At 45.6% G+C, this 288,358-nt stretch overlaps 4 protein-coding genes across 7 annotated transcripts; 3 read left to right on the top strand and 1 right to left on the bottom strand.

Annotated features, from left to right (window-relative positions):
• The first annotated feature begins 27,894 nt into the window (after positions 1-27,894).
• Positions 27,895-41,672, top strand: LOC143782157 (uncharacterized). Of its 3 annotated transcripts, none has more exons than XM_077269295.1 (6): positions 27,895-27,999; positions 29,809-29,967; positions 30,361-32,232; positions 33,022-33,147; positions 40,911-41,021; positions 41,336-41,672. In XM_077269295.1, exons 2-6 carry the CDS (start codon positions 29,817-29,819, stop codon positions 41,368-41,370), a joined length of 2,295 nt encoding a protein of 764 aa, XP_077125410.1. In that variant the 5' UTR covers positions 27,895-27,999; positions 29,809-29,816; the 3' UTR covers positions 41,371-41,672. The 3 variants fall into 3 exon arrangements, with proteins under 3 accessions (XP_077125410.1, XP_077125411.1, XP_077125409.1); XM_077269296.1 differs by having other exon boundaries at positions 27,914-27,977; XM_077269294.1 differs by lacking the exon at positions 27,895-27,999 and adding an exon at positions 28,005-28,047.
• Positions 41,673-68,733: 27,061 nt separating this feature from the next.
• Positions 68,734-71,746, top strand: LOC143782155 (uncharacterized). Of its 2 annotated transcripts, none has more exons than XM_077269292.1 (2): positions 68,734-69,830; positions 69,997-71,746. In XM_077269292.1, the coding sequence occupies exon 2, from the start codon at positions 70,498-70,500 to the stop codon at positions 71,419-71,421; it is 924 nt and encodes a 307-aa protein (XP_077125407.1). In that variant the 5' UTR covers positions 68,734-69,830; positions 69,997-70,497; the 3' UTR covers positions 71,422-71,746. The 2 variants fall into 2 exon arrangements, with proteins under 2 accessions (XP_077125407.1, XP_077125406.1); XM_077269291.1 differs by having other exon boundaries at positions 68,734-70,153; positions 70,279-71,746.
• A 4,448-nt stretch (positions 71,747-76,194) lies between these two features.
• On the bottom strand, positions 76,195-282,804 carry RP9 (RP9 pre-mRNA splicing factor). The gene is made up of 10 exons (XM_077269293.1): positions 282,795-282,804; positions 254,487-254,574; positions 229,507-229,596; positions 194,267-194,323; positions 104,825-105,009; positions 102,759-102,789; positions 86,028-86,157; positions 85,241-85,332; positions 82,719-82,780; positions 76,195-77,253 (listed from the first exon to the last, which is right to left on the bottom strand). The coding sequence occupies exons 2-10, from the start codon at positions 254,559-254,561 to the stop codon at positions 77,088-77,090; spliced, it is 888 nt and encodes a 295-aa protein (XP_077125408.1). The 5' UTR covers positions 254,562-254,574; positions 282,795-282,804; the 3' UTR covers positions 76,195-77,087.
• Positions 121,821-131,570, top strand: LOC143782084 (uncharacterized). Its single transcript, XM_077269195.1, has 7 exons — positions 121,821-121,998; positions 122,088-122,162; positions 122,270-122,356; positions 122,459-122,675; positions 122,769-122,928; positions 123,040-123,191; positions 131,503-131,570. The coding sequence occupies exons 1-7, from the start codon at positions 121,954-121,956 to the stop codon at positions 131,568-131,570; spliced, it is 804 nt and encodes a 267-aa protein (XP_077125310.1). The 5' UTR covers positions 121,821-121,953.
• Positions 282,805-288,358: the final 5,554 nt, after the last annotated feature.

Raw genomic sequence — 288,358 nt, 5'->3', positions numbered from 1 at the left:
ATCCGATGATTGAGTCTCGTGACCCACGGTTAAATGACTTGGATGATTTCTTGGCCGCTATGGCATTAATGTTTGATGACCCTAATCGCCGTGCAACCACTGAATCTGCTTTGTTGTCTTTGCGCCAGGCTAAACGTTCTGTTGTTGAGTATGCCACTGAATTCAGGAGATTGGCGGTAGATACCAATTGTGACAGTTATGCACAATTGCTTATTTTTAAAAGGGGTCTGTCTAGTATTATAAAAGATGAAATAGCTCTCTCAGAGTCACCACAAGAACTAGAGACATTTATACAGCATTGTGTGCGCATAGACATTCGCCTTACTGAGTGTAGGCAGGAGAAATTTGCTGCATATAACTGTATTTCTAACTTTTCCCTTCCTTCCAAAGAGCCTGCAGGTAAAACATCTTGGGAAGTGGAGGAGGTGCCAATGCAAATTGATTCAGTTCAGAGACGCGAGATCAATGAGCGCCGGGAGCATCGCCTTCATGAAAGTCTATGTTTCTACTGCGGCCAGTCTGACCACTTCTTGATCAATTGTCCTAAGTGTCCTAGATGGCCTAACAAGGTGCTAGCAGCAATAGGGGAGTATGACAACTGTGATGATGAATCTGACATCTCTGAATGTAGCCTGCCTTTAAACGCTGTATTCCATTCACTTTCTATGACTTCACCCCCCAAGGAGCTGAAGGAAAAGAACTCTCACTGTTCTCTCCCTATTAAGATCCTGTGTTCAGGACAGTGGATTTCCAGTGCAGCTATGATTGACTCTGATGCAGGTGGCAATTTCATGGATATCGCATTTGCCATGGAACATGGTATTAAAATTCAGCAAAGAGCCTCTCCAATTACCATGGAAACAGTGGATGGGTCACCTTTAATCTCTGGGACTGTGGATCAGGAGACCGTACCCCTTGAAATTTTGTTGGAGCCTAATCATCAGGAGCAACTTTCTTTCTTGCTAATTTCTTCTCCTCATTTTCCTTTGATTTTAGGTATTCCTTGGTTGCGTTCTCAGAACCCAATTATCAACTGGGAGACAAAGGAGATTATCTTCCCAACAAGGAGAAACTCAGCGTTAACAGAAGCTGTCCCTGAGTCCATGGCTACGGAACCACATGTACATGTATCTTCTTTACCTCCAGCATATAAAGAGTTCTCTGACCTCTGTGACAAGAAGAATGCAGATCAACTTCCTCCACACAGGCATTATGACTGTTCCATTGAGTTGCTTCCTGGGGCAGATATTCCTTTTGGTCACGTATACCCTTTGGCGGCACCTGAGCTTCAAGCCTTAAAGGAGTATATTGATGAAAATCTGGCAAAAAGGCTTCATACGTCCTTCTTCCTCACCAGCAGGGGCACCCTTTTTTTGTAAAGAACCAGTGTTCAGTAATCCTCCTTCATCTGCTGCTCGTGTTACTTCCATCTGCATTTGCTGGACATGTAAGCTGTTTCTGCTCTGCAAAACCTGAGACTATTAACCAGGCCTCCCTGGTTGAGCTAAGATATGATTTGAACTGCCTAATAGCATATCTATCTGTGTCTGGACTAAGTCAAGGATCTATTCGTGTCAAGTTTCCTCAAGAATAACTGTGCTTCATAGACTTTCTGTTTGTTTGCATCTACCTCTGAAGTTTCCTATTGACTGCTAAGCTGTGTTTATTATTTGCACCAAGTGTTGTGGACTTGAGTTTCTCTCTGCACCTGCTTGAATCACTGTGTGATAATATAAACTTTACCACTTATAAAACTGTGTCCTGTTGTCTTGTTCCACGCAAAGAGTCTCCTGAATTATCCCCTATAATTATTACACCTACTGGCTTTATCTCCTTTTTGCTGCGATCTCATTTCTCACTTCTCCACAATAAACCTCGCTTCGTTTCCTTTCTTAGGATGCTGCCGCAACGGGTGCAGGCGCGGCTCTGTAACGTTCTGTTCTGTTCGCTAGGCCACTGTCAGGATCCCACCCCTGACAGAGACCCCCCTGAATCTTCCCCTGCAACACCCTCGGCCACAGGATGTTGCCTGGATCCAACCCAGTCAGCTTCTGACTAACTTCCTATCCGGCCCCCAGTTTTACCAGATTGTGAGGAGTGGCCTAATACATAGAACCCTTTGCTCCCCCTGGTGGCCAGAATGTGACGTGTAATGTGTGACTGTGATACCTGGTCAGGTGAACTCCTTAAGTGTCATCAGACGTACCATCACTCCTCTTAGTGGCGGAGCGTCAGTACTGCAACGACCAGGACTCTGGGGCTCTGCACATGCATCATTTCGTTGTCTGCGGCTTGGCATGGTAAACGCTACATGTTGTAATTTCAGAGGTGTCAATGTGCTGCCTCGAAACGTATGCGGTTGTTAGCGGAAGGAATGCGTCGAAAAAACGCATTACAGTCTATGTGAACGCATGCGTTCGCAACCACATGCGTTTGTTGGCGTTTGTGAACGCATGCGTTTTACCACAGGAAAACCTGTCTAGACTCTGATTAGCCACCCCCCACATACAAACTGATAAAAGGAGGGAGTGGGCATTTGCAGGTCACTACTCAGCAGACTGGGAAGAAGAGCAGACAGACCCAGGAAAGCACTTGGGAGGAATCTATACTCTGAACAATGTGAGTATCAAAGCCAATGTCTTTATTTTCTTTTTTCTGTCTCTATATGTCCTAATAATTTCTGTCTTTTTTTTCTTGCTGCATGCATCAGAATGTCTTCTGAGGAGGAGGAGGAGGAGCAACGTCTTGGGCCTGCACAAGGTGGAAATGACAGTGAAGTGAGTACTCACCTCTTCAGATTGGTAAGTATTCACTGTCACATCTACACATGTGACAAAATGTTTTTTTCTTTTTCAGAACAGTTCTTCCACTGCTGCAGAGGCCGAGCAAAGCAGCGTGCACATGGTCATGCAGCCAGGCTGCGTGTAAGTATACCTGGCTGACTGTACTCTGTTTACTGTATCCTGACGTTACCTATTCTTGACTGTTCATTTCTTTACTTTCCTCTTTCTTTCCCTTTTTCTTCTTGACTCCTTTTTTTCTTCTTGACTTTGAATATTCTTGCCAGTTTTCTGTCTCTGTTTTTCTTTCTTTTCCTTATGTTAATGTCTCCAACATTAATGTATTTATTTAGTTTTTAAGTTTCAGAACGGGATGAGGACCTCATTGACAATGATATCCTCATCTCCCTGGTCCATCAGTGAGTCCCGTTGTGGGACACCCGGGTTCCGCAGCACTCAACAACGTAACGATCCGGCGGCTATGGAATGAGGTGGCTAAAGCGATGTGGGATGGCTGGGACAATGCCCCGACTCAGGTCCGAAATGCATTTCGTAAGTATTGCAATGCGGTGTGATGCATCAGTGACCTTGGCCGGGATCACACAACTGTGTGTGATGAGAGAAACTCCTGAGAGTTTCTCTCATCACACACATTTGTGTGATCATGGTCAAAAGTGCATTGTCTAATCATTATTTATATTTTTCTACAGTGCTCAAAGTCAAAACACTTTGGCGTTCGATGAAGGATCGCTTCAACAAGGACCTTTGTCAAAAGAGCCGGGTTCCTAGTGGTTCTGGAGCAAGGATCCGAAAATATAAATATCACCGCATCCTTGCATTTTTGAGACCGGTCCTTGCCCAGTATTTTTTGTGGTGTATTGGGTTGTGTTGTATTGCCTAATCTGTACTTTTCTATTCCACAGGAGTTGGCGCTTTTACTATTGTAAATGTTTGGTACTAATGTTTTTTTTGTTGTTTGTTTGTTTTTTTCACAGCACATGGAGAAGCACTCTTGACCCTGGTTCTGGAGCGGTCCTTCATCAAACAGCCACGAACCTGTCCCAGCCATCCAGAAGTGCTGCAGCAAGTGGGCCTGCAACACAGACTGGAGACCAGGAAGCTGGTCCATCAGGTGTTCCCCTGTCCCAGTCCACTGCCTCTTTTTTGGGGGCTCTTCCTGGCAGTGGCAGAGGGCCCGAGTTTTTGCATTTGAGCTCGGTCTTTCATGATGGACTAAAGGCGATGGGAGACAGGCTAGATAGTGCATAAACCATATGAATACACTTATCCAGGATGTCACCAGAAGCCTTGACCAAGTGACAGCCAACCTCCAGAGGCCAGCACATCATGTTTTTTAATCAAATAGAGAAGGGCATGTCAGAACACCTTACTCCTGATCTCCAGCTTAGTGTCATGCAGGCTATGCAGCAGAGTTGGTATTTTCAGCAGCCAGTGGTGGCATTTCCACCTGTGCCAACACTGTCACGCTTGACCTCAATACCAAGCTCTGCTGCATACCACTGCATGGCCACCACCATTCCAAGCACTGCCGGACACTACTACAGTGCCACCACCATGCCGAGTGTTGTTGGACAGCCAACCGCCACCACCACGCCAACTGCTGCTCCTGCTTGGACATCCTCCCCTGCCACCACCATGCAGCAGCAGCAGCAACAGCAACACCCGGACCCTGGAATGGCTTTCCGCACCACCACCATTCAGCAGCAGGACCCTGGCATGGCTTTCCCCACCACCACCATGCCGCAGCCGGACCCTGGCATGGCCTTCCCCACCACACCATGCAGCAGCCGGACCCTGGCATGGCCTTCCGCACCACCACATGCAGCAGCAGCGGCACACGGACCCTGACAGGTCAGCCACCATGACCATTCCGCAAGAAATGAGCCCACCGAGGCTCCCCAGACCGCAGCGCCAATCCCAAAAAGGGAAAAAAAATAAAAAGCAGCGGACTATCTCTATTCCTCCCCCTCACCTCCCACTGTGTCTGTGATGTCAGGTTTGTCTCACCCTTCCAGTGTGTCTCTGCCTTCTCATGCGTCTAGCACCATCCCCGAACTCCCAGACCCCATTACTTTAATTGCCCCTTCTCCTGCAACCCCTGCGTCATCTACAGTTAGCTAGGCCTCACAGCTACACACACCCCAGTTCTGTCACTCTACCCCAAGCAGGCGCAGTAAATGTATTTGTTTTTTTGTTTATAAATAAATGTAAATGTTCTTTGCCCCCAATACTGTTTGGTTATTTGTGTATTTCGCCGCCGGCAACACACACCGTGCGCCGAATAAACACACTGCGCCATACACTTTGTTTTTTTGCCACCTCATAGCTCCAGTAGTTATTAAGTACAACAATGCAGCTATCCATTTTCTCTTCAGTCTACGTAATCTATTTCACATAAACTGAAGAGACGAAGGAGGTCATACAAGGCATATCTATACTCACCTGGACAGGTGTCAGAAATAGTGAATTCATGAGGCTGGGTTTTATGCTCATGAAGTCATTATTTCTCACACATGACTTGGTGAGTATAGATCTGCTTTGTATTATACCTCCATCGTCTCTTCAGTCTGCGTCCAATAGATACTGCAGAACAGAATCAGGATGTAATGACGTCAACTACCTTACCACTAGCAACCTAAGTGGTTTTTAGAGGAAATACATAGGAGACTCAGTACAGATATCAAAACATGTTGTTTATTATCAAAAAATATTAGTAACATTTAAAACATAACTGGTACAGACACAAACCCAACAGCACATTTTACACAATATTATCTTGCCATGCCATACGTCCAATGTCAGAAACAAAATAGGCAGCAAATTGGTTCAACAGTTGACCGCAGCAGGTGATGCTGGTAATCTGGCTATGGGTTTGCAACTGGTTCATCCAGTTCAATGTTGGGTCGCTCCTTAGCCATTATGTAATTGTGGAAAACCACACAGGCTTTGACCACCTCATCGACTGTCTCCATTTTTAGATTAATGGCTGTCGCAAGAATGCGCCATTTTGAGACAAGAATCCCAAAGGTACACTCCACTGTTCTTCGGGCCCTGGTCAGTCTGCAGTTATAAATCCTTTTAATGTGGTTCAAGTCCCGACTGGAATATGGCTTCAGTAGGTTTTCACACATCTGAAAGGCCTCATCCCCAACCATAACAAATGGCATTGGTGGGCCTTGAGTGTTAGGGAGAGGTCATGGCAGGGGAAAATTAAAATTTTTGCCATACACACGTTAGCCCATATCCGAGTTCTTGAAAGTCTGGGAGTCATTGCCACGACCAATGCTCCAATGTCCACGGCGATAAAAAGTGACTGTCCGCATCTGCTATTGCCATGAGCACTACAGAAAAATATTTTTTGTAATTGAAGTACTCAGATCCAGTTCTGGCAGGTTTGATAATGCGCATGTGCTTTCCATCCACCGCTCCCAAACAGTTGGGGAAATCACACACACTCCAGAATTTTTTGGCAATTTCCATTCACATGTCCGTGGTGGGTAGGGGGATAAATTCCACAAAGCCCGGCAGGTGTCCGCAACTATTCCAGACAAGGTGGAAATTCCAAGCCGGTACTGAAAGTGGAGCGATGATAAGCTCTCTCTGGTAGCCAGGAATCTGAAATAAAATACATTTACAAACACTTCTATTTATGGTGGTGTTTAGCTAAAGACATTAAGGAAAATGGAAATAATACATGACAGACCAACAATAATTATGACTGGCATTTGTTTAGAATTATTACGTACCTTAATGTAACCAGCAGACGTTCCTCTGCAGGAATTGCTCTACGGAGCTGGGTGTCCTGTCTCCAGATGGCTCCCTGGACACGACCAAGCAAATCCCGAAAAGGCTCTATAGAAATACTGGTATATTCCGGGAATTTGTCTGGGTTGGCAGTAAGCTCACCATATAGCGTGTGGTAGGCTCCACAGCTCTCCCGGAGTTCAATAATGGCATGTCCTTCTCTGTCGTTCTCTATTTCTTTGCTGCTCCCAAGCAAACGCACAGGCAAGAAACAGCTTGATACTTAAATCCAGGTTGAAATAAAAGCTCTCCATGCGAAGATCCATCATGACACAGGATACAGTAGCAAAATCTGTAGATTTCCGCAGTCCAAGGGTCTATATAAAGATATCCCATAATACACGCCCACTGTAGTCCCATTGGCGGTGTCCGTTTATCTAGATTTTTCTCCTGTTAAATTTTCCACCATGCGCACAGAAAGCGCAAAGGCATGCAAAACACATGAAAAAGTGTGCAAACGCAGCGTTTTTACCGCATGCGTTACCTTATGAGTCTAAAAAATGCTGCGTTTGCATGTGGTTTATCGTGCGTTTCAGGTTGCAGATTAAATGCTGTGGATTCTACCGCAAATGTGAAACTAGCTTTAATTGGTAATCTCACGGTTTCCAAGATGTATGCATCTTCTGCAAGACTTACTTATTCATAATTGTCTCTGCGTTTTTTCTTTAAGTAAATGTGGTTGTAATGATACATTCACATTACTGTATTTTCTGTCTATGTAAAAACTGATATAACTCAGACCAATCTGATTCAATTGGACTTTTCAGATAACCATGTTTTATGGTGAAAAAAATTATAGCATGCACTAGTTGTCTTTTTCCTTATTTCGGATGAGACTTGACTATAGCATCCAATTTACCATTTTTTATGGATACATTGAAATCTTAACATAGGAAATTGAATTTGGTCTTGTACATTTTAAGTACTGATTTATAAAAACCAATGGCATATGGATGACAATACAGATGAAAATTAGATGATTTTTTTTTATAAGGTCTGTTGCAAACTTATCCTAAAGTCTAATTCAGACGTCCGATTTACACAGACAGCATTAGGCCGGCGTCACACTGGCGAGTTTTACGGATGTAAGAGCGCAGAAACTACGTCCGTAAAACTCGCATTACATACGGCACAATTATTCTCAATGGGGCTGCTCCTATCAGCCGTATATTACGGTTCAGTATTATACGGCGTTCTACGGCCGTACAAAATCGCAGCATGCTGCGTTTGTCAGCGTATTGCGCAAAAAAATCGCCAATGAAAGTCTATGGGGGCGAGAAAAATACGGATTCCACAGCAGTCACCAGCAGTGTGACTTGCGAGAAATACGCAGCGGTGTTAGTGAAAAGTCGGTATTTCAATTGCCGGCTTTTCATTTCTCCTGCACAAACCCGACAGGATATGAGACATGGTTTACATATAGTAAACCATCTCATATCCCCATTTTTTTTGCATATTCCACACTACTAATGTTAGTAGTGTGTATGTGCAAAATTTCAGCGCTGTAGCTGCTAAAATAAAGGGTTAAATGGCGGAAAAAAATGGCGTGGGCTCCCGCACAATTTTCTCCGCCAGAATGGTAAAGCCAGTGACTGAGGGCAGATATTAATAGCCAGGAGAGGGTCCATGGTTATTGCCCCCCCCCCCGTGGCTACAAACATCTGCCCCCAGCCACCCCAGAAAAGGCACATCTGGAAGATGCACCTATTCTGGCACTTGGCCACTCTCTTCCCACTCCCTGTAGCGGTGGGATATGTGGTAATGAAGGGTTAATGCCACCTTGCTATTGTAAGGTGACATTAAGCCAGATTAATAATGGAGAGGCGTCAAATATGACACCTATCCATTATTAATCCAATTGTATGAAAGGGTTAAAAAACACACACACACATGATTTAAAAGTATTTTAATGCAATAAACACAGCGGTTGTTTTAATAATTTATTGCTCTCTCAATCCATCAGCAACACCCTCGCTTGGAAAAATAATACTGTCTCTTTTCTTAGTACAGGATCACTGAGCCATCTCTCTATGGCTCTCAGGAGGACTCGCTAACCAACCCCAATGGGTTCACTTTATTGAAATTCGGCTTTCAACTCTTTCCTGTCCTCAATCTCTTGGTAACATCATTAAACATTCTCTATAACTAACTAGCTAACTACACACTACTTTTATGTAAAACATTATCACTATTCAACATTCTTAAGGCAACATTATACTCAAGTGCAACAAGTGAACATTCCCTTTAAGAGGGAACCAAGTCTCTTCGAGGTAGTGCAGACTCTCTATCTGCAAGTCCGTTTAAGGCAAGAGCTTCCATGCTGTACTCAGGAACAGTCTCTTCAAAAAGCTCTCCTCTTTGTAAAACCAGTAAAAGGCACCTTTAAGAAGGTGTGAACTATTTACAATACAGTTTGTGAACCATTCACCGTCCATGATTCGGCAGTCTTTGTAAATAACGATGAACAAAAGCAAAAACAAAAAAAGCAAAACAATAGGGATCCCGGGTAAACGAAGGGATCCCTTTAAGAATAACCCTGGTCGGGTATTAGCAGCAAAACAGCAGACGACAAATAAACAGTTAACTATTTACAGTTTCAGGTTTCCGAGGTTTAGTTGGACGGCTTCCAGGGCTGCACCTGGCACTTAACCCTTCTTGGCCTGGGAAGGGTGAAGTCCAGGGTTGCACCCAGTGCTGGATAAACGCCGTTCATCCGTCTTTCATGTACGGATAAGTCATGCGCAGCGATGGAGGTCTGCGCAGCTTGAGTATGGGCATTTGCTGCAGCAGAGGTAGCGGCTGCTACAAGATCAGTCACTGGAACGGAGTCAGCAGCTGTGGCACTAGCAGTCGCTGGAGTGGTGTCGGTCATCAGGGCAGGGTCGTTCTTCATAGCTGCTTCAGATGCGGTCCCTCCAGTGCCGGTCTGCTCTGTCTCTGCTGGGGTCTGGAACGCTGGTTGCGGGGCCTTGTGCTGTGACGTTATCATCTCTGTTTGCAGCATCTCGCTTTCCGGCAGGGCCTTGCTTTCTGGCTTCGGAGCGCTGGAACTTCTTTCCTGCTCTGGACCAGATGAGGCTGCCGATAGGCGTCTGGGGAGGCTCCCGATGAAGATCTTCTTCCACCCGGCCTCAGTGCTCAGCGGCGTCCGCCGGAGTTGGTCGCTGAGCTCTTTCACGCCGGCCTGCAGGACATCAGCATCAGCGGTGGAGGCCTTGTTATGGTGCCCCTCTGGGTAGCTGGGGGAGTCCTCTGCTCCGACCCCACGCTCCGGCTCCAGGTGGCTCGCCATGGCGTCCTCCACATGTCTCACTTCTTCTTTGTCCTTTTCCCACTCTCTCCTTCGTGGGCGGTTTCTTTTTCTTTGTCTCCGCCCTCCATTGAGGATTAGGAGGCGGATCTCGGCTGCTGACGGACACGTCCTCAAGGTACAGAAATATTTAGACTGGGCGGCCATTGTCTTTCACGCTCTTCAGCTTGTCTATGCCCACTTCCACGCCCTTCTTCTTCTCCTGCACTCCTCTTAGCGCTGTGATGGCGGCAGTTTTGGCGGGAATCGGCAATGCACAGTCTTTGCAATAAATCACGGTTCAAGCAGAATTCAGACACAGTTCCAAGGCACACATGACCTGATTCTTCAGGCTTAAGTAGATCCTGTTCGTGACGCCAAATTGGAGCGCCCCCAGATGCAGGGCCGCGGGGTACTCGGTACCGGGCCTCTCTCTCTCAGTTCTGGGCTTGTCATGGTGGCTAGACCCGGCCCGTGACCCTGCTAAGGGGCGTCCAATGAAAGGTGTGATGGTGGTGCGTGGTGCAAGGCGCGATGAATAACGAGGACACAGGGTTGCAGTCTCTTTACCTCTTTACTGAAGGCTTCAGGATCCGCAATCCAGAGTGCTGCTAACAGGGCTGGCTGAGACCGGCCGGTCCGAAGGCACATCCAGAGTTTCCTTTGCAGGTGGAAATCAGTGCCTACCTTCTAGCGCCTGTGTGTTGTAGTACCTCCCTGCTGAGCACCATGGGATAGTCCTCACAACTGTTGTGTCTGTTTCTGATGTTCTTCTCTCACAACTCGTATCTGTTCTGATGTTCTTTCTCCATCCCCCAGATGATATGGATAGGACGCACCCGTATGACGGGTAGGCCTGGAGTTCTTCCGGGACCCTAGCGTCACCCCTCTCCCACAATTGCCCCCTATGTCTGCTTAGGTGATTTAGGTGAAACAGCCAACCTAAAATTAACTGTCCTGCCACTGTTTGAAGTACTGCTTGGAGCCTAATACTTCCTCGGCGTTCCGGTCGCCGGCTACGCGCCTCAGTAGGATGTTGCCTCGATCTTACGGCACGACTCCTGTCAGGACTCTGAACATTTTTTACCTTTTGGGCATTACTGCCCTTTTCCAAAATGGCATCTTTGGTCTCATGTGCACTTGTCTTCCTGCTATAAAACTTCACCCCAGCCTTCAATCTGTGCTAGATTATTCTGCTTTGCATCCAGCTCCTGATTACTCCCTGGCTTTGCACCTGCACCTGCTCCTGTGAACCTGTGTTGGAGATCCTGCCACTCTGCTCTGAGTTCCTGCTGCATACACCAGTGTTCAGTAATCCTCCTTCATCTGCTGCTCGTGTTACTTACATCTGCATTTGCTGGACATGTAAGCTGTTTCTGCTGTGCAAAACCTGAGACTATTAACCAGGCCCCCCTGGTTGAGCTAAGATATGATTTGAACTGCCTAATAGCATATCTATCTGTGTCTGGACTAAGTCAAGGATCTATTCGTGTCAAGTTTCATCAAGAATAACTGTGCTTCATAGACTTTCTGTTTGTTTGCATCTACCTCTGAAGTTTCCTATTGACTGCTAAGCTGCATTTATTATTTGCACCAAGTGTTGTGGACTTGAGTTTCTCTCTGCACCTGCTTGAATCACCGTGTGATAATATAAACTTTACCACTTATAAAACTGTGTCCTGTTGTCTTGTTTCACGCAAAGAGTCTCCTGAATTATCCCCTATAATTATTACAGGATAATCTAGCCATAAAAAAAAAAGGAGACTGCTGGAACAATGACTGCAGAGAGCAGATTAGAGCAGGTGTTTTCCATAATTAGATCACTGCAGAAAGATGTGGAAGGTCTGCAAAGAAGTTTGGAAGCTTTGAACACAATCAACAAGTGTTTGGACAAACTTTGCAGGACTTAAGCAATCGCATGGCAGCCCAGGAAAACAAACTTGCTGGCATAGAGTCCCAGTATGGACGGGCTTTTCAGGACATAAGCACGCAAATAGCTGCACAAGTGACTTTACCCTCTGGGCAACCGCCACCAGCTAGCCCACCTAAGTTGCCCCCATTCAGATTTAATGGTGATTGCAACAAATTTCGTGGCTTTGTGAATCAATGTATGCTATATTTTGATGTGCATGCTGACCGTTTTCCTACTGATAGATCCAAAGTATTGTGTGTAATAATGCTACTGACCTCACGAGCGCTCGCCTGGGCGAATCCGATGATTGAGTCTCGTGACCCACGGTTAAATGACTTGGATGATTTCTTGGCCGCTATGGCATTAATGTTTGATGACCCTAATCGCCGTGCAACCACTGAATCTGCTTTGTTGTCTTTGCGCCAGGCTAAACGTTCTGTTGTTGAGTATGCCACTGAATTCAGGAGATTGGCGGTAGATACCAATTGTGACAGTTATGCACAATTGCTTATTTTTAAAAGGGGTCTGTCTAGTATTATAAAAGATGAAATAGCTCTCTCAGAGTCACCACAAGAACTAGAGACATTTATACAGCATTGTGTGCGCATAGACATTCGCCTTACTGAGCGTAGGCAGGAGAAATTTGCTGCATATAACTGTATTTCTAACTTTTCCCTTCCTTCCAAAGAGCCTGCAGGTAAAACATCTTGGGAAGTGGAGGAGGTGCCAATGCAAATTGATTCAGTTCAGAGACGCGAGATCAATGAGCGCCGGGAGCATCGCCTTCATGAAAGTCTATGTTTCTACTGCGGCCAGTCTGACCACTTCTTGATCAATTGTCTTAAGTGTCCTAGATGGCCTAACAAGGTGCTAGCAGCAATAGGGGAGTATGACAACTGTGATGATGAATCTGACATCTCTGAATGTAGCCTGCCTTTAAACGCTGTATTCCATTCACTTTCTATGACTTCACCCCCCAAGGAGCTGAAGGAAAAGAACTCTCACTGTTCTCTCCCTATTAAGATCCTGTGTTCAGGACAGTGGATTTCCAGTGCAGCTATGATTGACTCTGATGCAGGTGGCAATTTCATGGATATCGCATTTGCCATGGAACATGGTATTAAAATTCAGCAAAGAGCCTCTCCAATTACCATGGAAACAGTGGATGGGTCACCTTTAATCTCTGGGACTGTGGATCAGGAGACCGTACCCCTTGAAATTTTGTTGGAGCCTAATCATCAGGAGCAACTTTCTTTCTTGCTAATTTCTTCTCCTCATTTTCCTTTGATTTTAGGTATTCCTTGGTTGCGTTCTCAGAACCCAATTATCAACTGGGAGACAAAGGAGATTATCTTCCCAACAAGGAGAAACTCAGCGTTAACAGAAGCTGTCCCTGAGTCCATGGCTACGGAACCACATGTACATGTATCTTCTTTACCTCCAGCATATAAAGAGTTCTCTGACCTCTGTGACAAGAAGAATGCAGATCAACTTCCTCCACACAGGCATTATGACTGTTCCATTGAGTTGCTTCCTGGGGCAGATATTCCTTTTGGTCACGTATACCCTTTGGCGGCACCTGAGCTTCAAGCCTTAAAGGAGTATATTGATGAAAATCTGGCAAAAAGGCTTCATACGTCCTTCTTCCTCACCAGCAGGGGCACCCTTTTTTTGTAAAGAACCAGTGTTCAGTAATCCTCCTTCATCTGCTGCTCGTGTTACTTCCATCTGCATTTGCTGGACATGTAAGCTGTTTCTGCTCTGCAAAACCTGAGACTATTAACCAGGCCTCCCTGGTTGAGCTGATATGATTTGAACTGCCTAATAGCATATCTATCTGTGTCTGGACTAAGTCAAGGATCTATTCGTGTCAAGTTTCCTCAAGAATAACTGTGCTTCATAGACTTTCTGTTTGTTTGCATCTACCTCTGAAGTTTCCTATTGACTGCTAAGCTGTGTTTATTATTTGCACCAAGTGTTGTGGACTTGAGTTTCTCTCTGCACCTGCTTGAATCACTGTGTGATAATATAAACTTTACCACTTATAAAACTGTGTCCTGTTGTCTTGTTCCACGCAAAGAGTCTCCTGAATTATCCCCTATAATTATTACACCTACTGGCTTTATCTCCTTTTTGCTGCGATCTCATTTCTCACTTCTCCACAATAAACCTCGCTTCGTTTCCTTTCTTAGGATGCTGCCGCAACGGGTGCAGGCGCGGCTCTGTAACGTTCTGTTCTGTTCGCTAGGCCACTGTCAGGATCCCACCCCTGACAGAGACCCCCCTGAATCTTCCCCTGCAACACCCTCGGCCACAGGATGTTGCCTGGATCCAACCCAGTCAGCTTCTGACTAACTTCCTATCCGGCCCCCAGTTTTACCAGATTGTGAGGAGTGGCCTAATACATAGAACCCTTTGCTCCCCCTGGTGGCCAGAATGTGACGTGTAATGTGTGACTGTGATACCTGGTCAGGTGAACTCCTTAAGTGTCATCAGACGTACCATCACTCCTCTTAGTGGCGGAGCGTCAGTACTGCAACGACCAGGACTCTGGGGCTCTGCACATGCATCATTTCGTTGTCTGCGGCTTGTCATGGTAAACGCTACATGTTGTAATTTCAGAGGTGTCAATGTGCTGCCTCGAAACGTATGCGGTTGTTAGCGGAAGGAATGCGTCGAAAAAACGCATTACAGTCTATGTGAACGCATGCGTTCGCAAGCACATGCGTTTGTTGGCGTTTGTGAACGCATGCGTTTTACCACAGGAAAACCTGTCTAGACTCTGATTAGCCACCCCCCACATACAAACTGATAAAAGGAGGGAGTGGGCATTTGCAGGTCACTACTCAGCAGACTGGGAAGAAGAGCAGACAGACCCAGGAAAGCACTTGGGAGGAATCTATACTCTGAACAATGTGAGTATCAAAGCCAATGTCTTTATTTTCTTTTTTCTGTCTCTATATGTCCTAATAATTTCTGTCTTTTTTTTCTTGCTGCATGCATCAGAATGTCTTCTGAGGAGGAGGAGGAGGAGCAACGTCTTGGGCCTGCACAAGGTGGAAATGACAGTGAAGTGAGTACTCACCTCTTCAGATTGGTAAGTATTCACTGTCACATCTACACATGTGACAAAATGTTTTTTTCTTTTTCAGAACAGTTCTTCCACTGCTGCAGAGGCCGAGCAAAGCAGCGTGCACATGGTCATGCAGCAAGGCTGCGTGTAAGTATACCTGGCTGACTGTACTCTGTTTACTGTATCCTGACGTTACCTATTCTTGACTGTTCATTTCTTTACTTTCCTCTTTCTTTCCCTTTTTCTTCTTGACTCCTTTTTTTCTTCTTGACTTTGAATATTCTTGCCAGTTTTCTGTCTCTGTTTTTCTTTCTTTTCCTTATGTTAATGTCTCCAACATTAATGTATTTATTTAGTTTTTAAGTTTCAGAACGGGATGAGGACCTCATTGACAATGATATCCTCATCTCCCTGGTCCATCAGTGAGTCCCGTTGTGGGACACCCGGGTTCCGCAGCACTCAACAACGTAACGATCCGGCGGCTATGGAATGAGGTGGCTAAAGCGATGTGGGATGGCTGGGACAATGCCCCGACTCAGGTCCGAAATGCATTTCGTAAGTATTGCAATGCGGTGTGATGCATCAGTGACCTTGGCCGGGATCACACAACTGTGTGTGATGAGAGAAACTCCTGAGAGTTTCTCTCATCACACACATTTGTGTGATCATGGTCAAAAGTGCATTGTCTAATCATTATTTATATTTTTCTACAGTGCTCAAAGTCAAAACACTTTGGCGTTCGATGAAGGATCGCTTCAACAAGGACCTTTGTCAAAAGAGCCGGGTTCCTAGTGGTTCTGGAGCAAGGATCCGAAAATATAAATATCACCGCATCCTTGCATTTTTGAGACCGGTCCTTGCCCAGTATTTTTTGTGGTGTATTGGGTTGTGTTGTATTGCCTAATCTGTACTTTTCTATTCCACAGGAGTTGGCGCTTTTACTATTGTAAATGTTTGGTACTAATGTTTTTTTTGTTGTTTGTTTGTTTTTTTCACAGCACATGGAGAAGCACTCTTGACCCTGGTTCTGGAGCGGTCCTTCATCAAACAGCCACGAACCTGTCCCAGCCATCCAGAAGTGCTGCAGCAAGTGGGCCTGCAACACAGACTGGAGACCAGGAAGCTGGTCCATCAGGTGTTCCCCTGTCCCAGTCCACTGCCTCTTTTTTGGGGGCTCTTCCTGGCAGTGGCAGAGGGCCCGAGTTTTTGCATTTGAGCTCGGTCTTTCATGATGGACTAAAGGCGATGGGAGACAGGCTAGATAGTGCATAAACCATATGAATACACTTATCCAGGATGTCACCAGAAGCCTTGACCAAGTGACAGCCAACCTCCAGAGGCCAGCACATCATGTTTTTTAATCAAATAGAGAAGGGCATGTCAGAACACCTTACTCCTGATCTCCAGCTTAGTGTCATGCAGGCTATGCAGCAGAGTTGGTATTTTCAGCAGCCAGTGGTGGCATTTCCACCTGTGCCAACACTGTCACGCTTGACCTCAATACCAAGCTCTGCTGCATACCACTGCATGGCCACCACCATTCCAAGCACTGCCGGACACTACTACAGTGCCACCACCATGCCGAGTGTTGTTGGACAGCCCACCGCCACCACCACGCCAACTGCTGCTCCTGCTTGGACATCCTCCCCTGCCACCACCATGCAGCAGCAGCAGCAACAGCAACACCCGGACCCTGGAATGGCTTTCCGCACCACCACCATGCAGCAGCAGGACCCTGGCATGGCTTTCCCCACCACCACCATGCCGCAGCCGGACCCTGGCATGGCCTTCCCCACCACACCATGCAGCAGCCGGACCCTGGCATGGCCTTCCGCACCACCACATGCAGCAGCAGCGGCACACGGACCCTGACAGGTCAGCCACCATGACCATTCCGCAAGAAATGAGCCCACCGAGGCTCCCCAGACCGCAGCGCCAATCCCAAAAAGGGAAAAAAAATAAAAAGCAGCGGACTATCTCTATTCCTCCCCCTCACCTCCCACTGTGTCTGTGATGTCAGGTTTGTCTCACCCTTCCAGTGTGTCTCTGCCTTCTCATGCGTCTAGCACCATCCCCGAACTCCCAGACCCCACTACTTTAATTGCCCCTTCTCCTGCAACCCCTGCGTCATCTACAGTTAGCTAGGCCTCACAGCTACACACACCCCAGTTCTGTCACTCTACCCCAAGCAGGCGCAGTAAATGTATTTGTTTTTTTGTTTATAAATAAATGTAAATGTTCTTTGCCCCCAATACTGTTTGGTTATTTGTGTATTTCGCCGCCGGCAACACACACCGTGCGCCGAATAAACACACTGCGCCATACACTTTGTTTTTTTGCCACCTCATAGCTCCAGTAGTTATTAAGTACAACAATGCAGCTATCCATTTTCTCTTCAGTCTACGTAATCTATTTCACATAAACTGAAGAGACGAAGGAGGTCATACAAGGCATATCTATACTCACCTGGACAGGTGTCAGAAATAGTGAATTCATGAGGCTGGGTTTTATGCTCATGAAGTCATTATTTCTCACACATGACTTGGTGAGTATAGATCTGCTTTGTATTATACCTCCATCGTCTCTTCAGTCTGCGTCCAATAGATACTGCAGAACAGAATCAGGATGTAATGACGTCAACTACCTTACCACTAGCAACCTAAGTGGTTTTTAGAGGAAATACATAGGAGACTCAGTACAGATATCAAAACATGTTGTTTATTATCAAAAAATATTAGTAACATTTAAAACATAACTGGTACAGACACAAACCCAACAGCACATTTTACACAATATTATCTTGCCATGCCATACGTCCAATGTCAGAAACAAAATAGGCAGCAAATTGGTTCAACAGTTGACCGCAGCAGGTGATGCTGGTAATCTGGCTATGGGTTTGCAACTGGTTCATCTAGTTCAATGTTGGGTCGCTCCTTAGCCATTATGTAATTGTGGAAAACCACACAGGCTTTGACCACCTCATCGACTGTCTCCATTTTTAGATTAATGGCTGTCGCAAGAATGCGCCATTTTGAGACAAGAATCCCAAATGTACACTCCACTGTTCTTCGGGCCCTGGTCAGTCTGCAGTTATAAATCCTTTTAATGTGGTTCAAGTCCCGACTGGAATATGGCTTCAGTAGGTTTTCACACATCTGAAAGGCCTCATCCCCAACCATAACAAATGGCATTGGTGGGCCTTGAGTGTTAGGGAGAGGTCATGGCAGGGGAAAATTAAAATTTTTGCCATACACACGTTAGCCCATATCCGAGTTCTTGAAAGTCTGGGAGTCATTGCCACGGCCAATGCTCCAATGTCCACGGCGATAAAAAGTGACTGTCCGCATCTGCTATTGCCATGAGCACTACAGAAAAATATTTTTTGTAATTGAAGTACTCAGATCCAGTTCTGGCAGGTTTGATAATGCGTATGTGCTTTCCATCCACCGCTCCCAAACAGTTGGGGAAATCACACACACTCCAGAATTTTTTGGCAATTTCCATTCACATGTCCGTGGTGGGTAGGGGGATAAATTCCACAAAGCCCGGCAGGTGTCCGCAACTATTCCAGACAAGGTGGAAATTCCAAGCCGGTACTGAAAGTGGAGCGATGATAAGCTCTCTCTGGTAGCCAGGAATCTGAAATAAAATACATTTACAAACAATTCTATTTATGGTGGTGTTTAGCTAAAGACATTAAGGAAAATGGAAATAATACATGACAGACCAACAATAATTATGACTGGCATTTGTTTAGAATTATTACGTACCTTAATGTAACCAGCAGACGTTCCTCTGCAGGAATTGCTCTACGGAGCTGGGTGTCCTGTCTCCAGATGGCTCCCTGGACACGACCAAGCAAATCCCGAAAAGGCTCTATAGAAATACTGGTATATTCCGGGAATTTGTCTGGGTTGGCAGTAAGCTCACCATATAGCGTGTGGTAGGCTCCACAGCTCTCCCGGAGTTCAATAATGGCATGTCCTTCTCTGTCGTTCTCTATTTCTTTGCTGCTCCCAAGCAAACGCACAGGCAAGAAACAGCTTGATACTTAAATCCAGGTTGAAATAAAAGCTCTCCATGCGAAGATCCATCATGACACAGGATACAGTAGCAAAATCTGTAGATTTCCGCAGTCCAAGGGTCTATATAAAGATATCCCATAATACACGCCCACTGTAGTCCCATTGGCGGTGTCCGTTTATCTAGATTTTTCTCCTGTTAAATTTTCCACCATGCGCACAGAAAGCGCAAAGGCATGCAAAACACATGAAAAAGTGTGCAAACGCAGCGTTTTTACCGCATGCGTTACCTTATGAGTCTAAAAAATGCTGCGTTTGCATGAGGTTTATCGTGCGTTTCAGGTTGCAGATTAAATGCTGTGGATTCTACCGCAAATGTGAAACTAGCTTTAATTGGTAATCTCACGGTTTCCAAGATGTATGCGTCTTCTGCAAGACTTACTTATTCATAATTGTCTCTGCGTTTTTTCTTTAAGTAAATGTGGTTGTAATGATACATTCACATTACTGTATTTTCTGTCTATGTAAAAAACTGATATAACTCAGACCAATCTGATTCAATTGGACTTTTCAGATAACCATGTTTTATGGTGAAAAAAATTATAGCATGCACTAGTTGTCTTTTTCCTTATTTCGGATGAGACTTGACTATAGCATCCAATTTACCATTTTTTATGGATACATTGAAATCTTAACATAGGAAATTGAATTTGGTCTTGTACATTTTAAGTACTGATTTATAAAAACCAATGGCATATGGATGACAATACAGATGAAAATTAGATGATTTTTTTTTATAAGGTCTGTTGCAAACTTATCCTAAAGTCTAATTCAGACGTCCGATTTACACAGACAGCATTAGGCCGGCGTCACACTGGCGAGTTTTACGGACGTAAGAGCGCAGAAACTACGTCCGTAAAACTCGCATTACATACGGCACAATTATTCTCAATGGGGCTGCTCCTATCAGCCGTATATTACGGTTCAGTATTATACGGCATTCTACGGCCGTACAAAATCGCAGCATGCTGCGTTTGTCAGCGTATTGCGCAAAAAAATCGCCAATGAAAGTCTATGGGGGCGAGAAAAATACGGATTCCACACGGACCAGCAGTGTGACTTGCGAGAAATACGCAGCGGTGTTAGTGAAAAGTCGGTATTTCAATTGCCGGCTTTTCATTTCTCCTGCACAAACCCGACAGGATATGAGACATGGTTTACATATAGTAAACCATCTCATATCCCCATTTTTTTTGCATATTCCACACTACTAATGTTAGTAGTGTGTATGTGCAAAATTTCAGCGCTGTAGCTGCTAAAATAAAGGGTTAAATGGCGGAAAAAAATGGCGTGGGCTCCCGCGCAATTTTCTCCGCCAGAATGGTAAAGCCAGTGACTGAGGGCAGATATTAATAGCCAGGAGAGGGTCCATGGTTATTGGCCCCCCCCCGTGGCTACAAACATCTGCCCCCAGCCACCCCAGAAAAGGCACATCTGGAAGATGCACCTATTCTGGCACTTGGCCACTCTCTTCCCACTCCCTGTAGCGGTGGGATATGTGGTAATGAAGGGTTAATGCCACCTTGCTATTGTAAGGTGACATTAAGCCAGATTAATAATGGAGAGGCGTCAAATATGACACCTATCCATTATTAATCCAATTGTATGAAAGGGTTAAAAAACACACACACACATGATTTAAAAGTATTTTAATGCAATAAACACAGCGGTTGTTTTAATAATTTATTGCTCTCTCAATCCATCAGCAACACCCTCGCTTGGAAAAATAATAAACGCACAAGATACATACCTTCTGATGTCCTATCACATCCAACGAGGTAATCCATCTGAAGGGGTTAACTAATATTACAGGCACGAGCTGCGATAAACCACTCGCTCGTGCCTGTAATCCCCGGGTGCTGAAAGGAAAGCAGAGATCTATACTTACATTGAGTCGCGGTGATGCGCCCCTGCTGGATGTTCTCATGAACTGCAGCCTGGGAACTTTTTCCCACGCTCCAGGTCATATGAGGACATCCACCAGGGGGCGCATCACCGCGACTGAAGGAAATGTAGGTCAATGACCTACATTTCATTCATTCGCCGGGGATTACAGGCACGGAGCACAGCTGCATTTGCAGGGCTCCTGCCTGTAAAATAATTAACCCCTTCAGATGGATTACCTCGTGGGACGTGACGGTTCAGCTGAGGGTATGTATCTTGTGCGTTTATTATTTTTCCAAGCGAGGGTGTTGCTGATGGATTGAGAGAGCAATAAATTATTAAAACAACCGCTGTGTTTATTGCATTAAAATACTTTTAAATCATGTGTGTGTGTGTTTTTTAACCCTTTCAGACAATTGGATTAATAATGGATAGGTGACATAATTGACGCCTCTCCATTATTAATCTGGCTTAATGTCACCTTACAATAGCAAGGTGGCATTAACCCTTCATTACCCCATATCCCACCGCTACACGGGAGTGGGAAGAGAGTGGCCAAGTGCCAGAATAGGCGCATCTTCCAGATGTGCCTTTTCTGGGGTGGCTGGGGGCAGATGTTTGTAGCCACGGGGGGGCCAATAACCATGGACCCTCTCCTGGCTATTAATATCTGCCCTCAGTCACTGGCTTTACCATTCTGGCGGAGAAAATTGCGCGGGAGCCCACGCCAATTTTTTCCGCCATTTAACCCTTTATTTTAGCAGCTACAGCGCTGAAATTTTGCACATACACACTACTAACATTAGTAATGTGGAATATGCAAAAAAAATTGGGATATGAGATGGTTTACTATATGTAAACCATGTCTCATATCCTGTCGGGTTTGTGCAGGAGAAATGAAAAGCCGGCAATTGAATTACCGGCTGTTCACAGATATCGCGCTGAATGAAATATAAATACAGAATATATATATTTGTGTCTCAATGACATATCTATATATATATATATATATATATATATATATACTGTATATATGTTTTCCCGAACATTTGAGCACATAAATCCATTAGATGTCGGTTTTGCAAGCCTGCGCGAAAATCTCGCAGTACGGATGCCATACGGATTACATACGGAGGATGCCATGCGCAAAATACGCTGACACACCCTGACTACGGATCACTATTTTGGGAACATTTCTCCGTATTACGGCTGTAGTACGGACGTATAATACGTGGCGTATTGTCTTACGCCAAGTGTGACGCCGGCCTTAGTGTGCTGACATTGATCAACACTGTAATGACCAGGAAAAGGTTTGCAATTTATTTATTTTTTCATAGGAAAATGACTGTTGAAATACTGATGGTAAAAACTGACACATGGACCAAACACTGATGAAGCCCAGATCCAAAACATTAATGAACATTGCTCATATGAGAAAAATCATGGATGTCTGAATGAGGCCCAAGTGACATTTATGTTATTCATTATTTTATTGCATTTTTTATTTTATTTGAGCATTTCTTTTTTTTAAGTAAACATTATTTATTTTGTTTTTTTTGTTTGACATTGTGGGAATGGATTTTTGTAATCTACTTATTATTGCATAATTCATCACTTGTGACTTTTAGAAATGTGAAAAAAAATGTTTGCACAGTTGTACTCAAAAACCCTAATAGAGTGAAAGATCAGTATCATTTTATTTTTGGGACTTTTAAAAGGATTACGTGCCATTCTTTGAAAAAGTGCAAAAAAAAGTTAAGGTACCTTCACACTGAACGATATCGCTAGCGATCTGTGACGTTGCAGCGTCTTGGCTAGCGATATCGTTGAGTTTGACACGCAGCAGCGATCAGGATCCTGCTGTGCCATCGTTGGTCGGAGCAGAAAGTCCAGAACTTTATTTCGTCGCTGGACTCCCGCAGACATCGCTGAATCGGTGTGTGTGACGCCGATTCAGCGATGTCTTCACTGGTAACCAGGGTAAACATCGGGTTACTAAGCGCGGCCCTGCGCTTAGTAACCTGATGTTTACCCTGGTTACCCGGGGACCGGCATCGTTGGTCGCTGGAGAGCGGTCTGTGTGACAGCTCTCCAGCGACCACACAACGACGAAACAGCGACGCTGCAGCGATCGGCATCGTTGTCTAGATCGCTGCAGCGTCGCTAAATGTGACGGTACCTTTAGACAAGAAAAAAAGAACATCTTTGAGGTTTTTAAAAAACTCACCCACCCACTTGTGTCATTTTGAAATTTTTGGTGCAATAAACAACATTAAAGGGACTCTGTCACCTGAATTTGGAGGGAACAATTTTCAGCCATGGAGGCGGGGTTTTCGGGTGTTTGATTCACCCTTTCCTTACCCGCTGGCTGCATGCTGGCTGCAATATTGGATTGAAGTTCATTCTCTGTCCTCCATAGTACACGCCTGCGTAAGGCAAGATTGCCTTGTGCAGGCATGTACTACGGAGGACAGAGAATGAACTTCAATCCAATATTGCAGCCAGCATGCAGCCAGCGGGTAAGGAAAGGGTGAATCAAACACCCGAAAACCCTGCCTCCATGGCTGAAAATTGTTCCCTCCAAATTCAGGTGACAGAGTCCCTTTAAATTCCACAAGACACAAATGATGAATAGGGGCCTCAGGCTGTGTTCCCACGATGAGTTGGGGAGTTTTCGATACTGTGCTTTTTTGGCTGCATCAAAAACATGGCATTACAGCCTTAGGCCGCCATCACACTAGCAGTATTTGGTCAGTATTTTACATCAGTATTTGTAAGCCAAAACCAGGAGTGGGTGATAAATATGATAAAGTGGTGCATATGTTTCTATTATACTTTCCCTCTGTTTGTTCCACTCCTGGTTTTCGCTTACAAATACTGACCAAATACTGCTAGTGTGACGGCAGCCTTAGGCTGGGGTCACACATGCGTGTTTTACGTACGTAAGAGCGCAAAAACTACGTACGTAAAACTCGCATTACATACGGCACAATGCTTCTCAATGGGGCTGCTCCTATTAGCCGTATATTACGGTTCAGTATTATACGGCTTTCTACGGCCGTACAAAATCGCAGCATGCTGCGTTTGTCAGCGTATTGCGCAAATAATACGCCAATGAAAGTCTATGGGGGCGAGAAAAATGCGGATTCCACACGGACCAGCAGTGTGACTTGCGAGAAATACGCAGCGCTGTTAGTGAAAAGTCGGTAATTCAATTGCCGGCTTTTCATTTCTCCTTCACAAACCCGACAGGATATGAGACATGGTTTACATACAGTAAACCATCTCATATCCCCTTTTTTTTTGCATATTCCACACTACTAATGTTAGTAGTGTGTATGTGCAAAATTTCAGCGCTGTAGCTGCTAAAATAAAGGGTTAAATGGCGGAAAAAATTGGCGTGGGCTCCCGCGCAATTTTCTCCGCCAGAGTGGTAAAGCCAGTGACTGAGGGCAGATATTAATAGCCAGGAGAGGGTCCATGGTTATTGGCCCCCCCGTGGCTAAAAACATCTGCCCCCAGCCACCCCAGAAAAGGCACATCTGGAAGATGCGCCTATTCTGGCACTTGGCCACTCTCTTCCCACTCCCGTGTAGTGGTGGGATATGGGGTAATGAAGGGTTAATGCCACCTTGCTATTGTAAGGTGACATTAAGCCAGGTTAATAATGGAGAGGCGTCAATTATGACACCTATCCATTAGTAATCCAATTGTATGAAAGGGTTAAAAAACACACACACACATGATTTAAAAGTAGTTTAATGAAATAAACACAGCGGTTGTTGTAATAATTTATTGTTCTCGCAATCCATCAGGAACACCCTCGCTTGGAAAAATAATAAACGCACAAGATACATACCTTCTGGTGAACCGTCTCGTCCCACGAAGTAATCCATCTGAAGGGGTTAACTAATATTACAGGCAGGAGCCCTGCTAATGCAGCTGTGTGCTCCGTGCCTGTAATTCCCCGGCGAATGAATGAAATGTAGGTCATTGACCTACATTTCCTTCAGTCGCGGTGATGCGCCCCCTGGTGGATGTCCTCATATGACCTGGAGCGTGGGAAAAAGTTCCCAGGCTGCAGTTCATGAGAACATCCACCAGAGGGCGCCTCACCGCGACTCAATGTAAGTACAGATCACTGCTTTCCTTTCAGCACCCGGGGATTACAGGCACGAGCGAGTGGTTTATCGCAGCTCTGCCTGTAATATTAGTTAACCCCTTCAGATGGATTACTTCGTGGGACGTGATCTGACATCAGAAGGTATGTATCTTGTGTGTTTATTATTTTGCCAAGCGAGGGCCTGGAAATGGATTGCGAGAACAATAAATTATTACAACAACCGCTGTGTTTATTTCATTAAAATCCTTTTTAATCATGTGTGTGTGTTTTTTAACACTTTCCAACAATTGGATTAATAATGGATAGGTGTCATAATTGACGCCTCTCCATTATTAATCTGGCTTAATGTCACCTTACAATAGCAAGGTGGCATTAACCCTTCATTACCCCATATCCCAGCGCTACAGGGAGTGGGAAGAGAGTGGCCAAGTGCCAGAATAGGCGCATCTTCCAGATGTGCCTTTTCTGGGGTGGCTGGGGGCAGATGTTTTTAGCCACGGGGGGGCCAATAACCATGGACCCTCTCCTGGCTATTAATATCTGCCCTCAGTCACTGGCTTTACCGCTCTGGCGGAGAAAATTGCGCGGGAGCCCACGCCAATTTTTTCCGCCATTTAACCCTTTATTTCAGCAGCTACAGCGCTGAAATTTTGCACATACACACTACTAACATTAGTAGTGTGGAATATGCAAAAAAAATGGGGATATGAGATGGTTTACTGTATGTAATCATGTCTCATATCCTGTCGGGTTTGTGCAGGAGAAATGAAAAGCCGGCAATTGAATTACCGGCTGTTCACAGATATCGCGCTGAATGAAATCTAAATACAGAATATATATATGTGTCTCAATGACATATATATATATATATATATATATATATATATATATATATATATATATATATATATATATATATATACTGTATATATGTTTCCCTAACATTTGAGCACATAAATCCATTAGATGTCGGTTTTGCAAGCCTGCGCGAAAATCTCGCAGTACGGATGCCTTACGGATTACATACGGAGGATGCCATGCGCAAAATACGCTGACACACCCTGCCTACGGATCACTATTTTGGGAACATTTCTCCGTATTACGGCCGTAGTACGGACGTATAATACGTGGCGTATTGTCTTACGCCATGTGTGACTCCAGCCTTAGGGTACTGTCACACAGTGCAATTTTGATCGCTACGACGGTACGATTCGTGACGTTCTAGCGATATCGTTACGATATCGCAGTGTCTGACACGCAGCAGCGATCAGGGACCCTGCTGAGAATCGTACGTCATAGCAGATCGTTTGGAACTTTCTTTCGTCGCTTGATCACCCGCTGACATCGCTGGATCGTTGTGACACCGATCCAGCGATGTGTTCGCTTGTAACCAGGGTAAACATCGGGTAACTAAGCGCAGGGCCGCGCTTAGTAACCCGATGTTTACCCTGGTTACCAGCGTAAACGTAAAAAAAACAAACAGTACATACTTACATTCCGGTGTCTGTCCTCCGGCGTCTCAGCATCTCTGCACTGTGAGCGCCTGCCGGCCGGAAAGCGAGCACAGCGGTGACGTCTGACGTCACCGCTCTGCTTTCCGGCTATGGCGCTTACACAGTGGAGAGAAGCAGAACGCCGGGGGACAGACACCGGAATGTAAGTATGTACTGTATGTTTTTTTTACGTTTACGCTGGTAACCAGGGTAAACATCGGGTTACTAAGCGCGGCACTGCGCTTAGTAACCCGATGTTTACCCTGGTTATCCGGGGACTTCGGCATCGCTCCAGCGCCGTGATTGCAACGTGTGACCGCAGTCTACGACGCTGGAGCGATAATCATACGACGCTGCGACGTCACGGATCGTGCCGTCGTAGCGATCAAAATTGCACTGTGTGACAGTACCCTTACAGTTACAGCAAAGTGGATGGGATTTATAGAAATCTCATGCCCACTATGTGGTTTTTTTTTTCTCTACACAGTATAAACTGACCCGAGGTGTGTGTTTCAAATCCACAACGCCACAACCTCTCTTTCAAGTACACTGAGTTCAAGTGCAGATTTCCCCCATAGAATTGCTTTACATGTGGAAAATCGACAGGTAAAAAAAACGCACATCTGTTATTAGTGTGGAAACACACATAACTATTTCAAAAAAGTTCTATTAAAGGCAAATACCAGGAAGCATCAAAAACAAAGCAGCTTTATTTAAAACATGAAACACCAAAGATAAACAAAAACTGCAGCGTTAAAAACACGTGTAAAACGCACTCAAATACGCAAATATCCTAATTTTCCTAATAGGTGTAGATGTGCTGAGACCATCTACAACATCAAAACCTCACCAAATACTCAGGATGGAACCATAGTATCAAAGTGTGGTCCCAAATTCAGATTTTGTGATGCAGATTTTGAAGCCAAAGGCTACTTTCACACTAGCGTCGGACGACGCATGTCGAATTGCGTCGTTGCTACGTACCGACGCTAGCAGTGAATGCGCCGCACAACGGGGGCAGCGGATGCTGTTTTTCAACGCATCCGCTGCCCTATTGTGAGGCGCGGGGAGGCGGAGGCGGAATTCCGGCAGCGCATGCACGGTCAGAAAAGACGGGAACGACGCACCAAAAAACGTTACAAGCAACGTTTTTTGGTGGCGACGGTCCGTCGTAACCGTCGCAAGACGGTTGCGACGTGTGGCAATGCGTCGCAGTGCGTCGCTAATGCAAGTCAATGGAGAAAAACGCATCCTGCAAGCACTTTTGCAGGATGCGTTTTTTCTACAAAACGACGCATAGCAACGTGCAGTGCACGACGCTAGTGTGAAAGTAGCCAAAGTCAGGAGAGGATCATAAACTGAAGACACCTGTAAGGAAAAGATGGAGACGGATCTCCTTTTTTAATCCACTCCCAGTTTTGGCTTTAAAAACTGCACCAAAAACCTGAATGTGGAGACTTGTCTGTAAACTCCATTATCCTCATCTGCCAACTAATTGGTGTTCAGGAAGACTGAGGTAATTTATAAATGTGTAGCAGGTGAGGGGATAATGGTGGAAAGTTAGTTGTGCTTTTGGATGTAACCAGGTAAGGTTGGTCATCCTAGTAGCTGGTATGGAGTTGTCCTCACTGAAGTTACTGAGAAACTGGTTTGCTGTAGATGCATGTATATGTGTAGTAGGCTGTTTAGCTTGACCTGCAGATGTTGTGCTGGTGCTCTTAATTCACACTAAACTGTTTCATGGATTTTTGGTATGAATTTAATGGTGCTGTGCAAATAGTCAAGTGCTTGCACCCTATACCCCCTCACCTGTACCCTTATGGGAATCCAGTGAGCTTTGTTAATGCTAATGGATTCAGGCCCCACTAGCCAGCGGGTACATGCTGAACTACTATGGTTGTGGCTATGAAGTGAACGTATGAAAGATTTGGCTGCAATGTAACTTTACTGCAAAGTCTAATGCAGCCTGACCGTCAGAACATGCAACATGGCTTCACATTGTTATGGTTAAAGTTGCTGAATATTCCTATCCTAAGACTGGAGTCACACTAAACGTATAGAAAAAATTGTTCTGATTCTCCCTGCCAAGAGTTGCATGTGTGTTCGCCGCATGGTAATGTGTGTAATGTAATGATGTGATATCCTCTCAGCCATTTATGTGTATGACACCCGTATGGCTTTACATTTCTTACAGATTTTCCCAATGTAACATCTGATTAAAATTAACAGGCTCAATGGTCTGAAATGAATAAAAACCTGTATGCAAATGAGGGAGCTTCGATGCCTCCTTAAGTGAACAAGGGCCCTGCACTTTTCTGCCCCTTTAATTTTGCATACTGAGCACTTTGTCAAAAGTAGACTGACAGTTCTCAAGCAAGCGCTGCCTGACTTTAATCAGCGATTCTACCTTTGCAGTGATACTTAGGCCTGCCATGCCCAGCGTCGGTGTGCGCTCTTCACTGACTCCTGTATGCAGCCTTCTTGGTACTGTAGGTGGGAGTCAGTGATGAGCATGCACACAGTCACTGCAGGAGCCCAACATGATCCGTGTGGACATGTAGAGCTGCTGATTGAGTCAGTCAGAATGAGTTTTCAGTTTGCAAATTGGTGGGGTGGAACTGTTCACTGAGCCTTTGGCCCTCCTGACGGTGCTCTGAAGCGCCTGCATTTGGATACATAATCGTAAAGGGGGAAAAAAACAAAAAAAAAACCTGACAATATGGTATGTTTTGTAGGGGCTCCCTAAGGCTACTTCTAAGGCTTTCACATTAGCCTAGTTTTGGAATGCGTCGTTTAGGAGAAAAAACGCATCCTGCAAAGTTGTCTGCAGGATGCGTTTTTTCCAAATAAACTTACATTAGTGACGTATGGCCACACGTCACATCCGTCGTGCAATGGATGTGTCGTGTTTTGGCGGACCGTCGGCACAAAAAAAGTTACATGTAACTTTTCTTGTGCGTCGAGTCCGCATGCGCGGCTGAAACTCCGCCCCCTCCTCCCCAGAACTCTCAATGGGCAGCGGATGCGTTGTAAAACTGCATCCGCTGCCCACGTTGTGCTACTTTAACACTGTCCGTCACTACATTGGGCCGAAGGTTTGCGACGGCCCGTACCGACGGACTAGTGTGAAAGTAGCCCAAGTCCACTACTAACTTAAGTGGTTTGTCTCCTGGAGGGGTCGGACCCTAAGTAACGCTAATTAGCTTAACGCTAATGTGAACGTAGCCTAAAACTGTTTTTCCTATGAAAACAGCAGGTTATTGTTTACTCCTACGTTGTGCAGTAACTTTAGATTTTTAATTTTTTTTTTCTTATCATGAAGTTTGGATACATATGTTCTTTTGTAGTTTGAAAAATGAACACTGCAGCACCTCCTTCGGAAAATGGGCAGTATTCTGCATCCCAACAGAGACCTTTCTTTTATGCACAGCCAACAGCACAACTACCTTTCCCAAATCCTTGGTATTTGAGTCAACTGTACAATCCATACTGCATTCCTGGACCGGGTAAGTTTTTTTTTTTTTTTTATATTGTGGATTTAGCAAAAAAAAAGCTTCAACCCGAGAATCAATACAGACCCATTCATGTCAATGTATGCACAGAACCTTTTTCTGTTGGCATTTTTTTTGGTGTTTATTTAGTTAGTCATTTTGGGATTATGTAATGGGAGTTGCATGAATTGTAATGCAAAAATGCAGGGACTAAAATACAATAAACGCAAATGCCAAAAGGCATGTTAAAACTTTGGCTTTTCTTTTTACGGCAGAATTTAAGGGGGAAAAAAGTGCAAGCATATGTGAAGGTAGCTTAATGGCTTTAACTCCATACATGTGATTTTAAGTGTGACAATATCAATCACCCCTCCTGCCATATTGATTTTATTTATTTATTTTTTTCAGGCTTCAGAGGAGGGAATCCTTATTTCCCATACTACTCTGTTGCACTTCATGAGTACCCTGGATTTTATGTTCCCCAGCATCAAATGAACATGAGAATGAGTAGAAGACCTCATTTTAATGCCCATCCTCCTTCCCCCATGTTTTATCATGCCACACGATTTAGGCATTACAGCAGTCCAGGAAGAAGAACCGAAACTAAAGAAACTCAAACAGACCCAAGACAGCCAGATTATGTAACCAAAAAGCACCTGGGTACAGACAGTAAGGACTGTGATGCAGGAAATTTGGTATCACATTCCTCTGGTATGGGTACAGAAAATGAAAACCATTTGGAGAATGTTGAAATGACAATGTTGCCAGCTCCTGTTATGTCTGAAAGGGACTTTCACAAAAATTCTTGCAATCCATCACAGTACCGCAACATGCCTCCAGGAAGTTATGCATATGAGAAAGAGGAGGTAAGAATAGAGTATGGAAGTGGTTCTCCTGCTGCCATACAGATGTGGAAGTCTTATAAAGAAACCATTCCAATATATGATGTGGCAGTTGTTAAAGACATACCTGAAAATGTAGTTCAGCGTGATCTATTTTGTGAGGGTGTACTATATGGCCCTCATGCAGAAGGAGAAGAGGTTGCCGTACAAAGTCTGTCCTTCTCAAACAAAGAGGAGAGTAAGCAGTCTGCATCTCCTAAACTCCTCGGTGTAGAGGATGTGCAAGAATCAGAAACCCAGACCTCCCTCTTACAGTCCAGGGAGTCAAGTAAACAAGCCATACCAAATATAAAAGTAAAGGCCTCTCAAGACTATGAACCTCAGTCTGTTTTAGTGGAACAAATTGAAGTGGTCCATCCTGTTTATAATGTCCAGCAAGCTGATGACCAAGAAAACTCTGAGGGAAGTGGGGCATCTGAAGAAACGGACAACGAAGAACTGTTAATTGGTCCAAAAATTGGTTGTGAAAACTTAATTTCAAACCAATCTGTATGTAATGGTGAGGTGAAGTCAACAAATGCCAGTTTGTGGGCAGAAGCCTCTGTACAGGATTTAATGCCTTCACCAACATGGCTGGCTTGTTTTGATAATTTAGAAACAAACTATGATTATGACTTGTATATGTCTCAGAGAAAACAAAAGCGACCGAGCATATTAAGTATAACATCTGAGGAGCTTTCTTCCAGGGATGAAGGTTCATCCATGGATAATGCCTCAGTTTCCTATTTTGTCCCAGATTACATGCTTAGGAAAGGCTTATATGCTTTCCGAAAGCATGCAGAGAGTACTGAAAGGGAAAAAATTCAAAGCAGTGGCTCTTTAAAAGAGGATGAAGTGCCTCTGAAGAATGCCAGTAGTCAATATGAGAAGAGCTATGGCTCTTCTGGATTAAAGGTTAGGGATGTTTCAAGCAGAAATCGCAAAATTGGTGTACCTGTAAGGGGTTTAAGCAAAAGGAAGCTCTATTCCATAAAGAAGAAACCGAGGAAGAGTCAATCCCTGTCTGAACCTGAGGATTCTGAAGAATATTGGGTATTAGAAGAAGAGAAATTAGATAATCTTGATGATCAGAGTGACAATGAAGAATACTACTTTCAAGAGAGCTTTCCAAATGATCAGCTGCAGCTTGGTAAAGGTAACTACTTTAAGCAGATTGCTCAAAAAAGAATTTTGTGGAAGCCTCCAAAAGGTGTATTTCCAGCCCAGCTTGTTGGATTTCCTGTCAGAGAAAAGCTAAGGGTGAAGAAAAAAGGCGCAAGTGAAGCTTTAGGGCAGATTCACCGACCAAAACAGAGTGATTTCGTCGCCTATGAAAAACCGGAGAAAGTTTACAAAGAGGTGACTGAACAGAAGAAGTCTCTGCAAAAGCCAATGGGTGGTAAGTGTAATAATGAAGAGCATTTGGTCTTCTCCTTTCACAGAGCTCATTTTCAAGGAGAATGACTATTGGAAAAATCAATATTCTTGTACAAAATTTTCATTTATTTTTTTTTTGCCTTGTGCAAACTGAAAAGGTTCTAAAGTGCTACGAGATTAATCAAAGGTGCAAATGCATGAATGTTAATGGGACTTACTCTTAAATACAGAAACTTAGAAAACTTTTTTTTTTTTTTTCTTGTTTGGTTTGTTGCGATCAACCTACCTTGCGTGTAGTACTGTTAATTGGTCGTATGCTTCATAAGTCATAAAAATGTGGTATTTAAAGATGCGGTTCCTCCACTTTGGACCTTCTCTGCACAGCGTTTAACCGCATTGATGTGGCTGTAATATATGTATAAATGTATTGTCTGTCTATATTGTGGCTGCAGTGCCCTGTGGGTCAATGGAACAGAACTTAGCTTACCATAGGGCTCTATGCAAGTTTGGTTCACTAAAACCAATACATTGATGTCTGAGGGTTGTGATTGTATTAGGGTGTTATCCTACCTCTCCAGGGGAAAAAAGCTTAATTTCCTGAAATGGTTTTGAAGTTTGTTCCTTCAAGAGTGTGCACCAAAAATGCACCAAAATACTCCATGTGCATGCATAATCCATGCCTGAATTGGTCACATAAATTAAGCATTAGGTTTTATTTACATATACTACTGTTACTATATCTTTATTGACACGCTTCTATGTTTAAGAAATTATATAATTTCTATGGTTCAGTATCTTCTGCTTCCATCAGGAAAACATCACCAAAAGAAAACCTCTGGGGCAACTGTTGAAGAGTACTGGGTTGGAAGAGGTGCTAAGCCCAAATTCTCCCAACCTACATATTATCTACAAGATCCAGCCAAAGTCAAAGAGCAAGGTAATGAAGTCATGTGATTGACTCTTAACCTTTACCCTGAAGCCAGTTTTCATCTTCTTGACAACTGTCACTTTGAGGTAATCTCTGGAACGCTTCAATGGATTCCCCAGATTCTGAGACTGTTTTCTCCTCACATATTGTACTAAATGATGGTGGTAAAATTTGTTATCTACGACTTGTTTATTAGTGAAAATATGGGAAATGTGGACAATTATACAACTTTCAAACTTTTCATTGTTATTCCCTTTGTCACACAATGGCTAATAGCATTTCCCACATGTCTACTTTACCCCACTGCAATTTTTGACACTTTTTTTTTTTTTTTTTTAATTTTTTTTTTAAAGGACCACATCACATATTTGTTGCTTTAAGGGGCCTACATGTCAGAAAATATTTGACACCATTCCAAAAACTACACCTATCAAGGTGTTCAAAACCACAATCAAAAACTTTATTAACCCTTCTGGTGCTTCACCGGAATTAATGGAATGTGTAAGGAAAAAAATAAATCTTAAACTTTCATAAATTTTACTTTAGACCCCCAATTTTTTCCCCCAACACTTGTGTAATATCTCCTGAGTATGATACCCCACATGTGGGGGGAAAACCACTTTTTGGGCACACAGCAGAGCTTAGAAGGGAAGGAGCGCCATTTGACTTTTTGAATGAGAAAATTTGCTGTAGTAATTAGTGGATGGCCCAAATTTATTTATTTTTTTATTTAATTTTCACAAGGGCATTGGGAAAAAATAAACCCCAGTTTCTCCTGAGTGCACCAATACCCCATGTGTGAAGAGGTGCCATATTGGAGTTAAGATTTTGCTGGACTGATTTGAGGGTGCCATATTGCATTGGTAGAACCCCTGAAGTGCCAGAACAGCAGAACTCCCCCCATAAGCAGGGCCGGACTGGCGATTCTGGCAAATACCAGAAGAGCCTGTCTGGTTGTGGGTTGCCTTGTCTGCTACAATGTTAACAGAATTGGTGTTCTCAAGACTCTCATACTGTTAACAGTTGTGATGAAGCATAAAGTTGCTGACTGTCACTTACCCCAGCAGGCCACGGATATCATTAGAAATATTGGTCTTGTAGTAAATCTTCCTTTCCTCCATTCAAGGTAATATTAGTAATATATTCCATCTGGTTCTTGGGAACGGGAACACCATGGGCCTGTGTGATTTCAAATGTCAGGGCTGAATTTCATCCCCAGTCCGTACCTGCCCATAAGTAACCCAAGTTTACAAGCTATACCTCTCAAAGGAATTCAATCAGGGGTCTACTGATAATATTGACACCACAGGTGTGGTGTGTAACAATTTTTACACCATTGGGCAGTTAACCCCTTTACCTCCAATAGTGGTTTGCACGTTAATGACCGGGCCAATTTTTACAATTCTGACCATTGTCCCTTTATGAGGTTATAACTCTGGAACGCTTCAACGGATCCTGGTGATTCTGACATTTTCTCGTGACATATTGTACTTAATGTTAGTGGTAAAATTTCCTTGACATTACTTAAGTTTATTTGGGGAAAAAAAAACAAATTTGGCGAAAATTTTGCTATTTTCCAACTTTGAATTTTCATGCCCTTAAATCACAAAAAATACTTAAGTAACATTTCCCACATGTCTACTTTACATCAGCACGATTTTGGAACCAACATGTTTTTTTGTTAGGGAGTTATAAGGGTTAAAAGTTGACCAGCAACTTCTCATTTTTACAACTTTTTTTTTTTTTTTAAGGAACAACATCACATTTGAAGTCACTTTGAGGGGTCTATATGATAGAAAATACCCAAGTTTGACACCATTCTAAAAACTGCACCCCTCAAGGTGCTCAACCACATTCAAGAAGTTTATTAACCCTTCACAGGAATTCTTGGAATGTTTAAAAAAATTAACATTTAACCTTTTCATTAAAAATTTAGTTCTGATCCAAGTTGTCTTATTTTACCAAGGGTAACAGGAGAAATTGGACACCAAAAGTTGTTGTACAATTTGTCCTGAGTACGCAGATACTCCATATGTGGGGGTAAACCACTGTTTATGGCATGGCAGAGCTCGGAAGGGAAGGAGCGCCATTTGACACTTCAATTCCAAATTAGCTGGAATTGAGAGAGGACGCCATGTCACGTTTGGAGAGCCCCTGATGTGCCTAAACAGTGGAAACCCCCCCCACAAGTGACCCCATTTTGGAAAGTAAACCCCCTGATGAATTTATCTAGGTGTGGTGAGCACTTTGAACCCCCCAAGTGCTTCACAGAGGTTTATAATGTAGAGCCGTGAAAATTAAAAACTACCTCCTGAAACTGAATAAGGTCCCTGTATTGCCTGCAGATCGGAACAGCACAGAAGCATTGTACAGTGCCATCTGCAAAAGGTGCACTGACAAATTCTTTGTACCATACTTTAGCTTTCTGTCTGACACTGTATAGTTTCAGGACTTGCTCTGACCGATCTACCACTCCTCCCCTTCCTTACGCAAATAGTCTGGCTTTAGACAAAGTGGGGTGCCAAATGCTCATATATTGCACCATCACACAAACATTTTGGTTGTGTTTACATGCGCAGAGTTAAACTACCGTGGTCAACAATATTGAAGTCATTCGATGCTTGTTTCCCAGCCTCTATACTCCATCTGAGAGAATATTGGGGACAGATAGGCCTTGATATAGTATAATGCAGGTCTCAAATAGTACACGGTGGGCCATTTATATGGATACACCTAAATAAAATGGGAATGGCTGGTGATATCAACTTCCTGTTTGTAGCACATTAGTGTATGGGAGGGGGAAAACTTTTCAAGATGGGTGGTGACCATGGTGGCCATTTTGGATCCAACTTTTTTTTTCTATGGGAAGATGGTCATGTGACGCATCAAACTTACTGAGAATTTCACATAAAAAAACAACGGTTGGTTTTAATGTAACTTTATTCTTTCATGAGTTATTTACAAGTTTGTACACATTTTATATAAGTGGTCAAAGTGCTGCCCATTGTGTTGGATTGTCAATGCAACCCTTTTCTCCCACTCTTGACACTGATAGTAACACCACAGAAGAAATGCTAGCACAGGCTTCCAGTATGTTTCAGATGCTGCACATCTCGTATCTTCACAGCATATACAATTGACAATTGTGTAAACTGAGGGTCCTGTTCCAATTTTTGTTCTGCCCATTCTGCAAATTCAGCGTGCCGATCTGGGTCATCCACTTTGAGATGCTGCAGCAGCTGGATTTTGTAAGGGTGTCATTTGTGAGTAGCTAATATCTGCCAAAGGGATGTTCGACTTCCATATGGTATTGATTGCTGTAGCGGTTGACTGCATCATAGTGTGCCTTGCTGGGGGGGGTCCCTCAATAGATGAATAGTGATGAGTGAGCATACTCGTTGCTCGGGTGATCTCCCAGTATTTGTAAGTGCTCGGATTTAGTTTTTGTTGCCTCAGCTGCATGATTTACAGCTGATAGACAGCTTGAATACATGTGGGGATTCGCTGGCAACCCCCACATATACTCAGGCTGTCTAGCAGCCACAACTCATGCAGCTGCGTCAACAGAAACTAAACCTCTGAGCAGTTACAAATGCTTGGAGACCACCAGAGCAACGAGTATACTTGCTCATCACTAATGAGGAAGAGGAATGAGGGATCTTCCTCACTGCCTGAACCTGTCATGAGGCATTATCTGGCTGTTTATAAATAGGTTCGTTTTTGTGTTTGTTTGTTTGTTTTTTTTGTGTTTTTTTTAAATTTAATAAAGGCATTGTAAATGCATACACCACCCGCAGTGCTTCTATGCATTCTTCATGGAAAAAATGTACTGCAATATATTAAGAGCATAAACTTAATTTTTTTTTTTTTTCTGCACCACCAGTGATAATTGTAGCACTAAAATAAGCAATCCGGTCATAGCTTGTACTGCATATTAAGGGTATGTGCACACGTTGCGGATTTTGCTGCGGATCCGCAGCAGTTTCCCATGAGTTTACAGTTCAATGTAAACCTATGGGAAACCAAAAACGCTGTGCACATGCTGCGGAAAAAAACGCGCGGGAACGCAGCGGTTTACAATCCACAGCATGTCACTTCTTTGTGCGGAATCGTGGCGATTCTGCACACATAGGAAAGCATTGATCCGCTTACTTCCCGCATGGGGCTATGCCCATCATGCAGGAAGTAAGCGGATCATGTGCGGATGGTACCCGGGGTGGAGGAGAGGAGACTCTCCTCCAGGCCCTGGGAACCATATTTGTGTGTAAAAAAAAAAAAAAAATATATATATATATATATATATATATATATATATATATATATATATATATATATATATATATATATATATATTAGCTGTACTACCCGGCTTCGCCCGGGTTAATGACTGCTGTTAGCAAAATAGAATGTGTTAACAAAAATTTATTCTGCACACAAAAACCACAAAACAAATAGATAGAAATGTAATTATTAAAAGGCAAAAACTAAGCAAATAGAAGCATTTCACAACATATATTAGCTTTGTTATACTGAGAATGTCTTTGTTGCCTATATTAACCAATCAGAGCTCAGGTTAATTAACTGTAGCAAAATAGAAGCTGAGCTGTGATTGGTTGCTATTGGCAGCCTGATAAATCCCCAGCCAACAGGAAGCCCTCCCCCCTGGCAGTATATATTAGCTCACACATACACATAATAGACAGGTCATGTGACTGACAGCTGCCGTATTTCCTATATGGTACATTTGTTGCTCTTGTAGTTTGCTTATTAATCAGATTTTTATTTTTGAAGGACAATACCAGACTTGTGTGTGTTTTAGGGCGAGTTTTATGTGTCAAGTTGTGTGTGTTGAGTTGCGTGTGGCGACATGCATGTAGCGACTTTTGTGAGATGAGTTTTGTGTGGCGACATGCGTGTAGCAACATTTTGTGTGTTGAGTTGCATGTGACAGGTTAGTGTAGCAAGTTGTGTGCAGCAAGATTTGTGCATGGCGAGTTTTGCGCGTGGCGAGTTTTATGTGTGGTGCATTTTGAGTATGTGCAAGTTTTGTGTGAGGCAACTTTTGCATGTGGTGCAACTTTTGTACATGTGGCAATTTTTCTGTGTGTGCAAGTTTTGCATGAGGTGAGTTTTCCATGAGGTGAGTTTTGCACGTGTGGCGAGTTTTGCGTGAGCCTAGTTTTGCATATGGCGAGTTTTGCATGTAGCGAGTTTTGAGTGGTGACTTTTGTGTTTCGACTTTTATGTGGCGAGGTTGGTGTGTGTGTGTGGTGAAATGTGTGCTGAGGGTGGTATATGTGTTCAAGCACGTGGTAGTGTGTGGCGCATTTTGTGTTTGTGTTCATATCCCCGTGTGTGGTGAGTATCCCATGTCGGGGCCCCACCTTAGCAACTGTACGGTATATACTCTTTGTCGCCATCGCTCTCATTCTTTAAGTCCTCATTGTTCACATCTGGCAGCTGTCAATTTTCCTCCAACACTTTTCCCTTCACTTTTTCCCCATTATGTAGATAGGAGCAAAATTGTTTGGTGAATTGGAACGCGCGGGGTTAAAATTTCACCTCACAACATAGCCTATGACGCTCTCGGGGTCCAGACGTGTGACTGTGCAAAATTTTGTGGCTGTAGCTGCGACGGTACAGATGCCAATCCCGGACATACACACATACATACATACACACATTCAGCTTTATATATTAGATATACCTGTATGTAATCTCCTGTATATAGTATATACCTGTGTGTCATCTCACCTATATATAGTATATATCTGTGTGTCATCTCCTGTATATAGTATATACCTGTATGTCATCTCCTCCTATACATAGCATATACCTGTGTCATCTCCTCCTGTATATACTATATACCTGTAGGTAATCTGCTCCTGTATATAGTATATACCTGTGTGTCATCTCCTCCTGTATATAGTATATACCTGTATGTCATCTCCTCCTGTATGTAGTATGTACCTGTATGTCATCTCCTCCTCTATATAGTATATACCTGTGTGTCATCTCTCCTGTATATAGTATATATCTGTGTGTCATCTCCTCCTGTATATAGTATATACCTGTGTGTCATCTCCCCTGTAAATAGTATATACCTGTGTGTCATCTCCTGTATATAGTATATAGCTGTATGCCATCTCCTCCTGTATTAGCCCTCGTTCACACGTTATTTGGTCAGTATTTTTACCTCAGTATTTGTAAGCTAAAATGGCAGCCTGATAAATCCCCAGCCAACAGTAAGCCCACCCCCTGGCAGTATATATTAGCTCACACATACACATAATAGACTGGTCATGTGACTGACAGCTGCCGGATTCCTATATGGTACATTTGTTGCTCTTGTAGTTTGTCTGCTTATTAATCAGATTTTTATTTTTGAAGGATACCAGACTTGTGTGTGTTTTAGGGCGAGTTTCGTGTGTCAAGTTGTGTGTGTTGAGTTGCGTGTGGCGACATGCATGTAGGGACTTTTGTGAGATGAGTTTTGTGTGGCGACATGCGTGTAGCAACTTTTTGTGTGTCGAGTTGCATGTGACAGGTTAGTGTAGCAAGTTGTGTGCAGCAAGTTTTGCGCATGGCGAGTTTTGCGCGTGGCGAGTTTTATGTGTGGTGCCTTTTGAGTATGTGCAAGTTTTGTGTGAGGCAACTTTTGCATGTGTTGCAACTTTTGTGCATGTGGCAATTTTTCTGCGTGTGGCAATTTTTCTGCGTGTGCAAGTTTTGCGTGTGGCGAGTTTTGCACGTGTGGCGAGTTTTGCATGTGGAGAGTTTTGCGCGTGGCGAGTTTTGAGCGGCGACTTTTGTGTTTCTACTTTTATGTGGCGAGGTTGGTGTATGTGTGGTGAAATGTGCACTGAGGGTGGTATATGTGTTCGAGCACGTGGTAGTGTGTGGCGCATTTTGTGTGTGTGTTCATATCCCCGTGGTGGTGTGATTATCCCATGTTGGGGCCCCACCTTAGCAACTGTACAGTATATACTCTTTGGTGCCATCGCTGTCATTCTTTAAGTCCCCCTTGTTCACATCTGGCAGCTGTTAATTTGCCTCCAACACTTTTCCTTTCATTTTTTCCCCATTATGTAGATAGGGGCAAAATTGTTTGGTGACTTGGAAAGCGCGGGGTTAAAATTTCACCTCACAATATAGCTTTGACGCTCTCAGGGTCCAGACGTGTGACTGTGCAAAATTTTGTGGCTGTAGCTGCTACGGTTCAGATGCCAATCCCGGACATACATACATACATACATACACACACACACACACATTCAGCTTTATATATTAGATATATATATATACATATACACTCCCCTCTCAGCGCTGCACGCGGCCGTCCGGTCGCAGGGTTGCTATGTGAGCAGGGCCAGCGATGACGTCACATGACCGTGACGTCAAAGGTCCTTCTCGCATAGCATCTTTGGAACCGGACCGCCGCTTGCAGTACCGAGGAGATCGGGACGTCGGAGTTTGAGCATAATTTTTTTTTTTTTTTCTATCATTACTATTGATGCTGTATATGCAGCATCAATAGTAAACCTGCAGCAGAAACCACAAGACAAACCGCGATAAATCTGCAGGGATAACCGCAGCGGTTTTGCCCTGCAGATTTATCAAATCTGCTGCGGGACAACCCGCAGAGGACCCTTCCTACGTGTGCGCACAGCCTAAATGGTTTGTAGTAAATTATTGCTTGGTGAAGATTATGAAAACCATTTCTAAGAACAATGTGGAGAATGCATGCTAATATTTAATTTCTATTGTTATAGACAAGCCTCCAAAAAAGAAAGGAACGCTCAAGTCTTTTAAAAGAAAACAAAATAGAACTGATACAGAAGAAGTAGAAGCGTGGGAGATACCCAAATCCTATTTCTACAGAGGTATACAACTTTACATTACATAAAGCCATTGAATCCCACTTTGCAACTTCGTACCAAGAAAAAGCTTAAGACCACGTTCACATGTAGCATAAATGATGCTTCTTCTGGTCATATATCTTGGGGGAGGAGGGTTGTGCCAAAAACTTTAAGACTCACCCCCATTGTGCCTTTAACTGAGCGGACTCTGCATTTCCAGCTTTCACAACTCTCATTTAGAATATGTAAAGGCTTCTGGAGATGTAATTCCCTTCTAATTCAGTGATTTGCATGGAATAAAGGGTGAACATCACTAAACCTCTCTTTTATTCTTGTAGGTCGCAGCTTAAGAAAAAGTGGCACCAAGAAGTAACACAACTGCTTATTATGTGTATTTAATATATTTATTTCTTAATCTGTGTGAGTGAGTTTTGCATGAAACCTTTTTCTCCAATAATGGAGTCCTACCTACGAGTCCACTAATTGTTTTGTAACCTTGTGGTTTATTGCGCACAGAAAGGGAAAATGAGGCTAAGAATCTGATAGGCACAGCAAAAAAAAAGTTCTGAATATTTAAAAATGTATTGAAGAAAAGTGGCACGAAATTGAAAGCACTTATGTATAAATAGCACTAATCACAAACCCATCAAAGGATAATAAATTTGCATAAACATGCATCAGTTGTGGTTTCCTTTTTTAAAAAAGAAAAAAAAAAAAAGGAGAAATTAAAAAATGTTTCATTCTGAAATCTTTTGAAATTACTTCATGTGCAGAAGAGGGAGACATCGCACAGGTACGCTACTCTCTGGTCTTTAGAAAATGGATCTGGTCTTTAGATGGAATAACTTGATAGATGGAATAACTTGATACTTGACCTGCACAATACAGGCTGCTAGAAGGGCCACCTCTATATGCGCTCTGTTGGGATGGCTCATACTAATGACTTATCACTTAGGGAACTGTCACACAGTGCAATTTTGATCGCTACGACGGTACGATTCGAGACGTTCTAGCGATATCGTTACGATATCGCAGTGTCTGACACGCAGCAGCGATCAGGGATCCTGCTGAGAATCGTACGTCGTAGCAGATCGTTTGGAACTTTCTTTCATCGCTGGATCGTTGTGTGTGACACCGATCCAGCGATGTGTTCGCTTGTAACCAGGGTAAACATCGGGTAACTAAGCGCAGGGCCGCGCTTAGTAACCCGATGTTTACCCTGGTTACCAGCGTAAACGTAAAAAAACCAAACAGTACATACTTACATTCCGGTGTCAGTCCTGCGGCATCTCAGCTTCTCTGCACTGTGAGCGCCTGCCGGCCGGAAAGCGAGCACAGCGGTGACGTCTGACGTCACCGCTCTGCTTTCCGGCTATGGCGCTTACACAGTGGAGAGAAGCAGAACGCCGGGGGACAGACACCGGAATGTAAGTATGTACTGTTTGGTTTTTTTACGTTTACGCTGGTAACCAGGGTAAACATCGGGTTACTAAGCGCGGCCCTGCGCTTAGTAACCCGATGTTTACCCTGGTTACCCGGTGACTTCGGCATCGCTCCAGCGCCGTGATTGCAACGTGTGACCGCAGTCTATGACGCTGGAGCGATAATCATACGACACTGCGACGTCACGGATCGTGCCGTCATAGCGATCAAAATTGCACTGTGTGACAGTACCCTTAGTCTGGCAAAGTAAGAACTCGCATCTGTTTTTGCTAATCAAATACATTGACTCAATAGGGGATTTGCTAATGAATTGCATTGGTGCTAGATAATTGCAACTATATTAAGATGGACCCCACCCTTCCCTAGCTGGGACACAAACTGCTACTTCATACAATCATACAGTAACCATGTTTTCTCATCCAGAAGATGGCTGCCTGACCTTGTGACCTAAACTAACACTGATGGGCAGATAAAACACTGGTTTGCAAGAAAGCTCAATCTGGGCAGGATGAGGAAATTGAGCTACTGAAGATTGGGTTGAATGCTATGGACTTAATATGTTGATCCAAAAGAAGGAAAAACCCCATTAGGCAGATGCGAATTGTCCTGTATTGGGAAGGGGGAATGTATTCCTGACTCCACCAGGGCCGGTTTTAGACAAAGTGGGGCCCTAGGCAATAATTTAAAGTGGGGCCCCAAATGCTAACATTGTAAAATCACACATTTAAGTTACATTACATGAGCAGGATGCTGTCATGTCGGACGCTGTTCACACTAGGGCGTCTGACAGACAGCGGTAATTCCTCATTCGTCCACTGTATGCTCAGTGGCGCCGGCTAGATTGATCCAGATTGTCGGGGGTTAATCTGGCTGGTACTCGGGTTGGAGGCTTAGTCACGCCCATTGCCTTTAAATAGTTTTGCTGGGCTTTGGGCGTCGCCGATTATAGATTGGGTCTTGTGCCTGGTGATATCAGTCTGGAGTGGTGGTCTAGGAGAGGAAATATCGTATCTGGTGGTGTATTATCCTTCGTTATTTCTCCTTCCTATATTTGTATTTGTTTTGCCCTGTGCACATATAGTGTTTTCCTGTGTCTGCGGCGTGGTGCGTTTTTCAGTTTTCCCTGTCTGTGCTTTCTGTGGGGCTTGGTGTGTGTGGTCTCTTCACTGGGTGGCGGGTGGTGGTTTCAGCTTAGGGCTGAGACAGGGTCAGGCCTGGCGGCCCAGACATGCACACCTTTAGTGTAACTTCTGGGAGAGGGACAGACAGGGTTTCCCTAGCCTGAGGGATATCACAGGGGCCCGGGTAACCAGCCTTAGTCTACCCAGTACTCCCGTGACAGATGCGGATACAGTTGGTGGAGGGGCCTGGAGCCAGTGCTCACACTGTGGCCCCCATATTTAGGGGCCTATATCGGCTAACAGGTCAGCCACTATTAGCTGTATGCAGGGGCGTTGCTAGGGTCAGAAAAGATTGGGGGCCCAGGCCCCAAGACAGTTGCCCCCAACCCCCTCTTAATTTTTTTTTTTTTTTTTTATATATATATATATATATATATATATATATATATATATATATATATATATATATTTATTTATTTTTTTTAACACCACAGATAAATGGTGATAACTCTGAGTACAGATAATTTAGTATATATCACATGCAGTCCTATGTAACACCACAGATAGACTTTGCGTTTCAGAGTAAGACTATGTTCACATGCAGCATTTTTTTCAGTAGTTAAAACCTTTTCTATTAGCAGTAAAAACATTGCACCTGTTTTTCAGCTTGTTTTGTGGTGGTCACACTTTTTTCAGCTTTTTTTTTTTTGGAGTGAGGATGTTTGCTTTGTCTACAGTATGTTTAAGACCACATTCATACGATCAGTATTTGGTCAGTATTTCACATCTGTATTTTTCACCCTCCTGATTTTGGCTTACAAATACTGAAGTGGTGACGTGTTTCTCAGGGTATCTGCACACGCTGTGGATCTGCAGCAGTTTTCCATGCGTTGTACAGCACCATGTAAACGTATGGAAAACAAAATCCGCCATACATATGCTGTGGAAAATACCACGCAGGGCGTCTTGCCTGCAGATTTTTAGGAAAAATCCACAGCAGATTCCGCAACGTGTGCACATAGCCTCATTGTTCCATTGCTGTTTCTGCATTACAAATACTGATGTGAAATACTGAACATGTGAACGAGACCTAATAGTTTAATTCACCGAAACCTCTTAAAAAATTGCAGTGAAAAATGCCGTTGCAATATCTGCAGCTTTTTTTATTCTTTCATTGCTTTCTACGGGTGAGAACACACTGAAAGAAGTGACACGCTACAGATTTAAAAAGCGCTACAGTTCTGAAATCCAGTCAGAAAAAAAAACAAGCGCCTGCAGGAGATTTCGGAAATCTCCTGCTTTTCTGGCACTTTGAAAAGCAGCTTTTCGCCATTTTCATATGCAGTATTTTTGCAGCTTTTTCTTCTGCAAATAAGAAGTTTACAGCATATTACAGCACAAGCAAAAACTGAGATTTTCAGAAATCTCCTGCACACCCTTTTATTTTCCCCTGACTAAGTTTCACAACTGCAGCCTTTTTTAAATCTGCAGCATGTCTCTTTCAGCAATTTTTTTTCACCCGTAGAAAGCAATGAAAGTTTTTTAAAAATGCTGCAAATGTTGCAACGTTCGCTGCGTTTTTTGTGAATAACACTAACTTTATTAAACATGTACTGTAGACAAAATGCATACTGTAAAAAAAACAAACAGCAAAATCTCTAAGGGTGTGTGCCCACAGTCAGTAAACGCTGCAGGTCGGCTGCTGTGTACTTGTGCAGTGTCCAACCCACAGCAGCCAGATGCTACAGTATAGTGGATGGGATTTCAAGAAATTCCATCTCTACTATGCATGCACTGACACACGCACCTCACCTGCGGAGATGGACATGGGGCGCGTCTCTCAAACCCCAGCATGCCAATTTATCTGGCGCAGATGCGAGTCTCCACATGAGAAATCTCACCCCTGCAATGTATAGGACGTGGTGATTCCGCACGGTTCAATGAACACATGCAGAATCGCCTGTGTTCAAAACATGGCAGCACTTTGGACGCTGCACATGTCCGCTGCATCCAAAGGGCTGCCATTTCCGGATCCTCTGCACATACCCTAAAAAATGGGTGCTTTGAAAGCGGAGTTTTTACTGCCAAGAGAGCAGGTTTTGGCTGCAAAAAAAATGCACCAAAAACGCTGATTCCTATGCACACCTATACTATGTATGTGTATAGTTTACCCTTAGTGTTTCACGTGGGAATATATTTATTTCTATATAATAAATACCCTGATTTAGCAGACAATATTCCTGTCTTGTGTCATCCAGACAGTGACAGGAGGTTGCCCTGTCGGATTACAAGCAATGATTTAGTGACTGGTCAGAGCCAATGCTAATCCCTGCCCTATGTGACTGTGAAACCTGAACCTACAGCAATCAGAACAGAGCTCCAGACCACATGAGTGAATCACTGCACTGAGGGGGTCTCAAGGGGGGTTTGGGAGACACGTTCTGGGACTACAGAGCAATGCACAGCATTATTCACTGCTAAAAACCCTCTGGGCACTTCATACAGGGGTTGCAGATGCAAGGGGCCCCCTTGTAGGTGGGGGCCCCAGGCATCTGCCTGTGCCAAAAGCAGGCCCTGGACTCCACATGGGGTAAGTAGACTAGATCCCTGGATCAATGTTCATCACGGCAATCTAGTGGTCATAACTTAATGTCTGTAAAGCACTGTGGAATTGCGCTATATAAATGAGATAAATAACCTGTAATACTGCGATTATTCTTGTATGGATAACAATAACTATGTTGTGGCAGACTTTTTCTCACTGCTCTTACAGTAAAGACTCTGCCTCTGTGTCTGATTAAACCTGCTTCTCCCCTAACCATAGAGGATGCACCCTTGTCTGAATTGCAGGCCTAGAAGTCAAAAAATCATTAAAAAAATCCTTGCACAGTCCTATCTTATTTGTACATAAGAACAAGATCATCATTGACTTTGGAAAATTTGTAAATAAAATCAAATTCCTTAAATACCCTGGCTGCCTTCCTCTGCGCACCCCCCTCCCCCCTCTAGTTCAGCTATATACTGTATTTTTTAGGGCTGTAAGATGCACTTTCTTCCTCCGAAAATGTGAAGAAAAATGGTGGGTGCATCTTCTAGTCCGGGTTTACCTGCTGTGGTTGGAGAGGTGGGGCAGCAGGTCAATGGAGGCAGGCTGCTGCGGCGAACTACTGTGCCTGCTGCTAAAGAGAAATGAGTGTTCACTGAACTCCATGACCAGACCATGGGAGTGAAAAGTGGTGAATAGTCATTACTCTTTAATAACACACACTGTTAGCAGCAGCCACAAGCTTCCTGCAGCTGCCGGGCTTTCATATGTGCCTGCTACTTAAGGAATGAATATTCACTGCTTTCCATTCCCATTGGCATGGAAAGAAGTGCATATTCATTGATCTTTAATAGCGGGCACAGGAGCAGCCACCGCCAGGCAATCATGCGTGCTCGCTATCATAGAATGAATATTCACTGCTCCACACACCTATAGTCCTGGCGTGGGGAGCACTGGGTATTCCAGCAGCTGTACTCTGCTTGTAAGCAGCAGCAGCACATGATGTCCCTGCTATGCTCTGCTTAAATGCATAAATCAGCTGCTGCCAACAAACAGGTCGTGGCGAGGGAGCACTGGTAGGTAAGTAAAATTTATTGAGGTTGTTTTTTTTTTTTAAACCATTTTTCTAATTGGAGGCCTACCAAGATGAGGGGGCCATGTAGACCTGGATTGGGAGAGGTATACCAGAGAATATTGGTACTACCCCCAAACCCCCCCCCCCCTAAATTTACTCCTCTAAAACCTAGGTCCAGCTTATAGTCTGAAAAATACGGTGGTACTAATACACCAGTGGCCAAAATTATACACAGTATTAAGTGTGGAGGTACTAGTGATTGATTTGCCTCTTATACAAATCTACTTGTCATGGGCATCTAAGACTTTTTAATGCATCCTATTTTATTTTTGGTAGCAGCTGCCTGCCACTGGTCCCTATAATTGAGTCTGCCATCCAACCAAAAGCCGAAGTCTCGTTCAGTGTCAGTTTTAGAGTCTCTTGCAATAAAGTGCAAAATTATACATTTAATTTCCTCTGCCCAAGTGCATAACCTTAGACTATCTACACTAAGTTTTGATTGCCGTTTCTCAGCCAACCCTCTAGCCAATGTAAATCCCTCGAATTATAATCCTGTCAATTACCTTGCAGTGTTTTGGGTATGTGCACATATAATAATCATGCAAATGTACCCAATGTTATTTAATATGTATGCTTGTACAGCGTTAACATATTCTGTAGGACTTTTCAGACCTCATTCATTACGGTCACTACTGGAGCTCACAGTCTGGTTTCACTGGTTCAAGGAAACCAACACAAACTCCTTGCAGATGTTGTCTCTGGTGGGCTATGGAACAAGGACCCTAGCACTGCAGCCTTGCAGTGCTAACCACTGACACACACTGCTGCCCTTAATCAAATGAAAAAAACAAAACAAACACATCCACCTCCAAAAAGAAAAAAGCTGAAACAAAACATAGCTATTTATTGAAAAAAAAAAAATACAACCTTCCCCTCCAGCATCAAAATTGAAGACACCATTGTGTTGGGAAAGCAGTCCCTTTGATCAGTCAGCTGGATGTTCCCAATCTTGAACAAGTGATAACTTCACACTGTACGCTACATCTATTTTATACATTCACAATGATTAGGCAACATTACCAGCGGTGATTTTATTAACGCTACAGCAAAATGCCCAGTACTTGACACAGTACTGAGAAACAGGCATATAAGATAGTCAGATGTATTTGCACCTTTAAATCTAGATGACAAGAAGTAGGTGAAGCTCTGAAGAAATATTGGGATATATTAGCTAATATCACTAGTAACTACCTACATTGTATTGAGCGAATATACTTGTTACTCGAGATTTCTCAAGCATGCTCGGGGGTCCTTCGAGTATTTTTTAGTGCTCGGAGATTTAGTTTTTGTTGCCGCAGCTGAATGGTTGCTAGGGAACCCCCACTTGAAATCTGCTGCAATGACCCGGGTACTGCGTTCACCAGACATCAGCACAATTTCTATCCGCTCCTCACGTGTTAACCTCTGCGACATGTCAATGGCTGTAAACAAAGAGAAACTTGTAAATAACTCATGAAAGAATAAAGGTTTGTTAAAACCAAGCACACCATTGTTTTTCTTATGAAATTATCATTAAGTTTGATGTGTCACATGACCCTTTTCCCACTGAAAAAAATAAAGTTGGATCCAAAATGGCCACCATGGTCACCACCCATCTTGAAAAGTTTTCCCCCTCCCATATACTAATGTGCCACAAACAGGAAGTTGTTATCACCAACCATTCCCATTTTATTTAGGTGTATCCATATAAATGGCCCACCCCTTATTGTAGCACCCAATGCATTGTGCCCAGTTTGTGCTTCTGGTGATACACACCCCGTTTACAAGTTTATGACCACTTGTAAAATGCGTTAAAAGTGCTGCCCATTGTGTTGGATTGTCAATGCAACCCTCTTCTCCCACTCTTGACACACTGATAGCATTTCTTCTGCGATGTTGCTAGCACAGGCTTCCAGTATCCGTTGTTTCAGATGCTGCACATCTCGTATCTTCACAGCATAGACAATTGCCTTCAGATGACCCCAAAGATAAAAGTCTAAGTGGGTCAGATCGGGAGACCTTGGTGTCCATTGAACTGGCCCACGACGACCAATCCACTTTCCAGGAAACTTTATGTAGGAATGCTCGGACTTGACACCCATAATGTGGTGGTGCACCATCTTGCTGGATAGACTCAGGCAACGTGCCATCTTCAGTGCATAAAGAGGGCAACACATTATCATGTAGCAATTTCAGATATAGTGGCATTGAGATTTCCATTGATGAAGAATGGCCCCACTATCTTTGTACCCCATGTACCACACCATACCATCAATTTTTGTGTCCCAACAGTCTTGGAGGGATCTATCCAATGTGGGTTAGTGTCAGACCAATAGCGGTGGTTTTGTTTGTTAACTTTACCATTCACAAAAAAAGTTTTGCCTCATCACTGAACATAATATTCTGTGTAAACTGAGGGTCCTGTTCCAATTTTTGTTTTGCCCATTCTGCAAATTCAGTGCGCCGATCTGGGTCATCCTCGTTGAGTTACTGCAGCAGCTGGATTTTGTAAGGGTGCCATTTGTGAGTAGCTAATATCCGCCGAATGGATGTTCGAATGATGCCACTCTTCAGTGACATGCAGCAAGTGCTACGCTGTGGGCTCTTGCTGAATGAAGCTAGGACAGCCACTGATGTTTCTTCATTAGTGACAGTATTCTTGCGTCCACATTTTGGCAAATCCAACACTGAAGCTGTTTCACGAAATTTGGCAAGCAGTTTGCTAACTGTGTAGCATGGGAGATGTGTGGTCTCGTATGGTGTCTTGCATTGAAATCTGCTGCATCAACACAATTTCTATCCGCTCCTCACATGTTAACCTCTGTGACATGTCAATAGCTGTAAACAAAGAGAGAATTGTAAATAACTCATGAAAGAATAAAGTTACGTTAAAACCAAGCACACCATTGTTGCTCTGACGCCCATGATGGTACCACGGAGAGAGGGGATCCATCCACCAAGGACAGGAAATCTACAGATAAAAAGGCGGTACCACTCTCCCGCACCAGTTGGTTTCCTGTCCTTAATGGGAGACCTACAGTTTACCGTCAAGAAGACGTCGTTGGATTCCGGGGCCAATCAGTCCGACTCAGGAAGCGGGGGTCCCCCTGCCTCGGCTGGTGTGGTGACCCGAAGCGCCACCACTGGGGCTAGTGGGCCTTTAGGGTGTGCGGCAGAGGTTGCAGGGAGTTCGCGGTCACCTCCTCGGGTAAGATGCGGCAGCAATCCAGGGGGTCCCTCTGTGGCTGCAGGGAGAGTGGCGCTCTACCTCCCGAACTTCAGGCTACAAGCTGCGAAAAATCCGGGGGCCCCGGTGGGCAGCGTTTTGCACGCGCTATGCGTGGCGCCATCTTGAGGTCGACTGCGCGTGCACGAGATTTGGCCGGGATCACGCGATAGCGGGCCATTGCGCATGCGTCGGCAAGCAGCGCTACTGCGCAGGCGCACAATCACAAGGTGTCTTGTTTAGCTGCTCCGGTGGCAGCAGCAGCACAGCCACAGCACAAGCTGCAGCCTTCGGCCACAGCCTACCTACAGCCGCAGCCTATCTACAGCCGCAGCCTATAGCCACAGCCTACAGCGAGGCACCATGAGTGACCTGGCATCACCCTTACCAGAATCACCACCACCACCAGAATCGCCACAGCAGCAGCAAAAGCAGCGACAGCAAAAAGGACACCAGGATACTACCGGTAAAGAATGCTAAAGGTCCCAGCATAGCAAGGAGTTCAGTACGGCGTCCAGCAAAAAGACAGATGCAGAGCATCGCCAACCGGTATTTATGGGTCCGTGAGGTGGTAAGTGATCTTCGTGAAAGTCAGTGACAGTAAGTGTATGTTTGTCTCTTTCTACTTTAGGGGAAGAAAAGCTTAGGGAAATCTAAGCATAGGATTTGTGCCCTTTGTAGAGAAGACCTTCCAACTACCTGGGAGAAAAAACTTTGTAACGTGTATACAGCAGACAGTATCCGAAGGGCTTCCCGGGTTTGCAGCCAACCTCAAAACCCTGATGAAAAATCAGGTAGAAGACACCTTTAGATCCCTTAAAAGCGGGAAAAAATGGAGGAAGACTAGGCACAGGTCCCTGTCTCCGGTATCTAATACAGACAGTGATGATGCAGACTCAGATATGTCTAACTCCTCTTCTTCTTCTTCATCATCCTCTTCTTCCTCTGGGGGTCGCAGTTGTTTCTCCTTGGAGGACACAGATGGTCTCATTAAAGCAGTTAGAAGCACTATGGGGTTAGTAGACTCTCACCCCAAAAGATCCGTACAAGACATCATGTTCGGGGGTCTTGAGCAAAAAAAGAAGAGGGCTTTTCCCCTTAATGAGACAATATCCGCATTAATCAAAAAAGAGTGGAAAAAACCCATAAGGAAGGCGTTGTTAACACCAAAGAGAAAGTACCCTTTTGAGGATGAATCCTGCTCCTTCTGGGAAAAGCCCCCAAACTAGATGTTGCCATAGCTAAGGCATCAAAGAAATTTGCCCTCCCATTTGAGGACATGGGGGTCTTGAAGGACCCTATGGACAAAAAGGCGGACGCCTTTCTCAAAAGTTCCTGGGAAGCAGCTGGGGGAGGTCTAAAGCTGGCAGTCGCCACCGCATGCACATCCCGTTCGTTAATGGTTTGGTTAGACCAACTGGAAGGCGAGCTAAAAGGGAAAACATCCCGTGACTCCATACTAAACACCTTGCCGGTAATGAGGGGGGCGGCCGCATTTTTGGCAGATGCTTCTGCCGATTCTATTAGATTGGCTGCTAGATCAGCAGTTTTCTCTAATGAGTCTAGGCGCGCCCTCTGGCTTAAGTGCTGGCCAGGGGACTTACAGACAAAATCAAAATGATGTACCATTCCCTGTGAGGGGGAGTTCCTGTTTGGTCCCACCTTGGATGACATCCTAGAGAAGGCGGGGGATAAAAAGAAGTATTTTCCCTCCCTGGGTTTCCCCTCTTATAGAAGGCCCTTTTGGAGCAAGAGGTTTTTCCGTAAAAAGTGGGGGAAGAACCAGGAAAAATGGGAGGATAAGAAAAACAAAAATAAAGGATTCTTGTTTAATAAAAACCCCAGCGACAACAAGAAACCTTCCAAATGAAGGTTTGTCCCAGGTGGGGGGGAGATTGTCACTCTTTCTCTCGGCCTGGGAGAAAATTACCTGCAGCCCATGGATCCTGGGCATAATAAAATCAGGGCTGAAACTGACATTTCTAAAAAACCCTCGCCCCTCCTTTATGATAACGTCTCCAAGGTCTTCAGTGGAAGAACAATTGGCATTGGAAAACGAGGTCATTGGACTAGTGGACAAGGGAGTTCTTCTGGAAGTTCCCCCACAAGAAAGAGGGCAATGTTACTATTCCCCTCTGTTCCTGAGGAAAAAAACGGACGGGTCATACAGGACTATCATAAACTTGAAAAACCTAAACAAATACCTAGAGGTACAAGCGTTCAAGATGGAAACAATAAAGACATCTATAAAAATGCTGTTTCCGCAGTGTTTCATGGTAGTCCTGGACCTGAAGGATGCCAACTATCACGTCCCTATCCACAGAGATCACCAGAGGTTTCTCAGGATAGCAGTTCACATCAGGGGGGTATTATACCACTTTCAATTTTCAGCCCTACCCTTCGGACTAGCCATAGCCCCAAGAATATTCACAAAGCTAATTGCAGAGGTAATGGCTCATCTCAGAGAACAGGACACCCTGATTGTACCATATCTGGATGACTTTTTGGTGATATGCTCCTCTCCCCAACACTGCAGCAATCAGCTACAAACAGTAATGCATTCTTTAGAGGAGCTGGGCTGGCTAATAAACTTTAAAAAGTCCAGACTGTTGCCTTCCCAGGTCCAGGAATATCTAGGTCTCACTCTAGACTCCATAAGAGAGGAATGCCGGCTTCCCGGGGAAAAAATACAAAAAATAACAGGGCTAGTATCCAATATACAAGCTCTCCCCTCCATAACTCTCCGCCAGGCTATGTCCCTCTTGGGATCCATGACTTCATGCATCCCTGTGGTCCAATGAGCTCAGCTCCATTCGAGAGACCTCCAATGGCAAATTTTGTCAGAGGAGGTCTCTCTGGGGGGGCATTTAGAAGGTCGGTTAAGATTATCTCCACGCACAACTCGGTCACTAATCTGGTGGACATCACAAAAAAATCTTTCCCAAGGAGTCCCGTGGGTAACCCCAATTTCAAAAATCTTGACCACAGATGCAAGCCCCAGTGGGTGGGGGGCTCATATGGGCGACCTAGTAGCCCAAGGCACCTGGTCAGCGTCTCTAGCAAAAAAATCTTCCAATATTAAAGAACTTCTAGCGGTCAAGTTCGCCCTGCTGGAATTCTTGGGGGCCCTTCACTCTCACCATGTCAGAGTTATGTCAGACAACAGGGTAGTAGTGGCATACCTGAATCAACAAGGGGTTACTCGCTCCCAAAATCTGATGGAAGTAACCGTCAATCTTTCAAATAGCTGAGAGCAACCTTCTATCCCTGACAAGTCTGCATATAAAGGGGGTGGACAATTACAAAGCGGACTTTGTGAATTGTTCCAGTCTAAAGCAAGGGGAATGGGAGCTAAATCAGGCAGTATTCACCCAGATTACAGAAAAATGGGAGGTACCCAACATAGACCTCTTTGCAAACAACCTAAACAAAAAAGTAAACTCTTTTTGCTCCATAACTCCACTGGGGAATCCAGTGGCGTTGGATGTGTTCCTGATTCCATGGCTACATCAGCTGGCTTACGCGTTTCCACTATTTGCTCTGATTCCGGCAGTGCTGAGGAAGATTCGGGAGGACGGGGCTCATGTGATCTTAATAGCCCCGATCTGGCCGAAGAGGCCTTGATTCTCTTGGATGAGGAGAATGTCGATATCCGACCCGTGGACTCCCAGACCTCCCAAACTTACTCTCCCAGGGCCCAGTCCACCATCCACAAGTTACGAGCTTACACTTGACAGCTTAGCATTTGAGAGGAAGCTACTAGAAAGCAGACGTTTGTCTCCAGGGCTGGTATCTACTCTTTTACAAAGTAGGAAACTGGTTACAACAAAGCAGTATGGGATGGGAAGATATGGAAAAAATTCCTTTCATCATCAGGCACTAAAATAGGGAAGAGGTCCCTCTTAAATCCATATTAGAATTTTTACAAAACGGGTTGGAGATCGGTTTAGCCACGAGTACCCTAAAAGTCCATATGGCAGCATTGGGAGCCCTATTTAACTATGGTTTGCAGGAAATCGGTGGGTTTTCAGGTTCATCAGGGCAGCAGGTAGATCGAGACCACTTCCAGTAAAGGTTACCCCTCAATGGGATTTAAATTTGGTCCTTAAAGCCCTGACCCTGACTAAACCTCCCTTCGAACCCTTAGGAGATATCCCATTGAAATTCCTATCCCTCAAAACATCCCTGCTCGTCGCCCTCACATCTGCTCGTAGAGTTAGCGACATACAGGCGCTATCAGCTAACCCTCCTTACACACAGTTTTTAGAGGATAGAGTCATTCTCAAAATAGACCCAGCATACCTCCGGAAGGTGGAATCCCGGTTCCACAGAACTCAAGAGATATCTCTTCCCTCCTTTTGTCCCAACCCTAAAAATAAGGAGGAAGAATCATTACATACACTAGATGTCAGGAGATGCCTCATGCACTAAATATTGTAAAACAATGGGGAGACAAAGAGCGCAATAGGGTCTTATCCACGTTACACAGAGGAGAATATACACCAAATTTGCTCACCTGGTTAGGATGAGATTAGAGCATGTAGATAACGGCTGCTGCAGATCCACAGGTCTTCACCGACCAGAGAAAATAATGTCTTCAAAGGAGGATTTGTAGTTAAAATTCTGCGCTGCCGCTAAGATGAATTTCAGGAGAGTATAGTTGATTCACAGTGGTTTTATTCAACGCGTTTCAGGGGTCTCATGCCCCCTTCATCAGGAAATACCACCATATTTCCTGATGAAGGGGGCATGAGACCCCTGAAACGCGTTGAATAAAACCACTGTGAATCAACTATACTCTCCTGAAATTCTTCTTAGCGGCAGCGCAGAATTTTAACTACAAATCTCCCTTTGAAGACATCATGCACTAAATAGAAGCAACCAGAGAGAGTAGGGAGGATGCCTCTCTTTTTGTGTGCTTTCAGGGTCCCCGGAAGGGGAAAAAAGCCTCCAAAGCCACTTTGGCGAGATGGATCACGGATGCTATCAGTCCGTCATACTCGTCAAGTGGAGATGTCAAGGCTCACTCAACGAGAGCAGTAGCAGCTTCTTGGGCGGAGAAGGCCGCAGTTTCAATTGACCAGATATGTAGAGCTGCTACCTGGTCATCACCTTCTACATTCTATAGGCACTATAGATTGGACCTTATCTCCTCTTCAGACCTTACCTTCAGTAAAAGGGTTCTGGAAGTGGTGGTCCCTCCCTGAATGTACAATCTATGCAAATCTCTCCGTGGTGCCATCATGGGCGTCAGAGAAAAATATAGTTCTTACCGATAACTGTATTTCTCTGAGCCCATGACGGCACCCGTACATTCCCTCCCTTTACTTATGGGTGTGCACACTAACATAGTGCCATATGCTATTTATATGATTAGGTCACACGGTATCTCAATTAAGTTAAGTAATATTAAAACTAATAAGCTATTCCATAGTCTCCGATCGTTCTCTAGTAAACAACTGATGCGGGAGAGTGGTACCGCCTTTTTATCTGTAGGTTTCCTGTCCTTGGTGGGCGGATCCCCTCTCTCCGTGGTGCCGTCATGGGCTCAGAGAAATACCGTTATCGGTAAGAACTATATTTTTTTCTTGCGAAATTCTCAATAAGTTTGATGTGTCACATCACCCTCTTTCCATTGAAAAAAATAAAGTTGGATACAAAATGGCCCAATCAAATAGAATAGCAGGAATTTAAATTTTTTTTTTAAGACATTCGGAGTTACAAAGATATTGACTATGTTAAGATTTTTTTTATTTTGTCAGATATTGATGTTTCACTACTTCCATGCCCTTCACCTTCTTTTTTACTTCTCCGACACTTTCTTCTTCATCATCCTCAGCAGCAGCATCTTTGACATCAACTTCTTCTTCACCTTATTCATCTTCTTCTTCACCTTCTTCCTATTATTTTTTTTGTTACATTCTTCATATTCTTTTTATTAAACTACTATTCTTCTTCATATTCTACTTTTTCATCATATTCTTATTTGTGACAGGCATTCCTGTAGTTGTTATCTATAAACGTTTGAAGATTACACCTTCCGTTCTGCCTGTCACAAAAGAGTTACAACAGGATTTGTCAGCGTTCAGTTTGGCCTGCAGCAGCAGGCTTTATCCAGGGGCACCAAGAGGAGGAACGGACTCACCCCCATACACTGCTTAGTCTTCTTCTGCTTATAATTTAGATAATATATTTTGCTCTGATGTTTAGTCTTATGCTTAATGTTCTTCTGCTCTTTGTTCTGCAGCTTCTTGTTCTTCTGCTTCTCGGTCTTCCGGGTCGTCGTCTCCGGGGTCGTCGTCGTCATCGGGGTGGTCTTCAGGGTCGTCGTCTCCAGGGTCATCGTCTCAGGGGTTGTCGTCTCTGGTGTCGTCATCATCTTAGTGGTGGTCTTCAGGGTCATCATCTTTAGGGTCTTGAACTTGGAAATGTAGCAGAAGGTACAAAATGGCTACCCGAAGGTCCAAGAGCCAATGGAACTACCGAGGACCAGCTGATGTTACTGGAACCGGGTTACTAAGCAGGAGGTACCCGTGCCAGAAAGCACTACCAAGGACCACCTGACGTTGGTGGAACTTGGATACCCAGAAGGAGGCACCTAAGCCAAAGGCTCTGCCCGGAACCAGCTGACGGTACTGGAACCAGGATGGGGAGCAGAAGGTACAAGAGCAAAAGACACTGCCGAGAACCAGCTGACGGTACTGGAACCCAGATGGGTAGCCGAAGGTACAAGAGCCAATGGAACTACCAAGGACCAGCTGACGTTACTGGAACCCGGTTACTAAGCAGGAGGTACCCGTGCCAGAAAGCACTACCAAGGACCACTTGACGTTGGGGGAACTCGGATACCCAGAAGGAGGCACCTAAGCCAAAGGCTCTGCCAAGAACCAGCTGACGGTACTGGAACCAGGATGGGGAGCAGAAGGTACAAGAGCAAAAGACACTGCCGAGATCCAGCTGACGGTACTGGAACCCGGATGGGTAGCCGAAGGTACAAGAGCCAATGGAACTACCGAGGACCAGCTGACGTTACTGGAACCCGGTTACTAAGCAGGAGGTACACGTGCCAGAAAGCACTACCATGGACCACCTGACGTTGGTGGAACTTGGATACCCAGAAGAAGCCAAAGGCTCTGCCCGGAACCAGCTGACGGTACTGGAACCAGGGGTGCCTATTCAAGATTGTCTTCCTAGAGCCCCAACTAGCAGTGTTGGAGCCCAGGGTCAGCAGGGGGAGCAGAGTGTAGGCCGAAGCGTGCACTGGAGGCAGTTTAATATCTGTTGTGTCTGCATGGCGTTTGCAGGACACGTTGCCGGCTACACAGCAGGGAAACAGCTGGCGTTACTGAACCCCACTGACACAGTTGCGAGTGATTTTCTCTGTGCAGCCAGCACTTCCGAGCATCAACTGGCAGTGTTAGAGCCCAGGGAAAGCAGGAGGAGCAGAGTGTAGGCCGAAGCCTGCACTGGAGGCAGCTTATTGTCTGTTGTGTCTGCATGGCGTTTGCAGGACACGTTGCCGGCTACACAGCAGGGGAACAGCTGACGTTACTGAACCCCACTGACACAGTGGCGAGTGTTTTTCTCTGTGCAGCCAGCACTTCTGAGCACCAACTGGCGGTGTTAGAGCCCAGGGACAGCAGGAGGAGCAGAGTGTAGGCCGAAGCCTGCACTGGAGGCAGCTTATTGTCTGTTGTGTCTGCATGGCGTTTGCAGGACACATTGCCGGCTACATAGCAGGGGAACAGCTGACGTCACTGAACCCCACTGACACAGTGGCGAGTGTTTTTCTCTGTGCAGCCAACACTTCCGAGCACCAACTGGCGGTGTTAGAGCCCAGGGACAGCAGGAGGAGCAGAGTGTAGGCCGAAGCCAGCACTAGAGGCAGCTTATTGTCTGTTGTGTCTGCGTGTCGTTTGCAGGACACGATGCCGGCTACACAGCAGTGGAACAGCTGGCGTTACTGAACCCCACTGACACAGTGGTGTTTTCCTCTGTGCAGCCAGCACTTCTGAGCACCAACTGGCGGTGTTAGAGCCCAGGGACAGCAGGAGGAGCAGAGTGTAGGCCGAAGCCTGCACTGGAGGCAGCTTATTGTCTGTTGTGTCTGCATGGCGTTTGCAGGACACATTGCCGGCTACACAGCAGGGGAACAGCTGACGTTACTGAAACACAATAACACGGCAGCAAGTGTTGATTGTGCAAACAGCACTTCCGAGCAGCAACTAGCGGTGTTGGAGCCCAGGGTCAGTAGGAGGAGCATAGTGTAGGCCGAAGCGTACACTGGAGGCAGTTTACTATCTGTTGTGTCTGCGTGGCATTTGCAGGACACGTTGCCGGCTACACAGCAGGGGAACAGCTGACGTTACTGAACCCCACTGACACAGTGGCGAGCATTTTTCTCTGTGCAGCCAGCACTTCCGGGCACCAACTGGCTGTGTTGGAGCCCAGGGTCAGCAGGGGGAGCAGAGTGTAGGCCGAAGCCTAATTGGAGCAAATTGAAAGGGAACCTTTAAATCCCCCCAGGCATTAGTAACTAGAAGAGCCACCTTGTGCAGCAGTAATGCTGCACAAGGAAAAGGTGGCTATTTTAATTATGTTCCTTGCACACGCTGAATGAAACACTTATAAAATTTTGCCCCTCATACCGTGAAACCATCTCGGAGGCGGGACTTTCCTTCTTAATGAGACGAAGCACAGCTGTCAAAAATACCCCCTTGGTGCTGGGCGCAGCCTCTTGAGCGTTGCTTTTTTGTTTTGTGTTCCGGAGTCTGCGCTGTTGTGTTATTCCTTGGCCATGTGCTGTTACTGCGCAAGGCCATGAATCCCAGCACCGCAGTGTCTTCTGATTTATTCACACTGCGGGGCTGGGATTCATGGCCTTGCGCAGTAATTATCGTCGCCTCTCACTCATGTCCTTACGCCTGCTTCAGACTGTGCGGCGTCAGCTGATCTCTTATCGCATGCCACGGCCGTGAAGCCGCAGTCTGAAGAAGGCGGAAGGAGATGAGTGAGAGGCAAAGATATGCACTGCGCATGCCCATGAATCCCAGCCCCGCAGTGTCTTCTGATTTATTCACACTGCGGGGCTGGGATTCATGGCCTTGCGCAGTAAATATCGTCGCCTCTCACTCATGTCCTTATGCCTGCTTCAGACTGTGTGGCTTCAGCTGATCCCTTATCGCATGCCACAGCCATGAAGCCGCACAGTCTGAAGAAAGCGGAAGGAGATGAGTGAGAGGTGAAGATATGCACTGCGCATGCCCATGAATCCCAGCCCCGCAGTGAGAATAAATAAGACACTGCAGGGCGTGATCTCGGGCAGGGCGGTCACACAGGCGCAGCCAGCCTGACAACAAATGATGTCAGAAGACGGGCAGCGCTAACTGCACATGGCCAAGGGATAAGATAACAGCGCAGGCTCCGGGACAGATTCAAACAACGCTGAGGAGGCGGCGCATGGCGCCAAGGGGGTTGCTGCGTGTCATTACGAAGGAAAGTCACACCTCAGGGACGGATATACGGTATCAGGGGACACATTTTATAAGTGTTTAGTTCTGCGTGTGCAATGAGTATAACAAAAAGAGCCACCTTGTCCAAATGCAGCATTAGTGCTGCACAAGGTGGCTTTTTTAGTTACAAATGCCTGGGGGGAGGACAGGTTCCCTTTAATTTTTGTTGTAGTGTCTGCGTGGCGTTCGCAGGACACATTGCCGGCTACACAGCAGGGGAACAGCTGACATTACTTAACCCCACTGACACAGTGGCGAGGCGAGTGTTATTCTCTGTGCAGCCAGCACTTCTGAGCAGCAACTAGCGGTGTTGGAGCCCAGGGTCAACAGGAGGAGCAGAGTGTAGGCCGAAGCCTGCACTGGAAGCAGCTTATTGTCTGTTGTGTCTGCGTGGTGTTTGCAGGATACGTTGCCGGCTACACAGTAGGGGAACAGCTGGCGTTACTGAACCCCACTGACACAGTGGCGAGTGTTTTTCTCTGTGCAGCCAGCACTTCCGAGCACCAACTGGTGGTGTTAGAGCCCAGGGACAGCAGAAGGAGCAGAGTGTAGGCCGAAGCCTGCACTGGAGGCAGCTTATTGTCTGTTGTGTCTGCGTGGTGTTTGCAGGACTCGTTGCCAGCTACACAGCAGGGGAACAGCTGACGTTACTGAACCCCACTGACACAGTGGCGAGTGTTTTTCTCTGTGCAGCCAGCACTTCCGGGCACCAACTGGCGGCGTTGGAGCCCAGGGTCAGCAGGGGGAGCAGAGTGTAGGCCGAAGCCTAATTGGAGCAAATTGAAAGGGAACCTTTAAATCCCCCCAGGCATTAGTAACTAGAAGAGCCACCTTGTGCAGCAGTAATGCTGCACAAGGAAAAGGTGGCTATTTTAATTATGTTCCTTGCACACGCTGAATGAAACACTTATAAAATTTTGCCCCTCATACCGTGAAACCATCTCAGAGGCGGGACTTTCCTTCTTAATGAGACGAAGCACAGCTGTCAAAAATACCCCCTTGGTGCTGGGCGCAGCCTCCTGAGCGTTGCTTTTTTGTGTTCCGGAGTCTGCGCTGTTGTGTTATCCCTTGGCCATGCGCTGTTACTGCGCAAGGCCATGAATCCCAGCACCGCAGTGTCTTCTGATTTATTCACACTGCGGGGCTGGGATTCATGGCCTTGCGCAGTAAATATCGTCGCCTCTCACTCATGTCCTTACGCCTGCTTCAGACTGTGTGGCTTCAGCTGATCCCTTATCGCATGCCACAGCCATGAAGCCGCACAGTCTGAAGAAAGCGGAAGGAGATGAGTGAGAGGTGAAGATATCCACTGCGCATGCCCATGAATCCCAGCCCCGCAGTGAGAATAAATAAGTGGTGTTCGCAGGACACATTGCCAGCTACACAGCAGGGGAACAGCTGACATTACTTAACCCCACTGACACAGTGGCGAGGCGAGTGTTTTTCTCTGTGCAGCCAGCACTTCCGAGCAGCAACTAGCGGTGTTGGAGCCAAGGGTCAGCAGGAGGAGCAGAGTGTAGGCAAAAGCCTGCACTGGAGGCAGCTTATTGTCTGTTGTGTCTGCGTGGTGTTTGCAGGACTCGTTGCCAGCTACACAGCAGGGGAACAGCTGACGTTACTGAACCCCACTGACACAGTGGCGAGTGTTTTTCTCTGTGCAGCCAGCACTTCCGAGCACCAACTGGTGGTGTTAGAGCCCAGGGACAGCAGGAGGAGCAGAGTGTAGGCCGAAGCCTGCGCTGGAGGCAGCTTACTGTCTGTTGTGTCTCCGTGGCGTTTGCAGGACACGTTGACGGCTACACAGCAGGGGAACAGCTGGCGTTACTGAACCCCACTGACACAGTGGCGAGTCTTTTTCTGTGCAGCCAGCACTTCCGGGCACCAACTGGCGGTGTTAGAGCCCAGGGACAGCAGGGCGAGCAGAGTGTAGGCCGAAGCCTGCACTGGAGGCAGCTTATTGTCTGTTGTGTCTGCGTGGCGTTTGCAGGACACGTTGCCGGCTACACAGCAGAGGAACAGCTGACGTTACTGAACCCCACTGACACAGTGGTGAGTGTTTTTCTCTGTGCAGCCAGCACTTCCGGGCACCAACTGGCGGTGTTGGAGCCCAGGGAATGCAGGAGGAGCAGGCTAGAGTTATTGCCGCAACACAGCAGGGGAGCAGCTGGCGTTACTGAACCCCAATAACAGAGGAGCAACTGTTGACTGTGCAGACAGCACTTCTGGACAGCAACTGACGGTGTTGGAGCCCAGGGAATGCAGGAGAAGCAGAGTGTAGGCCGAGGCCTAATTGGAGCAAGTTGAAAGGGAACCTTTAAACCCCCCCAGGGATTTGTAGCTGAAAGAGCCACCTTGTGCAGCACTAATGCTGCAAAAGGAAAAGGTGGCTCTTTTAATTATGCTCTTTGCAAACGCAGAACTAAACACTTATAAAATGTGTCCCCTGATACCGTGATACCGTCCCGGAGGTGGGACTTTCCTTCAAAATGGGGCGCAGCACAGCCGTCATTCCTACCCCCTTGGCACCATGCGCCGCCTCCTCAGCATTGTTTGATTCTGTCCCAGAGCCTGCGCTGTTATGTTATCCCTTGGCCATGCGCAGTTAGCGCTGCCCGTCTTCTGACATCATTTGTTGTCAGGCTGGCTGCGCCTGTGCGGCCGCCCTGCCTGAGATCCCACCTCGCAGTGTCATCTAATGTAATCACACTGCGGGCCTGGGATCCATTACTGCTGCACAAGGTGGCTCTTTCAGTAACAAACGCCTGTGGGGGGGACAGGTTCCCTTAAATTTCAGTAGTTGTGTCAGCGTCGCGGTCGCAGGACACATTGCCGGCTACACAGCTGGGGATCAGCTGACGTTACTGAAACCCAATAACACTGGGTCATGTGTTTTGACTGTGCAGACGGCACTTCTGAGCATCAACTGGCGGTGTTGGAGCCAAGGGATTACAGTTCAGGTGTTAGAAACATGAACGCAACAGGAGATCTGGATACTGTAGCCAACCAATTATTTAATCTGGAAGAGGAGTGGCAAATTCCTGCGAGATCCAGGCCTTGTTCATTTTCAGAAAAGTAAGCCGGTCAACGTTATCGGAGGATAGTCGCATGCGACGGTCTGTTAGTACACCACCTGCGGCACTAAAGACGCGTTCCGATAATACACTAGCAGCAGGGCAAGCCAGCACCTCCAATGCATACTGGCTTTGCTCTGGCCATGTATCCAGCTTAGAGACCCAAAATTTGAAGGGGGAAGAGCCGTCTGGGAGTACAGTAAGAGGGCAAGACATGTAGTCTGTCACCATCTGACGGAAATGTTGCCTCCTGCTGACTGGAGCCGCCTGTGATGGTGTAGAAATTTGTGGCAGGCACACAAAACTGTGCCACAGTTGGACCATACTGGTCTTGCCTTGTGCTGAGGCACTGCTTCTGCTCCCTCTTTGTGCAGAGCTTCCTCCACTGCCTCGACGCACTGAGCTGCTTTGTAAAGCACTAGCAGCACTGCTCTCAGTTGGACTGGAGAAGATGATGGAATTCGCCAGTGTGTCTTGGTACTCCCGCATTTTACGCTCCTGGTTCAACGGTGTTATGAGGCTTTGTACGTTGTCCCGGTAGCGAGAATCTAGGAGGGTGTACACCCAATAATCAGCCGTGTTGAGAATGTGGGTGATGCGGCGGTCGTTTCTCAGGCACTGCAGCATGTAATCAACTATGTGCCGCAGACTGCCAACTGGCCAAGAAACGCTGTCCCCTGCTTGAGGCGTGATCTCTGCCTGCTCTGCATCACCCCACCCTCGCTCTACACACGGACTACTGGAGAATTGTGTAAGTCCCTCCTCTGGACCGATGTCTTCCACCTCCATTGACTCCTCCTCATCCTCCTCACAAAGTGTCCCCTGCCTAGGCCTTTGTGAGGAACCACGTAGCGCTGACTGTCCAGAAGCTGATGGAATTAGTGACTCCTCCTCCTCCACAACATCATCCCTTAGCGCTTGCAGTTTGTTGAAGCAGGCAGATAAGGGGGACAGTCATGCTGACTAGTGCATCATCTGCACTTGCAAACCTGGCAGACGTCCTTCATAGTGGCCCACTCAGTGGTTGTGAAGTCTGAAAGGCGCGGAGTGCAATTTCTTTGCGCCTGATGCAGCTGGTACTCCATTACTGCTGGCTGCTGCTCACACAACCGCTCCAACATATGTAACGTGGAATTCCACCTGGTGGGTAGGTCACATATGATGCGATGTTCCGGAAGGCGGAATCGGCGCTGCAGAGCTGCAATGCGCGATCTTGCCATGCTGGAACGCCACAAGTGAGCACACTCTAGGCGGACCTTGTGCAGCAGTGCATCAAGATCCGGATAGTCCCTCAAAAAACTCTGCACGACTAAGTTGAGCACATGTGCCAGACATGGGATGTGAGTGAGGTTGCCTAGGCCCAGAGCTGCCACCAGATTTCGGCCATTGTCACACACTACCATGCCTGGCTGGAGATTCGCTGGCACAAACCACACATCGCTCTCCTGCTTGATGGCATTCCAGAGCTCCTGCGCTGTGTGGCTTCGATTCTCCAAAGAAATTAATTTCAATACGGCCTGTTGACGTTTGGCCACGGCTGTGCTCATATCGGTCGTAACAGGTAAACGTTCAAGGGTCCATGTGGAGGTGGACTGTGACGGCTCCTGCAGCGATGATTCTGAGGAACTTGAGTATGAGGAGGAGTCAATGCGTACAGACTGGATTACTGCAATCCTTGGAGTTGGCAGAACACATCCTGTGCCACTCGCACGATCTGTACCCGGCTCTACAACATTAACCCAATGGGCAGTGAGGGAAAGGTATCGCCCCTGTCCATGGTGACTGGTCCTCGCATCGGTGGTGAGGTGGACCTTGCTACTGACGGCGTTCAGTAGCGCGTGTTTTATGTGTCCCTCCACATGCTTGTGCAAGGCAGGGACGGCTTGCCTGCTGAAATAAAAGCCGCTGGGCACATTGTATTGTGGGACTGCCAATGCCATCAAGCCGAACCAGCTGTGTGTGAGCTGGAGGAAGAGGCAACAACACGAGCTGAAGAGGTGGTAGCTGCCGCTGTTGGTTGGCCTAGGTCTTCAGTGTGTTTTTGTAACTCCACCGCGTGCCTGATCCGCACATGTTTCCACATATTTGAGGTATTGAGGTTGCTGACATTTCTCCCTCTTGATTTTATCATGACACACCTTGCATTTGACAAAGCAAATGTCATCTGCAACTGTGTCAAAAAAGGACCAGGCACTGCAAGTCTTGGGAGCGCTCTTTTTGGCTTTTGGAAGAGGCATGCTCCTAACAGGTGCCGAAGTGGAGGCTACAGGCTCCGCAGTCTTCCCCTCTCCCTCTTTGGCCCGTTCGGGGAATCTCTTCCTCAGAGCTGCTCCCACCACCTTCCTGTACCTCACCCCACGATGGGTCAAGGACCTCATCATCTACACTACCCTCTGCCACCAACTGCTCCTCCTGGGTAGTCTCAGCAGCACAGCACGCACCAGAAAGTGGCACCTGAGTGTCATCAGATGCGTACTGCGGTGTGGTGACCGGAGGCACTGGCCCACCCGCCTCTTCCGAGTCAGAGAGACAAAGCTGTTGCGCATCACTGCACACTGCCTCTTCTTCCATTTCTCCAATGCTGCTTGGCTGGCCCCCTGTTTCCATGCCAAGAGATTCAGAGAACAGAAGTAGAGACGGCTCCTGTCCTGGGCTCTCTGACTGCCTGGGCAATTTGGCAGGTGGTGAAGAGACAGATGGGTGCTCTCCAGTGCTCTGTGCCTGAGAGGATGTGGCACTAATTGAAGTCGATGCGTTAGCTGCCATCCATCCGACAACGGCTTCAATTTGTTCTTCACGCAGCAGCGGTGTACGGCGATCTCCTACAAAGCTGCGCATGAAGGACTGTTCCCTGCTGAAACTGGGTGATGATGAGTCACCGGTGCCTGCAGCAGGCACAGAATCCCCACGTCCTCTACCTGCTCCGCGCCCACGTGCCTTACTCCCTGCCTTCTTCATCTTGGTTGACTGATAAATATAAGCAGAAAATTACTAAGGGCTTAGTGTGCTTATTCCTGAACAGCTCCTAACAGGTATAAGAAACACTAATTTTCTAAAGTGTGGACTAGACTTTAATATGAGCTAATGTGGCCTACACAACTGTAAAGTAGTGTGTTTGGTGAACTTTATTAATTTTTTTTTTTTTTGCAGAACTGACTGCAGAGTGAGCTGCACTCTAACACAGACCATGCAGACAGCCGTGAACGGCGCTGCAAGGCCAAAACAAGCTCCTCTATGTAATCCTATATAGTGTTTTTCCACAATCTAGCAGGATACGGAGGGAAAGCCACTAATAGGATACATTTGAAAAAATGTGCAGCAGGCTGCACTAATTGAGAAACAGACAATGGAACGGTATGAGGCACGGACGCACCCTGAGCTGACTACAACCGGCTGTGGCTGTGGACAGACTACAGAGCAATGTGCACTCACACAGAGACCGTGCAGACAGCCGTAAATGGCACTGCAAGGCCAAAAAAAAGCTCCTCTATGTACTCCTATGTAGTGTTTTTCCACAATTTAGCTGGATACGGATGGAAAGCCACTAGTAGGAAATATTTGAAAAAATGTGCAGCAGGCTGCACTAATTGCAAAAAAGGACAATAGATTGAACGGTATGAGGCAGTGACGCACCCTGAGCTGGCTACAACCGGCTGTGGCTGCGGACAGACTACAGAGCAATGTGCACTCACACAGAGACCGTGCAGACAGCCGTAAACAGTGCTGCAAGGCCAAAAAAGCCTCCTCTATGTAATCCTATGTAGTGTTTTTCCACAATTTTGCTGGATACGGATGGAAAGCCACTAATAGGAAATATTTGAAAAAATGTGCAGCAGGCTGCACTAATTGCAAAAAAGGACAATGGATAGAACAGTATGAGGCAGTGACGCACTCTGAGCTGACTACAACTGGCTGTGGCTGCGGACAGATGACAGAGTGAGCTGCACTCACACACACAGAGACCTTGCAGACAGCTGTGAACAGCGCTGCAAGGCAAAAGCAAGGATCTCACACAGCGGTTGCTAAATTAGCCTGGGTAAAGCACAATGAAGCAAATCGCTATCTCTAAACTGGCCCTCAGTCAGAACACAGCGTCCTGTCCCTAACTGAATTCACAGCAGAGTGAGCCCTAAATGGCAGCAGCAACTTTCATAGTGGGAACTTCCGATTCCGGTATCCGATATACTGAAAATATCGGAACTCGGTATCGGAATTCCGATACCGCAAATATCGGCCGATACCCGATATTTGATGTATCGGAATGCTCAACACTACTGTGGACACAATGTATGGGGACTATACTGCCAGATTTGCAATTCTCCGGAAAAAAAGCCTGGCATGGATGTTATGAAGTAGACACTGTAGATGAATTAATTGAGGGTCAAAATGGAGTCACTTTTGGGGTTTTTCTGCTCTTCTGGAACCTTCGGGGCTCCACAAATGTCACCCACAAACTATTCTAGCAAAATCTGTGCTTCAAAAGCCAAATAACGTTCTTTCTTTCTCAGTCCTGACCTGTGGCCTAAAAGTAATTTCTCACGACATATGGGGCAGAACCGCATTTGGGAGAAATTGTGCAATAAATTGTGGGGTCTAGTTTCACCTATTAACCCTTGTGTACCTGACAAATTTGCAGCAAATACAAAAATTACATTTTTAACACTAAAATGTCATATTTCCACATCTCAGTAATATAAATTCTGTGAGGCTTCTATGGGTTAAAATACTCACTCGCCGACGCACCATGTTAGAATTTTTGTGGCGGCAAATTTCCGCCGCCATACACATGCGGACGCTTGCGGAAGGAGTGCATCAAATAAACGCATTACAGTCTATGGGAACGCTTGCGTTCGCTTGCGTTGGTGTACGCATGCGTTCTTCTAAATAAACATGTCTAGGAACTTGTTTTAAGCCACCCCCCAAACAAAGGTCATAAAAGAAGGTGTGGGCAGTGGAAGTCCAGTACTCTCAAGACTCTGGAAGCGAGAAAAGCATTGCAGCACATCAAGTTTGGAAGACCATCAAAATGTAAGTATACAAGCTATATGTCTGCCTGTCTGTTTTCCTCCCTGCAGTCTGAATCACTTCTGTCTCCCTTGCCGCATTCCTCATCATGTCCTCCAATGCAGAGCAGACCTCACAGAGTGGACAGGAGACTGAAGTGAGTACATTTGCTGCTGATTGGTAAGTATTCACTGTCACTATTAGGGTATGTGCACACGCCCGGATTTCTTGCAGAAATTTCCTGAAGAAAACCGGAAATTTTCTGCAAGAAATCCGCATTTTTTTTTTAGGTTTTTTCCCTTTTTTTAGCATTCTGCAAGCGTAATTAGCTTGCAGAATGCTAAAGTTTTCCAAGAGATCTGTAGCATCGCTTGGAAAACTGACTGACAAGTTGGTCACTCTTGTCAAACATACTGTTTGACAAGTGTGACCAACTTGCTACTATAGATGCTGCTTATGCAGCATCTATAGTAAAAGATAGAATGTTTAAAAATAATGAAAAAAAATAAAAAATGGTTATACTCACCCAGACGATCTCCTCAGCGGCGTCCGTTCCTATAGATGCCGGTGTGGTTCAGGACCTGTGATGATGTCGCGGCTTGTGATTGGTCGCGTGAGTCACATGAGCGGTCACGTGACCAATCACAAGACAGTGACGTCATCACAGGTCCTGAACCACACCATCTATAGGAACCGAAGAGAGAGCATGCACCGGAGAGGCGGGAACACTTCGGGGGCCATCAGAGGGTGAGTATAGGACTATTTTTTATTTTAATTCTTTTTTTTTGACGAATTATATGGTGCCCAGTCCGTGGAGGAGAGTCTCATCTCCTCCACCCTGGGTACCAACCGCACATAATCTGCTTACTTCCCGCATGGTGTGCACAGCCCCGTGTGGGAAGTAAGCAGATCAATGCACTCCTAGGTGTGCGGAATCCCCGCAATTCCGCATTTTTAATGAACATGTTGCTTTGTTTTCCGCGATGCGATTTTTTCGCGGAAAAAAATCGCAACATTTGCACAAAAAATGCGGAATACCCTGTAAATAATAGGAGGCATATGTAAGCGTTTTTTTCGCGCTTTTATCACGTTTTTATAGCGAAAAAACGCGAAAAATCCTGAACGTGTGCACATGGCCTTATACTCATGTGGCAAAATATTTATTTTTATTTTTACAAAACCCTTCCAGTGTAATGAACAAAAGCAGCAGACTCTGGCCCAAGTTCCAGTGGCAAGACGGCGTGTAAGTATACTTGACGTTTTTATTTATTTTTGACTGTTGTTGGTACTCTTGCCTTTTTTAATTTATTCTTGACTGGTTTTTGGGACGCTTTTTTTTTTTTCTTTTTGACTGTTTTTGTTCTAAGGGCAGATACTCACTGCTGTATTCCTCCTGTGTTAATCATATCTCACTGCACAGACTGGCCGGCACCTCTCCTGACCCCAGCATGACAGCATGATGGATTACTATGCAGCTATCAAGCTCAGGTCAGGAGAGTCAACAGCCAGTACGAGTTTTACAATGCGATTCACGCATGAGAAATACAACAAGGTGTGTCTCTGCCCTAGTGTTTCATCTTTCCAACATTTTTTTTTTCATTTCTAGGTCCCAAAACTGGAGGAGGAATTCATAGATAACGACCTCCTCATCACCCTGGTGCAGGAGCGAGTTGCGTTGTGGGACACCCAAGAGCAGCAGCACTAGGACGCTGTGGTGATTCGGGGACTGTGGAATGAGGTGGCCCAAGCGCTGATGGATGACTAGAACAACGCTGTCACGTGTCAGAAAGGCTTTTCGTAAGTATTGCAGTGTGGTCTGTTGCGGCAGTGAACCTGAAGGCCGGGATCACACAACTGTGTGTGATGTGATAAACTCCTGCGAGTTTCTCGCATCACACACGGTTGTGTGATCCCAGCTTAAAGTGCGTTGTTTAACAATTTTTTTGTTTTTCCTTATTCACAGTGATCAAAGTCAAAACCTGTTGGCGTTCGATGAAGGATCACTTCAACAAGGACCTGAGACAGGAGATCCAAGTTCGCAGTGGTGCTACAGCAAGGATCGGGAAATACAAGTACCACTAGCTTCTGGCTTTCCTGAGGCCTGTCCTTGCTCAGAGAACGTAAGTATTTTTGTGTTGTATTCCATTGTGTTGTATTCACTACTCTGAATTTTTGGATTCCACAGGAGTTGGCGCTTTTACAATTGTTATTTTATGTTAGCAATGTTTTACTTTACTTTTCACAGAACCTGGAGAAGCACCCTCGACCCTGGATAGTCTTCTGGAGCGGTCCCTCAAACTGCCACCGACCAGTCCCAGCCATCCACCAGCGAAGCAGCAAGTGGGCCGGCGTCACAGGCTGGAGAACAGGCAGCTGGTCCTTCAGGTGTTCCCCTGTCCCAGTCCTCTGCCTCTTTTTTGGGGGTTCTTCCCGCCAGCGGCAGAAGGCCTCGGAAAGGTCACTCATGCCCAAGTTTATTCACTTGAGCTCGGTCTTCCAGAATGGCCTGAAGGCGCTGGGAGATAGACTGGAAAGTGGTCTGGCCCATATTAACACACTTTTCCAGGATGTCATCCAATGCCTTAACCGTCTGGAAGCCGACCTCCAGAGACCGGCACACGATGTTTTTAACAAGATAGAGCAGGGCATGTCAGAACACCTTACGCCTGAACTCCAGCTCAACGTGATGCAGGCCTGCAACGCTGCTTACGTTCAGGCTATGCAGCATACTCGGTACTTACAGCAGCCACAGGTGGTATTTCCACCTGTGCCACCAATTACACACTTTACCTCAATACTGAGTTCTACTGCATATCACTGTACGGCCACCACCATGCCCAGTCCTGCCGCACACCATTACACCACCACCTTGCCGGGTGCTGCTGAAAGCCACTCCAGCACCATGCCGAGTCCTGTTCCTGCACGGCCGTCCACCTCCACCACCATGGCAGTTGACCAAAATGCACGTCCGTCCTCTGCCACCACCATGGTGGTTCAGCAAACTGCACGTTCCTTCACCGCCACCACCATGGCGGTTCCGCAACCTGCACGGCCGTCCCAATCCACCACCATGCCGGTTCCAGATCCCACCACTCCCACCCTCCCAAGGAGACGAAGAAGCCACCAGCCTTCTCATGGCAAACCAAAAAAGAAACGGGCAACAAGAACTGTCATAATACCTCCACCCTCACCTCCCAATGTGTCTGTGTTGTCCAGTTTGTCTCTCCCTTCCAATGTGTCTCTCCCATCCCATGCTTCCACTCCTAATGTGTCTACTACCATCCTTGAACTTCCAGACCACACAAATTTACTAGGCCCTTCCCCTGGAACCCCTTCATCTTCCATCACCAAGCCAATCCTCCCAGCTCCACATCCCCCAAGTCCATAATATTTCCCCCTCATTGTCTCGTAAAAATATATATATTTTTGTGTTGTTTTTCCCCTATCACTGCTTGTTCTTTGTCTCTTTCGTCGCCGGCAACACACACCGTGCGCCGTCAACACACTGTTTTTGCCACCTCATAGCTTCATGACACACAATCTGCTGCCCCTCTTCTCTATTTGCTTTACACTGCAGCTTTGCTTCTTGTGTCTGTCATGGAGCTTATGAGGTGGCAAAAACACGAAGAGGACTGAAATTCCTCCAAAAAAATATATAATACAGCACATAGGGTCAGGGGTCTGTAAGCTCACCTGCCCAGGTGTCAGCACTAGTGCACTCAGGATGCTGGGTTTTCTGCATCCTGAGTGCACTAGTTCTGACACACGGGCAGGTGAGTAAACATATGAGGTGGATTAGCTCCATCATCTCTTTAGTCTGCATTTATCTATTGGACTATAGAAATGCTGACTGAAGAGACGATGGAGCTAATCCAAGATCACCTACCATAGCACTGACCTAAGAGAGAGGAGGTGTAGTGTAAAGCATGGGTGACATAACCCTCTTTGGTTAAAATCCACTCCCTGTCTCATGCAATCTGCATTAAACAGGGAGTGGATTTTATAAACACTGTAGTTGTGAACCGGTGATCACCTTCTTAAACTGTAAAAAAAAAAAAAGTATTGTCATGTAGAGGGCACTTGGAACAGGTGTTTCACTAGAGGTGTTTTATTTTCAGCAAACATTAAAGGTACATTTTAACATTCCAGGTACATAACATTACAAGAACATTTTACTAAACCATTTCATCTTGCCATGCCACACGTCCAATCTCAGAAACAAAGTAGGCCGCAAATGTATCCCTCATTTGGGCAACTTCAACTGTTGTCCTCAGAGGATGATGATGGTAATCTGGCAATGGGTTACTAACAGGTTCATTAAGTTCAATGCTGGGTCGCTTTTTAGCCATTATGTAGTTGTGCAGAACCACACACGCCTTGACCACCTCATTGACTGTCTTAATTTTCAGATTAATGGCTGTCCCTAAAATGCGCCATTTCGAGACAAGCATACCAAAGGCACACTCAACAGTTCTTCGTGACCTGGTCAGTCGGTAATTAAAAATCCTTTTTGTGTGGTTCAAGTCCCGACTGGAGTATGGTTTAAGGAGGTTTCCACACATCTGAAAGGCCTCATCCCCAACCACAACAAATGGCATTGGCAGGCCTTCAGTGTTGGGAAGAGGTCGTGGCAGGGGGAAATTAAAATGATTTCCATGCAACCGCTGGCCCATGTCCGAGTTTTTAAATGTCTGGGAGTCATTACCATGGCCAAAAGATCCAATGTCCATGGCGACAAACCTACAGTCCGCAACTGCAATCGCCATGAGCACTATGGAAAAATATTTTTTATAATTAAAGTACTCGGATCCAGTTCCAGACGGTTTGGTAATCCGGATATGTTTTATATCCGCTGCTCCCAAACAGTTGGGGAAATGACAAACTTCCCAAAAATTTTCAGCAATTTCCTGCCAGATTTCCGTGGTGGGTAGAGGGATAAATTCCTCACAGAGAACATCCCACAAAGCCTGGCAGGTGTCTGCAACAATCCCATAAAGTGTTGAAATTCCAATCCGGAACTGGAAATGGAGCGATTATAGACTCTCTGTCGTGAATCTGTTAAACAGAGAAAGGACAAAAAAAATTTCAGAACAGTAATATTTATGACAGGGGTTTTTCAAAACAGAGAAAGAAAGAAAAAAAAAAGTAAAAGGACAAGGACATGGCTTTTAGAACAATAATGTTTAGGACAGGTTTTCCGCAAAACAAAAAAGAAAAAAAAAATGAAGTACAGCCATGGCCAAAAGTATTGACACCCCTGCAATTCTGTCAGATAATACTCAGTTTCTTCCTGAAAATGATTGCAAACACAAATTCTTTGGTATTATTATCTTCATTTAATTTGTCTTAAATGAAAAAACACAAAAAGAATTGTCCTAAAGCCAATTTGGATATAATTCCACACCAAACATAAAAAAGGGGGTGGACAAAAGTATTGGCACTGTTCGAAAAATCATGTGATGCTTCTCTAATTTGTGTAATTAGCAGCACCTGTAACTTACTTGTGGCACCTTACAGGTGTTGGCAATAACTAAATCACACTAGCAGCCAGTTGACATGGATTAAAGTTGACTCAACCTCTGTCCTGTGTCCTTGTGTGTACCACATTGAGCATGGAGACAAGAAAGAAGACCAAAGAACTGTCTGAGGACTTGAGAAACCAAATTGTGAGGAAGCATGAGCAATCTCAAGGCTACAAGTCCATCTCCAAAGACCTGAATGTTCCTGTGTCTACCGTGCACAGTGTCACCAAGAAGTTTAAAGCCCATGGCACTGTGGCTAACCTCCCTAGATGTGGATGGAAAAGAAAAATTGACAAGAGATTTCAACACAAGATTGTGCGGATGTTGGATAAAGAACCTCGACTAACATCCAAACAAGTTCAAGCTGCCCTGCAGTCCGAGGGTACAACAGTGTCAACCCCTACTATCCGTCGGCATCTGAATGAAAAGGACTGTGTGGTAGGAGACCCAGGAAGACCCCACTTCTTACACCGAGAAAAGAAAAAAGCCAGGCTGGAGTTTGCCAAAACTTACCTGAAAAAGCCTAAAACATTTTGGAGGAATGTTCTCTGGTCAGATGAGACAAAAGTAGAGCTTTTTGGGCAAAGGCATCAACATAGAGGTTACAGGAGAAAAAAAGAGGCATTCAAAGAAAAGAACACGGTCCCTACAGTCAAACATGGCGGAGGTTCCCTGATGTTTTGGGGTTGCTTTGCTGCCTCTGGCACTGGACCGCTTGACCGTGTGCATGGCGTTATGAAGTCTGAAGACTACCAACAAATTTTGCAGCATAATGTAGGGCCCAGTGTGAGAAAGCTGGGTCTCCCTCAGAGGTCATGGGTCCTCCAGCAGGACAATGACCCAAAACACACTTCAAAAAGCACTAGAAAATGGTTTGAGAGACAGCACTGGAGACTTCTAAGAAGGCCAGCAATGAGTCCAGACCTGAATCCCATAGAACACCTGTGGAGATCTAAAAATGGCAGTTTGGAGAAGGCACCCTTCAAATATCAGGGACCTGGAGCAGTTTGCCAAAGAAGAATGGTCTAAAATTCCAGCAGAGCATTGTAAGAAACTCATTGATGGTTACCGGAAGTGGTTGGTCGCCGTTATTTTGGCTAAAGGTTGTGCAACCAAGTATTAGGCTGAGGGTGCCAATACTTTTGTCTGGCCCATTTTTGGAGTTTTGTGTGAAATGATCAATGTTTTGCTTTTTGCTTCATTCTCTTTTGTGTTTTTTCATTTAAGACAAAGTAAATGAAGATAATAATACCAAATAATTTGTGATTGCAACCATTTTCAGGAAGAAACTGAGTATTATCTGACAGAATTGCAGGGGTGTCAATACTTTTGGCCATGACTGTATATTGCAGAATAAAAATAATTATGACAGGCATTTTTAAATATTATGTACCTTAGTGTAACCAGCAGACGTTCCTCAGCAGGAATCGCTCTACGGAGCTGAGTGTCCTGCCTGCTGATGGCTCCTTGTACACGAAGCAGCAAATCCATGAAGCTCCCTTGAGACATCCTCGTGTACTCAAAATATTTCTCCCAGTTTTCACGGAGCTCATTGTATAAGGAGTGGTAGGCTCCACGGCTCTGTCGGAGTTCAACAATGGGGTGCTGCCAAAAGCACAGACGCCGTCTTCTCGGTCTTTCTCTTTTCCGTTCTTGCTCACAAGCAAATGCAGAGGCAAGAAACAAGTTGACATCTAAATCCAGATTCCGACAGAAACTCTCCATGCGAAGATCCATCTTGACGCTGGATACAGGAGCAAAATGTGAGGATTTCATCTGTACAAGGGTCTATATACAGAAATCCCATGAGACACGCCCATTTGGCGTGGCTTGTGTCAAGGAAATTCTCCTGGAAAATCTTTTTCCTATCGAACACATGCGTAAAAAAAAACGCAAACGTATGCAAAAGTAGCGTTTTTTCTGTCATGCATAAGTTGATGTGGATAAAAACCGCTGCATTATGCGTTTGCGGACAAGACGCTGCGGACTCAATCGCAAATGTGAAACTAGCCTAATAGCATCTTTTCAGGTGACTGGTTCCTTTTAAGGAGAAACTTTACTCTCTAGGAAATGCAAAGGGATTGGGAAGAGATCTCATTGACCGCATTCTAGAGAGAAGCGCTGCATCAGCGTCCGAGTCTGCAGAGTTTATAAAGAGGCAATATGAGCCCAGGAATGAATCTATGTTGATAAAGACAAGAGCAGAGCTCCAGCACCAGCATCCTGGACACTCAGATAAGAGAAACACTCACATAAGAACAGTCTGATATCGGTAACATATTACATACTTGATATCAGGGTAATTGAAAATTGCTGAATCAATAAAGACTGTAGCCTAAGGGCTTGTGCAGACATCCACGCAACGCGGTCCAAGTGGACCTGGACCGCAATGCACACAGAAATCCCAACCTGAGCATGACCGTCATATAATTCTATGAGGCAGTCATGCTTAGGTCAGGAAACCTGGGGCCAGGTCGTGCACGGCGGTCCGTACTCGGACCATGTTGGGTGGATGTCTGCAAGATCCCCTAAACATAGGACCCAATTTATAATTTGCTCTCATTTAAGTCACTTTTGCCTTTTAATGTTCAATCATGTTTTTTCTTTACGAGTAGTGCACATGGTTCATGAATCTCACACTAAATAAAAAATGCTCTTTATTTTTGCCTTTAACCTCTTTCGCAACTTTTTAGCACAGAAAGCCACATGTTCTGCTAAAATGTCACAAAACTACACCAAAAATTCTAGGTGTAAATAAAATCACTAAAAGGGGGAAACTGAAGTAAATTTGCACAAAAACTGCTTTTTTTTTTATAAAAAGGATAAAATGTCACAATTGATGAATGGGCAAAAAAAGTTTGTGAATTCCAGAACTCTACAATGTCGAACAAAAAAAAACAAACTGGAACACACATATAATAGACTTTAAAAAGGAACATACTGAAAGAATAAGGTGAAAATGAAAAACAGGTGACATTCAGGAAATGCGCAAATTCAATAATGAGGCCGGCCTTTAGTTTTAACTCAATTTAACCAAAAACATATGTAAATCATATCTTCTTGTCAAAGGAGGTACAGCCGTCAAATGGAATCAGTCACTGTTTGCTGCCCCATGTGAGAGCAGTATAATGTAGAGGCAGAGACCCTGATGCCAGTGATGTATCACATACTGGGCTGCTTGCTGCAGCTGTTTTATCTGGTGCGGATTTACTACTGTGTAACCCCGTTCACACCACCAATTTGCAGCTTTTTGTGTACACTGAGCATAGCCAAAAAGCTGCCAATCAGCAGTGAGGTGGAGTTATACAGAGCTCATAAATAAGGTGGACTACGTTAGTTAAACATTGCTTCAAAAGCTTTACATTTTCGATGGACCACCAGCTCATAATCCTGATTACTTGCAGACCACTTTATTTTACACACAATGTAAATGTGAAGTCTTCAGCTTACACCTATCAGATGTCAATTATCTCCATATGCAGAAGCTATTCTTCCAGAAAGAATATACAATATTTTTGCTTCTTTCACACTTCTAATCCGAGTTCTTATAGGAAGATTTTCGTTTTTTCTTCTTCTTTTTCTTTTTGTCTTTTTTCTTTTTTTTCTTCTTGTGTTTCTCCCGAGAGTCATTTGAACTACTGCTGTCACTGTTTTCTTCAGATGTTGAATCTTCAAGCAGCATTTTCAGCTGCTGAATCCTGTAAAGTAAAAGACAATGAAAAAACAGAGCCCATGTGTAAGGTCAGTTTCACATGCCTGTTACACACGCAGCCCAGCCACCGAGTGTCCTGACCTGAGCTAACTGCTCCATATACCCCTGAGGAAGCCACATGTATGGCCAAACCAGTGGGGTCTTTTGCCCACACTATATTCTCTGTGTCTATCCAAGGTTTTGCTTCCTTTATGTTTATTAGGCCGGGGTCACACTTGCAAGTGTGATGTGAGAAACTCGCACGAGTCTCTCGCATCAATACCCAGCACTGCCTCCGGCACTCGGACCGGAGTGTGCTGCTGCATAGAAATACATGTAGGCGCACACTCCGATCCTGAGTGCCGGGTATTGATGCGAGAGACTCGTGCGAGTTTCTCGCAAGTGTCGCCCCGGTCTTACCGGCAGTCTTTTGGTTTGCTTGTGTGAACATCTATGGTAAGGTATTGTTGAGTCTGAGTCAATGCTTTATTTCTGACTATTCTATATAATCTGTGTCTAGACATCTATATGACCTACTATACTATTATTCGTGACCTTCATTTTTAACTACCTCTTATAATCCTTCCTGACCTTTATTTTATGTATCTCTTGCATATTTTTCCATATATTATGGTATCATTGTGCATGACAGGTTTTCTGTGGACACCTTGGTTATAAGTATTTATTTGGCAGATGAGGATTGGTGTTAGCCTTTTTATAGGCTTTCCCTTTGTGTACATATACAGTCATGGCCGAAAGTGTTGGCACCTTTGAAATTGTTCCATAAAATGAAGGATTTCTCCAAGAAATTATTGCAATTACACAGGTTTATTTCCTTTATGTGTATTGAAACAACACAAAAAAAAGTGAAACAAGGCAAATTGGACATCAATTCACACAATACCACAAAAATGGGCACCTTTCCAAAATTATGGGTAAACATCTCTGTCCAACACCTTGTTCAAACTCACCTGTGGCAAGTAACAGGTGTGGGCTATATGAAAATCATACCTGAAACCAGATAAAAAGTGAAGTCATTGACTCAGTCTTTGCATTGTGTGTCTGTGTGCCACACTAAGGATGGAGAACAGAGAGGAAAAGACATGTCTGAGGACTTGAGAACCAAAACTGTTGAAAAATATCAAGGTTACGTGGCCATCTCCAGGGATTTCGATGTTCCTTGGTCCACGGTGCGCAACATAATCAAGACATTTACAACCCATGGCACTGTAGCTAATCTCTCTGGACATGGACAGCAGAGAGAAATTGATCAAAGGTTGAAACGCAGGATAGTCCTGATGGTGGATAAGCAGCCCCAATTAAGTTCCAAAGAAATTCAAGCTGTCCTGCAGGGTCCGGTTGCAGCAGTGTCAGAGTGAACTGTCGACATTTAAATTAAATGAAAAGCTATGGCAGGAGACCCAGGAGGACCCCATTGCTAACACAGAGGCATAAAAAAGCAAGACTGCAGTTTGCCAAAATCCTTCTGGGAAATCATCTTGTGGACAGATGAGACCAGAAAAGGTAAACCACATCATTCTACTGTTTTCCAAAAATGGAATGAGGCCTACAAAAAAAAAAACAAACAAACAAAAAAAAAAAAGCACAGTACCTACAGTAAAATATGTTGGAGGTTCCAAGATGTTTGGGGTTGTTTTGCTGACTCTGTCACTGGGTGCTTTGACTATGTGCAAGGCATCATGAAATCTGATTAACAAAGGATTTTGGATTGAAATGTAGTGTTCAGTGTCAGAAAGCTGGATTTGCATCCTAGGTTATGGATCTTCCAGCAGGACAATAACCACCAAACATACTTCAAGAAGCACCCAGAAATGGATGGAAACAAAAGCACTGGAGAGTTCTGAAGTGGCCAGCAATGCGTCTAAATCCCATTGAATAGCTGTGGAGAGATCTTAAAATTCCTGTTGGGAGATAGCACCCTTCATATATGAGAGATCTGGAGCAGTTTGCAAAGGAAGAGTGATCCAAAATTCCAGTTGAGAGGTGTAAGAAGCTTGTTGATGGTTATTTATTCCAAAGGGGGTGGAACTAAATATTAACCCCTTAATGACACGGGGTATTTTCGGTTTTGCGTTTTCGCTACCCTTCTTCCCAGAGCGATAACTTTTTACTTTTCCGTCAATATGGCCATGTGAGGGCTTATTTTTTGCGGGACGAGTTTGTACTTTTGAACGACACCATTGGTTTTACCATATCGTGTACTAGAAAACGGGAAAAAAATTCCAAGTGCGGTGAAATTGCAAAAAAAAAGTGCAATCCCAAACTTGTTTTTTGTTTGGCTTTTTTGCTAGGTTAAATAAATGCTAAAACGGACATGCCATTTTGATTCTCCAGGTTATTAAGATTTCATAGACACCAAACATGTCTAGGTTCTTTTTTATCTACGAGGTGAAAAAAAAATTCCAAACTTTGCTTAAAGAAAAAAAAAACTGCGCAATTTTCCAATACCCGTAGCGTCAGAGTTCAAAGCGGGGGTTCTGCCCTCGGATGTACTATTCCGTCTGACGGCAGAAAGGGGTTAAGTTGAGGGTGCCAACCATTCTGTCTGGCCCATTTTGGGGGTTTGTGTGAAATTATATCCAACTAGATGATGGCCCGATTCTAACGCATCGGGTATTCTAGAATATGTATGTATGTATGTATGTATGTATGTATGTATGTATGTATGTATGTATGTATATATATAGCAGCCACATAGTATATAGCACAGGCCACGTAGTATATAGGAGACATGTAGTATATAGCAGACAAATACGATGTGGCCTGTGCTATATACTATGTGGCTGCTATATACAAACATACATACATATTGTAGAATACCCGATGCGTTAATACAGGCCACGCAATATATAACAAAGCCCAAACAGTATATAACACAGCCCACGTACTATATAACACAGCCCACGCAGTATATAGCAGCCACGCAGTATATAACACAGGTGACGTAGTATATAACACAGGCCACGCAGTATATAACACTGGCCACGTAATATATAACACAGGCCACGCAGTATATAACACTGGCCACGTAATATATAGCACAGCACACGCAGTATATAACACTGGCCAGGTAGTATATAACACAGCCCACGCAGTATATAACACTGGCCAGGTAGTATATAGCAGCCACGCGGTATATTACACAGCCCAGGCAGTATATAACACTGGCCACGTAATATATAACACAGCCCACGCAGTATATAACACAGCCCATCCAGCACCCCCATGGTCGATCTTACTGCCTTCACAAGGGCATCGACTTCATCTAAAGGAAAGCAGTGGCGACCTCCACTCTTGGAATCCGAGGAGGAGGAGGAGGAACCCCGCCTATCTGAATCTCCATCATCAGAACTAGAGGAATCGGAGTGGGAATAGGGTACAGGTGTTTTCTCTTTAACCCTTTCCCCTTTAAGGGATTTAACGCTGTCTCTACCTCTGATTTAATTACAGATCGTAACTCAGAGGCGAAATTAGGGGTTTCCTCACAAAGGACTTGTCCTATACAGGAATCACACAATTTCTTATCCCAGGTCTGCGGCAAAGCTTTTCTGCACAGGGGAAAGGACCTGTGCTTAGTTTTCTCCGTTCTTTTTCTCGCCTAAAATAAACGGAGAAGAGGGGACCCCAATTATTTAGTGAACTTCTCAGGAAGATCACTCACCCATCTTTCGCAGCCACAGGTACCGGTTCTGGAGGAGGTATAGGATCCGGTATGAGATCCGTAGGCGGTGGTGTCGGCTGGTTAGCAATACTGGAGCCTTTACTCTGCTGCGTGGAATGGCTGCTGGAGCGAGTACTGCGGGTTGAGGCACACCGGGTCCCCGAAGCCCCTACCCCAATCCGGGGAGGCGGCCACGCTTCCCTCCGCGCACACTGCAGACCCCTTGATCCCAGCAGTGGCGGCATCGGACACCGCACCAGTCGCGACAGGGGCCTCCCCGTGCTCGATAAAAGGTCTGTTGACCGAAACGTCGCTACAGGAGGCAGAATAAAAATGTAAGCTTCTATTTTTTCACCATCCATTGTGGCGCTGTCGTCTTGTTATTTGTGGCTTAGGGGCCTCCCCGCCGTCATAGCTCGACAGGCCAGCTCCGGATCTTCAAGGTACCGATCCTAGAAGGTTCCCTGTCAGGGACAGGAAACCGAACTGACGCAGGAGAGAGGTACCGCCCTTTTATCCTATAGGTTTCCTGTCCCTGAAGGGCGGATCCCCTCTCTCTGGTGGTGCTGTCATGGGGGACTGAGAAAAAAACTGATACATGAAAAAGCCCTAAGGGTACGTGCACATGATAAGTAAACGCAGCGTGATTGTGCAGCTTCCTACCCGCAGCGACCAGATGTTACAGCATAGTGGATGGGATTTCTAGAAATCCCATGCCCACTTTGCGTCCACAGACGCCAGCGGCTCACCTGCGGATACGGACATGTGGCACATCTCTCCAGACTGCAGCATGTAAATTTCACCAATAGAATGTATTGGTCGCGGTGCATCTGCACAGTTCAGTGAACCTGCGTTCAATAGACAGCAGCGCTTTGGAAGCAGTGCATGTTCACTGCCACTTTCAGATTGTTTGCTCCCGGCCTTAAGGTACCGTCACATTAAGCGACGCTGCAGCGATAACGACAACGATGCCGATCGCTGCAGCGTCGCTGTTTGATCGCTGGAGAGCTGTCACACAGACCGCTCTCCAGCGATCAACGATGCCGAGGTCCCCTGGTAACCAGGGTAAACATCGGGTAACTAAGCGCAGGGCCGCGCTTAGTAACCCGATGTTTACCCTGGTTACCAGCGTAAAATGTAAAAAAAACAAACAGCACATACTTACATTCACGTCCCCCTGCGTCCACTTCCTGACTGACTGAGCGCCGTACAGTGAGAGCAGAGCGGTGACGTCACCGCTGTGCTGCTTTCACTTTCACTTTGCGGCGCTGAGTCAGAGGAGGAAGCAGACTGCAGGGGACGCAATGTGAGTATGTGCTGTTTGTTTTTTTTACATTTTACGCTGGTAACCAGGGTAAACATCGGGTTACTAAGCGCGGCCCCGCGCTTAGTTACCCGATGTTTACCCTGGTTACCAGTGTAAAATATCGCTGGTATCGTTGCATTTGGTGTCAAACACAACGATACACAGCGATCAAACGACCAAATAAAGTTCTGGACTTTATTCAGCGACCAGCGACATCACAGCAGGATCCTGATCGCTGCTGCGTGTCAAACTAAACGATATCGCTAGCGAGGACGCTGCAACGTCACGGATCGCTAGCGATATCGTTATAAAGTCGTTTAGTGTGACGGTACCTTTAGTGGTAGTAAATGTGTAACTGTTTGCACAGGCCAAATATGTGGAGGTTTAGCGTTTCATGCTTAGGCTGCCCTATGCCAGAAACCTCTGCTTGATAGATCTAAACTTTGGAGCTGCACTTTAAAGCACGACTTTGTATAGTTATTACCTCATCTGCTTTTCTTCATTTTCTTTCTCCTTTAGCAAGCCATACATTGGATCTTCATGAGCCTAAAGAAATGAAAAATGTACACAAACAATAAAATCAACAATTCACACACGTTTTAGCTTGGTGGAGATCTATGAAGGTTATGTCAGCCATCATCTACAAATAAAGAGAATAATCATTATGTATAATAACTGTTCAAGGAAACTTTACAGTATTAAAAAATACCTAAAGTAAAAAGTTAGTATTTTCAAGTACAGAGTTTAGTAATGTGACAAGGACAGAACGCTGTAAAATCAGCATTTCTGTATTTCCCCACTTTCCTTACATATAACACTAAATGGCCTGGGCAGGACAGATGATACTTCTACCCAGGCGGCTGTGGATATTATTGATAAAAACATGAATTTTCTGTTGCTAATAATGGAAAAAAGGTAATGGAAACCGATAAGATTTTCTACAAAGCTAATGTATTGAGCTCAGAATGAAGCTGTCCTTGAGGGTCTGGCATCTCTAATTGGTGGATACTGTAACATTCTCACTCTCGTAAACCAAAACAGTGTCATAAGTCCCCATTCAGATGTGCGTGCTGCATGCATGTGTTGTGTGCGTTGTATCCATTCATTTTACAGATACAACACGTACCCCTATATAATCTAGGCTGCTGTACACATGTCAGTGTTTTTCACTGACCGCGTGTTCGCGCAATATACTCGGCGACATGTCTGTTTTCTTCCTGACAACACAGGTGAAAGGGCCAATACAAGTCTATGGGTCCATGAAAAACATGTACAGCACACGGATGTACCGCAAAGTACAGGAGACGCTTTATCATTTATTTCTTTCTTCATCCATCCATGAAAAATACTGAAGACTGATGGTAAAAATGGACATACGGATGCAGAACACTGATACCATTTTTTCATGTACGTGTTTAAACATGGACGTGTGAATGAGGCCTAATCGTCATAAAACCAATCAGCCGAGCTGATATTTTCATCTAAACCATTTTGAGGTCTGTAAGATGTTTTTAGCACTTTTTTTTTTATAGGTAGGTGTGGTGACCAAAAATTCACAATTTTGGCATTTTTGATTTTTTTTCCCTATTACATCGTTTAGTGATTGGGTCAATTAGTTTTATATTTTGATAGCTTTGACTTTTTTGAAGACATAAAAAATTTAGTTTTTTTTTTTAAATGTCTATTTTGTAATGGAGGGGGGGGGGTCATTCAAGTTTCTAGATATTTTAGTTTAATTTTAACTTTTTACTTTATTTTTTAATCTTCTTAGGGGACTTGAACATGTGATCATATAAATGCTTATACTATATACTGCAATACCACAGTATATAATGAAAGTCCTGGCCTCCATTGAAGCTTCGCATATAGCTGAGCTTCAAAGGAGTAACAAGATGGCAGCAGGCTCTCTGCTGTTCTAGTGACCTATCGGCGCCCAGCAATCATGTAATGGGAGGTCGATGGGAACTGTCTTGCGCGCACCCCTGCTGTGATGTCATATAACTCCCGCTGTCAGAGACTGATGGCATCTACATGATTAACAGTTGTGGCCGGGGTTCAGCTGCGTGTAGAGAGCTACACCCAGTCACCTCAACACATACGCACACGTATGTCCATGTGCGTGAAGTGGTGAAAGCGTTTGAGTTTTTTATTATGTTTTTCTATTAAACAGTAGTATGTGTGAATGTGTGAAAACATAAAAAAATGATACAAAACTACAATCGTGGGCTCCTTCTTACAAAGTGCTGAACAGCAATATAACAATGTGCCAGGGGTATACTTATAGAAAACACAGTAGATATGGATATAAAGGAACTATATCTAGTATTTATGTATAATTCAGATTTCTGATTGTCTAAAGTGTGAAAAAGGATCTGACAACAAAGAGGCATAAATCAAACAATCCTGGCTTAATATAGTAAAAACCTCACGCCTTAGTATAGCCATATTGCAGTAATTCCTATTAACGTCTTACAGTCCGTAGTATAGACACACGGAACACAAAGATATGTTCTTCATAATTCTATAGGACAAAATCCTCTATAATCACCAGTCCGTGACTAACATATCTAGACGGGGCTGTGGGTTTACCCAGGCTTTTGTGCTGCAGTTAGATCCTCGGTGCGGGCTGTCCATGTGCTACGATGGAGTGAGCAGAGGAGCAGAGACGCTGACCGGCTGGCAGGGAAGCACACCAGTGCGACGTTTCTCAAGCCTGCGCATGGACAGCCTGCACCGAGGCTCTAACTGCAGCATGAAAGCCTGGATAAGCCCGCAGCGCAGTCTGGATACGTTAGTCACAGACTCGTGATTATAAAGAATTCAATATGAAAGGGTTTGTTAATACTAGGAATTTTCTACTATAAAGTTATGGAGAACATATTTTGTGCGCCGTGCTTCTATATTATGGGTCATAGCAAGTCACCATTTTTCTTACACTTTTCTGATGCATTTCAATAGATAATTATGTGTCCGCTACAAAAATTGATTGCCCAGTTTTTCACTTACCACTCTGAACTGCTCAATTTTTTGATTGCCTTTGATGAAATATGGACATTCACGATCGCCAGTTCTGTGACCATACTGCTTACATCTCCAACCTAAAGAAGTACATGAGAACTGGTTAGAGGAAGGCATATAAAGTGTGTGCTGAAAATGAGGGCGCCTTTTGATGAAGACATAACAAAACGTGCGTTGGGGTGGTGGGAGCACTTCAAGCAGCTGATGTGATTTACACGTAAGTGCTAGATTTTATTTTAGCCTTTCTTTTGTCTGATATGTTTGGGTAGGTTATACCTGATGATATTGTTATATATAAGTGACCATGTTATATCCATCTACAATAACATGTATTTATAATCACCACCTGCATGTGTTAGTGTTCCTCTGCATGTATGCCTAGCAGCCTCTGATGTTCTACATATTTTTTGTATTTTTGTGTTATAATAATTAAAGTCTATTTTATGGGTATATACACTCTGTAGATTTTTTGTCCTACTCTTTTCTGGTTTTGGTATACTATGTGAGTTATACTTCTTACTTGGTTCTTTATATGGGTCCATTGATATTAACAACTTAATGATGGCAGTGTGGCTAGAGGGTCGGTTATAGTATAATATCAAGATGATACCGTGAATGTTCTGGGCCCTAACAACTTATAATTGGGTCCATCGGGTTGTCCAGTCTTGTTTCATAAGAAAAATAGCACTGCATGCCGCACTATTATTCTTTTCAAAACCAAGCAAATCAGTGACAGAGGCTTTACTAGGACAACGTGACCATTGGGTTTCCTCACATTGCATAACCTTTACTTCTTTTCCCAAAGGCATCCATAGTCCTTTGGTAGGAGCATGTGCAAGGAAATCTCTGGCATGTTCATTGCCAGGCAAATCAGGAATACAGTCTTCAGGTTTTGGTTCATCTTCCTTAGAAGAAAAAAAAAAGAATCAACAATATTGTTATGTACTAATATGTCAGGTCTTAAAGGGAGTGTATCAAACAGTCCCAGCACTGCAGACAGCACTAAAAAGGAGAAGGGCAGAGGCGTTTATTCACACCTTAGGGTACCGTCACACGGTCACACTTTGATCGCTACGACGGTACGATTCGTGACGTTCTAGCGATATCGTTACGATATCGTAGTGTCTGACACGCAGCAGCGATCAGGGATCCTGCTGAGAATCGTACGTCGTAGCAGATCGTTTGGAACTTTCTTTCGTCGCTTGATCACCCGCTGACATCGCTGGATCGTTGTGTGTGACAGCGATCCAGCGATGTGTTCGCTTGTAACCAGGGTAAACATCGGGTAACTAAGCGCAGGGCCGCGCTTAGTAACCCGATGTTTACCCTGGTTACCAGCGTAAACGTAAAAAAACCAAACAGTACATACTTACATTCCGGTGTCTGTCCCCGGCGTCTCAGCTTCTCTGCACTGTGAGCGCCGGCCGGAAAGCGAGCACAGCGGTGACGTCTGACGTCACCGCTGTGCTTTCCGGCTGGCGCTTACACAGTGGAGAGAAGCAGAACGCAGGGGACAGACACCGGAATGTAAGTATGTACTGTTTGTTTTTTTTACGTTTACGCTGGTAACCAGGGTAAACATCGGGTTACTAAGCGCGGCCCTGCGCTTAGTAACCCGATGTTTACCCTGGTTACCCGGGGACTTCGGCATCGCTCCAGCGCCGTGATTGCAACGTGTGACCGCAGTCTACGACGCTGGAGCGATAATCATACGATCGCTGCGACGTCACGGATCGTGCCGTCGTAGCGATCAAAATTGCACTGTGTGACAGTACCCTTACTGTACTGTGCAGGTCTAGGATTAAACACCTCATTCAGGGTAAAAACCACTGACACGTCCTTCAATGCAGAGTATGATTTGATACAATCAGACATGTAACGAAATGTTCACAGGCTGAAAAGTCTGTCTGGATTTATGTATGAATTCTGTGATTAAAGCTACATAGAATCCGCAGCAACGTTGCCAGCAACTATATCAATATATATTCTTAGGTCTAGAAAAATTTGGGAATTCAAACTAATGAAGATGTTCAATTCTTTGACACTAGAAATCAATTTAACACCTGGCACCTGGATTTATGAGTCACTACATGAATACAATTCACACCTCCACCAGATGGACTCCAGATAACTAAGAACATTATTCCCACTGCCTCTCCATTTGTAAGAAAATGCCTAATTTAATTTCCTTGGCTTATCTTTAGGAGGCATCACACCTACCACCCCCCAAACAAATATCCTACTGTAGTATTCCTTAAATGTTGTGCTTTTTTCTTATTACCGTATTTTTCTGACTATAAGACGCATTTTTGTTCCCCCAAATTTGGGGGGAAAGTGGGGGGTGCGTCTTATAATCCGAATCTGTGTGCTATGCTGCACTGTAGAGGAGGGGGGCGGCTCTGGAGTGGTGTCAGGGGGATGGGGTGGGCTGCCTGCGGGCTGCAAAGATAGCAGGGGGTCCTGTACTCCCGCTCATTAGCCTCATGTAATATTCACTGCACCCGCTGTCTATCACCTTGGTGCTGAAGCTGCCCGACTTGATTCACAGGGGAGCAGCGAATATTACATGTGCCTGCATCTCCCCCCTACCATCATGGATATGGCCCCCGGTCACTCTTATATGCCCCCCCCCCCCTGCTGCTGGCAGACACATGCCCTCCCCCCTGTGCTGCTGGAAGACACATGCCCCCGTGCTGCTGGCAGGCGCATGATAAAATAACAAACACTTAACTCACCTTCAGATGATGGCTCCCTGCTCACAGCTCCTCGGTTGTGCTTCCTGTGTCTGTGCTGACATCTGATCATGTGATCGGTACAGCACGGTGATGACATCACTGTGTGCCCACGTCACATGATCCGATGCCTGGGAAACAGGAAGCGCAACCGAGGAGCTGGGAGCAGAGAGCCATCATCGGAAGGTGAGTTAAGTGTTTGTTATTTTATCATGTGCCTGCCAGCAGCACAGAGGGGGGCATGTGTCTTCCAGCAGCACGGGGGGGGGGGGGCATGTGTCTTCCAGCAGCAAGGGGGGGGGGGGGGCATGTGTCTTCCAGCAGCACAGGGGGGGGCATGTGTCTGCCAGCAGCCGGGGGGGGGGGGCATGTGTCTGCCAGCAGCATGGGGGAGGGGGCATGGGGCATGTGTCTGCCAGCAGCACAGGGGGGGGGGCATGTGTCTGCCAGCAGCACAGGGGGGCATGTGTCTGCCAGCAGCACAGGGGGGGGGGCATGTGTCTGCCAGCAGCACAGGGGGGGGGGGGGGCATGTGTCTGCCAGCAGCACAGGGGGGGGGGCATGTGTCTGCCAGCAGCACGGGGGGGGGCATGTGTCTGCCAGCAGCACAGGGGGGGGGGCATGTGTCTGCCAGCAGCACAGGGGGGGCATGTGTCTGCCAGCAGCACGGGGGGGGCATGTGTCTGCCAGCAGCACGGGGGGGGGGGGATGTGTCTGCCAGCAGCACGGAGGGGGGGGGGGGCATGTGTCTGCCAGCAGCACGGGGGGGGGGGGGGGCATGTGTCTGCCAGCAGCACAGGGAGGGGGCATGTGTCTGCTAGCAGCACAGGGAGGGGACATGTGCCTTCCAGCAGCACAGGGGGGGCATGTGTCCTCCAGCAGCCAATGGGGGTTATATAGATACCAGGATGAGGGACATATGATTTGTAAGACGGACACTGGTATTATAAGACAGACCCCCATTTAACATAAAAAAAATATTTTTTTCTCTTTTTCTTCACCAAATTTGTGGGTGCGTCTTACGGTCCGGTGCATCTTATAGTCCGAAAAATACGGGTAATCTATTTGTAATCTAGCCTGAAGAAGGAGCCACTGTGCTCTGAAAGCTTGCAAACATATTATTTTCTGGTTAGCCTATAAAGGTATCACTCCTAGAATACTTCTGTCATCACTGGGCAGAAAATTATTCACATACAGTACAGACCAAAAGTTTGGACATACATTCTCATTTAAAGATAGAAAGATAAATTTGTACATTCACACTGAAGGCATCAAAACTATGAATTAACACATGTGGAATTATATACTTAACAAAAAACACCGGATTACGTACCGGTAATGCTCTTTTATAGAGCCACGACAGCACCCACTGAGAGAGGGGATCCGTCCCTAGGAACAGGAAACCCTACGGAGAGATAAAAGGGGCAGTCCCCCTCGCTCCCACAGTTTGGGTTACAGAGATTGCGAGATAATTCTATCATCCTTTATCTTAACTTAATTACATATATCTACAAGAACCAATCACCCTTAACAGTGCTCATATGCAAGTTAATATACATATATTATATATATATATATATATATATATATATATATATATATATATATATATATATATATATATATATATATATATATATATAAATGGGAGGGAAGTGAAGGGGTGCTGTTGTGGCTCTATAAAAAAGCATTACCAGTACGTAATCCGGTGTTTTCTCTTCGCCACGACAGCACCCACTGAGAGACTTCCAGAGATAGTTATTTGAGGGGGATTATTGTGTTAAGAACTGATCTACCGAAACACAGATCAGTGGAAGCAGATAGATCTAATCTATAGTGATTATAGAAGGTAACAGGAGAAGACCAGGTTGCGGCCTTACATATGAGTTCTATTGGAACTTCTGCTCGTTCCGCCCAGGATGAAGCTATCGCACGGGTGGAATGTGCCTTCACAGCCTCAGGTGGATTCTCCCCTTTAGACGAATAGGCAAGGTATATCGCCTCCCGAATCCATCGAGATAATGTGCCTTTTGTAACACCAGCTCCTTTTCTTTGACCCTGGAAGGAAAGAAAGAGAGCCCTGCTCTTCCTCCAGGCGCTAGTCCTGTCTAAGTAAGTTATTACAGCCCTTTTCACATCTAAAGTATGGTACTTCTCCTCTTCCTGATTTGTAGGGTCATTATAGAAAGTAGGAAGAAGAATTTCTTGAGATCTATGAAATTTAGTACACATCTTAGGTAGGTAGGAAGGGTCTGTTTTCAGGACAATTCTATCTGGAAATATCGACAGAAAGGGAGGATGTACTGATAGTGCATGTATGTCACTTACCCTTCTTGCCGATACTAATGCGACAAGAAGAGCAGTTTTGAGAGTAACGTGTTTAATGTGAGCTGAGTGTAGTGGCTCAAATGGGTGACCTGTCAAGGCTTCAAGGACTAGATTAACGTCCCAAGGAGGTATGCGGGGAATCTGAACTGGTTCTGACCTCTGGCAGGCTGAAATAAATCTAGCTATCCACCTATCACCCGCTACATTGTGACTATACAATGCCCCTAGAGCAGAGACTTGTACTTTTAAGGTATTAATTGAAAGACCTAAGTCACGTCCTCTCTGGAGAAATTCTACAATGGTAAAAATAGGAATTTCTTTTGACAAGGCCAATGGATAAAGACTTAGAAACTTTCTCCATACTCTCACATATATAGAAGTAGTCTATATCTAGATCTTTTCCTACTTAATAATAAAGTATTTATCACTTGATCAGAGAAACCCCTTAGTTTTAACAATTGCCTCTCAAATTCCAGGCTGTCAACTGTAGACCCTTCACATGAGGGTGGTTGAAGGGTCCCTGGAAGAGAAGATCCTGATCCTCTGGGAGAATCCATGGATCTGAGATGGATATGGCTCTGAGCAGGGAGAACCATGGTCTCTTTGGCCAAAATGGGGCAATCAGGATTATATTGGCTTTGTCCTCCCTTATCTTCCTGATTACTGTTGGTAGAAGTATCAGAGGAGGAAAAGCATACGCTTTTTGAAATGTCCATGGCACCTGGAGAGCGTCGAGAACATCGGGTTTGTCGGATTGGAACATTGAAGCGAACTTTTTTAATTGCCTGTTGTTTCTTGTAGCGAAGAGATCTATCTCGGGTATACCCCATTTCATGGTTATCATTTTGAAGATTTGACGATTTAAAACCCACTCCCCTTGGTGGAGGGTATGACGACTGAGGAAGTCCGCTTTTGAATTGTCCACTCCTCTGACATGTAGTGCTGATAGAGACAGTAGATGTTCCTCGGCTATAGTTAGGATGCTTTCGGTTATAGACATTAGTGTTCCTGATCTTGTTCCTCCTTGATGATTGATATAAGCTACTGATGTCATGTTGTCTGACAGAATCCTTGTATGTGTTCCGTGTAGCTGCGGAAGGAATTCACATAGAGCGTGATAGATAGCTTTCAGCTCTCTCATATTAGATGAGTCGTCTGACTCCGTAACCGACCATAGACCTTGGGCTACCTGATCTCTCAAATGTGCTCCCCAACCACTAGGACTGGCATCCGTGAATATTGTGTTTGAAGGTTTAACTACCCAGGGGACCCCACTAACCAAGTGATCTGGTTCTAGCCACCAGGATAGAGATTTAATTACGTCTTCAGAAAGGGAAATTTTACAGTCTAGATGACCTTGTAATTTTATTTCCTCATGTAAAATTGCATATTGTAAACACCTTGAATGAAATTGAGCGCATGGTACTGCTGGGATACATGACGTGAAGGAGCCAAGGAGGGACATGCCTTGTCTTAAAGATATTAGAGGTTTATCTATCACCGACTGTACCTTATTTCTTATTGTCAATTGCTTGGATTCTGGTAGGAAACATCTTTGGCTCATAGAGTCTATTATAATCCCCAAGAATGTTTGTCGAGTAGTTGGAAGAAGTCTAGACTTTTCCCAATTTATCAACCATCCTAACCTTTGCAGGGACGAAACCATATCACATAATCGTTGGTGACATTGTGAAGGGGAACTCCCTACTACTAAAAGATCATCAAGGTACGGAATTATGAGGGTATCTCTGACCCTTAGGTATGACATTACTTCCGACATTAATTTAGTGAATACCCTTGGAGCTATTGATAGTCCAAAGGGCATTGCTGTATACTGAAAATGTCGTATACATCCATTCAACACAATCGCCACGCGGAGATATTGTTGATGTTCTATAAAAATTGGTAGATGGTAATACGCATCTTTCAGGTCAAGTACCGTCATAAAGCAATGGGGAGATAACAGTTTTATGGTGGACAGGATAGACTCCATTTTAAAGGTTTGATTCTCTAAAAAGGTGTTCAATTTTTTAAGGTTCAAAATGGTTCTGAATGATCCATCTGGCTTTGGGATTAAAAATAGAGAGGAATAGAATCCCTTTTTTTTGCTGAAGAAATGTAACTTCCACCAAAACTCCTTTGGCTAGAAGATTCATTACCTCCTGCTCCAAAGCCTCTTGTTGTAACTGGGTTTTTAAAGAAGTCAATAGAAATGAGTCCGGAGGGACTCGGGAAAATTTTAGTTTTAGGCCAAAGGTGATGAGACTATTTGCCCAAACGTTTGATGTTATTTTCTGCCATTGATCTGAGAAGGAAGACAATCTACCTCCCACAGGTAGATCTGTTCTAGCGGGGTTTTTCCTCAGTTTTGAAAGGGCGCTTCCCAAAGAATGCTCCTCTCTGTCTGGTGTCTCTAGTGGCCCAGCGGTCTTGGTTCTTGAAATCGTTCCTTTTGTTAAACACGGGCTTCCGGAACACCCTCCTATAGGATGGAAGGTAATTATTATTATTAGGGAAGCCCTTTTTCCTCTCTCCAGCTTTAGTTAGGATCTCGTCCAGTTTAGTACCAAATAGGTACTCACCCTGACATGGGAGGCCACACAATTTGGATTTTGTTTGGGGATCGCCTTTCCAACCCTTAAGCCACAGGGCCCTACGTGCTGCATTAGTCAGCCCCGCCGACTTGGCTGCCAAACGTATTGAGTCAGCAGATGAGTCTGCCAGGAAGGCTGTAGCACCCCTAATCAAAGGTATAGAGGCTCTCAACTTGTCCCTAGAGAGACCGTTTTTAAGTCCTTCTTCCAAGTCACTTAGCCAGACTAACATGGACCTAGCGGTGCATGTAGCCGACACAGCCGGTCTTAGGGCTCCCGCACAAGATTCCCACACTCTTAAGGAGAGAGTCGGCTTTGCGGTCCAGAGGATCTTGTAGTGAACCTGAATCCTCCACAGGTAGCAAGGATCTTTTGGATGTGGACGCCACTGCTGCGTCTACTTTTGGGGCTTTTGACCAAGCTGAGAATTCCTCATCATTAAAAGGATAACGTCTCTTTGAAGATGGTGGTAATCCCCTTTGCCCCTGGCTTTCCCACTCTTTTTTAATTAAATTTTTAACTGCTGCTATCACCGGAAAGGAGGGTCTTTTCCTTTCAGACAGCCCAGCGAACATTATGTCCTGCTGTGTTTTAGGGGGTATTTGAATCCTCGATGCCCATGGTGTTACACACGGATTTCACCAGGTTATCTATACTATCGGTGGGGAAGCATGTATCCTGATCCTCATCCGAGGAAACATATTCTCGGGAAATATCCGAATCTGCATTCTCTAATTCGGAAGACTGGTCAGATATGGGTGAAACATATTCTCTTATCCCCTTAGTACGCGTCTCTTTCTCCGAACTATGCAGGGCTTGTAACTCTTCCCTAATCATGACTCCAATGTCTTCTGATTTAACCGAGGCCTCCTCCCGTAAGGTAGAATCAATACATGGTTTACAAAGCCTCTTTTTGTAACTATCCGGAAGGGGCTGAAGACATATCGCACACTGTTTGTGTTTCGTTTTTTCAGTACATTTTGCCTAGAGTGTTAGAAGGAGAGGGAACAGTAATCAGCTTAATAGGGTAGATGTACACTCACCCCAGTGAAGCTGTCTGTGAAGGTACCGGCTGTCGAGGAGGAGACTGCTGAGGCTTGTTCTTCTTAGAAGATCCGCTCCGCTTGGAGCGGCTGCTGCTGCTGGCATGGCTGCGAGGAGTAGTTGCGGTGGCTTCAATGGAAGACATGGCAGGGTCCTGTGACGAATCCATATTGGACGCCGGAGCGTTACCGCCGGCGTCCTTTTCACATGGGGGCTGCCATCTTCTTCCTGTTGAACCCGGTAGTGCTGATCACCACCGGGTCGCGGCCATATCCCATGCGCCCGCGCTGTCACCGGTACCAGCGCAGGCGCCGTCTCCTCCATCACCCTGGAAGTTTTTAGCTGCACTTCCGGGGAAACATACCGGGGCTCCACGCCGCATGAGCGCTCGCCGAAGACGGCGCAGCGCTCACCAAACCTTAGCGCTAACTCCCCGCAGACGTCCCGGATGAGTTTCTGTGAGCCAGCCACCTTTCAGTCCTGGCCTCACGGCGTATGCCAGCAGAGGGGGGAAGCTGACACCAGGACCCCCGACGCTGCCTCCAGCTCTGGAGCCCTTGCCGTCCTCACATGTAAACTGCGCAAGCGGCATCCAGGCCAGGCATCCTCTTCTCCGTGGATTCCCATAGGAACAGGAAACCAAACTGTGGGAGCGAGGGGGACCGCCCCTTTTATCTCTCCGTAGGGTTTCCTGTTCCTAGGGGCGGATCCCCTGTCTCAGTGGGTGCTGTCGTGGCGAAGAGAAAAGTGTGAAACAACTGAAATTATGTCTTATATTCTAGGTTCTTCAAAGTAGCCACCTTTTGCTTTGATGACTGCTTTGCACACTCTTGGCATTCTCTTGATGAGCTTCAAGAGGTAGTCACCGGGAATGGTTTTCACTTCACAGGTGTGCCCTGTCGGGTTTAATAACAGGGATTTCCTGCCTTATAAATGGGGATGGGACCATCAGTTGTGTTATGCAGAAGTCTGGTCGATACATAGTCCTACTGAACAGACTGTTAGAATTTGTATTATGGCAATAACAAAGCAGCTAAGTAAAGAAAAACGAGTGGCCATCATTACTTTAGGAAATGAAGGTCAGTCAGTCCGAAAAATTGGGAAAGCTTTGAAAGTGTCCCCAAGTGCAGTGGCAAAAATCATCAAGCGCTACAAAGAAACTGGCTCACATGAGAATCGCCCCAGGAAAGGAAGAACCAGAGTCGCCTCTGCTTCTGAGGATAAGTTTATCCGAGTCACCGGCCTCAGAAATCGCAGGTTAACAGCAGCTCAGATTAGAGACCAGGTCAATGCCACACAGAGTTCTAGCAGCAGACACATCTCTACAACAACTGTTAAGAGGAGACTTTGTGCAGCAGGCCTTCATGGTAAAATAGCTGCTAGGAAACCACTGCTAAGGACAGGCAACAAGCAGAAGAGACTTGTTTGGGCTAAAGAACACAAGGAATGGACATTAGACCAGCGGAAATCTTTGCTTTGGTCTCATGAGTTCAAATTTGAGATCTTTGGTTCCAACCACCGTGTCTTTGTGCGACACAGAAAAGGTGAACGGATGGACTCTACATGCCTGGTTCCCACCGTGAAGCATGGAGGAGGAGGTGTGATGGTGCGGGGGTGCTTTGCTGGTGACACTGTTGGGGATTTATTCAAAATTGAAGGCATACTAAACCAGCATGGCAACCACAGCATCTTGCAGCGGCATGCTATTCCATCCGGTTTGCGTTTAGTTGAACCATCATTTACTTTTCAACAGGACAATGACCACACACCTCCAGGCTGTGTAAGGGCTATTTGACCAAGAAGGAGAATGATGGGGTGCTACGCCAGATGACCTGGCCTCCAGACTCATCAGACCTGAACCCAATCGAGATGGTTTGGGGTGACCTGGACCGCAGAGTGAAGGCAAAAAGGGCCAACAAGTGCTAAGCATTAGAGTTGAGCGACTTTTACTTTTTTCGGATCGAGTCGGGTTTCGCGAAACCCGACTGTCAAAAGTCGGGTCGGGTGAAATCGGACGATTATTGCGAAAAGTCGGGGGTCCGACTGAAACACGAAACCCAATGCAAGTCAATGGGGAATCAAAGTCGGCAGTGAGTGGAGGACAGGAAAACGCCTACAGTGCCCATTTTAATGCCAAAAACATCAATTCTTATTACTTAAGCTTGTCAATCTTAATATACTGTATAATAATAGTTAGGCATTGAAAACTGGGGGTCAATTGGCTAAAGTTGTGGGGGGGTAGGGCTGGCTCAAGATTTTCGTGGGCCCAGGAAACGCGGAATACGTCACGGCGGTGGAACAAGGAGAGGTAAGTATTTCAACTTTGCAAGTGTTGTGATCCTGAGCAAGCAGGGGGGCCCACTCGTTCGTAGGAAGGTGCAGATGAAAGTGCAGGTTCCTTCATAAGGTGGGGGGGGGCATACTTGTTGGCGACGTCACTGGCACAGGGCCCCTCATAGTACGGCGGTGTAGTTGACGGCGGGTGGCGCCTCCCACTGGCAGAGACACTTTTGCGTACTATGAGGGGCCAGTGATGTCGCCAACGAGTATGCCCCCCCCCCCCCACCTGATGAAGGAACCTGCACTTTCATCTGCCCCTTCCTCTTTGTCCCCGTGTAAGGTGGTATAGTATGCGGTAAGGGGAACCTGACTTTCAACAGGGTCAGATTCTGGCTGTGTAGAGTGCAAGGGGAATGTAGTGGTCTGGGTCAAAGTACCAGCAGACTCATCTAGCAGTGGCTGGGCAATGGGCAGGATGAGGAGGAAACACAGTTAGTAGGCCCAAATAATAAAGTGGGCTAAATGCAGTTCAAATGTGGTAACAGGACTAAACAGGCGGCATTGCTTTGTTCAGTGGAGGAAAACTGTAATGAGTGGCAGACACAGTTAGTAGGCCCAAATAATAAAGTGGGCTGTCTGCCAAAAAAATTGTTCATAAATAAACAGGTGGCATAGCTAGGTACAGGGGTGGGCTCCTCTGCTGAGTAGCAGACAGTGGTAGTAGGCGCAAAGTATTAACTGGTCTAAATGGAGGCCAGGGCCCCTGTATATTTTAACTATCATCTATCATTTCAACAAATTTGTATTGGCAGTGCCATTGAAGGATTTAACAGCACAGACTACACAGTGGTGGAGCAGGGAGAGGTAAGTATTGCAAGTGGTAGAGCACTGTTTGAGCTGGGTGGGGGGGGGGGGGGGACACTCTCTCGTGGGCGGCGGTACTGGCACAGGGCCCCTCATATTACGACGGTGTGTCTGACGTTGGTTGTGCACCACCACCGTCAGAGACACTTCATTGTACTATGAGGGACCCTGTGCCAGTGCCGTCGCCCAAGAGTGGGCCCACCCACCTGTCCAGGCAAACGGCACTCGCACGGGAGCTTGCGCCAGGTGGTGTCCTCGGCCCTGTGGGGGGAGTCAGCCCATTTAGGGAGGTATAAAAATGGCCTATGGTGGACATTCAGCAGCTGCAAATGGAGGAAATGGAGAAGTCAGTAAGAGGAGGCCAAAAGCAAGACATTTTTCAGGCACGCTACGTGTCAATAGGGGAAGGTGGGGCAAAATAATTTGAAATCCATGATTGGTTCATTTTAATGAAGGTCTACATCAACATTTTGGGTAGCCAGATGTGTCCTTTTTTCGGTCAGTATTGAACCAGCAGCACTGAAGACTCTTTCTGATAGCACACTAGAAGCAGGGCAAGCGAGCTCCTGTAATGCATATTCTGCCAATTCAGCCCAGGTGTCTATTTTAGATGCCCAGTAATCAAAGGGGAATGACCTGTGAGGGAGAACATCGATAAGGGAGGAAAGTAGTTTGTAACCATACTGGACAAATGCTGTCTCCTGTCACTTTGAATCGATGCAGCAGTACCTGTCGTGTCAACGGTCATTGCGAAATCACTCCACAACCTGGTCATAAAACCCCTCTGTCCAACGCCACTTCGGATTTGTGCACTTCTAACACCTCTGCCATGTTGCTCCCTACGGCTCGTGTGAGAACCATCACCGTCGCTGTGTGCTGGGAATGCCTGAACCAAATGGTCTACAAAAGTTGCTTGTTTGGTAGCCAATATTTGCTCAAGGTTCTCATGTGGCATGATATTTTGTAATTTTCCTTTATATCGTGCATCCAGGAGGCAGGCCAACCAGTAATCGTCATCAATCATCATTTTGATAATGCGGGGGTCCCTTTTTAGGATACGCAAGGCATACTCAGCCATGTGGGCCAATGTTCCAGGTGTCAATTGACAGCTTGTGCTGGGTTGAGGAGCACTTTCTTGCAAATCAACATCACTTGTGTCCCGCAAAAACCCTGTACCTGACCTTGCAATGCCCACCAGTTTCTATTGCCCTGAGAAGCATCCTCCTCCCATAAATATTCATCCCCATCATCCTCCTCCTCCTCTTCGTCCGCCACCTCGTCCAGGAGAGTTCCCTGAGCAGACAATGGCTGACTCATCAAGGCTTCCCTCCTCCTCGGCTGCAGACGCCTGCTCCTTAATGTGCGTCAAACTTTGCATCAGCAGACGCATTAGTGGGATGCTCATGCTTATGATGGCGTTGTCTGCACTTACCAGCCGTGTGCATTCCTCAAAACACTGAAGGACTTGACAGAGGTCTTGTAGCTTCGACCACTGCACACCAGACAACTCCATGTCTGCCATCCAAGTGCCTGCCCGTGTATGTGTATCCTCCCACAAATTAATTACAGCACGCCTCTGTTCGCACAGCCTCTGAACCATGTGCAGTTCCACCTTGTTGCAACGTCGATTATTAGGCGGTGCTGGGGAAGATTCAGTGATCGCTGATGGTTCAGCATATGGCTGGAGTGTACGGGCGACCGGCGGATGTGCGAGCAAAGTCTTCGCACCTTCAGGAGCAGGGCTGGTAACTCCGGATAATTTTTGAGGAAGCACTGCACCACCAGGTTCAAGGTGTGAGCCAGGCAAGGTATGCGTTTCAGTTCTGAAGGGGCTATGGCAGCCATAAAATTCCTTCCGTTATCACTGACTACCTTGCCTGCCTCAAGATGTACACTGCCCAGCCATGACTGAGTTTGTTGCTGCAAGTACTCAGCCAGTACTTCCACAGTGTGTCTGTTGTCGCCCAAACACTTAATTTGTAACACAGCCTGCTGACGCTTACCACTAGCTGTTCCATAATGGGACACCTCGTGTGCAACACTAGCAGCTGCGGATGGAGTGGTTGTGCGACTGCGCTCTGTGGACGAGCTTTTGCTTCAGGAGGAGGAGGAGGGGTGGGGAACGCCTACAGCCAACTGTTTCCTAGACCGTGGGCTAGGCAGAACTGTCCCACTATGACTGTCCCCTGTGGACCCTGCATCCACCACATTTACCCAGTGCACCGTGATGGACATGTAACGTCCCTGGCCATGTCTACTGGTCCATGCATCTGTTGTGAGGTGCACCTTTCCACTGACTGATTGCCTCAGTGCATGGACAATGCGGTCTTTGACATGCTGGTGGAGGGCTGGGATGGCTTCTCTCGCAAAGAAGTGCCGACTGGGTAGGTCATAGCGTGGTACTGTGTAGGCCATCAGGTCTTTGAAAGCTTCGCTTTCAACCAACCGGTAGGGCATCATCTCTAACAAGATTACTATAGCAATGTGGGCATTCAAACCCTGTGTACGCGGATGAGTACTTTCTTTTCCTAACGAGAGTCTCTAGTAGGGTGAGCTGGACTGGAGAGCTGCATATGGTGGAACTAGCGGTGTTGGTGGTGGACATGGCGGATTGAGAGAGGGTTGGTGATGGTATTCTTGATGTTGGCCTACATACAGTGTTTCCTACCAATAACCTTGTGATTCCCTGACTGCTTTGGCCTTGCAACGATACCTCCACATTTGCTGCTGGTGGTGTCCTAACCGGTGGGCTTACAGTGAGGGAAGCAATGTAGCGTTGCTGACTACCTTCATTCTGAGCAGGTGCACCAACGGTACGTGACGTTTGGTAGTTAGTCCAGGCTTGCAAGTGAATGCTGGTTAAATGTCTAAGCATGCACGTTGTATTTAAATTTTGAAGATTCTTCCCTCTGCTAAAGGTCTTTGAGCATTTCTTACAGATAACTTTTGACTGATCATTCGGATCTTGGTTAAAAAATTGGCACACTACACTCTTCCTACTATGGAATACCTTTTCAGGCATTGCACGCTGTGCTACTTCCACCGGAGGGTCACGCTGTCCTAAAACTGTTTTTGTCACGCGTTTTTGGCCTGATACGGGCCTGCCAGATGACAGCTGTTGCGATGTAGATGGCTGCTGCGGATCATCCTCCTCCGCTTCTGAGCTACTGTCAGCGGCACCCTTTTCTCCCAATGGCTGCCAATCTGGGTCAACAACTGGGTCATCTATCACCTCCTCTTCAATGTCATGTGCACCTTCCTCTGTGTCACCGTGTAAGGAGCTATAGCGTTCAGGACGGGGCACTATAGTCTCATCAGGGTCAGATTCTGGCTCAGTACACTGCGAGGGCAATGTAGTGATCTAAGTCAATGGAACAGCATAATAATCTAGCTGTGGCTGTGCATCAGTGCACTCCATGTCCGATTCATCTTGTAATGGGCAGTAAACAATTTCCCCTTCTAACCCAGGCACGGTATGTGTAAAGAGCTCCATGGAGTAACCTGTAGTGTCGCCTGAAGCATCCTTCACTTTCGGTTTGGGTGAAGGACACAAGGAAACGTCTTGTTCCTGACCGGGAGCATCCACTGACGACTCGCTGCTTTTATATTTGGAACTTTCTGAAGAGGAGGCGGAAGAGCTAAAGGCTGAGTCAGCAAGGAAAGCCAAAACTTTTTCCTGCTGCTCCGGCTTTAAAAGCTGTTTTCCTACTCCCAGATAAGGGAGCCTTCGAGGCCTTGTGTAGCCAGACGATGACACTGGCTCAACACCTCCAGCCTTAGGTGCTATTGTGCTTTTGCCACTCCCACCAGTTGCTGCACCATCAGTACCAGCTGGCAACCACCGCCCACGGGCTCTTCCACCAGACTTCCTCATTTTTTTGAAAATCTAACCAAAATAACAACCGTTATATGGTACTGTAAAACAAGGTAGAAGGTGCATATAAACTTGTTAAGAATTTAAATCTTCCTTTTTTTGAGAGAGACTGAACCAAAACTCAGGCCCTATGCAGAAAACAACACAATTGTAAGTGGCAGAAAGTGGCTGGCTGATATACGATATGATATACGACAAACTAACAGGACTGAAGTATATCCACTTTATGAGAATTTGAATCTCACTTTTTTTTTGGGAGACTGAACCAAAACTCAGGCCCAGTGTATAACACAACACAATGTAAGTGGCAGAAAGATATATGAAAAAATACAAGGAATGTAGTACAATTTCAATTTCCCTACAATGATCTCAGGACAAGTATGGCAGCAATAAAAAGGACTGCTGCACACAAAAAAGTGTGGACAAATAAACAAGATAACTGTGCAGAAAGGAGCAACAGGATTTTTGCTTTTAAAAAAGCAGTTGGTTTGCACAGCAGCAGTGCAAACAGCAATGCAGCTGTCAGGGAGCCTTACAAGGCAGCCTAATAAGCTACAGAGCTGATGCACAAAGATATAGCCTCCACTGTCCCTGCAAAACAAAGGTGGTGTTGGACAGTGGAAATCGCTACAGCACAAGCGGTTTGGGGGTTAATCTTCCCTCTCTAACTATATCCCTTCTTCTGATGAAGCTGCTGCAACCTCTCCCTATGCTAAGATCGGCAGAAATAAGATGGCGGTCGGCGTGCTCGCCCCTTTATAGCCCCTGTGACGCAGCAGAAAGCAAGCCAATCACTGTCATGCCCTTCTCTAAGATAGTGGGGACTGAGACCTATGTCATCACGCTGCCCACACTTTGCCTCCTCCTTCATTGGCTGAAAAATGGCGCTGAAAGTGTCATACGAAACGCTACTTTTGCGCGCAGATCGCCGACGACATGGCCGATCCCACACTAGGATCGGGTCGGGTTTCATGAAACCCAACTTTGCCGAAAGTCGGCGATTTTTGAATTTGTCCGATCTGTTTCGCTCAACTCTACTAAGTATCTCTGGGAACTCCTTCAAGATTGTTGGAAGAACATTCCCGGTGACTACCTCTTGAAGCTCATCAAGAGAATGCCAAGAGTGTGCAAAGCAGTCATCAAAGCAAAAGGTGGCTACTTTGAAGAACCTAGAATATAAGACATAATTTCAGCTGTTTCACACTTTTTTGTTAAGTATATAATTCCACATGTGTTAATTCATAGTTTTGATGGCTTCAGTGTGAATGTACAATTTTCATAGTCACGAAAATACAGAAAAATCTTTAAATGAGAAGGTGTGTCCAAACTTTTGGTCTGTACTGTAGGTCTAGAAAAAAAAAAATACACAGAATAATGTCTGCACATTTTATAATCCGAAGCCTTTTCATTATTGACACATATTCTTTGGTGAAAAGCCGTGGATTAGTTATAATAAACCAAGATTGAATGTAGTTTGCGTGAAAAACTGCAGTAGAAATCTGATTTTCAGCTGCAGATTATCTCAAGAATCCATGGTTTATTTGGCTAGAGCAAATCCGGACTGTGAACATAGCCTATGGGCAAGTAGCAGGATGTGCTATGTATAAAACATGACACGATTGGTAAATTGCAGTATGAATGTGATCTAATGCATAACATGGATGTTGTATGGGCAGGGGAGTGCAACGTTCGTTGCGATAATGATACTATACAAACTGTGCATTTGAAGTAGGGTATAGGCTATGGTGTGCCTGCTAGATTACACATATATTTACAAAAACAGAAATCACCTTAATTAGTCCTGGTGGAGGTTTCTCATAGCTAAAAACAAAGACAAGAAACATCAAGTATGAACATCTGCAGGGAAACAGTAGAAACTGCCAGCGTCACATACACGCTGGCTAAACAGCAATAACTGCTACAAAAGCTGTGCAGAGCAAACACTAACAGGTACAGTAAAATGTAAGCAAATGGAGTTGGTCCCGAAGACTATATTAACCCCAAATGACATATCTAATTCTTATCTGATTTACACCTCAAGACTAGGGTTGAGCGACTTTTGCTTTTTTAGGATCGAGTTGGTTGGGTTTTGTGAAACCCGACCTTCTCGAAAGTCAGATCGCATGAAATCGGCCGATTCTACTGTAAAGTCGGGTTCCGGACCGGAACACGAAACCAACCAACCAACCAACCATATCTCTCTCTCTCTCTCGCCGCGGCCCTTTTTCGTTTTTTGCGTTTTTCGCTCCCCTCCTTCCCAGAGCCATAACTTTTTTATTTTTCCATCAATATGGCCATGTGAGGGCTTATTTTTTTGCGGGACGAGTTGTAATTTTGAACGACACCATTGGTTTTACCATGCCGTGTACTAGAAAATGGGAAAAAAATTCCAAGTGTGGTGAAATTGCAAAAAAGTGCAAACCCACAATTGTTTTTTGTTTGGCTTTTTTGCTATGTTCACTAAATGCTAAAACTGACCAGATATTATGATTCTCCAGGCAATTACGAGTTCATAAACACTAAACATGTCTAGGTTATATTTTATCTAAGTGGTGAAAAAAAATTCCAAACTTTGCTTAAAAAAAAAAAAATTGCGCCATTTTCCGATACCCATAGCGTCTCCATTTTTCGTGATCTGGGGTCGGGTGAGGGCTTATTTTTTGCGTGCCGAGCTGACGTTTTTAATACCACTTTTGTGCAGATACATTCTTTTGATCGCCCGTTATTGCATTTTAATGCAATGTCGTGGCGACCAAAAAAACGTAATTCTGGCGTTTCTAATTTTTTTCTCGCTACGCCATTTAGCGATCAGGTTAATGCTTTTTTTTTTTTTATTGATAGATCGGGCGATTCTGAACGCGGCAATACCAAATATGTGTAGGTTTGAAATTTTTTTTAATTGTTTTATTTTGGATGGGGCGAAAGGGGGGTGATTTAAACTTTTATATTTTTTTTATTTTTTTCATATTTTTTAAAACATTTTTTTTTTTACTTTTGCCATGCTTCAATAGCCTCCATGGGAGGCTAGAAGCTGGCACAGCCTGATTGGCTCTGCTACATATAAGCGATCATCAGATCGCTCCTATATAGCTGAATTGCAGGCTTGCTATGAGCGCCGACCACAGGGTGGAAGCGGCAGTTAAATGCCGCTGTCAGCTTTTGACAGCGGCATTTAACTGGTTAATAGCGGCAGGTGGATCGCAATTCCACCTGCCGCTATTGCGCGCACATGTCAGCTGTACAAAACAGCTGACATGTCGCGACTTTGATGTGGGCTCAGCGCCGGAGCCCACATCAAAGGGGAAGACACGACATGCGCCGTATTAGTACGGGGCATGTCGGGAAGGGGTTAAAGGCTGCAAAAACAAAACTTTTTTGTCCCGTTTTCCAGTATACTGAATGGTAAAATGAATGAGGTCTTTCACAAAATATCAACAACTTAGTAGTAGGGGAGGGAAGCAGTTGCCTGCAGCTGTACCGGACTGGTCTTTATTTTCATTACTTAGCCCACATTCACACTAGCAGTATATGGTCAGTATTTTACCTCAGTATTTGTAAGCCAAAACCAGGAGTGGGTGATAAATGCGGAACAGGTGACGTGTTTCTATTATACTTTTCCTCTGACTGTTCCTCTCCTGGTTTTGGCTTACAAATACTGAGGTAAAATACTGACCAAATACTGCTAGTGTGAACGTGGCCTTACATTCAGTTAACTGCAAAATGATGTCTTACTAACTGACGATTGGTGTCACATGTCCGGCATTCGCGGGTCTCCTGACTCAAATTTAACAGTCTCATGTCTATGAGGCTGTGGAGTTCAGGTTAGGAGACCTGTCACTGAATGCCCTCAACCTACAAGATCTCAACATGCTTGATCTTCTGGATCTCCTGTGAGGTATGGGTGCCACCACTGCTGCTGCTCCGTCTCCGTTTTCTGTCACTATGATGGTGGCGACTACTGCTGCTCCCGGGTGTCACAGACTCATCCTCCTCACTCCGACGCCTGCGGTCTTCTTTCCTTCTGTGGGACATTTTAGATGCCTGTAATACAACCACATTACTTAAAAACACAGTGAGGCTTATAGGGTCTTTTCATAAGCAGCATTCACAGCTCTACGGGATTTTACTGTCAAATACAAACAGATCCTCTGAAAGGGCTTGTCCACTACTCTGATAACCCTTCCCCAACCCCTATGTTCTCCCCTTGTAAAATAAAACCAGCTATGCTCCGCTCTGGACACTGTGCCAGTGGTGTCAGCGCTGGCTCTCCTGGGGCTTGTGTGACATTATTAGGTCACACAATCCCTGCAGCCAATCCGCGGCCACTTCACTCTCCCCTCTTTCAGATAAATTACATACATCCAGAGGGAGTGAGAACGGATAATGATGCCCCATAAGATGCTCCATACAAAATATGCCCCATATAACGCTCCATAAAGGTTAATGATGGGCCCCATAAGATGCTCCAAATTAAAATATGCCCCATATAATGCTGCATAAAGGTTAATGATGGCCCCATAAGATGCTCCAAATTAAAATATGCCCCATATAATACTGCATAAAGGTTAATGATGGCCCCATAAGATACTCCATAGAATAATATGCCCCACAAGCTGCTGCGATTAAAAAAAAACAAAAAAAACAACATACTCCCCTCTCATTGCTGGCCGCCGAGTGCGCGCTATGGGGGTGAGGTGTCGATGTCGCCGCTGGCTCAGGCCCCTGGCATTTGCGATATTCACCTGTCCACGTTCCACCGCCGCGCGCCGCTGTGTCTTCCGGGTCTCTGCAGTGACTGTTCAGGCATAGGGCACACACTAAACATGTAATCACGCCCTCTGACCTGAACGTCACAGCCAGAGGACGCGGAAGACTGAGTGTGGCGGGGGAACATTGCATGGCTCACCCTCCCCCAGTCCTACTCACTCCCTCCTGGCACGTCCCTGCTTCTCCGTCATCCCGGGCCAGCAGCTCCTTCCAGTGCTGAGCCGTCACATGGTACCGCTCATTAAAGTAATGAATATGCACTCCACGCCTATGGGAATGGAAACGCGTCCATATTCATTACTTTAATGAGCGGTACCACATGACCACTGAACACAGGAAGAGCTGCTGTGCCGGGACAACAGAGTGATGCAGGGAGGACTTGCAGCGATCGCACGAGGAGTGGGCGAGTATGATGTGACAGCTGCTGGCTCCTGCCGCTCCCCCTCCCCTACCGACCCCCTGGGACGACTCGAGTATAAACAGAGAGGGGCACGTTCAGCCTACAAAAATGGGCTGAAAATCTCGGCTTATACTCGAGTATATACGGTATATCTTTATATTTCATACAGAGCTAGATAGCAAAATAGCCGATAATTCAATTGTTGGATTCTGTAAAATCATTACCGAACCCGACAGGATATGAGACATGGTTTACATACAGTAAATCATTGCATATCCGTTAGATTTTTATGTGTCCCTCACTAATAATATTAGTAGTGCATGCGTGTGTGTAAAATTTGGGAGCTGTAGGGGTTAAATTAAAGGATTACTTCAGGGAAAAAACTGGCGTGGGCTCCAGCGCAATTTTCTCCGCCACAGAGCGAAAGCCAGTGACTGAGGGCAGATATTAATAACCTAGAGAGGTATGGGATATTGTTGCTTTATTATTTTGGATTTTTTTTTTTTTTTACAGGAGAACAAGGGCTCGATTGGATTGAAAGTGTAAGGCCGGCGTCACACTGGCGAGTTTTACGGACGTAAGAGCGCAGAAACTACGTCCGTAAAACTCGCATAACATACGGCACAATTATTCTCAATGGGGCTGCTCCTATCAGCCGTATATTACGGTTCAGTATTATACGGCGTTCTACGGCCGTACAAAATCGCAGCATGCTGCGTTTGTCAGCGTACTGCGCAAAAAAATCGCCAATGAAAGTCTATGGGGGCGTGAAAAATACGGATTCCACACTGACCAGCAGTGTGACTTGCGAGAAATACGCAGCGGTGTTAGTGAAAAGTCGGTAATTCAATTGCCGGCTTTTAATTTCTCCTGCACAAACCCGACAGGATATGAGACATGGTTTACATACAGTAAACCATCTCATATCCCCTTTTTTTTTGCATATTCCACATTACTAATGTTAGTAGTGTGTATGTGCAAAATTTCAGCGCTGTAGCTGCTAAAATAAAGGGTTAAATGGCGGAAAAAATTGGCGTGGGCTCCCGCGCAATTTTCTCCGCCAGAGTGGTAAAGCCAGTGACTGAGGGCAGATATTAATAGCCAGGAGAGGGTCCATGGTTATTGGCCCCCCCCGTGGCTAAAAACATCTGCCCCCAGCCACCCCAGAAAAGGCACATCTGGAAGATGCGCCAATTCTGGCACTTGGCCACTCTCTTCCCACTCCCTGTAGCGGTGGGATATGGGGTAATGAAGGGTTAATGCCACCTTGCTATTGGAAGGTGACATTAAGCCAGATTAATAATGGAGAGGCGTCAATTATGACACCTATCCATTATTAATCCAATTGTAGGAAAGGGTTAAAAAACACACACACACATGATTTAAAAGTATTTTAATGAAAAAAACACAGCGGTTGTTGTAATAATTTATTGTACTCTCAGTCCATCAGGAACACCCTCGCTTGGAAAAATAATAAACGCACAAGATACATACCTTCTGCTGTCAGATCAGGTCCCACGAAGTAATCCATCTGAAGGGGTTAACTAATATTACAGGCAGAGCTGCGATAATCCACTCGCTCTGCCTGTAATCCCCGGGTGCAGAAAGGAAAGCAGTGATCTATACTTACATTCAGTTGCGGTGATGCGCCCCTGCTGGATGTTCTCATGAACTGCAGCCTGGGAACTTTTTCCCACGCTACAGGTCATATGAGGACATCCACCAGGGGGCGCATCACCGCGACTGAAGGAAATGTAGGTCAATGACCTATAGTTACCTTCAGTCGCGGTGATGCGCCCCCTGGTGGATGTCCTCATATGACCTGTAGCGTGGGAAAAAGTTCCCAGGCTGCAGTTCATGAGAACATCCAGCAGGGGCGCATCACCGCAACTGAATGTAAGTATAGATCACTGCTTTCCTTTCAGCACCCGGGGATTACAGGCAGAGCGAGCGGTTTATCGCAGCTCTGCCTGTAATATTAGTTAACCCCTTCAGATGGATTACTTCGTGGGACCTGATCTGACAGCAGAAGGTATGTATCTTGTGCGTTTATTATTATTCCAAGCGAGGGTGTTCCTGATGGACTGAGAGTACAATAAATTATTACAACAACCGCTGTGTTTTTTTCATTAAAATACTTTTAAATCATGTGTGTGTGTGTTTTTTAACCCTTTCCTACAATTGGATTAATAATGGATAGGTGTCATAATTGACGCCTCTCCTTTATTAATCTGGCTTAATGTCACCTTCCAATAGCAAGGTGGCATTAACCCTTCATTACCCCATATCCCACCGCTACAGGGAGTGGGAAGAGAGTGGCCAAGTGCCAGAATAGGCGCATCTTCCAGATGTGCCTTTTCTGGGGTGGCTGGGGGCAGATGTTTTTAGCCACGGGGGGGCCAATAACCAAGGACCCTCTCCTGGCTATTAATATCTGCCCTCAGTCACTGGCTTTACCATTCTGGCGGAGAAAATTGCGCGGGAGCCCACGCCAATTTTTTCCGCCATTTAACCCTTTATTTCAGCAGCTACAGCGCTGAAATTTTGCACATACACACTACTAACATTAGTAGTGTGGAATATGCAAAAAAAATGGGGATATGAGATGGTTTACTGTATGTAAACCATGTCTCATATCCTGTCGGGTTTGTGCAGGAGAAATGAGAAGCCGGCAATTGAATTACCGGCTTTTAACACATATCGCGCTGAATGAAATCTAAATACAGAATATATATATATGTGTCTCAATGACATATATATATATATATATATATATATATATATATATACTGTATATATGTTTTCCCGAACATTTGAGCACATAAATCCATTAGATGTCGGTTTTGCAAGCCTGCGCGAAAATCTCGCAGTACGGATGCCATACGGATTACATACGGAGGATGCCATGCGCAAAATACGCTGACACACCCTGACTACGGATCACTATTTTGGGAACATTTCACCGTATTTCGGCCGTATTACGGCCGTAAAATACGGACCGTATTGTCTTACGCCGAGTGTGACGCCGGCCTAATAAAGTTGGTAAACCTGTGTGTTTAATTATTTCATTAAAAGACTTTATTCTTAATGTGTGTGTGTATTTTTTTAACCCATTCATACTACTGGATTAATGGGGAGGTATCTTATTGACACCTCTCCATTATTAACCAGGCTTAATGTCCCCTTACAATAGCAAGGTGACATTAACCCCTTATTACTCCATATGCCACCGCTACAGGGCAATGTGAAGAGAGAGGCTAAGTGCCAGAATAGGCGCACCTTACAAATGCGTCTTTTCTGGGGTGGATGGGGGCAGATGTTTTTAGCTGGGGGGGGGGGGGGAGGCAATAACCATGGTCCTTCTCTAGGGTATTAATATCTGAAATCATATAAACTAAAAGTTGCACAATGAACACAAATACTAAAAATTAATCATAAAAATGTAGAATTTTATTGAATGACAAAAAATATATAAAATATAAAACGTCAAATACCAAAGTTGGCCAGAAGGTGACACTACAGGGTAACAAATCAGCAAATCCCTCAAGAAAAGGATTACAACAATGAAAAATATATGATAGTGAGGTAACTATAAAAAATAGAAATGTGAAAAATAAAATGCAGTGAAAATACATCAAAATTTATGTGAGGTAAAGTACAAACCGTGAGTATGCTGTGGAGCCAACCTGTCCCTATGCACGTTTCGGCAGTAAAACGCCTTCTTCAGGGGGAGAATATCTGCCCTCAGTCACCTGCTTTCCCTCTCTGGCGGAGAAAATTGCACGGGAACCCACGCCAGTTTTTTCCGTGAATCCTTTAATTTAACACCTACAGCTCCAAAATTTCACACACATACTACTAACATTATTAGTGAGGGACGTATATAAATCTAACGGATATGCAATGGTTTACTGTATATAAACCACATCTCATATCCTGTTGGGTTCTGTAATAATTTTACAGAAGCCGACAATTGAATTATTGGCTATTCTGCTACCTAACTCTCTATGAAATATATATACACACACACACACCTATACTATGTGTAGACATTTATTTTATTGATTTCATTTTAACCCGTCAGTGTGCTTTTACGGTACACCGCACTGAATTGCCGGACAGCGGTGCGTATTTCCTCGCAAGTCACACTGATGGTCCGTGTGGTGTACAAGTTTTTCTTGCACCCATAGACTTTCATTGGCGAGTCTCGGGCGATATACGGTGAAAATCGCAGCATGCTGCTATTCTACTTGCACGTATAATACTGCCGATAAAAAACAAAACTGATGATGTGAGCTGTCCCATAGATTAACACTGGTCCGAGTGCTATCCGATAGCACTCGACCGTATTCTTCTCTAGTGTGACTTCGGCCTGAGACCAGTGTCACACTTGCGAGTGCAGTGCGAGTCTCTCGCATTAACATCCGGCACTGGAGTGTGAGGCTGCATGTATTTCTATGCAGATGAACGCTCCGGGCCCGAGTGTCGGGTATTGATGCGCAAGTGTGACACCGGTCTTAGGGTATGTGTCCACGGGCCGTATTACATCCGGAATAGCTGCGGATTGAACGCTGCGTGGAGCCGCAGCGTTCAATCCGCAGCATTCAATCCGCAGCATTCTGATGTTACAGCATAGTGGAGGGGATTTTATGAAATAGCACCTGATAGAGAAGCACGTGACCTGACAGGGCCATCAGCGTCCTCCAATAGAAAAAGACTTCACAGGGTTGTGCGCTTCTGGGCATCTGCAGCTTAATCAATGCAGGACTTCAATTACAATGAGATCGGTGTGTCCTCCCCTCCGGCAGCAGCGCCGCTCCAGCAATATTTCAACAGGGTGACCCCCAACAGCGTTGTGTCACGTGATTGATGCAGCCGATGAGCCACCACTGGCTGGCTGCAGCTTTTTACTAGTTTGTCAGAGCTGCTCATTGGCTGCAGCAATCAGGTGACACAATCATGTCATGTTACCCTCAGGGATCAGAGTAACTGCAGGAGGTATCTGTTTTTATTATAATTGGGGTCCTGAATAATTAAGATGGGGCGTGAAGTGGTGGACAACCCCTAGATGTCCAAGGAAGGCAGCACTAGGAGAACCTGGAATACCTTTGTAGACTGTGAGCCCTCACGGGCAGGGTCCTCTCTCCTCCTGCACCAGTCGTGACTTGTATAATTATACTACTGTGCTTGTTTATTATGTATACCCCTCCTCACATGTAAAGCGCCATGGAATAAATGGTGCTATAATAATAATACTTCCATATTAGAAAGTGCCACAAAACCATATCCACAACATGTCTGTGATAATAAAGTGAACATCGCCTCTAAAGACAGCATGTGAGAGCAAACCCTCCCTGAAGCCGGTGGGCTCTGCCGGGAAAGCAAACCTTCCCCAGAGCCGGTGGGCTCAGCCGCGAGAGCAAACCTTCCCCGGAGGAGGTGGGCTCAGCCGCGAGAGCAAACCTTCCCCGGAGCCGGTGGGCTCAGCCGCGAGAGCAAACCTTCCCCGGAGCCGGTGGGCTCAGCCGCGAGAGCAAACTTTCCCCGGAGCCGGTGGGCTCAGCCGCGAGAGCAAACCTTCCCCGGAGCCGGTGGGCTCAGCCGCGAGAGCAAACCTTCCCCGAAGTCGGTGAGCTCAGCCGCGAGAACAAACCTTCCCCGGGGCCGGTGGGCTCAGCCGCGAGAGCAAACCTTCCCCGGGGTCGGTGGGCTCAGCCGCGAGAACAAACCTTCCCCGAAACCGGTGGGCTCAGCCGCGAGAGCAAACCTTCCCCGGGGCCGGTGGGCTCAGCCGCGAGAGCAAACCTTCCCCGGGGCCGGTGGGCTCAGCCGCGAGAGCAAACCTTCCCCGGGGCCGGTGGGCTCAGCCGCGAGAGCAAACCTTCCCCGGGGCCGGTGGGCTCAGCCGCGAGAGCAAACCTTCCCCGGGGCCGGTGGGCTCAGCCGCGAGAGCAAACCTTCCCCGGGGCCGGTGGGCTCAGCCGCGAGAGCAAACCTTCCCCGGGGCCGGTGGGCTCAGCCGCGAGAGCAAACCTTCCCCGGGGCCGGTGGGCTCAGCCGCGAGAGCAAACCTTCCCCGGGGCCGGTGGGCTCAGCCGCGAGAGCAAACCTTCCCCGGGGCCGGTGGGCTCAGCCGCGAGAGCAAACCTTCCCCGGGGCCGGTGGGCTCAGCCGCGAGAGCAAACCTTCCCCGGGGCCGGTGGGCTCAGCCGCGAGAGCAAACCTTCCCCGGGGCCGGTGGGCTCAGCCGCGAGAGCAAACCTTCCCCGGGGCCGGTGGGCTCAGCCGCGAGAGCAAACCTTCCCCGGGGCCGGTGGGCTCAGCCGCGAGAGCAAACCTTCCCCGGGGCCGGTGGGCTCAGCCGCGAGAGCAAACCTTCCCCGGGGCCGGTGGGCTCAGCCGCGAGAGCAAACCTTCCCCGGGGCCGGTGGGCTCAGCCGCGAGAGCAAACCTTCCCCGGGGTCGGTGGGCTCAGCCGCGAGAGCAAACCTTCCCCGGGGCCGGTGGGCTCAGCCGCGAGAGCAAACCTTCCCCGGGGTCGGTGGGCTCAGCCGCGAGAGCAAACCTTCCCCGGGGCCGGTGGGCTCAGCGTTGCTAGAAAACACATTTATCCCTCATGTCAGTCAGCAAGGAGCGCTGCTCCGGGTCACTAGTCCTTCCCCATGGCGCAGACTGATGGCTCCAGAGTTGGCCTCCTGCCCATGAAATCCTGAGCGGCTCAGCGTACACCACTGCTGGAGAGGGGAACAGCTCATGGGGGACCAAGGTATCGATGGGGCTGACGGCACAAAAGCGATGACAGGTACAGCACCGGCCTGGCACCGCCCACTGGGCATCTTCAGGTTCATTAGCATAATAGATACTTGTTTTGGGGATTTTTGCAATTCGACCAGAGTCAAAACAGTATTCCCAGGTATCAGCATTACCCCGAGCGGTTACTGGGAGAAAGCCGCTGCCGCAGAGGGCCGCCATGTCCTCCACAGAGCTGGGCATCCATAGCCGCATCACAGGGGTGAGCAGAGACCTGCTATTACTGCCCCTCCGACACACACGGACATCCCCCATGACGCTCATCCCCAGCTGGACACAGCGGACTAGTGTATAAAGCGCCGAGTGCACACCGTGCAGCCCGCACAGCACTCACCCGGATGTTGTGATCCTAAAGGATGACGTCACATACCCCGTCTGCCAACTTAGAGGCTGCAATGATAAGGCCGCCATGATTCCACACATAGCTTCCTGGTATAACGCCACCTCCAGGCTACGGCAAGATGGCGGTCGCCATAGACAAGAAGACAACGGGCGGAAGTGTTGGAAGAAGCCGATGGCGCCCCCCTGTGGAGAGATTACAAGCTGTTCTTCTCGATGCTGCTGTAACCTGTGAAGCCAGGACCACAATGCTGAGAATAACTATCCCTGGGTGAGCTGCCCCGTGTCATGTGATCGGCCAGAAACAGGCACCTGTCCCCAGTGAGGTGTGCAGCTTCTGGGGTCAGATCAGTGCAGGGTGTGAAGAGCGCAACCTGTTGTTTCATTCCTGCTGTAATAACTGTCTAATTGTAAGATACAGGTATCATACTTGCAGTTTTTAACTTCAGAAAGATTCTTAAAGGATTGTCCAAGTCTGCAGACTCTCTATGTTACTGCAGACATGTGACCACAGGCTTGCAATTTGCCTACTTCCGGCCACATTCCCACTAGACGTGTCCGCTAGTGATGAGCGAGTGTACTCGTTGCTCGGGCTTTCCCTAGCACACTCGGGTGACCTCCGAGTATTTGTGACTGCTCGTAGATTTAGTTTTCATCGCGGCAGCTGAATGATTTACAGCTACTAGCCAGGCTGAGTACATGTGGGGATTCCCTAGCAACCAGGCAACCCCCGCATGTACTTAGGCTGGCTAACAGATGTAAATCATTCAGCTGCCACGATGAAAACTAAAGTCATAAATACTCAGATCACAAGCAACGAGTATATTCGCTCGTCACTAATGTCCGCCTCTCTGTGTGCACTCGCACTGAGTGAGGCCAGGCATGTCTAGTTGGCATGTGCCACGTGTATGCAAATGGCGGTACCGAAGAATCCTCACAAAACCGGACAAAACCTTTAAGGCTGCCGTCACACTATCAGTATTTGGTCAGTACTCCACCAGGAGTGGGTGATAAATGCAGAAGTGGTGACGTGTTTCTATTATACTTTTCCTCTGATTGTTCCAGTCCTGGTTTTGGCTTATAGATACTGAGGTAAAATACTGACCAAATACTGCTAGTGTGACGGCAGCCTAAATGTAGAAGACTCTAGAGCAGCTGAGGTTTTATCACGTGGACATTAGGACCATGTCAAAAAAACCAGTGATCGGAATGGTCCTATGGAATAACATTGATCAGAGTGCTGCCATCTTTCCCACAGACAGCACTTGGGCTCCTTAGGCGACATTCACACAGCTGTATTTTCGGTCAGTGTGCCGTCTACTGAAAAAAATGACAGCCCTCTTACTAATGTTATTCCATAGGACCATTCAGAGCACTGTTTTCTTACTCGGACCAAATGTCCACTAGAAAAAAATCTCGGCATGCTCGAGTCTTCTCCAGAATTTGCATGAGACTCGCCTATTCCAGTCTAACATTGGCCCCCATGCGGATCATACATATTGTATCTGATATTTACAGGTACATTACAAGTCATAATATAAGAAACTATGTTTGCTTTTGTAAATATTATACACTGCCGAAGTATAATGTAAGTATTTTCTGGCTGAAACGCAGACGATTATATTTCTATGGTTGTGTGGACTCGGCAAAGACTGAGCGGAACCTGTCATGTGATCCATGCTGCCTAAACCACCGGCAGTAAGAGTCAGACCCCCGCTGTATGATTGCTGCAGGGTATCATCACAGATGGCCATACCTGGAGGCAGCCCTGTAGCCAGGCTCCGAGTCATGCCGCCTGTGGTTTGGGCAGCATGAATCAAGTGACAGGTCCCCTTAATGCAAATGTGGAAGCTGTTACCTGCAGTCCTGTGTAACACAACACATTGAGAACTATGATCACCGATTAGTAGATGTCCCTGCAGTCCTATGTAACACCACACAGAACACATTGAGAGCTATGATTGCTGACTAGATGTTCCCTGCAGTCCTATGTAACACCACACAGAACACATTGAGAATTGTGATAGCTGATTAGATGTTCCCTACAGTCCTATGTAACACCACACAGAACACATTGAGAATTGTGATAGCTGATTAGATGTTCCCTACAGTCCTATGTAACATCACACAGAACACATTGAACACTATGATCGCTGATTAGATGTTCCCTGCAGTCCTATGTAACAGCACACAGAACACATTGAGAATGGCGATAGCTGATTAGATGTTCCCTACAGTCCTATGTAACACCACACAGAACACATTGAGAACTATGATTGCTGAGTAGATGTTCCCTGCAGTCCTATGTAACACCACACAGAACACATTGAGAATTGTGATAGCTGATTAGCTGTTCCCTACAGTCCTATGTAAAACCACACAGAACACATTGAGAACTATGATCACTGATTAGATGTTCCCTGCAGTCCTATGTAACACCACACAGAACACATTGAGAACTATGATAACCGATTAGTAGATGTTCCCTGCAGTCCTATGTAACACCACACAGAACACATTGAGAACTATGATAACCGATTAGTAGATGTTCCCTGCAGTCCAATGTAACACCACACAGAAAACATTGAGAACTATGATAACCGATTAGTAGATGTTCCCTGCAGTCCCATGTAACACCACACAGAACACATTGAGAACTATGATCACCGATTAGTAGATGTTCCCTGCAGTCCTATGTAACACCACACAGAAAACATTGAGAACTATGATAACCGATTAGTAGATGTTCCCTGCAGTCCCATGTAACACCACACAGAACACATTGAGAACTATGATCGCCGATTAGTAGATGTTCCCTGCAGTCCTATGTAACACCACACGGAACACATTGAGAATTATGATCGCTGATTAGATGTTCCCTGCAGTCCTATGTAACACCACACAGAACACATTGAGAACTATGATAACCGATTAGTAGATGTTCCATGCAGTCCCATGTAACACCACACAGAACACATTGAGAACTATGATCGCTGATTAGATGTTCCCTGCAGTCCTATGTAACACCACACAAAACTCATTGAGAACTATGATCGCTGATTAGATGTTGCCTGCAGTCCTATGTAACACCACGCAGAACACATTGAAAACTATGATCGCTGATTAAATGTTGCCTGCAGTCCTATGTAACATCCGAGACAATGTATTGCTAATGATCTGTAATGTATGAATGCGCCATACTGATACTAAAGAAAACGTATGTAATCCTTCTGCTGCATCTGAGATAATTATGGCAGTATTTAGTCTTGACTACCTGGGTTATCACACACCTCTAGGAAGAAGCTCACGTGAAACGCGCCTCAGGGGAATCCCTTATATATTGATTTAGGCCCATAACTAAGCAAAAGAGCATGATAAAATGTCATGTGTGAGAGCTGTGCTTTCTTTTTCTGCTGTGCTGTAATAATTACATACGGCCATGCTGCATGATGTGTTTTTTATTGTACCACTTCATGGCCTTCATTTTTATTATGTATTGTCATTTGTGTATTAATAAAGTTTGTTACATTTTTGAAGTAGAGGTCTCAGTTTTTGGTAGGATTAAATTATGCTATTTTTCTGGAGATGCTACAAACAATAAAGTAACTTGTTGGCCATTTATCCGATATTTAAACAAACCTTAGTATAGAAAACCCAATCTTGCTGCTATATAAATCCTCATTCTGACGTCAGTTCTTACCACCAGTGTTTCATCAGTGATTTCTTTCTTATCTACTATATAATTGTCTAAGGGGTACTTCCGTCTGTCTGTCTGTCCCGGAAATCCCGCGTCGCAGAATTGGTCTTGCCAGCTGCCTGTCCTGGCTGCCGCGACCAATCTGTGACGGGCACAGTCCGATTAGTCCTTCCCTACTTCAGTAAGTGCCCGGCGCCCGTTCCATACTCCCGTCCAGTCACCGCTCACACAGGGTTAATGCCAGCGATATCAGACCGTGTTATGCCGCGGGTAAAGCACTCCGTTAACGCTGCTATTAAGCCTGTGTGTCCCCAACTTTTTACTATTGATGCTGCCTATGCAGCATCAATAGTAAAAAGATGTAATGTTAAAAATAATAAAAAAACAAAAAACCTGCTATTCTCACCTTCCGTAGTCCACAGAGGCACGCGCGGCTGCCGCCTGCTTCCGTTCCCAGAGATGCATTGTCAAATTACCCAGAAGACTTAGCGGTCTCGCAAGACCGCTAAGTCATCTGGGTAATTTCGCAATGCATCCTGGGAACGGAAGATGGCAGCAGCCGCGCGCGCATCGGCACAGCTTCGCTGGATCCCGGAGGGTGAGTATATAACTTTTTTATTTTAAATATTTTTTTAACGGATATGGTGCCCACACTGCTATATACTGCGTGGGCTGTGCTATATATTACGTGGCCAGTGTTATATACTGCGTGGGCTGTGCTATATATTACGTGGCCAGTGTTATATACTGTTTGGGCTGTGCTATATATTACGTGGCTAGTGTTAAAATTATATACTGTTTGGCCTGTCTTATATACTACGTCGCATGTGTTATATACTGTGTGGCTGCTATATACTGCGTGGGCTGTGTTATATAGTACGTGGGCATGGTTATATACTGCGTGGCCTGTGTTATATACTGCGTAGCCACAGTTATATACTGCGTGGCCTGTATTAACGCATCGGGTATTCTACAATATGTATGTATGTATATAGCAGCCACATAGTATATTCCACAGGCCAGGTAGTATTTGTCTGCTATATACTACATGGCCTGTGCTATATACTATGTGGCTGCTATATACATACATACATAGATATTCTAGAATACCCGATCCGTTAGAATCGTGCCACCATCTAGTGTAAAATATAAATGAATTACTAAGTATCTGCTCTCCACTGCAATGTTAATCATGGCTTGCTCATTGATGCCATCCGTGTGCTTACTGTGATCTTACAGACTTAGGCTACTTTCACACTAGCGTTAACTGCATTACGTTTCAAAACGTCTTTTTTCAGAAAAAACGCATCCAGCAAAACTTTTTGCTGGATGCGTTTTTTTCCCATAGACTTGTATTGGCGACGTATGGCGACGGATTGGCATACGTCGTGTACGTTTTACGACGGATGCGTCGAAATTTGGCGACACGTCGTCTCAAAAAAACGTAGATTGTAACGTTTTTTGTCTCCGCCTAAAAAACGTGTCGCGACGCATCCTGCGGCATACGTCGTTGGCTGCAATGGAAGCCTATGAGCGACGGATGCGTCGGGACACGTCGTACGACGCAATGCAGCGCTGCAATACGTTTTTTTTACACTGAGCATGCTCAGAAGAAGTATTTTGTTGCCAATTGGTCAGACACCCCCAAATCTATATAAACCTGGCCTGGGCCTTGAACCCCACATATGCCAGCAAGACACAGAGAAGCAAAGAAGCCTGCCAGCAAGAGCCAGCCTGCCACAAGACCCCAGCCAAGCACAAGACCCCAGCCAGCCTGTCACAAGACTGCAGCCAGCCTGCCACAAGACTCCAGCCATCCTGCCACAAGACTCCAGCCATCCTGCCACAAGACTCCAGCCACCATAGCCAGTGTGAGTATTGCAATTTTAGTGTGCATCTGTGTGCCTGTGCATTTCTGTGTGTATGAGGTACTACTGACTACAACAAGAGCTTAAAACCTGAAGAGAACCTGAGGCCTGCCATCGTCCTGCACCAGCCAGTGCCATGCTAGAGTCCAGATCCACCATGATGCCAGCCACTGTGAAGACCTGCTGCTTCAGCCAAAGGATTGTCAGCCTTTTGTATGTGTGTGTGTGTATGCGTCTTCTGATTGGTTTCACCTTTCTGCCTTTGTTGTACATATGTGTATTTGCATAAAGCTATGTGCGTGCATGTGTATGTGTGCATTTTTGGACGGCTGTGTGCTTTTGTACCATGTGCCTGCACCATATTATGCCTTTGCCAATTTTATGCCTGTTCATGTGGGAGGGTATGTGTCCATGTGCAGGATTGCATCAGGATGTGGTCAGGATTTTCCATCAGTATTTGTACGCCAAAACCAGGAGTGGGTGATAAAAGCAAAAGTGTGCCTGTTTTCGTATTATACTTTACCTAATTTTTACACTCCTGGTTTTGGCTTACAAATACTGATGGGAAATCCTGCCCAAATTCTGATGCGATCCTGAATGTGGACACATACCATGCATGTTTTTTGGGTACGTCTTGTTGATGGCATGTGCATTTGTCCATGCTGTATAATTGGTTATTTGCCTTTTTCTGATGTATTGACTGTATAGTGGTCTGTGCAGCATGTGGTTTAAATTTTTTTTTTTTTTTTTTTTTTTTTTTTTAAATCTGATGTGTTTTTTAAAAAAGTCTAGCGGTGTGCAGCTTGTGGTTTGAATGTGTGAGTGTGGGGTTTTTCTATTTAATAAAAGTGTTGAATTTTTTTTTATTACAGTTATAACCCTTTGCAGTTGAAGTACTTGTATTTAAAATAAAGAGCATGTCAGCTCCTTGTGATTTTTAAAAAAAAAAGTGCAAAAAAAAAATTATAATAAAATGTTTATTAAAAAAATGTCCGTAGTATTATTTCATAAAGGTAAATTTAAAACTGGTGTATGTACCAATGGTTACACATGCAATACAGGGTTGGTTGAGGGCTCATTTTTTTTAATAAAGGTTAACCTGTAAAGTATTTTTTTTTTTTTTTGGGGGGGGGAGAGGTTATTTATTTTAAATAAAATGTGTCAAATATATTTTTTCATGGTGTTAACATTAAAAAATTTTGTTTTTTGGGACATGGAAATGAATGGTATAACGTGCAACTTTTTGGGGGGGTTTTGGTGTTCACCTGTATGAACATTTCTGACATCATTTTAGTAGGGTGTTTATCATTGAACATTACCTAGTTCAGGGGGTGGTCTAACTATAGATCCATTATACATATAACAGATAAACCAGGACCGCAGCCGCTGCCCACCAGGACACAGCCGCTGCCCACCAGGACCACAGCTAAAGAGCTAGAAGTAAGTTTTGAAGACCCCAATCTGCTACTTCAATGTGTCGAGCAGATTGCAAGTGTGTCTTTAACTTACAGAACCACCAGGACACAGCCGCTGCCCACCAGGACACAGCCGCTGCCCACCAGGACACAGCCACTGCCCACCAGGACACAGCCGCTGCCCACCAGGACCACAGCTAAAGAGCTAGAAGTAAGTTTTGAAGACCCCAATCTGCTACTTCAATGTGTCGAGCAGATTGCAAGTGTGTCTTTAACTTACAGAACCACCAGGACACAGCCGCTGCCCACCAGGACACAGCCGCTGCCCACCAGGACACAGCCACTGCCCACCAGGACACAGCCGCTGCCCACCAGGACCACAGCTAAAGAGCTAGAAGTAAGTTTTGAAGACCCCAATCTGCTACTTCAATGTGTCGAGCAGATTGCAAGTGTGTCTTTAACTTACAGAACCACCAGGACACAGCCGCTGCCCACCAGGACACAGCCGCTGCCCACCAGGACACAGCCACTGCCCACCAGGACACAGCCGCTGCCCACCAGGACCACAGCTAAAGAGCTAGAAGTAAGTTTTGAAGACCCCAATCTGCTACTTCAATGTGTCGAGCAGATTGCAAGTGTGTCTTTAACTTACAGAACCACCAGGACACAGCCGCTGCCCACCAGGACACAGCCGCTGCCCACCAGGACACAGCCACTGCCCACCAGGACACAGCCGCTGCCCACCAGGACCACAGCTAAAGAGCTAGAAGTAAGTTTTGAAGACCCCAATCTGCTACTTCAATGTGTCGAGCAGATTGCAAGTGTGTCTTTAACTTACAGAACCACCAGGACACAGCCGCTGCCCACCAGGACACAGCCGCTGCCCACCAGGACACAGCCGCTGCCCACCAGGACACAGCCGCTGCCCACCAGGACCACAGCTAAAGAGCTAGAAGTAAGTTTTGAAGACCCCAATCTGCTACTTCAATGTGTCGAGCAGATTGCAAGTGTGTCTTTAACTTACAGAACCACCAGGACACAGCCGCTGCCCACCAGGACACAGCCGCTGCCCACCAGGACACAGCCACTGCCCACCAGGACACAGCCGCTGCCCACCAGGACCACAGCTAAAGAGCTAGAAGTAAGTTTTGAAGACCCCAATCTGCTACTTCAATGTGTCGAGCAGATTGCAAGTGTGTCTTTAACTTACAGAACCACCAGGACACAGCCGCTGCCCACCAGGACACAGCCGCTGCCCACCAGGACACAGCCACTGCCCACCAGGACACAGCCACTGCCCACCAGGACCACAGCTAAAGAGCTAGAAGTAAGTTTTGAAGACCCCAATCTGCTACTTCAATGTGTCGAGCAGATTGCAAGTGTGTCTTTAACTTACAGAACCACCAGGACACAGCCGCTGCCCACCAGGACACAGCCGCTGCCCACCAGGACACAGCCACTGCCCACCAGGACACAGCCGCTGCCCACCAGGACCACAGCTAAAGAGCTAGAAGTAAGTTTTGAAGACCCCAATCTGCTACTTCAATGTGTCGAGCAGATTGCAAGTGTGTCTTTAACTTACAGAACCACCAGGACACAGCCGCTGCCCACCAGGACACAGCCGCTGCCCACCAGGACACAGCCGCTGCCCACCAGGACACAGCCGCTGCCCACCAGGACCACAAAACGATGTCCTCTTCTGACAGCCCTCCTCCACAGCAACAGCGTGTATCGGTAAGTTAACACAAAATTTTTTTTTTTTTTTAAATTTCTTTAAATTAAATTTTTATGGATAACTACATGCATACATTATGTTTCAACAGGAAGCTGAATCAGATGAGGAGCTGTCAGAAGGGGGCGAGACGGGTGGAGAGATGCAAGTGGAGGAGGAACCAAGTGTAAGTAGTGGTGAAACAGTTGCTTCGCACATCACACTGCACCATACACAAAACAGATTACTAAACACCTGCCTACCTTAACTGAGAATTTGTTTCCTTCATTTCAGGCTGCTGCTGCTGCTCCTGCTGCTGCCGCTGAAGGCTCTCCCAGACAGTCCCAGAGTCGGCGGACTCGTCGCCACGGTCGGCCATCAGTGAGTTTTTTTTTTGGGGGGGAGGGGGATTCTATTGGTACTTTAGTATTTCAGTGTACTAATTTGTTTGTTTTCCTTTTTTTTTTTTTTTTTTTGACACAGGCTTCACAGCGTGCTCCCGCAGAAGAGGAGGATGATGATGATGATGACATTGATGTAGACTGTCTCATCGAGGAGGTTCGTGAGCGGGAGCCGCTGTGGAACATGGCTGACCGCAGGCATGCAGATACCGGTGTCACCCGTCGGCTCTGGGACGAAGTGTGTCGCACCCTGTTTCCAAGGCGGGAGAGCCTTCATCCTCAGCAGCAGAGCAAACTAGGTAAGTATTCACTTTCCAGTGATGTTTTGAGCTGACTGTAATGTATTGCATTTACCAATTTTTTGTTTTTTCTTTTGATTCTTGTCTTCACAGTTGGAAAGGTTAGGAAGCGGTGGCGGTCACTGAGGGATCGCTTTAAGAGGGAATTCAATGATGAGATGAAGGCCCCGAGTGGCTCTGCAGGAAGGAAGAGGAGCAGATATAAATATGGCCAGGCCCTCTCCTTCCTGAGGCGAACCATGCTAAGCAGAGTGTAAGTATTCTACAGCCCAATTATAACCATGTTAACCTGTCTACTTAGTTTGCTTTCAGTCAGGGCTTTTTCATTCCAATGTATTAATTTCTTTTGTTTTTTCTTTCACAGCACCTTCTCCAGCCACCGGGCGCCTGCATCTTCCTCTGCGCCCTCTGAAGCGATCCCTCCTGAGTCCGCCACTGAGGGCCACGTCGGTAGGCCCCACACCTCTGTCCTCTCCTCTGACCCCTCTGTCCCCTCCACTTCATCCGCCCCAAGCAGTGGAGCATTATTGCAGGCTTCATTGCTCGCATCTGATGCTGAACAGTTAGCGTTCCCTTTACCCCACCCCTCTGATCCTGCCACCTCGACACCACCATTAGGTTCGTGGCGGCAGCGCCAGAGGGGTCAGGAAAGGAGCTATGCTCCTGAGTTCTTACACCTGAATGCATCCTTCCAAGGCTCTTTCAAAATTTTGGGAGAGCAAGTGACTGCTGGTTTCAACATGGTGCAATCACGCATCAGTGAAACAAGCCAGGAAACCAGCAGTCGCTTGGATAGGCTGCATTCAGCTGTAAGTCCCGATCCGGCCAACCTTTTTTTCCAATCCATGCTCATGAGCATGGAGAAGCTTTCTTTTGAGCAACAGATGCGGGTAATGAATACCTGCCATAATGCTGCACTGCAGGCCATTAATGAATCGACCCACACACCTCACCACACCTCCACTCCAATTCCACACCAGGCCCCATTTCCACACCATACCCCCCATTACCAAACCCAGCCCCAATACCCACACCAGCAGCATTACCAAACCCAGCTCCAATCCCCACACCAGCACCATTACCAAACCCCACGCCACTCCCACTACCCTACCCAGTCACAATACCCGACCCAGTCCCCACAACAATCCCGGCCCCTAGACCAAATTACTTCCCCAATGTTTTCCTTACTGAACTTTTCTCTTCCACCTACCCCAACACCACCCCCCTCTGGTCAGCCTCTTGGTTTAACCCCCACTTCCACTGCACCCCAAACAAGTAGGGTTTCCCCACCTATCGACGTGGTCCAACCTTCCGGCACATCCTCCTCTCATATCTCCACCCAACACTTTGAAAATTTGTAAAGTGTGTAAATAAGATTCTAAAAAATGTTCTAATTTTTCTATAAAAATGTTGGAAAATATATATATATTTTTTTTGCAAAACAAAAAAAAAAAAAAAAAAAAAGAGTTAAAATAAAATTCGGATTACAATTCTACTCTTTGTGTGTGTGTGGATTTATTAAGGTAATATAATAAAAAAAGGTTTAATAAAAACAAACACCAGACATGTAAAGGGTATAACATAATGGTTTTACTAGCAAGAAAACCACGCTTTTGGGCCTTTTTTTGGGGGGGGGGGGCAGAAACACTTTTTTTACATAACCAAAACACATGGGAAACAGGTTACACATGGGAAACAGGTTACACAATCATGTCTTGCCACGGGATCCGCCCGACAGGTGAGACAAAATAATCGGCAAACTGGTCCCTCATCCTTGTAACTGAACTTGTAGAGCGAACCGAGCTGCTGCGGTAGTCCCACAAGGTGGTCTCCAACTCTTCATCATCCAAAGAAACGGGCTCCTTTGACAGGACAAAGTTGTGGAGCACCACACAGGCTTTAACTACCTCGTCTATAGTTGTTGTTTTCAGCTTGATAGCCGTCAGCAGAACTCGCCACTTCGCCGTCAATATGCCAAAGGAACACTCCACTACTCTTCGTGCTCTAGTAAGCCGGTAATTAAAGACCCGCTTGGTATGGTTTAAGTTCCGGCTACTGTACGGTTTCAGTAGGTGCAGCGACAGTTGAAAGGCTTCATCACCTACAAAGACATATTCCAGGGCTGGGTCATTTGTTCCTGGCAGTGGTCTGGCTGGCGGGAAATCGTAGCTCTCTCCATAAAGGCAACGACCCATCGGAGAGTTTTTAAACACTTGCGAATCATTGGACCGTCCATACGCTCCAATGTCCACGGCAAGGAACCTGCAGTTGGCGTCTGCAATAGCCATAAGGACGATGGAGAAATACTTCTTATAATTATAATACTCCGATCCTGTTCCTGCCGGTTTCGCAATCCTTATGTGTTTCCCGTCAACTGCACCCACACAATTAGGGAAATTGTAAATTTGCTGAAACTCTTCAGCACTTCGCAACCAGATTTCCGTGGATGGTTGGGGGATATACTCTGGTTGCAAAGTGGTCCAAACAGCCCGACATGTGTCCTTCACTATTCCAGAGATAGTTGAAATGCCCAGCCTGAACTGATAATGGAGCGAAGTCATAGATTCACCCGTAGCTAGGAAACTTTATAAAAAAAAAAAAAAAAAAAATGTTAAAAATTGTTTGTCTGTGCAATTTTTTATAATATGGCACTGTTAATTTTTTTTAAAATGACAGGAGACCCAATAAAACCAGCATGAATCCGGTGTAAAAAAACAGTGGAATGTCCGCCAAGAAAACCCAAATTACATGCTGCAGAAAATAGTGCGCAATATGTCAGCGCAGTATTGTCTGCAGCATGTAATATAACATTCAAAATGACCAATGACAGGAAAAAAGCAGTTGCATGTCATCAAACCCAAAAAACCCCAAAAAAAAAAAACTGCAGAAAATGCAACGCAATATTTCAGCGCAGTATTTTCTGCAGTCTGTTATCTAACATTCAATATGAGCAATGACATTTAAATAAAGCAGTTGAATGTCCGCCAAGAAAACCCAAATTACATGCTGCAGAAAATAGTGCGCAATATGTCAGCGCAGTATTGTCTGCAGCATGTAATATAACATTCAAAATGACCAATGACAGGAAAAAAGCAGTTGCATGTCATCAAACCCAAAAAACCCAAAAAAAAAAAAACTGCAGAAAATGCAACGCAATATTTCAGCGCAGTATTTTCTGCAGTCTGTTATCTAACATTCAATATGAGCAATGACATTTAAATAAAGCAGTTGAATGTCCGCCAAGAAAACACAAACTACATGCTGCAGAAAATAGTGCGCAATATGTCAGCGCAGTATTGTCTGCAGCATGTAATATAACATTCAAAATGACCAATGACAGGAAAAAAGCAGTTGCATGTCATCAAACCCAAAAAAACCCAAAAAAAAAAAAACTGCAGAAAATGCAACGCAATATTTCAGCACAGTATTTTCTGCAGTCTGTTAACATTCAATATCAGCAATGACATTTAAATAAAGCAGTTGAATGTCCGCCAAGAAAACCAAAACTACATGCTGCAGAAAATAGTGCGCAATATGCCAGCGCAGTATTTTCTGCAGCATGTAATATAACATTCAATATCAGCAATGAAATAAAAAAAAGAGGCTTACCGCAGGGTCACCATCAGCCGCTCCGCCGGTGTGATGGCAAGCCTCATCCTTGTATCCTGTCTTCGGATGACATCCTCCAGTTTTGCAAGCAAAAAATCAAAATGTTCAATCCTCATCCGCACGTAGTTGTGGAATTTGTGTGGATTGTGCCGCAACTCCAGGTACAGAGTGGACTGGACACCCCGGGTCATCCGTAGTTGATTAATCGGATGAATCCACATTCGTCTTCGTCTCCGTTGCTGCAGAAGCATCCTACGCCTTTCCGCTGCCGCCTCCTTCTCCCGCACTATGATATCCAGGCGATTTGTCTCAAAGATAACGTCGGTAACCAAACTAGCAATCCTCCCAAGAACACCTTCCATCGCTGCCACAAAACTAAAACCCACAAAGATGGGCTGTAAATACAGTACTATATAGTTTTTCAAATTTTCCAGTAGCCAATCAAATTTTGGGAGCCTCCCCTTTTAAAAACGGATCCGTCGGAAAAACGGATACAACGGATGGTAAAACGGATACAACGTATGCAACGCATCCAGTATTTTCGACGGAAACGTTTAGCGGATTTGCGACGGATCCGTCGAAATGCTGGATGCGTGGCATACGTTTGTCACCGTTTTTCAATTTTTTGACGCATCCGTTTTTTCGGCAAAAAAACGGATTTGCGACGTAATGCAGTAAACGCTAGTGTGAAACTAGCCTTAGGCCGGCGTCACACTAGCAGTATTTGGTCAGTATTTTACATCAGTATTTGTAAGCCAATTTGCTAGTGTGATAAAGGCATCCAATGTTCTCACGTACGAGAAAAGTGGACCCATTATTTTGATCAGAGTTTAATCAGAATGTATGTGAAGAAAAAAGTTTCTCTACCTTCTCCTTTCTGACAGTCCATGAAAATCGGACGGCCAAGTGCAATCATATAGGCTTAGACTTGCATCGGCAATTTGAATCCGACTCTCAAATCAAAATCGGAGATGCCCCTGTGATTTTTCACAGACTGAAAAATCACAGACATGTGGATGGCCCCATAGACTATCACAGCATACCTCCCAACTTTTGAAGATAGGAAAGAGGGACAAAGTTTAGGCCACGCCTCTGACCACACCCATTCATAATTAGTCACACCCATATCCACGTCCCAACCACACCCATTTATCACTGCTGATCACATTGTTTTATATACAATAATTATAAACAAAAAAAAATATGGCCACACAGTGCTCCATACGGTATAATGACCCCACATGATGCTCCATACTGTAAAATGGCCACACACAGTGCTCCATACTGTATTATGGCCACACACAGTGCTCCATACTGTATAATGGCCACACAGTACTCCATACTGTATAATGGCCACACATGATGCTCAATACTGTATAATGGCCACACATGATGCTCCATAGTGTATAATGTCTGCACATGATGCTCAATACGGTATAATGGCCACACATGATGCTCCATAGTGTATAATGGCCACACATGATGCTCCATACTGTATAATGGCGACACATGATGCTCCTTACTGTATAATGGCCACACATGATGCTCAATACTGTATAATGGCCACACATGATGCTGCATAGTGTATAATGGCCACACATGATGCTCCATACTGTAAAATGGCCACACACAGTGCTCCATACTGTATAATGGCCACACACAGTGCTCCATACTGTATAATGGCCACACAGTACTCCATACTGTATAATGGCCACACATGATGCTCAATACTGTATAATGGCCACACATGATGATCCATAGTGTATAATGGCCACACATGATGCTCCATACTGTATAATGGCGACACATGATGCTCCATACTGTATAATGGCCACACATGATGCTCAATACTGTATAATTGCCACACATGATGCTGCATAGTGTATAATGGCCACACATGATGCTCCATACTGTAAAATGGCCACACACAGTGCTCCATACTGTATAATGGCCACACACAGTGCTCCATACTGTATAATGGCCACACACAGTGCTCCATACTGTATAATGGTCACACATAGTGCTCCATATTGTATAACGGCCACACACAGTTCTCCATACTGTATAATGATCCCACATGATGCTCAATACTGTATAATGGCCACACATGATGCTCCATACTGTATAATGACCACACATGATGCTCCATACTGTATAATGGCCATTGGCCACACATGATGCTCCATACTGTATAACGACCACACATGATGCTCAATACTGTATAATGGCCACACAGTTCTCCATACTGTATAATGATCCCCCTCACTCCTGTATGCATGGCTCACATTTCCTCCCCCCCCCGTATGCATGGCTCATCTCCCTTCCATCCCATATACATGGCTCATATCCCCCTCTCCTGTATGAATGGCTCATATTCCCCCTCCTGTATGCATGGCTCATATTCCCCCCCCCGTATGCATGGCTCATATTCCCCCCCCCCAAATGCATGGCTCATATTCCCCCTCCTGTATGCATGGCTCATATCCCCCCCCCCGTATGCATGGCTCATATTCCCCCACGAATGCATGGCTCATATTCTCCCCCCTGTATGCATGGCTCATATTCCCCCTCCTGTATGCATGGCTCATATTCCCCCCTGAATGCATGGCTCATATTCCCCCCTGAATCATGCATGGCTTACCTCTCCACCCCCTCCTGCTCCCATCTTGCATGGCGCGCCGGCTTATGTCCTCCTTCGTCCCCCGTCCCTCATACTCACTTGTCCCTCATACTCACCTGTCTCACATCGCGTGGCCACGCCGACATCCCCCTCGCTCTGTCCTGACTCCCGGCGCAGCACCTTCTTCCTGCATGAGCAGTCACATACCGCTCATTAAGGTCATGAATATGCGCATATTCATGACCTTAATGAGCTGTACCACATGACCGCTCATTCAGGACGAGCTGTGTACGCCGAGACCAGGCATCGCTGGAGCAAGGTGAGGTGAGTATCGTCTTCAAGCAGGGAGGGCGGGGGGTGGGATCAGAGCGTCCCGTGCTGGACAGCGGGGCGAAGCAACAAAACCGGGACAGTCCCGCACAATGAGGGACGGTTGGGAGCTATTCACAGGAAAACCACATATAGCGCTTGTACACGAATATCAGACATCACCTTAGGCCTCATTCAGACATCCATGTGCATTTTATATCCATTTTATTCACAGATAGAACATGTACATATTATAACCAAGGGTGTTATTCACATGTCCATGTATTTTCAGAGACTGTGTGTTGGTGCAAAACTCACAGAGACATGTCCATTTTTTTTCTCTGGTATCACAGATGAAGAGTGCCAATACAAGTCTATGGGTGCGGGAAAAACAAGTACAGGACATGGATGGCGTCAGTCTGCAGTCCGTATTTAACATTGCATGGAGACACTTTGTAATTTATTTATCCATCCATGAAAATCACTGATAAAACACTGATGGTAAATACCGACACAGGGACCGTGCACTGATGACACACTGATGGTAAAAACAGACACATGGACCATACACTGATGGTAAAAAAGGACACACAGAATCTACACTGATGGTAAAAATGGACACATGGACTGTATACTGATGACACACTTTTGGTAAAAATGGACACACAGACCATACATTTCTGTTAAACATGGATACGAGGGCCGTACACTGATGGTAAAAATGGACACATGGACTGTATACTGATGACACACTTTTGGTAAAAATGGACACACAGACCATACATTTCTGTTAAACATGGATACAAGGGCCGTACACTGATGACACACAGATGGTAAAAACGAACACAAGGTCCGTACAATGATGACACACTGATGGTAAAAACGGACACAAGGACCATACACTGATGACACACTGATGGTAAAAATGGACACAAGGACCGTACACTGATGGCACACTGATGGTAAAAATGGACACACGGACCGTACATTGATGACACACTGATGGTAAAAATGGACACAAGGACCGTACACTGATGACACACTGATGGTAAAAACGGACACACGGACCGTACACTGATGACACACTGATGGTAAAAATGGACACAAGGACCGTACACTGACACACTGATGTTAGAAACGGACACATGGACCGTACACTGATGACACACGGATGGTAAAAACGAACACAAGGACCGTACACTGATGACACACTGATGGTAAAAACGGACACAAGGACCGTACACTGATGACACACAAATGATAAAAATGGACACAACGACCGTACACTGATGACACACGGATGGTAAAAACGAACACAAGGACCGTACACTGATGACACACGGATGATAAAAACGAACACAAGGACCGTACACTGATGACACACGGATGATAAAAATGGACACAAGGACCGTACACTGATGACACACGGATGGTAAAAACGAACACAAGGACCGTACACTGATGACACACGGATGATAAAAATGGACACAAGGACCGTACACTGATGACACACTGATGGTAAATGCAGAAACACAGACCGTACACTGATGGTAAAAATGGACACACGGACTGTACACTGAGACACTGATGGTAAAAAAAACATACACGCAAACCTTTCACTGATGGTAACAACGGACACACAAACCATACAATTCTGGTAAAAACGGACACATGGACAGTACACTGATGACACACTGACGGTAAAAACAGATGTGAAGGATGGCACCACAGAGCTCATGCAGAATCCCACCATATGTGAAGAACCCGCACCCCGCCTGATGTCATTATTACATTTGAGGTGTGCTGTTCCGTGTAAGTTATGCTATTCAGTTTCCATGTGTATTTTCATGCTACGTATGTTTTTACATTTCTGCTCTGCTGCCACCCAATGGCCTTTTTCTATATGGCAGCTTGTTATTCATTAATTTTTGTGGGCATGTCTTCCACTTCCAGTTCAGGGATCAAGTCTTCTCTTCCTCTGGCAGCCATTTCATTTTTAGTTTACATGCTGTTGTGAGAGGACACGCCTGAACCGGGCTTAGGAAGACATCAGTCTTTCGACCTCTTGTTGCTCACTTGCTGTCACTAATACACTTGCTGTACCTGATTCAACTCTGGAGAAGTTACTGTATACCATCCTACGCTGTATGTCCAGATTTCCAAATAAACAAGTCTGGATTGCACAATCCCTGGTGTGCATCATCTCTCTGGACGCTGAACAGCATTGGTCCTGTCTGCCTCACAGCGAGGAAAACTAAAGGTATCAATCTCTCTCACAACCCTTAATAGTCAACCACTCCTCCATTCGCCTCATGTGGGGACAAAACAGTCGAAAGACTGCCTTGAAGCCCGTCTAGAATCATCCTTATATCCCTATCCATGTGCCCACGCTCTGCCTGCTCACATACTACAGCCCTGCTCTGCTAAGAAATCTCCTGCAGCATCACCTCAGACCGCATTGTGCATAAAGACTCTCTGTGTATTATACCACATCGCTGCAGATTGTCAAATTGCAGAACCCCACAAATCTCCAAAAACACCTTGGGAATCTTATAAGGGGGTCGCAACTAAGCTGCACCATGATTTCCAGCCATCAATTCAAAAGTTCAGTTTCTTAAAGAGACAGCGCACCTTAAATCAAAATGGCCGAAAAAGACCTTACGCAGTTCCCCAATGCTGAAACAGAGCAAATACAACCCGATACTGTCCATTGTGAAGATAGGGAAGCAGAGCCCACTTCTGCAAACCCAGATGCACTCCCAGTACACTCCCTCAAGCCAACATTAAAGGTCCTCGAGAATCACCGTTCCACAAGGGATGAGTTCAATGACAACCTGGATGACCTATGGGAACGAGTTGCCTCCCTCATGTCAAGCGTCCAACGCCACAAAGATGATGCAGCGAGTTTACAGGAAACTATAAGACAGCTAGACACGGCCCACGGCAGATACAAGAGACTGTCCGCAAAGTATTCTGCCTTCCTAAAAGACTCTAAAATTTACGAAGCCCTATCAGAGTTAAGCAAGGCAGATTCCACAGACAGAGAAAGGGCCGCCGCCGTGCAAGACGCCAAAGATAAAGCAGAGCTTCATATCGCCCATCTGCAAGAAACTAGATCACACAGGTCAGCCTAGCCTAAACACTCTGTTCGGTCATACAAATCATCCTGCTCAAGAACTTCAGCCCTCAGAGACAGAATTCTAGAGGCCCATTTAAACGCAGAGCGGTCTAAGCTAAGACGTTCCTATACAGAAAAGAAAGCAGAAGCAGAGGCTCGAGCAAAGATTCTTCAAACAGAAGCAGAGGCTAAAGCAATGATTCTTCAAACAGAAATGGAGGAAGAAATCGCATTAGCCGAAGTAAAAATACTCGAGCAAGCATTAAAGCATAGCCTCGACCCGATTTGCCTGCCACCACAGGAAGAAGACAACCCAGCTGTTCATTCCAGTGACTACGTGCAGAAACAGATACCTGCAGCGCACACCTTCTCCAGCGATGTTCAACCCAACATTGAGGAAATGTCAGCCCAACCTATGGTGCCAGTATCGCCCACAGCCCCTACAGAGACCCAAGACCAACACCATGATGCACCCCCTCAGGAGCAGTCATCACCGCAAGACGACCGCAAGGCACACTCCAGCCTGCCTCCACAGTTCAAGCAGCAGTCATCGGAATCTCCAGAGTTTAAACCACAGCTCAACCCTGCAGCAGCATCATTTTACCCCAGAAAAATTCACCCTTCCATGCCACACAGCTTATACGCCCGAGGGGCACCACAAGCTAATACGGTAACGAGGAGTGAAGGATCAGACATGTCCAAGTTTGCCAGGTTCATGGTGAGCAGGGAGCTAATCAACACCAGCCTCTCAAAATTCGATGACTGTGCAGAGAACTACAGAGCCTGGAAAGCAACCTTCAATGCCGCCATTGCTGATCTCAACCTATCCGCGGAGCAGGAGCTCGAACTCAGGGTAAAATGGTTGGGTCCTGAATCCACAAACCGTATCAAGAGTCTTAGGACTGTCTATGTGGGGCAGGCTGAAGCAGGTCTCGCTGCGGCCTGGCAGAGACTCGAAAGAACCTATGGTAGCGCTGAAGCCATAGAAAAGTCCCTATTCAGAGACTGCAGAACATTCCACAGATCAACCTTAAGGAAGCCCACAAACTTCTGGACTTAAGTGATCTGCTTATGGAGCTGGAGCTTGCTAAAAGAGATCCTCGTCGGTCTGGACTGTGCTTCCTGGACACTGCCCATGGGGTGAACCCAATCATCTCAAAGCTGCCACATAGTCTGCAAGAGAAGTGGGCAGTGTGCGTCTCCAGGTATAAAAGGTCACATGATGTCACCTTTCCTCCGCTCATTCAGTTCTGCAAGTTTATTGACGAACAGGCCCAAATGAGGAACCATCCTAGCCTCGACTTCCTGGAGTAAACTGCAGCTCCAGCAACACCTTCATTTTAAGGTATGAAAGCATCACACATAGACGCAAGGACTCGAAGAACAGTGTAAGCGTCAGAAAGACTAACCTGCCATCACCTACAGTACCTGCCGATAAACAGTACACCATTCCGTCGAGGGATAAGTCTTTCAATCGTAAGTGTCCCATTCACAAAAAACCACACTCACTGAACAACTGTAGAGGCTTCAGGTCCAAAACCATGCAGGAGCGCAAGAAAATCCTCAGCGAACTTGGGGTATTTTTCAAGAGCTGCACTTCATCAGAACACATGGCCAAGACTGTAAATCTGCCATTAAGTGTGAAGAGTGTCAAAGCGACAGACACCCATCAGCCTTGCACCCAACCTCAGCCACCAGCGATCCTGCAGTCACAGTTACCTCTAGTCCAGCTACAAGCCATGGTGGGGAGCCACAGAATCACGCCAAGTCCACCACAGTTGTTTCCTGCTCATGCTCAGAGGTATGTGGGAAGAATCAAAGTGCTAAATGCTGTGCCAGGATATTATTAAAAATCACAGCGCACCCACAGGTGGAACAATTACTTCAGTCCACACCTCTATATATATATATCTATACACATACACACATACGCATATACATAAAAAAATCCTTTGTGCAATGTTTAATATTAACCACCAGGGTGCGCTGTGTGACAACTTCTGTGGAGACCACAGTCTAGACCGAGCTAAAACCAAACAACACAGTAAGGATTAATTTCCAAGGAAAATTACCGAAGCATGGGATTATTAAAATAAGCCTTTATTTATGGGTATGGCAAGGTTACAAATTATACAAATACATATAAAATTAATTATAAAATATCCATTCAGAGGATAACGCTGTACCAGGATTATAAATATGTAATATTTTTCCCCACTTATATCAAGGTAATTTCACTTGTGCTATACAAATCAATCTCTCTTATGTAAAAAATTGTGAAAAGAAAAAATCAAAGCCAAAATTGGAAAAAGTGACGTGCACCGTTATATCTTACAAGATATGATAATATAATATAAAGTGACTAAGTGCAAATTTCTATTACCAACCATTACTGTGCAAAAGGAAAGGGAAAAAACTCCTCATTAAGTGTCAGACTAAGCTGAACACGTGTATGGATAATTGTATAGCAGCAATATGGTTATATCTACCTGGGGGAATTTTTGATCCTGTGCCAGCGTCTCACCCACGCTGGGTGAGACGCTGGCACAGGATCAAAAATTCCCCCAGGTAGATATAACCATATTGCTGCTATACAATTATCCATACACGTGTTCAGCTTAGTCTGACACTTAATGAGGAGTTTTTTCCCTTTCCTTTTGCACAGTAATGGTTGGTAATAGAAATTTGCACTTAGTCACTTTATATTATATTATCATATCTTGTAAGATATAACGGTGCACGTCACTTTTTCCAATTTTGGCTTTGATTTTTTCTTTTCACAATTTTTTACATAAGAGAGATTGATTTGTATAGCACAAGTGAAATTACCTTGATATAAGTGGGGAAAAATATTACATATTTATAATCCTGGTACAGCGTTATCCTCTGAATGGATATTTTATAATTAATTTTATATGTATTTGTATAATTTGTAACCTTGCCATACCCATAAATAAAGGCTTATTTTAATAATCCCATGCTTCGGTAATTTTCCTTGGAAATTAATCCTTACTGTGTTGTTTGGTTTTAGCTTGTGCCAGGATATGCCTAATCAGGGTTTATCCAGAAGGGCAACCAGAGAAGGCAGTAAAAATGTACAGTACAGACCAAAAGTTTGGACACACCTTCTCATTTAAAGATTTTTCTGTATTTTCATGACTATGAAAATTGTACATTCACACTGAAGGCATAAAAACTATGAATTAACACATGTGGAATATATATTCTTACCAAAAAAGTGTGAAACAACTGAAATTATGTCTTTTATTCTAAGTTCTTCAAAGTAGCCACCTTTTGCTTTGATGACTTCTTTGCACACTCTTGGCATTCACTTCATGAGCTTCAAGAGGTAGTCACTGGGAATAGTGTTCTCTTCACAGGTGTGCCCTGTCAGGTTTAATAAGTGAGATTTCTTGCCTTATAAATGGGGTTGGGACCATCAGTTGTGTTGTGCAGAAGTCTGGTGGATACACAGCTGATAGTCCTACTGAATAGACTGTTAGAATTTGTATTATGGCAAGAAAAAAGCAGCTAAGTAAAGAAAACCGAGTGGCCATCATTACTTTAAGAAATGAAGGTCAGTCATTCCGAAAAATTGAGAAAACTTTGAAAGTGTCCCCAAGTGCAGTGGCAAAAGCCATCAAGCGCTACAAAGAAAATGGCTCACATGAGGACCGCTTCAGGAAAGGAAGATCAAGAGTCACCTCTGCTTCTTAGGATAAGTTTATCCGAGTCACCAGCCTCAGAAATCGCAGGTTAACAGCAGCTCAGATTAGAGACCAGGTCAATGCCACACAGTTGTAGCAGCAGACACATCTCTACAACAACTGTTAAGAGGAGACTTTGTGCAGCAGGCCTTCATGGTAAAATAGCTGCTGGGAAACCACTGCTAAGGACAGGCAACAAGCAGAAGAGACTTGTTTGGGCTAAAGAACACAAGGAATGGACATTAGACCAGTGGAAATCTGTGCTTTGGTCTGATGAGTCCAAATTTAAGATCTTTGGTTCCAACCACTGTGTGTTTGTGCGACGCAGAAAAGGTGAACGGATGGACTCTACATGCCTGGTTCCCACCGTGAAGCATGGAGGAGGAGGTGTGATGGTGTGGGGGACACTGTTGGGGATTTAAAATTGGAGGCATACTGAACCAGCATGGCTACCACAGCATTTTGCAGCGGCATGCTATTCCATCCGGTTTGCGTTTAGTTGGACTATCATTTATTTTTCAACAGGACAATTACCTCAAACACACCTCCAGGCTGTGTAAGGGCTATTTGACCAAGAAGGAGAGTGATGGGGTGCTACGCCAGATGACCTAGCCTCCACAGTCACCACACCTGAACCCAATCGAGATGTTTTGGGGTGAGCTGGACCGCAGAGTGAAGGCAAAAGGGCCAACAAGTGCTAAGCATCTCTGGGAACTCCTTCAAGATTGTTGGAAGACCATTCCCGGTGACTACCTCTTGAAGCTCCTGAAGAGAATGCCAAGAGTGTGCAAAGAAGTAATCAAAGCAAAAGATGGCTTCTTTTAAGAACCTAGAATATAAGACATAATTTCAGTTGTTTCACACTTTTTTGTTAAGTATATAACTCCACATGTGTTAATTCATAGTTTGGATGCCTTCAGTGTGAATGTACAATTTTCATAGTCATGAAAATACAGAAAAATTTTTAAATGAGAAGGTGTGTCCAAACTTTTGGTCTGTACTGTATGCCATCATTGACGATCAGAACAATCGATCCCTAGTTGGGCCTAAGTTCTTTGAAGCCTTTAGAATCAAGGGACTAGCAACGCCCTACACTCTGAATACTTGCTCGGGGCGCATAGAGACTAGCGGCAAAAGAGCACAAGGTTTCATTGCTTCTCCTGTCAATGGAGACTATAAATACCCCTACCTACGCTAATCGAATGCGATCAAATACCAGACCAAAGGGATGAGATCCCTACCCCGGAAGCTGCATTCCACCAACCACACTTAAGGCACCTAGCCAGCGTTATCCCACCTTTAGACACAGATGCTGAAATCCTACTTCTGCTCGGCACAGATAATTTAAGGATACATAAGGTCCGCCAACAGTGTAATGGTCCTGACTACGCTCCCTACGCCCAGAGACTTGACTTAGGGTGGGAAGTCATAGGAAATGTATGCTTGGACCGAACAGGAGTCCATTCCTTTAAGACCTAAGTACGCCGGGACGGGCGCACTACTTTCTGCAAACCATGTCCTCATCACTATGAGGTGAAGGAAAAGCCTCCAGATCCTGTACAGCTGCCTGATGTTATCCTTTCTCCCTATGCAGACGACTTGGGAAGATCGGTGTTTCATACCACTAAGAATGACAACAATGAGTTCCTTAATGACGAGACTAATCACTGGGTTTTTCCCCTACCCTTCCGAGCTACCAGGGTAAGGCTCCCGAACAATGGTGAACAAGCCTTGTCCAGATTCAACTCTCTCCAGCGCACACTAAGCAATAAACCGGAGATGAAAGAACACATCGTCACCTTTATGGGCAAAATATTCCATAACAGCCATGCAGAGCCAGCGCCTCCCTTAAAGGAAAATGAGGAGTGCTTGGACCTACTCTCATTTGGAGTATATCACCCGAGGAAACCTAAGCAAATTAGAGTTGTCTTTGATTCAAGCGCCAAACATCAAGGTGTATCTCTCAATGATGTCCTCCTCACAGGTCCTAATCTGACAAACAACCTAGTAGGAGTGTTGATGAAGTTCAGGAAAGAGCCCATTGCCATCACCGCCGACATTGAACCGATATTCCACTGTTTCATAGTCAAAGAGGACCACAGGAATTTCCTCAAGTTCCTGTGGTACAAGGACAATGACCCCAGCAAAGAGATGGTGGAGTATCGCATGCGGGTGCACGTATTCGGGAACAGCCCTTCACCCGCAGTGGCAACATATGGCCTGCAGAGAACCGCACTAGAAGGAGAGTCCGAGTATAGAACAGACGCCAGAGACTTTGTAGAGAAAGACTTCTATGTAGATGATGGACTAAAATCTCTACCCACAGAAGAAGTGGCAATCGACCTACTTAAAAGGACCCAACATATGTTGTACCGAGCTAAGCTTAGACTGCACAAAATTGCTTCAAACAGCCTGGCCGTCATGAGAGCCTTTGAGTCAAGTGACCACGCACCTGGATACAAGGACATAGACCTGGGACCAGACCATCCGCCTGTGCAGAGAAGCTTAGGCCTGAGGTAGAACCTGTCGGCCGACGCCTGAGGTTTCCAAATCAACTTTGCAGACAAACCATTCACTAAACGTGGTGTCCTGTCAGTGGTAAATAGTTTATATGACCCACTGGGATTCGTAGCACCAATTACCATACAAGGTAAATCCCTTCTGAGACAGCTTTCCAAAACCGTCAAGGACTGGGATGCCCCACTACCTCCTGATAAGGAACCAAAATGGAAAACCTGGAAGCAGTCTTTGTGTGCCTTGGATAAAATCCGTATACCGAGATGCTACGCCGGAATCTCACTTGCTGCTAGCACTAGGACAGAACTCCATGTGTTCGCGGATGCATCCACGGAGGCCATTGCAGCTGTTGCCTACCCGAAGGTGACGGGATCCGACAATCAAGATCATGTTGGTTTCATTTTCACAAAGGCTAAGTTGGCTCCCAAGCCATACCACACTATTCCCAGGCTTGAACTCTGTGGGACCGTGCTCGCAGTAGAACTTGCAGACTTTATACAGCATGAGCTGGACATTGACATCAAGCCAATTCGGGATCAACTGGCAGAAAGAGGTTGCACCTGGATCTTCAATCTTAAATCTATTACATTAGCTATTTTGGGGGGTTTGTGGGTTTAAGTATAAATTATCTTTATACTTTCAGATCCACCAGGAACCACCGAGACACCAGTGAGCACTGAGCCAGCAAGCCAGTTTCCTGATGTAAGTATTAAAGACCACAAAGCTTGGAATATAATTTGTATAGTAGCTTACAAGTGTCTTTTTACTTGCAGATCCACCAGGGACCACCGAGCAACCAGGGACCACCGAGCAACCAGGGACCACCGAGACACCAGGGACCACTGAGCCAGCAAGCCAGTTTCCTGATGTAAGTATTAAAGACCACAAAGCTTGGAATATAATTTGTATAGTAGCTTACAAGTGTCTTTATACTTGCAGATACACCAGGGACCACCGAGCCAAACAAAATGGGAGCCCTCCTGAACAGCGTCTGCGTATTGAGGTAATTAAAAATTTTTTTGGGGTTCTTGTTAAATTTTGGTTAAACACTATATGCATTAATTATGTTTTCACAGGAAGCTGAAGCAGCCGAGGGCCTCTCAGAAGGGGACGGGGTAGGTGGATAAATGCCCAGAGCGTGTGCGCAGAGTGTAAGTTGTGCAGAAACTTCCTTCGGATATCACAGTGCATCCAACACATACAAAACAGATCATCATACATCACAGTACACATACAACATATGCCTACATCCAACATAATTCATTTTCCTTTTTTTAGTCTGCTGCACATTCTGGCCAATGCCGTGAAGGTCCTCCCAGCAGCTCCCAGAGTCGGCGTCGTAATCGCCGCAACGGTCAGCCAGCAGTAAGTACTTTTTTTTTTTCTCTTGGTAGCTTTGTGTTTCAGTGTACTAATTTTTTATTTTTTTTGCTGTTATTTTTTCACAGTATTCACAGCGTGCTCCCGACTCAGATTGTGAGGACGGCGGACTAGATGTGGAGCGCCTCATCGAGGTGGTCCGTGAGCGGGAGCCGCTGTGGAACATGGCTGACCGCAGCCATGCAGATCAATTTGTTACCCGTCGGCTCTGGGAGCAAATATGCGTGAACGTTGTGGCCAACTGGGAGGATCTTGAACCAGGGCAAGCAGACTCGAGCACGTAAGTAGTCACATTTCAGTAATTTCGGTAGCAGGACGGAATGTGTTGTACTTAACCCATTTTTTTATTTCATTCTTCTCTTTACAGGTGAGAGGGTTATGAAGCGGTGGCGGTCACTCAGGGATCGCTTCAAGAGGGAGTTCAACAAGGAGATGCAGGTCCCGAATGGCTCAAGAGGACGCAGGAGCCAATATAAATACGGCAGGGCCCTGTTGTTCCTCCGGTCGACGATGTTGAGCAGAAGGTAAATATTCTACTGCCCATTTAATAATTCACCATGTTTACCTGTATAACCTTATTTTTTGTTTCAGGCAGGGCTTTTTCTATCAATATATTCGTTGCTTTTTTTTCTTTTATTTCACAGCACCATCTGTAGCACTTGGTAGCCTGCTTCTACCTTGGACCCCTCTGGAGCGATCCCACAGGAGTCCGCCACCGTGGGCCACGTCGGTAGACCCCACCCCTCTGACCCTTCATCTGACCCTTCTCTCACTTCCGGTCCCTCGGCCCCATCCACATCCGCCAGCGCTGGAGCATCATCGCAGACTTCATTACATGAATCTGCTGGTGAGGAGTTAGCGTTCCCTTTACCCCACCCCTCTGATGCTGCCACCTCTAGAACACCTTTTGGTTCTGGGCGGCAGTGACAGAGGGGTCAGGAAAGGAGCTATGCTCCTGAGTTTTTTGCATCTGAATGCAGCCCTCCAGAGCTCTATCAAGCTTTTGGCTGAGCAAACGACTGCTGGGTTCAACATGGTGAATAAAAGCATCGCTGAACTCAGCAGTCATGTGGATAGGCTGCATTCAGATGCAACTCACTCTCCAAATCTTTTTTTTTTTCAATCAATGCTCGTGAGCATGGAAAAGCTAACTCTTGACCAGCAGATGCATGTAATGCAAGGCTGCCATGCTGCTCTAGTGCAGGCCATCGCCCAAGCCCCTCCAACTCCCCCAGTAGTTGCTCCCACACCTCCCCACACAGCCACTGTCTCTCCTACCAACCCTTTCCAAAATCCTTGCCGTTTCCCAACCCAGGCCCAAATCCCAACCCAGTCCCAATTTCAAATGTCCTCCCCACGGTTTCCCTCCCCGTATAATTTTCCACCTACCCCAACACCACCCCCTGTCCAACCTGACCTCCCTGCTCAGCCTCATGTTTTTTTCCCCACTTCCACTACAGATCAACCCCAACCCAGTAGGCTTTCCCCCACTATCGACGTGGTCCAACCTTCCAGCCCCTCTGTTAGTATCTCCACCCCACAGTTCACAGATCTGTAAAAATTAATATCTTTTAAAAATTGGTTACAAAAATTGTTTAATAAAAATTGGTTAAAAAAATGTGTTTAATCTAAATTGGTTACAAAAAGTGGTTAATAAAAATTTGTAAATAAAAAATGTAATAAAATTTGATTTTGTTTAATAACAATTTTATTGTCAAGTGTCTTCATTTAACTATGGTAAAAAAAAAGGTACAAAAACATAACACACGTGGTGCGTTTTTGGTGCGTATTTTTGGTGCGGTTTTTTTTTCTCTTTTTCCAGGCTAATGTCCTTGGATTTTCAGCAGCAAAAACGCAGTAAATAATGATACCTGCATTTTTGCTGCGTTTTTTTCAACACCCATTCAAGTCAATGGGTGAAAAAACGCAGCAAAAACGCTGAAAGGAGTGACATGTTCTATGTCAAAAAAACGCAGCAAAGCACAAAATACTGATCAAACAAAAAACCAATGTGTGTGCATGAGATTTCTGAAATCTCATAGGCTTTGCTGGTACTGTAAAAAGCAGCTGAAAATTAGCATTAAAAAAACGCAGCAAAAATACGCAGCAAAAAAGTCCTGTGTGAACTTACCCTAATGGTATAACATGTTTGGTTTATTAGAAAACATACCAAACTTTACGGAAATAAGTAAAACTTGGTGTCAAGAAAATCAGAAGAGTGACTTTGTACAGAAACATTTGCCATTGAAATACATTACATCAAAGAAACATCTCAAACAATATCATCTTGCCATGGAACTCTGCCTTCAGGCGACATGACATAATCAGCGAAGTGGTCCCTCATTCTGGAAACTGCAACTGCGGTACGAACAGAGACACTGTGATAGGGCTGTCCCACACGTCCAGATAATTCCGGTACCGGAATAAATCGGTACCGGAGTTATCCGTGTCCGTGTGCCTGGGAACTCACGTAGGCCATACGTGCGGCACACGTGTGCCGCCCGTATTGCGAGTGGGTACCACACGGAGCGTGTGGTACCCACGCGTCTGGTACCCTGCATCGCGGATTCATATGTTCCCTGCAGCAGCGTTTGCTGCAGAGAAAATATGAAGAATAGTGTCTAAAATGAAGATCTATGTGTCTGAGGCCCCCCCACCCCCTGTGCGCCCCCCCCCCCCCCCCCGCTGTTCAGAAAATACTTACCCGCCTCCCTCGCTGCTTCCTGGTCTGGCCGCGGCTTCTAGTGTATGCGGTCACGTGGGGCCGATCATTTACAGTCATGAATATGTGGCTCCACCTCCCATAGGGGCGGAGCCGACTATTCATAATTGTAAATGATCGGCCCCACGTGACCGCATACAGTGGAAGCCGCGGGGCAGAGAGGAAGGAGTGACAGCCAATGTGGGAGCGGGTGAGTATTTTCAGAACAGCGGGGGGGCGCACAGGGGGTGGGAGGGCGCACAGGGGGTAGGAGGGCGGGGGACACATAGATCTTTATTTTAAACACTATTATTCATATTTTCTCTGCAGCAAACGCTGCTGCAGGGAACATATGAATCGCGGCTTCAGCACCATGTGGGGGGGACAGCGCTTACTGTAGCGCTGTCTCCTGCACGCACACGGACCCCAGATGGAGAACGTCCGTGTGAGGTCCGTGTTTTACACGGACCCATTGACTCTATTGGGTCCGTGTAATACGTGCGCTCCCACGAACACTGACATGTCTCCGTGTTTGGCACACGGAGACACGGTCTGCAAAAAATCAATGACATCTGAACAGATGCATTGATTTTTATGGGTCTACGTGTGTCAGTGTCTCCGGTATGTGAGGAAACTGTCACCTCACGTACTGGAGACACTGACGTGTGAAACCGGCCATAGTCCCACAAGCTGGTTTCCAAGTCCTCTTCATCCATGGCAACCGGTTCCTTGGAAATGACAAAGATATGCAGCACCACACAGGCCTTGACCACCTCATCCACAGTTTCAGTTTGCAGTTTTATTGCGGTTAGCAGGACTCGCCATTTATAAGTTAAAATACCAAAGGCGCACTCCACCACACGTGGTGCCCTTTAAGCTACTGCTGGAATAAGGTTTAAGCAGGTGTGTTGAAAGCTGGAATGCCTCATCACCAACACACGCGAATGGCATTGGTGGGCCAGATGTTCCAGGGAGTGGTCTTGGCGGTGGAAACTGATATGTGTCTCCGTATATACAATGGCCCATAGGAGACGTTTTGAACACCTGGGAATTGTTGGAGCGGCCATATGCTCCAATATCCACCGCAATAAATTTACAATGGGCATCTGCTATGGCCATCAGCACAATAGAAAAGTATTTCTTGTAGTTATAGTATTCAGATCCTGATCCTGCAGGTTTAGCAATGCGTATATGCTTGCCATCCACGGCACCCAAGCAATTAGGGAAATGGCAAAGTTTTTCAAAATTTTCGGCACTCTCCAGCCACATGTCCATTGTTGGATTGGGTATAAACTCCTCGTTCAAACAATCCCACAGTGCTCGGCAGGTCTGTTTAACAATCCCAGAGATAGTTGAGATCCCCAGACGAAATTGATACTGAAGTGATGTTAGCGATTCTCCAGTTGCAATGAATCTGTGAAAATAAAAAAAAATTATTATTACAAACTGCAAGCAACAACATTACAGTTTAAGGCTATTTTCCCACATAGAAGAATATTATGCTTAGTTTTCTAAACCTTTTTTTTTTTTTTTTTTAAATATGTTAAACGCACTGTGGAATTTTTTAGTTTCAGGTTTTTTGCACATTTAAACCAGCGTTTTGACAGCTGCGGATTCCTATTATGGAGCAGGTGTTAAACGCTGTGTAATGGGCACAAACAATTGACATGCTGCAGAAAATGCAATGCAGTGTTTCAGCACAGTATTTTCCGCAGCATGGTCACAGCAGATGAGGTTTTCCATAAGTTTACATGGTACTGTTAACACAAGGAAAAATACTGCGAATACGAAGCATCAAATTCGCTGCGTACCCACAGCAAAAATACGCAACATGTGCGCATAATGAACAATGATAAAACTAAATAAATTAATAAAAAAGGCTTACTGAAGTGTCACCATCAGATGCTCCGCTGGTGAGATGGAAAACCGCAAATAGGTGTCCTTTCTTCTGACTAAGTCCCCAATACGTTCCACCAACACATCAAAAAGTTAAAGTTTCATGTGCACATAGTTGAAAAACGTGTCCAGGTTCTGCCTCAACTCCATGTAGAGAGTTGAATAGACACCACGGGTCAATCGCTGTGCGGTGATGGGATGTATTCATAGGCGTCGACGTCGCTGACGAAGAATCCGCTCTCTTGCTGCCTCCTTTTCACGAACTATGATTGCCAGCCTATTGGCCTCAAATGCAAAATCTGAATAGATGGCAACAATCTTTGCTAGAATTCCTACCAATTCTGCCACTTGCTCTAAACCCTGTCAAAAATGGGGTGTAAAAACACTCAATATATAGGTTTCCCTTATTTTCCAGTGGCCAATCACATTTGGGAGACTCCCATTTTTAGGCATGGAAAACGGATCCGTCAAAATAACGGATGAAACGGATGGTAAAAACGGACAAGACGGATGCATTGGATCCAGTTTTTCGACAGAACTGTCTAACGGATCCATCGAAATACTGTATGCGTTGCATCCGTTTTTCACTATTTTTGACGCATCTGTTGATACGTCGCGCCGACGCATTATGACAGCCGCCTGCCGACGGAAGTGTAAAAGAAGCCTTAGGCCTCTTTCACATTTCCGTCTTTTTGAAGACGTCGCAATGCGTCGTTCTGTGCAAAAAACGCATCCTGCAAAGTTGCCCGCAGGATGCGTTTTTTGCACATAGACTTGTATTACCGACACACGTTCCATACGTCATGCACTGGATGCGTCGGTAATTGGCGGACCGTCGTCACAAAAAAAGTTCAATGTAACTTTTTTTGTGCGACGGGTCCGCCATTTTCGACCGCGCATGCGTGGCCGAAAGTCCACCCCCTCCTCCCCAGACTGCAGAATGGGCAGTGGATGTGTCCATCCGCTGCCCACGTCGTGCAGAGAATTCACAACGTCCATCAGTACGTCAGCCCGACTCATTGCGACGGGCCCGTACTGACGGAAATGTGAAAGAGGCCTTACACCAGCTTTTGTACCCTTCACAGCGTTTCCTATCAGTATCTTCCGTGGTTATCATGGCTTTAATGATCCCTTTGTGCCTCCACATGATAATGCTGTCTTCATATAATAATAGTGCCCGATTTGTGCAACCACATTGTGATGCTGCCAAGTCTGTGCCTTCAAACAATATTATTAATGCCATTTTTGTCCACACTAAAAAATGTTCCCCATTTGTATCCACTATATCTGCCCTTATAGAATAATATCAACATATATTTCACACTTAGTAATTCTCCCTCATTTGTGCCAACTAGGGAGTAGACACGTATAGAAATGCTTGTTATGCCTGAAAAGGCAGGTGCAAGCATGGTGACCTACAAACCTGGATCAGTTACACCAGTTTTGTCAGGAGGAATGTGCTCAAATTCCGACCAACTATTGTGAGAAGCTGGTGGAAGGATATCCCAAACGTTTGTCCCAAGTCATTCAGTTTAAGGGCAATGGTACCAAATACTAATTAAATGTATGTGAATTTTTGACTTTGCAGTTTTAAAAATGCCTTAAAACATTCTCTTTCTCGCATTATTCTGACATTTGGTAAATACTAATAATTATGGTAATCCTATTTGACCTAAAATAGGAAAGGTTTATTCTGATTTCCTGTGAGATATTGAGAAAAACATGCATATGTGTCTTTTTATATAGTGTATGAAAAATTCTGGTTTCAACTGTATCTCTGGGCGGGCCATTTGGTTTGCTCCTACTCAGGGCTCTGTGGACGCGATCTATCTTCAAGTGTTCGGTAGGAATTCCAGGTAAGAGTTCTTGGAACAGGGCTGTAGCCGTGGATTGGAGGTCTGCAATTGTTTCAGGCAGACCTCTGATGCTGATATAACTTCTGCGAGCCCGGTTTTCAAAATCCTTTAGTTTATTGTTGTGGGAGTAAATTTCTTCATGAAGTAACTCTTTTTCATGAGTAGAGAGGGTAGCTGAAGTGGAGTCCATTTTATCTTCCAGATCAGAAGGATGAGAACCCAGCTCCCTGATTTCTTTAGAAAGTTATTTTGTTATTTTATCCAACATTTTAGATAATTCAGAGTGCACGACAGACTTGAACTGTGAAAGTAAAGCTGCTTGATCCAGAATAGAAGTGCTCGTCGGATATCTGGTTCTGAAAGCTGGGATCTTTTCTGAGTGAGCCCCATCAGGGAGAGATGAGCAGGATGAGTCATCTGGAGACTGCAGCCGGAGAACATGTTGTCAGGATCTACTGAAGATTGATTTCTATGGTTAGGAGTCGCTGAGATGGTTCTGCTTGACTTGCATGGGAGCATTCGTGTTAGGCTGCTTTCACACATCAGGTTTTTTGTTTCAGGCACAATCAGGCAATTTTAGAAAAAACGGATCCGTTTTTTTACACGCCGGATCCGTTTTTTTCACATAGAGTTGTATTAGCGCCGGATTGTGCCTGAAGGACATGCGTTTCATCGGTTTTGTGCCTGATCCGTCCCTTCAGGCTTTTTTGCCGGACACGTCTACTGCAACGTTTTTTCTGTGCGGCGAAAAAGCCTGAAGGGATGTTTGCGGCAATAAACGCATGGAACGGATGTGTGAATGAACCTTTCCGGCTACCGAATCCGTTTTTGGTACACTGAGCATGCCCAGAAGCTTTGTTTTCGATTCTGGCATGGGAAAAAAATTCCCTCTCCCTCTCCCTGTCTCCCTCTCTCTCTCTCCCTCTCCCTCATGTATATCTTTGTCCTTCTATTTTGATTTTGATTTTTAGTCTTTAGTCCGAGTATTCACTTTCACATATAGTGTTTTACATGGTCTGAGTATTTTGTATAGCCTCCGCTATTTATACATATAAAATGCCATCATGTCCATTTGGGTTGCAGCCGTTTTTTATCTTAGTTGGTGCAACTGACTCATGATTATTCTCCTCTTGTTACCTCTGTTGGTTACCATTTCATGCTGTAGCCTCTGCATGTGGTTGTGCGCATGCGCTGGTCAGTGACGTCACAGTGATTTCCTGCTCCGTACATATAGGAAGGCGAAGCGTTCCACGCTCGCATTCCGAGTGCGGAGTTCCTGAAGTCACTTCTACATAGTGACGTCCGAAGATCGGCGCATGCGCCATTGCATACCAATCATGCCGACGCGCATTTCAGCTGTTGTGGGTATTTAAAAAGACAGAGTAGCTAGCGTGTAGACACTTCTGCCCCCTATTTGAGGAAGCCAGTCAGGCGAAACGGCGCTGTCGGGGTCGCTGTGGAACACTTCTTGTCAGGAACATACGCTCATGTAAGTTTCATTATCTAGGCATTCGGCTTTAGCATTGTTCACTTTCATAGCACGGGACACTTTAGTTCAGCCCAATATGTCATAGGAAGGATATTAACACTCACATGTTTAGCCCTCATTGTGGTCATGGTTAGATGGCTCTTCTAGCAAGGCTCATTGCATATACTACGCACACTATTTAAGTTCAGCCCAATAGGTTATTGGGAGGCTATCAGTGCCAGTTTGTGTAGCTCTCATTGTGGTTGTAGGAATTTTGTCATAGGAATGTTGTTTCCATGGTAAATTTTGTTCACTTTATATACCACATAGTGAACTAATTGGGAGTAAGATATATTGAGCATTAGTGCAAATTTTACTATATTGTGATTGCTGTGCCTTATTATACATTGTTATCATATTGAGGTTTTTCCTGCTGGTATGTTGCTCCCAGTATTTTTATTAAGAAGAATTCCTGTTTAATATCATTGTGTTTTTTAATCATTTCTTATTAACAATATATTTTTATGACTTTTTTCCTTTAGCCTCTTTTTCCTATATAATTTTTGTATGGGGAGTTGTTGATTGACATGACTATTGTGCGGTGTGCACAACACTATTTATGGACATATGATAAAATCCTTTAAAATGTATAGAATATGTTGTAATAAATGCAAACTGTTATAAGTATTGATGCTTCTGTGTGGTACTGTAAGGTAACACCTAAGGTAACTCTGGTACACTCAAGTCAGGGGTAGGGAAAGTATAGAAAATAGGCTAGTACTTAGAAAGTGACAGGAACATTAGGATAGATAAGGCATTGGCTGACCTTATTAGTGTACAGTAATAGGAATAGTGTAGAATACAGCTAAATGTTTGGGATTAGCGCATCATGGATAGGGGTAGGTCAAGTGAAAAGGGGAATCACTTCCTGGGTTAGTTAGTTTGAGAAAGTGTGAGGTTTGTGTGAAGTTCTGGTTCAATCTACAGTGGGCTGGAGGCACGTGGAGTACATATTGTTCTGGCAGCATGAGGTTGTACCAAATTTCCTGTAGACATTCCGGTAACATCTGGGATCTATGGCCCTAACTAGGCACTGAGGAGTGTGCCTTATTCCCTGCCAAACAGAGGAAGCCTGACAGGAAATCGCAAGAGGAAGATTATCAAGAGCCCTGCTGCAGACTTACAGCAGGAGTCTGTGCACATGTTACAAAAGGACAGAGAGAGAGAAAAGAGTGCTGCAATGAGCTTACTTGCCGGAGCGCAGGACCAGAAACACGTGACCTCTGGGGGAGTGGATGGAGGAGGAGCCAGACGCAAAGTGAGCCATACAGTAGTCTGAACGTGCCAAAGTCAAGCCGGGAGGTTGATGAAGTGCAAAAAGGGTGAGATGTAAGCATGGTCGGGATGTAGCAAAAAAGTCAGGGAGCCGAAGATAGCAGTGCAGTACAAACTTGGCAGACACGAAGGAAGATAGAGTACCAAGCCGAAGGTCAGAGCCAGAAACAGACAATTAGCACATAGTCACAAAGGCAAAGCACAGAACGAGAAAACAGACCGAGTCATACACAAGAAAGCAAACGGACTAAACAGTATGCAAGAACATCAGGGGGTCAGACACACAACCAAGACAGATGTATCACTGACAAGGATCCCCACATGAAGGCGGGTAAATATAGCCCTCCTCAAACCAGAAGGAGGCTATACAAATTAGCCCCAAGAGGACAGGGAAGGAACTCTGTCCACAACCATGACAGAGATGTAACGGATCTCGTTAGTGCTGTGGGGTAGGATGGGAAATCCCTAGGGTTGACTGGAGGATCAAGAATAGGGAAAGTCCAAGCTGAACATAAGCAAAAGCTTGATATGTACTGTGTTGATGAAACTGGAGGATGCTGTGCCTGATACTGCGTGTTAAAGACTGATGTATTTGAACTGTCCAACTTGTTAAAACGAACCGGGTGTCCCCTGATGTATGTTTGGCTGATCCAAGAACCAAGGATGTGGATGCAGCAGAGGCCTCCGGCCTACAAGTGAATGTAAAGCAAACTTCAAAGCTCAATACATATGGACTGGGACACTGTTTGTTTGTGGGTTGCCAGGGAGAAGCAGCAGCTAACCCACTGCTACTGCCCTGGGAACCTTACATGGAAGTGCCCATAGCCTAAAAGCTTATTGATTGGCTGCGCTGCAGCCTTTCAACAAACTTTATTTGGCACCGGACCCAAATAGTAAAACATACTTGTTGTAAAATGTCTGTATTCAGAGTTTGGTACCGGACACTAAGTGTCCAATACGAACCCCGAACTTTACAGTTCGGGTTCGCTCAGATGCGTATTTGAGGGGCATGTGCCCCAGGCGTAGCTGGCAGGAGTCGCCATTGGGCCACTCAATGTGGCGGTCTGAGGTGTCTCCTATGGCAGTTGCACTTTGCCACCCCCCAGACTGGGAATCAGCCGTTCTCTGAGCCAGCTGACAAGCTGACAGTCGACTCCCAGTGAACAATTGTCTCACATCTTTGAAACGCAGAATTGAAGCTTTAACCGCCATGTAAGAGCAGCGTCGGCAGCATGATCAGGTCACGTGATCACATTGCTGACGTCACTCGCCGATGATCCGAGGCACGAAGATCATTGGAGGTAAGTACTCCAGTGGAGCTGAAGACGCCGAAGATTTATGGTAATGGGGGGAGATTAAGTGTGTGGGGAAGATTTTGTGTGTGGAGGAAATGTAGTGTGTGGGGTGTGGGATGGGGAAGATTTAGACCATGTTCACACTTTGCGGGTTTTACCGCGGATCCGCGGCGATTTTGATGCTGCAGGTCCGCAGCAGTTTTCCCTATGGAAACCACAATCCGCTGTGCACATGCTGCGGGAAAAACCGCGCAGAAACGCAGCGGTTTACATTCCGCAGCATGTCACTTCTTTGTGCAGAATTGCTGTGATTCTGCACACATAGGAATGCATTGATCCACTAACTTCCCGCATGGGGCTGTGCCCACGATGCGGGAAGTAAGCGGATCATGTGCAGATGGTACCCGGGGTGGAGGAGAGGAGACTCTCCTCCAGGCCCTGGGAACCATATTTGTGGTAAAATAAAAAGAATAAAAATAAAAAATAATGATATACTCACCTCTCAGCGCTGCATGCGGCCGTCCGGTCTCATCAGGGTTGCTGTGCGAACAGGACCTGCGGTGACGTCGCGGTCACATGACCGTGACGTAACGAAGGTCCTTCTCGCACAGCATCTTTGGAACTGGACCGCCGCGTACAGCGCCGAGGAGATCGGGACGTCAGAGGGTGAGTATATAACCATTTTTTATTATTTTTTACATTACTATTGATGCTGCATATTGCTGCATATGCAGCATCAATAGTATAGGAGTAAACCAGCAGTGGAAACCGCAAAACAAACAGCGATAAATCTGCAGGGATAACCGCAGCGTTTTTGCCCTGCAGATTTATCAAATCCGCTGTGGGAGAACCCGCAGAGGACCCCGCAAAGTGTGCACATAGCCTTAGTGTGAGTGGAGAGATGTGGGGGAGAGTTAGTGTGTGGGGGGTGGGGGAGATTTAATGTGTGAGGTGGAGGGGTGAGGGAGATTTAGTGTGTGGGGGAGAGTTAGTGTGTGGGGGTAGGGGTGGGGGAAATTTAGTGTGTGGGGGGAGGGGTGGGGATGGGAAAGATTTAGTGTTCAGACACAGTATGCTGAATGGGGAGATGGTTGCAGACACTGTATGGTGAGTGGGGGTATGGGTACAGACACAGTACGATGAGTGGGCGGTGGGTGCAGACACAGTATGGTAAGTGGGCACAAAATAAAGACTGAGTAGTGTGGGAGGTAGCATGGGGGACAGTGTAAGGGCACAGTCAGGAGGAGACATTATGTCAATGAAGGGGGGGTGATGAGGGCTCAGTATAGAAACAGCCCTATGGAGGGGCACAGTTTGAGAGGACAGTATGAAAAGGGGCTCGGCTCAGTATAGAAAGGGGGCAGTGTGGAGACCATGTACCATAAGAGGGACTGTATGGGGGTCATATTTTGTGCAGGGAATATAGTGAGGGGCAATTATTTATTCAGGGGCTCAACGTAGAGCAGATATTTTTATTCAGGAGCTTTATAATTACGCTATTTTTAAGGGCATCGTGAGGGGATGTGCTACGGAAGACTGGAGAAGATGGAAGTCTGCAGAGACATGATGTGGATGAGAAAAGTCATCATGGAGTCTGGACAAGATGAAAAGATTGACAAGAAAAGAAAGAGAACGACTTCAGTCAGAGACAACGTCTGACTGGATATAAATGTTTTTTGTGATACTAACTAACTCTCATATTTTTATTTATGTTAGGAGCATTAATGGGGTTGTCCAAGTTTGTGTTGAGTCTGCAGACATTATATGTGACTGCATACATCTCACAGTGTGCACTGCACGCTGTCAGGATTTTCTAGTGTTGGTGATTTGCATACATGCAGTCATGTACCGACTACTGTAGACTTGCGCGACCTCACTCAATGACATTAAATTTATCAAGGTGGAACACATCTAGTCTGAATGTGGCCAGACGTATACAAATCTCACACTTGTGCTGACATGAGCGTCCATTCTTGCCACCAGCAAGGGAGAAAAAAAATCCTATAAAGTGCGCAGTGCATGGGCTGAGAATTATAAAATGAAGCTCTGCAGCCAATCCTAACAGCGTGTAATATCTTCACCATCAGGATTCAGCTCTGCTTTCAGGTTCTAGCAGTCATCACGTGGCCACTTCACTCCCATACCCAGCCACCTCCTCATTCACACCTGATTACCTGATTGCCCTTAACTGGGGATATATTCATATGCAGGCATCTGCTACAGACGCAGTCTGCTGCATTCATCTTTTAACTTCCATCTTTTAAATTACATCTTTTTAATTATGAATTTGAATTAGACTGAATTGGACTGGAATTGACTGGAAGGTAACAGAATACCAACTACTACAATGTTTCGGTTTCTTTTCTCTTTCACTCCCATACTACTTTCCTTCTTACAATCTCCTGCAATCCCTCCACCTAGTAAGGAACTAGTCATTTCTTCCACCATCCTCCCCAGCCATCTCACCTTCTCCTCAGAACTGTTCCTCCACCTACAATCCTTTTTCTCCAGACACACACCGCCGCACCATGTCCTATCCTGCTCCCACCTTCTAATGCTCTGTCTGCTACTCCTCATTGCTGGTGACATATCCCCAAATCCAGGTCCTCACCAACACATCCCCACACTCATTTCTAACCCCCTGCCACGATCCTCCGTACGTTTTCCCAACCATGACAACCTCATACCCATTCATCCAGCCCCCACTCCCCCAGTCCCCTTACCTGGAGCACTATGGAACACACGCTCCGTCTGCAACAAACTGCCATTTATCCATGACCTCTTCATCACCAACAAACTCTCCTTCCTCGGCCTCACTGAAACCTGGCTCACCCACTCTGACTCTGCCTCTCCAGCTGCGCTCTCCTATGGCGGATTCCACCTCTCTCACACACCTCGCCCCAGCAATAAACGTGGTGGAGGAGTTGGCTTGCTCCTGTCCGACACCTGCTCCTTCACTCCAATCCCGCTACCACCCTCCGCTATTCTTCCTTCGTTTGAGGTGCACTCTGTCCGCATCTATTCCCCCTCCAACCTCCAGCTGGCTGTCATCTACCGCCCCCCAGAGCTAGCCATCTCCACCTTTCTTGACCACTTCACCACCTGGCTACTTCATTTCCTCTCTGCTGACATCCCCACTATCATCATGGGTGATTTCAATATCCCCACTGACACTTCCACCTCATCTGCCTCTAAACTTTTAGCACTGACTACCTCCTTTGGCCTCACTCAATGGTCCTCTGAGGCCACTCACAAAGATGGCCACACGCTGGACCTCATCTTCACCCGCCTCTGCTCCCTTTCTAATCTCACTAACACACCCCTCCCCCTGTCTGACCACAACCTACTGACATTCTCTTCCCTCTCCTCTCCCAGTGTGCAACCCCCACTCAACAAACTCCCTCGCAGAAACCTCAAACATCTCAACTTACAATCACTCTTGGAGTCCCTTCTCCCTCCTACACACATAGCCTCCCTTCATGACACAGATGCTGCTGCCACTTTTTATAACACCACAATAACAGTAACACTCAATTCGGCCGCCCCGTTCATTCATAGCAAAACTCGTACACTCAACAGGCAGCCCTGGCTGACCAGCCTGACCAAAGAATTGAGACGGGCTTCCATGATCGCTGAGGTAAAGATGGAAGCAATCCCGCTCTGCCGACCACTTAACTGCATACAAGCAGTCCCTCGCCAGGTTCAAGTCCGCCCTCACTGCCGCAAAACAAACTTACTTCTCATCTCTCATATCCTCTCTGTCTCACAACCCTAAACAGCTTTTCAACACTTTCAATTCTCTACTCCGTCCCCCAGCACCTCCTCCCTCCCCCCTCATTTCTGCTGAATAATTCGCCTCTTTCTTTAAACAGAAGATCGATACGATCAGAGAAAGCTTTGGCCCACAGCGCCCACTGCCCCTCTTAGCTGCTCAACCCTGCTCCACCAAAACCAGCTTCTCCACCGTGACAGAAGATCAGCTCTCCACCCTCCTGTCAAGATCACACCTCACCACCTGCACGCTCGACCCGCTCCCGTCCCACCTCATCCCTAACCTTTCCATGGTCTTCATCCCAACCCTAACGCACCTCTTCAACCTCTCACTCACAACAGGTGTCTTCCCCTCATCCTTCAAGCATGCCAAGATCACACCCATCCTCAAATAGCCCTCCCTCGATCCATCCTCTGTGTTTAGCTATCGCCCGATATCTCTTCTCCCTTATGCCTCCAAATTGCTGGAGCAACACGTCCATCTTGAGCTGTCCTCCCACCTCTCCTCCTGCTCCCTCTTTGATCAGTTACAATCTGGCTTCCGTTCCCATCACTCAACTGAAACTGCCCTAACTAAAGTCACCAATGACCTACTAACTGCCAGGAGCAAGCGACACTACTCTGTCCTCCTTCTCCTGGACCTGTCTTCTGCCTTCGACACTGTAGACCACTCCCTTCTGCTACAAATCCTCTCATCTCTTGGCATCACAGACTTGGCCCTTTCCTGGATCTCGTCATATCTGACAGACTGAACATTCAGTGTCTCCCTCCCCCACACCACCTCCTCACTTCACCCCTTGTCAGTCGGTGTTCCTCAAGGCTCTGTTCTAGGACCCCTACTCTTCTCCATCTACACTTTCGGCCTGGAACAGCTCATAGAATCCCACGGTATGCAGTACCATCTCTACGCTGATGACACGCAGATCTACTTATCCGGAACTGACCTCACCTCCTTACTTACCAAAATCCCGCACTGTCTGTCTGCTATTTCAGCCTTCTTTTCTGCTCGCTTTCTACAACTGAACATGGACAAAACAGAATTCATCATCTTTCCCCCATCTCACTCTACCCCTCCACCAGACCTATCCATCAAGGTCAATGGCTGCTCACTTTCCCCAGTCCCACACGCCCGGTGCCTCGGGGTGATCCTTGACTCTGCCCTGTTTTTCAAGCCACATATCCAAGCCCTTGCCTCCTCCTGCCATCTCAAACTCAAAAATATATCCCGGATCCGTGCATTCCTTGACCGCGACACCGCAAAAACGCTAGTGCATGCCCTTATTATCTCCTGCCTCGACTACTGCAACCTCCTACTCTCTGGACTCCCCTCTAGCACTCTGGCACCATTCCAATCCATCCTGCACTCTGCTGCCCGACTAATCTACCTGTCTCCCCGCTATTCCCCAGCCTCTCCCCTATGTCAAGCCCTTCACTGGCTTCCTATCGCCCAGAGACTCCAGTTCAAAACCCTCACAATGACATACAAATCCATCCACAACCTGTCTCCTCCATACATCTGTGACATGGTCTCCCGGTACCTACCTACACGCAACCTCCGATCCTCTCAAGACCTCCTTCTCTACTCCCCTCTCATCTCTTCTTCCCACAATCGCATCCAAGACTTCTCCCGTGCTTCCGCTATACTCTGGAACTCTCTACCCCAACACATCAGACTCTCGCCTACCATAGAAACCTTCAAAAAGAACCTGAAGACTCACCTCTTCCGACAAGCCTGCAGTGATCCTGAACTTACTGAACCGCCGCACAACCTGCCCTACCCTCTCCTAGTGTTTCATCACCCATCCCCTGCAGACTGTGAGCCCTCGCGGGCAGGGTTCTCCCTCCTTATGTACCCGTGTGCCTTGTTTTTTGCTCATGTTTAATGTATTTGTCTATATTTGCCCCGTATTCACATGTAAAGCGCCATGGAATGAATGGCGCTATAAAAATGTATAATAATAATAATATGCGATTATCATACGTACGATCATGTGACAACAAACTTCTCTTCCTGCTTCTCTGTTTTTCACTGACCATTGAGAGAATTAGGCAGAGCAGATCGTCGGCATGTCACTAAGGGCTCATACCCATTTGCAAGTAAAAAAACGGTCCGTAATCTGGACTGAAAAAATCGGATGGAAACTAAGCGATTGTCATGCGAGTTCAATGCGATGTCTGTTTTACATCCGTATGACATCCGTATGCAATGCGTTTTTTTTCTCAGCAACAATTTTTATACAATCATTTACAGGACCATTAACAGTGTTCTATGCCACAGAATGGTAAGGTATCTGTAAAAAACGGACGGAAAATGGATGGTCCGTATTCCATCCGTTTTTTTTTTCTCACAAGTTAGTTAATATAGTAGGTATTGCTTCTGTAAGCATACTAACATGTTTTTATTAACTTTTACAGTAAAATAATGCTGCAGTGTAAAGTAGTTTTGTAGATCTCCTAACAGAGAGAGAGAACACACTTTTGTTACATTTTAAGAAACAATAATTAAAAGAAAATGTTTTACTGTAATTAAAATGTTAGTTCAACATCTGTAAAATAAAATTCCAAAATAGCAAACTAGACTTGTTATGATTTATTCACATATGCATCATAGCTTCCATTTATAGGGAGAAACAACACTGTACCACATCCATCTGATTAACCCTACTGGCTGGTCACCTAATGGTTCTTGTTGATGGATAGGATAGCATTGCATGCAAATCTGCAGGAGCAGCAGATGTAGTCTCTAATGTAAGTCAAAAAGCCTAAGCAATGCAGCATTTGTAGTACAGAATATCTATTTCCATCCACAGTTATTGGTTAAGTTTACATTAAGGGCTCATTTCCACTGGCGAGAGACAAATCGGTCCGTAATCTGGACCGAAAAAAGGGATGTAGCGTATGCGATTGTCATGCGAGTGTAATGTGAGTGCAATGCGATTTTTAATCGCACCATCTGTTTTACATCCGTATGACATCCGTATGCAATCCGTTTTTTTTCTCTGCAACTATTTTTATACAGTCATTTACAGGACCATTTACAGTGTTCTATGCCACAGAATGGTAAGGTATCCGTATAAAACGGATGGAATACGGATGGTCCGTATTCCATGTGTTTTTTTTCTCGCACCCATTGACTTGCATTGGCGAGTCTCGTCCGAGACTCGCAGCAAATCGCAGCATGCTGCGATTTTTTTCTCAGTCCGATTTCGGCTGAGAAAAAAATCACAAATGAAAAGACACCTATTGAATAACATTGGTCCGAGTGCAATCCGATTTTTTATCGGATTGCACTCGTCCGTTTTCCTCGCATGTGGAAATGAGCCCTAAAACTGTTCTTCCTGAGGAATCAGAGTTTGAGTCCCATAATTACCTTACTAGATTGCAACAGGAGGTAAGAAATAATATGCCTTTTTTCCATAAACAGCACAACAGTGGTTTTTTTATAACAGATTGATCAGAAGTCAGAGGTAACAGTCACAAGCTCTTAATGCTATAAGATCCTCGTTCTGGCATAGTAGTGACTTCCAGATCTCCAGCTAACACTGGAGCAATCCAGGAAAGGCCGTACTGGGCCCCTGGCCCTCAAGGGAGGCCAGCATGACGGGGTCACGGGGAATGGCAGAGCCACAGGGTGGGCAAGGGCAAGTCGGGGTTAATTAGTTTGCTTGGGCTGTGTACTTTTGAATTTGGACAGAGGGGGGCGGGGTTTGGATGACTCAGAGGGGAGCAAGCAGGGGGAGCTTACTGAGGGGGTGATTTGGATAAGAAACTGACAATTTCACCTCAGCAACTGCCACGCTCACCTGCTGGTCCGGCGGTGGCTGAAATCAATCCCCAGTGATGGACGTGGAGGCCTTATTTCAGAGACTGCGCGAATAGGCCAGCACACAGGGCACCGAATGGCTGCAGCAGTCCATCAGCAGCCTTCTGGACGGAGCGGTGACGGGACCAGCCCAGGTACCTGCAGAGGGACGTCGGCCGCGGAGGTCCAGGCCTCCGGCGCGCTTGAGCCACGACATCACCCCTCGGGCCCGGCGCCGTATCAGGAGCCCCTCTAGGGACCCTCTGGCAGGAGACACGAGCGGCAGTGCAGCAGCGGCCCGCGGCAGAGCCGGGAGGAATCCGGCAGCACGGCGGGGCCTGCAGCAGGGGGAAGTGTCGGCCTCCTCCTCGGCGCATGTGACTCACCAGGTGTCGGGACCAGGAGCGGCGGGCTGCGCCAGGTCAGGTGAGCCTGCTCGGCGCGGAGGAGAGGGCGATTCCAGGAGACGGGGGCCTTATTCCCAGGCCTCTCTGCGTGTTACATCTAACAGGCGGCGTTCTGCCGGCCCTGTCAGCAGCGCTCTGCCTGGGACGGGGCAGGGGGCTGGAGGGCTGACTTCCTCTAGCCAGCGCAGTCCGGGGCTGAGTCCATCCAGGGGGTCTGGCCATGTCACAGCTGCAGATAGGAGCACTTCCCAGCACGGGCAGCGTTACGCTGGCTCAGGCATCTTCACAGCAGCGGCGTCAGCAGCAAGGGACCCTGCACCTTCGGATGGGGTGTCACAGGACGGCAGTCGGCCGTCTGACTTACCCGGGGACCAACGGATGGAGAGCTCAGGAGAGGAGCACGTACGTCTGGCTTCAGGATCTTCGGCTGCAGGGTCCACAGCGCTCGGGCAGCTAGGTGAGAACAATCCTTTTCTTTCATGTACCCCTGTGTTAGCTCCCTCTGTCAGTGATAATAGGGATGTATTTATGGGGGGAGTCGGGGGGGTTAGGGCTTATCATGCACGGGCTTAGAGATCTGGCGGCGCTATGGGGATCGGGGGTTCAAACCTGGGGTCTTCTCCTTCTGCGGTATGGCTTGGGAATCCGGGGGAAGTTTCGGGTTTGAGGGGTTCTCTGGGGGGGGTTCACTGATATGAGTTCTAGGAGTATGTCGTCAGATAACGTGGGGAATGATGCTGCGGCGACGAGTGCCACCGTACCTTCAGTTAGCGTGTCTGTTGCCAGTCAGGCAGGGGAAGTGGAAAAAGATACCTCAGTGCGTTTGGATGACGCGGCCCGTGGGGAGGTATACGTTTGTTTCGAGGGACCGTTGGGGGCACACTTAAAAAGTGAAACTGGAAAGGGGAATACGTGGAAATATTCTCCTTATTACCACTAGAGCGTTTTCAATTGGACAGGCTGCGCAAAGATGATTTAAAAAAAAGAGGAAGAAAAGAGGCGTTTTAGGCTGATTCCTAGGACGTTTTCTAATTGGTTACAGGCATTCACCATTTTGGCGAGTGTGATTGGTGAGAGGTCCCCCGAGAACTGCTCGGGGCTTTTTTGTTACATGGATGCGATTGGGGAAGCTTATCGGACTTACGGGGGCCAAGGTTGGCTTAGATATGATGAGCAATTCTGGCAACGGAAGGCCATTAGGCCCAGTATTCAGTGGGATCACTAAGATATAGCTTTGTGGAGGAAGGTTATGGTCCCGTCACGCTTCGGGTCAGGCAGCCAGTCGTTTCTTGGAAGCGCTGGGGGATCAGGGCAGTCGGGACACTCGGCGGCAATGCAGAGAGGACTGTGCTTTGCATTAAATGAAGGGTCATGTAAATTTGGGGAAAAATGCAAATTCAAGCATGAATGTGCAACTTGCGGGGGACCGCACGGGTCATCCAAATGTTTTAAGGGTGGCAGACAGAGAAGCGGAGACGGTTCTGAAAAAAGGAATGACGCCAATTCGTCTGGACGTGATGGTGCCATTTCTAAATAGGTACCCTAATAGGAATATACTCACCCTCGGACGCGCCCTGCTTCTTTCCGGCAGCCTTCCTTCCTAAGAATGAGCGCGTGAAGGACCTTAGATGACGTCGCGGCTTGTCCATGTGACCGCTCGCGACCAATCACAAGCCGCGACGTCACCGCAGGTCATTCACGCGCTCATTCTTAGGAAGGAAGCCTGCCGGTTAGTACCAGGGCGCGTCCGAGGGTGAGTATATCAATATTTTTTATTTTGATTCTTTATTTTACACTTAAATATGGATCCCAGGGCCTGAAGGAGAGTTTCCTTTCCTTCAGACCCTGGGAACCATAGTATCCCATTGCACTGCATTGGGTTTCGTGTTTCGGCCGACCCCGACCCCGACTTTTTTATGGGATCGGCCGATTTCACTCGACCCGACTTTTGAGAAAGTCGGGTTTCGTGAAACCCGACCCGATCCTATAAAAATAAAAGTCACTCAACCCTACTGAACAAGTTGTAGGCGGGCATTGCATTTGGTTTCAAGGCTCGGGGCCTTAAGGACCTCAAAGTCTTTTTTGGTAGTTCAGACGTTAAAGGGATGGAGAAAAGGTTAGACGGTGAGCGATAAAAGATGCCCGGTATCATACGAGGTATTGTTAATTTTGGGCAATCGGTTAGCTTCGGTCTGTTCATTGCAATGGCAAATAATTCTTTTTAAGGCGGCCTTCGCATTAGTGTTCTTTGGAGCCTTTCGGTTAGAGGAGTTGGTCAGCCCCTCTAAAAGAACCAAAGGGGGTTTGTTGAGGGAAGACGTGGACGTGTATAATGATAGGGTAGTAATTCGGCTTCGATTTTCTAAGACAAACAGTCAAGGTACAGGCTGTAAAGTGGTGTTATTTAAGGTGGCCGGTTCCCCGTTATGCCCGGTCCTGTGTGTCAATGCTTTCATGGGGATGGGCGGAGGATTGTCCAACCCCCTTTTGGACGGTTCCTTTTTATCTCGATTTCAGTTCATAGCGGTTTTTAAAAAATGTTTGATCGCAGGGGGAATTTCACCGGGGGATTACAGTGGGCACTCATTTAGGATCGGCGCAGCGACGGAAGCTGCCAGGAGGGGCCTGGGCGAGGAGGTGGTAAAAAAGATCAGTCGGTGGGAGTCGAGGAGATTCATTTCCTATATCTGCCCGAACTTGGTCTAATGGTTTAATAGTTGAGTTGTTTTTTTCTTATTGTTGTGTTATCTATTTCAGGCCGCGAGCACCGGCTGGTGTGGATCATGGGCCACTCTTTCGTTTTTTGGGCGGCTTTGCGGGCCGCAATTCGGCCAGACAGGCGGCAACTGGGGTTCTCAAGAGAGACAGCGATTCTGCGGTGGATCGGGAAACGCGGAATGATATGGAGCCAGCTTTTGCCGGAGTTCCACCAGTTTGTTCGTTTGGATCGAGCTCCGGATGTGGTAGTAATTCATTTGGGTGGCAATGACTTGGGCAAAAGGCCATGTAGGGAATTGATAAAGTACTTAAAGTTCTACATTTTAAGACTTTGGGCGGCGTTTCCAAAGTTGTTAGTTGTCTGGTTGGATATTATCCAGAGGAAGGTGTGGCGAGGTGCTCGCTCAATTGAGGGGATAAATAAGGCCAGAATAAAAGTAAATAGGGCGGTATCTCAGTTCATGGTGCGGAATGGGGCATTGGTAGTGCGTCATGTAAATTTGGAATCCGGAAAGGGCGAATATTGGAGGGCAGATGGCATGCATTTAAATGCAATCGGGGTTGACATGTGGTGTCTTGCTGTTCAGGAAGGAATTGAGACGGGTTTGAAGGTTTGGAGAGACACAAATGTTTGAGGTGTCAAAACATTTATGTTGGTGGCGGGGGAGGGAGGTCCTCGAAGTTGGTGGAAAGAGGGGATGGCGGATTCTAAGGGGGGGGACCTCTAGTGGTCCTGGACTCCCCCGGAGTGGATTGCGAGTGGATGTGGTAGATCAGCCTGTGGAGGGGCTGATTAAAGGATTTGGTAATCGGTTGGTTTGGCTGGGTTGGTCATTATCTGCCTCCGAGCTGGTGCTTAGCGGCTGGAGGCAAGACTAAGCCTGGAGGCCAAGGTACACAATTTGAATTTCTGCAAGATTATTTTTGAGGCTTCGAGGACCACCACTCCCTGGGGGGACATTGTTTACATGTTGTATTTATGTTTAATAAAAGGCAGCTGTGGCCATTTAATCCACATCTGGTGTAATGTCGTTATTCAGGAGGGGATCTTACGATAAGGCAGTTTATGAGAGATCCGATGCAGTAAGTAATTAAGGTTAGGCATTTAAGTCAGTAAAGGAGGTCATGAGTCACGTGTACCCCTTACGTCATGGAAGTCACAACCTGCAAAGGACTAAGTGGGCAGTGCCGAGAACAGATGAAGACGGTGGCTGGTAAGTATAATTCTAGGGGCAAGGAACTTAAATTAGTGACAACACTCCAGTGCTGCAATAAAAAAACGCTGGATTTAAAAGCAAGTCTGCTCCAAAAAGCTCCACAAAATACTCTGAGTGCACGTCCCCTATGATTATAGTTTCAGCCAGAGGTTTAGGTTTGTTAGATGATAGTCTGGTGAATAGCAAATTTTAAATGCTTTCATGAAGATCCAGCACATGCTTTCTATCTCTGATGATTATTATTTAGGCAGAGGACATGTAAGGGAGTTAATAATCTACTGAGTAATCGCTCTCCTTGATAAAATCAGGATTATTAGAATCCAGATAGATATTCCAAGCTGGAATGAACAGAGTCCTAAAATGCTCACATCCACTCTGTAGGTTTGTGTAACCTGTAAAGACATAAGAAATATTGAGACTGAAAAGCAGTTTAGTTTCTTTAAATTATCTTTTTCAAATTTAGTCAATTTAGTGACTTGTCTTAAGATTAACATACAAGTTGCAAAATACATTTTAAATTATTTGTATGAAAAACAAATTTACTACTATTTATTGAGACAATGTTTTTTCAAAAACGAAAGGGCTGTCAAGGATTGGGCTTCAAGTCTGTGAACCCTCAAAGTGCGCACACTGCATGCTGTCAGGATACTCTGGTGCTGTTGCTGGGAACAGACAGGCACGTGACCACAAGTATGCGATTTGCCTAAATGTGGTCTTGTGCCGACTGGATGTGCGCTGCGTGGTTCAATACAAATGAATTGAGTGAGGCCTGACACTTCTAGTTGTAAAGTGGGTGGAGGTATGTAAATCGCATATTTGTGGTCCCGACGCCAGCACTGGAGAATTCTGGCAGTCTGCAGTGTACATGCTTTGAGGATTCACAAGTCTGCAGTCACACAGAGTGATTAGGGTGCAGCTTGGACAACTCTTTTAAAAAATGTCACAGTTTGCATAAACCAGTTATGCACTTTTCCACTTCTTGAATGTAACTGGTTATGGAGAGTTACATTAGAGTTACATTAAAGTGGTATATTAGTTTAAGGCTACCTGCCCACGATCAGGAATAGTGGTGTTTTGGACGCATCATATTTTTGCTGCATCCAAAACACTGTGTTCTAAATACTGCATTTGTTTGTTAGAACATGTGGATTTACCGCATGTAATATCATTCTATTGGTCAAAATACGCAGCGGAGACTAGCATCTCCAGTACTGATATTGCCATGCTGCGGCTCGCTCGTGGCCGAGTTTATGCAGTATTAAATAGAAGCACCGTGGGCATGGGATTTCTGTAAATGCCATCCACTGTGCTTGTAAAGAAACCACCGGAGACTAGACGGAGGTGGACATGACTTGGGGATGGGTGGACCGAGAACTCCTGCAGCTTTTGTTTGTATTGCGGTGTAGATTTTAAACAAGAGTGTTGTTGCTTTAAGAGGAAGGAGTTTAGATGTTTGTGCCTGGTGTGTTACTGTGAGGAGCGTGGGGCTTATATAGGGGAGGCGACTCTGGCTCTCCCTCTTTCTCTCACAGGATGGACAGGAGGAAACATGTCTGCAGTTTCAGCGAGTATAATACTGGGGTTATCACCTCACATTATAGCTCATAGGAGTACATTCACCTCACACATCATGTATTAGTGTAGTATCAGCTCCTACATCATATATGGGATCAATTTTACCTCAGAAATTCATGCAGCCTCCATGTTCCCTAATGTGTACCTCCCTGCAGACATGGCTGATATACTACTCCACATTCATCATGTATTAGTGTAGTATCAGCTCTTACATCTTATTTGGGAGCAATATTACCTCAGAGATGCATGTAGCTGCCATGTTCCTTCATGGGTCTGTTACAACCTGCCTCACACACTGCAGAGACAGCTCCTGTGTGACCTCCATATGGACATGGCTGTTGTGTCACATTTCTGCTGTATTATACAGAGTCTTCATGAGTTTTGGGTATCTGTATGATGGGTCAGAGCATTGACACATACAGTGTCTGCTATTGCTAGCGCGGAGCTGGGCAGTTATACAGGAACTAGTCACTGGTGAGAGGGAGCAGTAATGGGATAGTATATACAGTATATACCGTATATATATGATGGTAAGAGGCTGCACTTCATGTCTGTGCATTGCATGCTGCTGTGTGCGGATTCACCCCTTCCCATTTATGGAGTCTGGTGACCTGTATGTGACCTCATCTTTGCTACAGTACAGTCTGATGATGCTAAGTGTACAGATCCAGCATAACCAGGTTACTCTCATTATCTATATGCAGGGCCGTATTTGCCACTAGGCACCCGAGGGCACGTGCCTAGGGCGGGGACGATGCGGGGGGCGGCACCAGAGCAGGTTTTTTTAATTTTTTTTATAAAGTCCGGCGGGGTCACTTTAATTCCCCCGCCCACCCACGAGTCCTTGCCCCCACATCATACAGTATGAGTGAGTCATCATACATACTCACCTAGCTAGCTCCAGCGATGCCTGGTCTGGTCTCAGCGTCAGCCGACGGCAGCTCGTCCTGTGTGAGCGGTCAGGTGGTACCTCTTATTAAGGTCATGAATATGCGCATATTCATGACCTTAATGAGCGGTACCATCTGACCGCTCACACAGGACGAGGGTGCTGCGTCGGGACAGAGGTGGAGAGGATTCCTGTTGTGAACTCTGTTTTCGGGCTCCCTCTTGTGGTCACAGGTGGTATTGCGTGAGTTTTATTTTTGGGCTCCCCCTGGTGGCTTTGTTTGTTATCTTGCGGGTCTGTGGTAGGATCAGCTGCCTCGTTATTCTCTAGTGAGGTTCCTATTTAGCTCTGCTTTACCTCCACTTGTTGCCGGCTATCGATGTATTCAGTGCTATTCTGATTACTCCTGACTATCTTGGTTTTCTGTCTCTTCATGAGAAGCTAAGTTCTGTTTGATTATTTTTTGCTCATCTGTCTGCAATATGATTTCTGTTTATGATGAGTTTAGTCCAGCTTGCTAATATGTGATTTCTTGCTGCTGGTAAGCTCTGGGGTACGGAGTTGCTTCCCCCGCACCGTTAGTTGGTGCGGGGGCTCGAGCAATCTCTGCGTGGATATTTTGAATAGGGTTTTTCATTGACCGCACAGTTCTCTTCCTATTTTCTGCTATCTAGTGTTAGTGGGCCTCATTTGCTAAATCTATTTCATCTCTGCGTATGTGCTTTCCCCTTAACTCACCGTTAATATTTGTGGGGGGCTTTTCTATATCTTTGGGGGTCATTTCTCTGAGGCAAGTGAGGACTTACTTTCTCTCTAGGAATAGTCAGTTTCTCAGGCCGTGACGAGACGTCTAGGATTTCCAGGTAACGTTCCACGGCTACTTATAGTTGTTTGCGGATAGGATCAGGTTGCGGTCAATTCAGTTACCACTTCCCCAGAGCTAGTCGTCGGTTCAGTTTCTTAGCTAGTCAGATTTGCGATCCTTGCCACTAGGATCATAACAGATTCCGTTCCGCGTGGTGTGGAAAAGGACAAAGGTGAGTATGATGACAGCCAGGGTGGGAGGACGGCGGGGGGAGGATGAAGGAGGATCGTGGATGGGGAGCAGCCGAGCCATACAAGATGGGAGCGTGGAGCGGCGGGGAGCCGATGAAGTTGAGCCATGCATGGAGCCTGGGGGCGGCTGGCCAGGGGGAGAGATGACGAGCCATGCAAGATGGGAGCCGGCGATGAGCCACGCGTACAGGGGGTATGGGAGATGAGCCAGAGCCACCCATGCATACAGGGAGGGGGAGATGAGCCATGCATACAGGAGGGGGGGAGAGATGAGCCATGCATACAGGATTGGAGGGGGGGAGATGAGCCATGCATACAGGACTGGAGGGGGGAGATGAGCCATGCATACAGGATTGGAGGGGGGAGATAAGCCATGCATACAGGATTGGAGGGGGGGAGATGAGCCATGCATACAGGGGGGAGAGATGAGCCATGCATGATGGGAGCGGGGAGCTGATGAGCCATGCATGGGGGGGAGAAGAGCCATGCATACAGGATAGGAGGGGGCTGCCCCATTATACAGTTGCGTGGAGCATCATATGTGGCCATTATACAGTATGGAGCATCATGTGTTGCTGCCTTTATACAGTATGGAGCATCATGTGTGACCATTATACAGTGTTGAGCATCATGTGTGGCTATTATACAGTATTGAGCATCATGTGTGGCTATTATACAGTATTGAGCATCATGTGTGGCTGTTATACAGTGTTGAGCATCATGTGGGGCCACCCATTATACAGTATGGAGCATCATGTGGAGCCATTATACAGTATGGAGCATCATGTGTGGCCATTATACAGTATGGAGCATTATATGTGGCCATTATACAGTATGGAGCATCATGTGTGGCCAATGGCCATTATACAGTATGGAGCATCATGTGTGGCCATTATACAGTATGGATCATCATGTTTTGCGCATTATACAGTATGGAGCACCGTGTGGCCATTATACAGTATTGAGCATCATGTGTGGCCATTATACAGTATGGAGCACTGTGTGGCCATATTTTTTTTTGTTATAATTATTGTATATGAAACAGTGTGATCAGCAGTGCTAAATGGCTGTGGTTGGGACGTGGATATGGGTGTGACTAGTTGTGAAATGGGTGTGGTCAGTGGCTTGGCCTAAAATTTGCTGCGGCGCAAACTTTATACCTCTTTCCCTTCTTCAAAAGTTGGGCGGTATGGTACCACAAAATTGCCAGATCACAGCAAGTGCCGCAAATCCCATAGGGAATGAATGAAGCCAAACGCAGTGTTGTCGTAAGTGATCCGTTATTCGGCAGATGCAGAAAAACTGCCCGATCTGCTGCAAAAGGCGACTTTCACATCAGCGATTCTTGCCAAAGTCACTGCCGATAGTGTCATACTCACCAAAGGGGGAGGCAGCACTAAAAGTGCCTAGGGCAGCAGAAACTCTAAATACGGCCCTGACTATATGTGATATATGAATAAAGGCTCCATCTCTGTGCAGCATGCTTATCATGTATACAGACTTTGAGTGCATGTTAGATCCTGGGTCTCCAGGTTATTTCCCTTGCTGCACATGTAATCTGTGCATGACTTCCAAATCCGTGCTTTATTTCTGGAGATATGGCAGCCATTAGTCCTATTATGTTGCATGCTGTCCTGCATGATATATCCACCCCCTTTTCTGTATATCTAAGATGGTGGATAGCACAAGCCTCAGTGCATTACCTGGAGCCTTACTATATATACACTCACCGGCCACTTTATTAGGTACACCTGTCCAACTTCTTGTTAACACTTAATTTCTAATCAGCCAATCACATGGCAGCAACTCAGTGCATTTAGGCATGTAGACATGGTCAAGACAATCTCCTGCAGTTCAAACCGAGCATCAGTATGGGGAAGAAAGGTGATTTGAGTGCCTTTGAACGTGGCATGGTTGTTGGTGCCAGAAGGGCTGGTCTGAGTATTTCAGAAACTGCTGATCTACTGGGATTTTCACGCACAACCATCTCTAGGGTTTACAGAGAATGGTCCGAAAAAGAAAAAAAATCCAGTGAGCGGCAGTTCTGTGGGCGGAAATGCCTTGTTGATGCCAGAGGTCAGAGGAGAATGGGCAGACTGGTTCGAGCTGATAGAAAGGCAACAGTGACTCAAATCGCCACCCGTTACAACCAAGGTAGGCCTAAGAGCATCTCTGAACGCACAGTGCGTCGAACTTTGAGGCAGATGGGCTACAGCAGCAGAAGACCACACCGGGTACCACTCCTTTCAGCTAAGAACAGGAAACTGAGGCTACAATTTGTACAAGCTCATCGAAATTGGACAGTAGAAGATTGGAAAAACGTTGCTTGGTCTGATGAGTCTCGATTTCTGCTGCGACATTCGGATGGTAGGGTCAGAATTTGGCGTAAACAACATGAAAGCATGGATCCATCCTGCCTTGTATGGAGCATCTTTGGGATGTGCAGCCGACAAATCTGCGGCAACTGTGTGATGCCATCATGTCAATATGGACCAAAATCTCTGAGGAATGCTTCCAGCACCTTGTTGAATCTATGCCACGAAGAATTGAGGCAGTTCTGAAGGCAAAAGGGGGTCCAACCCGTTACTAGCATGGTGTACCTAATAAAGTGGCCGGTGAGTGTATATTTTATCAGGTGTCAATAATTATTCAGGGAGTAATTCAGCACAGGCGTGGCGGTGAGTGGGGCACTAATAACGCAGCATATGGCGGGCAGTGAGTGGACACTAATAACTCAGCACATGGCAGGCAGTGAGTGGGCACTCCTAGTGTGATGCTGCACCTTGCTCTGGAGAACACATCATGGGCCCAGTTTTCAGCCCTGTCTCTCGTCTATTGTATGTAGGTAGCATGACTGACTGGGGACATGGACCTTGCAGTTTTCTGCACATACACATATGGCTGCAGGCAGCTTATACTAGACCTACATATATATTTTCTTACGATATATGTGCAGCTGGTGATTAGAGAGCCTGTCTGTAACTGCTGTAGAGGAGCAGGCGGCTTCTTTATTGTTACAGCATATAACACAGCATTGCCCATCATCAAATGTATCTGACCTTATGATGGGACATTTTCCAATATCAACCTGTAATATACCTTGGTTGTAAACTTACATGGTGTTTTCATCTTCACTTATCCCACATCTTGTGCAGTTGGGGGGGGGTCCTTGAAGTTGGTTATAAATTGGTCTGGGGGATCCATTGGGATATGGATTCCTCTTTTTAGAATTTAATTTGGTTCTTGATCTGGTGAATGGTAGAGGGGATTTTCAGCAAGGGTTTGTTGAATCCTCAGGAAGTTCAAGTGAACATTGGAACCCTGTGGTTGTGGTGCTCCCGAGCTAGTGGGGTAATGGCTGGGAATAATTGGTACATTTTATGTTCACTTTTTGTTTGGTAATCACCAGATCTTATGAGCTTTAAGGACTCCTCCCAGCATGTTAATGTTCTTTATGCTTTGATGTTTTATTGTATGCTGTTTCAATTCTTATATTGTCCGCTTCATATATTTGCAGGAATGCTGTATATCCACCGAGTGCTTAATTTTATATAACCTAAGATGGTGGTTAGCACAGACTTAGTGGATTACCTGGAGCCGGGCAGTTGGGGGGGGTCCTTGAAGTTGGTTGCAAATTGGTCTGGGGGATCCATTGGGATATGGATTCTTCCATTTGGTATTAAATAGGGTTCTGGATCTGGTGAAAGGTGGAGGGGAGTTTCAGCAAGGGTTTGTTGGATCCTCACGAAGTTCAAGTGAACATTGGAACCCTGTGGTTATGGTGCTCCCAAGCCAGTGGGGTAACGGCTGGGAGTAATTGTTGGTACATTTTATGTTCACTTTATGTTTGGTAATCGCCAGATCTTATGAGCTTCAAGGACTCCTCCCAGCGAGCTAAGGTTATTTATGCTTTGTTGGGTTATTGTATGTTTGTTTTAATAAAGGTGTGTATTAAAAAAAAGCACTTGTTTCTTTTTTAGTGGGTCCTTGAAGCTAATTATGATTTGGTCAGTAGGGGTAACCATCTCAGGTATGGACCCTCTGTTTAGGGGGGTATTCATCATAGTATGACCCTTTGTGTGGAGGAGTAAACATCTCGGGTATTTCCCCTGAATGGAGGGGTGTACATCATAGTATGACCCCCTGGTATGGAGGGGTAACCATCTTTGGTATGGCCCCCTGGTGTGGAGGAGTGACCATCACGGTATGGCCCCCTGGTCTCCAGTAGCATTTATTTCTTACAAGACCCAGTTAGGGTAAAGCCCCTGTAGTCATGGCAATCATACTTTACATGCCTACAAATTAAATTGGGTCCTATGAGCTAGGAACAATAGCTAAAAAAAAAAAAAAAGTAGGCATGCATTTCAATACAATCTGTAGCTTCAAGGACGCTCTCTTTTTTCATGTGACTTGAGAATGCTGAGGCACCAATTGTTATTGTTTGTATTGACCAACTCCTGTTTCTTTCAAGGTTGTCCTCTGGACAATGCAGTAATCTGGGGCATTAAACTGAAGAGCAATGTACCTAATATGGGTGCCCTGGAGTCAGTGGGAGTGACTAAGGGAAAAGTAATAAAGTGCATCCCGATGCCCTTGAGCCAGTGGAAGCGGCTAAGGGTGAAGAAATCAAGCGCATTAACACGAAGGTTGGAGAGGGTTAATGGTATTTGTTATCAAGTGCCTGTAAAGCAATTAACAATGGCGTGGCAAGGTTATTAATAATGCCTTTGTAGACTTTTCTGCTATAGGCTTATTTCATTTACTATGTCCAAATATTACAGAAATTGTTTAAATTATTTAATGATCGGTTATAATGTTGATATTATATTGTGTATGGCTTTTAATTACTCCTTGTTTATAGTATCTTTCTCTTTATATACACTCATCACTTTTTGGGTAGTAATAGTAGGTGGGTTTAAGAATTGGTTACTACACAGCCCAGCTACTGTATGTAATGGTGGTCTCTAGAACTAAAATCTGTGAATTAGTGAGTTATTAGAGCTGGCTACAATACATGTGGTATAATAGTTTTTGAGGCATGACAGATGTCATTAGACAGGTAGTCAGACTGTGGCTACCCCTTTATTATGGTTTAGTTTCTGCGTTACTCATTATAGGATCCACATTGCAGGATGTTTAGCGGCTGTTATTTTGCATAATTTGGTAGTGTTGCATTGTTAAAATTAATCTGTAGTCCTGGAATTTTGTTACTTATATGCACAGTCTTTCCATAGCATGCAGAACTGGTTGATAACTTTATTAGGCATGAGTGATGGGGGTTGAGTCCATCCAAGGTGTCAAATGGCCTCGCTGGTGGCGGTTTAGGAGTCAGGTGGAAGTTGCAGACAAGTTAAGGTGGACTCATTTTAACTAATAGAGGATGTAAAACCTCATGGTGGTGAGCAGGCTCAGCTTTGGTGGCCAGCCTCAAGGACGTTGTAATGGTAACATCAATCAGGGGCGGGCACAATGGTTAAGCACAGGAGTGAGGATAATAGGGTAATTGGTGCCCTGAATGTTTACTGGCTCTGCTTGAATGGCAAGCCAGTGCATGCCGCCCCTTTATGGCTGTCTGTCCTGGTTCTGTATGTCAGACAGCTGGGGATATCGCAGTACTTGTGAATCCCAATGTACTAGCACTCCACCTGACTCCTACTGTGATTATTTAATCCTGTGATTTGAATAAAAGCTGTGGCCATTTTGACAACCAAAATAATGTGTTTTGTGTATTTATTTTAGTACCTAGGTTTACAGTAGTTATGGTGGTTTTAAGAAGGAGTGGGGTCCATCCCATATCCAAAAGTCAAGAAACCAACGGAGACTAGACGGAGATGGACATGACTTGGGGATGGGTGGACCGAGAACTCCTGCAGCTTTTGTTTGTATTGCGGTATAGATTTTAAACAAGAGTGTTGTTGCTTTAAGAGGAAGTTTAGATGTTTGTGCCTGGTGTATTACTGTGAGGAGGGTGGGGCTTATATAGGGAGGCAACTCTGGCTCTCCCTCTTTCTCTTACAGGATGCACAGGAGAAAACATTACCCTCCCTGTTTATAATCTTTGTCCTTAAACTTTTTAATTATTGCTTGTATAATGATAAATGTTTTATTGTATTTTTGAATTTGTCATTGTATATCTTGTACCATGTTCAATTGTATATTGGCTATAAAGAGTTATTATTTGTGGTAACCTTCTAAGCCCATGGGATGGGCTATCCTTCAGCCATGGTTCCCTGGAGGTTTCCTCCACAGGGGGTTTTTCCTCTCCTGAGCGCTGTAGGATGACTCTTTGTGAGTCGGGCGTTTGCCAGGTTTAGTCCCATTAATGCTTTTGCAGGGACTTCTAGTTTTTAAGTTTACAAAAATGATTTAATTATTAAAAAAAAAAAGTGTCAAATGAGACTTGGAATTTATAACTCGTCACGGCTTTGCGGTTTAGGAGTCAGGTGGAAGTTGCAGACAAGTTAAGGTGGACTCATTTTAACTAATAGAGGATGTAAAACCTCATGGTGGTGAGCAGGCTCGGCTTTGGTGGCCAGCCTCAAGGACGTTGTAATGGTAACATCAATCAGGGGCGGGCACAGTGGTTAAGCACAGGAGTGAGGATAATAGGGTCATTGGTGCCCTGAAAGTTTACTGGCTCTGCTTGAATGGCAAGCCAGTGCGTGCCGCCTCTTTATGGCTGTCTGTCCTGGTTCTGTATGTCAGACAGCTGGTGATATCGCAGTACTTGTGAATCTCAATGTACGAGTACTAGCACTCCACCTGACTCCTACTGTGATTATTTAATCCTGTGATTTGAATAAAAGCTGTGGCCATTTTGATAACCAAAATAATGTGTTTTGTGTATTTATTTTAGTACCTAGGTTTACAGTAGTTATGGTGGTTTTAAGAAGGAGTGGGGTCCATCCAATATCCAAAAGTCATGTAGAACGCAGCATTTTGGACGCAGCGCAAATGCTATTCCTGATCGGGAGCAGGCAGCCTAATATGTTTGGCTATAAAGAGTGCTGAAATATATATTTTTTTTGGTTGGCTCTTTATTTTTCATTATCGCTTTTCTCTGTAGCTTTGTGAACGAGAAGTGTCTTTTTAATTTGTCTTTTTGAGTTGTTTCCTGAGACCTTTTTCAACATTTTTTTCCGCTGGTGTTTTCTGGAATGTTTGTCAGCTTTTTAGGAGGTCTTTTAACTGGCGTTTTCCAGATATCATTAAGCAAAGAAGAAAACGCTAGCATATTCTTAAAGTGAAAACTGATACAACTCTGGCATCTTCTGGACATCTTTATGTAAGAGGGTGGTGTTGTTATAGACAGTAAGAAACACGCTGTCACTTTAAGAGGCTGCACCCCCTTGTCTGGTGTGATGGTATGTTCTGCTTTTCCCCCCTGCTCTTATCATTGTTATGAACTGGTCGGTGCTGGGTGCAGGGGTGGAGCTGAAGCAGCTTGTGTGAGAAGAAGAAGCTGCTAGAAAGAAGAGAGAGAGAACTGTGAGCTGTTCTGGATGCAAGAAAGATTACACAGCTTGAGACGAACTGCGTTTGTGAAATAGACTTTCCCGGTTACAGCAAAGGTGGCTGTTCTGTGCTAGTTTGTGAAGCCACGAAGATACTGAGAAGGGGACTTACAGTTTCCAGGAGCATCTCTAGTATCCGGAAGCAAGGAGACGACCACTCTTCGCAGAGCTTACAGGAATCCCTGCGCACCACCGTTTTGGATTTCTGGGGGCCCCCTGGGACTGGACCTGAGTTCCCAACATCACCGTGAGTCTGTTCCTGTATGGTGCACCAGTTAGGGCCTAGTGCAGGCTTCAGTAGTCAGAACACGGGAGCCGTGTGGCCTGCTTAGTAAAGGCCAGGGAGGTTATACACAGAGTAGCATCGTTATTGGTTTTTATTGTTTAAAGTTGTTGTGAGACAAATTCTGAGTCTGTAATTGTTGTAGAACCGTGCTATTTTACAGACAAGATTACTTATTTATATTGTTTTTTTTGCTATTGTTAACCCCTGTTTGCATCTTCCTCATTCCCCTCATTCCTTGCCTCCCAATAAATCTACCCTTTGTTGTTTGCACCTCATCTTGTGTACAGTAGTCTTCCTGCACCGTGGTGGTCCCCCGGCCATCGTTTCAAGTGGCGCAGGGTACTGTCACCAAGATGGAGGCAGCAGACAGCAATGGTGGGAATGCTAATGTAAATAGAGATGCTGTGGGCATTGGTGGAACCCCTGCAAGGACACTCCCTATGGGCACCATATTTAGTGTGCTACCAAAATTTGACGGCAAGAATATGCCACTGTCCGACTGGGTGTCCCGGCTGCAAAGCACCCTGAAGATTTATAACATCAGCCCAGACCTTGAAGTGGACATTGCTTTGACTGCCTTAGAGGGGAAAGCCCGCAGAAACCTCTGCCTACAACCAGAACTCACCCGCAGTACCCTGAAGGAGCTAGTGAAGTTCCTGGAAGACATCTACAGCGAGACTGCTAGCGCGGGACATCTTCGCGCCAAATTTTTCTCTAGGCTGCAGCGGGAAGAAGAAGGAATTTCTCAGTATGCAACAGCACTGCAAGAAGTGTTCGCAGAGGTGCAGAGAAAGGAAGCAGATGGATTTGGCAGCATGGGCTCTAAAGACCGGATACTCCGGGAGCAATTCATTCTGGGACTACACAGCACATCCTTGAGGCGAGCGCTGTCAGAATGGGTCCGGGCAGATCCAGCCCTTACGTTTCGTGAAGTCCTGGCGGAAACAGTGGCCCGAAGTAAAGAAGAAAGCTATGCATCTGGGGTGATGCGTATCCAGGGCGCCAATTCCAGAGGGGACCCAAACCAACAAGAGGTGCTGGTCCAGGTAGTGCAAGACATGCAGCAGTCCCTTGTTAACGTGCAAGAGAAACTGACCCAGATGGAGCGAAGAGTGGGGGAACTACAAGAGACTGACCCACCATACTCATGCAACCATTCTTCAGCCCGATCGACAAGGGATCAGTGGGAACAAGCCCACTCCCATCAGGCTTCGGAGGCACGAGGGCAGGCTCGAAGTACCCCCCGGCGAGGAGGAGGCATTCAATGCTGGGAGTGTGGAAGACGGGGGCACCTTGCCAGACACTGTCGGAACTATACTCAAGGCCAGCGGAAGCCACCGTTAAACTACCAACCCCCGCAGTAGTGCGGCACTCTGCGGGGGGAGGCGAGAAGAGAGGCCGCTCCATATCATAACGAACACTTGATTGCTGGGAGCCCCATCCTACGTGCTGAATTTGAAGGAGTTCCGGTGGATTGCCTGGTAGATACCGGGTCACAAGTGACAACGATGCCAGAAGCATACTTCAAGCAGCATTTCCAGGACCTGGCCAAGCCAGAAAAAGAGACATTGATTCGGTTGTTTGCTGCCAACCAACAACCGATTCCGGTCACAGGGGTCGTGTGGATGAATATTCGAATCTGTGGGCAAGAAGTTGTGAGAAAAGGGATCCTGCTAGTCCCTGAGCCTATCAAGGAAGATGTGCCTGTAGTACTGGGAATGAATATCCTACGTGAACTCAATCAAATTATGTTTACCAAACGGGGACCTGGATATTGGAAGAAGCCTACTCCACATAAGCCTACTCAGGAAGCCCTTCAATGACTGATCCGCATCTGTGGGACGCAGAAGAGTGTGCCATCTTATCAGATGGTAGGGGTCATCAGGGCTCCTGGTAAAGAACCTGTAATCCTACCTCCCGAGCGAGAAACTATAGTATACCTTCCGGTGGGGACTCACCGCAACCTTGATGGGTTGGAAGTGGTTGTTCAGCCTGTGGTAGGCGGAGGAGTGGACCAAGAAGTCATGATAGCTCGTACGATAGCTGTGGTCCAGCGAGGACATGTCCCCATAAGAGCTTTAAATGTGAGCCGCAGGGAGGTCACCTTGCTACGAGGGACAGATCTGGCCCTGGTGTACCTACATAAGGGTGAAGTGGTGAGTCAGAAGGAGATGTCTTTATCACCGAAAGAAGGCATGGGGTGGACCCTAGCAGTTGCTGTGGGAGACGAAGAGACACCATCCCCGGAGTGGAGTGGACGGGTCATCCTTGATCAAATGGAAGTGGATGTGAAGGCTATGGGCCCTGAGCGTGTACAAGCAATAGAAGCTATGCTGTGGGAAAATCAGGCTGCATTCACCCGTCACGCCGAAGATTTCGGCTGTACTGAAGCCATCACGCATGAGATACCGACTGGGGAAGCTTGTCCAATTCGAGAACGATACCGGCAGATCCCGCCCAAGATGTATCAAGAGGTGAAGACATTACTGAGGCAGATGCTGGATTCAGGAGTGGTGCAGAGTAGTCAGAGCCCTTGGGCAGCCCCGGTGGTGCTCGTCAAGAAAAAGGATGAGACCATCCGGTTCTGTGTAGATTACAGGAAACTCAATGCCTGCACTGTTCGAGACTCGTATCTGTTGCCCCGCATCGAGGAATCCTTGACAGCGTTGGGGAAAGCCAAGTACTTCTCCACCCTGGACCTAGGAAGCAGATAATGGCAAGTAGCCGTGGCAGAGAAAGACAGAGAGAAAACCGCCTTCATCCTCCCTATGGGGCTGTTCGAGTTTAACCGGATGCCCTTCGGGCTCTCCAATGCTCCAGGCACCTTTCAACGGCTGATGGAAAAGTGTTTGGGAGATTTAAATTTTGACGCTACCCTGATCTATCTGGATGACATCATTGTGTTTTCAGCCTCATTCGAAGACCACCTTGCCCGGCTTGGACAGGTACTCGGAAGACTGCGGGCTCATAAACTGAAGGTTAAGCCAAAAAAATGCCACCTCTTCAAGAGAGAGATCGAGTACCTAGGCCACATAGTGTCACAAGATGGAGTTCTACCCTCGCCAGGAAAAGTGGCTGCTATCCAGAAGTGGCCAGTCCCTCAAACAGTGAGAGAACTCCAGGCCTTCCTGGGACTCGCTGGGTACTACCGCCGGTTTGTTAAAGACTTCGCGAAGGTGGCAGGTCCTCTCAATGAGTTGCTGAGGGGGATCGCGGGAGTGCCGAAGACCCAGTGCATCCCCTGGGCACAGGGACAACACGAGGCCTTCCAGGCTATAAAGAATGCCCTTACTTCGGCCCCGATTTTGGCCTACGCAGACTTCGATCAACTGTTCCTGTTGTACACCGATGGTAGCCTTCATGGACTCGGTGCAGTCCTTTCTCAGATATAGGATGGACATGAGAGAGTCATCGGGTATGCTAGCAGGTCCCTGTGAGACAGCGAAAGAAACCCTCACAATTACAGCTCCTTCCGGTTAGAGCTCCTGGCCCTGGTGTGGGCCATGACAGAAAAGTTTGCAGGCTTCCTGACAGGTACAAAAATTCAAGTTCGAACAGACAATAATCCCCTGGCCCACCTTGAGAATGCTAAAGTGGGGGCCTTAGAACAATGGTGGATGGCTCGCCTAGCCAAGTTCGACTTTACCATCCGTTATCGCTCTGCTACCAAAAACGCAAATGCGGATGGGCTGTCAAGAGTGCCTGTGGAGACTCCAGTGGGGGATCTTGATGAGCAACTCGAAGAGTAGGAAACCCCAGACTTTAATAAGTTTAAGCCCCCAATGGTTGTGGCCCAGTCAAGAAGGGAGGCCTGCACATTACCCCAGTCCCTGGGGAGAACCAATGAGTAATGGGTGTTGTGAATTCTGTTCTCGAACTCCCTCCTGTGGTTATGAATGGTACTTCGGCGAGTTCTGTCCATGGACTCATTCTGGTGGCAGTGAGTGGAGCTGCTGGTTCTGAGGTTCCTTCCTCAGCTGACCTCGTTCAGGCCTTGGCTGGCTGCTCTATTTAACTCCACTCAGATCGTTACTTGATGCCAGCTGTCAATGTCCTAGTACTGGTTCAGTTCTCTTGGATCTTTCAGATTACCTGTCTACTTCAGCAAAAGCTAAGTCCCCGCTAGCTTATTTGTTACCACTGTGTTTTTGTCCAGCTTGCTATTATGATTTTGTCTTGTTAGCTGGAAGCTCTGGGATGCAGAGTGGCACCACCGCGCCGTGAGTCGGTGCGGTGCTCTCTTTTGCATACTCTGCGTGGTTTTTTGTTAGTTTTTTATGCTGACCGCAAAGATACCTTTTCTATCCTCAGTCTGTTTAGTTCAAGTCTGGCCTCCTTTGCTGAAACCTATTTCATTCCTGTGTTTGTGACTTCCATCTTAACTCACAGTCAATATGTGTGGGGGGGCTGCCTATTTCTTTGGGGAATTTCTCTGAGGCAAGGTAGGCTGTATTTTCTATCTTTAGGGGTAGTTAGCTCTTAGGCTGTGAAGAGGCGTCTAGGCAGAGTCAGGAACGCTCCACGGCTATTTCTAGTTGTTGTGATAGGATTAGGGGTTGCGGTCAGCAGAGCTTCCACTTCCCAGAGCTCATCCTGTATTACTAGTTTGCTCATCTGGTCATTTCTAGTGCTCCTAACCACCAGTTCAATCATAACAGTACAGCTGGCCCGTAAAGTGTTAATGCATCTCAATAGAGGGATAAGAGAAGTTCTGAGACCATTTTTTTTTTTCTCTGCAGTGTGTTTTGTTTCTCTTTTCCCCTAAATCTCTGGGTGCTTCAGGACACAGGTGTAGATATGGACATTCAAGGTTTGTCCTCTTGTGTGGATCAACTCACTGCATGGGTACAAGACATTCAAGATTATGTAGTTCAGAACCCGATGTTAGAACCCAGAATTCCAATTCCTGATTTGTTTTCTGGGGATAGATCTAAGTTCCTGAATTTCAAAAATAATTGTAGACTGTTTTTTGCTTTGAAACCCCGCTCCTCTGGTGATCCCATTCAGCAAGTAAAAATCATTATTTCTTTGCTGCGTGGCGACCCTCAAGACTGGGCATTTTCCCTTGCGCCAGGAGATCCTGCATTGCGTAATGTAGATGCGTTTTTTCTGGCGCTTGGATTGCATTATGATGAACCAGATTCAGTGGATCAGGCAGAGAAAATTTTGCTGGCTTTGTGTCAGGGTCAGGATGAAGCGGAGGTATATTGTCAGAAGTTTAGAAAGTGGTCTGTGCTTACTCAGTGGAATGAATGTGCCCTGGCAGCAATTTTCAGAAAGGGTCTTTCTGAAGCCCTTAAGGATGTTATGGTGGGATTCCCCACGCCTGCTGGTCTGAGTGAGTCTATGTCCTTGGCCATTCAGATCGATCGACGCTTACGTGAGCGCAAAAATGTGCACCATTTGGCGGTGTTTTCTGAGCGGAGGCCTGAGCCTATGCAATGTGACAGGACCTTGACCAGAGCTGAACGGCAAGAGTACAGACATCAGAATGGGCTGTGTTTTTACTGTGGTGACTCCACTCATGCTATCTCTGATTGTCCTAAGCGCACTAAACGGTTCGATAGGTCTGCCACCATTGGTACGGTACAGCCAAAATTTCTTTTGTCCGTTACTCTGATTTGCTCTTTGTCGTCCTATTCTGTTATGGCATTTGTGGATTCAGGCGCTGCCCTGAATTTGATGGACTTGGAGTTTGCCAGGCGCTGTGGTTTTTTCTTGGAGCCCTTACAGTATCCTATTCCATTGAGAGGAATTGATGCTACACCTTTGGTCAAGAATAAGCCTCAGTACTGGACTCAATTGACCATGTGCATGGCTCCTGCACATCAGGAGGATATTCGCTTTTTGGTGTTGCATAATCTGCATGATGTGGTCGTTTTGGGTTTGCCATGGCTACATGAGGCCCTACCTCCTCATAGGGATTGCGATTGTGCTATTAATTTGATTCCTGGTAGTAAGTTTCCGAAGGGCCGACTGTTCAATTTATCTGTGCCAGAACACGCTGCAATGCGGAGTTATATAAAGGAGTCCTTGGAGAAAGGGCATATTCGCCCGTCGTCGTCACCGTTGGGAGCAGGGTTCTTTTTTGTGGCCAAGAAGGATGGTTCTCTGAGACCTTGTATAGATTACCGCCTTCTCAATAAAATCACCGTCAAATTTCAGTACCCTTTGCCGCTACTGTCTGATTTGTTTGCTCGGAATAAGGGGGCTAGCTGGTTCACCAAGATAGATCTTCGAGGGGCGTATAATCTTGTGCGTATTAAACGGGGCGACGAATGGAAAACAGCATTTAATACGCCCGAGGGCCATTTTGAGTACTTGGTGATGCCTTTCGGGCTTTCTAATGCTCCATCTGTGTTTCAGTCCTTTATGCATGACATCTTCCGAAAGTACCTGGATAGATTCATGATTGTATATTTGGATGATATTTTGGTCTTTTCAGACGATTGGGAGTCTCATGTGAAGCAGGTCAGAATGGTGTTCCAGGTCCTTCGTGCTAATTCCTTGTTTGTGAAGGGGTCTAAATGTCTCTTTGGAGTTCAGAAGGTTTCATTTTTGCCCCTTCTACTATCGAGATGGACCCTGTTAAAGTTCAGGCCATTTATGATTGGACTCAGCCTACTTCTGTGAAGAGCCTTCAGAAATTCCTGGGTTTTGCTAATTTTTACTGTCGCTTCATCGCTAATTTTTCTAGTGTTGTTAAACCATTGACTGATTTGACCAAGAAAGGTGCTGATGTGGTCAATTGGTCCTCTGCGGCCATTGAGTCTTTTCAGGAGCTGAAGCGTCGTTTTTCTTCTGCCCCTGTGTTGTGTCAGCCAGATGTTTCGCTTCCGTTTCAGGTCGAGGTGGATGCTTCTGAGATTGGAGCAGGGGCTGTTTTGTCTCAAAGAGGTTCTGATGGCTCTGTGATGAAACCATGTGCTTTCTTTTCTAGAAAGTTTTCGCCTGCTGAGCGCAATTATGATGTGGGCAATCGAGAGTTGTTGGCGATGAAGTGGGCATTTGAGGAGTGGCGACATTGGCTTGAAGGAGCCAAGCATCGCGTGGTGGTCTTGACGGATCACAAGAATCTGACTTATCTCGAGTCTGCCAAGCGGTTGAATCCTAGACAGGCTCGATGGTCGCTGTTTTTCTCCCGCTTCAATTTTGTGGTTTCGTACCTTCCGGGTTCTAAGAATGTGAAGGCTGATGCCCTTTCAAGGAGTTTTGTGCCTGATTCTCCAGGAGTTCCTGAGCCGGCTGGTATTCTCAAAGAGGGGGTAGTTCTTTCTGCCATCTCCCCTGATTTGCGACGGGTGCTGCAGGATTTTCAGGCTGATAGACCTGACCGTTGCCCAGCGGAGAAGCTGTTTGTCCCTGATAGATGGACTAGTAGAGTTATCTCTGAGGTTCATTGTTCGGTGTTGGCTGGTCATCCTGGAATCTTTGGTACCAGAGATTTGGTGGCTAGATCCTTTTGGTGGCCTTCCTTGTCACGAGATGTGCGTTCTTTTGTGCAGTCCTGTGGGACTTGTGCTCGGGCTAAGCCCTGCTGTTCTCGTGCCAGTGGGTTGCTTTTGCCCTTGCCGGTCCCGAAAAGGCCCTGGACGCATATTTCCATGGATTTTATTTCAGATCTCCCTGTCTCTCAGAGGATGTCAGTTATCTGGGTGGTTTGTGATCGCTTCTCTAAGATGGTCCATTTGGTACCTTTGCCTAAATTGCCTTCCTCCTCTGATTTGGTTCCATTGTTTTTCCAGCATGTGGTTCGTTTACATGGCATTCCGGAGAACATCGTGTCGGACAGAGGTTCCCAGTTTGTTTCAAGATTTTGGCGGTCCTTTTGTGCTAAGATGGGCATTGATTTGTCTTTTTCTTCTGCTTTCCATCCTCAGACAAATGGCCAAACTGAACGAACCAATCAGACTTTGGAAACATATCTGAGATGTTTTGTTTCTGCTGATCAGGATGACTGGGTGTCCTTCTTGCCTTTGGCTGAGTTTGCCCTTAATAATCGGGCCAGCTCGGCCACTTTGGTTTCGCCCTTTTTCTGTAATTCTGGTTTCCACCCTCGTTTTTCTTCAGGGCAGGTTGAGCCTTCGGACTGTCCTGGTGTGGATTCTGTGGTGGACAGGTTGCAGCAAATTTGGACTCACGTAGTGGACAATTTGACATTGTCCCAGGAGAAGGCTCAAAGTTTCGCTAACCGCCGTCGCTGTGTTGGTCCCCGACTTCGTGTTGGGGATTTGGTTTGGTTGTCGTCTCGTTATGTTCCTATGAAGGTTTCGTCTCCTAATTTAAGCCTCGTTTCATTGGTCCTTATAAGATTTCTGAAATTCTTAATCCTGTGTCATTTCGTTTGGACCTTCCAGCTTCTTTCGCCATCCATAATGTGTTCCATAGGTCGTTATTACGGAGATATGTGGCTCCTATGGTCCCCTCCGTTGATCCTCCTGCCCCGGTGTTGGTTGAGGGGGAGTTGGAGTATGTGGTGGAGAAGATTCTGGATTCTCGTGTTTCGAGACGGAAACTTCAGTACCTAGTCAAGTGGAAAGGTTATGGTCAGGAGGATAATTCCTGGGTGGTTGCCTCTGATGTTCATGCTGCCGATCTTGTTCGTGCCTTTCATTTGGCTCGTCCGGATCGGCCTGGAGGCTCTGGTGAGGGTTCGGTGACCCCTCCTCAAGGGGGGGGTACTGTTGTGAATTCTGTTCTCGAACTCCCTCCTGTGGTTATGAATGGTACTTCGGCGAGTTCTGTCCATGGACTCCCTCTGGTGGCTGTGAGTGGAGCTGCTGGTTCTGAGGTTCCTTCCCCAGCTGACCTCGTTCAGGCCTTGGCTGGCTGCTCTATTTAACTCCACTCTGATCGTTACTTGATGCCAGCTGTCAATGTCCTAGTACTGGTTCAGTTCTCTTGGATCTTTCAGATTACCTGTCTACTTCAGCAAAAGCTAAGTCCCCGCTAGCTTATTTGTTACCACTGTGTTTTTGTCCAGCTTGCTATTATGATTTTGTCTTGTTAGCTGGAAGCTCTGGGATGCAGAGTGGCACCACCGTGCCGTGAGTCGGTGCGGTGCTCTCTTTTGCATACTCTGCGTGGTTTTTTGTTAGTTTTTTATGCTGACCGCAAAGATACCTTTTCTATCCTCAGTCTGTTTAGTTCAAGTCTGGCCTCCTTTGCTGAAACCTATTTCATTCCTGTGTTTGTGACTTCCATCTTAACTCACAGTCAATATGTGTGGGGGGCTGCCTATTTCTTTGGGGAATTTCTCTGAGGCAAGGTAGGCTGTATTTTCTATCTTTAGGGGTAGTTAGCTCTTAGGCTGTGAAGAGGCGTCTAGGCAGAGTCAAGAACGCTCCACGGCTATTTCTAGTTGTTGTGATAGGATTAAGGGTTGCGGTCAGCAGAGCTCCCACTTCCCAGAGCTCGTCCTGTATTACTAGTTTGCTCATCTGGTCATTTCTAGTGCTCCTAACCACCAGTTCAATCATAACAAATGGGGACACGTTCAGGATGAAGACGAAGGGCTGAGACAGATGAAATGGTGGGTAACGCAAAAGTGGAAGCCTGGCAAACAAGAGAGAGATAATCTGGACTCTGAAATGAGGAGTGTGTTGCACCAGTGGGATAGACTGGAAGTGCGAGAGTCAGTACTATATCGTAAGAGGCAACAGCCAAAAGATATGGAAGTAAGGTGGCAAGTGGTCATCCCAGGAAGAATGGCTCAAGAAATAGCTAAAGATGCCCACGAATTCGGAGCGCACTTCGGCCCCACAAAGACCTACCAATGGTTGCAGCGGTATGTGTATTGCCCGCGGTTGGAGCTTGTGGTGGAAGAGGTTTGCCGGCAATGTCGAGTATGTGACCTCATTAAGAGTACTGAACAGAGGGCACCCATCCAGACCATACAAACTAAGGAACCGCTGGAAGTCTTGATGATTGACTATCGCCTCGTGGGACACTCGGCCCGGGGGCTGCAATACTGTTTGGTGATGACCGATCATTTCTCTAAGTTCGCAGTAGTCACTCCGACTAGAGACCAGACTGCGGAATCGGTGGCGCGAGCCATCTGTCAAGACTTCATCCGGGTGTATGGGTGCCCAAAGCGCATCCACTCCAACCAAGGCACATGTTTCCAAGGCAAGGTGATGGAAGAATTGTATCGCATGTATGGCATCGAGCGGTCCCGGACCACCCCTTACCACCCTCAAGGCAATGGAGCTTGTGATCGCTTCAACAGAACCTTGCTTCAGATGCTGAGAACGTTGGAGGAGGATAAGAAGGCGTGTTGGCCAGACTATCTGCCAGAATTGGTCTGGACCTACAACAATCGGGTCCACTCCACCACGGGTTATACCCCCTATCTACTGTTGTTTGGAAGAGCTGGACGAAAGATCATTGAGCTGAATTTGGAACAGCCAGAGGAGTTGATGGAGCAAACTGTCACCTCATGGGTGAAGGAGCACCGGCAACGATTGCAAACGATACGGCGGTTGGCGGGTCAGCAACTACAAGAAAAAGAACATACGGCCCGCAAACCAACTCAAGAGTTACCGCTCCAGCCTGGAGACCGAGTATTGGTCAGAGAGAAACGCCCTAAGGGAAAACTAAGTGAGAGATGGGAAGTACAGCCGTACAAGGTTATCGAGCGAGTGTATGCTAACGGCCCTGTCTACAAGGTACAGATTGAAGATGGGGCATCTGCCCCTAGAGTACTTCATAGAAATATGCTGCGGCCTTGCCGGTCTGAGGTCTGTTCTATGCCATTGTCACCTGAAGGCACCACTCCACTTCCTGAATCTGTCATGCCTGATGGTCAAATCGATGATGAGTGGTGGACCGTCCCTGACACAGTAGGGGATCCTCAGCCGCCCAGAGAATCGATGATGAGTGGTGGACCGTCCCTGACACAGTAGGGGATCCTCAGCCGCCCAGAGACGGTAATCCCATGGATGTACCAGTATCGCCATGCGAGGATGAGACCAGACAAGAGCTCACAATGTCCCCTGCAACAAGTGTTCCTCTGGAACATAGTCAAGCCTTGCCTGACAGCCAAGAGCTTCGGAGATCCCAGAGGTCTAATGCAGGGGTTCCACCAGTCCGATATGTAGAACAGTGTGCTCTGTCTGTTTTTACACCTTTGTTGCCTCCTCCATTACGCTTTTACCCTGATGCTGTGATGGCCGAGGACGACCATCATTAAGAAGGGAGGCATGTAAGAGGGTGGTGTTGTTATGGACAGTAAGAAACACGCTGTCACTTTAAGAGGCTGCATGGTGTGATGGTATGTTCTGCTTTTCCCCCCCTGCTCTTATCGTTGTTATGAACTGGTCGGTGCTGGGTGCAGGGGTGGAGCTGAAGCAGCGTGTGTGAGAAGAAGCAGCTGCTAGAAAGAAGAGAGAGAGAACTGTGAGCTGTTCTGGATGCAAGAAAGATTACACAGCTTGAGACAAACTGCGTTTGTGAAATAGACTTTCCCGGTTACAGCAAAGGTGGCTGTTCTGTGCTAGTTTGTGAAGCCACGAAGATACTGAGAAGGGGACTTACAATTTCCAGGAGCATCTCTAGTATCCGGAAGCAAGGAGACGACCACTCTTCGCAGAGCTTACAGGAATCCGTGCGCACCACCGTTTTGGACTTCTGGGGGCCCCCTGGGACTGGACCTGAGTCCCCAACATCACCGTGAGTCTGTTCCTGTATGGTGCACCAGTTAGGGCCTAGTGCAGGCTTCAGTAGTCAGAACACGGGAGCCGTGTGGCCTGCTTAGTAAAGGCCAGGGAGGTTATGCACAGGGTAGCATCGTTATTGGTTTTTATTGTTTAAAGTTGTTTGTGAGACAAATTCTGAGTCTGTAATTGTTGTAGAACCGTGCTATTTTACAGACAAGATTACTTATTTATATTGTTTTTTTTGCTATTGTTAACCCCTGTTTGCATCTTCCTCATTCCCCTCATTCCTTGCCTCCCAATAAATCTACCCTTTGTTGTTTGCACCTCATCTTGTGTACAGTAGTCTTCCTGCACCGTGGTGGTCCCCCGGCCATCGCTTCATTTACACCTTTGCCTTTAATGTGTATTGTAAAGTATTGAGTATCGTCCTGGAGGAATGTCCATGTTACTACCTTTAAATGCTTGACATCTTTGAAAGCCCCAAGTGTTTAAATAATGTTCAAAAGCCTAAATATATGAACAGCAAGTCATTTTCCAATCTCATACAAATTAATAAGACTGTTCTTTGATTGTTTTTGTTCGTTCTTTTTCTACCATTTTTTATCAAGCGGACTTGCTCAAAAAAGACAGGAAGAAACTCACTGTGAACATACTCTAATTCTCCTCCAATAGTACTATGTCAATTGATTAAAATATTTACAATAATAAACACCTAGAAGTAACACTCAGTAGCATTAGGGTATGTGCACACATTGCGGATTTGGCCCTGCAGATCCGCAGCAGTTTTCCATGCTGTGTACAGTACCATGTAAACCTATGGAAAACCAAATCCGCAGTGCACATGCTTCGGAAAATTCCATGCAGAAACGCAGCGGTTTATTTTCTGCAGCATGTCAATTCTTTGTGCAGAATCCGCAGCGTTTCTATGCCTATTCCATTATAGGAATCCGAAGGTGTAAAAACGCAGGCGAAATCCACACAAAATCTGCACAAAATCAGCAGTAAACCCACAGGGAATTCACAGGTAAAACGCAGTTCATTTTACCTGCGGATTCGGCAGAATCCTCACGGAAAAATCTGCTTTGGAATCCGTAACGTGTGCATATACCCTAAATAACAATATAGTAGGTTATTTTGTGTAACTTACATCACTTTTGTTATGTGGAAATAGTGGTGGGTAGGAAAACTCTAAAGAGTAAATAACAATGGCTGCTGCAGAAGCCGTGATACTTAATATCACTGTCAGAGCTGAAAGGATTTCCTATAAAATAAAGTGGTTAGCCATCAAAAGTGGAACTACACAAAATGTATCACATACAATATAGAAGCATAAAAAATGGACAAATTTAAATTATAGCTAGAAGGCTAATTCTCCTTGTTCTAAAGTAATAATGAGCAAATCATTCAGATTTTTTGATTTTTAAAATGATACAAATGATACAGAGGTAGTACATCCACAGTACAGTGCCTTGAAAAAGTATTTACAGTATACCCCTAAACTTCTGCACATTTTTTCACATTACATCCACAAACTCAAATGTATTTTTTCAGGAGTTTATGTGACATACCAACACAAAGTAGCTGTAACGCCGGCATCCCTGCATGGTTCTTTTCTCTCTTCCCAGCAGGGATGCCTACATACTCACCACCACGGCAGAACGGGAGCATCTCCTGCTCTGGTCTCTATTGTAGTTTCCTGGTCCAAATGCTCATGCTTAGGGCAAACGCGCACAAATAACGCGCGCTACGGAAATACCCACAGCCTATAGCTGTACCTATATGTATTTATGGCCCCCACCCCTGTAGGGAGATGCCTGAGCAACTTCAGTACCTAGTTAGTCTTGTACTCACTAGTTTGTTATCAGGTCCCTGTTCCTGAACCAGTTCTGCTACCCTATGCCAGATTGTGTCCTGTTATCCTGAATCCGCCCTGCCAGAACATAACCTGTACCTGAACCCATTCTGTATGTATTAGTACGGTAATTCTGTCCAAACCTGTACCCGCTCAGTCTGAACCAGCATCAGTATCCGGACCACCAGTGGCCCTATTATTGTTCTGCCTTAAGCCTAACTTCACCATCAGAGGCTCTAGGAAGACAAGGTAGCTGCTTATTTACACCACTCAAGGGTAAGCCCGGCTAGTGGAGAAGTGGTTCCACAACCCACCAACATGACAGTTTGCACAGGCCATGGACCCCGTTGACCCGAATACCCCTTCACTCTAGTTGTTTCAGGAGCTGACTTTCCTATGTGATCAGCAGGATAAAATATTGACCTACGTGCAGTGAACACTCATTTGAACGCCCCGACGTCAGATGTTTTATCCACTCCAGCCCAAGTTGCAGCAACGTCGGCAGTCACTATTCAGTCTGCAATTACCAGGAGTTGGTCCTTGTCTATCTGCTCTGCCATATTTCAATGGAGATCCCAAACAGTACCATGGAATTATTAACCAGTGTACGCTGCACTGTGAACTGCTGTCCCACCAGTTTCCCTCTGAACGAGCTGAAGTGGCATTTCTGATATCCCACCTTGGAAGAGAAGCCCTCACATGGCTCTGTCCTTTTTGGGAGTGGGAATTCTGTGAAATCAGATCTGCTTGTCTTCCTGAGGAAGTTACGAATGGTCATCGATGAGCCGGGTAATGTCTCCTCAGCCGTATCCTCCCTCTTCAGAGTGCATCAGGGAGGTCTCACTGTAGGCCAATACACCATTTAGTTTGCACCCTGTCTTCAGAACTTGGCTGGAACAACAAGGTGATGGTAGCCAGCTTTTGGGAGGGTTTGTCTGGAGGGATTAAGGACAAACTGGCAGGTCGAGACATCTCCACAACTCTTGATGACGTAATCTCCCTGACTATCCGGATAGATCTCAGATTCTAGGAACATTCCAAAGAGGCACCACGTGAAAAAAGATCGAGGCGTTTGGCTCCGTCCTTCCAGAGAGTGCTCATTCTCCAGCTTCCTGCAGCAGATTACTCTCCTGAACCTATGCAGGTCGACTGCATTATGCTGGCTGAGCAATGGCAGGAACACTGTTGTGTCAAGAGGTTATACTTTTACTGTGGTAATATCGAACATTTCTTCTGCTCTTGTCCTGAGAAGTCGGGAAATTCCTAAGCCTAGAAGTCTGTAGGAACGGCTTCCCTGCGTATGAATAATTCCTCTCTACTGTTGACTCTGGCTGTATCTGTGTCATGTGGAGTTACCCAGTTAATTGAGACAGCCTACATAGATTCCGGTTCGGATGGAAACTTCATGCAGCAAGCTGTGGTATAATGGTACCAGATTCCCATCTGATGCCTTCAGAGTCTTTTTATGGTGTCGCTTGACAATTGAAGGGCCCATTCTGAAATAATTCATTTTGTTACGAAGAAGGTGGAGCTCCAGATAGGAATTATGCATACGGAGATGACCTTCTATACGTTGCTTAGCTTGTCACATCCACTTCTCCTAGGCCCATCCTAGACTGTAGATCCGTTGAAGTGGGGACAGTCTTGCCACAAAAAGTGTCTTGTCCCTATACTGTCACGCTGGGTGAGGGAGCAGCTAGGTGCACAACAATGGGAAGAGGGTGGAGAAGTCCATACACTAGGAAAGGGGGGAGTGGAGGCCCCTAGGCTGATCTGACAATGCCCTGAGATCCTAACATCCCTAAATAGGTTTTGCACCTATTGCCGAACAGAAGCCTAATCCCTCACTGCTACTAGTGATAGGCTCTGGAAAGGGAGACGGACGGGGTGAGCGCTATTCAGGCCCCACTACAAATAATGACAAAATGAGTAAACAATGGGTAAACAAATGAGGGAATACACTTAGCTTGCGAAGACATGAGAGATCATGCCAACAATCCTCCAAGAGAACTCCAAGAAGACACTAGTCGACTACTTGCACTTCCAACCTGGACAGAGGAAAATAGAGCTATCACTGATGCCTTACTGAAGAGACTAAAGGTATTTAAACATCCAGCAAGGGTGTGTCAATCAGCAGCAGAAGGTGGAGGTCACTGCTAGGTCCTAGAGGGAGAAGGATATCACTCCACAACAGAGATGCAAAGATCAAGAAGGTCCTTGCAGAACCAAGGGCAATAACCTTCAACAGCCAGATCCAGAATGATTGTCTGTCACACCTGACACACCCGTGACATATACATCCAGTCCAGTCACCGGTGACACCATCTGCTTTGCCGGGTCTGCCACTCGCTTACTGATCATACACTGACGTCTTCGATAAGAGGAAAGAAGAGAAGTTACCTCCACATAGATCGTACGATTGTTCTTTGACCTACTCCCAGGATCTTTTCCTCCTCGAGGTTGTATATACCCTCTGTCTTAGGCAAAGATCCTTGCCATGTCTGATTATATTAAGGAGAACCTGGCAAGGGGATTCATCTGGAAGTCTTCCTCACTGGCAGGATCTGGTTTCTTCTTTGTCACAAAGAAGGGTGGAACTCTACGGCCTTGTATAGATTATAGCGCTCCCAACCAGATCATGGTTAAAAACAAATATCCGTTGCCACTAATCTCGGGATTGTTTGATCATCTTAGAGGTGCCAGGCTCTTCACCAAGCTTGATCTGAGAGGACCATACAACCTAATCCGCATACGCCAAGGAGATGAGTGGAAGATTTCTTTTAACACCTGAAATGGTTACTATATTGTGTACCGTTTGGGCTCTGTAATTCCCCAGCTGTCATATAAGAATTTGTGAATGATATCTTCCGAGATCTCTTTTACTCTTGCGTGATGGTTTATCTGTATGATATCCTGGTCTTCTCTCAGAATCTGCCTTCTCATAGGAATGTTCGCCAGGTCTTGCAAAGACTAAGAGAGAATCGCCTGTATGCTAAGTTTGTGAAATGCGTCTTTGAACTGTCCACTCTGCCTTTTTCTAGGATATATAATCTCGGACAAGGGTTTAATGATGGATCTGAAAAGGTGTCTTCAATTCTCAAATGGTCGCATCCTGCTGGCATTAACGAAATTCAGACATTTTTTGGATTTACCAACTATTACCGATGATTTATTCCTCACTTCTCTTCTCAGCTCTCAGAGTGCCTTCATTTCAGCAATGATCAGCAAGGGGCGCCAATCTAAAGGTTTGGAGTCCAGGAACTAAGAACGCATTTCTGTCCCTAAATCATGCCTTCTCTTCTGCTTCTGCACTACATAGACCAGAGATCAACAAACAATTATTCCTGGGAGTGGATGTCTCATCCTATGGATCAGGGCTGTTCTCACACAGAAGTCTTCCTCCAGTCGAATGGTCACCTGCAGATTCATAACCAAGGCCTTCTCTGCCAATGAACATAACTACTCAATTGTCGATCATGAGTTATTGGCAATTAAGATGGCTTTAGAGGAGTCATGTTCCTACTCGAACAGGCAGTTCACCTGTTCATCATATACACAGACCATAAGAACTTTGCTTACCTGCAGTCCGGACAAGGGCTGAATCCGTGCCAAGCTAGGTGGTCGCCGCTCTTTGACCTTTTTGTTTTTGTAATATATTTTCGTTCAGCCGAGAGGAATGTCAAGGCGTATGCGCTTTCTAGGTCCTTTCTACCTACCAACCAAGAGGAGGAATCTCAATTTATCATGGAGTCCTTCATGATTGTTGCTATGGTTCTGGAAAACTTGTCTCAGATTTCTCCAGGAAAGATGTTAGTGTCAGAATCAGATAGGAAGCTAGTTCTGATGTGGAGGCACTCTTCAAAGTTGGCTGGTCATGCCGAGCAGAGAAAGACTTCACAACTTATCTTGCGTCATTATTGGTGGCCAACCATGCGTAACGATATTGTGGACTTAACTTCAGCCTGTTCCTCCTGTGCTTGTAACAAGACTCCCAAGCATCTTTTGTCCAGGTGACTTTTACCACTTCCTGTACCTTCAGCTCCCTGGCAGCACATTGCCATGGACTTTATTACGGATTTCCCTGTGTCCTCTGGATGCTACTTCATATGGGTCTTGATAGACCGCATCTCCAAGATAGCTCACTTTACCCCATTGCCAGTTCTTTTGTCTGCTCCCATGCTTGCCGAGAAGTTTATTCACCACATTTTCTGCCTTCACGGGTTTCCTTTTTACATTGTGTGCATAGGGGCAAATTCTGTGGAATTTCACGAATATGCACCACAACGACTGGGTCAAGCTTTTGCCTTTGGCAGATTCTCCTATAATAATCATTTAAGCGAGGCCTCTGTGAAGTCACCATTCTTCATTGTGTATGCTCAACAACCTGGTATTTCTGTCCCGGTGACGGTCACTTTTGGCATCCCTGCAGCCGATGTTCTCACTAAAGATTTCTCCAAGATCTGGGAGGACACCAAAGTCACTCTTGAGAAATTGTCCAAACGGATGAAAAGTCATGCTGACAAAAGACGCGTGGATCCACCATGTTTTTGTGCAGATGATAAGGTGTGGCTCTCCTCGAGATACATTCATCTCAAAGTCCCTTCTTACAAGTTTGTTCCTCACTTTATTGATCCCTTTGAGGTTATCAAGCAAATCAACGCCGTGTTCGACGAGTTGAAGCTTCCAGCCTTGTTACGCGTGCCTAACTCTTTCCACGTATCTCTCTCCAAGCCAGTCATTTTGAGCCATTTCTTCAGAGATCCTGGTATTAGCTGCCTCCACCAGCCTTGTCTGAGGATGTCTTTGAGGTGAAGAGTTTATTGGCCATGAAGAAGTTGAGAGGTAAAACTTTTTTCCTGGTTGATTGGAAAGAATTTGGTCCCAATGAGGGATCATGGGAGCCCAAGTAGAATATTCATGTCCCACTTCTCCTGAAGAGGTTCCTTTCAAGTTTGGAGGGGAGGGGTGTAAAGAGGGGGGTACTGTAATGCCAGCATCCCTGCATGGTTCTTCTCCCTCCTCCCAGCCTGGATCCTCCAAGCAGGGACGCTGACATACTCACCACCACAGCGTAGTCTCCTGCTTCGGCCTATTAAAGGGGTATTGCACGCACTCCGGAAATACCCCCAGCCTATATCTGCAAGGCATTAGGTATTTAAGGCTCCTTCCCCTGTAGGGAGATGCCTGAGCAACTTCAGTACCTAGTTAATTTTGCACCCACTAGTTCGTTTTCAGGTCTCTGTTCCTGGACCTGTTCTGGTACCCTGTTCCAGAGTGTTTGCTGTTATCCTGAAGCCACCTTGTCAGAACCTAATCCTGTACCTGAACCAGTCTAGTCTGTATTAGTCATTCTGCCCAAAACTGTACCTGCTCAGTATGAACCAGCACCAGTATCTATACCACCAGGGGCCCTGTTCCTGTCCTGCCTGACACTCCAAGTCCATACCTGCGCCCCTGACCTCTGGGGTCAGCTGCTACAGTACCAGGGACTGCTATGGAGTGGTACCTGGTAGCTACATGCAGCTCAAGTCTAACCTCACCATCTAGAGATTCTAGTGAAGACCAGGTAGCCGCTTAGTTACACCCCTCCAGGGTAAGCCTGGCCCGCAGCACAGTGGGTCCTCAACACACCATCGTGACAGTAGCAAGTATTGTGAAGTGTAAAGGAACGGATACATGGTTTTCTAATTATTTTAAAAATATAAATCTGAAAATTGTGACATGCATTTGATTCAGCCCCCTGTAGAACCCCTCATTCATGCCCCTAAATAAAATCCTGAGTGACCAATTGCCTCCAGATGTCACCTAATTAGTAATGTGAGTCTTCCTGTGTGTAATTTATTCTGAATATAAACTATTGCTGTTCAGTGAAGGATGCGGTGGTTTGTTTGAGAACATTAGGGATCAAACAACATCATGAAAACTAAGGAACACACTAGACAAGTCAGGGAAAAAGTTGTGGAAAAGAGTTAAGCAGGGTTAGGTTATAAAAAAGAAATATCCCAATCTTTGTACATCTCATAAAGCACTGTTCAATCCATCATCCTAAAATGGAAGGAGTATGGCACAACTGCAAATCTACCAAGACATAGCCATCTACCTAAACTGACATTCCAAGTAAGGAGACACTAATCAGAGAAGCAGCCAAGAGGCCCATGATCAGGAGTGGGTGAAAAATGCGGAAGTGGTTCATGTGCTTCTATTGTACTTTTCCTCGGATTGTTCCACTCCTAGTTTTGGCTTTCAAATACTGTTGCAAAATACTGTCCAAATACTGAATGTGTGAATGTGGCCTTAGTCGTATGCTCCACAAATCTGGCCTTTATGGAAAATTGTCAAGAATGGAACCATTTTTTAAAGCAACACATAATAAGTCCAGTTTGCAGCATGCAAAAAGCTATCTAGAGGACACAGCTAGCATGTGGTTGAATTTGCTGTGGTCAGATGAGACAAAAGTAGAACTTTTTGAGCTAGATGCAAAATGTTATATGTGGCGGAAAACTAACACTGAACATCACCCTGGAAACACCATCCCATTCCCAACCGTCAAGCTTGGTGATGGTAGCATCATGCTGTGGGGATGCTTTTCTTCAGCAGTGACCGGGAAGGTGGTCAGAGTTGATAGAAAGATGATTTTAACTGTGCCATTGTATGATTGTTCATTTCCTTATAAATAGCATATTATAAATCATAGAACACATTCGGCTCCCTCAGACAGAACTTGAAAACCAAGGTTTTCAAGAAAGCTTACAGCCTGCAATGACCCCGCTGACTTCTAACCACTAGCGGAGCTACCGCCTCACCAACATCGGAGCTGCTGCAATCCCCCAACCTACTGTCTCCTTCCCCACCATCCTGTAGAATGTAAGCCCACAAGGGCAGGGTCCTCTCCCCTCTGTATCATTCTGTCATTGTTAGTTTGCTTACTGTAAGTGATATCTGTATTATGTAACCCCTTCTCATGTACAACACCATGGAATCAATGGTGCTATATAAATAAATAAATAATAATAAATAACATTTTATTCTTACTCACCAATTTACTGAAATGCCAGATGTATAAGAAGCAAAGAGATGCCCCAGACAGAATATACTGAAAAATGAAAAATATATTAAAACAAATTGATTTTACAAACTTTCTTTTATTTTGGAAAACTGCTTAACCCCGTTATTACTGAAAAATGTTGGCCTTCAGTACTGTCGCATTCAAAGACCATAACATTTTTATACTTCTTTTGACATACTTATATGAAGTGCTTGTTTTTTCAGAATGAGTTGTATTTATCAGTGGCATAATTTTAGGGTGCATCTACCATATATACTAGAGTATAAGCTGAGTTTTTCAGCACATTTTTTGTGCTGAAAAAGCCCCCTTTGCTTATACTTGAGTGAGGGTCCCAGAAGATGAGGGGGAACGGCAGTGGCAGAGCAGCGGGTCACAGGAGGCAGGAGTCGGCTGCAGCGGCTAAAGCCTGTGCCCCCTGCTAAAGTCTTTAGCCTAAAGACATATGAATATTCACTGCACTTACAGTAAATATTAATTTTTCTTCAATAGCGGGCTCAGTAGTGTTCCCGCCAGTAGTTCCGCCAGTTTCCTGCAGCAGCCAGGTATGTGACATGTGCCTGCCACATGTGCCTGCCACTTAAGGGAATTAATATGCACCGCCATCCACGCCCATGGGCTTGAAGTGCAGTGAGTATTCATTAATTTAAGTAGCGGGCACACGTAATTGCCCTGCAGCTGCAGAAAGCTGGTGGCTGCAACTACTGTGCCCGCTATTGAACAGAAATGAATATTCACTGCGAGCACAGTGAATATTCATTTCTCTTTAGTAGTGGGCACACGTGATTGCCCCGCAGCTGCAGCTGCTGGCACCGGAAGAAGAAGCTGCGAAGGAGTGCAGGGATGGTAAGTAGGATGTTTTTTTTAAAGTTTTTCTGCTGGGGGCAATGCATACCAGGATAGGGATGAGGAGCCATGCATACCAGGATGGGGATCAGGGAGCCATGCAGACCAGGATGGGGATGGGGATGAGGAGGCCGTGCATACCAGGATGGGGATGAGGAACCATGCATACCAGGATAAAGATGAAGAGCCATGCATACCAGGATAAGGATGAGGAGCTATGCATACCAGATTGGGATTGAGGAGGCCATACATACCAGGATAGGGATGAGGAAGCCATACATACCAGGATAGGGACAAGCAGCCATGCATACCAAGCTTATACTCGAGTCAATAAGTTTTCCCAGGTTTTTTTTGTAAAATTAGGCGCATCTGCTTATACTCGAAAATATATGGGAATTTGTTCCTTAACTTTTAATATTTCCTTATGGGAAGGCATAGAAAAAAACAGCACTTCTAATACTGTTTTTACTGTTTTTATTCATTTTAAATATTACACAAAGTGTTACCTATATTTTGTGGGTCAGTACAATTATAGTAATAACAAATTTATGAAGTTTTGTTGCTTTTCTATATTAAATTCACAGTTTAAAAAAAATGATTTGTTTGTGTGTCGCTATATTCTGAGAGTCATGCATTTAACACTTTTCTGCCAACAGAGCTACTGTATGTGAGAGCTTATTTATTTCAAGACAAGATGTAGTTTTCATTGATACCATTATGTGGTATCAAATCATAAAAAAAGGAAGAAAAATATTGAGCTCGCCCTCCTATCTGCCAGCAATCACAGGAAGCACAGTGCACAGGAGTACTTAGCAGAAATAATTTGTTTACAGGAGACACATCTGCTTGAAATAGATAATAGGAGATTCCACCATGATCAGTTTCCACATATTTTTTTTCTAATAATACGGCCAAAAAATATGGGGTCTGTATTATAATTAAACATTCAGTGGCATGTGAAGTGTTACAGACATATGAAGACTCAGAAGGGAGATTTCTGATTTTGTCCTGTACTTTAAATGGGATAATTCATACATTAGCGACAATATATGCTCCGAATAGGGGCCAAGGAAAATTTATTAGAAAGGTATTTAAAAAAATACAGGCAGTTGGAAAAGGAGGTAAAATAGTTTGTGGGGATTTTAATCTTCCTATGAGTAGAGAGATGGACAGTTCTCGAGGGGGTGAGCGGAGTCGAGGGGAGTTGAGATCATTAGCACTCGAATTTCACTATCATGATTATTGGAGATATGTTCAAGCATCAGAAAGAGATTATACTTTTTTCTCCCACCGACACCACACATACAGCAGAATAGATTATTTCCTGGTGGATGATAACATTTTATTAAGGAGTATGGAAGCAAGGATTGGTCTGATAACATGGTCGGATCATGCTCCTACATATCTTAAGATCTCACTGTCCCACCAACAAGCGCCCATATTTAGGTGGCGCATGAATGAGGAAATGCTCCTGAATGAAAGGGTATCTTCGATAGTAGGTTCTGCAGTAAGGGAATATTTTGATCAAAATGACAATGGGGAGATCAATGATGAAACTTTGTGGATGGCACATAAAGCGGTTATAAGGGGGGTGTTATTACAACAAGCTTCTATGCTGAAACAAGGAAAGGAGAAGGAGAAAAGAGAACTTCTGGGCAGATTGCAAACCTTAGAATCTATTAACAAGAAGGCGGTCACTCCTTCAATCACTGCTGAAATATTTTCAATTAGATTTAAATTACGAGATTCAATGCTGTCTGCGTATGCACATAACATGCGTAAATTAAAAATGAAGTGGTATTCTGCTAGGGATAAAGGGGGGGTCCTCCTTGCTTGAAGAATAAAAAAAGAGAGATAAAAAATAGGACTGAATATATTTTGAAGTCAGATGGGTCTTATGTGAGAAATCCTATGGGAATAGCTGAAGAATTTGTTAAATATTATATAAAGCTGTATAATCTGGGGAGTGACCCGGGGATCCCACAACCCTCGATGCAGGGAATAAAAAATTATCTTGGATCCGTGAATCTCCCTAAGATTTCAGATGAGCAATTGAGCTATTTGAATGCTCCCTTCACAAAAGAAGAAATTATTTCGATCATAAAACAATCTAAAAGGGCTAGCGCTCCTGGGCCGGATGGATTTCCTAACTATTATTACCAAATTTTTCAGGAGGAGTTGGTTCCTTTTATGTTGAGAATATTTTGGAGGTGGAGGGATGAGGTGTCAATCGAGAAAGTTAATTTGGAGGCTACTATTATTACTTTACCGAAACCCGGCAAAACACCCACAACCCCAGAAAATTTTAGACCTATAGCTCTCTTGAACACCGATATAAAAATTTTTACAAAAATGTTAGCCTCACGTTTAAATCAGATCATTCCAGATCTGGTCTCACCAGACCAGGTAGGGTTTGTGAGGGGTAGAGAGGCGAAAGATGGAATACGCCGAATGTTAGATCTAGTTCGGATTGCGGAGCTGTCTGGCCTCCCCAGTGCATTCCTGTCATTGGACGCAGAGAAGGCCTTTGACAGGGTGCACTGGGGTTATGTCCGGGCAGTTCTGGAAAAATTTGGGTTGGGAGGATCAATTCTCGCAGCTATTTTAGCTATATATGCGGCCCCTTCGGCGAGAGTGTGGACGGCAGGCGCTCTGTCGGAACCTTTTTACATAACAAACGGGGTGCGACAGGGTTGCCCCTTGTCCCCAATAATTTTTGTCCTATGTATGGAACCACTGGCGGAAAGGATTAGGATTTCGCCTTTAATTTCAGGGGTAATGTTAGGAAAGGAAGCTCATAAAATAAGTCTTTATGCGGATGATATTATTATTTCTTGTGTGAACATCAAACAGTCCTTATCGACAGTCTTAGAGGAGCTGAAGGAATTCAGTGAGATATCGTTCTATAAATTAAACCTGAATAAATCATCAATTCTCCCGGTGGCAATATCAATAGAGTCCATACAAGATATGAAGAAATTATTTTCATTTCAGTGGTTAAAAGAAGGAATTCCGTACTTAGGGATAATGTTGACAACTACAGATCAGATAATAAAAGTAAATTTTACAAATCTACATACACAAATTAAAATTTTACTAGAAGATATGCATAAAATCACCACTTCTTGGATAGCTTGTATTAATGTGTTCAAAATGATAGCCTTACCAAAGATTTTGTATTATTTCAGAACCCTCCCCCTAAATATACCAAAAAAATACATTTATGATTTACAACTATTAGCTAGTAAATATATATGGGCATATAAGAAACCACGCGTAGCAAGGGCGTTACTATATCTACCTATGGAAGAAGGGGGGATGGGAGTTCCGGATCTAATGGCATATCATAGAGCCTCAATATTAGTGGGTTTAAAAGAATGGTGGCAGATGACTGGAAACCACAGATGGATGCAGATAGAAAATTTTTATTCTAGACGGGGTTCCACGCGTCTGGCGCTAGAGACAGAGTTAATTCAAACCGGACCCACCTCCCCCTTATTGCCAACAATGCAGGCGGCAATCCGGTTATGGAGATTGTTATTGCCCTCGCTGTTAGGGATACCATGTGAAACATTATCAATATATGCCATTGAGCCCCATATTCCTTATTTAAACCTCCAACAATGGCGAGGGGCAGGTATACAAACTTTAGCAGATATAATGGAAATCACTGGAGTTATTCCTTTTGATCAATTGGCTAATAAATATATTGGAATACGAAAATATTTTTATCAGTATTTACAAATTAGGAATTTTCTAAATAAAATTGTAATAGCGAGACACTCTGGTACTACGGGAGAGGGAAAGATGGGAAAACTTATAGTAACAGCAGGTCCAATTATAAAAGGAATATCAGTGTTTTATAGAGTTTTAATTAATCCAGTGGAAGAGATTAAACTGCCCTATATGAAAAAATGGGAATTAGAGTTAGGGGAGGTATTAGAATTAAAACTATGGGGAAATAGCATAAAGGAGGTTAAGAGAGTGTCATCGTGTATAAATCACGTGGAACAATTAAAGAAAACTCAAATGAGATGGTATCTATGTCCAGAGAGAATTGCAAAATTTAATCCGCAATCCTCCCATTTGTGTTGGCGAGGATGTGGATTAGTAGGCAACCAGAGTCATATCTGGTATTTGTGCCCGAAGCTTTTATGCTTCTGGGGCGGTGTGTTGAAGCTGATTATGGAGATTACGGGGGTAATGGTACAAATTACTCCCTCAATGGCGATTTTACACATCGGTTTGGAAATATTTCCTAAACAAATTAGAGGGTTGATATCACATATATTGATAGCGGCTCGGATACTGTTGGCTAGAAAATGGAAGGAGACCTTTCCTCCAACCCTAAAAGAGCTGACTGAAAAGCTGAATGTGAACTGTAAATATGAATTAATGTTGTCTCAGTCTCGCATTAGGAGAAAAAAGGTAGCAAAGATTTGGCAAACCTGGACTGTGAGTAAATATTATTTGTCTTAACATAGATGTTAAATTTTTTTTTTTTTTTTTTTTTTATGTAATTATAATTTGCAATGGAAATAAAAAAAAAAAAAAAAGGAGTACTTAGCAGAGTCAATCCTACACAGAATGCGCCAAGGCAGTAGGGGATCAACATACGTTAGTAGATAAATCAATGCTTAAGTGAGTGTCAGGAAATATGACGTATTTGGTTCTTTATTATCATGCACACTGAGCTACATCCATTAGGGTTGCTGTTCTAAACATAAAGCGCTTCTGCAGACTCACAGCTGCATGGCTTCTCACCCTGTCTGTGTAATTCTAAATCACTCATCCCCCCTCCCTCCTGGCATCTCTGAAACTGGCTGAAAGCAGTTCTGGAAACATTTGTTCTTTTGTTGTAGTATAGAGTTATTCAAGACGAAATAACTTGACCCCAAGTAGTGATCTAGGTGTGAATGTTATATATTTGGAATGTGCAATGATAGAGCTACACACCAGTGTGTTTCCTAATTTTCCGTACCAGCAGAATCTGAGAAATGGATTACTACTTAACCGGGTCATACAGATACTTCATGTTTGGGCTCAAATTAACGCCCTGCTCATGCTCAGAAGAAGGATAGTTCCATTGTCGCTATATGGGGTACCATCCCAGAGCTATGACGTTTATGAGATTTCAGTAAGTTTCAGTCCCTCTGAGAAAAAAGGATTACATTTAATAACTCAGCCCACTCAGTGATGTCACGACCAGAGGGTATATCTTTAACCTGCTGAGTTATGAGGGGGTCTTTTGCCCAGGAAGCCTGCTACAGGAGGCTCTGCAACCAGCCTGATGCATTGGGATGTCACTCCCTTCCCCCACACCACATGGCAGCCATGATATGAGATAACTGTAAGTGTTTTTTCAACTTCAGTCCATTTTTATTTGTAACTAGCTGAAGAGCCCGGCGTTGCCTGGGCATAGTAAATATCTGTGGTTAGTTATAGCACCTCACTTCTCTTATTTTCCCATCACGCCTCTCATTTTCCCCATCACATCTTTCATTTTCCCCCTCACATCTCTCATTTTCTCCCTCACACCTCTCATTTTCCCCCTCACTCCTCTTATTTTCCCCTTCACTCCTCTCATTCCCCCCCTAACACTTGTCATTTCGACCTCACATCTGTCATTTTCCGATCACTCCACTATTTTCCCTCACTCCTCTCATTTTGCACTCACACCTTTTCATTTTCACCTCACACCTCTCATTTTCACCTCAGTATATAAATGTTTGTCATCTCCCTTACATATAGTATACACCTGTATGTCATCTCCTGTATATAGTATATACCTGTATGTCATCTCCCCTGTATATAGTATATACCTGCTGTGTGTCATCTTCCCTGTATATAGTATATACCTGTATGTCATCTCCTCCTATATATAGTATATACCTGTATGTAATCTCCTCCTGTATATAGTATATACCTGTGTGTCATCTCACCTATATATAGTATATATCTGTGTCATCTCCTCCTGTATATAGTATATACCTGTATGTCATCTCCTCCTATACATAGCATATACCTGTATGTCATCTCCTCCTGTATATACTATATACCTGTAGGTAATCTGCTCCTGTATATAGTATATACCTGTGTGTCATCTCCTCCTGTATATAGTATATACCTGTATGTCATCTCCTCCTGTATGTAGTATGTACCTGTATGTCATCTCCTCCTCTATATAGTATATACCTGTGTGTCATCTCTCCTGTATATAGTATATATCTGTGTATCATCTCCTCCTGTATATAGTATATACCTGTGTGTCATCTCCTCTGTAAATAGTATATACCTGTGTGTCATCTCCTCCTGTATATAGTATATATCTGTATGTCATCTCCTCCTGTATTAGACCTCGTTCACACGTTATTTGGTCAGTATTTTTACCTCAGTATTTGTAAGCTAAATTGGCAGCCTGATAAATCCCCAGCCAACAGTAAGCCCACCCCCTGGCAGTATATATTAGCTCACACATACACATAATAGACTGGTCATGTGACTGACAGCTGCCGGATTCCTATATGGTACATTTGTTGCTCTTGTAGTTTGTCTGCTTATTAATCAGATTTTTATTTTTGAAGGATAATACCAGACTTGTGTTTGTTTTAGGGCGAGTTTCGTGTGTCAAGTTGTGTGTGTTGAGTTGCGTGTGGCGACATGCATGTAGCGACTTTTGTGACATGAGTTTTGTGTGGCGACATGCGTGTAGCAACTTTTTGTGTGTCGAGTTGCATGTGACAGGTTAGTGTAGCAAGTTGTGTGCAGCACGTTTTGCGCATGGCGAGTTTTGCGCGTGGCGAGTTTTATGTGTGGTGCCTTTTGAGTATGTGCAAGTTTTGTGTGAGGCAACTTTTGCATGTGTTGCAACTTTTGTGCATGTGGCAATTTTTCTGCGTGTGCAAGTTTTGCGTGTGGCGAGTTTTCCATGAGGTGAGTTTTGCACGTGTGGCGAGTTTTGCATGTGGCGAGTTTTGCGCGTGGCGAGTTTTGAGCGGCGACTTTTGTGTTTCGACTTTTATGTGGCGAGGTTGGTGTATGTGTGGTGAAATGTGCGCTGAGGGTGGTATATGTGTTCGAGCACGTGGTAGTGTGTGGCGCATTTTGTGTGTGTGTTGATATCCCCGTGGTGGTGTGGTGATTATCCCATGTCGGGGCCCCACCTTAGCAACTGTACAGTATATACTCTTTGGCGCCATCGCTCTCATTCTTTAAGTCCCCCTTGTTCACATCTGGCAGCTGTCAATTTGCCTCCAACACTTTTCCTTTCATTTTTTCCCCATTATGTAGATAGGGGCAAAATTGTTTGGTGAATTGGAAAGCACGGGGTTAAAATTTCACCTCACAACATAGCTTTGACGCTCTCAGGGTCCAGACGTGTGACTGTGCAAAATTTTGTGCCTGTAGCTGCGACGCCTCCAACACTTTTCCTTTCACTTTTTCCCCATTATGTAGATAGGGGCAAAATTGTTTGGTGAATTGGAAAGCGCGGGGTTAAAATTTCACCTCACAACATAGCCTATGACGCTCTCGGGGTCCAGACGTGTGACTGTGCAAAATTTTGTGGCTGTAGCTGCGACGGTTGAGATGCCAATCCCGGACATACATACACACATACACACATACACACATTCAGCTTTATATATTAGATTGTCTGTACATACTATAATTGTCTCATCTTGTAATATCATTTTTTATACTTTTTGTAAACACTGCCTAATCTTTTTGTAATAAAAGCTATAATATTTACTAGTGTTTTTTTCCTTGCTCTAAACGTACCCTTAGGCTACTTTCACACTAGCGTCGGGAACAACCCGTCGCTGTGCGTCGGGCCGAGGTTCCCGACGCTAGCGTGGTCTCCGCCGCACAACGGGGGCAGCGGATGCATTTTTCCCACGCATCCGCTGCCCCATTGTGAGGTGCGGGGAAGTGCGGGGAGGTGGGGCCGGAAAAAGCGGACCGTCGGGAGCAAAAAACGTTACATGTAACGTTTTTTTCTCCCGACGGTCCGCTAACACACGCCCAAGCGTCGCAAAACGGACGCGACGTTTTGCAATGCGTCGCTAATGCGTCGCTAATGTTAGTCTATGACGAAAAAACGTATCCAGCAAGAACTTTTGCTGGATGCGTATTTTCGGCAAAACGACGCATTTGCGACGTATTGCAGTTAACGCTAGTGTGAAACTAGCCTAAGTCCTCTGACCTAAGCCATTGCTACTGATTGGGTTGGCTCTTGACCTGCTATTAATCATAGTAATAGGAGCTTGTGGTAGCTGAGTGTACCGAGCTTGTTGGGTAAAGCTGGCAGTGACGGAAAGGGGTTTATAAGTGTATTGCCCGGCTGTGGCTGGGAATAGTTATATCGCCCTCACTGCAGCGTGCCCAATAGACAGTACACGACCGGGCAGCCTTTCTCGTGACTATTTATCCTAGGCGCCTTTCCCTGACTGACCTGAGGGGAAGGAAGGCGCCAGAGAGCTGCAAGTTCCAATCCAGAACTGGGAAGTGGAATATAAATTAAATCCCTGAAGAAAGAACCGGGGCAACCAAACACCCCCAGTTCATGACATTGGTGGCAGAGCAGTGGGATAATAGAGCATTAGTGATCTGGGTTGAGCAATCATTCCTCTCACTAAAAACTAGCACAGTACTTGCGAGGACACTGCGCAAAAAGTTTTGTTGCACGAATTCAGCGTTTAATACCCCCTCCCTTCTCTTAGTTTTTCTATCCTATCTTTTATTTGGCAATGATGGCCGCAAAAGAAGAGTGCTGGTACACCCAGCAGAATAAGACTTGTTGGAGTTCTCTGAGCCAGAAATGTCACTTCAGTCGCTAACTAGAGTAAGCTTGCTGCAGTAGCGAACGCCACTCATCAGGCACTCCAGATTCATGAAGAGGCATGCAGCTTTTCATGAATCAAAAGCAGAGGTGTAGCTAGGGTTTTGGTTCAGGGGGGGAGAAACTTCTGAGTAACCTTGATTACAACTGGGTTACGCACCCTAATAGTGGAAAAGAACCTTAGCAGATGACCGCGCTGTTACTGAAACTAATCTACTATATAATTGTCTAAGGGTCACTTCCGTCTTTCTGTCTGTCCTTCTGTCTGTCCTTCTTTCTGTCACGGATATTCATTCGCTGATTGGTCTCGGCAGCTGCCTGTCATGGCTGCCGCGACCAATCAGCGACGGCTACAGTCCGATTAGTCCCTCCCTACTCCCCTGCAGTCAGTACCCGCTCCATACTCCCCGCAGTCATGGCTCACACAGGGTTAACGCCTGCGGTAATGGACCGCGTTATGTCACGGGTAACTCACTCTGTTACCGCCGCTATTAACCCTGTGTGACCAAGTTTTTACTATTGACGCTGCCTATGCAGCGTCAATAGTAAAAGGATCTAATGTTAAAAATAATAAAAAAAACCTAAAAAATTATTATATACTCACCTGTTGTGAATTCCGCTCTTGGGCTCCCTCCGGTGGTTGTAAGTAGCATTTTTGTGAATTCTGCTCTTGGGCTCCCTCCTGTTGTTTTGAGTGGTATGGCTGCTTCTTGGATTTAGCATCAGCAGCTGTTTCCACTGATCGTCTTTCTGGCTCGGCTATTTTAGTCTGGCCTTATCCCTCAATCAATGCCAGTTGTCAATTGTTCCAGCTTGGAGTCACGGCTCTTTGGATTTCCCTGACACTCTGACCAGTTCAGCAAAGCTAAGTCCTTGCTTGTCCTTTTGCAGTTCACTTGTTGTGGACTTTATTGTTCAGCACTTTCTATGTTTTGCTCATTTGTCCAGCTTATCAGTATGGATCTATTCAGCTAATCTGGAAGCTCTGGGCAGCAGATTTTGCCCTCCACACCTTTAGTCAGGTGTGGAGATTTTTGCATTTCTCTGCGGTGGACTTTTTCTAGTTTTTATTACTGACCGCACAGTGTCCTATTCTGTACTACCTATCTAGCTAGAAGTGGCCTCCTTTGCTAAATCTTGTTTCATACTACGTATGTCATTTCCTTCTCCTCTCACAGTCATTATTTGTAGGGGGCTGTCCTATCCTTTGGGGATTTTCTCTGAGGCAAGATAGCTTTCCTGTTTCTACCTTTAGGGGTAGCTAGTTCTCCGGCTGTGACGAGGTGTCCAGGGAGTGACAGGAACATCCCATGGCTACTGCCAGTGTTTGTGTTAAGATCAGGAACTGCGGTCTGTATAGTTACCACCTGCTCAGAGCTAGTCGCATGTAACTCCTAAATCACCAGACCATAACAGTACAACTGGCCAAAAATGAGCTGAATGCATCTCAAAAGAAGGAAAACAAAAAGAGTTCTGAGCCATTTTTTTTTTCTTTAGTCTGTTTTGTCTTTTTCCTTCCTCTTAATCTCTGGCTGGTTCAGGATTTGAATGCGGGCATGGATGTTCAGGGGTTGTTTTCTCGTGTGGATCAGCTTGCTGCAAGAGTACAGAGTATTCAAGATTATGTTGTTCAGACTCCGGCCTTAGAGCCTAGAATTCCTACTCCAGATTTGTTTTACGGGGATAGATCTAAGTTTTTGAACTTTAAAAATAACTGCAAATTGTTTTTTGCTCTGAAACCCCGTTCCTCTGGTGACCCCATTCAGCAAGTTAAAATAGTTATTTCTCTGCTGCGTGGTGACCCTCAGGACTGGGCATTCTCCCTTGAGTCAGGGGATCCGGCATTGCTTAATGTAGATGCATTTTTTCAATCGCTCGGATTATTATATGACGAACCTAACTCTGTGGATCATGTGGAAAAAACCTTGTTGGCCCTGTGTCAGGGTCAGGAAGCGGCAGAATTATACTGCCAGAAATTTAGAAAATGGTCTGTGCTCACTAAATGGAATGAGGACGATCTGGCGGCAATTTTCAGAAAGGGTCTTTCTGAAGCCCTTAAAGATGTTATGGTGGGGTTCCCCACACCTGTTGGTTTGAGCGAATCTATGTCTCTGGCCATTCAGATTGATCGGCGCCTGCGCGAACGCAAAGTGGTGCACAATATGGCAGCGTCCTCTGAGCAGAGTCCTGAGCCTATGCAATGTGATAGGATTTTGTCTAGAGCGGAACAGAGGGGATACAGACGTCAGAATGGGCTGTGTTTTTACTGTGGTGATTCTGCTCATGCTATTTCTGATTGCCCTAAGCGTATTAAGAGGGTCGCTAGATCTGTTACCATCAGTACTGTACAAGCTAAGTTTCTCCTGTCTGTGACCCTGATTTGCTCATTGTCATCTTTTTCTGTCATGGCATTTGTGGATTCAGGCGCTGCTCTGAACTTAATGGACTTAGAATTCGCCAGGCGCTGTGGTTTTTCTTTGCAGCCTTTGCAGAGTCCTATTCCCTTGAGGGGTATTGATGCTACACCGTTGGCCAAGAATAAACCTCAGTATTGGACTCAGCTGACTATGTGCATGGCTCCAGCACATCAGGAAGATTGCCGTTTTCTGGTGTTGCATAATTTACATGATGTTGTTGTACTGGGGTTTCCATGGTTACAAGTACACAATCCAGTGCTGGATTGGAAATCGATGTCTGTGACTAGTTGGGGTTGTCAAGGGGTACATAGTGACGTTCCTTTGATGTCAATTTCCTCTTCCCCCTCTTCTGATGTTCCTGAATTTTTGTCAGATTTCCAGGATGTATTCGATGAGCCCAAGTCCAGATCCCGGAGCTATGTAAAGGAGTCTTTGGAGAAGGGGCATATTCGGCCATCTTCTTCATCATTGGGAGCAGGTTTTTTTTTTGTTGCCAAGAAGGATGGCTCCTTGAGACCCTGTATTGATTATCGCCTTCTTAATAAGATCACGGTCAAATTCCAATACCCTTTACCTTTGCTCTCTGATTTGTTTGCTCGGATTAAGGGGGCTAGTTGGTTTACCAAGATTGACCTTCGAGGGGCATATAATCTTGTTCGTATTAAACAGGGTGACGAATGGAAAACTGCATTTAATACGCCCGAAGGCCATTTTGAATACCTGGTGATGCCTTTCGGGCTTTCTAATGCTCCTTCTGTATTTCAGTCCTTTATGCATGATATTTTCCGCAATTATCTTGATAAATTCTTGATTGTGTATTTGGATGATATTTTGATTTTTCCAATGATTGGGAGTCTCATGTGAAGCAGGTCAGGATGGTATTCCAGATCCTTCGTGATAATGCTCTATTTGTGAAGGGGTCTAAGTGCCTATTTGGAGTTCAGAAGGTCTCTTTTTTTGGGGTTTATTTTTTCTCCTTCGTCTATAGAAATGGATCCTGTTAAGGTCCAAGCCATTCATGACTGGATTCAACCCACATCTGTGAAGAGCCTTCAGAAATTTTGGGGCTTTGCTAATTTTTATCGCCGTTTCATTGCCAACTTCTCTAGTGTGGTTAAACCCCTGACCGATTTGAGGAAGAAAGGCGCTGATGTGACAAATTGGTCCTCTGAGGCTGTTGAGGCCTTTCAGGAGCTTAAACGCCGATTTACTTCTGCCCCTGTCTTGCGTCAGCCGGATGTTTCTCTTCCTTTTCAGGTTGAGGTTGACGCTTCTGAGATTGGGGCAGGGGCCGTTTTGTCACAGAGGAATTCTGATGGTTCCTTGATGAAGCCATGTGCCTTCTTTTCCCGAAAGTTTTTGCCTGCGGAACGCAATTATGATGTCGGCAATCGGGAGTTGTTGACTATGAAGTGGGCATTTGAGGAGTGGCGACATTGGCTTGAGGGAGCCAAGCACCGCATCGTGGTCTTGACCGATCATAAGAATCTGATTTACCTCGAGTCGGCCAAGCGACTGAACCCTAGACAGGCTCGGTGGTCCCTGTTTTTCTCCCGTTTTGATTTTGTGGTCTCATATCTTCCGGGATCTAAGAATGTTAAGGTGGATGCCCTCTCTAGGAGTTTTTTGCCTGATTTTCCTGGAGTCCTTGAGCCGGTTGGCATTCTTAGGGAAGGGGTGATTCTTTCTGCCATCTCCACTGATTTGCGGCAGGCGCTTCAGGAATTTCAGGCTGATAAACCTGACCGCTGTCCTGTGGGGAAGCTGTTTGTTCCTGATAGATGGACAAGTAAGGTAATTTCTGAGGTCCATTGTTCTGTGTTGGCCTGTCATCCTGGGATTTTTGGTACCAGAGATTTGGTTGCTAGGTCCTTTTGGTGGCCTTCCTTGTCGCGGGATGTGCGTTCTTTTGTGCAGTCCTGTGGGACTTGTGCCCGGGCTAAGCCTTGCTGTTCCCGCGCTAGTGGGTTGCTTTTGCCTTTGCCTGTCCCTGAGAGGCCTTGGACGCATATTTCCATGGATTTTATTTCGGATCTTCCTGTGTCCCAGAGGATGTCTGTTATCTGGGTGGTTTGTGACCGGTTCTCTAAAATGGTCCATTTGGTACCTTTGCCTAAATTGCCTTCCTCCTCTGATTTGGTTCCATTGTTTTTTCAGCATGTGGTTCGTTTGCATGGCATTCCGGAGAATATTGTGTCTGACAGAGGTTCCCAGTTTGTTTCCAGGTTTTGGCAGGCCTTTTGTGCTAAGATGGGCATTAATTTGTCTTTTTCTTCGGCGTTCCATCCTCAGACAAATGGCCAAACTGAGCGAACTAATCAAACCTTGGAAACCTATTTGAGATGCTTTGTGTCGGCTGATCAGGATGATTGGGTGGCTTTCTTGCCGTTGGCCGAGTTTGCCCTTAATAATCGGGCCAGTTTGGCTACTTTGGTTTCGCCTTTCTTTTCTAATTTTGGTTTCCATCCTCGTTTTTCTTCAGGGCAGGTTGAGCCTTCTGATTGTCCTGGTGTAGATTCTGTGATGGACAGGTTACAGCAGATTTGGACTCATGTGGTAGACAATTTGACGTTGTCTCAGGAAAAGGCTCAGCGTTTTGCTAACCGCCGTCGGTGTGTTGGTCCTCGGCTTCGTGTGGGGGATTTGGTCTGGTTATCTTCTCATCATGTTCCTATGAAGGTTTCTTCCCCTAAGTTCAAGCCTCGGTTTATTGGTCCTTATAAGATTTCTGAGATTATCAATCCAGTGTCTTTTCTTTTGGCCCTTCCAGCCTCTTTTGCCATCCACAATGTTTTCCATAGATCTTTGTTGCGGAGATATGTGGTACCCATTGTTCCATCTGTTGATCCTCCTGCCCCGCTGTTGGTTGAAGGGGAGTTGGAATATGTGGTTGAGAAAATTTTGGATTCTCGTTTTTCGAGGCGGAGGCTTCAGTATCTTATCAAGTGGAAGGGTTATGGCCAGGAGGATAATTCTTGGGTGGTTGCCTCCGATGTCCATGCCGCCGATTTGGTTCATGCTTTTCATTTGGCTCGTCCTGATCGGCCTGGGGGCTCTGGTGAGGGTTCGGTGACCCCTCCTCAAGGGGGGGGTACTGTTGTGAATTCCGCTCTTGGGCTCCCTCCGGTGGTTGTAAGTAGCATTTTTGTGAATTCTGCTCTTGGGCTCCCTCCTGTGGTTTTGAGTGGTATGGCTCCTTCTTGGATTTAGCATCAGCAGCTGTTTCCACTGATCGTCTTTCTGGCTCGGCTATTTTAGTCTGGCCTTATCCCTCAATCAATGCCAGTTGTCAATTGTTCCAGCTTGGAGTCACGGCTCTTTGGATTTCCCTGACACTCTGACCAGTTCAGCAAAGCTAAGTCCTTGCTTGTCCTTTTGCAGTTCACTTGTTGTGGACTTTATTGTTCGGGAATAGCTATGAAGGATATTCACTAGATTAAAACATAACTTTTAATAAATATGTAAAATACTTGGGTCCTAACAAAACACATACATAGACAGTGAAACAAAAGTGCTAAAGTGAACCAGTGCTCAATATAAAAAATTGGAACGGTCTTACCAATTTAGACGGACGAATGGAGGAAGTCTCACCAATTTTGTGGGGTAGGTGGTTCCAAGATAAATGCAAAACGAAAAGAAACCGGGCCAAGGGTAGGGAATGTAATATTGCCACTGTCTTCCCTGTTAACCCTTGAAGAGCTCCTGTCCTCACAAGGACAGGCCCCAAGTGAGCCCTGCTATGGACACCCACCAACCACAATCTACCCTAATTGTATCTTTTCTCCTTACGCGTTTCAACTCCAATACTGGAGAATCATCAGGGGAGTTATATATAGGAAATACCAATGGGTGTCCTCAATAGTCCAGAGAAAAAAACAGTCCATTAAAGTCCATACTGGTCCGTATATATCTATGCAGATTGGGTCCCGCAGTGGCTGGGAGTCCCGCCAAAAATCAGCAAAAACAATGGCTGTGTCCGCAGCTTGAAATGAATCCTCACATACTGGCCGTAAAACCTCCCTTTTTATACATATATATTTGTCAGCTGTAAATGTCCGTACCCCAATTAGGGAAGCAGTGGTGCTACATACCAAATCCTGGCCGCGTCCATTGTTTCGCCGCGCGGTAAGCCATTTCCGGCAGCAGAGACGCATATGCCGGAAGTGACGACATCATTGTGAGAGGTCACTTCCGCCCACCATGTTTTTGAAGTCCCCGCTGATCCGAGGAGACATCAATGATGTAAAATGCTATTTATGATAATACTCATAAAAATAGAGTGTGAGTGTTATAGTACCCTAATACCGCTGTCGACACATATCTCCGGTCCACAAATTTAGTCCGCGGTCAGCGTTCATACGGGACAAGACAGGTGTCCACGCCATCTTGCGTGTGTCAATTCTGGCGGACACCATATATAGAAATGCAAATGATTAATACAGCGGCGCCATCTTCTATGCGCCCTAATAGCCCTCTGCTAGGGTATTCCTGCATCACTATAGGAGAAATGCCCATTACGTCTAGCTCCATGTTGTCGGAGCTCGGCGCCCTAATGAAGGATCATAATTGCCAGTGTGGATATGTCTTTTGTCACCGCTAGATGAGCCTAAATACAACAGTAATGTAAATTAATATACACCATATTATGTCATTCAGATGTAATTTTATGACAGACACTATATATGAAAAATGATGGGTTATTATGACTACATATCTTATGAACGCCCCAGCAGTCAATTATCAAAGCATCCTTATATCTATTTCAAAACGATGTATCTTTAGATTTAACAGGAAAAAGAAAGGGAGAGAGATATACCTTACTTTATGGTCCCACCTAGTAAACAAAATTTTTACCAATAGGTCCCAAGATATCAAAAAAACGGATGACCCATTGTGATAGATATCATATTGACCATAGTGATGGTACAAAAGGCATCCATATTCCATCTATGAGACGAATATATATAGGAGAACTGATAAGGATTTAGAAAAATATAAAGGAGGGGGCCAATATGGAGGCTGCTGTAAATGACATAAATGATAGGTCCCAAGAAAGAAAAAAGGGAAACTACTTTCAAGGCTCCAAATGGATTTAATATCCAAAATGTGACATCCATTAGATATTGCCACTGAAAGTAACTATAAGTAGGAGCAATGGCTCCATTACTATATGATATATTTCAATATGACTTATTTTGTTTTCTTTGGCTGTTTCTATAGTTCAAGGCCTACGACCGAATCCAGACACAGAGATGGAATATAAATATAAGAAGGCCATGTAAAATTTCCGACAGAGACCACCAATAGGTGGCTACTGTTCATGAAATTGACAATCCCTATTACGATGGTGAGGTATAATAAGATAACAAGGGAATATATATAGGAGGGAGGGGAGAAGGGGGGGGGGCAAAAGAATTAATTTATAGAAAACATCCAAAATTGATCTGATCATTCAGACCTTGGGGATGGCAAGTGTCCAACATAAATATCCAGCTGGCCTCTCTCTGGAGCAGCAGTCTGTCAAGGTCACCGCCTCTGACTGGCATATCAATTCTGTCAATCCCCATGAATCGTATGGCTCTCACATCTCCCCCATGCATGCTGTTAACATGTTTCACAATTGGGGTGTCTCTTTTATTTCGTATGTCACCTAGGTGTTCCCCCACCCTTCTCCTCAACTCCCTTATTGTTTTTCCAACATAGGTGATGCCACACTGACAAATAGCTCTATAAATGACACCCGTACTTTTGCAGTTTATAAACTTCTTTAGTTTAAAGGTCTGTTGTGTGTTTTCATTAAAGAATTCCTTTCCAGTGTACATTGAGTCACACATCACACATCTACCACATCTAAAGAATCCCGCTGGTCTCTGTGGAAGCCAAGTCGTTTCCCTAGGTGTGCTGAAATGACTATGCACAAGTCGATCGCCTAGTGTCTTCGCTCTGCGATATGTAATGACTGGTTCATTTCCCAAGGTATCCCTTAGATCCTCATCCATCTTTAGGACACCCCAGTGTTTCCGTATGATATTTTTGACAGATGATGCACCGTTGTCATAGGTGCAAATTAATCTCGTCACTTTGGAGGGTTCGGTCTCCTCTCTTCGAGGTATTAAGAGACTTTCCCTCTCCTGTTGGTTGGCATATCGGAAAGCCTCCCGCAAAATCCGATCCGGATAACCTCTGGCCAAAAACCTCAGCCTAAGGTCATCGGCCATGATTTTAAAATCTCTCTGGTTAGAACAATTGCGCCGCAGTCTCAGGTACTGACCCTTTGGGATGCCCTTCTTAAGGGAATAGGGATGATTACTATCCCATCTTAGGAGAGAGTTAGTTGCAGTGGGCTTTCTGTATATATTGCTCTCAAGGCGATCTCCGTCCTTTGATTTGGAGATCAAGACGTCCAGGAAAGGTAATTGTGAATCCTGTATATCAAATGTAAATTTAAGTCCCACGTCATTACTGTTTAAAGCCATAACAAATTCACTAAACTCATCTCTTGTCCCTTTCCATAGGACGAAGATGTCATCAATATACCTGACCCATAAATCAATATGGGCCAGGTAATTGCTGTATGAGTCTGAGAAGGCAATGCGATCCTCCCACCAGCCCAGGAACAGGTTTGCGTAAGTGGGTGCACAGGGATTCCCCATAGCAGTGCCCCTGAGCTGGTGGTGCTATTGTTCAGCACTTTCTATGTTTTGCTCATTTGTCCAGCTTATCAGTATGGATCTATTCAGCTAAGCTGGAAGCTCTGGGCAGCAGATTTTGCCCTCCACACCTTTAGTCAGGTGTGGAGATTTTTGCATTTCTCTGCGGTGGACTTTTTCTAGTTTTTATTACTGACCGCACAGTGTCCTATTCTGTACTACCTATCTAGCTAGAAGTGGCCTCCTTTGCTAAATCTTGTTTCATACTACGTATGTCATTTCCTTCTCTCACAGCCATTATTTGTGGGGGGCTGTCCTATCCTTTGGGGATTTTCTCTGAGGCAAGATAGCTTTCCTGTTTCTACCTTTAGGGGTAGCTAGTTCTCCGGCTGTGACGAGGTGTCCAGGGAGTGACAGGAACATCCCACGGCTACTGCAGTGTTTGTGTTAAGATCAGGAACTGCGGTCTGTATAGTTACCACCTGCTCAGAGCTAGTCGCATGTCGCTCCTAAATCACCAGACCATAATACTCACCTTTCCCGCTCCTTGCGACGCTCCGGTGACCTCTCCATGCAAGCGGCAGGTTCAGGTGCCAACGATGGTACGGTAGAAGGACCTGCCCTGACGTCACAGTCATGTGACCATGACGTCATCACAGGCCCTGCCCGCCTGCGCAAGAAGGACCTGCCATGATGTCACGGTCATGTGACCGCGACGTCATCACACCCTGGGACCGGAAGCTGCCGCCTGCACCGCGCACAGGCGACAGAACTACAAGGCGCCCTCGGATCGGAAGGTGAGTATGTTTGAACTACAAGGGGCCCTCGGATCGGAAGGTGAGTATGTTTATTTTTTATTTTTTAACCTGTGACACACGTGGCAGGGCAATATACTACGTAGCTTGGCAATATACTACGTGGCTTGGCAATATACTACGTGGCTCTGTGCTGTATACTATGTCGCTGTGCAATATACTACATCAGTGGGCAATATACTACGTGGCTGGGTAATATACTACATCGCTGTGCAATATACTACGTCGCTGTGCAATATACTACGTGGCTCTGTGCTGTATACTACGTCACTGGGCAATATACTACGTCACTGGGCAATATACTACGTGGCTGGGCAATATACTACGTGGGCTGTGCAATATACTACGTGGACATGCATATTCTAGAATACCCGATGGGTTAGATTCGGGCCACCATCTAGTCTCTATATAAAGACCAACATGGATATTACCACCATATGGTCAGTGGTAAATACCAGTCCTACAGAACATATAAGTGATTACAGCACTGTTATGGTTCCCAATGGCAGGGGAACATCAGGAGCATAGAAAAACGTACAAGCTCTCGGGTGATGGAAACTAGAGCTGACCGCGATGCTAAACCTATACACACAACTAATAGTAGCCAGGGAACGTACCTACGTTTTCGCTAGACGTCTCGCACCAGCCGGAGAACTAACTACCCCTGGTAGAAGAAACACAGTCCTGGCTTGCCTCCAGAGAAAGTTCCCACAGGAGATAGTAGCCCCCCACATATAATAACGGTGAGTTCAGATGAAAAGACACACGTAGTATGAAAGCAGATTTAGCACAGCGAGGCCCACTAACTAGATAGCAGAAAGATACAATAGTGGACTTCGCGGTCAGCTACAAAACCCTATCAAATACCATCCTGAAATTTCCTTAAACTCATGTGCCAACTCATGACACCGGAGTGGTAATTTCAGCCCACAAGAGCTTCCAGCTGCAGAGAATCACATAACTGCAAACTGGACAAAACATACAAAAATAGACTAAGGACGAAATAGTCCAACTTAGCTGATCAGCAGACTGGGAGCAGGAACATGCAACAGAATGACTCTGGTTACATTGATGGCCGGCACTAGAATGACTGAGGAGCAAGGCTAAATAGGAACTCCCACATCCTGATAGAAACAGGTGAACAGAAAAAGCAAAGCTCACAAGACACCAGTACCACAAGTGACCACCGGGGGAGCCCAATAACCGAATCACAACAGTACCCCCCCCTTAAGGAGGGGGCACCGAACCCTCACAAGAACCACCAGGGCGATCTGGATGAGCCCTATGAAAGGCACGGACCAAATCAGAGGCATGAACATCAGAAGCAGTAACCCAAGAATTATCCTCTTGACCGTAGCCCTTCCACTTAACCAGATATTGAAGTCTCCGTCTGGAAACACGGGAGTCCAAGATTTTCTCCACCACGTACTCCAATTCACCCTCAACCAGCACAGGAGCAGGAGGCACAACAGAAGGCACAACTGGTACCTCATACCTCCGCAACAATGACCGATGGAAAACATTATGGATAGCAAAGGATGCTGGGAGGTCCAAACGAAAAGACACAGGGTTAAGAATTTCCAAAATCTTATAAGGACCGATGAACCGAGGCTTAAACTTAGGAGAAGAGACCCTCATAGGGACAAAACGGCAACCACACCAAGTCCCCAACACGAAGACGAGGACCAACACGACGATGGCGATTAGCAAAACGTTGAGTCCTCTCCTGGGACAACTTTAAATTGTCCACCACCTGACCCCAAATACGATGCAACCTATCCACCATAGTATCCACTCCAGGACAATCCGAAGATTCCACCTGACCAGATCAAAAACGAGGATGGAACCCCGAATTGCAAAAGAAAGGGGAAACCAAAGTGGCAGAACTGGCCCGATTATTAAGGGCTAATTCTGCCAACGGCAAAAAGGTGACCCAGTCATCCTGATCAGCAGACACAAAACACCTCAAATAAGTCTCCAAGGTCTGATTAGTACGCTCCGTCTGGCCATTCGTCTGGGGATGAAATGCAGACGAAAAAGACAAATCAATGCCCATCCTGGCACAAAACGCCCGCCAAAATCTGGACACAAACTGGGATCCCCTGTCAGAAACTATATTCTCCGGGATACCATGCAACCGAACCACATTCTGAAAAAACAGGGGCACCAACTCAGATGAGGAAGGCAACTTGGGCAAGGGCACCAAATGAACCATCTTAGAAAAACGGTCACACACCACCCAGATGACAGACATTTTCTGAGAAACAGGGAGATCAGAAATAAAATCCATAGAGATGTGTGTCCAAGGCCTCTTCGGAACAGGTAAGGACAACAACAAACCACTAGCCCGATAACAACAAGGCTTGGCCCGAGCACAAACATCACAAGACTGCACAAAAGTACGCACGTCCCGAGACAGGGAAGGCCACCAGAAGGACCTAGCCACCAAATCTCTGGTACCAAAAATTCCCGGATGACCTGCCAACGCAGAAGAATGAACCTCCGAGATGACTCTACTGGTCCACTCATCCAGCACAAACAATCTACCAGGCAGACAACGATCAGGCCGATCCGCCTGAAACTCTTGTAAAGCACGTCGCAGGTCTGGGGAGACAGCAGACAATATCACCCCATCCTTAAGGATACCCGTAGGTTTAGAATCACCAGGAGAATCAGGTTCAAAACTCCTAGAAAGGGCATCCGCCTTCATATTTTTAGAACCTGGCAAATATGAGACCACAAAATTAAACCGGGAGAAAAACAACGACCAGCGCGCCTGTCTAGGATTCAGACGTCTGGCCGACTCAAGATAAATCAAATTCTTGTGATCAGTCAATACCACCACCTGATGTCTAGCACCCTCAAGCCAATGACGCCACTCCTCGAATGCCCACTTCATCGCCAAAAGCTCCCGATTACCAACATCATAGTTTCGCTCGGTGGGTGAAAATTTTCGAGAAAAGAACGCACAAGGTCTCATCACTGAACAATCTGAACTTTTCTGTGACAAAACCGCCCCCGCTCCGATCTCGGAAGCATCAACTTCCACCTGAAAAGGAAGTGAAACATCAGGCTGGCGCAACACAGGGGCAGAAGAAAAGCGGAGTTTAAGCTCCCGAAAGGCCTCCACAGCAGCAGGAGACCAATCGGTAACATCAGCACCTTTTTTAGTCAAATCAGTCAAAGGCTTGACAACGCTAGAAAAACCAGTTATGAATCGACGATAAAAATTAGCAAAGCCCAAAAATTTCTGAAGGCTCTTAAGAGAAGTCGGTTGCGTCCAGTCACAAATAGCCCGAACCTTAACAGGATCCATCTCAATAGAAGAAGGGGAAAAAAATGTACCCCAGAAAAGAAATCTTCTGAACCCCAAAAACACACTTTGAACCCTTTACAAACAGAGAATTGGTACGTAAAACCTGAAAAACCTTCCTAACCTGTTGAACATGAGACTCCCAGTCATCCGAAAAAATCAAAATATCATCCAAATACACAATCATAAATTTATCCAGATATTCACGGAAAATATTGTGCATAAAGGACTGAAAGACCGAAGGGGCATTTGACAGACCAAAAGGCATTACCAAATACTCAAAATGGCCCTCGGGCGTATTAAATGCGGTTTTCCACTCATCCCCCTGCTTAATTCGCACCAAATTATACGCACCGCGAAGATCAATCTTAGAGAACCACTTGGCTCCCTTAATGCGAGCAAATAAATCTGTCAGTAATGGCAAAGGATACTGATATTTGACTGTGATCTTATTTAAGAGTCTATAATCAATACAAGGTCTCAAAGAACCATCTCTTTTGGCTACGAAAAAGAACCCTGCTCCTAAAGGAGACGAAGAAGGACGAATATGTCCCTTTTCCAAGGACTCCTTAATATACTCTCGCATAGCAGCATGTTCAGGTACAGACAGATTGAATAGACGACCCTTAGGAAATTTACTGCCAGGAATCAAATCTATGGCGCAATCGCAATCCCTGTGAGGGGGAAGAGAATTAAGAGTAGACTCCTCAAAAACATCACGATAATCAGACAAAAAAGCCGGGATCTCAGAGGAAATAGATGAAGCAATGGAAACCAAAGGAGCGTCCCCATGATTTCCCTGACATCCCCAGCTTAGTACAGACATTGTTTTCCAGTCAAGGACTGGGTTATGAGTTTGCAACCATGGCAATCCCAGCACTAATACATCATGTAGATTAAACAACACAAGGAAGCGAATCACCTCCTGATGGTCTGGAGTCATACGCATAGTCACTTGTGTCCAGTATTGTGGTTTATTACTAGCCAATGGTGTAGAATCAATACCCTTTAAAGGTATATGGACTTCCAGAGGCTCTAGATCAAACCCACAGCGCCTGGCAAAGGACCAATCCATAAGACTCAAAGAGGCGCCGGAATCCACATAAGCATCCGCGACAATAGAAGATAACGAACAAATTAAAGTCACAGATAAAATAAACTTAGACTGCAAAGTGCCAATAGCAGAGGATTTATCAACTTTCTTTGTTCGTTTAGAGCATGCTGATATAACATGAATTGAATCCCCACAATAGAAGCACAACCCATTTTTGCGCCTATAATTCTGTTGTTCGCTTCTGGACAGAAAACTATGACATTGCATACTCTCTGGTGCCTTCTCAGAAGACACCGCCAAATGGTGCACAGGTTTGCGTTCCCGTAAACGCCGATCAATCTGAATAGCCATTGTCATGGACTCATTCAGACCCGTAGGCGCAGGAAACCCCACCATGATGTCTTTTACGGCATCAGAGAGACCATCTCTGAAACTTGCCGCCAGAGCGTACTCATTCCACTGAGTAAGCACAGACCACTTTCGAAATTTTTGGCAATATATTTCGGCTTCATCTTGCCCCTGAGAGAGGGCTATCAAGGCTTTTTCAGCCTGTATCTCTAAATTAGGTTCCTCATAAAGCAACCCTAAGGCCAGAAAAAACGCATCCACATTGAGCAACGCAGGATCCCCTGGCGCCAATGAAAATGCCCAATTTTGAGGGTCACCCCGCAGTAATGAAATAACAATCTTAACCTGCTGGGCAGGATCTCCAGCAGAGTGAGGTCTCAGAGAAAGGAACAATTTACAATTGTATTTAAAATTCAGAAAACAAGATCGATCTCCAGAAAAAAACTCTGGTATAGGAATCTTAGGTTCAGACCGAGGAGCATGTATAACAAAATCTTGTATATTCTGAACTTTAGCAGCAAGATTATTCAAATTTGTAGCCAGACTCTGGAGATCCATATTTCAACAGATAAAGTCTGAGCCATTCAGGGGTTAAGAGGAGAGAAAAGCAGGAGACTGCAATTAGAGCTGGAATGCAACTTCAGAGGAGAGAAAAAAAAAAAAAAATTTTCACACAGTTCCCTTTCTCTCCTGCTTCAGCCCATAGATTAAACATGTGGGCCGGCCATACTGTTATGGTTCCCAATGGCAGGGGAACATCAGGAGCATAGAAAAACGTACAAGCTCTCGGGTGATGGAAACTAGAGCTGACCGCGATGCTAAACCTATACACACAACTAATAGTAGCCAGGGAACGTACCTACGTTTTCGCTAGACGTCTCGCACCAGCCGGAGAACTAACTACCCCTGGTAGAAGAAACACAGTCCTGGCTTGCCTCCAGAGAAAGTTCCCACAGGAGATAGTAGCCCCCCACATATAATAACGGTGAGTTCAGATGAAAAGACACACGTAGTATGAAAGCAGATTTAGCACAGCGAGGCCCACTAACTAGATAGCAGAAAGATACAATAGTGGACTTCGCGGTCAGCTACAAAACCCTATCAAATACCATCCTGAAATTACCTTAAACTCATGTGCCAACTCATGACACCGGAGTGGTAATTTCAGCCCACAAGAGCTTCCAGCTGCAGAGAATCACATAACTGCAAACTGGACAAAACATACAAAAATAGACTAAGGACGAAATAGTCCAACTTAGCTGATCAGCAGACTGGGAGCAGGAACATGCAACAGAATGACTCTGGTTACATTGATGGCCGGCACTAGAATGACTGAGGAGCAAGGCTAAATAGGAACTCCCACATCCTGATAGAAACAGGTGAACAGAAAAAGCAAAGCTCACAAGACACCAGTACCACAAGTGACCACCGGGGGAGCCCAATAACCGAATCACAACACAGCACATGGTGACTTACAGAGGAATCATTCACTTTTCCCATCTTTTCCAACTGTCCCAGACCAACATGACAACTTCTTCCAGTCAGGACTCGGCTGCAGAGATTACAACAAAGACACATTTCACTTCTCATATTTTCAGCACTGTCCCCATCTATTCTCAACCTGCACAAACTCCTTATCCTGCTGATACCCAATACTGAGCTAATGCTGCCGTATGTGTCCCTATTACTGCACCTACTCTGTGGTTCATTGTGCCTTTTGTGGTGCAGTGACCCACGTTACAGCCAGGGGGTGCTGTGTGTGCGCTGCAAGATGCTCTTGGAGGCATAAATGTGATGTGACAAAGTCCGGCATTGTGAATGGCCGATATGTGTGTCGCTCTGTAGCTTATTAGGCTGCCTTATTAGGGTATGTGCACATGCTGCGGATTGTGCTGCGGATCCGCAGCGTTTCCGTAGCTGCGGATCCGCAGCGGTTTCCCATGCATTTACAGTACCATGTAAAGCTATGGGAAATGAAATCCCCAGTGCACATGCTGCGGAAAAAAAGGCGCGGAAACGCAGCGGTTAATTTTCCGCAGCATGTCAAAGCATGTCAATTCTTTGTGCGGAATCCGCAGCGGTTTTTCACCTGCTCCAATAGAAAACTGCAGGTGAAAACCCACAGCGGAAACCGCAATAAAAACCGCGATAAATCCGCAGTAAAAACCGCAGCTGTTTTGCACTGCGGATTTATCAAAACCGCTGCAGAAAATTCCACAATAGAATCCGCAGCGTGTGCACATGGCCTAAGGCTCCCTGATAGCTGCATTGCTGTTTGCATGCTGCTGTGCAAACCAGCTGCTTTTTTAAAAGCAAAAATCATGTTGCTCCTTTCTGCACAGTTATCTTGTTTATTTGTCCACACTTTTGTGTGCAGCAGTCCTTTTTATTGCTGCCATACTTGTCCCGAGATCATTGTAGGGAGATTGAAATTGTACTACAGCCCTTGTATTTTTTCATATATCTTCCAGCCACTTTCTGCCACTTACATTGTGTTGTTTTACACACTGGGCCTGAGTTTTGGTTCAGTCTCCCCCCAAAAAAAGTGAGATTCAAATTCTCACAAAGTGGATATACTTCAGTCCTGTTAGTTTGTTGTATATCAGCCAGCCACTTTCTGCCACTTACATTGTGTTGTTTTATGCACAGGGCCTGAGTTTTGGTTCAGTCTCCCCAAAAAAAAGGGAGATTTAAATTCTCAACAGGTTTATATACACCTTCTACCTTGTTTTACAGTACCATACAGTTGTTATTTTGGTTAGATTTTCCAAAAAATTAGGAAGTCTGGTGGAAGAGCCCGTGGGAGGTGGTTGCCAGCTGGTACTGATGTGGTGGTGCATCTGGTGGGAGTGGCAAAAGCACAATAGCACCTAAGGCTGGAGGTGTTGAGCCAGCGTCATCGTCTGGCTACATAAGGCCTCGAAGGCTCCCTTATCTGGGAGTAGGAAAACAGCTTTTAAAGCCGGAGCAGCAGAAAAAGGTTTTGGCTTTCCTTGCTGACTCAGCCTCTAGCTCTTTCGCCTCCTCTTCAGAAAGTTCCAAATATAAAAGCAGCGAGTCGTCAGTGGATGCTCCCGGTCAGGAACCAGACGTTTCCTTGTGTCCTTCACCCAAACCAAAAGTGAAGGATACATCAGGCGACACTATAGGTTACTCAATGGAGCTCTTTACAAATACCGTGCCAGGGTTAGAAAGGGAAATTGTTTACTGCCCATTACAAGATGAATCGGACATGGAGTGCACTGATGCACAGCCACAGCTAGATTACTATACTGTTCCATTGACTCAGATCACTACATTGCCCTCGCAGTGTACTGAGCCAGAATCTGACCCTGATGAAACTATGGTGCCCTGTCCCGAACGCTATAGCACCTTAAACGTTGACACAGAGGAAGGTGCACATGACATTGAAGAGGAGGTGATAGATGACCCAGTTGTTGACCCAGATTGGCAGCCATTCAGGGAAGAGGGTGCCGCTGCCAGTAGCTCAGAAGCAGAGGAGGATGGTCCACAGCAGCCATCTACATCGCAACAGCTGTCATCTGGCAGGCCCGTATCAGGCTAAAAACGTTTGTCAAAAACAAAAACAGTTTTAGGACAGCGTGGCCATCCGGTGAAAGTAGCACAGTGTGCAATGCCTGAAAAGGTATTCCATAGTAGAAAGAGTGTAGTGTGGCAATTTTTTAACCAAGATCCGAATGATCAGTCAAAAGTTATCTGTAAGAAATGCTCAAAGACCTTTAGCAGAGGGAAGAATCTTCAAAATTTAAATACAACGTGCATGCTTAGACATTTAACCAGCATGCACTTGCAAGCCTGGACTAACTACCAAACGTCCCTTACCGTTGGTGCACCTGCTCAGAATGAAGGTAGTCAGCAATGCTACATTGCTTCCCTCACTGTAAGCCCACCGGTTAGGACACCACCAGCAGCAAATGTGGAGGTATCGTCGAAAGGCCAAAGCAGTCAGGGAATCACAAGGTTATTGGTAGGAAACACCTTATGTAGGCCAACATCAAGAATACCATCACCAACCCTCTCTCAATCCACTATGTCCACCACCACCACCGCTAGTTCCACCATATGCAGCTCTCCAGTCCAGCTCACCCTACAAGAGACTCTCATTAGGAAAAGAAAGTACTCATCCTCTCATCCACGTACACAGGGTTTGAACGCCCACATTGCTATACTAATCTCGTTAGAGATGATGCCCTACCGGTTGGTTGAAAGTGAAACTTTCAAAGACCTGATGGCCTACGCAGTACCACGATATGTCCTACCCAGTCGGCACTTCTTTGCAAGAAAAGCCATCCCAGCCCTCCACCAGCATGTCAAAGACAGCATTGTCCATGCACTGAGGCAATCAGTCAGTGGAAAGGTGCACCTCACAACAGATGCATGGACCAGTAGGCATGGCCAGGGACGTTACGTGTCCATCACGGCGCACTGGGTTAATGTGGTGGATGCAGGGTCCACAGGGGACAGCCATACTGGGACAGTTCTGCCTAGCCCACGGTCTAGGAAACAGTTGGCTGTAGGCGTTCGCCACCCCTCCTCCTCCTCCTCCTCCAGAAGCGAAAGCTCGTCCACAGAGCGCAGTCGCACGCCCACTCCATCCGCAGCTGCCAGTGTTGCACATGAGGTGTCCCATTATCAAACAGCTAGTGGTAAGCGCCAGCAGGCTGTGTTACAAATTAAGTGTTTGGGCGACAACAGACACACCGCGGAAGTACTGGCCGAGTACTTGCAGCAAGAAACTCAGTCATGGCTGGGCAGTGTACATCTTGAGGCAGGCAAGGTAGTCAGTGATAACGGAAGGAATTTTATGGCTGCCATAGCCCTTTCAGACCTGAAACACATACCTTGCCTGGCTCACACCTTGAACCTAGTGGTGCAGTGCTTCCTCAAAAATTATTTGGAGTTACCAGCCCTGCTCCTGAAGGTGCGAAGACTTTGCTCGCACATCCGCCGGTTGCCCGTACACTCCAGCCGTATGCTGAACCATCAGCGATCGCTGAATCTTCCCCAGCACCGCCTAATAATCGACGTTGCAACAAAGTGGAACTCCACACTGCACATGGTTCAGACGCTGTGCGACCAGAGGCGTGCTGTAATTAATTTGTGGGAGGATACACATACGCGGGCTGGCAGTTGGATGGCAGATATGGAGTTGTCTGGTGTGCAGTGGTCGAAGCTACATGACCTCTGTCAAGTCCTTCAGTGTTTTAAGGAATGCACACGGCTGGTAAGTGCAGACGACGCCATCATAAGCATGAGCATCCCACTAATGCGTCTGCTGATGCAAAGTTTGACGCACATTAAGGAGCCGGCGTCTGCAGCCGAGGAGGAGGGAAGCCTTGATGACAGTCAGCCATTGTCTGCTCAGGGAACTCTCCTGGACGAGGTGGCGGACGAAGAGGAGGAGGAGGAGGATGATGGGGATGAATATTTATGGGAGGAGGATGCTTCTCAGGGGGCAATAGAAACTGGTGGCATTGCAAGGTCAGGTACAGGGTTTTTGCAGGAGACAAGTGATGTTGATTTGCAAGAAAGTGCTCCTCAACCCAGCACAAGCAGTGAATTGACACCTGGAACATTGGCCCACATGGCTTATTATGCCTTGCATATCCTAAAAAGGGACCACCGCATTATAAAAATGATGACCGATGATGATGATTACTTGTTGGCCTGCTTCTTAGATCCACGCTATAAAGGGAAATTACAAAATATCATGCCACATGAGAACCTTGAGCAAATATTGGCTACCAAACAAGCAACTCTTGTAGACCGTTTGGTTCAGGCATTCCCAGCACACAGCGGCGGTGATGGTTCTCACACGAGCTGCAGGGGGCAACATGGCAGAGGTGTTAGAGGTGCACAAATCAGAAGTGGCGTTGGACAGAGGGGTTTTATGACCAGGTTGTGGAGTGATTTCGCAATGACCGCAGACACGACAGGTACTGCTGCATCAATTTAAAGTGACAGGAGACAACATTTGTCCAGTATTGTTACGAACTATTTTTCCTCCCTTATCGATGTTCTCCCTCACACGTCATTCCCCTTTGATTACTGGGCATCTAAAATAGACACCTGGCCTGAATTGGCAGAATATGCATTACAGGAGCTTGCTTGCCCAGCTGCTATCAGAAAGAGTCTTCAGTGCTGCTGGTTCAATACTGACCGAAAAAAGGACTCGTCTGGCTACCCAAAATGTTGATGATCTAACCTTCATTAAAATGAACCAATTATGGATTTCTAATTATTTTGCCCCACCTTCCCCTGCTGACACGTAGCGTGCCTGAAAAATGTCTTGCTTTTGGCCTCCTCTTACTGACTGCTCCAATTCCTCCATTTGCAGCTGCTGAATGTCCACCATAGGCCATTTTTTTACCTCCCTGAATGGGCTGACTCCCCCCACAGGGCCGTGGTCACCACCTAGCGCAAGCACCCGTGCGAGTGTCGTTTGCCTGGACAGGTGGTTGTGCCCACTCTTGGGCGACGGCACTGGCACAGGGTCCCTCATAGTACTATGAGGTGTCTCTGACGGTGATGGTGCACAACCAACGTCAGACACACCGTCGTAATATGAGGGGCCCTGTGCCAGTACCGCCGCCCACGAGAGAGTGTCCCCCCCTGGTCGAACAGTGCTCTAACACTTGCAATACTTACCTCTCCCTGCTCCACCATAGTGTAGTCTGTGCTGATAAATCCTTCAATGGCACTGCCAATACAAATTTGTTGAAATGATAGATGATAGTTAAAATATACAGGGGCCCTGGCCTCCATTTAGACCATTTAATACTTTGTGCCAACTACCACTGTCTGCTACTCAGCAGAGGAGTCCACCCCTGTACGTAGCTATGCCACCTGTTTATTTTTTTAAAACATTTTTGGCAGACATTTACCTCACTTTATTATTTTGGCCTACTAACTGTGTCAGCCACTCCTTACAGTTGTCCTCCACTGAACAAAGCTATGCCGCCAGTTTACTGCTGTTACCAATTTTGAACTGCATTTAGCCTACTGACTTTTTTGGGCCTACTAACTGTGTCTGCCACTCCTTACAATTGTCCTCCGCTGAACAACGCTATGCCGCCAGTTCACTCCTGTAACCCGTTTTGAACTGCATTGAGCCTACTTTTTTATTTTAGGCCTACTACCTGTGTCTGTCTGTGCCACTCCTTACAATTGTCCTCCGCTGAACAAAGCTGTGCCGCCTGTGTACCCCTGTAACCAATTTTAAACTGCATTGAGTCTACTTTTTTATTTTAGGCCTACTACCTGTGTCTGTCTGCACCACTCCTTACAATTGTCCTCCGCTGAACAACGCTGTGCCGCCTGTGTACCCCTGTAACCAATTTTAAATTGCATTGAGCCTACTTTTTTATTTTAGGCCTACTACCTGTGTCTGTCTGCGCCACTCCTTACAATTGTCCTCCGCTGAACAACGCTATGCCGCCTGTGTACCCCTGTAACCAATTTTAAACTGCATTGAGCCTACTTTTTTATTTTAGGCCTACTACCTGTGTCTGTCTGCGCCACTCAATACAGCTGTCCTCCATTGAACAAAGCTATGCCGCCTGTTTACTCCTGTTTCGAATATTAAACTGCATTTAGCCTACTTGTTTGGTTGGGCCTACTAACGGTGTCTGCCGCTCCTTGCTTTTCTCCTCCACCGAACAAAGCTGAGCTTCAATTTTCAGCCTATATCACATATTAAGCTGCATTTGGCCTACTTGTTTGGTTGGGCCTACTAACGGTGTCTGCCGCTGCTTGTTGTACTCCTGTTACCAATTTTGAACTGCATTTAGCCTACGTACTTTTTTGGGCCTACTAACTGTGTCTGCCACTCCTTACAATTGTCCTCCGTTGAACAAAGCTATGCTCAGTTTACTCCTGTTACCAATTTTGAACTGCATTTAGCCCACTTTATTATTTGGGCCTATATCTGTGTTTCCTCCTCATCCTGCCCATTGCCCAGCCACTGCTAGATGAGTCTGCTGGTACATTGACCCAGACCACTACCTCTAAGATTGACAAGCTTAAGTAATAAGAATTTATGTGTTTGGCATTAAAAAGGGCACTGTAGGTGTTTTCCTGTCCTCCACTCACTGCCGACTTTGATTCCCCATTAACTTGCATTGGGTTTCGTGTTTCAGTCGGCCCCCGACTTTTCGCAATAATCGGCCGATTTCACCCGACCCGACTTTTGACAAAAAAAAAAGATATAAATAAGGAGCTGCTTCTATAATTAGGAGTGTTTTGAAAGCACTGGGGAGCTTGGATGAGTACCCATGTATACCTATTGGGGGTACATGTTAGAGCTAAGGCATTTTCAACTGAAAGAGACTACATGGAAGCAGCAGTGCAAGATGGGTTGTTAGAGAGGCTGCAGAGAAGATTGTACTAGTTCATTCTTTTCAGGATAGCTAAGTATAAAGAAGCCATGGAGACACCAAGGAGAGAGTATTCCATGTGCAAGTTTCAGCAAGACCTCTTGCACCTATATACAGAGTGATTCACTCGCCACTTTACATGGAAAAATCGCTGTAACGTCTAAAAGAGACGATCTACCGTACTAAAATTTTGACTGTATGTACTTTGGTTCACGAGAAGTGAGAGTGCAGTGAACCTCAGAAACGAGAAACATACTCACACCGAGTGTTCTCGACGATAACAATAAAAAGATTGTGTACAGTATAATAATTTATAATAATTTTTATTTATATAGCGCCAACATATTCTGCAGCACTTTACAATTAATTACATATGGAGCGCCCCCACGTGTAGGGTAATGGGGTACTCGGTACCGGGTCTTTCTCTCTTGGTTCTGGGAATGTCACGGTGGCCCGACCCGGTCCGTGGTATTTCTGAGGGGCGTCCAATTAAAGGTGTAGTTTGTCTGGTGTTCGTGACGCCACCTGTGGTATTCGGTCAGGGTGACCGACGCTGCTAGGGGTCCGCTGGAGTGATGGAATGGCAGCTAGATGGTATACCTTCCCACAGGTGAAGTATGTCCCCAGGGCTTCCCAGATGTGTAGGTGGTGATGGTGGACGTAGTAAGGCGCAATGAATAACGAGGACACAAAGGTTGCAGTCTCTTTACCTTTTACTGAAGACTTCAGCGTCCACAGTCCAGAGTACCGTTCACAGGGCAAGCAGAGTCCAGCCGGTCCGAAGGCACATCCATAGTTCCCTTATCCAGGTGGAAATCAGTAGCCTTCCTACTAGCGCCTGTGTGTTGTAGTACCTCCCTGTTGAGCACCACGGGATAGTCCTCACAACTTTCGTGGATGTTTCTGATCTTCTATCTCTCTGTCCCCCAGATGGTATGGATAGGACAACCCGTATGACGGGGTAGGCCTGGAGCTTATTTATAGGGACCCTAGTGACGCCCCTCTCCCACAATTTGCCTCCATGTCTTCTTAGGTATTAAGGTCGGGCAACCAACTTGGAATTGACTGTCCTGCCAGTCTCTGAAGTAATACGTAGAGTCAATTACTCTCTCGGTGTTCCAGCCACCAGCTACGCGCCTCAGAAGGAGGCTGCCGATCTTGGGGCAGAACTCCTCCCGGTATTATCTCCTTGTGCTGTGACTTCGTTTCTCACTCTCCACAATACACTTCTCTTTGTGTCCTTTCTTAGGATGCTGCCGCAATGGGTGCAGGTGCAGCTCTGTAACGTTCTTTCTCGTGCTTGGCCTCTGTCAGGATCCCACCCCTGACAGGGACCCTCTGTCTGCAGCTCAGATGTTCCTCCTTCTCCCCTGTCTGCCTGACAGGTCCTCTCTAGGTCAAACACAGGTGAAGTATGTCCCCAGGGCTTCCCAGATGTGTAGGTGGTGATGGTGGACGTAGTAAGGCGCAATGAATAATGAGGACACAAAGGTTGCAGTCTCTTTACCTTTTACTGAAGACTCCACAGTCCAGAGTACCGTTCACAGGGCAAGCAGAGTCCAGCCAGTCCGAAGGCACATCCATAGTTCCCTTATCCAGGTGGAAATCAGTAGCCTTCCTACTAGCGCCTGTGTGTTGTTGTACCTCCCTGCTGAGCACCAAGGGATAGTCCTCACAACTTTCGTGGATGTTTCTGATCTTCTATCTCTCTGTCCCCCAGATGGTATGGATAGGACAACCCGTATGACGGGGTAGGCCTGGAGCTTATTTATAGGGACCCTAGTGACGCCCCTCTCCCACAATTTGCCTCTGTGTCTTCTTAGGTATTAAGGTCGGGCAACCAACTTGGAATTGACTGTCCTGCCGGTCTCTGAACTAATACGTAGAGTCAATTACTCCCTCGGTGTTCTGGCCACCGGCTACGCGCCTCAGAAGGAGGCTGCCGATCTTGGGGCAGAACTCCTCCCGGTATGAAATCTTGTGCTGTGACTTCGTTTCTCACTCTCCACAATACACTTCTCTTTGTGTCCTTTCTTAGGATGCTGCCGCAATGGGTGCAGGCGCAGCTCCGTAACATTCTATCTCGTGCTTGGCCTCTGTCAGGATCCCACCCCTGACAGGGACCCTCTGTCTGCAGCTCAGATGTTCCTCCTTCTCCCCTGTCTGCCTGACAGGTCGTCTCTAGGTCAAACCCAGGTAGCTTCTCTCTCACTTTCTATCCAACCCACCAGTTTTACCCGTGTGTGAGGAGTGCCCTAATAGATAGAAGCAAGGCTCCCCCTGGTGGACTGGAGTGTGAAGTGTATTGTGTGACTTGTGATACCTGGCAAGGTGAACTCCTTTAGTACCATCAGACGTAATATCACTCCCCCTGGTGGAAGAGCGACATTACTGCAACGACCAGGACTCTGGAGCGCTGCACTTTACAGTATCACTATCTGGTAAAAATATGGTAAAAAATATAGTTGATTCATTCTTTTTAATACAGTGTATTTTCAGTTGAACTAAACTTCTAATTCCTTAAAAAAGCCTTACCAGAATTCCAGACCACCATGGTGTTCCAACATGAATTTCCCCAAAGCATCCAATTATAATGATTACTATGGCTGTGACAATCTGTATAATCTATAAGGAAAAACAGAAAAACATACATAAGGGCTCATGCATAAGTCCATGCCAGTCTGTATATTGCGGTGAGCGCTCCGCTCGGACCAGTTTGCAAGGACATATGAATGAGCCTTAGGGCTCTTTCACATGTCAGTGTGTCCAGTAAGTGTGGTGACAGTTTTCACACATACCGGAGACACTTAGACACGGAGACCCATTCAAGTGAATGGGTCTGTGTACATGTTAGTATGTTTCCACGGACCGTGTGTCTGTGTGACCCACACGTAGACATGTCTGTTTTTACCATCAGCACGAGCCACAAAACGTCCCACACACGTGCACACAGATCATCCGTGTGACACATCCTGGTGCCTGTGAAGCAGCGGTACGGTAAGCGCTGTTCTGTGGTGCTGGGTGCTGAAGACGACTCTCATCATTCTCCTCTGCTATGCCAGTAATCAGCACGAGCAGGGGAGAATGATAAGAGTTGTATTCAAGTGATAACAATGACAGCAGACAGCGGCTGATGAGACTATTACTTCCATCAGCCTACACCTACTGCTAATAACAGTGAGAGCAGGAGCGGCGGATGGGAGTATTTATCAGCCATCTCCTGCGCTGTAAATATATACCGTAATTTAAAATAAATCCGGTTTGGGTTATCCCCTATTTTCTATAACCAGCCAGGCAAAACTCATGGCTAGGGGCAGCAACCCTCAGCTGTGAGCTTCAGCATGGTTAGTTATCAAGAATAGAGGGGTCTCTACGCCATATTTTTTCATTATTTAAATAAATAATTTTAAAAAAAAGTCGTGGGGTCCCCACCATTTTTGACAACCAGCCTTTCTAAAGCTGACAGCTCAGGGCTGGTTTTCTCAAGCTGTTAGTAGGCCATTGATATAGACCCCCCAGGCATATAAATAGCAGCCCGCAGCTGCCAAGAAAAGGCACATCTATTAGATGCGTAATTTCTGGCACTTTGCCCAGATTTTCTCACTCGTACTTGTGGTGTTGATGTCACCTTTGTATTGTCAGGTGACATCAAGCCCACGGTTTAGTAATGGAGAGGTGTCTATAAGACACCCATCCATTACTAATCCTACAGTTGTATGGTAAATAAAGACACAGCCAGAATAAAGTCCTTTATTTCAAATAAAACAAAACACACTTCCATTTTCATTTAAAAATAACAAACACAGTTATACTCATGCAGCTAATCCCTGTGTGTGTTTTTTTTTACTTTACTTACTGTAAAGTCTAGTTTGACGTCATCAGGAGGATGGCCCTGCACTCATTTCTCCCTTCTATCAATCCACCAGAAACATGGCATCATCAGCGGATGGCACTGCAGTCATTTATCACAGTTTCTTTCATAGCCGTCCTGTCACTTCTCCTTTAACTTCTATCAGTACTATCGATTCTGGATATCAAAGATGCTGTAGGATAGGGCAGTGTTAATCCATTTGCAGGCATACCTGTGTTGCTTTGTGATACTCTTTTGCTCTGAAATTTGTATTTTCTTCATATGTAAACGAGCTTCGGAGCCCTGGTGAGTGTATGGGTGCAAGTGTGAGAGTATTGATGCAGTGGTGAGTGTATGGGTGCACTGGTGTGAGTATGGGTGCACTGGTGAGAGTGTGGGTGCACCGGTGAGTGTATGTGTGCACTGGTGAGTGCATGGGTGCACTGGTGAGAGTGAGAGTATGTGTGCACTGGTGAGAGTATGGGTGCACTGGTGAGAGTATGTGTGCACTGGTGAGTGTATGTGTGCACTGGTGAGTGTATGTGTGCACTGGTGAGTGTACGTGTGCACTGGTGAGTGTATGGGTGCACTGGTGAGAGTATGGATGCACTGGTGAGTGAATGGGTGCACTGGTGAGAGTATAGGTGCACTGGTGAGTGTATAGGTGCACTGGTGAGAGTATGGGTGCAGTGGGAGAGTATGGGTGCACTGTTGAGTGTATTGGTGCACTGGTGAGTGAATGGGAGCACTAGCAATTGTATGGGTGCATTGGCGAGTGTATGTGTGCACTGGTGATAGTATGGGTGCACTGTTGAGTGTATGGGTGCACTGTTGAGTGTATGGGTGCACTGGTGAGGGTATGGGTGCACTGGTGAGTGTATGGGAGCATTGGTAAGAGTATGGGTGCACTGTTGAGAGTATGGGAGCACGGGTGAGTGTATGGGTGCACTGGTGAGTGCATGAGAGCACTGGTGAGAGTATGGGTGCACTGGTGAGCATATGGGTGCATGGGTGAGAGTATGGGTGCACTGGTGACTGTATGGGTGCACTGGTGAGTGGATGGTTGCACTGGTGAGTGTATGCGAGCACTGGTGAGTGTATGCGAGCACTAATGAGTGTATGGATCCACTGGTGAGTGTATGGGTGCACTGGTGAGTGTATGGGACCACTGGTGAGTGGATGGGAACACTGGCAATTGTATGGGTGCATTGGTGAGTGTATGGATGCACTGGTGAGTGTATGGGTGCACTGGTGAGTGCATGGGAGCACTGGTGAGAGTATGGGAGCACTGGTGAGAGTATGGGTGCACTGGTGACTGTATGGGTGCACTGGTGAGTGCATGGTTGCACTGGTGAGAGTATAGGTGCACTGGTGAGTGTATAGGTGCACTGGTGAGAGTATGGGTGCAGTGGGAGAGTATGGGTGCACTGTTGAGTGTATGGATGCACTGGTGAGTGAATGGGTGCACTGGTGAGAGTATAGGTACACTGGTGAGTGTATAGATGCACTGGTGAGAGTATGGGTGCAGTGGGAGAGTATGGGTGCACTGTTGAGTGTATGGGTGCACTGGTGAGTGTATGGGACCACTGGTGAGTGAATGGGAGCACTGGCAATTGTATGGGTGCATTGGCGAGTGTATGTGTGCACTGGTGATAGTATGGGTGCACTGTTGAGTGTATGGGTGCACTGTTGAGTGTATGGGTGCATTGGTGAGGGTATGGGTGCACTGGTGAGTGTATGGGAGCATTGGTAAGAGTATGGGTGCACTGTTGAGAGTATGGGAGCACGGGTGAGTGTAAGGGTGCACTGGCAATTGTATGGGTGCATTGGTGAGTGTATGTGTGCACTGTTGAGTGTATGGGTGCACTGGTGAGAGTATGGGTGCACTGGTGAGAGTATGGGTGCACTGGTGAGTGAATGGGTGCACTGGTGAGAGTATGAGAGCAATGGTGAGTGTATGGGAGCAATGGTGAGTGTATGGGTGCACTGGTGAGTGTATGGATGCACTGGTGAGTGTATGGGTGCACTGGTGAGTGCATGGGAGCACTGGTGAGAGTATGGGTGCACTGGTGAGCATATGGGTGCACGGGTGAGAGTATGGGTGCACTGGTGACTGTATGGGTGCACTGGTGAGTGGATGGTTGCACTGGTGAGTGTATGCGAGCACTGGTGAGTGTATGCGAGCACTAATGAGTGTATGGATGCACTGGTGAGTGTATGGGTGCACTGGTGAGTGTATGGGACCACTGGTGAGTGTATGGGAGCACTGGCAATTGTATGGGCGCATTGGTGAGTGTATGTGTGCACTGGTGAGTGTATGGGTGCACTGGTGAGAGTATGGGTGCACTGGTGAGAGTATGGGTGCACTGGTGAGTGAATGGGTGCACTGGTGAGAGTATGGGAGCAATGGTGAGTGTATGGGAGCAATGGTGAGTGTGTGGGAGCATGTTATGACCTGGTGGTTAAGAGACCACACTGATATGACCTGGTGGCTAAAACGCAACATGGGACGAGCTCTGAGGAGGTGGTATCTCTACTGACCGCAGTCCCTAATCCTAACAACAACACTAGTAATAGCCATGGGATGTTCCTGACTCTCCCTAGACACCTCTTCACAGCCTAAGAATTAACTACCCCTAAAGAAGGAAATAGAAAGCTATCTTGCCTCAGAGAAAACCCCAAAAGGAAAGATAGCCCCCCACAAATATTGGCTGTGAGTGGAGAGGGAAATGACATACACAGAAATGAAATCAGTTTTCAGCAAAGGAGGCCAATACTAAACTTGATAGACAGAGAGAAAAGGATACTGTGCGGTCAGTATTTAAAACTACAAAAATCCACGCAAAGTTTACAAAAATGAACTCCACACCGACTCACGGTGTGGAGGGGCAAATCTGCTTCCCAGAGCTTCCAGCTAGCCTGAATATGACATAGTGACAAGCTGGACAAAAAGAGAAATATTTGCAAAGCAATAGAGTCCAAACAAATGGACAAACAAGAACTAGCAGAAACTTATCTTTTGCTGACAAGAACAGGCCATATGAGAAATCCAAGGAGAGAACCAAATCCAACCTAAGACATTGACAGCTGGCATGAACTAAAGCCCAGAGCAGGTTTAAATAACAAACCCACGCAAGGCGATCAGTGATGGCAGCTGCTACAGCTACCTAAAGGAGCAGCAGTTCCACTCGAAACCACCAGAGGGAGCCCAAGGGCAGAACTCACAAAAATACCATTAGCAACCACAGGAGGGAGCTCCAGAACGGAATTCACAACAGGAGCAATGGTGAGTGTATGGGGGCACTGGTGAGTGTATGGGTGCACTGTTGAGTGTATGGTTGCACTGGTGAGAGTATGGGTGCACTTGTGACTGTATGGGTGCACTGGTGACTGTATGGGTGCACTGATGAGAGAATGGGAGCACTGGTGAGTGTATGGGTGCACTGGTGAGAGTATCAGTTCACTGGTGAGAGTATGGGTGCACTGATGACTGTATGGGTGCACTGATGAGAGAATGGGAGCACTGGTGAGTGTATGGGTGCACTGGTGAGTGTTAGGGTGCACTGGGGAGAGTATGAGTTCACTGGTGAGAGTATGGGTGCACTGGTGACTGTATGGGTGCACTGATGAGAGAATGGGAGCACTGGTGAGTGTATGGTGCACTTGTGAGTGTATTGGAGAACTGGTGAGAGTATGGGTGCGCTGGTGAGCGTATGGGTGCATGAGTGAGAGTATGGGTGCCTTGGTGAGTGTATGGGTGCACTGGTGAGAGTATGGGTTCACTGGTGAGAGTATTGGTGCACTGGTGACTATATGGGTGCACTGGTGAGTGTATGGGTGCACCGGTGAGTGTATGTGTGCACTGGTGTGTGCATGGGTGCACTGCTGAGAGTGAGAGTATGGGTGCACTGTTGAGTGTATGGGTGCACTGTTGAGTGTATGGGTGCACTGGTGAGGGTATGGATGCACTGATGAGTGTATGGGAGCACTGGTGAGCGTATGGGTGCAATGCTGAGAGTATGGGTGCACTGGTGAGTGTATGGGTGCACTGGTGAGAGTATGAGTTCACTGGTGAGAGTATGGGTGCACTGGTGAGTGTATGGGTGCACTGGTGAGAGTATGGGTGCACTGGTGATAGTATGGGAGCACTGGTGAGTATATGGGTGCACTGGTGAGTGCATGGGAGCACTGGTGAGAGTATGGGTGCACTGGTGAGCATATGGGTGCACAGGTGAGAGTATGGGTGCACTGGTGACTGTATGGGTGCACTGTTGAGTGGATGGTTGCACTGGTGAGTGTATGCGAGCACTGGTGATTGTATGCGAGCACTAATGAGTGTATGGATGCACTGGTGAGTGTATGGGTGCACTGGTGAGTGTATGGGACCACTGGTGAGTGTATGGGAGCACTGGCAATTGTATGGGTGCAATGGTGAGTGTATGTGTGCACTGGTGAGTGTATGGGTGCACTGGTGAGAGTATGGGTGCACTGTTGAGTGTATGGGTGCACTGGTGAGAGTATGGGTGCACTGGTGAGTGTATGGGAGCACTGGTGAGCGTATGGGTGCCATGCTGAGAGTATGGGTGCACTGGTGAGTGTATGGGTGCACTGGTGAGAGTATGAGTTCACTGGTGAGAGTATGGGTGCACTGGTGAGTGTATGGGTGCACTGGTGAGAGTATGGGTGCACTGATGAGAGTATGGGAGCACTGGTGAGTGTATGGGTGCCATGGTGAGTGCATGGGAGCACTGGTGAGAGTATGGGTGCACTGGTGAGCATATGGGTGCACGGGTGAGAGTATGGATGCACTGGTGACTGTATGGGTGCACTGGTGAGTGGATGGTTGCACTGGTGAGTGTATGCGAGCACTGGTGAGTGTATGCGAGCACTAATGAGTGTATGGATGCACTGGTGAGTGTATGGGTGCACTGGTGAGTGTATGGGACCACTGGTGTGTGTATCAGAGCACTGGCGATTGTATGGGTGCATTGGTGAGTGTATGTGTGCACTGGTGAGAGTATGGGTGCACTGGTGAGTGTATGTGTGCACTGGTGAGAGTATGGGTGCACTGGTGAGAGTATGAATGCACTGGTGAGAGTATGTGTGTGCGCACTGTTGAGTGTATGTGTGCATTGGTGAGTGTATGGGTGCACTGGTGAGAGTAGAGCTGCACTAGTGAGTGTATAGGTGCCCTAATGAGAGTATGGGTGCAGTGGGAGATTATGGGTGCACTGTTGAGTGTATGGGTGCACTGTTGAGTGTATGAGTGCACTGTTGATTGTATAGGACCACTGGTGAGTGTAAGGGAGCACTGTCGATTGTATGGGTGCATTCGTGAGTGTATGTGTGCACTGGTGAGAGTATGGGTGCACTGATGAGAGTATGTGTGCACTGGTGAGTGTATGTGTGCACTGGTAAGTGTACGTGTGCACTGGTGAGTGTATGGGTGCACTGGTGAGAGTATGGGTTCACTGGTGAGTGAATGGGTGCACTGGTGAGAGTATAGGTGCACTGGTGAGTGTATAGGTGCACTGGTGAGAGTATGGGTGCAGTGGGAGAGTATGGGTGCACTGTTGAGTGTATGGGTGCACTGGTGAGTGTATAGGACCACTGGTGAGTGTATGGGAGCACTGGCGATTGTATGGGTGCACTGTTGAGTGTATGGGTGCACTGTTGAGTGTATGGGTGCACTGGTGAGGGTTTGGGTGCACTGGTGAGTGTATGGGAGCACTGGTCAGCGTTTGGGTGCAATGGTGAGAGTATGGGTGCACTGGTAAGTGTATGGGTGCACTGGTGAGAGTATGAGTTCACTGGTGAGAGTATGGGTGCACTGGTGAGTGGATGTATGCACTGGTGAGAGTATGGGTGCACTGGTGAGAGTATTGGAGCACTGGTGAGTGTATGGTTGCACTGGTGAGTGCATGGGAGAACTGGTGAGAGTATGGGTGCACTGGTGAGCATATGGGTGCATGGGTGAGAGTATGGGTGCACTGGTGACTGTATGGGTGCACTGGTGAGTGGATGGTTGCACTGGTGAGTGTATGCGAGCACTGGTGAGTGTATGCGAGCACTAATGAGTGTATGGATGCACTGGTGAGTGTATGGGTGCACTGGTGAGTGTATGGGAGCACTGGCAATTGAATGGGTACATTGGTGACTGTGTGTGCACTGGTGAGTGAATGGGAGCACTGGTGAGAGTATAGGTGCACTGGTGAGAGTATGGGTGCAGTGGGAGAGTATGGGTGCACTGTTGAGTGTATGGGTGCAATGGTGAGTGTATGGGTGCACTGGTGAGTGTATGGGAGCACTGGAGATTGCATGGGTGCACTGGTGAGTGAATGGGTGCACTGGTAAGAGTATAGGGGCACTGGTGAGTGTATAGGTACACTGGTGAGAGTATGGGTGCAGTGGGAGAGTATGGGTGCACTGTTGAGTGTATGGGTGCACTGGTGAGTGTATGGGACCACTGGTGAGTGTATGGGACTACTGTTGAGTGTATGTGTGCACTGGCAAGAGTATGGGTGCACTGGTGAGAGTATGGGTGCAGTGGGAGAGTATGGGTGCACTGCTGAGTGCATGCGTGTACTGCTGAGTGTATGGGAGCAATGGTGAGTGTATGGGAGCAATGGTGAGTGTATGGGTGCACTGGTGAGTGTATTGATGCACTGGTGAGTGCATGGGTGCACTGTTGAGTGTATGATTGCACTGGTGAGAGTATACGTGCACTGGTGACTGTATGGGTGCACTGATGAGAGAATGGGAGCACTGGTGAATGTATGGGTGCACTGGTGAATGTATGGGTGCACTGGTGAGAGTATGAGTTCACTGGTGAGAGTATGGGTGAACTGGTGACTGTATGGGTGCACTGATGAGAGAATGGGAGCACTGGTGAGTGTATGAGTGCACTGGTGAGTGTATGGATGCACTGGTGAGAGTATGAGTTCACTGGTGAGAGTATGGGTGCACTGATGACTGTATGGGTGCACTGATGAGAGAATGGGAGCACTGGTGAGTATATGGTGCACTTGTGAGTGTATTGGAGAACTGGTGAGAGCATGGGTGCGCTGGTGAGCTTATGTGTGCACGAGTGAGAGTATGGGTGCCCTGGTGAGTGTATGGGTGCACTGTTGAGTGTCTGTGTGCACTGGTGAGTGTATGGGTGCACTGGTGAGTGTATGGGAGCACTGGAGATTGTATGGGTGCACTGGTGAGTGAATGGTTGCACTGGTGAGTGTATGCGAGCACTGGTGAGTGTATGCGAGCACTAATGAGTGTATGGATGCACTGGTGAGTGTATGGGTGCACTGGTGAGTGTATGGGACCACTGGTTAGTGTATGGGAGCACTGGCAATTGTATGGGTACATTGGTGACTGTGTGTGCACTGGTGAGTGTATGGGTGCACTGGTGAGAGTATGGGTGCACTGGTGAATGTATGGGTGCACTGGTGAGTGAATGGGAGCACTGGTGAGAGTATAGGTGCACTGGTGAGTGTATAGGTGCACTGGTGAGAGTATGGGTGCAGTGGGAGAGTATGGGTGCACTGTTGAGTGTATGGGTTCACTGGTGAGTGTATGGGTGCACTGGTGAGTGTATGGGAGCACTGGAGATTGCATGGGTGCACTGGTGAGTGAATGGGTGCACTGGTAAGAGTATAGGGGCACTGGTGAGTGTATAGGTACACTGGTGAGAGTATGGGTGCAGTGGGAGAGTATGGCTGCACTGTTGAGTGTATGGGTGCACTGGTGAGTGTATGGGACCACTGGTGAGTGTATGGGACTACTGTTGAGTGTATGTGTGCACTGGCGAGAGTATGGGTGCACTGGTGAGAGTATGGGTGCAGTGGGAGAGTATGGGTGCACTGCTGAGTGCATGCGTGTACTGCTGAGTGTATGGGAGCAATGGTGAGTGTATGGGAGCAATGGTGAGTGTATGGGTGCACTGGTGAGTGTATTGATGCACTGGTGAGTGTATGGGTGCACTGTTGAGTGTATGATTGCACTGGTGAGAGTATACGTGCACTGGTGACTGTATGGGTGCACTGATGAGAGAATGGGAGCACTGGTGAATGTATGGGTGCACTGGTGAATGTATGGATGCACTGGTGAGAGTATGAGTTCACTGGTGAGAGTATGGGTGAACTGGTGACTGTATGGGTGCACTGATGAGAGAATGGGAGCACTGGTGAGTGTATGGGTGCACTGGTGAGTGTATGGGTGCACTGGTGAGAGTATGAGTTCACTGGTGAGAGTATGGGTGCACTGATGACTGTATGGGTGCACTGATGAGAGAATGGGAGCACTGGTGAGTATATGGTGCACTTGTGAGTGTATTGGAGAACTGGTGAGAGCATAGGTGCGCTGGTGAGCTTATGTGTGCACGAGTGAGAGTATGGGTGCCCTGGTGAGTGTATGGGTGCACTGTTGAGTGTCTGTGTGCACTGATGAGTGTATGGGTGCACTGGTGAGTGTATGGGAGCACTGGAGATTGTATGGGTGCACTGGTGAGTGAATGGGTGCACTGGTGAGAGTATGGGTGCACTGGTGAGAGTATTGGAGCACTGGTGAGTGTATGGTTGCACTGGTGAGTGCATGGGAGCACTGGTGAGAGTATGGGTGCACTGGTGAGCATATGGGTGCATGGGTGAGAGTATGGGTGCACTGGTGACTGTATGGGTGCACTGGTGAGTGGATGGTTGCACTGGTGAGTGTATGCGAGCACTGGTGAGTGTATGCGAGCACTAATGAGTGTATGGATGCACTGGTGAGTGTATGGGTGCACTGGTGAGTGTATGGGACCACTGGTGAGTGTATGGGAGCACTGGCAATTGTATGGGTGCATTGGTGAGTGTGTGCACTGGTGAGTGTATGGGTGCACTGGTGAGTGAATGGGAGCACTGGTGAGAGTATAGGTGCACTGGTGAGTGTATAGGTGCACTGGTGAGAGTATGGGTGCAGTGGGAGAGTATGGGTGCACTGTTGAGTGTATGGGTGCACTGGTGAGTGTATGGGTGCACTGGTGAGTGTATGGGAGCACTGGAGATTGCATGGGTGCACTGTTGAGTGAATGGGTGCACTGGTGAGTGAATGGGTGCACTGGTAAGAGTATAGGGGCACTGGTGAGTGTATAGGTGCACTGGTGAGAGTATGGGTGCAGTGGGAGAGTATGGGTGCACTGTTGAGTGTATGGGTGCACTGGTGAGTGTATGGGACCACTGGTGAGTGTATGGGACCACTGGCGAGTGTATGGGTGCATTGGCGAGTTTATGTGTGCACTGGTGAGAGTATGGATGCACTGGTGAGAGTATGGGTGCAGTGGGAGAGTATGGGTGCACTGCTGAGTGTATGCGTGTACTACTGAGTGTATGTGAGCAATGGTGAGTGTATGGGAGCAATGGTGAGTGTATGGGTGCACTGGTGAGTGTATTGATGCACTGGTGAGTGTATGGGTGCACTGTTGAGTGTATGATTGCACTGGTGAGAGTATACGTGCACTGGTGACTGTATGGGTGCACTGATGAGAAAATGGGAGCACTGGTGAATGTATGGGTGCACTGGTGAATGTATGGGTGCACTGGTGAATGTATGGGTGCACTGGTGAGAGTATGCGTGCACTGGTGAATGTATGGGTGCACTGGTGAGTGAATGGGAGCACTGGTGAGAGTATAGTTGCACTGGTGAGTGTATAGGTGCACTGGTGAGAGTATGGGTGCAGTGGGAGAGTATGGGTGCACTGTTGAGTGTATGGGTGCACTAGTGAGTGTATGGGTGCACTGGTGAGTGTATGGGAGCACTGGAGATTGCATGGGTGCACTGTTGAGTGAATGGGTGCACTGGTGAGTGAATGGGTGCACTGGTAAGAGTATAGGGGCACTGGTGAGTGTATAGGTGCACTGGTGAGAGTATGGGTGCAGTGGGAGAGTATGGGTGCACTGGTGAGTGTATGGGTGCACTGGTGAGTGTATGGGACCACTGGTGAGTGTATGGGACCACTGGCGAGTGTATGGGTGCATTGGCGAGTGTATGTGTGCACTGGTGAGAGTATGGGTGCACTGGTGAGAGTATGGGTGCAGTGGGAGAGTATGGGTGCACTGCTGAGTGTATGCGTGTACTGCTGAGTGTATGGGACCAATGGTGAGTGTATGGGAGCAATGGTGAGTGTATGGGTGCACTGGTGAGTGTATTGATGCACTGGTGAGTGTATGGGTGCACTGTTGAGTGTATGATTGCACTGGTGAGAGTATACGTGCACTGGTGACTGTGTGGGTGCACTGATGAGAGAATGGGAGCACTGGTGAGTGTATGGGTGCACTGGTGAGTGTATGGGTGCACTGGTGAGGGTATGGGAGCAATAGTGAGTGTATGGGAGCACTGGTGAGTGTATGAGTGCTCTGATGAGTGTATGGATGCACTGGTGAGTGTATGGGTGCACTGTTCAGTGTATGGGTGCACTAATGAGTGTATGGGTGCACTGGTGAGTGTATGGGTGCACTGGTGAGTGTATGGGTGCACTGGTGAGTGTATGGGTGAACTTTCAGTTTGTGGCTCCTCTTCTTTCTTATTCCCGCCAGTGCCTCCCCCGCTTCTTGAAGACAGAGAGTCTGCTGCATAATGTCACCTCTGCTCTCCATTGTTAATCAAGAATAGGATGCCACCGATCGGGAGAAACAAAGAGGAGTCATAGACTGCAAGTGCAGCTATATGCATAACAGTGCATTTAGAAATACTAATATCTATATATATAATTGTCTAAGGGTTTTTCTGTCTGTCTGTCTGTCTGTCTGTCCTGGAAATCCTGCGTCTCTGATTGGTCGAGGCCGCCAGGCCTCGACCAATCAGCGACGGGCACAGCATGGCGACGATGATGTCATAAAGGTTGCCTCGACCAATCAGCAACGGGCACAGTCTGCCGCGAATTCGCCTCGACCAATCAGCGACGGGCACAGTATCGACGTAGATGTCATAATGGTTGCCATGGCGACGATGATATCATAAAGGTTGCCTTGACCAATCAGCGACGGGCACAGTCTGCCGCGAATTCTGGAATCATCATTGTCCAAGTACTACGGGGACATGCAGATTCTAGAATACCCGATGCGTTAGAATTGGGCCACAATCTAGTTACTATATAATTGTATAAGGGGTACTTCCGTCTTTCTTTCTGTCTGTCTGTCCTTCTGTCTGTCACGGATATTCATTGGTCGCGGCCTCTGTCTGTCATGGAATCCAAGTCGCTGATTGGTCTCGGCAGCTGCCTGTCATGGCTGCCGAGACCAGTCAGCGAAGGGCACAGTCCGATTAGTCCCTCCCCTACTCCCCTGCAGTCACTGCCCGGCGCCTGCTCCATAATCCCCTTCCCCTCCAGTCACCGCTCACACAGGGTTAATGGCAGCGGTAACGGGCCGCGGTGTAACGCATTCCATTACCGCTGCTATTAACCCTGTGTGTCCCCAACTATTTACTATTGACGCTGCCTATGCAGAATCAATAGTAAAAATATGTCATGTTAAAAATAATTAAAAAAATAAAAAAAAACTGCTATACTCACCATCTGCCGCCTTTCGCGCTCCTCGCGACGCTACGGTGACCGCTCCATGCAAGCGGCAGGTTCCGGCCCCAATGATGGTACACCAGAAATACCTTCCATGACGTCACGGTCATGTGACCGTGACGTGATCACAGGCCCTGCGAGAAGGACCTTCCATGACGTCACGGTCATGTGACCGCGACGTCATCACACCCTGGGACCGGAAGCTGCCGCCTGCGGTTGTCACGGTCATGTCACTGCGACGTCATCACAGGTCCTGCGCAAGAAGGACCTGCCATGACGTCACGGTCATGTGACCGCGACGTCATCACACCCTGGGACCGGAAGCTGACGCCTGCACCGCGCACAGGACCAGGACTTCAACGGGCCTTTGGAGGGGGAGCATATGTTTGTTTTTTATTTTAACTCTGTATACTCTGTCGCTGTGCAATGTACTACGTGGCTAGCCAATATACTACGTGGCTGGCCAATATACTACGTGGCTGGGCAATATACTACGTGGCTGGCCAATATACTACGTGGCTGGGCAATATACTACGTGGCTGGGCAATATACTACGTACTGGGCAATATACTACATGGCTGGGTAATATACTACGTACGTGGCTGGCTAATATACTACGTGACTGGGCAATATACTACGTGGCTGGGCAATATACTACGTGACTGGGCAATATACTACATGGCTGTGCAATATACTACGTGGCTGTGCTATATACTACGTGGGCTGTGCAATATACTACGTCACTGGGCAATATACTACGTGGGCTGTGCAATATACTACGTGGGCTGTGCAATATACTACGTGGCTGTGCTATATACTACGTGACTGGGCAATATACTACGTGGGCTGTGCAATATACTATGTGGCTGGGCAATATACTACGTGGGCTGTGCAATATACTACGTGGCTGGGCAATATACTACGTGGACATGCATATTCTAGAATACCTGATGCGTTAGATTCGGGCCACCATCTAGTTAATTTATATATGACTAAAAAAGGAATTTCGGAGCAAAAAAAAGGAGCACCAGATAGTGTCAAACACCTATACCTGGAAATATTTTACACTGCCCTATCCTGCAGTCCTTCTGCTTGCCTACAGCAAATGTTACTGGCAATTTTCCTTTAATGAAACATCAGAACTTACTCTCTGAAAACTGCAACATTGTAATGTAACATTAGAGAACAGCAGTGCCATCTGCTGGACATTCCGTGGCATTACTTCTTAGTAACATATAAGAGAAAACAATATCTGGTGTTCTTTCTTTGAGAACCTCAAGGTGAAAGTCTTTTTTCTATGGGCTGGACCCTCTTCTCTTCCATATTTATGGACCTGCAGTGTATGCTACTTTGTATCACTAAGTATTTACCTTGATGACATGTCATATTTATAATACTGGTTTAACCTGCATGGGTTCCTGCTCATATCAAGCTGTACATCAAAGAATCACAGACTTATAACTTTTTATGTTATGTTATGTTTTATGCGCCCTCTGCTGGATGTCCTCATGAACTGGAGCCTTGGAAAAGTTCCCAAGCTGGAGTTCATATGAGGACATCCAGCAGAGGGCTCATCACCGCGACTCAAGGTAACTACAGATCACCCTGCTTTCCATTCAGTACCCGGGGTTTTACAGGCAGGAGCCAGTGCTTTAGCACAGCTCCTGGCTGTAAAATGATTTAACCCCTTCAGATGGATTTACATCGTGGGACATAACGACGGAAGGTATGGAATATTGTTGTTTGTTTTTTTAACTTTGTTTCAGGACGATGGTCTTCAGGTGGATTAAGAGTCTAATAAAATATTACAACGTGTCTTTATTTAATTAAAATACTTGTAAATAATGTGTGTGTGTTTTATTAACCATTTCGTACTATTGGATTAATAATGGATAGGTGTCAGAACTGACGCCTCTCCATTATTAATCTGGCTTAATGTCACCTTACAATTGCAAGGTGACATTAATCCTTCATTACCCCATATCCCACCACTGCACGGGAGTGGGAAGAGAGTGGCCAAGTGCCAGAATAGGCGCATCTTCCAGATGTGCCTTTTCTGGGGTGGCTGGGGGCAGATGTTTGTAGCCAGGGGGGGCCAATAACCATGGACCCTCTCTAGGCTATAAATATCTACCCTCAGTCACTGGCTTTACCACTCTGGCGGAGAAAATTGCGCGGGAGCCCACGCCAATTTTTTCCGCGATTTAACCCTTTATTATAATATAAATACAGAATATATATATATATGTGTCTCAATGACATATATATATATATATATATATATATACTGTATATAAGTTTTAACGAACATTTGAGCCCATAAATCCAATTTAATGTCGGTTTTGCAAGCCTGCGAGAAAATATCGCAGTACGGATGCCATACGGATTACATACGGAGGATGCCATACACAAAATACGCTGACACACCCTGCCTACGGATGACATACGGATCACTATTTTGGGAACATTTCTCCGTATTACGGCCGTAAAAAAACGGACCGTATTGTCTTACGCTGAGTGTGACGCCGGCCTAAGACTGCAATCCTTAACCTGTTCGTGTTATGAACACCCTTGCAATCTGTCTGCAAATAAAAGAAATATACAATCATGACTGAAAGTGTTGGCACCCTTGAAATTGTTCTAGTATTTCCTCCAGAAAAATAATGCAATGACACAAGTTTTGTTATGCACATGTTTATTTCCTTTGAGTGTATTGGAACAACACAAAAAACAATCAGAGAAAAAAAGGCAAATTGGACATAATTTCATACAAAACAACCAAAATGGGCAGGACAAAATTGTCTGTACCTTCAGCTTAATATTTGGTTGCACACCCTTTGGAATAAATAACTGCAATCAATAGCTTCCTATAACCATTAAGGGTATGTGCACATGTAGAATGGACTTCTGCGGATTTTTCCGCAGCGGATATTAGAAATCCGCAGGTAAAAGGCATTCCGTTTTACCTGTGGATTCACCGTGGATTTACCACGGTTTTTATGCAGATTTTGTGCGGATTCCCCTGCGGTTTTACACCTGCGGATTCCTATTGTGGAGCAGGTGTAAACCGCAGCGGAATCCGCACAAAGAATTGACATGCTGCAGAATGTAAACCGCTGCGTTTCTGCGCGTTTTTTTCCACAGCATGGGCACAGCGTTTTCTGTTTTCCATAGGTTTACATTGTACTGTAAACTCATGGGAAACTGCTGCGGACCCGCAGCTGCAGATCCGCTACTGATCTGCAGCAAAATCCGCAACGTGTGCACATAGCCTTACAAGCTTCTTACACCTCTCAACTGGAATTTTGGACCACTCTTTTTTTGCAAACTGATTCATGTCTCTCATATATGAAGGCTGCCTTCTCCCAACAGAAATCTGAGTATCTCTCCATGGGTGTTCAATGGGATTTAGATATGGACTCATTGCTGGCCAGTTCTGAACTCTCCAGTGCTTTGTTTCCATCTATTTCTGGGTACTCTTTAAAGTATGTTTGGGGTCATTGTCCTGCTGGAAGACACATGACGTAGAACGCAAACACAGCTTTCTGACGCACTACATTGAGACTCAAAATCCTTTGGTAATGTTTAGATTTCATGATTAGTGATGAGCGAATATACTCGTTACTCGAGATTTCCCGAGCACGCTCAGGGGTCCTCCTAGTATTTTTTAGTGCTCGGAGATTTAGTTTTTCTTGCCTCAGCTGAATGATTTACATCTGTTAGCCAGCAGAAGTACATGTGGGGGGGTTGCTTGGTTGCTAGGGGATCTCCACATGTACTTATGCTGGCTTATGCTGGCAAGAAAAACTAAATCTCCGAGCACTAAAAAATACTCGGAGGACCCCTGAGCGTACTCGGGAAATCTCGAGTAACGAGTATATTCGCTCATCACTATTCATGATGCCTTGAACCCAGTCAAGGCACCCAGTGCCAAAGGCAGCACAACAACCCCAAAACATCTTTGAACCTCCACCATATTTAACTATAGGTACGGAGTTCTTTTCTTTGTAGTTTTTATTCAGTTTGATAAATAGTAGAATGCACCCTGAGCCGACAGGACAGCTTGAATTTCTTTGGAACTTGATTGGGGCTGCTTATCCACCATCCAGACTATCCTGTGTTGCAACCTTTCAATAATTTTTCTCTGCCGTCCACGTACAGGAAGATTAGCTAAAGTGCCATGGGTTGTAAACTTCTTGATAATGTTGTGCACTGTGGACAAAAGAACATTAAGATCACTGGAGACGGACTTTTAACCTTGAGGTTGTTGATATTTTTCAACAGTTTTGATTCTCAAGTCCTCAAACAATTCTTTTCTCTTTCTGTTCTCTGTGGTTAGTGCGGCATACACAGAGAAAATGCAAATATTGAATAAATTTCTCTCCTTTTTATCTGGTTTCAGGGGTGATTTTCATAATGCCCAAACCACAGCTGAGTTTGAAGGAGCTTCACATGCTTGAAACAAAGTTTTTTATTTACAATTTTGTAAAGGTGTCAACAATTTTGTCCAGCCCATTTTTGTGGTTTTGTGTGAAATTATGTGTAATTTGCCTTTTTTTCTTTTTTTGTGTTGCTCCAATACACACAAAGGAAATAAAAGTGTGTTTAACCAAGGCTGTGGAGTTGGAATCATGGAGTTGGAGTAGTTGTCCATTTTGGTTGAGTCGAAGTCAGTATAAAATGTACCAACTCAACACCTAAAATATATAATAAATTGGGTACAGTAGTACAATACAGAATGTGCTGTAAGTGTTTGGGAAAGTTATGAAATGTCCTAAAAAAATCTGTTCTATGTCTGCTGTGCTTCATGTACATGCTCAGTAGTGAAGCAGGGCAGTGGAGTCGGAGTAGGAGTCGTGAGTCAAGGAAATTGAGGAGTCAGCATCAGAGGTTTGGCTTATCAACGCCACAGCCCTGTGTATCACAAAACATGAGTAATTGCAATAACTGGGAGAAATACTTCATTTTTTGGAACAGTTTCAAGGGTGCCAACACTTTCGGCCATGACTGTATACCACAATCCCTAAGATCTCCAGTTCTGACTGTAGTTGACAGTAGAACTCTTGCACTCAAACTCCCGCACATTCTCCATTTATTCATTATTCAAGCTAATGGTAACTTGGAATTTGAAGTCTCCAAGGTGGTTGACTCTCGTGTAGTGCGCCGCACTTTACAGTACTTGGTACACTGGCGTGGTTATGGGCCTGAGGAGAGGTCCTGGGTACCAGCCTCGGACATTCATGCGGATCGGCTGGTCAGGTTTTTTCACCGTCGCCATCCGGACAAGCCGGGTCCTATAAGCTGTGAGGGCCCTGGGGTCCCTCGTAGAAGGCGGGGTACTGTCATGTCGGACGCTGTTCAGACTAGGTCGTTCGACAGACAGCGGTAATTGCGCTTTTGACCACTATGTGCTCATTGGCGTCGGCTAGATTTTATCTAGCTGGTCCGGGGTTAATTTACCTGATGCTCGGATTGGAAGCTGGGCCATGCCCATTGCCTTTAAATAGCTCTCCTGAACATTGGGCGTCGCCGATTATAGCTTCTGTCTTGTGCGTTGTTATCTTGGTCTGGAGTGGTGAGCTAGTAGTTGGAGTATTGTTGCTGGTGGTGTATTTCCCTTTGTCTTATTTACTCCTTCCTATATTTGTATTTATTTTGCCCTGCGCATTTATAGTGTATTCCTGAGTGACTGCGGCGTGGTGTATATTTTCCGTTATCCTTGTCTGTTCTAACTGTGGGTATTGGTGTATGATCTTTTCACTGGGTGGTGGGTGGTGGTTTCAGCCTAGGGTTGAAACAGGAGACAGGGCGAGGGTCGAGGCCTAGACATGCACACCATCAGTGTAAACTCTAGGTAGAGGGTCAGTCAGGATTTCCCTAGTCTGAGGGAAATTGCAGGGGCCCGGGTTATTAGCTCTTGCCCACCTAGTCTCCCCGTGACATTTGGTATACCTGCTTTTTATACCTATATAGTTTACATAGATAGGTATGCACATATATGTCGAAAACCTCCACTGTGGTTATACATTTAATTTATTCTTAGTGCTATTTATATGTCCCTGGTGTTGTGTTTTTTATGGTATTTTTTCCACCGTTCCACTATATCATATATTTTAATAAATTTTGGTATTTATACTTCATTTTGGACTTTGTTTCAGTTCTTTTCTTCATGTTTTTAGGTGTTATTCCGGTTTGTCCATTACACTTCCTATTGGTGCACATCTGGTGGTGAAATATATTTTTCCCCCCTTTTATTTATGTGTACCGCGCCTTGAGACTTAATCATTTGGACGAGGAAATGACTCAGACATTCAAAAACTCTGACATGGACCAATGTTTGTATCATAATAATTTCAATTTTCCACAGCCACAACCTCTTCCCAACACTGAAGGCCCGCCAATGCCGTTTGTTGTGGTTGGGGTGTGAGACCTTTCAAATGTGTATCAACCTCCTAAAACCTAACTCAAGTAGGGGCTTGAATCACACCAAACGGATTTTCAACTACCGACTGAGAAGGGCACGAAGAACTGTGGAGTGTGCCTTTGGCTTGCTGGTATCTAAATGGCACAGACATAAATCTAAAAATTGAGACAATTGATGAGGTTGTGAAAGCATGTGTTGTTATGCACAATTACATCCTGGCAAAAGATCGACCAAACTTAGAACCTGAGGAATCTGTTACATTGCATGATTACCAAGATCACCCTCTGAGGACTACAGTGAAAGTTGCCCAGATGAGGGATAAGTTTGCTGCATACTTTATTTCTGATAATGGATGTGTGGCATGGCAAGACGGAATGGTTTACGCCACTAATTATGTACCTGTAATGTAAAAATGTACCCGTAATGTAAAAATATACCTGTAATGATTAAATGTACCTGTAATGTTTAAATGTAGCTGCTGAAACGCTGCGTGCACAGACGCAAATGTGAAACCAGCCTCAGACATACAGCTCTGGCAAAAATTAAGAGACCACTGCAAAATGTTCAGTTTGTCTGATTTTTCTCTTTATAGGTATATTTTTGAGTAAAATGTAAACTGTTCTTTTATTCTATAAACTTCTGATAACATGTCTCTGAATTTCCAAGCAATAATTTTTGTATTTTTTCCTGACAAAGAAAAATAGTCAAAAAAAAAACAAAAAACAGTGCTTTCAGACCTGAAATAATGCAAAGAAAACAAGTTCATAATCTTTCAGAAACAACAATACTAATGTTTTAACTCAGGAAGAGTTCAGAAATCAATATTTTGTGGAATAACCATGATGTTTAATCACAGCTTTCATGCGTCTTGGCATGCTTTCCGCCAGTCTTTCACACTGCTTCTGGCGCAAAAATGTAAGCAGTTCTTTGTTTGATGGCTTGTGACTATCCACCTTCCTCTTGATTACATTCCAGAGGTTTTCAATGGGGTTCAGTTCTGGAGATTGGGCTGCCCATGACAGGGTTTTGATGTGGTGGTCTCTTAATTTTTGCCAGAGCTGTATGATTGCTGTGTATCTGTGTGTCACAAAAGTGTGTCCATTGGAATGACATGAGTGGCTGGAGCTTCAGCCGCACTGCTACCACATTTTATTCAAAAATATACCTATAAAGAGAAAAATCAGACAAACAACATTTTGCAGTGGTCTCTTAATTTTTGCCAGAGCTGTACATATCGGTTACACATAGTAAATACGGTTAGGTCCAGAAATATTTTGACAGTGACCGAATCTTCGTGATTTGGACTCCACATGTACCGGTAACTAGTTTTTATTTAAAATTAAACAACTGAAATGAAATTTGAAGTGTAGACTTTCAGGTTTAATTAAAAGGGTTAAACAAAAATATCCTGAGAAACATTTAGGAATTGCAACCATTTTCCTACAAAGAATCCTCATTTCATGGGCTCAAAAGTATTTGGACAAATTAATTTTACCATAAACAAAATGTTTATTTTTATGCTTTGTAGAGAATCCTTTACAGGCAATGACTGCCTGAAGTCTGGAAGCTATTTATGTTACCGAACCATGGGTTTCCTCCTTTGTGATGTTTTGCCAGGGCTCTACTGCAGCTGACTTCAGTTGCTGCTTGTTTGGGGATCTTTGTGCCTTAACCCCTTAACGGCCACCAATACGCCTTTTAACAGCGGCAGTTAAGGGTACTTATTCCTTAGCGCTGCTTTTTAATGGCGCTGAGAAATAAGGTTGTAGCGCCTGCCCAGAGTCAGAATTTCTCCAAAGTCTCAGCTACTGGGGGTAGCTGAGACTCGGAGAACATGATTCAGGTTGGTCTTTACCGTCCCCAGTATTGCGATCGCCGTTATTCACCAAATAACGGCGACCACAAAAAAAGTCTGATTTCCCTTGTATTTCTCTCTCCTCTGATATGATCTAGCACATCAGAGGAGAAAGAAATGGGGTCCCCCGAGCCCCAGTACCTCTGACACCTCCTGCATCCCCCGATCATGTCCCCCTGGCCCTCGGAATCTTCTTCTGGGAAGAAAATGGTGGACATGTAGTGCGCCCGCCGAGATCTGATGGCCAGCACCCGGCAACAATAGATTTTTCTTATTAGTTCATTTTGATCACTGTGATAGACCCTATCACAGCGATCAAAAGTAAAAAACAGTAAATCAAACCCCCTATATCACCCCTTAAAATAGGTAAAAATAATAACATTTAAAAAATGTATTTTTTCCATGTTTCCATTAGGGTTAGGGTTGGGGTTAGAGCTAGGGTTAGGGTTAGGGTTAGGCTAGGGTTTGGGTTGGGTCTAGGGTTGGGGTTAGAGCTCGGGTTAGGGATGGGCTAGGGTTAGGATTGGGGCTAGGTTTAGAGATATGGTTAGGGTTGGGTTAGGTTGTGTTCAGGTTAGGGTTTTGTTGGGGATAGGGTTGTGGTGTTGGGGTTAGGGTGGTGTTGGGGCTAGGGTTGTGGTTAGGGTTATGGTTAGGGTTGGGATTAGGGGTAGAGGTGTGGTAGGGTTAGGGATTGGGTTAGGGCAGTGTTAGGGTTGGAGTTAGAATTGGGGTTTTCACTGTTTAGATACATCGGGGGGTCTCCAAACACAACGTGAAGGATTAATAAACTTCTTGAATGTGGTTTTGCACACCTTGAGGGGTGAAGTTTTTAGAATGGTGTAACTTTTGGGTATTTTCTGTTATACGGACCCCCCAAACTCACTTCAAATGTGAGGTGCTCCCTAAAAAAATGGTTTTGTAAATTTTGTTGGAAAAATGAGAAATTGCTGGTCAAATTTTAACCCTTATAATGTCCTAACAAAAAGAAAATGAAGTTTCCAAAATTGTGCTGATGTAAAGTAAATATGTGGGAAATGTTAACTATTTTGTGCAATATGATTCTCCGATTTAAGGGCACAAAAATTAAAAGTTTGAAAATTGCAAAATTTTCTAAATTTTTGCCAAATTTTCATTTGTTTCATAAATAAATGCAATTCATACCAAAGAAATTTGACCACTAACATGAAGTACAATATGTCATGAATAAACAGTCACAGAATCAGTGGGATACATTGAAGCATTTCAGAGCTACAACCTCATAAAGTGACAGTGGTCGGAATTGTAAAAATTGGCTTGGTCATTAAGTACAAAATTGGCTTTGTCACTAAGGGGTTAAGTTTTGTCTTAAGCATGTGAAATGCTACTCCATGGGGCTGCGATCTGGTGATTATCTCTGCCATTGCAGAATATTCCACTTCTTTGCCTTAAAATACTCCCGGGTTGCTTTTGCAGTTTGTTTTGGGTCATTGCCCAATTGTCCTGTGAAGCATTGCCCAATCAGTTGGATACATTGAAGCATTTCAGAGCTACAACCTCATAAAGTGACAGTGGTCAGAATTGTAAAAATTGGCTTGGTCATTAAGTACAAAATTGGCTCTGTCACTAAGGGGTTAAGTTTTGTCTTAAGCATGTGAAATGCTACTCCATGGGGCTGCGATCTGGTGATTATCTCTGCCATTGCAGAATATTCCACTTCTTTGCCTTAAAATACTCCCGGGTTGCTTTTGCAGTTTGTTTTGGGTCATTGCCCAATTGTCCTGTGAAGCATTGCCCAATCAACCTTGCTGCATTTGGTTGAATCTAAGCAGAATGTATAGTCCTGTACACTTCAGAATTCATCTGGCAGTTTCTGTCTTCAGTCACATCATCAATTAACGCTAGTGACCCAGTGCCATTGGAAGCCATGCACCCACATGCCATCAAATGGCCTCCATGTCATGATCTAGACTGGGTTTTGAGTCCTATTTTCCTGTTTCCCGGTCTGAGCATGTCAGGGGTTAACTTTTCTCACCCTCAGTCTGGTTTCAGATTTTGCTATTTATCTCTCTTGCATCCTGCAGGCGGTGTCAGTTATAGTTCTGTCTACAGCATGTGTAGCTGACTTTGGTATATCCTGATTTGTCCTGCTGCTTTCTCTACCTGAACCCGTGTCTGTTTTCCCCTGTTCCCGTCCTAACTCAGTGTTTCCCTTTTAGTGTGCAGACCTCCCTGGTTTCAACTTGGCTTGTATCCTGACCTGTTTTTGTCTTCTGTTTTTGGCTTATCCGCTCCTGACTGTTACTGACCTTTTGGCTTGTCTCTGACTCTGAGTTTTGTCTTTTCCTTTGGTACTGCGCTACTGACTATATTGAACCGGCTTGTTTGACTATTCTGCTGCCACCTGTGGTAGCCTCACTGCTGCACTGCAGATCAGCTTTGTTTAGGTGCAGACCTGCTTCCTCTCTACTGCCATCTAGTGAAGCTTGCACCTACCTGCATTGCGGCAGCCTGACACTCCACCATGTTTTACAGAGGATGTGGTATGCTTTAGATCTTGAGCCATTTCAAACCTTCTCCATACTTTCTTCTTCACATCAATCTGGTTGATCTTAGCTTCACTTGTCATAAGAATTATTTTCCAGAACTGGGATGGCTTCCTTATATGTTATTTTTTTTGCAAAGTCTAATCTGGCCTTTCTGTTTTTAAGGCTAATGAATGGTTTGCACCTTGTGGTAAACCCTCAAAGGGATTTTCTTCACTATGGAAAGGATTCTGCGATCATCCAGCACTGTTGTCTTCCGTGTACATCCAGGCCTTTTATAGTTCCCAAGCTCACCAGTGCAATTTTTGGTAAAATATGCCAAACTGTTGATTTGGCCACTCCTAACAATTCTGCTACCTCTCGATTTCTCATTTTTTTCAGCCTAATGATGGTATATTTCTCTTCTATTGAGAGCTCCCTTAACCACATGTTGTGGGTTCACAGCAGCTTTCAAATGAAAATACCACAACTGGAATCAGCTCCAGACCTTTACCTGCTTAATTCATGATTGATTAATGAGGGAAAAGCCCATGCAGCCAATTAAAGAGCCTTTGACATAATTGTTCAGTTACATTTGGTCTTTTTAAAAAGAGACAGCTACATATTAAAGAGCTGTAATCCTAAACCCTTACTCCAAATCTAATGCCAGCCAAGCCCATTTCATTACATTTTTGTAAATCTGACGGCAGAATCACCAGTACTGCCCTGATTGTGTCTTTACCTATTTCTATTAAGATCTCACACTGCTCAGTACAAGCTGCAGCTCTCATGCTTTGTGTGCGGTGACTCTGCTTTAAGACATGTTCACACATTCAGTATTTAGTCAGAAAAGTATAACAGAACCATGTGCACCACTTCTGTAGTTTTCACCCACTCCTGGTTTTGGCTTACAAATACTGGTGCAAAATACTGACCAAATACTGAACGTGTGAAAGTGGCCTTACTCGTGAGCTGTGACACGCTCAAGCTGGACACGAGGCATATACAGCCATTCAGTCATGGATTTTAAAAGTAAAAAATATCAGTCTCATGGGGACTAACCACACTGTCTAGTTTATATGCAGTGTATACTAGAAAATCTAAAAAAGGCCTATCTTTGAAATATTGCACAAAGCTTCAATCCAAAATCATTAACTTTGATGTATGGTAGTATTGAATATGTTTATTCACCAAAAAATGTATTTAATGTATTTAACAGTATAGAAACAAGGTAATAACTAAAGCTGTCAACTGCACGCAAACTTATGCTCTATTGACTATTTACTGTAGAAGAAAAAGAGTGTATATTTGTTACTGATACCCAAATTACTTACTGCGGGTATGAGAGGCTTGTGTTTGAGGAACATCTGTGTCCAAGTGTCAGGGAGAAAGCCACTTCTAAGGTCCATGTTTTTCTTTTTTCTGTAAAACGATTATTTTATTGTGTTAAAGAAGTTTTTCAGACTTTTTAGAATATTAATGAACAATCCTTAAGATAGGTCATCAATATCAGATCTGTGGGGAACAAGCACTTCTACCAATCAGCTGTTTTCTGATCTTGAGATAGATGAATGGTCTCAAAATAAACAACACAGCCCTGTTTACTATGTGGCTATACCTCTCAACCAGTAGCGTAGCTATGGGGGGGTCAGAGACAGCAGCTACCCCAACTCCGGCGTTCAGAGTGGCCCACCCAGAGCAACACTACCCTTAACTGATCAGCGTGCATAGCACCGATCTACTTTGCGTGATTACAGCTCGTTGCCTTGCCATTGGACTCTTTGGGGACCTGGGTTAGGTGAGTATATTTTTTTAAATTAAAACTTGTGATGTGAGCTGGGGTCATCATAAAGAATGCAGGACTCTTATACATAGTGTGTGGGACCCTGAAACAGTGGGGGGGCCCTCATACTTTGTAGGTATCGATGCAGGAGCTACTATACACCAAGTGTGAGAGCTAATTTGGGGGCCATTATACAGCTTGGGGGCTAATGCAGGGGCCATGATAAAGCTTTTGGTCTAATGCGGGGCCTATTATACAGCTTGGTGACTAATACAGGGGCCATTGTACAGCTTGGTGACAAATGCAGGGGCCATTATACAGCTTGGTGACTAATGCAGTGGCCATTATACAGCAGGGTGACTAATGCAGGGGCCATTATACAGCTTGGCGACTAATGCAGGGGCCACTATACAGCTTGGTGACTAATGCAGGGGCCATTATACAGCTTGTGACTAATGCAGGGGCCATTATACAGCTTGTGACTAATGCAGGGGCCATTATACAGCTTGTGGACTAATGCAGGGGTCATTATACTGCTTCTGGACTAATGCAGGGGCCATTATACAGCTTGGTAACTAATGCAGGGACCATTGTACAGCTTGGTGACAAATGCTGGGGCCATTATACAGCTTGGTGACTAATGCAGGGGCCATTATACAGCTGGGTGACAAATGCAGGGACCATTATACACCTTGGTGACTAATGCAGTGGCCATTATACAGCAGGGTGACTAATGCAGGGCCATTATACAGCTTGGCGACTAATGCAGGGGCCATTATACAGCTTGGTGACTAAAGCAGGGGCCATTATACAGCTTGTGACGAATACAGGGGCCATTATACAGCTTCTGGACTAATGCAGGGGTCATTATACAGCTTGGTGACTAATGCAGGGGCCATTATACAGCTTGTGACTAATGCAGGGGGCATTATACAGCTTGTAGACTAATGCAGGGGAAATTATACAGCTTGGTGACTAACACAGAGGCCATTATACAGCTTGGTGACTAATGCAGGGGCCATTAAACAGCCGGGTGACTAATGCAGGGGCCATTATGCAGCTTGGTGACTAATGGAGGGGCCATTATACAGCTTCTGGACTAATGCAGGGGCCATTATACAGCTTGGTGACTAATGCAGGGGCCATTTTACAGCTTGGTGACTAACACACAGGCCATCATACAGCTTCTGGCCTAACACAGACTCCATTATACAGCTTCTGGACTAATGCAGGGACCATTATACAGCTGGGTGACTAATGCAGGGGCCATAATACAGCTTGGTGACTAACACAGATGCCATTATACAGCTTCTGGACTAATGCAGGGGCCATTATACAGCTGGGTGACTAATGTGGAGGCCATTATACAGTTCGGGTGCTTAGGTGGGGGCCATTATATATCTTGGCGTTTGAAGCAGGGACCATTATATAGTGTGGTAGCTACTGTGGGGACCATTATACAGCTTACAGACTAATGCAGGGGCCATTAAAGTGTGGGAGCTAATGTGGGGTCATTTTTTAGCTTGGGGCCTAATGCAGGGGCCATTATATAGTGTGGGGGCCATTATAGTTTGGGAGCTAATGTGGGGGCCATTTAACAGTTTGGGAGCTAATGTGGGTGGATCCTTATACAGTTTGGGAGCTAGTGTGGGGGCAACTATACAGTTTGGGAGCAAACGTGGGGGGAATATTATACAGTTTGCGGGCCATTATACAGCTTCTGGACTAATGCAGGGGTCATTATACTGCTTCTGGACTAATGCAGGGGGCATTATACAGCTTGTAGACTAATGCAGGGGAAATTATACAGCTTGGTGACTAACACAGAGGCCATTATACAGCTTGGTGACTAATGCAGGGGCCATTATACAGCTGGGTGACTAATGCAGGGGCCATTATGCAGCTTGGTGACTAATGGAGGGGCCATTATACAGCTTCTGGACTAATGCAGGGGCCATTATACAGCTTCTGGACTAATGCAGGGGCCATTATACAGCTTAGTGACTAATGCAGGGGCCATTTTACAGCTTGGTGACTAACACAGAGGCCATCATACAGCTTCTGGCCTAACACAGACTCCATTATACAGCTTCTGGACTAATGCAGGGACCATTATACAGCTGGGTGACTAATGCAGGGGCCATAATACAGCTTGGTGACTATCACAGAGGCCATCATACAGCTTCTGGCCTAACACAGACTCCATTATACAGCTTCTGGACTAATGCAGGGGCCATTATACAGCTGGGTGACTAATGTGGAGGCCATTATACAGTTCGGGTGCTTAGGTGGGGGCCATTATACAGTACAGACCAAAAGTTTGGACACACCTTCTCATTTAAAGTTTTTTCTGTATTTTCATGACTATGAAAATTGTACATTCACACTGAAGGCATCAAAACTATGAATTAACACATGTAGAATTATATACTTAACAAAAAAGTGTGAAACAACTGAAATTATGTCTTATATTCTAGGTTCTTCAAAGTAGCCACCTTTTGCTTTGATGACTGCTTTGCACACTCTTGGCATTCTCTTGATGAGCTTCGAGAGGTAGTCACCGGGAATGGTCTTCCAACAATCTTGAAGGAGTTCTGTTGTGAATTCCGTTCTCGGGCTCCCTCCTGTGGTCGTGAATGGTACTTTGGTGAGTTCTGTCCTTGGACACCCTCTGGTGGCTTGAGTGGAACTGCTGATCTTTGAGGTTGGCTTTCTCAGCTGCCCTCGTTTATTGCTTCTGCTGGCTTCCCTATTTAACTCTGCCCAGGTCGTTAGTTCATGCCAGCTGTCAATGTCTCAGTACTGGTTCAGATCTCTCTTGGATTTCTCTGATGACCTGTCTACTCCAGCAGAAGCTAAGTCCTTGCTAGTCATTTGCTGTTCATCGGTTTTTGTATATATTTTTCAGTACATGCTACTCTGCGTGGTTTTTGTAGTTTTTAATACTGACCGCATAGTTCCCTTTCCTATCCTCTGTCTATCTAGAGAAGATTCGGCCTCCTTTGCTAAAATCTGTTTCATTCCTGTGTTTGTTACTTCCCTCTTAACTCACAGTTAATATTTGTGGGGGGCTACCTTTACTTTGGGGAATTTCTCTGAGGCAAGGTAGGCTGCTATTTCTATCTTTAGGGGTAGTTAGCTCTTAGGCTGTGAAGAGGCATCTAGGGAGAGTTAGGTACGCTCCACGGCTATTTCTAGTGTGTGTGATAGGATTAGGGATTGCGGTCAGTAGAGTTACCACCTCCTCAGAGCTTGTCCCAGGTTTTCTGTTTTAACCATCAGGTCATTTCGGGTGCTCCTAACCACCAGGTCCATAACAGTACAGCTGGCCATCAAAGTGTTAATGCATCTCAAAAGAGGGATAAGAGAAGTTCTGAGTCAATTTTTTTTTCTTTGCAGCTTGTTTTGTCTTTCTTTTCCCCTTAACCTCTGGGTGGTTCAGGACTCAGGTGTAGATATGGATATTCAAGGTTTGTCCTCTTGTGTGGATCAACTCACTGCTAGGGTACAGAGTATTCAAGATTATGTAGTTCAGAATCCGATGTTAGAGCCTAGAATTCCAATTCCTGATTTGTTTTCTGGGGATAGATCTAAATTTTTGAATTTCAAAAATAATTGCAGACTGTTTCTTGCTCTGAAACCCCGCTCCTCTGGTGATCCCATTCAGCAAGTAAAGATTATTATTTCTTTGTTGCGTGGTGACCCGCAAGACTGGGCATTCTCCCTTGAGCCAGGAAATCCTGCATTGCTTAATGTGGATGCATTTTTTCTAGCGCTTGGATTGCTTTATGACGAACCTAATTCTGTGGATCAGGCAGAAAAGATCTTGCTGACTCTATGTCAGGGTCAGGATGAAGCAGCAGTATATTGCCAGAAGTTTAGAAAGTGGTGTGTGCTTACCCAATGGAATGAGTGTGCCCTGGCAGCAATTTTCAGAAAGGGTCTTTCTGAAGCCCTTAAGGATGTTATGGTGGGGTTCCCCATGCCTGCTGGTCTGAATGAGTCAACGTCTTTGGACATTCAGATTGATCGGCGTTTGCGCGAGCGCAAAGTTGTGCACCATTTGGCGGTGTCCTCTGAGCAGAGGCCTGAGCCTATGCAATGTGATAGGACTTTGACCAGAGCTGAACGGCAAGAACACAGACGTCAGAATGGGCTGTGTTTTTACTGTGGTGACTCCTCTCATGCTATCTCTGATTGTCCTAAGCGCACTAAGAGGTTCGCTAGGTCTGTCACCATTAGTGTTATGGTTCTCAATGGCAAGAGAACATAGCCCAGCAACTGTTATGGTTCTCAATGGCAAGAGAACATAGCCCAGCATACATAGGAACTAGCTCTTGGAAGGATGGAAACTTAAACTGACCATGAACTAAACCTGCCGCACAACTAACAGTAGCCGGGTAGCGTAGCCTGCGTTTTATCCCTAGACGCCCAGCGCCGGCCGGAGGACTAACTAATCCTGGCAGAGGAAAATATAGTCCTGGCTCACCTCTAGAGAAATTTCCCCGAAAGGCAGACAGAGGCCCCCACATATATTGGCGGTGATTTAAGATGAAAATGACAAACGTAGTATGAAAATAGGTTTAGCAAAATCGAGGTCCGCTTACTAGATAGCAGGAAGACAGAAAGGGTACTTTCATGGTCAGCTGAAAACCCTATCAATACACCATCCTGAAATTACTTTAAGACTCTAGTATTAACTCATAACATCAGAGTGGCAATTTCAGATCACAAGAGCTTTCCAGACACAGAAACGAAACTGCAGCTGTGAACTGGAACAAAATGCAAAAAACAAACAAGGACAAAAGTCCGACTTAGCTGGAAGTTGTCTGGTAGCAGGAACATGCACAGAAAGGCTTCTGATTACAATGTTGACCGGCATGGAAGTGACAGAGGAGCAAGGTTAAATAGCGACTCCCACATCCTGATGGGAACAGGTGAACAGAGGGGATGATGCACACAAGTTCAATTCCACCAGTGGCCACCGGGGGAGCCCAAAATCCAATTTCACGACAGTACCCCCCCCTCAAGGAGGGGGCACCGAACCCTCACCAGAACCACCAGGGCGATCAGGATGAGCCCTATGAAAGGCACGGACCAGATCGGAGGCATGAACATCAGAGGCAGTCACCCAAGAATTATCCTCCTGACCGTATCCCTTCCATTTGACCAGATACTGGAGTTTCCGTCTGGAAACACGGGAGTCCAAGATTTTTTCCACAACGTACTCCAACTCGCCCTCAACCAACACCGGAGCAGGAGGCTCAACGGAAGGCACAACCGGTACCTCATACCTGCGCAACAATGACCGATGAAAAACATTATGAATAGAAAAAGATGCAGGTAGGTCCAAACGGAAGGACACAGGGTTAAGAATCTCCAATATCTTGTACGGGCCGATGAACCGAGGCTTAAACTTAGGAGAAGAAACCCTCATAGGGACAAAACGAGAAGACAACCACACCAAGTCCCCGACACAAAGCCGAGGACCAACCCGACGCCGGCGGTTGGCAAAAAGCTGAGTCTTCTCCTGGGACAACTTCAAATTGTCCACCACCTGCCCCCAAATCTGATGCAACCTCTCCACCACAGCATCCACTCCAGGACAATCCGAAGATTCCACCTGACCGGAGGAAAATCGAGGATGAAACCCCGAATTACAGAAAAAAGGAGACACCAAGGTGGCAGAGCTGGCCCGATTATTGAGGGCAAACTCCGCTAAAGGCAAAAAAGCAACCCAATCATCCTGATCTGCAGACACAAAACACCTCAAATATGTCTCCAAAGTCTGATTCGTCCGCTCGGTCTGGCCATTAGTCTGAGGATGGAAAGCAGACGAGAAAGACAAATCTATGCCCATCCTAGCACAGAATGCCCGCCAAAATCTAGACACGAATTGGGTTCCTCTGTCAGAAACGATATTCTCCGGAATACCATGCAAACGAACCACATTTTGAAAAAACAGAGGAACCAACTCGGAAGAAGAAGGCAACTTAGGCAGGGGAACCAAATGGACCATCTTAGAGAAACGGTCACACACCACCCAGATGACAGACATCTTCTGAGAAACAGGAAGATCCGAAATAAAATCCATCGAGATGTGCGTCCAAGGCCTCTTCGGGATAGGCAAGGGCAACAACAATCCACTAGCCCGAGAACAACAAGGCTTGGCCCGAGCACAAACGTCACAAGACTGCACAAAGCCTCGTACATCTCGTGACAGGGAAGGCCACCAGAAGGACCTTGCCACCAAATCCCTGGTACCAAAGATTCCAGGATGACCTGCCAACGCAGAAGAATGAACCTCAGAAATGACTTTACTGGTCCAATCATCAGGAACAAACAGTCTACCAGGTGGGCAACGATCAGGTCTATCCGCCTGAAAATCCTGCAAGGCCCGCCGCAGGTCTGGAGAAACGGCAGACAATATCACTCCATCCTTAAGGATACCTGTAGGTTCAGAATTACCAGGGGAGTCAGGCTCAAAACTCCTAGAAAGGGCATCCGCCTTAACATTCTTAGAACCCGGTAGGTATGACACCACAAAATTAAACCGAGAGAAAAACAACGACCAGCGCGCCTGTCTAGGATTCAGGCGTCTGGCGGACTCAAGATAAATTAAATTTTTGTGGTCGGTCAATACCACCACCTGATGTCTAGCCCCCTCAAGCCAATGACGCCACTCCTCAAAAGCCCACTTCATGGCCAAAAGCTCCCGATTCCCAATATCATAATTCCGCTCGGCGGGCGAAAATTTACGAGAAAAAAAAGCACAAGGTTTCATCACGGAGCAGTCGGAACTTCTTTGCGACAAAACCGCCCCAGCTCCGATTTCAGAAGCGTCGACCTCAACCTGAAAAGGAAGAGCAACATCAGGCTGACGCAACACAGGGGCGGAAGAAAAGCGGCGCTTAAGCTCCCGAAAGGCCTCCACAGCAGCAGGGGACCAATCAGCAACATCAGCACCCTTCTTAGTCAAATCAGTCAATGGTTTAACAACATCAGAAAAACCAGCAATAAATCGACGATAAAAGTTAGCAAAGCCCAAAAATTTCTGAAGACTCTTAAGAGAAGAGGGTTGCGTCCAATCACAAATAGCCCGAACCTTGACAGGATCCATCTCGATGGAAGAGGGGGAAAAAATGTATCCCAAGAAGGAAATCTTTTGAACCCCAAAAACGCACTTAGAACCCTTCACACACAAGGAATTAGACCGCAAAACCTGAAAAACCCTCCTGACCTGCTGGACATGAGAGTCCCAGTCATCCGAAAAAATCAGAATATCATCCAGATACACGATCATAAATTTATCCAAATAATCACGGAAAATGTCATGCATAAAGGACTGAAAGACTGAAGGGGCATTTGAAAGGCCAAAAGGCATCACCAAATACTCAAAGTGGCCCTCGGGCGTATTAAATGCGGTTTTCCACTCATCCCCCTGCTTAATTCGCACCAAATTATACGCCCCACGGAGATCTATCTTAGAGAACCACTTGGCCCCCTTTATGCGAGCAAACAAATCAGTCAGCAGTGGCAACGGATATTGATATTTAACCGTGATTTTATTCAAAAGCCGATAATCAATACACGGCCTCAAAGAGCCATCTTTCTTAGACACAAAGAAAAAACCGGCTCCTAAGGGAGATGACGAAGGACGAATATGTCCCTTTTCCAAGGACTCCTTTATATATTCTCGCATAGCAGCATGTTCAGGCACAGACAGATTAAATAAACGACCCTTAGGGTATTTACTACCCGGAATCAAATCTATGGCACAATCGCACTCCCGGTGCGGAGGTAATGAACCAAGCTTAGGTTCTTCAAAAACGTCACGATAGTCCGACAAGAATTCAGGAATCTCAGAGGGAATAGATGACGAAATGGAAACCAAAGGTACGTCCCCATGCATCCCCTTACATCCCCAGCTTAACACAGACATAGCGTTCCAGTCGAGGACTGGGTTATGAGATTGCAGCCATGGCAATCCAAGCACCAACACATCATGTAGATTATACAGCACAAGAAAGCGAATAATCTCCTGATGATCCGGATTAATTTGCATAGTTACTTGTGTCCAGTATTGTGGTTTATTACTAGCCAATGGGGTGGAGTCAATCCCCTTCAGAGGTATAGGAGTTTCAAGAGGCTCTAAATCATACCCACAGCGTTTGGCAAAGGACCAATCCATAAGACTCAAAGCGGCGCCAGAGTCGACATAGGCATCCGCGGTAATAGATGATAAAGAACAAATCAGGGTCACAGATAGAATAAACTTAGACTGAAAAGTGCCAATTGAAACTGACTTATCAAGCTTCTTAGTACGCTTAGAGCATGCTGATATAACATGAGTTGAATCACCACAATAAAAGCACAACCCATTTTTTCGTCTAAAATTCTGCCGTTCGCTTCTGGACAGAATTCTATCACATTGCATATTCTCTGGCGTCTTCTCAGTAGACACCGCCAAATGGTGCACAGGTTTGCGCTCCCGCAGACGTCTATCGATCTGGATAGCCATTGTCATGGACTCATTCAGACCCGCAGGCACAGGGAACCCCACCATAACATCCTTAACGGCATCAGAGAGACCCTCTCTGAAATTCGCCGCCAGGGCGCACTCATTCCACTGAGTAAGCACAGACCATTTACGGAATTTTTGGCAGTATATTTCAACTTCATCTTGCCCCTGAGATAGGGACTTCAAGGCTTTTTCCGCCTGAAGCTCTAAATGAGGTTCCTCATAAAGCAACCCCAAGGCCAGAAAAAACGCATCCACATTGAGCAACGCAGGATCCCCTGGAGCCAATGCAAAAGCCCAATCTTGAGGGTCGCCCCGGAGCAAGGAAATCACAATCCTGACCTGCTGAGCAGGATCTCCAGCAGAGCGAGATTTCAGGGACAAAAACAACTTGCAATTATTTTTGAAATTTTGAAAGCAAGATCTATTCCCCGAGAAAAATTCAGGCAAAGGAATTCTAGGTTCAGATATAGGAACATGAACAACAAAATCTTGTAAGTTTTGAACTTTCGTGGTGAGATTATTCAAACCTGCAGCTAAACTCTGAATATCCATTTTAAACAGGTGAACACAGAGCCATTCCAGGATTAGAAGGAGAGAGAGAGAGGAAGGCTGCAATATAGGCAGACTTGCAAGTGATTCAATTGAAAGCACACTCAGAACTGAAGGAAAAAAAAAAAAAAAAAAAAATTTTCAGCAGACTTCTTTTTTCTCTCCTTTCTCTGCCAATTAATTTAACCCTTTGTGGGCCGGTCAAACTGTTATGGTTCTCAATGGCAAGAGAACATAGCCCAGCAACTGTTATGGTTCTCAATGGCAAGAGAACATAGCCCAGCATACATAGGAACTAGCTCTTGGAAGGATGGAAACTTAAACTGACCATGAACTAAACCTGCCGCACAACTAACAGTAGCCGGGTAGCGTAGCCTGCGTTTTATCCCTAGACGCCCAGCGCCGGCCGGAGGACTAACTAATCCTGGCAGAGGAAAATATAGTCCTGGCTCACCTCTAGAGAAATTTCCCCGAAAGGCAGACAGAGGCCCCCACATATATTGGCGGTGATTTAAGATGAAAATGACAAACGTAGTATGAAAATAGGTTTAGCAAAATCGAGGTCCGCTTACTAGATAGCAGGAAGACAGAAAGGGTACTTTCATGGTCAGCTGAAAACCCTATCAATACACCATCCTGAAATTACTTTAAGACTCTAGTATTAACTCATAACATCAGAGTGGCAATTTCAGATCACAAGAGCTTTCCAGACACAGAAACGAAACTGCAGCTGTGAACTGGAACAAAATGCAAAAAACAAACAAGGACAAAAGTCCGACTTAGCTGGAAGTTGTCTGGTAGCAGGAACATGCACAGAAAGGCTTCTGATTACAATGTTGACCGGCATGGAAGTGACAGAGGAGCAAGGTTAAATAGCGACTCCCACATCCTGATGGGAACAGGTGAACAGAGGGGATGATGCACACAAGTTCAATTCCACCAGTGGCCACCGGGGGAGCCCAAAATCCAATTTCACGACACATTAGTACTTTGCAGCCTAAATTTCTCTTATCTGTTACTCTGATTTGCTCATTGTCGTCCTACTCTGTTATGGCATTTGTGGATTTGGGCGCTGCCCTGAACTTGATGGACTTGGAGTTTGCCAGGCGCTGTGGTTTTTCCTTGGAGCCTTTGCAGAGTCCTATTCCCTTAAGGGGGATTGATGCTACGCCATTGGCCAAGAATAAACCTCAGTACTGGACTCAGCTGACCATGCACATGGCTCCCGCACATCAGGAAAATATTCGCTTTTTGGTGTTGCATAACTTGCATGATGTTGTCGTGTTGGGTTTGCCATGGTTACAGGTTCATAATCCAGTACTGGATTGGAAATCAATGTCTGTGTCTAGTTGGGGTTGTCAAGGGATACATGGTGATGTTCCTTTGATGTCAATTTCTTCTTCCACTCCTTCTGAAGTCCCTGAGTTTTTGTCGGATTACCAGGATGTATTTGATGAGCCCAAGTCCAGTGCCCTACCTCCTCATAGGGACTGTGATTGCGCTATTAATTTGATTCCTGGTAGTAAGTTCCCCAAGGGCCGACTGTTCAATTTATCTGTGCCAGAACATGCCGCTATGCGGAGTTATGTAAAGGAGTCCTTGGAGAAAGGGCATATTCGCCCGTCTTCGTTGCCGTTGGGAGCAGGGTTCTTTTTTGTGGCCAAGAACGATGGCTCTCTGAGACCCTGTATAGATTACCACCTTCTCAATAAAATCACTGTCAAATTTCAGTACCCTTTGCCTCTGTTCTCTGATTTGTTTGCTCGGATTAAGGGGGCTAGTTGGTTTACCAAGATTGACCTTCGAGGGGCGTATAATCTTGTGGGTATTAAACAGGGCGATGAATGGAAAACAGCATTTAATACGCCCGAGGGCCATTTTGAGTACCTGGTGATGCCATTCGGGCTTTCTAATGCTCCATCTGTGTTTCAGTCCTTTATGCACGACATCTTCCGGAAGTATCTGGATAGGTTCATGATCGTATATTTGGATGATATTTTGGTCTTTTCGGATGATTGGGAGTCTCATGTAAGGCAGGTCAGGATGGTGTTCCAGGTCCTTCGTGCCAATGCGTTGTTTGTGAAGGGCTCTAAATGCCTCTTTGGAGTTCAGAAGGTTTCCTTTTTGGGCTTCATTTTTTCCCCTTCTACTATCGAGATGGATCCTGTTAAAGTTCAGGCCATTTAGAAAGGCGCTAATGTGGAGAATTGGTCCCCTGCGGCCGTTGAGGCTTTTCAGGAGCTTAAACGTCATTTTACTTCGGCCCCTGTGTTGCGTCAGCCAGATGTTTTGCTCCCTTTTCAGGTCGAGGTTGATGCTTCTGAGATTGGGGCAGGGGCTGTTTTGTCTCAGAGAAGTTCTGATGGCTCCTTGATGAAGCCGTGTGCTTTCTTTTCTAGAAAGTTTTCGCCTGCTGAGCGTAATTATGATGTCGGCAATCGGGAGTTGTTGGCTATGAAGTGGGCATTCGAGGAGTGGCGACATTGGCTTGAGGGAGCCAAACATCGCGTGGTGGTCCTGACTGATCACAAGAATCTGACTTACCTCGAGTCCGCCAAGCGGTTGAACCCTAGACAGGCTCGATGGTCACTGTTTTTCTCCCGTTTCGATTTTGTGGTCTCATACCTTCCGGGATCTAAGAATGTGAAGGCTGATGCCCTTTCTAGGAGTTTTTTGCCTGATTCTCCGGGAGTCCCTGAGCCGGCTGGTATTCTTAAAGAGGGGGTGATTCTGTCTGCCATCTCCCCTGATTTGCGGCGGGTGCTGCAGGAGTTTCAGGCTGATAGACCTGACCGCTGTCCAGTGGAGAAACTGTTTGTCCCTGATAGATGGACTAGTAGGGTTATTTCTGAGGTTCATTGTTCAGTGTTGGCTGGTCATCCTGGGATTTTTGGTACCAGAGATTTGGTTGCCAGGTCCTTTTGGTGGCCTTCCTTGTCACGGGATGTGCGTTCTTTTGTGCAGTCCTGTGGGACTTGTGCTCGGGCCAAACCTTGCTGTTCTCGTGCCAGTGGGTTGCTTTTGCCTTTGCCTGTGCTGAAGAGGCCCTGGACACATATTTCCATGGATTTTATTTCTGATCTTCCTGTCTCTCAAAGGATGTCTGTCATCTGGGTGGTTTGTGATCGGTTTTCTAAGATGGTCCATTTGGTACCCTTGCCTAAGTTGCCTTCCTCCTCTGATTTGGTTCCATTGTTTTTTCAGCATGTGGCTCGTTTGCATGGCATTCCGGAGAACATTGTGTCTGACAGAGGTTCCCAATTTGTTTGTAGGTTTTGGCGGTCCTTTTGTGCTAAGATGGGCATTGATTTGTCTTTTTCTTCAGCGTTCCATCCTCAGACAAATGGCCAAACCGAACGAACCAATCAGACCTTGGAAACCTATCTGAGATGCTTTGTTTCTGCTGATCAGGATGATTGGGTGACCTTCTTGCCATTGGCCGAGTTCTCCCTTAATAATCGGGCTAGTTCTGCTACTTTGGTTTCGCCTTTTTTTTGTAATTCTGATTTTCATCCTCGTTTTTCTTCAGGGCAGGTTGAGCCTTCTGACTGTCCTGGTGTGGATTCTGTGGTGGACAGGTTGCAACAGATTTGGACTCACGTGGTGGACAATTTGACGTTGTCTCAGGAGAAGGCGCAACGTTTTGCTAACCGCCGTCGCTGTGTTGGTCCCCGACTTCGTGTTGGGGATTTGGTTTGGTTGTCTTCTCGTTATGTTCCTATGAAGGTTTCTTCTCCTAAGTTCAAGCCTCGTTTCATTGGTTCTTATAAGATTTCTGAAATTATCAATCCTGTGTCGTTTCGTTTGGCCCTTCCAACTTCTTTTGCCATCCATAATGTGTTCCATAGGTCGTTGCAGAGATATGTGGCGCCTATGGTTCCTTCCGTTGATCCTCCTGCTACGGTGTTGGTTGAGGGGGAGTTGGAGTATGTGGTGGAGAAGATTTTGGATTCTCGTATTTCGAGACGGAAGCTTCAGTACCTGGTTAAATGGAAGGGCTATGGTCAGGAGGATAATTCCTGGGTTGTTGCCTCCGATGTCCATGCTGCCGATTTGGTTCGTGCCTTTCATTTGGCTCATCCTAATTGGCCTGGAGGCTCTGGTGAGGGTTCGGTGACCCCTCCTCAAGGGGGGGGTACTGTTGTGAATTTCGTTCTCGGGCTCCCTCCTGTGGTCGTGAATGGTACTTTGGTGAGTTCTGTCCTTGGACACCCTCTGGTGGCTTGAGTGGAACTGCTGATCTTTGAGGTTGGCTTTCTCAGCTGCCCTCGTTTATTGCTTCTGCTGGCTTCCCTATTTAACTCTGCCCAGGTCGTTAGTTCATGCCAGCTGTCAATGTCTCAGTACTGGTTCAGATCTCTCTTGGATTTCTCTGATGACCTGTCTACTCCAGCAGAAGCTAAGTCCTTGCTAGTCATTTGCTGTTCATCGGTTTTTGTATATATTTTTCAGTACATGCTATGTTTCTAGTCCAGCTTGCTATTATGATATTTCCTTGTTAGCTGGAAGCTCTGGGGGTGCAGAGCTGCACTTCCACACCGTGAGTCGGTGTGGAGGTCTTTTTGCACACTCTGCGTGGTTTTTGTAGTTTTTAATACTGACCGCATAGTTCCCTTTCCTATCCTCTGTCTATCTAGAGAAGATTCAGCCTCCTTTGCTAAAATCTGTTTCATTCCTGTGTTTGTTACTTCCCTCTTAACTCACAGTTAATATTTGTGGGGGGCTACCTTTACTTTGGGGAATTTCTCTGAGGCAAGGTAGGCTGCTATTTCTATCTTTAGGGGTAGTTAGCTCTTAGGCTGTGAAGAGGCATCTAGGGAGAGTTAGGTACGCTCCACGGCTATTTCTAGTGTGTGTGATAGGATTAGGGATTGCGGTCAGTAGAGTTACCACCTCCTCAGAGCTTGTCCCAGGTTTTCTGTTTTAACCATCAGGTCATTTCGGGTGCTCCTAACCACCAGGTCCATAACAGAGTTCCCAGAGATGCTTAGCACTTGTTGGCCCTTTTGCCTTCACTCTGCAGTCCAGCTCACCCCAAACCATCTCAACTGGGTTCAGGTCTGGTGACAGTGGAGGCCATGTCATCTGGCGTAGCACCCCATCCTCTCCTTCTTGGTCACATAGCCCTTACACAGCATGGAGGTGTGTTTAGGGTCACTGTCCTGTTGAAAAATAAATGATGGTCCAACTAAATGCAAACCAGATGGAATATCATGCTGCTGCAAGATGCTGTGGTAGCCATGCTGGTTCAGTATGCCTTCAATTTTTAATAAATCCCCAGCAGTGTCACCAGCAAAGCACCCCAACCCCATCACACCTCCTCCTCCATGCTTCACGGTGGGAACCAGGCATGTAGAGTCCATCCGTTCACCTTTTCTGCGTCGCACAAAGACACGGTGGTTGGAACCAAAGATCTCAAATTTGGACTCATCAGACTAATGCACAGATTTCCACTGGTCTAATGTCCATTCCTTGTGTTGTTTAGCCCAAACAAGTCTATTCTGCTTGTTGCCTGTCCTTAGCAGTGGTTTTATAGCAGCTATTTTACCATGAAGGCCTGCTGCACAAAGTCTCCTCTTAACAGTTGTTGTAGAGATGTGTCTGCTGCTAGAACTCTGCATGGCATTGACCTGGTCTCTATTCTGAGCTGCTGTTGACCTGCGATTTCTGAGACTGGTGACTTGGATAAACTTATCCTCAGAAGCAGAGGTGACTCTTGGTCTTCCTTTCCTCGGGTGGTCCTCATGTGAGCCAGTTTCTTTGTAGCGCTTGATGGTTTTTGCCAATGCACTTGGGGACACTTTCAAAGTTTTCCCAATTTTTTGGACTGACTGACCTTCATTTCTTAAAGTAATGATGGCCACTCGTTTTTCTTTACTTAGCTGCTTTTTTCTTGCCATAATACAAATTCTAACAGTCTATTCAGTAGGACTATCAGCTGTGTATCCACCAGAGTTCTGCACAGCACACCTGATGGTCCCAACACCATTTATAAGGCAAGAAATGCCACTTATTAAACCTGACAGGGCACACCTGTGAAGTGAAAACCATTCCCAGTGACTACCTCTTGAAGCTCATCAAGAGAATGCCAAGAGTGTGCAAAGCAGTCATTAAAGCAAAAGGTGGCTACTTTGAAGAACCTAGAATATAAGACATAATTTCAGTTGTTTCACACTTTTTTGTTAAGTATATAATTCCACATGTGTTACTTCATAGTTTTGATCCCTTCATTGTGAATGTACAATTTTCATAGTCATGAAAATGCAGAAAAATCTTTAAATGAGAAGGTGTGTCCAAACTTTTGGTCTGTACTGTATATCTTGGGGTTTGAAGCAGGGACCATTATATAGTGTGGTAGCTACTGTGGGGACCATTATACAGCTTACGGACTAATGCAGGGGCCATTAAAGTGTGGGAGCTAATGTGGGGTCATTTTTTAGCTTGGGGCCTAATGCAGGGGCCATTATATAGTGTGGGGGCCATTATAGAGTTTGGGAGCTAATGTGGGGGCCATTTAACAGTTTGGGAGCTAATGTGGGTGGATCCTTATACAGTTTGGGAGCTAGTGTGGGGGCAATTATACAGTTTGGGAGCAAACGTGGGGGGAATATTATACAGTTTGGGGGCCATTATACAGTCTGAGGGATACTCTGGGGATCATTACACTGTGTTTTGGGGTGCTTAGGTTTGTTGTAGGGTGAATGTGGTGATGTAAGGGGATTGCTGTAAGGTAAGGCAGTGGGACCAATAGGGTTTTGTTCTGTTTGTGGTGTCTTGTATAATATTCAGTTTATTGTAATGTGTTTATAGTGTTTATATTGTGTATAATATTGTATATAGGATAGTGTGAATGTAGTGGGGTTGTACAGTATATAGTAGTATGAATAAAGCTGGGTCAGGGGTTTGACCTGATTTTATACTATTTATAATTTATTATTTTAGGGAGTATTCATATACGGTAGTTATGGTTATTTTGTTACTTCCCTTTTATTTTCATTTTTTCCCCTGATTAGTAAGTCAAGAGCTTTCCTCCATTTTGTTTCCAATTCTGGTTTATTTCTTTATGATTTGTGTCTGATTTTGTCATCTTGTCTGATTGAAGCTTTGTTCTTGTTTTGTTCTGTTGTGTCTTATTCTGTAACTAGATGGTGGCCCGATTCTAACGCATCGGGTATTCTAGAATATGTATGTGGTTTATTTATGAAGTTTTCAGAATAATGCAATTTATACAAAGGATTCGGCCAGCCGGCCGCAACCAATTAGCGAAGCATGGTTCAAATTCCGCGCCAATTCGCGGGCGGACTGCGACTGTCGCTGATTGTTCGTGGCCAGGCGTGACCAATCAGTGGAGCCAGGGCTGGCTCCAGGTTTTTGAGGGCCCCGGGCGAAAGAGTCTCTGATGCACAGATATAGCAGAGAAATATAGCACAGCCAAGTAGCGTATAACACAGCCCACGTAGTATATAACAAAGCCCACGTAGTATATAGCACAGCCACGTAGTATATAGCACAGCCACATAGTATATTGCCCAGCCATGTAGTATATAGCACAGCCCACGTAATTAGCACAGACACGTAGTATGTTGCCCAGCCACGTAGTATATTGCCCAGCCACTTAGTATATTGCCCAGCCACTTAGTATATTGCCCAGCCACGTAGTATATTGCCCAGCCACGTAGTATATAGCACAGACACGTAGTATATTGCCCAGCCACGTAGTACATTGCCCAGCCACGTAGTATATTGCCCAGCCACGTAGTATATAGCACAGACACGTAGTATATAGCACAGACATGTAGTATATTGCCCAGCCATGTAATATATTGCACAGCCACATAGTATATTGCACAGCCACATAATATATTGCACAGCCACGTAGTATATAGCACAGCCACGTAGTATATAGCACAGAGACATAATATATAACACAGCCCATGCAGTATATAACCCAGGCCACGTAGTATAGAGCACAGCAATGTAGTATATTGCCCAGCCACGTAATATATACCACAGCCACGTAGTATATAGCACAGCCCACATAGTATATAGCACAGAGATGTAGTATATAACACAGCCCACGCAGTATCTAACACAGCCCATGTAGTATATAGCAATATGGGCACCATATCCCTTTTAAAAAAAGAATTGAAATAAAAAATAGTTATATACTCACCTTCCGTCAGCCCCTGGATCCAGCCCAGGCATTGACCTATGCTTCTCGTGATGCTCCGGTCCCAAGAGTGCATTGCGGTCTCGCGAGATGATGACGTAGCGGACTCGCAAGACCGCTACGTCATCATCTCGCGAGACCGCAATGTACGTACCGGACCGTCGCGAGGAGCGGGATAGGCCTGGGCTGGATCCGGGGGCCGACAGAAGGTGAGTATATAATGATTTTTTCATTTTTTTTATTATTTTTAACATTAGATCTTTTTAGTATTGATGCTGCATAGGCAGCATCAATAGTAAAAAGTTGGTCACACAGGGTTAAGAGCAGCGTTAACGAAGTGCGTTACACAGCGGCATAACGCAGTCCGTTAACGCTGCCATTAACCCTGCGTGAGCGCTGACTGGAGGGGTGTATGGAGCAGGCACTGACGGCAGGGGAATAGGGAGCGGTCATTTCGCGGCCGCACTGTGCCCGTCGCTGGTTGGTCGTGGCCGTTTGACTGCGACCACTCAGCGACTTGGGATTTCCGTGAAAGACAGACAGACAGACGGAAGTGCCCCTTAGACAATTATATAGTAGATGTATCGTAGTTGTGTCATGTGATGTATCTGTAAGGAGGAGTACCAGAGCAGGGGTACCTTTTACATGCCGGTTCCGGAACTGCCAGGGCTGTCCCCCATGTTGCAGGGGGGAAGATATAGATTGCTGGACTAACCGGGTCATGTGACTGGACTAGGCGAGGTGGGGCCTGTTAGCGCTACGTGCAGGAAAAGTGGCAGAGCTCACGCGGGAAAGCTAAGTGGCAGGACAGGCGCTGTGGCTGCTGTGAAGTCAGAGCAGCTCGATTACGCAGGCCAGCCCTACAGACCCTCGGCAGAGAGGTCTCTGACTGGTAGGCGACCAATTGACAGGTTCCCGCCACCCTCTTCACAGGAGGTGACTCAGGGCTGACATCACAGACCGTGCCGTTAGTAGGATGCCGTGTGGAACGCGCAGCCAGGCCAATACCTGTTTAACAAGGACCTGCACACACCACGGAGCGAGAGTTCGTTCCAGCGGTACCTCACATTGGACTCAGTACCGTGCCAGACACCGTTGGGTATGGGAAATCTACTCGCTTCTCAGAGACTGCTTTGAGATGTCAAGTGCCGCAGTTGTTGGTGCCACCGTTGGATCCTCGCCTGCCGCGGACAACACTGAGACACCACGCACCGCTGTTGTTGGTGCCACCGTTGGAACCCTGAAACTCTGCATACCAGAAGACATTAGTCTGATAAGTGCTACCACTTTCATATTGAACTATCGTTCGCCGTTACCCATCCTTCCTCCTTCACAGTTCTGCCCCATTCCTACTATCCCTCTACAATCCCTAACTCCCTGCGTAGAGTGCATTTATTGTTTAATGAAAAAAACCTTAACTCTTGGTCTGCCTTCTGTCCGTGGTGGCATCCCGTGTTCCTGCGATTTCTACATATCTGTATATAATAAAAAAAGACCTACACTCTGTTTTTTGGGGGAGAAATGGGATCATCATACTAATACTATGCACAATAACTCTGTGGGCCCATTATACTCTGTACAGGGGAGCTGTGGGCCCACCATACAGTGTATAGGGAGCAGTGGGCCCATTATATTGTGTAGAGGGCAGTTGTGGGAGCATTATTTTGTGTCTAGAGGAGTTATGGGTGCATTACACTGTGTATAGGGGAGCTGTAGGCCCATCATAATTTTTAGAGGAGCTGTACACTGGGGGACTCAGGTGACATTATGACATGCTAAGTGGACACTTAAGAAGCATTACTGTTATAGGACCACTCAGAGTACTGTGACCAGAAAACGTGCACAGGGAGCATTACTACTTTCTAGGGGAAAAATGAGGACATTGTTTACTAGAGCACTCATATTTTCTAATGCGCAATTTTACCACTTAGATGGCACAAAGGAGGCATTATTACTATGTAAAGGGCAAAGTGGTAAGGACTACTATGTGGGGTACTGAAAGGACTGTATTGTGCCAAACAGCAGGTGCAGTAATAGGGATAGATATGGTAGCAGAGGCTGAGTATATATATATATATATATATATATATATATATACCCTAGTATCAGCAGATTGAGGAGTTGGCGCAGGATGGGAATAAATGGGAACGGTGCTGGACAGGGATAGACACTGACAGCTTGGGCCCCTGTGCCAGAAATGTGTCTGGGCCCCCCTGTTTTTATGGCACAATGCTACAGATATGTTTTGCCACACACATACAGTATATATCTTACATAGTCTCCTTTATCAACAACCAAAGGAAAAAAAAAAAAAAAAGCAGCATAAAGTCCAGATAAATATGTAAACAAACTTTATTAACAATTTATTACAGGTTTAAAATGAGCAGAGGGAAGTGGTCCCCGTGCTGTACTCAGCACGCACCTACAGAAACAGGGGGTATGTGCCTGTAGTATATACACTCACCGGCCACTTTATTAGGTACACCATGCTAGTAACGGGTTGGACCCCCTTTTGCCTTCAGAACTGCCTCAATTCTTCGTGGCATAGATTCAACAAGGTGCTGGAAGCATTCCTCAGAGATTTTGGTCCATATTGACATGATGGCATCACACAGTTGCCGCAGATTTGTCGGCTGCACATCCCAAAGATGCTCCATACAAGGCAGGATGGATCCATGCTTTCATGTTGTTTACGCCAAATTCTGACCCTACCATCCGAATGTCGCAGCAGAAATCGAGACTCATCAGACCAAGCAACGTTTTTCCAATCTTCTACTGTCCAATTTCGATGAGCTTGTACAAATTGTAGCCTCAGTTTCCTGTTCTTAGCTGAAAGGAGTGGTACCCGGTGTGGTCTTCTGCAGCTGTAGCCCATCTGCCTCAAAGTTCGACGCACTGTGCGTTCAGAGATGCTCTTAGGCCTACCTTGGTTGTAACGGGTGGCGATTTGAGTCACTGTTGCCTTTCTATCAGCTCGAACCAGTCTGCCCATTCTCCTCTGACCTCTGGCATCAACAAGGCATTTCCGCCCACAGAACTGCCGCTCACTGGATTTTTTTTCTTTTTCGGACCATTCTCTGTAAACCCTAGAGATGGTTGTGCGTGAAAATCCCAGTAGATCAGCAGTTTCTGAAATACTCAGACCAGCCCTTCTGGCACCAACAACCATGCCACGTTCAAAGGCACTCAAATCACCTTTCTTCCCCATACTGATGCTCGGTTTGAACTGCAGGAGATTGTCTTGACCATGTCTATGCAGCGCCCCAGAGTCCTGGTCGTTGCAGTGCTGTGGCTCCGCCACTGTGGGGAGCCATGGTGCGTCCGATGGCACTGAAGGGGTTCATCTGATCAGGTATCACAGACACCAATACATTTCACAGCTGGGCCTCCGGGGGGAGCTAAGGGTTCTATTCATTAGGCCACTCCCCACCATAGTGGGTAAACTGGGGGTCAGGCAGGAAGTTAGATCAGAAAGCTGACTGGGTTGGAACCAGGCAACACCTTGTGGCAGAGGGTGTTGTAGGGGAAGATACAGTAGGGTCTCTGTCAGGGGTGGGATCCTGACAGAGGCTTGGCAACTTGAACGAACGTAACGGGACCGCGCCTGCTCCGGGTAGCGGCGGTGCCCAAGGAAGGACTAGAAGCGAGATAGATTGTGCTGAGTGAGAAACGAGATCAAGCAAAAGGAGAAATACCAGTAGGGGTCGTGCTGTAAGACCGGAGCAACACCCTACTGAGGCGCATTACCGGTGGCCGGAACGCCGAGGGAGTATCATAACAATCAGCTTCAAGCAATACTCTAAACAGCGGCAGGACAGTCAGTTTAAGGCAGGCTGTCTAACACATATCACCTATGCAGTCTTGGGGGGCAACCTGTGGAGAGGGGCGACTCTAGGGTCCCGGAAGAGCTCCGAGCCTACCCGTCAAACGGGTGCCGTTCCAACCAGAACATCAGGGAGGGACGGAGGATTAGAAGAACATCATTTAATCGAGTTGTGAGGGAACTTAAGAAACAGACACAACGGTTGTGGGGGACTTTCCGTAAGCACAGCAGGGAAGGACCACAACACATAGCGCTAGAAGGAAGGCACCGATTTCCACCTGTGAGGAGAACTCTGGAGGTGCCATTGGACCGGCCGGACTTGCGCAGCCTGGTGAACCGTATTCTGGACTGAGGACCCAGAGATCTTCAGTAAAGAGGTAAAGAGACTGCAACCTGGTGTCCTCGTTATTTACTGCACCGCACCACCACAGCTTCACCCCAGCATCACCACCATCATCCACACCTGTTATTCACTGAGCGCCCCACGGCAGGGTCACGGACCGGGGTCTAGCTGCCGTGACAACCCCAGAGCAGAGACTCAGAGGCCCGGTACCGGGTACCCCTCGGCCCTGCGGCGGTGGGGGCGCTACATCTACATGCCTAAATGCACTGAGTTGCCGCCATGTGATTGGCTGATTAGAAATTAAGTGTTAACAAGAAGTTGGACAGGTGTACCTAATAAAGTGGCCGGTGAGTGTATATCTTGGTCTTTGTAGATATTTATTTCCAGTAACAACGTAGTCATCTGCTGAGATTCCCCTTTACCCTTTTTGAGGTAGTGAGGGGAATCATATACCAGGGTTGTTCCATGTCACCCAGGATGTGCATAGAAACATACTGATCCCCCTGGAGAGCGATGTAATTACAGCCAGTGTGGGATGGTCAAGCTATTAGACCAAGTCAGATTTAGGAAAACTTGACCTGGACTTTTATTTTTGGAAAGATATGTAGGAAGGTAGTGGGACAGATCTCTCCCTTCAGGAAAGGGTTGGATTGTCAGTGTTAGGCCGGGGTCACACTTGCAACTGCAATGTGAGAAACTTGTGCGAGTTTCTCACCTCAATACCCGGCACTGCTGCTGGCGGTTCGGACCGGAGCGTTCAGCAGCATAGAAATACATGCAACCGTACACTGCAGTCTCGAGTGCCGAGTTTTGATGCGAGAGACTCGCGCGAGTTTCTCGCATTGCAGTTGCAAGTGTGACCCCGACCTTAGTTTACAAGCAGAAGGCTCTGTGTATGCCTGACTGTGTGAAAGTGAAAACAGACTAGAGCCAGAGACCAGAGCAAAGCCATTACCGCATTCTTGAGTTATAATATGGTGCAGTCACCAACGGCAACGGACTAATACGGACACTCCGGCTGTGAACTGCATGATAAAGTTTGGATTTATATTGTAAGTTGACAAATAAAGACATTTAAGTAGAGCTTTCTTAGGTCACTAGCTCATTATTGCACAGACGTGAAAGCCGCTGCCACTATTAGGTTGCTCCACCATAGTTGTAATCAGGACTACCGGTTAAGGGCCCGTTCAGATGTCCCCCCAGCCTCGAGTTAAACCCCTAACTACGCCTCTGCTCCCAACTTTTACAGAATAAAAATTATATTGTACTATAAAAAAGCATCAATATATGTTGTTTCATATCTGCAACAAAAGCGCATCAAATAAGAAAACACAAAAAACACAGCAAAAACACAATAATCAGAGAACTTTGTTATTGCGTCATTTGGTCACACTTGCAGAAGACATGCAGATAAAAAGCAACAGAAGAATTCAGCATTCGCTCTACATGTGAACACAGGCTCAGCATTCCATTTTTCTTTCATTTTCATGGGTTAAATTAAGAGAAAAAAAATCAAATCAATGTTCACTATGTTGTGCAGGTTGTTATGATTACAGATACAAATATATTTACTCTGCGCTGATTTCTGATGTTTATTTTAAAAAACAGCATTAAAAATGTCATTATTGTAATTGTTTTTCATTATTTTGTAGTAATTTTATAGGAAGGAAAAATCTCTGACCTCTAGAATATAAGTACAGTGAAATATACTAGAGTATAGAGATAGAAGACAGAAAAATCAGAACAGAATACATTATAACACCGTATAAATCAAAGTCCTCTGCTTCTGTTCTTAGGACTTGTGAAATACCCATATGGACACTCCTCAATAACATTGGATAAAAAAAGACATGGAGTACGGTCCATAATTATTTTTGTGCAAACAAGTAACAATTTTATTAGATATAAAGGCAATTAAACATAAATATTGTATCAAGACAAGCAAAATGTATAGAGAGGGAAGGATAAACAAACAATGGGTCTCCCTGTAACATGTAGAGAGGTGGGAGGAACAGTCATAATATATACAGTATATATATATATATATATATATATATATATATATATATATATATATATTTTTTTTTTTTTTTTCAAAAGTGCTAGTGCTTACAAAGGCATAAGTGCATTAGTGCGGGGCCTAAATTGGCCATGTACTACCCACCAATGTGGGATCTATAAAGTATGCAGAACAGTAAAATGCACCATCTATCTATATAATTGTCTAAGAGGTACTTCCGTCTGTTTGTCTGTCACAGAAATCCCGAGTCGCTGATTGGTAGCGGCCAGCCGCGACCAATCAGCGACGGGCACAGTCCGGTCGCGAATTTGCCCCTCCCTACTCCCCTCCAGTCAGTGCCCCCTCCTACTCCCCAGTCAGTGCCCCCATAGCGGTTTAGCAGTCCGTTAAAGAGACTGCGTTACACCGCGGCATAACGCGGTGTAACGCAGTCCGTTAACGCTGCTATTAACCCTGTGTGACCAACTTTTTACTATTGATGCTGCCTATGCAGCATCAATAGTAAAAAGATCTAATGTTAAAAACAATTAAAAAATTAAAAAATCATTATGTTCTCACCTTCCGGTGCCTTTCCTGCTCCTCGCGACGCTCCGGTCCCAAGAATGCATTGCGGCAATGACCGGAAATGACTTAGCGGTCTCGCGAGACTGCTACATCATCACGTGTTATTGCCGCAAGGCATTACTAGGAACGGAGCGTCGCGACGAGCATCGCTGAAGGCCTCGGCTGGATGCGGAGGCCGACGGAAGTTGAGTATATAACTATTTTTGATTTTAATTCATTTTTGTTTTACAGGGATATGGTGCCCACATTGCTATATACTACGTGGGCTGTGTTAGATACTACGTGGGCTGTGTTATATACTGCATGGGCTGTGTTATATACTGCATGGGCTGTGTTATCTACTGTATGGACTGTGTTATCTACTGTGTGGCCTGTGTTATATACTACGTCTCTGTGCTATATACTACGTGGCTGTGCAATATACTACATGGCTGGGCAATATACTACATGGCTGTGCCATATACTACGTGGCTGTGTTATGTACTACATGGGCTGTGCTATATACTACGTGCGCTGTGTTATATACTACATGGGCTGTGTTATGTACTGCGTGGGCTGTGCTATATACTATGTGGCGGTGCTATATACTATGTGGCTGTGCTATATACTATGTGGCTGTGCTATATACTATGTAGCTGTGCTATATACTATGTAGCTGTGCTATGTACTACGTGCCTGTGCTATATACTACGTACCTGTGCTATATACTACGTGGCTGTGCTATATACTATGTGACTGTGCTATATACTACATGGCTGCTATATACTACGTGGCTGCTATATACTACGTGGCTGCTATATACTATGTCACTGTGCTATATACTACGTGGGCTGTGTTATATACTATGTGGCCTGTGTTATATACTACGTGGCTGTGCTATATACTACGTGGGCTGTACTATATACTGCGTGGGCTGTGCTATGTACTACTTGGGCTGTGCTGTACACTACGTGGGCTGTGTTATACTACATGGGCTCTGTTATATACAACGTTAACTGTGTTATATATTACGTGGCCTGTGTTATATAGTACGTGGCTGTGCTATATACTACGTGGCCTGTGTTATATACTGCGTGGGCTGTGCTATATACTACATGGGCTGTGCTATATACTATGTGGGCTGTGCTATATACTACGTGGGCTGTGTTATATACTATGTGGGCTGTGTTATATACTGCGTGGGCTGTGCTATATACTACTATACATGTTCTAGAATACCCGATGCGTTAGAATCGGGCCACCATCTAGTCTTTATACATAATCATCTAAGGTCCACTTCCGTCTGTCTGTCTGTTTGTCTGTCACGGAAATCCAGCGTCACTGATTGGTCGCAGCCGGCTGGGCGCTACCAATCAGCGACAGGCACAGTCCGGCCGCGAATTGGCCCCTCCCTACTCCCCTCCAGTCAGTGTCCCCTCTATACTCCCCTCCAGTCAGTGCCCACATAGCGTTTTAGCAGTCCGTATTACGGACTGTGTTACACCGCGGCATAACGCGGTGTAACTCAGTCTGTTAACGCTGCCACTAACCCTGTAAGTGTGACCAACTTTTTACTATTGATGCTGCCTATGCAGCATCAATAGTAAAAACATAATGTTAAAAATAATAATTAAAAAAACACATTATATTCTCACCTTCCGGTGCCCACGCCAGCCTTTCCCGCTCCTCGCGACGCTCCAGTCCCAAGAATGCATTACCGCAAGGCATTACTGGGAACGGAGCATCGCTAAAGATCTGGGCTGGATCCGGGGGCCACCTGAAGGTGAGTATATAACTATTTTTTATTTTTATTCCTTTTATAACAGGGATATGGTGCCCACATTGCTATATACTATGTGGGCTGCGTTATATACTACGTGGGCTGTTACATACTGCATGGGCTGTGATATATACTGCGTGGGCTGTGCTATATACTACATGGGCTGTGTTATATACTGCGTGGGCTGTGTTATATACTGCATGGGCTGTGCTATATACTACGTGGGCTGTGCGATATACTACGTGGGCTGTGTTATATACTGCGTGGGCTGTGCTATATACTATGTGGCTGTGCAATATACTACATGGATGTGCTATATACTACGTAGCTGTGCAATATAGTACATGGCTGTGCTATTTACTACGTGGGCTGTGTTATATACTGCGTGGGCTGTGCTATATACTACGTGGGCTGTGTTATATACTGCGTGGGCTGTGCTGCATACTACATGGGCTGTGCTATATACTATGTGGGCTGTGTTAAATACTGCATGGGCTGTGCTATATACTACATGGCTGTGTTATATACTGCGTGGTCTGTGCTATATACTACGTGCCAGTGCTATATACTACGTGGCTGCTATATACTACATGGCTGCTATATACTACGTGGCTGTGCTATATACTATGTGGCTGTGTTATATACTACATAGCTGTGCTATATACTACGTGCCTGTGCTATATACTATGTGGCTGTGCCATATGCTACGTGGGCTGTGAGACTCTTTCTCCTGGGTCCCTCAAAAACCAGCAGCTGGCCCTGACTTCACTGACTGGTCGCGGCCGGCCGCGAACAATCAGCGGCATGCGCAGTCCGACCGTGAATTGGTGCGGGATTTGAACCATGCTTTGCTAATTGGTCGCGCCCCGCTGGCTGAATCCTGTGTATTCATTGCATTATTCTGAAACCTTCATAAATAAACTACATACATATTCTAGAATACCCAATGCGTTAGAATAAGGCCACCATCTAGTATGCTATAAACATCCGTGAATCAAAGAATGCTCTTACCCATAATTCCCAAGAGAGACACCAGAATAGCAGCCCCTAAGGGGCTGCTCCTCCCACCTCTCTACATGTTACAGAGAGACCCATTGTTTGTTTATCCATCCCTCTCTATACATTTTGCTTGTCTTGATAGAATGTTTATGTTTATGTGCCTTTATATCTAATAAAATTGTTACGTTTGCACAAAAATAATTGGTAATAATGTGGAGGACATTGGGTTTTTTTCACATTTTTCTTGCATTATTTTTTTTGCTGCACAGCCTGCAAAGCAATTTTGGTTTGGAGCATTGTTTTGTTTTTCAAATGTAGAATGCCTATATTATGCCTTCTGTAGGCTTTTATGCAGCACATGGCAGATGCCAGAAAAAAACATACATTTTAAGGATCACAAAACACATTTAAAAATTGTTTTCATCTATTCTAAATTTTCGGTTGGAGTCACACTAGCGTAGAATACGGACAAGTGCCATGCGAGAAAACATCGCATAGCGCTCGGACCACTGTTAATCTATGGGGCAGCTCACATCACTGTTTTTTTTTTCTCAGGCGCATTCAGCATGATGCGATTGTATGCGTATATTGCCCGAGTCTCGCCAATGCAAGTCTATGGGTGCGAGATCGGACAACACATGGACCATCAGTGTGACTTGCAAGAAATAAGCACACATTTTCCCCATTTCAGCCCATTGAGCCATAAAATTCAATGGGGAAAAGCAGTGAGAGATGTAAAGCCATATGCATGTCATACGGATTTCATATGGTTGTCATAAGGATACTTAGAGGAGAGGAAATCGCATCATCGCATTGCAAACGCATTGCACAGGGATGACCATACGGAGAACATTTGTGCAACTCTCGTCCAAGGAAATAGAACAGATTTTTCATACGTTAAGTGTGACTCTAGCCTTCAGAAGAGTCTCTACAAAATAACTATAAGTAATGCAAAATGTATAAATATTCTTAACATTATACAAGTATAGTTGTGCACTGTATCATGCCAGACCACTAAGTGTTAAAAAAAGAAAAGAAGAAAACATTGATGCCTGTTGTCCTACTGCTTTTCAGCTCTTCTAAATGACAGCAATGCTATAAAGTGTACCTTGGTCTTGTGTGAATGCTCCCCAGATATGGACGTACTAGACTATGTGAGGATCGACAGTTTTATATAGAGCACGGAGACATTAAAGGATGTTTAGTAACAAATCGAATGTTGAAATAACAGTCAGCAGTTCGGGACGTGACACTTTGCTTGTGCTTATTGCTTGCAACATGTACAATGAAGGATCAGGAGAGCAATGTTTGACCTTTGCAAGGAAATATAGTGTGGTTCATTATTCTATTTGCGCCTTTCTGTATAGTTTTTGAGGGGTTTTTTTACATCTGTTTTTACTTCGCACATTATTCATTTTTTTTAGTTAGACCCTTCTGAAAGTCTATTACATGTACATTGCCTGGGTTTTTTTTTTTTTTTTTTTTTTTTTTTGGGGGGGGGAGTGGGGGTTATGTTCATCATTGTGGATGGGATTTGGGGTTTCCAGATATGTTTGGCTGATTTATCAATTGTGACCTTTTAAAAAACTTGCTGAATTTTTGCGCAAATGTACTCCAGTCATCGACCCTGAACCCCATCCCACCTCCGGCATGTTTAATGTATGCCTGAAGTATTTAAGCTAATTTTTAAACATTGTAGCTGAATATTTGACATTTTGTCACCAGCAGCAGGAGGCCAGGTAAGGTGCGGGAGCGCCACCAGTAATGTGATTTAAAGCTCACTTTGCACACTACCCTGATCAGGGAAATAGCCCCATACAAACTGCATCTATCTCCATGACTAAGGAATTACCAACGACGTATTGAATAAGACCTGGGACAGGGCGAAACGTCACTCAAATATAGTCGCTTTAGAATTTTCTCCTGCCCTTTACCTATTTCTATTTTTTCTGTTCCAACAAACTGCAAATAAATATTATTTTTTGGCATCACCACAAAAATACAGAGTGTGCGGTGAATTTTCACAAAACAGTCAAAGGCATAAAATGAGCATTTTTGACTTTGTGCAAAATTCATGAACTGCGTGCACCACTTTGAAGAATTTGTCATAAAAAATACAGTCAACAGCTACCATAGTACAAAAAAAACAAAGTGACTTAAAACGCTTACAAATGATAAATCAGGCCTATAATGTTTAAACCTGCTGCCGGGTGAAGCAAAGCAGGCCGATCAAGAGGATAGTCCAGCAGTATAAGTACTAGACAATTCCTTTATTCCATTCATAAAAAGGCTTCACAAGTGTTTTAAAGTGTCTAAAAGTGTCCCATAAACAACATTGGTCGCCTATCACACGTAAGAATGCTAGGGGTCCGGTTCCAGGAATCCCCACTGTTCCGAAAATGGTAGGCAACAAAATTCCTTGTGTGAATGGGGCTGTAGTTCACAAATATGTATAGTTCTCCTAAGGACACCATGCTTACTAAAAACTCCATCACACAGGAGACTTTGAGACCATCTTTTCTGGCTAATGGTGTAATGGTGAGGGTTCTACTTCTGGATTGGTGATATATGTTGTTGATGAGACAACATTTCCTTCTTGCTAGGAGGTAAATATAAATTACTGTGTAATTCAATACTGTACTCTTTTTGTAATGACATGTTTGTAATGTCCACACGGTGCAAGGAATTTAAAAGAGTAAGGGTACCGTCACACAGTGCCATTTTCATCGCTACGACGGCACGATTCGTGACGTTCTAGCGATATCGTTACGATATCGTTGTGTCTGACACGCTACTGCGATCCGGATCCCCGCTGAGAATCGTACGTCGTAGCAGATTGTTTGAAACTTTCTTTCGTCGTCTAGTGTCCCGCTGTGGCGGCATGATTGCATCGTGTGACACAGGTTGTATACGATGTGCGCACAGTAACCAACGGCTTCTACATCGCAAATACGTCATGAAATTATCGCTCCAGCGCCGTGTATTGCAACGTGTGACCGCAGTCTACGACGCTGGAGCGATAATCATACGACGCTGCAACGTCACGAATCGTGCCGTCGTAGCGATGAAAATGGCACTGTGTGACGGTACCCTAAGCTTTAACTGTAGTTTATTCGTCTCCTCTTTTCCTCCAGCACACAGCATAACATTTTCTCCTCAGGCTAGAACTGAAACTGAACTGAACTCCCGCCCTCACTTTCTTAAAGAGACAGATCTAATCATTATACATTACATCATCCCCCTTCTGCTGTGAGCAGCGCTTCCTTAGCTGCCCCCCCCCCCTTGAACTGGGATATTCCTAACTGACCCACCATCATTTCATTTTAGTGTGCAGCGTGGGCCCACCACACATTTAAGCATCACAATATGCTTTGGACCACAGTCTCCATATATTGGTAAGCCAGCTTAAGGTCACCCTGTACCATCATGAACATGACCTTTAACCTTCTGCCTGTTCTTAAGGGAAACTTTTTTAACATTACAGCTCCTAACTTGGCAATCACTTGCTCTAGCAGAAGATTTATTTGTTCATATACCCAGACACAGCGCTCCAGGTGACTATTTCTTGGCACCATTCCATCTAATATCTTGGGCATAAGATCTGTAGGTATTGCGCCATTTGTACTCTGTTCTCTATAGCCAGCAACGTTAGCTTTTACACTGCACCAATTGTACCCCATCCTCTGAATCTAGCGATGTTACCCTTTACTCCCTTTTTTGAAAATAACAGTTTGATACTAGTCTCTTTTTTCCAGATTTTAGGTTATTGGCACAATATACCGGAATATGATCGCATTGTCTCCATAGGCACGTTCTTAAATATGATCCATGATATTTCAATTAAACCACGCCACCGACGTACATCCATAAGGAGCACGTATATCCTTTTTCCGTCACAACATATCCTTTTCCATTATGGTTCTTGTTGGGTATCTTTCGTATTCTAATACGTTATATGTTTCCTTGGACACCATTCGTACAGCTGCAGTCACCACCGTACTGGTATATATTGTATGATTTTTGACAGAATTGTAGATTTATATACTATGGAATGACATAACATGTTTTCACATAACAACGGACTTGAATTCTAATCACTATTTCCTTTTTTTCTGTTTTAAATAATTTGTGTATTACATTAGATAAACTTGCTCTGAGGAAGGTCCGCACTGGACCGAAAACGTTTAGCAGCAATTGAGCACTAATTGAACTGTTTGTCTGGATGTGGAATAAATATCTTTATTATACTTCTTCAAGAAATTGTGGAGTGCCGAGTTTTTCTACGCATATACAGAGAATGTGTCGTCCAGTTCTGGTATGACACTATTAGCAGACGTTGAAGAGATGAATGAAATGACAGGGTATCTAGAATATTCATCGATTGTTACTACAGTAGAATGTATTGGCCATTTGGTAATGGTCCATATATGTCGACTGCCACTTCCTCCCATACAGCAGTGGGTAACGGAGACATTTGTAATGGCTGTAGAGTTAATGATGGAGTAATTAATTGACAAGTGGAGCAATGTCTAATCTTCTCTTCCACCAATTTATCCATATTTGGGAACCACACTTTTTCTCTGAGTAACTTTTTTGTGCCAACAATTCCTAGGTGACCTTCGTGTGCTATCTGTATGACTAGGTTGTGCAAGGCCTTAGGTACAACCAGTTTGGTACCACGAAGGATGAGTTGGTCTTCAGTGACTGATAATTCCTCACGTACATTTGAAAATAGTTTTAACTCCTTCAAATCAATCCCATCATCAGGAATTTTTTTCTTTTGAATTTCATGCCACCTTCTATTTTGGATAATTTGAATTAAGGCACAGAGTGTCTTGTCACTTAGTAACATAGTAACATAGTTAGTAAGGCCGAAAAAAGACATTTGTCCATCCAGTTCAGCCTATATTCCATCATAATAAATCCCCAGATCTACGTCCTTCTACAGAACCTAATAACTGTATGATACAATATTGTTCTGCTCCAGGAAGACATCCAGGCCTCTCTTGAACCCCTCGACTGAGATCGCCATCACCACCTCCTCAGGCAAGCAATTCCAGATTCTCACTGCCCTAACAGTAAAGAATCCTCTTCTATGTTGGTGGAAAAACCTTCTCTCCTTCAGACGCAAAGAATGCCCCCTTGTGCCCGTCATCTTCCTTGGTATAAACAGATCCTCAGCGAGATATTTGTATTGTCCCCTTATATACTTATACATGGTTATTAGATCGCCCCTCAGTCATCTTTTTTCTAGACTAAATAATCCTAATTTCGCTAATCTATCTGGGTATTGTAGTTCTCCCATCCCCTTTATTAATTTTGTTGCCCTCCTTTGTACTCTCTCTAGTTCCATTATATCCTTCTTGAGCACCGGTGCCCAAAACTGGACACAGTACTCCATGTGCTGTCTAACTAGGGATTTGTACAGAGGCAGTATAATGCTCTCATCATGTGTATCCAGACCTCTTTTAATGCACCCCATGATCCTGTTTGCCTTGGCAGCTGCTGCCTGGCACTGGCTGCTCCAGGTAAGTTTATCATTAACTAGGATCCCCAAGTCCTTCTCCCTGCCAGATTTACCCAGTGGTTTCCCGTTCAGTGTGTAATGGTGATATTGATTCCTTCTTCCCATGTGTATAACCTTACATTTATCATTGTTAAACCTCATCTGCCACCTTTCAGCCCCAGTTTCCAACTTATCCAGATCCATCTGTAGCAGAATACTATCTTCTCTTGTATTAACTGCTTTACATAGTTTTGTATCATCTGCAAATATCAATATTTTACTGTGTAAATCTTCTACCAGATCATTAATGAATATGTTGAAGAGAACAGGTCCCAATACCGACCCCTGCGGTACACCACTGGTCACAGCGACCCAGTTAAAGACTATACCATTTATAACCACCCTCTGCTTTCTATCACTAAGCCAGTTACTAACCCATTTACACACATTTTCCCCCAGACCAAGCATTCTCATTTTGTGTACCAACCTCTTGTGCGGCACGGTATCAAACGCTTTGGAAAAATCGAGATATACCACGTCCAATGACTCACCGTGGTCCAGCCTATAGCTTACCTCTTCATAAAAACTGATTAGATTGGTTTGACAGGAGTGATTTCTCATAAACCCATGCTGTTATGGAGTTAAACAGTTATTCTCATTGAGATAATCCAGAATAACATCCTTCAGAAACCCTTCAAATATTTTACCAACAGTAGAGGTTAGACTTACTGGCCTATAATTTCCAGGTTCACTTTTAGAGCCCTTTTTGAATATTGGCACCACATTTGCTATGCGCCAGTCCTGCGGAACAGACCCCGTCGCTATAGAGTCCCTAAAAATAAGAAATAATGGTTTATCTATTACATTACTTAGTTCTCTTAGTACTCGTGGGTGTATGCCATCCGGACCCGGAGATTTATCTATTTTAATCTTATTTAGCCGGATTCGCACCTCTTCTTGGGTTAGATTGGTGACCCTTAATATAGGGTTTTCATTGTTTCTTGGGATTTCACCTAGCATTTCATTTTCCACCGTGAATACCGTGGAGAAGAAGGTGTGTAATATGTTAGACTTTTCCTCATCATCTACAACCATTCTTTCCTCACTATTTTTTAAGGGGCCTACATTTTCAGTTTTTATTCTTTTACTATTGATATAGTTGAAGA

This window comes from Ranitomeya variabilis, chromosome 6 (genome assembly GCF_051348905.1).
Source record: "Ranitomeya variabilis isolate aRanVar5 chromosome 6, aRanVar5.hap1, whole genome shotgun sequence".
Classification (NCBI taxonomy): Eukaryota; Metazoa; Chordata; class Amphibia; order Anura; family Dendrobatidae; genus Ranitomeya; species Ranitomeya variabilis.
This window is presented reverse-complemented; position numbering and strand designations above follow the sequence as displayed.

What these genes read in the sequence shown, in the direction of transcription:
- LOC143782157 (XM_077269295.1), top strand. Translation starts at nt 29,817, where the DNA reads ATGAACACTGCAGCACCTCCTTCGGAAAATGGGCAGTATTCTGCATCC. An exon ending in ATACTGCATTCCTGGACCGG is followed by an intron (nt 29,968 to 30,360) that starts GTAAGTTTTTTT and finishes TATTTTTTTCAG; the next exon opens with GCTTCAGAGGAGGGAATCCT. An exon ending in CAAATCCTATTTCTACAGAG is followed by an intron (nt 41,022 to 41,335) that starts GTATACAACTTT and finishes TTATTCTTGTAG; the next exon opens with GTCGCAGCTTAAGAAAAAGT.
- RP9 (XM_077269293.1), bottom strand. Translation starts at nt 254,561, where the DNA reads ATGGACCTTAGAAGTGGCTTTCTCCCTGACACTTGGACACAGATGTTC. An exon ending in CTCCACCAGGACTAATTAAG is followed by an intron (nt 86,158 to 102,758) that starts GTGATTTCTGTT and finishes TTTTCTTCTAAG; the next exon opens with GAAGATGAACCAAAACCTGA. An exon ending in AATGAAGAAAAGCAGATGAG is followed by an intron (nt 77,254 to 82,718) that starts GTAATAACTATA and finishes TTTACTTTACAG; the next exon opens with GATTCAGCAGCTGAAAATGC.
- LOC143782084 (XM_077269195.1), top strand. Translation starts at nt 121,954, where the DNA reads ATGTCCTCTTCTGACAGCCCTCCTCCACAGCAACAGCGTGTATCG. An exon ending in CACAGCAACAGCGTGTATCG is followed by an intron (nt 121,999 to 122,087) that starts GTAAGTTAACAC and finishes ATGTTTCAACAG; the next exon opens with GAAGCTGAATCAGATGAGGA. An exon ending in AAGTGGAGGAGGAACCAAGT is followed by an intron (nt 122,163 to 122,269) that starts GTAAGTAGTGGT and finishes CCTTCATTTCAG; the next exon opens with GCTGCTGCTGCTGCTCCTGC.
- LOC143782155 (XM_077269292.1), top strand. Translation starts at nt 70,498, where the DNA reads ATGCCCAAGTTTATTCACTTGAGCTCGGTCTTCCAGAATGGCCTGAAG.